The sequence below is a fragment of the Salmo salar genome, chromosome ssa06 (assembly GCF_905237065.1).
Source record: "Salmo salar chromosome ssa06, Ssal_v3.1, whole genome shotgun sequence".
Classification (NCBI taxonomy): Eukaryota; Metazoa; Chordata; class Actinopteri; order Salmoniformes; family Salmonidae; genus Salmo; species Salmo salar.
The window spans coordinates 69,788,355-70,058,155 of record NC_059447.1 but is presented as its reverse complement, the minus strand read 5'-3'; the positions used below and the strand labels follow the sequence as shown (position 1 = coordinate 70,058,155).

General features: G+C 43.5%; 13 protein-coding genes, 1 long non-coding RNA gene and 1 other non-coding gene across 21 annotated transcripts; 9 read left to right on the top strand and 6 right to left on the bottom strand.

The window, feature by feature from the left end:
- The first annotated feature begins 27,725 nt into the window (after window positions 1-27,725).
- myct1a (myc target 1a) lies at window positions 27,726-30,535 on the top strand. The gene is made up of 2 exons (XM_014205637.2): window positions 27,726-28,182; window positions 29,357-30,535. The coding sequence occupies exons 1-2, from the start codon at window positions 28,128-28,130 to the stop codon at window positions 29,905-29,907; spliced, it is 606 nt and encodes a 201-aa protein (XP_014061112.1). The 5' UTR covers window positions 27,726-28,127; the 3' UTR covers window positions 29,908-30,535.
- Window positions 30,536-31,605: 1,070 nt separating this feature from the next.
- On the top strand, window positions 31,606-43,189 carry serac1 (serine active site containing 1). 2 transcript variants are annotated; one of them, XM_014205575.2, is made up of 17 exons: window positions 31,606-31,716; window positions 32,266-32,366; window positions 32,532-32,568; window positions 32,701-32,843; window positions 33,542-33,631; window positions 34,444-34,575; window positions 34,675-34,796; window positions 34,906-35,034; window positions 35,117-35,230; window positions 35,468-35,630; window positions 36,308-36,458; window positions 38,330-38,471; window positions 38,676-38,776; window positions 38,885-38,982; window positions 39,066-39,248; window positions 41,898-42,041; window positions 42,201-43,189. In XM_014205575.2, exons 2-17 carry the CDS (start codon window positions 32,273-32,275, stop codon window positions 42,335-42,337), a joined length of 1,980 nt encoding a protein of 659 aa, XP_014061050.1. In that variant the 5' UTR covers window positions 31,606-31,716; window positions 32,266-32,272; the 3' UTR covers window positions 42,338-43,189. The 2 variants fall into 2 exon arrangements, with proteins under 2 accessions (XP_014061050.1, NP_001167186.1); NM_001173715.1 differs by having other exon boundaries at window positions 31,653-32,366.
- A 2,424-nt stretch (window positions 43,190-45,613) lies between these two features.
- On the top strand, window positions 45,614-46,901 carry gtf2h5 (general transcription factor IIH, polypeptide 5). The gene is given in 3 exon segments (NM_001141298.2): window positions 45,614-45,691; window positions 46,064-46,133; window positions 46,313-46,901. Coding segments are annotated over 2 exon segments (216 nt in total). The 5' UTR covers window positions 45,614-45,691; window positions 46,064-46,098; the 3' UTR covers window positions 46,494-46,901.
- A 76-nt stretch (window positions 46,902-46,977) lies between these two features.
- Window positions 46,978-48,659, top strand: dynlt1b (dynein light chain Tctex-type 1b). 2 transcript variants are annotated; one of them, XM_014205644.2, is made up of 5 exons: window positions 46,978-47,244; window positions 47,421-47,462; window positions 47,734-47,857; window positions 48,136-48,213; window positions 48,310-48,659. In XM_014205644.2, the coding sequence occupies exons 1-5, from the start codon at window positions 47,218-47,220 to the stop codon at window positions 48,318-48,320; spliced, it is 282 nt and encodes a 93-aa protein (XP_014061119.1). In that variant the 5' UTR covers window positions 46,978-47,217; the 3' UTR covers window positions 48,321-48,659. The 2 variants fall into 2 exon arrangements, with proteins under 2 accessions (XP_014061119.1, XP_014061118.1); XM_014205643.2 differs by having other exon boundaries at window positions 48,306-48,659.
- Window positions 48,660-49,146: 487 nt separating this feature from the next.
- tmem181 (transmembrane protein 181) lies at window positions 49,147-58,265 on the bottom strand. Of its 2 annotated transcripts, none has more exons than XM_014205641.2 (17): window positions 57,958-58,265; window positions 55,382-55,485; window positions 54,833-54,900; window positions 54,475-54,565; window positions 54,252-54,373; window positions 54,006-54,122; window positions 53,787-53,867; window positions 53,597-53,696; window positions 53,273-53,403; window positions 53,056-53,147; window positions 52,906-52,963; window positions 52,636-52,738; window positions 52,458-52,509; window positions 52,261-52,343; window positions 51,850-51,939; window positions 51,686-51,752; window positions 49,147-51,512 (listed from the first exon to the last, which is right to left on the bottom strand). In XM_014205641.2, exons 1-17 carry the CDS (start codon window positions 58,086-58,088, stop codon window positions 51,428-51,430), a joined length of 1,575 nt encoding a protein of 524 aa, XP_014061116.1. In that variant the 5' UTR covers window positions 58,089-58,265; the 3' UTR covers window positions 49,147-51,427. The 2 variants fall into 2 exon arrangements, with proteins under 2 accessions (XP_014061116.1, XP_014061117.1); XM_014205642.2 differs by lacking the exon at window positions 57,958-58,265 and adding an exon at window positions 56,001-56,244.
- Window positions 58,266-58,674: 409 nt separating this feature from the next.
- Window positions 58,675-109,518, bottom strand: tulp4a (TUB like protein 4a). Of its 2 annotated transcripts, none has more exons than XM_014205638.2 (14): window positions 109,435-109,518; window positions 107,012-108,365; window positions 83,036-83,164; window positions 82,326-82,487; window positions 79,355-79,535; window positions 72,968-73,075; window positions 68,711-68,877; window positions 68,295-68,519; window positions 67,756-67,990; window positions 66,409-66,553; window positions 65,972-66,143; window positions 65,775-65,868; window positions 62,057-65,556; window positions 58,675-61,846 (listed from the first exon to the last, which is right to left on the bottom strand). In XM_014205638.2, the coding sequence occupies exons 2-14, from the start codon at window positions 107,261-107,263 to the stop codon at window positions 61,730-61,732; spliced, it is 5,487 nt and encodes a 1,828-aa protein (XP_014061113.1). In that variant the 5' UTR covers window positions 107,264-108,365; window positions 109,435-109,518; the 3' UTR covers window positions 58,675-61,729. The 2 variants fall into 2 exon arrangements, with proteins under 2 accessions (XP_014061113.1, XP_014061114.1); XM_014205639.2 differs by having other exon boundaries at window positions 65,972-66,116.
- Window positions 109,519-110,699: 1,181 nt separating this feature from the next.
- mrps10 (mitochondrial ribosomal protein S10) lies at window positions 110,700-119,938 on the top strand. The gene is made up of 7 exons (XM_014205645.2): window positions 110,700-110,861; window positions 111,100-111,152; window positions 117,395-117,458; window positions 117,752-117,891; window positions 118,116-118,224; window positions 118,469-118,558; window positions 119,438-119,938. Exons 1-7 carry the CDS (start codon window positions 110,715-110,717, stop codon window positions 119,516-119,518), a joined length of 684 nt encoding a protein of 227 aa, XP_014061120.1. The 5' UTR covers window positions 110,700-110,714; the 3' UTR covers window positions 119,519-119,938.
- Window positions 119,939-127,193: 7,255 nt separating this feature from the next.
- On the bottom strand, window positions 127,194-133,020 carry si:ch211-51e12.7 (collagen alpha-1(III) chain). The gene is made up of 6 exons (XM_014205646.2): window positions 132,800-133,020; window positions 129,877-129,962; window positions 129,619-129,777; window positions 129,183-129,440; window positions 128,878-128,999; window positions 127,194-128,414 (listed from the first exon to the last, which is right to left on the bottom strand). Exons 2-6 carry the CDS (start codon window positions 129,960-129,962, stop codon window positions 128,296-128,298), a joined length of 744 nt encoding a protein of 247 aa, XP_014061121.2. The 5' UTR covers window positions 132,800-133,020; the 3' UTR covers window positions 127,194-128,295.
- Window positions 133,021-133,873: 853 nt separating this feature from the next.
- Window positions 133,874-135,054, bottom strand: msgn1 (mesogenin 1). Its single transcript, XM_014205700.2, has one exon. The coding sequence runs from the start codon at window positions 134,645-134,647 to the stop codon at window positions 134,168-134,170; it is 480 nt and encodes a 159-aa protein (XP_014061175.1). The 5' UTR covers window positions 134,648-135,054; the 3' UTR covers window positions 133,874-134,167.
- Window positions 135,055-136,512: 1,458 nt separating this feature from the next.
- gen1 (GEN1 Holliday junction 5' flap endonuclease) lies at window positions 136,513-143,373 on the bottom strand. The gene is made up of 13 exons (XM_014205650.2): window positions 143,066-143,373; window positions 142,604-142,805; window positions 142,205-142,381; window positions 141,892-142,002; window positions 141,700-141,773; window positions 141,286-141,371; window positions 140,651-140,801; window positions 140,468-140,504; window positions 140,275-140,355; window positions 140,010-140,140; window positions 139,824-139,885; window positions 138,945-139,085; window positions 136,513-138,347 (listed from the first exon to the last, which is right to left on the bottom strand). The coding sequence occupies exons 1-13, from the start codon at window positions 143,224-143,226 to the stop codon at window positions 136,822-136,824; spliced, it is 2,940 nt and encodes a 979-aa protein (XP_014061125.1). The 5' UTR covers window positions 143,227-143,373; the 3' UTR covers window positions 136,513-136,821.
- A 70-nt stretch (window positions 143,374-143,443) lies between these two features.
- On the top strand, window positions 143,444-166,048 carry si:dkey-119f1.1 (Structural maintenance of chromosomes protein 6-like). Of its 2 annotated transcripts, none has more exons than XM_014205647.2 (27): window positions 143,444-143,642; window positions 144,074-144,209; window positions 146,489-146,606; window positions 146,839-146,944; window positions 147,337-147,473; window positions 147,699-147,760; window positions 147,870-147,950; window positions 148,223-148,324; window positions 148,579-148,698; window positions 148,866-148,964; window positions 149,124-149,270; window positions 149,526-149,614; window positions 149,751-149,915; window positions 158,328-158,506; window positions 158,668-158,869; window positions 158,997-159,111; window positions 159,447-159,607; window positions 159,740-159,875; window positions 160,071-160,151; window positions 160,342-160,512; window positions 160,743-160,880; window positions 161,010-161,155; window positions 161,441-161,566; window positions 161,837-161,942; window positions 162,177-162,329; window positions 163,339-163,436; window positions 165,486-166,048. In XM_014205647.2, the coding sequence occupies exons 2-27, from the start codon at window positions 144,087-144,089 to the stop codon at window positions 165,595-165,597; spliced, it is 3,273 nt and encodes a 1,090-aa protein (XP_014061122.1). In that variant the 5' UTR covers window positions 143,444-143,642; window positions 144,074-144,086; the 3' UTR covers window positions 165,598-166,048. The 2 variants fall into 2 exon arrangements, with proteins under 2 accessions (XP_014061122.1, XP_014061124.1); XM_014205649.2 differs by having other exon boundaries at window positions 143,468-143,642; window positions 144,074-144,170.
- LOC106608020 (cytochrome P450 2K6) lies at window positions 165,882-179,368 on the bottom strand. 2 transcript variants are annotated; one of them, XM_014205651.2, is made up of 10 exons: window positions 179,077-179,368; window positions 178,204-178,520; window positions 169,466-169,628; window positions 168,993-169,142; window positions 168,691-168,851; window positions 167,673-167,864; window positions 167,373-167,514; window positions 166,945-167,129; window positions 166,640-166,781; window positions 165,882-166,482 (listed from the first exon to the last, which is right to left on the bottom strand). In XM_014205651.2, exons 2-10 carry the CDS (start codon window positions 178,393-178,395, stop codon window positions 166,286-166,288), a joined length of 1,524 nt encoding a protein of 507 aa, XP_014061126.1. In that variant the 5' UTR covers window positions 178,396-178,520; window positions 179,077-179,368; the 3' UTR covers window positions 165,882-166,285. The 2 variants fall into 2 exon arrangements, with proteins under 2 accessions (XP_014061126.1, XP_014061128.1); XM_014205653.2 differs by having other exon boundaries at window positions 167,691-167,864.
- A 136-nt stretch (window positions 179,369-179,504) lies between these two features.
- On the top strand, window positions 179,505-189,423 carry si:dkey-126g1.9 (uncharacterized). The gene is made up of 2 exons (XR_006770310.1): window positions 179,505-180,124; window positions 188,159-189,423. It is a non-coding gene; the product is annotated as an uncharacterized si:dkey-126g1.9 (transcript).
- Window positions 189,424-205,122: 15,699 nt separating this feature from the next.
- tmem18 (transmembrane protein 18) lies at window positions 205,123-206,929 on the top strand (the record flags this gene model as incomplete). Its single annotated transcript, NM_001279107.1, is given in 5 exon segments — window positions 205,123-205,244; window positions 205,616-205,733; window positions 205,884-205,938; window positions 206,051-206,144; window positions 206,243-206,929. Coding segments are annotated over 5 exon segments (459 nt in total). The 3' UTR covers window positions 206,342-206,929.
- An 18,750-nt stretch (window positions 206,930-225,679) lies between these two features.
- LOC123743559 (uncharacterized) lies at window positions 225,680-226,439 on the top strand. The gene is made up of 3 exons (XR_006770416.1): window positions 225,680-225,861; window positions 225,962-226,036; window positions 226,252-226,439. It is a non-coding gene; the product is annotated as an uncharacterized lncRNA (long non-coding RNA).
- Window positions 226,440-269,801: the final 43,362 nt, after the last annotated feature.

Below are 269,801 nucleotides of genomic sequence, written 5' to 3'. Positions count from 1 at the left end.
ACACATACCCCCACACACACACACACACACACACACACACACACCACACACACACACAACCACACACACACATCACATACACACACATCACACACACACATCACATACACACACATCACACACACATGCAACCACACACACACATCACATACACACACATCACACACATGCACACACACACACATTCAACACACGCGCACACACACACACACACACAACCCACCTCACCCCCATGATTTGTTATTCCACTCCTGGAGAGACCCAGTAATCCCACATCCGTATACTGTAGCAGCCTGATAATCTAAGGTTCAGAACTCACAACACAGTGCCTTTCAAACTGAAATATACCACTCTAGATCTGACAGTATTATAAACAGAAACAACCTCCTCTGTGCTTACATAAAGACTATAGACCTTTGCTGAAGAGGCACAGGGAGGTATTGAGGACATAAATAATGAATCAGCTGGTATTGACTGATGAATTCATGCAGGCTTAGTTGTTATTTATACTCATCAGTTCTATGGAGTTCAGATTACCTTTGATTCACAGTGTGATCTCGGGTTGTCTACGTCAGAGTTGGTGGCTAGTTAGGGAGAACCCAACCGATTCTCTATTCAAGATACTGAGGTGTGGGAGCTATCCATGGTACTGAACATGTCAATGTGTACGTGTACATGCACACTATAATATGATTATTGTCAATAGTCAGATTCATAATAGTTCAATTAAAACATTTACATGCTTTGCCAGAAGAACAATTTCCCTAATGATCCTGTTTACATGGACACATCTGAAATCAGGCTTCCTGAAGGGACTTTGATCAATTTCAGAAAATCTCTAATCAAAATAAACATTCGACCACAGCGACCATGTTATTTTTAGGAAGCCTATTTGATTCTGAGTTCGGACATATAAAGTTTGCATGTGAAAACTATTTTTAAGAGCAATACTTTCAGTTTTTCCAAACGCTGCTGGTGCTGGCACATGTGCAGATCAAATCCACCGCTGGAACTCCGATGGAGCTGTTTACATGTCCTAATCATTCGAGAGCTTGTTCAGAAAACCAGGTGTTTTAATCAATATATGCTTACTTAGATTTTGACCTTACGTCGATTAAGATAAGCAGAGTAAGGTGTCTACATGACTAATGCCATGCAGGTTAGCGTTTTTTGTCATGAACCTTGTTCTGGAGGCAGCTCTGCAGAGTGATCACCACCTAGCACAGACACAAGTTGTCAGGGATTTCTTCGTCTTCTGACGATATAACGAAATCATCGTCGGAAAAGGTAGACCAATACGCAGCAGGTGTGTGATTGTCCATTTTGAACATTTATTCACTTCAAAACGAATACAAAAACAACAAACAAGAAACACGAACGATTGACAAACTGACAGTCTGGTAAGGCACTAGGCTAAACACAGAACAATCACCCACAAATACCAAACACAAACACACCCTACTATATGGGACTCTCAATCAAAGGCTGATAGACAACACCTGCCTTCAACTGAGAGTCCCAACCCCAATTAATCAAACATAGACATACACCCACTAGACTCCACATAGAAATACCTAAACATAAACCAAAACCCGGAATTACTAAATCAAACACCCTCTTTACAAAACACACCACCCTGAACCACATAAAACAAATACCCTCTGCCACGTCCTGACCAAACTACAATACTAATTAACCTTTATACTGGCCAGGACGTGACACAAGTCATCAAAACTGACCCTAACCTTAACCCTAACCTTAACCTCACTGCTAATCTGAATGCCTAACCCTAACCTTAAATTAAGACCAAAAATCTAAACAAACGTTCATGAATTTTTACAATATAGACAATTTTGACTTTGCAGCTGGCCCACCTAGCAGAAATCACTAAGCTCAAGGACAAGACTCATCCCAAAAAACATCAGCTTGCTACTGTCATAATCAGTTTAATATCTAATTATTAGAGTGGATGTAAACCTACTCAATGATAGTCCAATCAGTAAAAGACATAGATAGGTCTATAAGTATGATCTGAACCAGGTCAGATGAGAATCAGTAAATAAACACATGAAGAGGACTGAAGGGTTTAGAGAAACAACCCTACAGAACAACAAACTAAACAAGATGCTGAGCATTCAAGGGGTTTATTAACTACCATCCTGGATAATGGGTAGAAACTCACACACTGCAACATTAACTGAATGGGAGCTAGCAGCATTTTTTTTTTTTATGTATGAGAATCTATACCAGTGAGAATAAACTAGAATCATCCTGGAGGCTGCAGCAAGCTCTGGAGAGTTTACATCAGTCCAGGAGAAGAGGAAGAAGAAGGGGGTAGATAGAGAGGTAGAGAACCAGTCTAACCCTCTACTGGTCTGATTCCCTGTTGGACCCCCTGGCAGACCCCGGAACACCACAGACATTCCTAGGGTTGTGAAGGTTCTGTCTGGGTCGGGGACGAGGGCTCAGTGCTCACACAGGTGTGTCCACAGGGGTGGAAGTGGGTCTGGGGAGAGGGGGAAGATGCTTTTCCAGCCATGAAAGGAAAAACAAACAGACTCCTGGAGGGAGAAATAGAAGCTGCTTTGGCTCGCCTCTTAATCTATTCACCCAGAGGATATTTGGGTTGGTTCACTGAAATGCCAGGATCTCTCATTCACTCTCAATAAGAGGAAAGTGGCACAGCGCCACCCAATGGTACTGTGGAGTAAGACCACGATATAAAATGTACTCATTCAAATACACCCTGACCTACAGAGATATCACTACTGTACACTATTTGAGTCATTGACATCAGAAACAAAAACAGAAAATATAGATTTGCAGTAGGAAGAAGACGGGAAGAAGAGGGGAAGAAGAGGGGAAGACAGGAGAAAAGAGGAGAAGAGAGGGGAGGAGAGGTTTTCACCTTGTGATTTCCCAGAGGATCCTACTCTCCATTTGAGCATCCCTGATCCCCTGCTCATCCCCTAACGATCCTTTGCATAAATCAGCCTTAATTATACGCGAACAGGGACTCAGGTGCTCACCAGGAAGAGCAGGAAGCAAACTCACCAGCCAAAGCCAGACCTCTCAATCCTATGTCTGATATATTTCATTATTGCATGTCTTGTTATACCCATTGCTATAGCTAGTGTTTATAGCTCTGATAGTGTATCCTTTCTGTTAGAACTTGGTGTCTCATGGTTGATGGAGGCTAGCGTGGTAGTCAGAGAGGTACTTAGTAATCTCAACCTACACACACACACACACACACACACACACAAACACACTCCCCCTTACTCTACTTCCTGACCCCCCCCCCCCTTCACCCCTTTAATACCCCACTTTCCCTGCTTCCGCCTCAGCACTTTAACCCTGACACCCCTTACTACCCCCACATCCCTCACACACATTACTATTTAAAATGACCCCTCCTCTTCATCCACTTGTCCCACACAGGACATTTTCCAACACATTTCACCAATCCTAATATTGGTTACAAAGAGCTTCAAAAGCCAGGTCATTAGCATTGCTAATTACATTTCAGTAATAATGACAGAGCATTAAAAGACAAGAGGGGAAGGAGGAACAAGTGGAAATGATTAGTAAAACACCCACTTCCCCCTTACATGCACTCTTATGCCTTTCAGCACCAGATGTGCCATGAGAGCACCACGGTAGTGACAAAGATGTCCAAATATCATCTTTGTGTTCACCAAAGCTAGACTGCTGATAGCAGGTCATTTAGCCAGACATCCCACACCTGTGTTTGGGTAATTTCCACATTCAAAGGTTCAGATGAAAAGGGAAATTGAGAATTTCCCAAACGATTTTGCTTCACATTCAATACACATACATGTCCCAAAGGCTGCAATTTACTTTAAACCACAATCTTTGCCATGGCTGTGGTTTGCTGTAACAAACCAATTTAGCTTTGGAAAAGACCCCAGGTAGGGTGTATGATATTCATTCAATCATTGAGGGATTTACAGTAATCCTTAATCCTTGAATAAACAATGCAGATTAAAACAGTCATGTCCAAAAATAGAGAGGTAATAAAACTGCCATGACAAAGGTCAAAACAGACACAGCAGTCAGTGCTGAAATCTGGGCAAGATTTAAAATAAAATGTATGTGTGTGTGTCTGTTCACGTGTGTGTGTGTGTGTGTGTGTGTGTGTGTGTGTGTGTGTGTGTGTGTGTGTGTGTGTGTGTGTGTGTGTGTGTGTGTGCGTGCATCTGTGTGTGTGTGCGTGCATCTGTGTGTGTGCGTGTGCACGTCCGTGTGTGTGAGTGAGTGTGTGCGTGTGGGAGTGCAGGAGTGGGTCAGACAGTCTAAGCTCTTTATCCAGTTTCAGCTGGCCGGCACACTCTGGCTTTACAGGGAAGAGAAAAGGAAAAGGATTGGCTCATCACCAAATCATAGCTCTCAATCCAGTAACTCAGCTACATATCCGTCAAATACACCAACTGCACTATATTGACTGAACATGACCCAAAATATATGTCCCCAAAATATACTACTATTGTGGACAAATTGTGGACATCTCAACTGTATAGTACTATCTATATTACTGGCTGAGAATAAACCCAAAATGCCTCAATTACACAATTGTAGCCAACCATTTTTACAATATTAACCATCTGTAGGTCAACAATGCAGACCCGGGAGAGGGTGTCTGTTTCGAGCGCTTTCTCAGAATGTTTCCACATCCCCAGCTCTCATCACAAGACTAGCTGTAGCATTCTAATAATTTTGCAGGGTTTGTTGTGTCAGGTGGCTGGCTGTGTTTGTGTCTGGAACAGGAGCCTGGGGGGGGGGGCAGAGAGAACCTGGGGGCCTTAGAATTTTTTAGAACCTTAAAGGGTTTTTCGGCTGTCCCCATAGGAGAACCCTTAGAAGACCCCTTTTTGGTTCCAGGTAGAAGTTAGAAACCTTTTGGTTCCAGCTAGAACCCTTTAGGGGTCCATGTTGAACCCTTTCCACTGAGGGTTTACATGGATCCCAAAAGGGTTCTATGTACCTGGAACCAAAAAGGGTTCTCCTATGGGGACAGCCGTAGAACACTTTTGGAACCTTTTTTACTAAGAGTATAGACATTCAACCCCATTCAACACTACACAACACAACACAACAAAGGAGACAAAACACAACACAGGAGACACAACACTACACAGGAGACACACCAGAATACTACACAACACAACACTACAACCACAACTACACAACACAACACAACACAGGAGACACAACACTACACAGGAGACACACCAGAATACTACACAACACAACACTACACTACAATACACAACACAACACTACACCGGAAACACAACACAACACAACACCAACACAACACAACACAACACAGGAGACACAACACTACACGGGAGACACACCAGAATACTACACAACACAACACTACACTACAATACACAACACAACACTACACAGGAAACACAACACAACACAACACAGGAGACATAACACAACACTGTTTACTGTACAACACGCTACTGACTCAAGCTGCTGATTTCCTCTTTTTTAATGACCTACTTGATCTTTTCAAAGTGATTGCTTAGTCGCATGCCTAGAAATGAGATGGCTCAAATTAACATATTGTGATGATTCATAAGAGAAGTATCTCTAATCTAACATTGCATGTGATTTCAGGAGGGCACACACGGACATGGTGTCTCAAAAAGACACTGCCATAGAGCTGCCTGGGGGATAGCTAGGGAGCAGGATCAACACATCTGGCAACATCATTCTGTTTACCTGACCTTTATGGGCCCGTGCATGACCCCACAACCTTTAACCTCTACCTCTGCATGTCAGACTGGGTGCCACGGGCCAATTAAATCACATGACCCTCACCATTCAATCACATTGTGTTTGGTGACAGAGAGAGGAAAGACAGAGGGATCTGTGTGTGAGAGATAACAAGAAGAGAGAGATGGAGAAAAGGGTTTGGATCTAGTAATGTGACTTTGGGGTCATGGACACTGATGTCAAGATCTATCTGTGAAGACTGTTGTTATGTGTGTCCATCAGAAACAGTATCTTGTTCTTCAATCTGTCAGGAAGCATCTCTGGTTCAATTGAAATGCATTGAAACCATACTGACGTGTGATCAGTGATATTCCAGGACTGTCACTCAATGTCACAAATCCCATAGCAACTTGCCTTATCAGAGCGTCATTACATTTTCATAAAAAAAGAATGGAATCTAATTTGAAAGAGTAAATCTAATCAAGGGAGGAATGAGGTGAAAAATCGCAGCGCTTTACTGCAAATGACAAATGGAAAATATATCAATCCTGCCCAGAAAAAAGATCTATGCATTCTGACTTTTAGTGAATTCTATCTTTTCGGCTTATTCGATTTCATTACATGGTTTCTCTGCCACAGATTATTGTTGAAACATACTTGACCTTCTTTAAGGCATTGGCATTAGGGGTGGACTCAGTTTGATTGACAGCTGTATAACAGCATCTCAGCTAAGACCTGTAGGAGGCCACGCCCCTTGTATTGTTTGGGGCAGAACTCCTGGTGGCCTAATCCTGTGGTGTGCCACTCAAACTCTATCTGATTGGCAGCTGAATAGAGATTACCATCTGATTGGTAATGTGAGGTGACAGTGAGGGGCCAGTAAAGTCATATACACATACACAATCCTCTCAACATGTGAAAGGTAAACAAACAAAGTTGATAAACTCCCACTCTCCTCCTTTCTCTCTCTCTCTCTCTCTCCCTCTCTCTTTCACACACACACACACACACACACACACACACACACACACACACACCACACACCAACTTCATCAAACATATTAGTCTGGTGCAAAAACTGAACCAGACACAGCCAGGCCTGCGGGGCAAAGAAGCCCATGCTGGCTGTCATGTGACTACTGCCATGGCAATGGGTCATAAACACAATCTGGGGTGCCGTGTGGCCGGTGTAGCTGCAGGACTGGGAAAAGAACGAGACACACCATCTCATTTCTGTGGCTATAGACGTATAGAGCTTAATGACTGTTTCCTAATGAGCAATGGGCCTCAAAGCCTCCCTCTCTGTAATACAGATTTAAGCTAAACAGGCTACGGCAACTGAAAAACTCCCAGCGGTGTGATGAAAAGAAATGCTGCTGCTATTTTTTGTTGCCTGTGTGTGTCTGAACAGCAGTGACCAGAGCCAGAGAGGATGAATGGAGGTGTCAGATTCACAGAGGACGGTGGACCGGCTCAAGGTGACCGTCTGCATTGGACTGGGATGTTACCATGGCACCGTGCCAACCTGTGGAATTATACCCTGATGAAGACAGCTTGTCTGTCGAAACGTTGGACATTAGGTTATTACATTTTTGCATCTGAGCTCCTAGAGTGTGCGGCTCTCCTTTCATTTTTCAAGTGTTCTACTCTGCTAGCCAGCACCTCGCCTAAATAGGTGTGCGTTTCTTTCGCCTCTAGATTAACCTGTGGAATGATGCCATTCCCAGCCCAGGTGATTAAACATCACTTAGGAAGGATGTTATCTATCTCTTACTCGCTCTCTTTCTAATATTTTCCAACTCTCTCTCTCCCTCTTTCTCCAGTCTCTTTCTCTGTGCCTCTCTCTCTTTCTCTGTTTTGCTTTCTCCTCTGTGGCACTTTCTCTCTTTTTCAGTATCAGGTGATTCAGGATCTTATCCAGATGTGCTCACCTCAACTACCCTCTTCCTTTTCCTTCCTCTCCTCCCTCTTCTCCACCTCTTCATCATCCATTAATGCAACTGCAGAAGGAGCTCGTAAAAAGGAAACCACATTCCAGCATTTTCTTAGATGCACGCTGGCTTAGCTCTGAACCCATTCCATATTACAACATGAGCCATGTGCATTGGGCAAAGCCTAACAAACCCAAACAACACTAGTTCAAGTGTATTTCAAGGATCCAAACAAATAAAGAAACTCATGCACTGTGAAAAATCGGGAAACCAGGCCTGTTATTCATTGCTGACTTTAAAAAGGCCTTTGATAAAGTACGACTGGAATTGATATATAAATGCCTGGATTATCACTTATACAATGGGTTAAAGTTATGTATAGTAACCCTAGGTGTAAAATAGTAAATATTAGCTACTTCTCAGAAAGTATTAAATTGTCAAGAGGAGTAAAACAATGCTGTGTACTATCGGCATATCTATTTATTATGGCAATCTGTCACGACTCCTACCGAAGGTGGCCCCCCCTCCTGCTCGGGTGGCGCTCGGCGGTCGTCGTCACCGGCCTACTAGCTGCCACTGATTCCCTTTTTGTTTTCCCCCTTTTCGTTATTAGGTGCACCTGTTCTGAGTTGTGCTGATTAGCGGGCTTTATTAGCCAGTAGGCCCGCCTGCTCTTTGTGCGGGATTGTTTCATTGTATGCTGTGCGTGGTGACACGCTGTTCGTTGTACATTTTCAGTGGTGCGTGTGTTTTGCGCAAGGTGTTTTGTCCCTTGTGTTTGGGGCACTTTGTGTTGTAGTGCGCTCTGAGCGCTGTTTGGGTTGGCTTGTCGTTTAAGCCATTGTGCCTATTAAAGCCAATACCCTGCATCGCTTCTTCCTGCACTTGATTCCTCGTCAGCAAACACCCACGCCTTACAGAATCCCGCACCCAGATGGAGTCAGCAGGAGCAGCTGACAACCCCCTTCCTTCGATGGAGGAACGTGTGCTCCATCACACCTCAGTCCTCCATCGGATTGGTTCCGCGATGGACCAAATGATGGAGAGGATGTCAGTGTCGGTGTCAGCGCGCTGCGGGAGCTGCGCGTCGGGGGGGGTCAGGCAAGGTGGGCCATGTTCTTCACCCGGTTTAGGTTCACCATTTCCTATAGACCAGGCTCCCTTAATACGAGGGCCAACGCGCTGTTATGTCTCTATGACACGGAGGATCGGCCCATCGATCCTACTCCCATCATTCCGGCTTCTAGGCTGGTGGCACCGGTGGTATGGGAGTTGGACTCGGACATCGAGCGGGCGTTAAGGGTGGAGCCCATGCCATCACAGTGTCCCGCGGGCCGCATGTACGTGCCGCTTGGTGTCCTTGATCAATTGATTCGGTGGGCCCACACACTACCCTCTTCGGGTCATCCTGGTGTAGTGAGGACAGTGCGAGGTCTTAGGGGGAAGTACTGGTGGCCCACCTTGGCTAAGGACGTGAGGTTCTACGTCTCTTCCTGTTCGGTGTGCGCTCAGAGTAAGGTTCCTAGGCATCTCCTGAGAGGGAAGTTACAGCCCCTCCCCGTTCCACAACGGCCATGGTCTCACCTGTCAGTGGACTTCCTGACCGATCTCCCTCCGTCTCAGGGGAACACTACGGATCTGGTCGTTGTGGATCGGTTTTCAAAGTCCTGCCGTCTCCTCCCAATGCCCGGTCTCCCTACGGCTCTGCAGACTGCGGAGGACCTATTTACCCACGTCTTCCGGCACTACGGGGTGCCGGAGGACATTGTCTCTGATCGAGGTCCCCAGTTCACGTCCAGGGCATGGAAGGCGTTTATGGAGTGTCTGGGGGCTCGGTTAGCTTGACCTCCGGTTATCACCCCGAGAGTAATGGGCAGGTGGAGAGGGTGAACCAGGAGGTGGGCAGGTTTCTGCGGTCGTATTGCCAGGACCGGCCAGGGGAGTGGGCGAGGTACATTCCATGGGCTGAGTTGGCCCAGAACTCACTTCGTCAATCCTCCACTAACCTGTCACCTTTTCAGTGTGTGTTGGGTTACCAGCCGGTCCTGGCACCATGGCACCAGAGCCAGACCGAGGCTCCTGCGGTGGGGGACAGGGTCTGGCTCTCGACCCGGGAACCTGCCCCTCCGCTTGCCCTGCCGGAAGCTGGGGCCGCAGTGTGTGGGGCCCTTCAAAGTCCTGAGGAGGATAAACGAGGTGTGTTATAGGTTACAACTCCCTTCCTATTACCGTATTAACCCCTCGTTTCATGTGTCTCTCCTCAGGCCGGTGGTAGCTGGTCCCCTGCAGGAAGGTGAGGTGCCGAAGGTCCCTCCGCCCCCTCTGGACATCGGGGGCTCCCCGGCGTACAGCATAAGGGCCATTCTGGACTCGAGACACCGGGTGAGGGGCCTGCAGTACCTCGTGGACTGGGAGGGGTACGGCCGGAGGAGAGATGCTGGGTACCGGTGGAGGACGTCTTGGACCCGTCCCTGTTGAGGGATTTCCATCGCCTCCACCCGGAGCGCCCTGCGCCTCGCCCTCCGGGTCATCCTCGAGGCCGGTGTCAGCGCGCTGCGGGAGCTGCGCGTCGGGGGGGGTACTGTCACGACTCCTACCGAAGGTGGCCCCCCCTCCTGCTCGGGTGGCGCTCGGCGGTCGTCGTCACCGGCCTACTAGCTGCCACTGATTCCCTTTTTGTTTTCCCCCTTTTCGTTATTAGGTGCACCTGTTCTGAGTTGTGCTGATTAGCGGGCTTTATTAGCCAGTAGGCCCGCCTGCTCTTTGTGCGGGATTGTTTCATTGTATGCTGTGCGTGGTGACACGCTGTTCGTTGTACATTTTCGGTGGTGCGTGTGTTTTGCGCAAGCTGTGTTTTGTCCCTTGTGTTTGGGGCACTTTGTTTTGTAGTGCGCTCTGAGCGCTGTTTGGGTTGGCTTGTCGTTTAAGCCATTGTGCCTATTAAAGCCAATACCCTGCATCGCTTCTTCCTGCACTTGATTCCTCGTCAGCAAACACCCACGCCTTACACCATCGAAATGTTAGCTATTAAAATCAGATCCAACAATAATATCAAGGGGCTAGAAATCCAGGGTACGCTGACGATTAATGTCGTCATTTAAATCCGCAATTTGGATCTCTGCACAGTCTCATAAAGGATCTAGATAATTTTTCTAACCTTTCTGGATTAAAACCGAATGTTGATAAATGCACCATTTTATGTATGGATCTCTAAAAAATAAAACTTTTACATTACTGTGTAGTTTACCAATAAAAAGGTCCGACAGTGAAGTGGACATACTTGGTATTCGTATCCCGAAAGAAACCAAGTATCTCACTACAATACATTTTAACAGAAAGTTTGCCAAATTAGTTAAGATTTGTGACTTGCTTCAGGAAACTAGACGTTTGTCGCGTGTCACTACTTCATAGGAGTGCCATTTGAACGCAAACTTTTTTTTAAATCAAAATGTGTAGGTAATCCTTTCTAACGAGGCTTTTTTGAAAGAAATCACGTAGTAGAACTGCCTAAGTGTTGCTCTCCACTTTCTGGAGGACTGAGTTTTGAAATCAGTGGAATTAGAGTATGATAGCTAAGGAGAGGGAGAAAATTCTGGCGTTTGATTGCAAATATGCAGATGGAGTCAAAAAGAGAACACACAGAAGGCTGTTGGATAAAACACCTGTCTCCGGATTACATCTTCAAACTAAGGGCAACCATGGCATCCATGACAGAAAGGGAGAAGCGTCCATCCATGAAAACGGGTAATATAGTCTAGCTAGCTACATTTTCAGATATTACATGTTTCTAATTTGGTCAGAAAGTCATTTTCATTTCAAGTGAACTGTTAGCTTGCTAATGTTACGTTTATGATTTGTGTACTAATATTATTCGTATCTCAATCCCATTTGCATTGCTAGTTATAGCCTAATGTTAGCTAGCTAACATTGAACCTGGTTTGTTATCTACCTCAGATTCATGCCAGGTTACTAGTAACATTATGAGTTGGGATTATGGTTCATTGTTTAGCTAGCTAGCTACATGTCTAAACAAAAGACTCCACTATGCAAGTAACTATTTCAATAGAATGTTTATGATGTCACTGCGACAACTGTCAGTAGATGTAGCTGGTAAATTCGCTCTGGCTATCTACTCCGATTTCAGAGCTCTCTCGTCTGAGTGTGCAAGAGTGCAGAATAACTGACGAATTTACGAACGCTCAACACCCGTTGAATATGGCCGGTGTCAGTAAACGTTGGCAAAAAAGCATAATTAAATTGTTGCCAGCTGCAAAGTTGCAGTCACCAACGCTCTGGATAACTAGCTCTGCTAGGGTGAGTAAAATGGTCAGAGTGAGCTGTTCTCTCATTTTGTCTGGAAGTAGCTAGCAAGCTAGCCAACGTTAGCCAGTTAGCTTGGGTGCTTGACTGGTGTTGTTAGGTCAGATCGCTCGGGTCAACCCTACTCCTCGGCCAGAGCATCCGGTGTGCGCTCTGAACACTCCAAGACCGAAACACTCTGAGTTTACGAACGCCCAGAGCACTCTCTGGCACTCCAGATTAAATTTACGATAAACACCCGTAGTATAAACCAGCCTTTAGTCTTGAAGTCTTTGGTTGTTTAGTACATAGCCTCACATGTGAATCCTTAAAGAGATGGGTGGGGCTAAAGTTTAAGAGGGTGTGTACGATGCTGAATGGGTGTAGACAAAGATGAGCTCTCCAGTAGGTACCAAATATTCAAGGGACATTTTCTCAAAAGTGAGGTTTATCAACTTTCAAAGCAGAATTACTCTCCCATTGTTCCTCAACTTTAGTGTATGATATACCATTTTCTAGCTCTGTGTCTCTACTTTTATCCAATGTAAAAAACACAATTTCAGATTTTGCTGCATAAGACCGAATCGAGCCAGTCGGTCACATTTTGCTACCATGAAAAGGACAACACCTGTTTATTTGTGAGAAAAAAATCCCCCTGATTAATTCTTTAGTCATATCCCAGTTGACCTATTTACTTATGATCCTGCCTACACCTAACAATTTAAAAAAATATATATATAAGCAAAAAATATTTCCCTTTATTTGGAACGGCAAGCCAGACAAAATTAAACAGGTCTATTTATATAATGAATATGAATTCGGAGGGCAGAAATGATGAATTATTAAAGCATTGGACCTCACAAGAAAGGCTTCAGTCATTCAAAAACTATACTTAAATCTGAAGTGGTTCTCTAGCAGATTAGTAAGAATGGCCTTTTACCCTTCATTCAGATTACAATTTCTCCCTTTCGGTTATTTGAAAATGAAATCATCTCCAAAATATCACTATTTTTAAACAAGCAATAGAAAGATGGTTGCAATTTCAGTTTAATCCACCAGAAAAGACATAACAAATATTAGAACCAATATTATGGTTAAAATCAAATATACTAATTGATTTAAAAATATATATATAATCTTGTAAATTATATCATAAATAGGACTGGTGACAGTATGTCATACATGCAGTTAACAAAAATATATGGACTGTCATGGCTGTCGAAAGGAGCAGACCAAAGTGCAGCGTGGTTGTAGTTCCACATTTTATTTAATCCGTGAAACTTTGCAATACATAAATAACTGAATTGACAAAACAACAAACCGCGATGCAGAGATAAACAAACACTACTCAAAATATAATAACCCACAAAACCCAGGAAGAAAAACCCCTACTTAAATATGATCTCCAATTAGAGACAACGAGGACCAGCTGCCTCCAATTGGAGATCAACCCCCAAAAACAACAACATAGAAATAGAAAACTAGAACTAAACATAGATATAGAAAACATTGAAAAAATACAAGACACCCCCTGTCACGCCCTGACCTACTCTACCATAGAAAATAACATGTTACTATGGTCAGGACGTGACAATACCACCCCCCCCCAAAGGTGCAGACTCCGAATGCCACTAAACAAAACAAAAACTAAAGGGAGGGTTGGGTGGGTAACTCCTATCTATGGCGGCTCTAGTGCAGTCCACATAACCTCATCCTCCAGCAGAGGAGGCGGCTCCGGTTTGGGGCATAACCCCCGCTCCACCCGCTGATCCCTCTGCTTTAGTACCACCGGACTGTGGATCGTCGGCGGAGGAACCGGACTGTAGATATCGCTGGAGGTTCTGGGCTGCAGGCCGCCGCTGAAGACTCTGGGCTGCAGGCCGCCGCTGGAGGCTCCGGACTGGGGAAGCGGCGCTGGAGGCTCCGGACTGGAGCGCGCTGGGGCTCCGGACTGGAGCGGCGCTGAGCTCCGGACTGGGGAGCCGCTGAAGGCTCCGGACTGGCAGGCTCCGGACTGGGGCTGAGGCTCCGGACTGGGGGAGCGTCGCTGAAGGCTCCGGACTGGGGGAGCGTCGCTGAAGGCTCCGGACTGGGGGAGCGCGCTAGAGGTCTGATGCGTGGGACTGGCATAGGTGGCGCCAGACTGGTAACACGCACCTCAGGTCGAGTGCGGGGAAGAGGCACAGGACGTACTGGGCTGTGGGGGCGCACTGGAGGCCTGATGCGTGGGACCGGTACAGGTGTCACCGGGCTGATGACACGCACCTCAGGGCGAGTGCGGAGAGGAGGCACAGGACGTGCTGGGCTGTGGAAGCGCACTGGAGGGAGAGTGCGAGGAGCAGGTGTAACAGTGTAGGTTCCGTCCCTCTCTTCGCCCCATCCTGGGCTCGAACCAGGACCCTTGCACACATTAACCACTGACACCCACGAAGCATCGTTACCCATCGCGCCACAAAAGCCGCGGCCCTTGCAGCGCAAGAGGAAACCCTACTTCAAGTCTCAGAGCGAGTGACGTCACTGATTGAAACGCTATTAGCGCGCACCACAGCTAACTAACTAGCCATTTCACATCGGTTACACAGGCACAGGACGTACAGGGCTGTGGAGGCGCACCGGAGGTCTGACGCGTGGGACCGGTACAGGTGGCACCGGGCTGATGATACGCACCTCAGGGCGAGTGCCGGAGAGGAGGCACAGGACGTACTGGGCTGTGGAGGCGCACTGGAGGGAGAGTGCGAGGAGCAGGTACAGGACGTACTGGGCTGTGGAGGCGCACCGGAGGTCTGGAGCGTATGGCTGGCACAACCCGTCTTTGCTGGATGCTCAACCCAGCTCGACAACTGCAGTGTGCGGGCACAGATCGCACCGGCCTGTGAGTGCGCACTGGCGACACAGTGTGCATCACCGCATAACACGTTGCCTGCCTCGTCACTCGCTCCCAACGGTGAGCACGGGAAGTTGATTCAGGTCTCCACCCTGACTCTGCCAATCTCCCCGTGTGCCCGCCTCAACACATTTTTTGGGGGGCTGCCTCTCGCACTTGCCTCGGTATAGTGCCTCATAATATCGCCGCTCCGCCTTCGCTGCCTCAATTTCCTCCTTCGGCCGGCGATACTCCCCAGCCTGACTCCAGGGTCCTTCCCCGTGCAGAATTTCCTCCCAGGTCAATTTCTGTTGCTCCTGGGCACGCTGCTTGGTCCTTTGATGGTGGGTTATTCTGTCATGGCTGTCGAAAGGAGCAGACCAAAGTGCAGCGTGGTTGTAGTTCCACATTTTATTTAATCCGTGAAACTTTGCAATACATAAATAACTGAATTGACAAAACAACAAACCGTGACAAAGAGAGAAACAAACACTACTCAAAATATAATAACCCACAAAACCCAGGAAGAAAACCCCCTACTTAAATATGATCTCCAATTAGAGACCGAGGACCAGCTGCCTCCAATTGGAGATCAACCCCAAAAAACAACAACATAGAAATAGAAAACTAGAACTAAACATAGATATAGAAAACATAGAAAAAAAACACAAGACACCCCCTGTCACGCCCTGACCTACTCTACCATAGAAAATAACATCTTACAATGGTCAGGACGTGACATGGACATATCGGCTCTATCCAAAATTACAACCAACTGATTGCTGCATTACCGCAAAAATGGAGGAGGCAAGTGGAAAGGGGAGGGTAAGGAACTTGTCTGTCGGACCTGCATTAAAGACCAAAATTGGCTAAAGAAAATTGTGATAAATAAAAAAGTACACCAGTTTCATTTAAGGACCAAAAAATGACAGCTGCGCCATACAGAATGCAAAATAGTTGGGAGGAGATTTTCAATGTACCGATTCCATGGAACATGGTTTATGAACTGACAAACAACATGACGCCCGATTCAAAACAAACAAGTTTTTCTATTTAAATTATTATACAAACTTCTTGCAACCAATAGAATGTCATATATACAGTATGAGGGATACAACCATCCCAGCTCTGCAGATTTTGCTGCAAAGAGACAGTATCATTAGATCACTTGTTTTGGTACTGCTCATACATAGCTTGTTTTTGGTCGCAGATTCAGGAATGGCAAAAAAATTACAACATTTACTTGGAGCTAACTTTGCAAATAGCAGTTTATCTTTAATTTACGATCTGTAGAAACTATGAGAATAGAAAGGTTCAGAACTTTTGTGAAACATCACAGCACAGTGGAAAAATATATGACAGCTAGAAATCAAAACTGGATGGTCTTCAGAGATAGATGGGAGGGGCTGAGGGTAGCTGAAGGCTGGGACTAAAAACAAACAAAATATAACTAATGTCAAATATACTGTTAAATTTATAGACTGTTAAATTTATAGACTGTATAAACTGAAAGTAGAAGCTTAAGTATTGTTGTCCATTAGTTTACTCCAATTAGGGGAGGGGTGGTAGGGTTAGGGGAAAATAATAAAGAAGGAAAATATATATAAAATATATAGTATATATATTTAAAATAATATATATATATATATATTTACAAAAAAATATATATGGGGTATTGGAAATGATGCAGACAATTACATTGATATAAGCCACAGTCTATCTGCAATATTAAAGCTGATCTACCCCTAAAAAATGTTAATAAATAAAAATCACACACAAAACTATATCTTGCATAAACTTATCTTACAATGTTTATTTCTCAATAACATAACATCATATATTCATTTAATTGTACAGTAAAATGTCCTCGATCTGTACACATGGTATTCTGTAATCCAATTTCTGTGAAAACATATGTATGCTGTACAGGAGTATATTCACAGCACTGCGATAGTGAAGCTCTCGCCTCTCCAAAGAATCTTAGCAAACCTGTCTCTACTATCTAAACAGACGGTAGGCACCATGCCATAGGTGTGTAACTTGTGCCTCCACCGCCCACGACGAGGAAAACAGATGACAAATGAAAATAAAAACGGAGGATTTCCCTGTTAATGAGAGACAATAAATGCCTGAGTTCCACGGCATATGGGAGAGTTCAGGCTGGGAGGCGTTCAAAGCAGCCTCGCCGTTCTCCGCCATATGGTGTCACTAATTGCTGTTTCTCACTGCCACACCGTTCGCAGGAAGAGGTACAAAAAAGAAAGGAGGAGACAAAAAACAGCACCCCAAAACTGGGGCAGAAGTTTATGTTGGTATGCACTGTTTTATCAGCTACTAAATTGAGCCTGAAGGGAAATGTGAGCATGATGTGGAATTGTAGAAAGAACATTGTTTTAATTCAAGAACAATGTCTTCTTTTGAAAGAGAGAGACAGAGAATAATCAGATCTGGTGAGAGAGACAAAAACGGAAAAGGAAATTCCCTCTATGTAACTATAGGTAAATAGTATATTAGATCACTGTACATTTTCACCTAAAACACGTGAATGCACCTGATCTGAGAACTATTACATCACATTGACAAGGCTTTACGTTGATTTAAACCCTTTGGCTCTGAAACAAATAAAACACTGATGTCAATCAAAGATGGAACATGTACTCAAACAGCTAATAAGTCAATATGGCAGTATATTTTCTATAGACCACATACACAGGTGTTCTAGGCTGCTAACAAGCTGTTTCTCCTCCAGATCTACTGACACAGCCAAACAAAACTTTTTCTATGCTCTTTGATCCGTACAGGAAGTCTATGGTTCAAACACACCTTCATCTCAACAAAAAAAGGGGATCAGAAACATAGAATCAGATGTCATGTCAAAGCGAGATACAGTACCACCTTTGTCAATTATAAATATCAAATGACAACATTTACTCATCAACTGTAGATGATCATCACAGAAGGAAGAACACTAAATGAAAGCATCTCAAATGGTACTGTATTAGAAATATATACTGAGTGTACAAAACATTAGGAACACCTTCCTAATTATTGAGTACTGAATTGCACCACCTTTTGCCATCAGAACAGTCTCAATTCATCGGGGCATGGGCTACAAGGTGTCAAAAGCGTTCCACAGGGATGCGGGCCCATGTTGACTCCAATGCTTCCCACAGTTGTATCAAGTTGGCTGGGTGTCTTTTGGGTGGTGGACCATTCTTGATATACACGGGAAACTGTTGAGAGTAAAAAACCCAGCAGAGTTGCAGTTCTTGACACACTCAAACCGATGCGTCCGGCATCTACTACCATACCCTGTTCAAGGGCACTTAAATTTTTTGTCTTGCCCATTCACCTTCTGAATGCCACACATACACAATCCATGTCTCAACCTGTTTTAGGCTTAAACATCCTTCTTTAACCTGTCTCCTCCCCTTCATCTACACTGATTGAAGTGGATTTAACAAGTGACGTTAAATTTTTTGTCTTGCCCATTCACCTTCTGAATGCCACACATACACAATCCATGTCTCAACCTGTTTTAGGCTTAAACATCCTTCTTTAACCTGTCTCCTCCCCTTCATCTACACTGATTGAAGTGGATTTAACAGGTGACATCAATAATGGATCATTAAGAACACATGCTCTTTCCATGATGTAGACTGATCAGGTGAATCCAGCTTTCACCTGGATTCATCTGATCAGTTTATGTCACGGAAAGAGCATGTGTTCTTAATGTTTTGTACACTCAGTGTAATTAATCTATCTGTGCATATTGTTAGGTGAACCATTCAATCATACACACCTGATAGTTGAAGCAAGTTACCTGTACCTGAATACTACCTAAACATACACAAATTGTTTTATTGTTTCTTTGGGTCTGTGGTTAAAAAGCAAGGAAGCTGAGATGGTATCTCTACACAACAATGACAAAATATAGCAACAAGGCCTCTCTTTTCTGTAATGACCTGCATGGCAACTAACATCATCAAGAAAGCATTATGTGCAATTTGGTGAGAGCAGATAACGCTTTCACTTACTGGTGTCACAGAGACACACAGCAAACCACTACAAATATCTAGGGCTATTTTCAAAACATGTCCATTTTTTTTGTCAAATGACATTACAGTTCATGTGTTTCCCCTCATCTAAATATGTAGCAGCATCTATCTGGCAACAATGGGCTTCTTTGTGACTTTAAACCAGTATCAGAGGGAGGTACATACCTTGTTGATTTATTACGCTAGATTAACTGGTGACACACAAGGACTTTTCAAGAAACATAAAGTAGATAAGGATTACTATTGACATTCCTACTACTGAGACAACATCAACAATTTCATAGTAATTCACGTGAATTATAACTACATTATAGGCTTTATTACAATTGTATTACTTGCAACTGTCTGAGTTTTTCATAATGATACTGTGAAACACTTTGTTCTATTTTGTTGTTGATGAGCCGTGAAAGTGAATTTCCTCATATGAAACACAATCATTCTGAATCAGAGTCTGAAATCACAGTAAAATACCATGCACTCCAGCTCAACAGTGATGATGCTGACTAGCAGTGTGGTGAGGGAGGGATGCTCTCCTCTCAGCTGCTCTGCCACCTACGAAGCCATAAAGGGCACAGCCATTTTGGATCTCTCATTCTCAGCTCCAGCGTCACATGACTCCCCCAGAGTCCTGATATGGCCATCAATCTGGTCCTGAACCTGGGAGCGTTAGACCGGCGCCACCGAACAGTCTGCAGCAGTACAGGTTTCTAAGGCGACCACAGCTCAGAGCCATGAACAGTGAGTAATGATAACGATGCTGATAACAGCAGTGGTTACACTTCAATGGCAGTAATAGGAAGATAGTGAGTGTGCAACATCATTGTGGTGATACAGAGATGGTACAGAGCAAATATTGAAAATACTGAATACAATTCTAATACTATGGGTTAGCTATAAATCTGTCAGCATGACCATAATCAGACAGAGTAAGCAGTCCTGCTGGTACAGAAGAGATGAGAGGGAAGAATAGTGTTCACCCTGTCAGCTCTTCAGAGGATCAGCTTTACCACGGTCTGCCCCTCCACACACAAGGTAAGCTATAGAACAGCTGTCCTGCAGTTAGACATGACGTATAATCTGGCACACAGACAACACTGCTACTGTACTTTACCTGCATACTATGGTGCATCACTGAACCACATGGAGCATCACACGGACTAAAAGTCCACCAAAGTTGACCTTCAATGCAAAAGCACTGAGAGGAAAATTGCGCTATACACAATATTATTGACCACAACAACCTCAAAATACTTGAGCAAGGCATGTGTGCAATTCACAACTGTATCAAACGACATTGGATTTTGCAGACAGTTATCTCAAATGTTTAACAGTACAAGTCAGTGCATTTCAAGAATTTAAAGCCAAACAAATAGAATTCTGCTCCAGCACTGGTAAATAATTTTGGTTCAGATTCACACAAGAACGTAATAGTTTAGAGGACAGCATTGTAGTAACATAGCATACCTTTAATTCAAAGGCATTTTTGCTGTGTCATGCCTCAACCTCCGCACTAGGTCACCTTTCAAACCACTGCAGACTGAGCAAGAGAATGAATGAGTAAGCAGAAAGCACTTACCTTGCAGTCTCTGCATCACATTGGCAATATCCCTGGCTGATCGTCCATAGTGCAGGGGTGATGATGCCATACCGCTGCCCTGGGGTCAGTCAAGTTGTGCTCCAACCCCTGTCTCTCAACCCCAGCAGAAGTTGAACCTCTGTTCTAGAATCAGTTCTTAGTTTTTCAGTAGCTTGAGTCTACAGTCCAAACTCACAGGAGTCTATGGAGACTGAGCTGTGTCCATAATTCTGTATCCTCCTGAACAAGTCATCCCTGTTGCAGCAGTACTCAGGCTGCAATCTCTCACTCTCTCAAGCTCCTCCCCTGTCTGTCTGTGTATGTGTGTTGTGTGTCTCTCTCTCTCTCTCTGCCCCCTCCCTCCCTCTCTGCCCCCTCCCTCCCTCTCTTCTCATACTGTTTTCTCTCTCTCTCTCTCTCCCTCTCCTCAGTCTCTCGCCTTGCTGATCTGCATGCACTGCCACCTGGTGTCCAATCAAAGTGAAGCTCTCATGGTGCTCCTCGAGGTGCTTGGGATAATTGTGAGCCATGTCTCTTGACCTGATAGAGAAAGAGAGAGAGAGAGAGAGAGAGAGAGAGAGAGAGAGAGAGAGAGAGAGAGAGAGAGAGAGAGAGAAAGAGAGACCACATCTGTTCATACAGCCAAAGCAGATATGCATCCAAATAATCAGAAAAACTTTTTATCAATAGAATTATTCCCAAAAATCATAAAGGTTGTAAATCAGTCATTAATCAACACACAGACATGCCTTCTGTAAATCTCTGCACATGACAGGTTGTGTTTTCTCTCCAGCAGAAAGATTGATCAATCAATACTGTTCTAAATGCAGGAGGGAGAGAAGTGAGATGATGTGCCTAATGTTTAATCCCATTAGGCCAGTCCTTTCATCATCTCAGGAATACTCTCAGGAGCTTGAAAGGAGGATAACAACATCATCACAGTGGCGGTGGGGACAGCATCAGAGGCAGAGGATGGTGGTCTGGTCAGAATGTGGAGAAGATGGATGCGATGTCCATCATTATCAACCAGAGGAGCAGAAAACACTGGTGGGTAGATGAGAGACAATGTGATTGAGTCATCCTCGCTTCACACCTCTTTTTTCCCCCCAGTCATATTGAATCATATGCTGAGTGCCCAATGTTCGTTCACACATATTGGGACTTCACAATTACTTATTTGTTCTTATTACAAAAGTGGACTTAAAAGCCTGTAGGTGAATATTGCCATCTAATAGCTGGAGATTGGTTTACAGCAGAGAATAGGCCACAAAGTATAACCAATGAAGGCAAAATCTGCTTTGAAGGCTATGTTCCCAGATGTAAAAGAGGCAAACAATGCAGTCCAGATGGGGGTTAGAAACTCCTCTGAGTGTAACCCGAGAATAGTGGCCTATTTTGGTCCTATCCAGTGCTTTTTTCTTTCATTCGATAAAACTTGAGAAAAAATGATCACACTAAAAATTCAGAAGGGACTTTTAGGATGAAGTCCAAATATGTGTAGGCCTACGGAATGTTATTTGAGTTGGCATGCGAAAACAGCAGGCTTATCCTGGGTTTTCTATATACTGCAGCCCCGCCGCCACTGGATGAAGTGCTGACTCCCACATTTCACGCTGCGCGGTTCTGGGTGACCTCTACCAAGCACAACCCCACAGGACTGAGCCGAGAGCGGAGGAAGGAGGGAGTCTGCCGCAGGAGATGGGAAAGAAATAGTCATAAAGATATAACAGAGATGGGTCGAGGGGAATCCTCTGTGTTGAGGAGAAGTGTAGCGGCATCACCGAATGTCCAGATCCATCCCTATACTTATTTTATCAGCGCACACCCAGATCGCTCACGCCCGTACAAAGCCTGCTTGAGTAATCTCCTTCACGCGCAGTCAGCACTACTGCAATCGTATTAGAAAGTTATCGTAGCCAACCTGCTCGTCAGAATCGACCCCTTCCCTGTGAAAACCCGCAAACTTGACGGTTGCAACCGGAACATAATGATACATTGCATTGAGAGACGTCATTGGCTGTTTCCATCTCAATTCCAAATTACCCATAGTAAACGTTTTGCGAGTCGACATCGAGGCCCTACAAACTGGCCAGTTTCTAAGTAAAATCTCGATTGAATTGCAAATGTAATTTAAAAGAGTGATGACAATATTGGGTTGCCTGTAGAAATTCTCGAAATCCCGGCAGAGCAAGTTCTTCTCACCCTCATATTTGGTTTTGTTGAAGTTGCCCACCTGCTTCAAGATGTCCACGATCATCCCCGTGCCCAAGAACGGGAAAGTAACTGAACTGAATGACTACCTACCAGTAATGCTCACTTATGTCGTCATGAAGTGCTTTGAGAGGCTAGTCAAAGACCATATCACCTCCTACCACCCTGACACACTCAACCCTCTCCAATTCGCCTACCTCCCTGAAAGATCTATGGACAACGCAATCGCCATTGCACTGCACACTGCCCTTACCCACCTAGACAAAAGGAATGCATATGTGATAATGCTGTTCATCGACTACAGCACAGCCTTCAATACCACAGTGCCTTTTAAGCTCATTACAAAGCTCATGTCCCTGGGTCTGAACTCCTTCTGCAACTGGGTCCTGGACTTCCTAATAGCCCGCCCCCAGGTGGTAAAGGTAGGCAACATTACCTACCTAGGTTAGGATAATTAATGTATCAAGTTAGGAGAATTAGGTTAAAGTTAGGAAAAGGGTTAGGGTTAGCGAAAATGCTATCCTAACCTGCATAGTGCCAATTACCGTAGGGGGTCTCAGCTGTCCTGAATGAGACGTTAGCTCCCCTAAATGCAACAAAAGTCAAACTTTGGGGGTGGTCTCTAATTAATGCTAATTTAATCATTCTCATATTTGTTTAACATGCACAGATACATACGTTTTTCAGTGGTAAATATAACTTATAATATAAACAAATAAATGCTTCTAATGAATCCGAACACCCCCACCTCCCTGTCATGGTTTAAACCATTTCGTTTTAAGTGCCGGCACTGTCCACATACAACTAAATGGCTTCAACTGAGCTCCTTTACGTATATATTTTCCTTTGTACTTACTAATTTTCGCCATTTGTTTGCCATACATCCTTGATAAATAAACAACGTTATTCCAATGCATCAGATGTATCCGTTGATTTATTATTGTTTGATTTTGTCAGTCAGCTGTTTAGAGCGCTCATTGCTGTTGTTCGGTTGCGCACACCGGTGTTCTCTGTACCGTCGGTGACCAGAAGTAGCAGACCATTTATTTAGCTTGATATTTTCTATCAGAATTTGATTTCTTTGCTGGATCAGTTATTGATGGTCGAAGATATCACTAGAGACATTGTCTAGAGCTAGACACCAATGCGCATCCAATCCATCCATCAAGTAGCCTATACAGTTAATGACAGTAGTCCTATAGTTGACTCTTTCGATTAGAAGCATTCGGTTTTGCAATGGCATAGCCCTGCATTATTTTGGATTTGTGTGCTTATGAGAACTGTTTTCACAGCGAAACAATGAAATGTTGCATAGGTATAGTTATACTTGCAGTGCATTATCCGAGATTTCCAAGGTCCATGATTCGTACACGGTTTAAGTTCAATGTTCAATTAAATTGTTAAATGCTTAATAATGACAAATAACACTGTCATATAAATGTCATTCATGTATGGAAAGAAAGGTAGTGTTTTATGTCACACGATCTGTGAAGACTCTAAGCATCAACACATGAATTATGGACAACTTAACTAGGGTGTAAAACATGTTTTGATTGAACTCATGTATTATATTGAATGTAGGCTACCTGTTCTGCATATGTTCGTGTGTAAAATTGCCTCTTCTGAAAGGATAGGCTACCAGCTGTAGTGTAGGCCTAATGGAGGGTAAATGCAAGTTTAGTTTAGTTTATTAGGATCCCTATATGGGTATTATGCATAGATATGGGTATTATGACTCACACTGTGGTATTCTATTTTATGCAAGACTACAAATCATGCAAGACTACAAATCATGCAAGACTACAATTCTATGCAAGCTTCATCCCTATATGACCCCTTTGCTAACAGGTATTATGTCAATTTAAAACTTGCACGAGACAGTTAACAGAATTGTCCATTTAAAGAAATGTAGCCAATTTATTCATTACTACATTTAGCTGGCATTAGATAGTTCATCCAGAGATTGTTACCTTTGCCTCGATTCGGCAGTCTGTCCAGATCATCATGGCATTTGAAGGACTTTATGATAGCCACATTAGCATCTAATTAGCTTTTTTTTTTAAGTGTTTCTAAAATCCCCTATGGGAGAAATGAATGGTGGAAAAATGATTGGAACCATTTAATTGTTTAACCGCTAGGTTTTACGGGTATTATGACTCACACTGTCATACGCTATTTTAAGTTCATGGTAATACACATCGTAGCCTAGTCTAGTAAGTTGACTGTGTGTGTCAGGGTGACCATTCCATTTTTCCTGGGACAGTTTCAGCCCCATTTCAGGTGTCCTGACTTTTCAGGATACAAAAAAAGGTGAATGTGTCAGCAAGACGCATCAATTAATGTAGGCCTAATTAATGGCAATCGCTGAATGCCATTGGGCACACTTTTTGGTGTTTTGTAACAGATGTCTCTTTCCATTCATTAAATGACGCAGTATACATGTAGTTCGGGATGCTGGAATTATTTTGGAGTGGACGAACATGCACAGGTAGCCTACTTTTTTAAGTGATTTGTTTGAAAATCAGATGAAACATGATAACTGAGCCTCCCGAGTGCCACGGTAGTATACGGCACTGCATCGCCGTGCTTGAGGCGTCACTACAGACCCGGGTTCAATCCCAGGCTGTGTCACAGCCGACCATGACCGGGAGACCCATGAGGCAGCGCACAATTGGCCCAGCGTCGTCCGGGTTAGGGAGGGTTTGGCCGGCTGGGACGTCCTTGTCCCATCGCGCTCTAGCGACTCCTTGTGGCGGGTCGGCATGTGCAAGCTGACTTGGTCGCCAGCTGGACGGTGTTTCCTCCGACACATTGGTGCGGCTGGCTTCCGGGTTAAGCGAGCAGTGTGTCAAGAAGTAGTGCGGCTTGGCAGGGTAGTGTTTCGGAGAAAGCGTGGCTCTCGACCTTCACCTCTCCCGTGTCCATAGGGGAGTTGCAGCGATGGGACAAGACTGTAACTACCAATTGGGAAGAAAAATTGATAAATGTACAAAAAAATAACAAATACAAAAATGATTGCTTGTGTTCATGCCACATTAAAATGTAATTCATTTTTACCGTTTAAATGACGCCTTTATTATTAAGCCCATGAAGACTATGTGTACGTGTGCACTCAATCGACATTTCAAAATATCAGCCCCCACTGCTGTGAAGGTCACACAGAGCTCTAACTTGGCTTGTTGAACTGGTTAGGAACTTGTTTTTCATCTCATATCTCATCTTGTCCATTTATGACAAATAAAAAGTGTTTTTGTTTAAAACCTATGAATTATTTTAGATTGGCTATAAATCAAAACCACTGTTTTCTGCTGCGCTACGATGTAGAGATTGTAGGCATGTGCTTTGTCAGTGGCTGTGACATAGGCTTCAGCCAGGAGTTGATGGACAGTTGGAAGAGCGAATGAAATGGTAGAAGGGACATCTCAGCTTCAAGTGGTTTCAGATTTCACATCCTATGTCACACAGGCGCAAAACATTATACTACTGTGTCCGTAGGAATCAGGGCTATCACTCAACCCAAGCCATTTCGAAGTACGGTGTCCACAGATTGATGTATAAGCAAAAATGTGACCTGAAACCGGTACCAGAACCCACGAGGTCACCTAAACAGGGGATTTTACATTTAAGATTAATGTGCCCAGATTAATGTGTCCCAGGTTCCTGGAGAGGTTGTGAATTTATTTTATCTTCCAGACATCAAAGGCTGATGGTTTCACAGACCAAGGATATAAACCTGTCATTGTATGTACAGAACAGTAGACTACTTTGATTCTAAAGAGAGGTTGCAATCCTCTATTTACTGTGTAGAATTTCCTCATAAAATCCCATATCAAGCCCACACCCTACAACTATCCATCACACGCCCAAACACTGTTAAACAATGCTAATAAGTACTGGTACTAAACTTTAGTAGAACATAAATAAACACATTCTTTTAAAGAATACCTCCTACACCTGTATGTGGACAGACAAGCCCGGTGGTTTTGCAACCCCTGTGTGATTGAACAAAACACAATGCCTCTGAATACCATCTGACAGGGTATAGTAGGCGTTTGCTGGTTCCTTTGGACGGGTTTGAGACAGGGCAACAATGAGAGGAAGTCCCTGCGAGACCCAGCCCTCCCTCTGCCAGTGGAGAGGGAGGGGGAAGGTGGGGGACCCGCAGGACCAGGATGGACCAGGAGGTTCCCTGCTATACTAAGGGCTGCATTCCAATAAAAAATGTACTCCCTTTCCTCTGACCACCTTAGCGGATCTGAATGGATTGGATAGTCAAAGCAATATGCTGATAGCTCCACCACCTAGCCTTCTAGGAGGGATAGGCAGGGTCATAGTATTTCTTTCACCTAATCAGTCCTCTTAGATTGGAGGGAGAAAATCACAAAGGGCAGAGTGAAAGGAACGAAAGGAGGGACTAAGTGTTGTGTTGAGCTGTGGCCCTGGTTCTCTATCTTATCAGAGCCTAGTGTTTTTACTGGACCTCTACAACCGACACAGGCCTGGACGGCCCATGCAGACACCACTGACCTGGCAGACACTGTGGAAAGACTGAGGTTACAGTATTGACAAAGGGGCTGGAAAACCAGAGCATGTACGCTCAGATATAAAAATAGTTGTTTTGCAGCACATAGAAATACTATTTATGTTATAACTTTTTTGTCTATTTGTTTTTATTAACACCATTCGGGGGTTTCGGCTCCAGCTTCGACATTCAGACCCAAGGTTGTAATTGGTAGTGTTGCGCTTGAAGAAACTGTCGCCTGTGGTTGCAGAGGTGGACTGGAGAAAATGAGAAAAACTGCAATGTTTATCATTTTGGGAAAAAATGTAATCCGAGATGGTAGCTGACTGTTCCATTACAAAAGCAGGGACAGGGAGATTGAGGGGGGGCTGGTTTGGGACTTGAAGGGGTGAATTTGTTTCTTCTCATTAATCAAACTTAAGGAAATGATGGGACAGGAAGTGATTACGGTGGCCCCGCTCCCGCCCCTCCAGGAGGAACTCTGTCCAGGACAGATAAGAGAGCCCCATTCCTAATTTTACGCAGAATAGCAGGAAATGTGACAGTGAAGTTTTCCGCTTCCACAAACAAGAAAGCAGCCAGCCCGGTTTTGGAGGGAATCCTGTGCGGCTGAGTTCGTCTGGGCTGATCTCTTTCACTCTGAGAGAGAGAGAGAGAGAGAGAGAGAGAGAGAGAGAGAGAGAGAGAGAGGCAAAGGGAGAAAGTGAGGGAAGAAAGAAAAGAAGCAGGGAAAGGGAAGGAGGGAGAGAGAGAAAAGAGAGGGATAGAAAGGGACATACAGAGAGTAAGTGATAGAAGAGGAAGAGTGAAAGAGGGATAGGCAGGAGGAAGAAAGAGAGAGACGTGAGGAAGCCAAGGAGAGCTACTGGATGCATAACATTCTCTCCTCTTCTCTGACAGTGCAGAGAAAGTTATGGCCGAAAACAACACCAATCTCTTTCTGGAAATACTTCAGTCATTTGATGTTGGTGAGTTTTTTCAACTCTCTCTCTCTCAATTCAATTTCAATTTAAGGGGATTTATTGGCATGGGAAACATATGTTTACATTGCCAAAGTAAGTGAAATAGATAATAAACAAAAGTGAAATAAACAATAAAAAATGTACAGTGAACATTACACTCACAAAAGTTCCAAAAGAATAAAGACATTTCAAATGTCATATTATGTCTCTCGCTCTCTCAGCTGCTACTCTGCTCCTCTGTTGTGGTTTCTCTGTTGGCACTTCTCTGTTTTCACTAGAATGAATAGGTTTAATGATGATGAGAGTACTTGAATATTTTGTCAGGAAAAGAAAACATGCATTCAAAACTGCATTTATCGGACCTGACAGACTAGTATTTAGACGCAAAGGCAAGAACAGACCCATAAAATCAGCAATATTGCAAAGCTTCCTCTTGGTTAGTGTTTTTTCCTCCTTCCTCCCAAATGTCATTTCCAGATGACTTCTTGTCTGCTTTTCCCTTTTCCAACAGAGGACAATGAAAAACTATGTAGAGGTAGCGGAGTACGTTTACACTTCATAAGACCTAGCTGTATCCAAAGGCAATTGATTTGTTTTTGCTGGCAGTGGTCCACTGGGATTTGTCCTCTGTTCCTTTCTCTCTTTTCAGAGAGACACATATGGTGACCATAGTGTCTCAGGGAGCAAGTAAAATACAACAAAATGTTGATCTTTATTTTGAGGGAAGGAGATGTAATCAGTTTTGTGTCTCTGGAGGACTTGGTCTCATAATCACCATAGAGGAAGGTCTGTGATTATTTGGTTGTAGTGTGCCATTTTAGCAGAGTTCTATTAGTTCATCATCATAACAGCGTTGTTGATGTTAGGATAGTGACTTGTTGTGGGCTTGGCAGTACATATCTGGGCTGGGTCCAGATTGAAACCGTTCCCTCCACAGACTATAAACCACATAACTTTTACTATTACTTTACTTTACAGTTTTAGTTTTTTAGTGTGGCAAAAAAAAAAAAGTTTTATGAGCATGAAGGTATCTATTGAATGTCTAATGATGATGCTAGATGATAGTGAGTTTTGAACAGGTCTTTTCATATAAATCTCTTTGGTGTCCAAAAACTCTTACTCTATGTCGCCCACTAACCAAGATATAACGAATGGCCCCTTCCCTCTCTCTCCTTCCCAGTCTCCCTGATCATAGCTTTCTGTGTGTCCATTGCGGTGGGCATCCTATTGGGGGTGCTGGTCTATGTTGTCCTGACCTGGATGTCCCGTCGCAGGGCCGGCTCGGGCAGTATCACCCGCCGGCCACCTCGCCCGTCACGCACCTCCCCGCGCGCCCGGCCTGGCTTCAATCGCAACAGCAGCTACGACCGGCGGAGCAACAACAGCCTGGTTAGCGCTGCCTTCAGCTTCCACCGCCAGGCCTCCTCCCCAGACCAGGCTGACCCTTTGGGTCGCAAACCCAGCTTCAGGGCCTCCACCTTTCACCCACTCCTCCAGTGCAGCCAGATCGCCCGAGAAGCTGAGGAGGGGAGCCAGACCACGTTGCCTCGCACTCCAACCCTGACCAATTCAGCTGGGTCAGCCCACCAAACCGCAGCCCAGGCTGCTGCCATCCCACCCAGGCCCGAGTTGTTCTGGAGCAGTAGTAGTCTGAGGGGGTTCCATGCCACACAGACCCCACCTCCTGCTTATGAGAGCATTATAAGGGCCTACCAGGAGACTTGCACCTGAGGAGGGGATGGATGTGTCCAGCCTGATAGTGGACTGACTGAGGCCAGGGCTGTCAATGGGTTTTAGAACAACTGGATATGTTTGACTTGAGGGGAAAATAAAGAGCCCTAATGCTAATATATGTTTCTGTGTGTGTGTGTGTGTGTGTGTGTGTGTGTGTGTGTGTGTGTGTGTGTGTGTGTGTGTGTGTGTGTGTGTGTGTGTGTGTGTGTGTGTGTGTGTGTCAGCTGTTTATTACTGTGTGTTTGTGAGCAAGAAAGAGATGTTTATTTTCAGATAAGACTGAGTATTTGTTGTACATGTGTGAATGTGTGTGTGTAAATGTGTGTGTGAATGTGTGTGTGTCTAATGACATTTATAAGATTGAGAACTCATGTTGATTTCCATCATGTACCAACCCAACCCACTCATGTAACTGGACTACTTTCTATTTGTGAGCTTGGACATGCAAAATGATATGGATAAACAATGTTTGCATGATCCAATGAGGGTTACTCTCCAAGGTAATCTGCAAAATGTGTGTATGTATGAATGATTGTCATGGATCTGATTTATAAAATGGTCACTGTTTTGGTTGGAATTTACTGGACACAGTTCATAACTTAACACAATAAAATGCTGAACGAAATGGTAACGGGCTGTGAATATGAAACATAATATCATCTGTACCAGAAACGTGTTATTTATGCCCTTATTTGGTGCCACTGCTTTCCAGTGTCCAGTCTATAGGCTACACTTTTCTGGTGGGCAAACTGACAGATCTCTCACTGACTCCCTCTCACTGTTTCCTGAGGAAGGAATTATTTCACTGGGCCGAAATGTAAGAGGTCAGGGCTTTAGGTGCCCAGTTATACAATGGCCAAAGAGACAGTCTACCACAGAAAAAGCATGATTACATTTCTTCAGCCCCATCCCTCATCCATTTACTAAAAATTGGCGGGGTAGTGGCTTTATTGATATTTGAATCCTAGATTTCCCATTTAAAGTGTAGACCATCATTGTAAATAAGAATTTGTTCTTAACTGACTTGCTTAGTTAAATAAAGGTTCAATTGAAAGAAAATGTAAAAAAAAAAAACATTTAAATGAGTGGATATTGATCAGCCACAGGAGGTTGGTGGCACATTCATTGGGGAGGACGGGCTCGTGGTAATGAATGGAGCAGAATCGGTGGAACGGTATCAAATACATCAAACACATGGTTTCCAGGTGTTTGATGCCATTCCATTTGCTCCATTCCGGCCATTATTATGAGCCATTCTCCCCTCAGCTGCCTCCACTGTGACAGACCAGCAGAAGAATATTTAAGTTTAGGCATAGTGGTCAAAATAAATGGGTGACTTCCAGAGTGGCGACGGGATCAATAAACCCATCAACTTCGGGACACACTCGTGACTTGAATGATGCAATTCATGTTACACTTTCAAATAATAAAACGAGCATTACATTAAAATGAACAAATCCCTCCTGTCATTTTACTAAATATAAACCTCAGAAACAGTTTAAGACTGCATTTGGGAGGTATGTAATATTTTACATGCGTCAAGTTTCGACATCAGACATAACAAATGCACGTGTCATATAATTAGGCACTCTTCATTATTTTGTTTAATTCGTGTTTAATGAGCATTACGGTAGTTGGAGATCTGGAAAGACATGTTTTATGCTTTGAGGTACTACGGTAAGTGACGTTTGTTACATGAGACTGGCGCAGTTTATTTTTTCACAACACAGCTGACAGGTTGGGGTTGTTGGAGAGGAAGCTCTCTACTAGCCCTTCAAAATACACTAATTAAATCTTCGAAATAAGGTAAATTTGTATAATGTCTAGCAAACTACACACATCAATTCAAGCCTGGTTACAAGTCTTACAATCTCATGTTTGTCTGTTACGCTACGTTAGTTAACTTCAGCTGTATAATTAACGTTACATTTTCCCACGTTTTTTAGCTAGCTGGCTAGTTACTGTAGGTACGCGTGACCCAAATTAATCCGATTGCTCAATCATATCACAGACTGGATGTTTGTCTAATCAAAGAACTACCCATCGGCAAAATAAATGGTTGCTCTTTCTAATGGGAACATTGCATTGGCTGGCTAGCTAGCTAACGTTAGCTAGTTTCATGTTAACGTTACCTACCAGAGCCAGGCACCTTGACTTGTTTATGGTAGCTAGCTAGCTAACCTGTCAAATCTCTTGCGCCGTGAGGCTATCACAACATCTAATCTGAAACTATGAATACAATAACTTCCCCTTTCACATACATTGATAAGGTTCTTCAGGGTACTGTAGTTTAGTTTCTCTCCGCTGAAGCTGTTTACTGGCTCTTTTGATGTCTCTCTGGGTGAATGTGTGTAGTTAGAGGATGTCTGTGGCTGCACTCCGTCTGATACGCAGCAGGAGGCTGAGCAGCACCTCTGGCCCTGGTGTGAAGAAGGTGCTGCCATGGAGGGACATCAGTATGTTATGGGACTGTGCTGTCCCCCTTCACAATCCACACTCAATAAGGAAATATGATCACTTATCAAATAGCTGATACACCCACAATGTATAATCATCTGGAATTCTTTAATATCATAGTTATTTAAAAAAAAATACATATTTGTCTTATGTTTTGATTTCAGGGAAAATTGCAAAGATGACCGGAGCTGTCATATTGGGGTAGGTGAAGATAACCACTTCACATATAAACACTCAGCCATACTAAGTTATTTTAGGTTGAGTTCATTGGGTATGGAGACCTATCTGCTCTAACTACTGTATATCTTGTCTATGGCTTCATTCCTCTCTCAGGGGTTGCATGTGTATCACATACGAGGTGGTTTCCTTGAACAAGGCGGTACGCATCGACACGCAGGCCATTCAGCAGGAAAAGCTCAAGTCCTACATCTACCTGTCAGCCACGCCCTCTAAAGAGCAGGAGAACCTTGGCACAGGTACAGTATGTCATTTACCTCACCTGGGCTTTGTGACAAGGCATCGTCATGTGCTCTCTGATAACAATAGTTATCAGTACATACATGATATTCCACATAGGGAATGCTGAGACTTGGTGTTATGTGCTTTTTCTCTCCTCTATCCTGTTTACAACCCAAAATTGAGGGGTTTTTGGAACACATTTGAATTCCCCAAGACTTCCTCAATAGTCTACCCAACAAAAGGCCCACATGTGGTGCATGTTGTCACAGAAAATATTTTGGCTGAGTTTTCATTTATGAGGAGTTGTTGATGGGTTTCCACCAGGTCCAGGTGTCCAGCGACGACAGTCTTCCTTCCTCCCTCTGCTCTCCCTCCTGTGTACTGTAGCACAGCCTGTCTGGTCTTTGCTCTCACTTCCACTGGTCAAGGCTGCTGTGAATGAAAACAGACCGTCCAGCCAAGACTGATAGGAAACGGTTTAGAGAAGCAGTAAACCGAAGCAAGCAACAACTGTCATTTTATAACCAGATTTACAGGCTAAAAGCCTATTGTTTGGTCAATTTTACTAGAAAATGTGCAGGTAGATCAACCAGAGGTCCAGCCTGGAGCACTATACATTTATAGCTTGCTACATAGTTCATTTGAGGTGTTAAAATAATACTGTGTTATAACATGTTAATTGCTGATCATAACCAAACCCATGTATCTGTTTCAGGGCTCACATATAAGGCCAGGAGAGAACTTCATAAAGCAGCAAGGAGGTTTCTGGAAGTTTCCTCAAGGATTCTTCTGAGGCCTCTGGATGGTGAGAAAGATCCACTGAAAGTAGTTTCCTCCTACACAGCACTAAATTCACAACTGCAGTATTGTTTTTGTAATTTATATTTTTTTTTACTAAAGCTACAGCTGCATTTAGAAACCTACACACAATACTTTAGTTGTTGTACCACATGCATTTCAACTTCCTATTCCGCTAGTACTGGAAAGCAGAAGTCAGTGTTGTGATAGAAACATTAGAGTTCATCCTCCAAGCCTCGGGTAAAGCTCAGTTGGGGTATTTCAGACACACACGGATGGACGTCAGTAGGTTTGTTATTGAGACAACGTGTTCACTTCAGGAAACACCTGCCCTTCACTTCCTGGGTTTGAATGTGTGTGTCTTCATTCATGTACTTTTGTGTGTATTCTTATGCTTGAGTCATCACCAGTCACAGGTGTGGACTGAACCCCCTCCCCTCTCCTTAATGCTTTATAATGTGACAGACATTATGGAATTCAGTTGTACAATGGGGATTGTACTACAAATTCTGCATAGATTGTACATTCAAAACTGTTCTAACATGAACCTTTTCTCACCTTACTGTTTGACACTTGATAGCTGCCCCGGCTGCCAGGCCGATGATAACAGCAGGTCTGCAGTCTCATTGCTGTAGTACAGTAGTAGAATAATGATTGATGGTATTAGGTGGTAGATTGTCTTTGTTTGTACTGTAGATGATATTGGACCCTTGGTCATTTAGGTGTAGTTCTTAAATGTATTTCAAATGAAATATATTATGTAAGAAATGCTTGTAAAAATATCCATATTTTCATCATAAAAAATTGTGACTGTGTCAGAGCACCTGAGTCATATGGATGCGGACCCCCATGAGGTGGCGCTGTGGGTCCTGTTGAAGAGGGCTTGTTCAGCCAATAGGACCACCAGACTGTCAGCTGTACAGGAGCTGGCCCAGAACCACCACTGGCATGGTGAGACATCACCACTTTCAACCTGTAAATGTGAAATGTGTGCTAGTGAACGGTGATAGTGTTTGATAGGGATTGGTCCGTTACCCCTGTCCATCACAGACTACCAGTACCAGACAGCAGCCCAGGCTATAGACCAGAGGACGGCATTGGGTCTGGCCCGCACCTCTCAAGTGGACCAACGCTTCTTCCTGTCCCCGCCTGTCCTGCCTTGGGTGGAAGATGTAGGTATCTGTCACTGATGGGGATTAAAATGATTGTGTATCAAATCAAATGTTATGAATGTTCTGTGTGTGTTTTAATGTGAGTGTGTTTGTTTGGCCCTCTGTTTAGAGGTTGTCTGTAGAGGACGGTCTGAGGCAGCTGCTGGCATCTCTCCCCCAGTCTGAGGTGGACCAGTGTGTCCAGTACTTCACCTCACTGGCCCTGAGGGAGAGTACCCAGTCCCTGGCTGCACAGAGGGTAAGACATGCTCACACACATATTTATACATATACTCACTCATACACAATTTTAGGTAGATAACTGGATCTCTCTGTTTTAGGGGGGTTTGTGGTGTTTTGGGGGGAATGGACTGCCCTATGCCCAAAGCCTCACTTCTGTCCCTTCTGAGAAGGTTGAGTCCTTCTGTCTACAGGCCCTAGTGCAGCACTCCAAGGTTATGTAACATTTTGCTTTAACCATTTGTAACTCAAGCATACATTTTGTCAAGGGACTTTTGAAAAACATTATTAGCCTTTATTTTCAAGATACATGAACATCTTTTTCATCATACCTTGTAACTCACCATAACAGACCCTCAAGGTTTTCATATCATAGGATACAGTCGTTGACACTATCAGGGGATATTAAGAGCATATAAATGCATTCTAACACCTGTATGTCTGTTCTCCAGGTCCAGAGTCACTGCAACCACATCGTGGCCAACGGGGGCCTGCAGCTCCTTCAGAGGGTCTACCAGCTCCGCAGAGACTCCCCGAAGATCCAGAGGAACATTGTACGCATCATCGGCAACCTGGCTCTCAACGACAGCGTGCACCAGGCCATAGTACAGTCAGGTGGGTGATAGCTCTCCCCTCAGTGTGTCAGGTGGGTGCTAGTTATCCTCTGTGTGTCAGGTGGGTGCTAGCTCTCCTCTCAGCGTGTCAGGTGGGTGCTAGCTCTCCTCTGTGTGTCAGGTGGGTGCTAGTTATCCTTTGTGTGTCAGGTGGGTGCTAGTTATCCTCTGTGTGTCAGGTGGGTGCTAGTTATCCTCTGTGTGTCAGGTGGGTGATAGCTCTCTGATCAGTGTGTCAGGTGGGTGCTAGCTCTCTGCTCAGTGTGTCAGGTGGGTGCTAGCTCTCCGCTCAATGTGTCAGGCAGGTGCTAGCTCTTCGCTCAGTGTGTCAGGCGGGTGCTAGCTCTCCGCTCAGTGTGTCAGGCGGGTGCTAGCTCTCCGCTCAGTGTGTCAGGCGGGTGCTAGCTCTCCGCTCAGTGTGTCAGGCGGGTGCTAGCTCTCCGCTCAGTGTGTCAGGCGGGTGCTAGCTCTCCGCTCAGTGTGTCAGGCGGGTGCTAGCTCTCCGCTCAGTGTGTCAGGCGGGTGCTAGCTCTCCGCTCAGTGTGTCAGGCGGGTGCTAGCTCTCCGCTCAGTGTGTCAGGCGGGTGCTAGCTCTCCGCTCAGTGTGTCAGGGGTACTGGCTATCGGATTATGTTCTGTTACTAGTGCCATCGTATGTGATGTTCTGTTACCTTGCAGGTTGGGTGCCAGTGCTAGCAGAGATGATGCAGTCTCCACACATCATACAGGCGTCCCATGCTGCTCGGGCTCTGGCCAACCTGGACAGGGAGACGGTCAAGGAGAAGTACCAGGATGGAGTCTACGTGTTACATCCCCAGTGCCGAACCAGGTACACATCATTCATCATGACTAAGCACGTTTCCATCCACAGTTTTTATGTGAGTAAAGTCATACCGCATTAAAAAAATATAAAGTCACGACAGCTATGATGGAAACAGAAAGTTTCGGTACAATTTTATGAATGCAGACAAATCATTTGTTTGTTCGACATGGTAGGATCTTTTTGTGTCTGTAAAATGTATTATGCAAGAAATGGAGGTGAAAACGCCTTTATGCTCAAATGTTGATATAATAACCATCATATCGAAGTAAACTTAGCATCACGCATAATACACTATATATACAAAAGTATGTGTGTGGATTCGGCTATTTGGGTGTATAAAATCGAGCACACAGCCATGCAATCTCCATAGACAAACATTGTCAGTAGAATGGCCTTACTGAAGAGCTCAGTGACTTTCAACATGGCACCGTCATAGGATGCCACCTTTCCAACAGGTCAGTTCATCACATTTCTGCCCTGCAAGAGCTGCCCCGGTCAACTGTAAGTGCTGTTATTGTGAAGTGGAAACATCTAGGTGCAACAACGGCTCAGCCGCGAAGTGGTAGGCCACACAAGGTTCACAGAGCGGGACCGTCGAATACTGAAGTACACTACGTAAAAATCGACTGTCCTCAGGTTGCAACACTCACTACCGTGTTCTACACTGCTTCTGGAAGCAACATCAGCACAATACCTTTTCGTCTGTAGCTTCATTTCCATAGCCAAACATCCGCACACAAGACTAAGATCAACATGCGCAATTCCAAGCGTAGGTTGGAGTGGTGTAATGTTCGCCGCCATTGGAATCTGGAGCATTGGAAACGCGTTCTCTGGAGCGATGAATCATGTTTCACCATCTGGCAGTCTTACGGACAAATCTGTATTTGGCGGATACCAGGAGAACGCTACCTGCCCCAATGCATAGTGCCAACTGTACAGTTTGGTGGAGGAGGAATAATGGTCTGGAGCTGTTTTTCATAGTTAAGGCTAGGCCCCTTAGTTCCAGTGAAGGGAATTCTTAATGCTACAGCATACAATGACATTCTAGACGATTCTGTGCTTCCAACAATGTGCCAACAGTTTGGGGAAGGCCCTTTCCTGTTTCAGCATGACAATGCCCCCGTGCACAAAGTGAGGTCCATACAGAAATGGTTTGTCAAGATGGATGTGGAAGACCTTTTTTTTTTGTATTATAAAAAAAATGTAAACCCCTTTTTCTCCCCAATTTCGTTGTATCCGATTGGTAGTTACAGACTTGTCTCATCGCTGCAACTCCTGTATGGACTTGGGAGAGGCGAAGGTCGAGAGCCGTGCGTCCTCCGAAACACAACCCAACCAAGCCGCACTGCTTCTTGACACAATGCCCACTTAACCCGGAAGCCAGCCGCACCAATGTGTTGGAGGAAACACTGTACACCTGGCGAACGTGTCAGCATGCACTGCGCCCGGACTGCCACAAGGAGTCGCTAGAGCACGATGAGACAAGGAAATTCCGGCCGGCCAAACCCTCCCCTAACCCAGACAACGCTGGGCCAATTGTGCGCCGCACCATGGATCTCCTGGTCGCGGCCGGCTGTGACACAGCTTGTGATCAAACCCGGGTCTGTAGTGACGCACTGATTTTTATCTACAAAAAGAGACTCCCCACTGGTGGGAAAATTTGCAAATCAAATTTTATTTGTCACATGCTCCGAATTCAACAGGTGTAGTAGCCCTTACAGTGAAATGCTTACTTACATTTTCTTTATGCAGATTCTAGATTATTCGCATAAAAAACTGTCACCAATTGGATGGAAATCTAGCTACTGTCAAAGAATACAAGGTACCATATTCACACAACCACTCCCTATTTTTTGTTTTATGCATTCTGTCTCCAGCCAGCCAATCAAAGCGGATGTTCTCTTTGTTCACGGGCTCCTGGGGGCGGCCTTTAAGACGTGGCGGCAGAAGGACTGTGACCCTACAGAGGAGGAGAAGGCAGCAGGTGCCAGCGAGGACTACACAGAGTGCTGGCCCAAGGTAACACCTGGTAGAGGGTGGTTTATTATGTGTCACTGTAATACTCATGACTTTACCACCAGATGGGAGAATATGTTGGCTTTGCTGATCTAGTCACCTTAGCCAATGTAGAATGTATGTTTGAGTCGTATGATGCCAAATCTGCTCACCAACGTCCTCTCTCCCTTTTTGACTGGTTCTTTCTCTCCCCTCCCCATTGGTCAGTCGTGGTTGGCTGCAGACTGCCCCAACCTGAGGGTTCTATCTGTGGAGTATGACACTCACCTGAGTGACTGGAGAGCCAAGTGTCCTGTTGAAAACCAGAGGTGTGTGTCTCCTCTTTCCTCTACTTCCTTAGTGTGACCATATTACTGTATCATTCAGACATTCTTGGTGACAACTCCACTGATACTGTTGTATGCCTGTGCCCTTAGGATGTCTCTGGCGTATAGGAGTCGAGAGCTGCTGAAGAAGCTAAAGTCCGCAGGAGTAGGAGACAGGCCTGTGGTCTGGGTTTCACATAGCATGGGAGGTAAGCTATCTTTCACTATTTAGCAAAAAATGGACAATGGACAAAAACCTGTTAGTTTTGAATTCTCTATCATTTCCTATCAGGTTTGCTGGTGAAGAAGATGCTGCTGGATGCGTCGAGGGACCCAGACATGAGAGAACTGATGAAGAACACCAAGGGTGTCATGTTCTACAGTGTGCCCCACCATGGCACCTTCATGGCAGAGTACTCTGTCAATGTCAGATACCTCCTCTTCCCCTCCGTAGAGGTCCGGGAGCTCTGCAGAGGTATGGACAGAAGTCATTTGTGATTATTCTGGAGGTCAGGTTAGAGAGAACGATTCTTAACAGCAGTGTTTTAGACAGTAATAACCTCCCATTGCATCCGTGTTACAGATAACAAACATACTCCTGTTTATGGTGTTATTGCATCATTGTCTATACCAGGGGTGTCAAACTCAAATACCCAGTGGGCCAAAATGTAAAACCTGAACAAAGTCGCGGGCCAACATTGAACAAATGAACCTTTTAATATGGACCCAAACAAGTTTTGCTTTAACATTGAATATGGAACAAGCATCGCTTATTACCATACAATATATCATTTAATAGTGGAGACATGCAAAATCGAATTTCAAATGAAAAAACACATCAATGGCATTCATTTATTAAATAAATAAAATTTAAATAAAAATCGTATGCCTCTTCTATTTGCAGCCTTCTGATTTAAATACCAAAATAAACTTTTCCCACTGGCTAACAATTTTACAAATAAAATGATAATAAATCAATCAACCATTCAAGCCCATGCCTTGTAGCAAGAAAAAGTGCACAAAGAAAACGGTAATTATTGCACACTGATCTAATCTGATGTGCCCAAGCCAGATACCTGGCATCTCTTCTTGGATGCTAGTTCATCAATGTCTGGGCTCAGGCTCTGAGCTGAAGAAATCCTCAGTATCGAGCGAAGGTCTTCATCAGTCAGACGTCTCCTGTGAGTTGTTTTGGTCATCTTCATCGAGGAGAAAAGTTGCTCGCATAGATAAGTGCTGCCGAACATGGAGAGCATCTGAGCAGCTTGTGTGCGGAGCTGAGGCATTGTGTCAGGGATGAACCGTGGAAACTGTGCGGCGCCCACAGCATCATACTTTGACTTCAGCGTGTCGTTGCACTGGAGTTCAATCAGCTCCATTTGGATGTTGGTTGGTGCATTTTCCACATCAACTGCGAAGGGATTACTAAGCAGTTCAAACCTACATTTCTGGACATCGAAGTCGGCAAATCGCCGGCTAAACTCAGCGGCGAGAACACTGAGTTTTTCAGCAAACTGTGCGCATGGGAACACGGCGGTAGAGATCTGCGCTTTTATGGTTTGGCAGCAGGGAAAATGGCAAGGGTTTCCTTGCAGCATCTGATTCTCCCACAGGCACAGTTTAGTTTTAAAGGCCCTCACTGCAGCGTACATGTCTGTGATGATGCGCCCCCGCCCCTGAAGCTGCAGGTTCAGCGCATCGAGATGGCTCGAGATGTCACAGAGAAAGGCCAGCTCACACAGAAACTTTTGCTCCCGGAGCTCTGCTGTATCCTTGCCCTTTGGTTTCCAGGAATTGACATATTTCCTCACGCAGCTCGAAACATCTGTTCAGTACTTTTCCTCTGCTTAGCCATCTCACCTCTGTGTGATACGGCACGTCTGCGTATTCCGAACCACACTCCTCTAGAAAAAATTTAAACTGGCGGTGATTCAGACCTTTGGCTCTTATAAAGTTAACTACCTGTGTTACTGTGGTCATAACATGTTCCATCTTTAGGGCTTTGGCACACAGTGATTCCTGATGTATGATGCAGTGGTAAACAGTTAGCTCACCTGCACAGTTCTCTTCCCGCATCTTCTCCCGAACCATGCCCACCAGTCCACTCTTTTTACCGCACATCGCTGGCGCACCATCTGTCGTTAATCCAACGAGTTTATCCCACGGCAGCTTTATTTCAGTTACACATTTGGAAACCTCCTCAAAGATTTCCTTTCCTGTGGTTGTGCCATGCATTGATTTGAATCCCAATAGCTCCTCCGTAACACACAGATTTGAGTCCACTCCACGGATGAAGACTGACAGCAGAGCAGTATCAGATGCGTCGCAGCTCTCATCCACAGCGAGGGAGAACGCAACAAAATCTTTTCCCTTTTCCATCAGCTGGTCATACAGATTGGTGGCAAGATCACATGTGCGATCAGCTACTGTGTTCCTGCTCAGGCTCACGTTTGAAAATGCTTGCTTTTTCTCTGGGCATACGAGGTCACAAACTTTCATCATGCACTTTTTCACGAACTCTCCCTCATTAAAGGGCCGGGCTGATTTTGCGATCTTTGCTGCCACTATATAACTAGCCTTTACAGCAGTCTCACTTTGATGTGGCTTTTTTTAACATATTCTGTTGTGAAACCAAACTTCTTTTCATCTCCTCTACTTTCTGGCTCCTTTGAGTCATGTCCAGGTCCTTGTATTTGTCATGGTGTTTCGTTTCATAGTGTCGTCTAATGTTGTACTCCTTACTTACAGCCACATTGACTCCACAAACAAGACAAACAGGTTTGTCTTTTACATATGTAAACAGATATTCTGCCTCCCACTTGTCCAGAAAGCTCCTGTTTTCTGCCTTTCTTTTCGCCATTTTTGGGAAGGGATAGCGCGCTGACAGTTGTAGCGTCTATGTTGCTATGACTACTGTCACAGAGGAGAGGGCGTTTCTGGGTCCTGTCCTGATTGGTGCGCGAAAACAACAGCAGAGCATTATGGGATTCGTAGTATTAGCGGTGAATGCGCTGTATAATACCGGCGGGCCAGCTCTAGTAGTAATTTGGTATTGTCTCGCGGGCCAAATATAATTGGGCCAGAGTTTGACACCCATGGTCTATACGTATTCCCTCATTCCCAGACTCTCCAGCACTGCGTGACCTGAATGTCAACTTCCTGAACATGGCCAAGGACAGGGAGTTCAATGTGCTGAGCTTTGCAGAGACGATGCCCACCACCATCGGCCCCATGATCAAGATACTGGTGGTGCCAACGCAGTCAGCAGGTAGGCCACTGTTATTTAATACATTCTGTAGAACATAGCCACAGGAGACCCATATCTAAAATCTATCTATGAATTCAGTTTTTTCTTTCAATTCAAATTCTTGAACTTTTGAACTTCTTCCATGTGAATCTCTTAACTCTGAGACTACTCCGGTTTCAGATCTGGGCATTGGGGACCTGGTCCAGGTGGATGTGGATCACCTCAATATCTGCAAGCCTGAGAAGAAAGACTCGTTCCTCTACAAGCGCAGCCTACAGTTCATCCAGGATGCACTGAAGGGCTACACCAGCCACTGACATGTCAACAGCCGTTTTGATGCTTGAATTGGAAGACTAAGGAGTACTGGCGCACAGAAACTGTCTCTCTTTGTTGCACATTTAAAGAAACCATGGATTTGATTATAGTGTTTACAAAAAATATATACTTTTTATGTACGTATGAAGGATTTATGAAAACATATTAATTGGGTTTATTATAGAAAATGGTGCTCCTCTTGTTCTCCAGCTAGATCTCACTTAGAACTTATGAAGCAGATGAGTTTTACTTAAAGGATTTAAAAAATGATCTCGACCATGTTTACAGGTAGTTTAAAGCTGTAAAAAAGACAGGATATTGACTTTTCTAGTGCATTCCCCTTTGTCCTTGATCCTGGTCAAGTAGACATTTTAACATTTCATGTGTACTGCACTTACTGTACTTTAACCAAAAGACACTACTACCCTGCAAGTCATTCATTGATTACACAGTATGAATTCGTGGCTTGAGTGGTGTGCTTAAGGTCGACTTATTTTATTTCATTTTAGTTAACTTAAGCTGTATGTGTATATATATTAAAACTTAAAGCATTGCCTTGTTACTGTATGTACCATACTGTATTATTTCCTCAAGCCTTACCTCAGATACACATGAAATATTTTAAAGACTGGTTGATATGTGTATTTTGTTGAACTGGAACCTGACCACGTGATGCTCACTAACTCCATTGTATTGCTAATTAAGACTTAACTTGTATTTATCAGTGTAACAAGAAGTCATGCGTATGACTCATTTACATTTGAACTTTTGTTTTACTTGAAATGTAGTGGCAACAAATCCTGAGCATTGACAGACATGTCCATGTCAAATAAACTAAATGTGCAAAATGAAAAGCAGTAATGGTAAGAAAATGTGTGTTATGCCATTGATGGCAGGTTTTGAACAATTGATTTGAATCATAGCTTTGAACTTTCACTCCACCTAACCCAGTGGTTCCCAAACTTTTTATAGTCCCGTACCCATTCAAACATTCAACCTCCAGCTGCGTACATAAGAATGAGTGTGAGTTTTTGTCACAACCCAGCTTGTGGGAAGCGACAAAGAGCTCTTATAGGACCAGGGCACAAATAATAATATGATAATAATCAATAATTTTGCTCTTTAATTAGCCATCTTACATAAAACTTTATCGCAAATTATGAATAACTCATTACAGGTTAATGAGAAGGGTGTGCTTGAAAGGATGCACATAACTCTGCAATGTTGGGGTTGTATTGGAGAGAGTGTCAATCTTAATAAATCATTTCCCACACAACAGTCTGTGCCTGTATTTAGTTTTCACGCTAGTGAGGGCCTAGAATCCACTCTCACGTAGGTACGTGGTCGCAAAGGGCATCAGTGTATTAACAGTGCGATTTGCCAAGGCAGGATACTCTGAGTGCAGCCCAATCCAGAAATCTGGCAGTGGCTTCTGATTAAATACATTTTCACAGAACTGCTTGTTGCAATTTCGATGAGGCTCTCTTGTTCAGATATCGGTAAGTGGACTGGAGGCAGGGCATGAAAGGGATAACGAATCCAGTTGTTTGTGTCATCCGTTTCGGGAAAGTACTTATCACGCTATATCACGTTTGACATTGTCCGTAAGCTTGAGTTCATTTGCACACACAAAAAAATCATACAATGATGGAAAGACCTGTGTGTTGTCCTTGTTAATGCAGACAGAGAAGAGCTCCAACTTCTTAATCATAACCTCAATTTTGTCCCGCACAGTGAATATAGTTGGGCAGAGTCCCTGTAATCCTAGATTCAGATCATTCAGGCGAGAAAAAACATCACCCAGATAGGCCAGTCGTGTGAGAAATCATCATGCAAGTGGTCAGACAAGTGAAAATGAAGGTCAGTAAAGAAAACTTTAAGCTCGTCTCTCAATTTAAAAAAAACGTGACAATACTTTGCCCCTTGATAACCAGCGCACTTCTGTATGTTGTAAAAGCGTTCATGGTCGCTGCCCGAATCATTGCATAGTGCAGAAAATACACGAGAGTTCAGGGGCCTTGCTTTAACAAAGTTAACCATTTTCACAGTGGTGTCCAAAACGTCTTTCAAGCTGTCAAGCAGCAAAAGCCTCTGGTGGATGCTGCAGTGTACCCAAGTGGCGTCGGGAGCAACTGCTTGCATGCGTGTTACCACTCCACTATGTCTCCCAGTCATGGCCTTTGCACCATCAGTACAGATACTAACACATCTTGACCACCAAAGTCCATTTGATGTCACAAAGCTGTCCAGTACTTTAAAAATATCCTCTCCTGTTGTCCTGGTTTCCAGTGGTTTGCAGAAGAGGATGTCTCCTTAATTGACCCCCCATAAACGTAACAGACATATACCAGGAGCTGTGCCAGGCCCGCCACGTCTGTTGACTCATCCAGCTGTAACGCATAGAATTCACTGGCTTGTAGGTGAAGCAGTAATTGTTTCAAAACATCTCCTGACCTTGTCACTGATGCTTCATGAAACAGTGTTGTTTGATGAAGCGATTGTCTGTATAGTTTGTTTGTCCTTTTCCCCCAGCATTGTCCCAACCATATCCCTTCTTATTAATGGTATCTGTTGCTTTTATACATGTCTTACTACTCGAAAGTCGTCTCAATTCTCGTTCAAAAAACTCATGTGGCTTATTTTTCAAATTGACATGTTTTGTTTCCAAATGTCTGCGCAAGAGTGAAGGTTTCATCAAAGTTGTGAGATAGTACTTTTGCACATATAACACACTGTGGCTGAGGAAAGGCACTACTCCAAATATAAGTGAACCCCAAATCAATGTAGTTCTCATCATATTTGCTCTCCGATGGTCCAACGTCCCTGTCTGTTGTTCGGTGCTTTCCCGGGTAAGGGGGCAGTAGCTCTTCGACTGCATCAGATTCACAACTGTCAGTGTCCATGCTAGCTGGGCTAACAACAAATGTAGAATTACTGATGCTAGCATTGGATATGCTCGTGGAAGCAGAACAATTTGTGTCGTCTACAGGTTCAGGTGTAGTACTGCTACGCTGGTAGTAGCAGTAGTAACGTTACCAGTAGAGCTGGTATGGGTGTCTATGGACCTCTCTATTGCCCCGTTGGAAAATCTAGATGGACTCTTTGAAAATCTGAAGAAAAAAATAATATATATTTTTAATGTAAATCACATTTTCATTTAGCGTACCCCCGACGACATTTTGCATACCCCTGGGGGTGCGCGTACCCCAGTTTGGGAATACCTGACCTAACCTTTATACCTCATCAGACACCATACATCCCACAATGCCTTTCGCGTTAAGGCATTTTGTACTTGTTAACAACGCAGCCAGCCAACAACGCAGCTAGCCATCAACACTGTTGAGCAAACAAGCTCTGTAAGTACCGAATAATACACCGATTAGCTATTTATCGCCACAAAATGACAATCAGCAAAGAGCTGATCTACTCTAGCCTGAATTTTCGCAAATCAGCAGGCTTTGAGATTGTGACGGAAACATGTCAGACTGAGCATTTCGAAGTGTAGCAAACTAGGCTAACTAGCTATTCAGCAATGATGATAATAACGCCAGCTAACGTTACCTAGTCCTTACTTCGCTCCTCTTTGTCTCACTTTAACATTAGTAAATTACCTCTGCAGTGAGAAGCTACAGTTCAGTTAATTACTTTTAGAATGTGTCATACGTCAAGGTGCATGCATGTCACATTGTGTTGTTGTTCACGCCTGCATTTTGTTTGCTTTTTTCCAGGTTTTGGAGACTGGTGTTTGGAATCTAACAGCATCATGGTCAACGTACTAAAGGGTGTTCTTGTCGAGTGGTATGCAGGCACAAAGCCTATCATATTGTATGATTATCAAACAGAAATCAATCAAGCTAATCACATGAATCATGCAGAAAATCCAGCCTGTCTGCTATACTGTACCAGCTATGATAATCAGATGAGTTTCAGGAGAAAATCACAGGTCTCATATCTTCTTTCCCCACAACTTGAAACAGTGACCCTGCCATGAAGCAGTTCCTACTGTACCTAGATGAGACATCTGCCCTGGGAAAGAAGTTTATCATCCAGGACCTTGACGACACCCATGTATTCATTCTGGCCGAGGTGGTCCACATTCTCCAGGAGAGAGTTGGGGAGCTGATGGATCAGAACTCCTTCCCCATCACTCAGAAATAAAGAAGGAAGTAGATGCTTCAGCAAACTTACAAGTGATATTCTTCACAAACATCGAACTGTCTGTTTGGGGGTTTTTGTTCAGTGAAATATTTATATTTATAGGTATGAGCCTTTATTCTGCATGCCATCTGCCCAAGTTTTTTCCCCCAGTTATGTGGAGTAATTCAAGGAATTTATTTTTAAATATGAAATGTTTATTTGTTTTTCATCCAAACTGGTGCAAATATAAGTTTTGTTAAGTGTGTTGTCTTGATTATGCTTTAAAATGAGACTGGTGGCGATTAGCCTACATTGCAAACTTGCAAATGACCAGTGTTTCAGCCCACTTTAATTCACCTGTTTCTATGGTGTATATTCATAACTTTTAGATGGCTTAAATTAGATGTAATAAACTTTTGTACCTGTCTCAATTAGCTTTAAAATGTGTTTTATTATACATTTCCTGCACTCTTTTCTTATCCATGATTAGGTTTCTTGGGTTTTTATGGTAAAGCCAGTCAATTATGTTATATTGCACAGTAAGCTTTGAAGATGTAATCAGCGAGGATGGAAATATACCCAGTCTCTTTTGTTATTGTGAACAGGGAAGAAAGATACATTATTTTGTCCATGCAACAGCCAGTACAGAAACGACCATCATAATCAACCGTGCGCATGCGCCGCACACCCACCCAAACTTGGCGACAGCTGAGCTAGCTAGCGGTAACCGTCGTTTGCTAACATCATGGATGAGTTTCAGACTGGAGAAGAGGTTAGCTAGATGTTCAAAATTGCTAATTAATATATCTAGCTAATTAATGTAACATTTGTTTAAATGTAATGCTATTTGAAGACGCATGCTAGCAATGTTAGGTAGCTAGCTAACGTTACTGTTGTTCCCCAGCTACTATAACTGTTCTGCATCCCTTTGTCTTTTTATCCTGCCAGACTGCCTTTGTCGTTGACGAAGTGAGCACTATCATCAAAGAGGTACTTTTAGCCAAGTGAAAAGTTAGCTAATGGTTGCATTGGTAGGAGACATTCATGTTCAGCAACGTCGCCTAGCTATTTTCTACCTTGCAACAACTCATCACCCTGTTGCTAAGGACATTATGTTGGTTGCTAGCCACTTATCAATATGAGCAATGCCACTAATGTGGGCTTTGACACGTCTGTGTATTCATTTGTATTTTCTCGGGATAGTCAGTAATTTCAGAAACTAAGCCTGTTCCTCTTTTTTATGTCTTTACTGTCTTTTCAGTCAGTAGAAGGAGCCATAGGAGGAAATGCCTATCAACATAGCAGAGTGAACCAATGGACCACCAATGTAGTGGAGCAGTCCCTGAGTCAACTTAGCAAACTGGGCAAGCCTTTCAAGTACATTGGTATGTAGCCCTGCATGCAAGGAAAGGAAAAGTGTTTGGCTGGGCTATATCAGGCCGTCATTGTAAATAAGAATTTGTTCTTAACTGACTTCAAGTTTAATAAAAGTTCAATAAAAAATAAAGCCGCAGTTACTTTATTTCCTGCACTAAAATATACCATCACCACTTTCTTTGATGGATCATCCTATACAATGATCATACTTACATTCCACATTGAGATAGATTTGTGTGTTATTGCTGAAAGGGGTCGTTTCACTGTTGTTTCTCTTTCTCCACAGTGACCTGTGTTATCATGCAGAAGAATGGGGCAGGTCTACAGACAGCCAGCTCGTGCTTCTGGGATAACACCACTGATGGTGAGAATCTCTCTCACAAACACACAATCTCTACAACCAGATTATATGAGATGGAGATTCTGTCATTGATCCCACCTAACCTTCTCTACCAGGAAGCTGTACAGTGAGGTGGGAGAATAAATCCATGTACTGCATCGTCAGTGTCTTCGGCCTGGCCATCTGAATCTACCGCCTGCACTCAATTACACTACATGAATGAACGTTTGTTTTTCCATTCCGTCCAAACTGATTGTTAGCATAAAGCCCAACATTATACGTTGGTTATTCAATTATTGCATCTGAGCTCCTAGAGTGTGCAGCTCTTTTTTTCAAAAAGCCCACCATACCAAAGTATTTCTACTGCTTCTAAAGACTTTTTTGCATCTTGTTTGTTTAGATTTTACAAGGACCAATTTGTCATGTGTTAGGATTTGTTAGTGACGTTTCAATAAATGTTTTCAATCATTGCTTGTTTGCCAGCTACCAATATAATTCATTCTACCACAACACCTATAGGCCAGTGAGTAAAGAGGTCACCCCAGAGACAGTCTTATCGTCAGATAGCGTGATGACTTCATCAGTACTGATCAGTTGAGGACTGTCGTGTAGGAATGACGCCCCGTCAGAAGACAATGCCCAGAGACATGCATGTTTTATATTTTACAAGTTTTAATATTTTCTGTATACACAAGTGCTTTATTTACATGTGATACAGTATTTACAGTGTTGCTCAGTCATTAAACATAGGATGTTGTTCTAATTTAGTCAAAAGAAAGTCTCTACCATAAAGAAAATCATGGTTCTTACGCAAACCTCAAAATAACCACCACAATCATCTCCCTCTAAGCCACAAGTGTGTATGTATATATATATATATAAATAAAAAGATGCTCCATCACAAACAAGAAGATTCAGACTGCAGTCAAAGTTTGGAGGAAACTCCTGACCCTGGTACAAAGTGGAAACAAGGCACCATCTTTATTAGAATACATGTTTGGAGGATCAGTGGTAACTCTTTCCTTCAACACAAACAGTTCATTCATTTGGTTCAGACAGAAAATGACCAATGGTTAGTGATGAAAACTAACTTGCCACCTCCTTGAGCCTGTATCCATAAAATCCTGCATCAGGTTATTGAGTACAGAAAAAAAAGTTACAAAACAATAAGCTAGAATGTTATTTGGTTAATTTGTACAAATGAAATTTACATATAGCCAAAGTACCTTTGAAGTAAACAGAAAATAAAAGCTTTATGAAAGGCAAGCTAAAATGAACGATGGAAGGGTCATATGACAAATATGCTAAATGCAACTTGAGTATTCCTTTAACACACAGATGCCTCCAGGGGAGGGACGAGTGGCAGTGGGTTTTCGCTCCTCCCTTGTACTTGATTGATGAATTAAGGTCACTAATTAGTAAGGACCTCCCTACACGTGGTTGTCTAGGTCTTAATTGCAAGGAAAAACCAAAAACCTGCAGACACTTGGCCCTCCACGGAATGAGTGACACCACTGCCTTAATATTTCACAATACACATTTCACAAGACATCACAATCAAATGATTAAGCATTAGAAGTCTTTGAATGAATTTAAGATATGGAAGATTCCTGAAGTCTAGACTATTGCGTCGGGAATGTGAAAACTGTAAACTTTTTTCATAGCAATTAAACAATAGTGCCATAATTTTGGGGGGCAAAAATGACAGGATTTGGACACCAGGAGTACAATCATACAGTTGCTTCACTTAGGAATGGATTGGCAAAGGAGTGGGTCAACTGCTACACCTACTCAAGTTAAGGTTCTCCCTGCTGGTTATTATAACACATGGTGGTAGTCAGGTAAATATTCAGAAAACTTCACTTCTATGGGTATTAGATTGATGGATATGCATGCTTATACTCTTAACATCCAGAGTATATGACAAGCATACAACAGTGAATTGCTGTTCTATACTGGTTTTACAACCATTTGAGATAAAGGTCTTGGATAAAAACAGTGGCAGCATGGTATGTTTTTTGCAGAATTACACCCCCCCCTCAAACTCAGAATGTCAGAGAGCTTAGTAGGAATGGCAAAAAAAACATTTCAGGCACAAAAGAGACAGTAGTGGTTTAACACTAGTTACATTGTGATTTTAGTATAAATAATAAATCCCATGATCAATATTGTCACGCTTTCCTTCAAAGTTAATTTATATATCCAAGAATTATGATATGCGGCTCATGATAACCAAAAGATACAGTGTACAGAACGTTTGTTTTTATGTGGCTAGTTGATGACTAAAATGCTATAAAACATTTGACCATACCTGCACACCTTTCCTTTCTCTGAATTTACATTCAGAATACACCATTTTTCAGTTAAAAAATATATTTATGTACAGTTACTAGGGCTGGCACAACTCCCGTATAACCGTGCAACCAACAGCTGGATGAAGACCGTCAAGACGGGACGGCCGGGCATTCGCGCATTTCAGTCCGTTTCTGCGGTAACGTACTCTTAACGTGATTAAACTTTTTCGCTCCTTGCTGAAATAAGAAACTAGCAAACTCCCCCCACAAAGCAATCAGAAAAATAAGTAATTACATTTCTATGGCAGCACATGCAGTCAGGAGCGAAGGAGGAGAAAAATGTGTGTAAAAACAAAAACGGTTATTACGGAGACCGCGGTCATTTGGCTGGCCAATTACCATCATTCAAAATTCAATGACCTTCACAACCCTAACAGTTACAGTATATTAACATTTGCATTATTTATGCAAACGTTCCTTATTTACAAATGGTGGTTCATTCATTGAATATGCTCTCCAATGAGGGGATTCGATTAGGCTAGCCCAGGCAGGCGTAGTTTGCACCGGGTGAAAAGTGATTGCAATCGTTTTGTGACCGGGCTGCTTCCCGGGCCTGAGCCGGGTGCCCCGTTCTGGCCGACAGCAAAGTCGGCTCAAAACAAAAGTGACGTACGTTAAGCACGTGGAGTGATGAGTAGGATTCTGTGTTCACAAGCAAAAGTGATTGATTAAAAAGCTTTATCTGCCTTCCCAATGAAAACTAGTTTAAAATGTTAGTTATTTTTTTGAGAAGTTATTAGTTTTGAGAAGGGTTCGCCTCCCTCAGTCTTCACCCGGTCACGTGATGGGCACTGCCTGGTGCAACCCGGGCCAGTTTAATAGAATCCCCTCAAGGATTCAATCAGGACAACAGGGGAGTGAATGACGCACCAATCAGGAATGGATCAGTCGCTGTCGCTCTCATTCTGGTACTTGGCTGTTGCTTTGATGGCACGGCCATTTTGCAAAGGCATCTCCTCGTAATCGCTCCTTCATAGAAAATAAATACATATCAGTCTGAGCAGAAACATTTAGACATTCAAAGCAGGCATATGCAGAATCCGATATCTAGAATTGATCTCAAGACAGTAACGCCTACATCTTTAAGTAGAATGATGTATAACAAAGGCAATGAGAGACAGTTAATTAACATGACTAGTTACCCATATATGACTTCATCATCTGAGTCATTGAGCATGGAGAATGCAGGATTATCCTTCAACTGGGAGTCTAATACACAAGATAATGAGATTGGTTACTTATTGTCTTGTCAGACTCATCTTTCAATTCTCATTGCATATTTTTTTTCTCCTCAAGAATCACTTACCATAAATGGCGTCTTTTGAGGGGGAATACACAAATGCTAATGTGTACAAGTAAAAGTTGAGTAATCCATAGAAAGATAAAAATTCAGCTGGTATGTCGAGTTAAGGATCAGATCTAAGTAAACATATCTAATGCATGCAAAGCTCATCAAGATGACAATATTTTGAAACCTATGCTACTGACTGCAGAATTCACAATAGAAGAGAAGACGTCAGTGGCAGGTAGCCGAGCGGTTACGATTGTTGGGCCAGTAACCGAAAGGCTGCTGGTTCGAACCCCAAAGCTGACTGTATTAAAAATCTGTCCATATGCCCTTGAGCAAGGCACTTAACACTGATTGCTCCTGTAAGTCGCTCTGGATAAGCGCGTCTGCTAAATGACAAAAAAAGAAGACATTGACAAAAAAGGATATAGTTCTGGTAATGGGTTGACAACTCAGCCACAAAGTTGTCTTGCAGAGCCTTGGCACCAAACCTAAGATAGAGTATCGCCATGCTAGAGGGAATGGAACAAATAAGATATAATTACTATTATTATTATTGTTTGATCCATCCAGTTTAGATACCATGACCAGGCTCAATAGAAGTCAACAGGTGACAATGGCCGTACCTTATTATCAGGACCACAAACGTCAGCGCAGTCAGAAACTTCAGCCGGAGATCTGATGACCAAGATGAGACCACAGTTCAATAGAAAGAATATTAGGAAAGGCTAAATGAGTGTGGATGTATCAAAGGCAACCCATAACTCTATCGGGATTAGAATATGACAAATGCATCATTGTTACCGGTATAGGGCATGTTCTTGAGCTCAGAACAAGCTCTGACGATGAGGAAGATGAGATACAGGATGTACAGGGTCACCACCACCAGGAAGAAAATCTTCATGCCCTGGAAGTACAACAACACCTTTTATCAACATGATGGGCATTGCACTACCTCCACCGTTAATGTCCAAACTTCTACCAGGTTGAAAAATATATATAATTATACACTGGACAGTGCTTCTGAATTTTCCATAAAAATGATCTTACAGAAGGTAAATGTGTTCCACTCACCTGGAAGTTAGCGATGTCCACTTTGTACTGGTAGGTGGGGTCCTGTAGCTCATTGACCCTGTGGATGTAAAGGAAATTAGAGCTCATAACATCCTTTTCCAAACAGAGTATGTTATACAGTGTTAGTTTGACAGAGTTCTTCAGACTTACGTTTGCCATATCCCCAAGGTAACTGCTGAGAGCCACAGGAGGCCGACAATGACCAGCTTAGGAAGATAGAACGTCAGACACTTCCTCTCTCCCTGAGACAGGAACCAGAATTATCCAGGATTTGAAAAAAAACCAAAAAAAAACACAGGGCACCAGACTGATTTTGGGTTCCAATACTAAAATATAGAGTTTGGTTAAAGATGAATGTGAGACCCACCTGAACCCGGATGCCGTGGTAGACACAGAGCCAGAAGAGCAGCAGGGAACACAGGAAGAGGGCCTGGAAGAATGCATCAAGAGTCCTCGGAAACCAGCTGTTAACCAGGAACGACAGTGGGAAAAACGGATCTGAAACACAAGAACCCCAACCATCAAAACAGGTAAAAACCTCAAAGACCTAAAGACTGTAGCGTATATGGGTTTTAACAGCAAGGTTAGGCCTTCAGAAGGGTACATTCAAACATATTACAGTTTAAATATCAAGGCCTGGTGTGCAGTGGAAGGCACAAAGGAAAGAGTGGTAAACAACTCAATGACTCACCGTTATACAGCAGTAGTAGAGGCAGCAGGATGGACATCCACTTCTGCTCAATGCCCCAGTCTCTCATGGAGAACTTCCTCAGAGAGTGAGCAAACATGCACTGCAATACACAACAGCAAAGACTAACATACAAAGACAAACATACACAGCAGAAACAATAAATATTGATTCAATTGCATAGATCTCTTACCGTCACCATGAAGGTCAAAACCACAAAGACAAACCGGAACCAGATCTCCACTTGAGAGAACGAGGGATTATACATCTTCCACTGTGAGAGAGGAGAGAGAAATGTGTCACTGAACTGCAGTTCAAAGCCACTGTGTGTGTCAGTAGGATGAGATGCATCTTCAGAAACAGCCAGCTTACAGTTTAAACAGGTTTTCCAGCCAGTGTGTTGTGAGCTCACCATGAAGTTGACCTTGACTTCGTAGGTGATGTTCTCCAGGCCTTTGAAGCTGACATTGATCTGGTACTGTGTGTAATTCAGATAGCCCAGGTGCACCACGATGATCTCATCACACTTCTGCAGGAGGAAACAGCAGGATAGACACCTTGTTCATTTACCAATTGGTTGGTTGATAACTGATTGATGACTGACAAACTGGTTAATTGATTAATGAATGGATAGACCGATATATTGATTGCCACTCACAGCGCCACAGTGCAGCATTCGTGATTTCTGGTGCACGTTGCTGCGGATGTGCATGACGCTGGCATCCTGCATGACTCCCTTCAGCTCCACGTTGATCTCAAAGTGCTGCAGGAAGTCCACCACTGAATAGAGACAAAGGCAACAACAAAAAAAGTTGTAAATATCCATATGACATGAAAGTCTTAAGGAAAAATACCATAATTTATAAGGGAGTAGATCTCACCAGTGCTGTGTTCCACCTGCATTATACAGGTGAGCCATAGCTGTTGGTTATAGGTGGAGAGGGGCGGGGACTGCAGGATGAAGGGACCAGTCTGAAACCATATTAGATCCATACTCAGAACATCACAATGTCAAAGAGTGGACATCAAGGTGTGTCCAGGACTTGTGGGATCTAAGTGTTGATTTTGGACTGTGCACTTTTTCTCCCCTTTACCCTCTCAGTCTCACAAATATGTGTAAGCATCAGGGTGGTGCGGGTTTGTGCACTAATAAAAGCCATTTCTAACGTAAAGCAAACAGTTACAGCACATTCCCTGCGATCCTGGCAAGACATGTATTTATATGTTTGCTTGTCTTACCTTTATGGATTGATTTTTGTCCAGCAGTTCATCTCCGCTGTATTTAGTCTCCGCAAGGATTTTAGGACCTACAGAAGAATGAACAAAGTAAGCAAAAGGATTCTGCAAAATATTTCTCCAGGTCTTCAGAACCAGGTCAGGACCAGACAAAGTTACTGCACAAACAGGCTTGTCACGCCTATAGGCAAAACTAAGTCCTTAGTCTTCCGACTAGATCACTTTCCTACAGCAAATCCATCATTGTGCAGACATAGCATTTTCAACATTCTTTTCACTTTAGGGAAATGGTGTAATATTACCAATAAGGATCTTTCTAGTAAGGCTTTAAGAGAAAGAGAGCGAGAAGAAGGTGGACTTATCAGGATTTCCTTGCAGATAAAACTTCAGCCAGTAGACGCCAGTCATCACCCTCTGATTATGTTGGCTGGCTGCTGCATCACCCTAACTTAGCCTTTCTGGCTCACTGTTTCCCAGCAGTAATATAAACTTGGGCCCACTGCGGGTATACTAAGAGTGTGCACATTGATAGAATATATGAAAACTACATACCTGCTATACCAATGAAGACAGTGAGGCCAAAACAGATCAAGAACACCACAAAGACCAAAACAAAGTGTCTTTTGGAGAGTGTGTAGAGCCGCATGGGGGCTAGCCTGAAATTGAGAGAGGATATCATGCTACAATCAGTTTCCTGCAAACAATCTCAGAGTCCTCTCTATATGATGAACATTTCTTGATTTAAACACCTATGCTCAAGACATTAAGATGTTGTCATAATAAAATGGAAGCATAATGCAACTCAGTAATTTGGGCTAGTTTAGGAAGCGCGAGAGGCTTATTATTTGGCCAGCTATAAATTACACACCATCAGCTTTTGGAAACGTAAGAAAAGAAATTAGCCACATTAGAAATGTTAATATATTGCTTAGTAACACACACCTGTACCAGAATATAAGACAGACGAAAAAACACCTTCCACCAAAAACACGGTGGCGAGCAAACTAGTTAGTTAACGTGTAAAGTAACGTAGGTGTGTCTGTCAACTTTGCATAGGTTCCCGTTGCAAGCAGACGACTGGCAGAAACTAACGTTTCGAGATTAAAAATTTACGATATGAAGTGGCAACAATAGAACTAAGTTGTAGATCGTCTTTAACATGTGAACTTACACATCCATTTCTGTAGATTCTCACTCCAGAATCGAGATCAACTCAAAACGTCCAGGTAAAATCCACATCCGTATACATCAGTCTGTATGCGACAACCAAATGAAACGTCACCACTGGATGTCGCGGGACTGAAGTCACGTGGGGTCAGGAGAGTAGGAGGAGCTTCTTATTGTAGCTCAGTTAGAGAGGGTGGATTTGGTCGTTGCAACAGCATATATCAGATTTTCATCCTTATTTCAACTCTAATGAAAAACCCTATTTCAATTTTGCCTGTATACATCAAGACCCATCATGCATCCAAACCATTAATGTATATGAACCCTGGATTGCTGATGCTATGTATTGGCCATTGATAGGCTTTGAAGCCACCGGTCTGCCATATTGGCTCTCCCCAGTAGGAGCAGTCCATAGGAATGAATGGACAAAATTACATGTATTTAAATTTATTTGATTGTAGTGGGGACAGTAGCATTTGTAATCTCTAAATATTATACTTTAAGGAAAATGTTTTAATATATTTTGTCATTTTTATTTGTATGTTTAGCTCACATAATATAATTTAAAAGTATACATTAAGGTATCTGTAATATAATACATGTGTCAAAAACGAATGTAGACATGAATAAATACATTTCTATAGTTTCCAAAATATGTTTTACAATGGTGGGGGAGTGCCAAAATGCAAACACGGCGGTTTCAACACAGCGCACCCTTTAGGTAATCTAATGTATATAAAAATAATTGATCTAAATTGACTGCTGTTAGATTAAATACGATGATTGCACACTGTATGGTTGCAGAGATACTTTTGAGAAGATGGGAAACTCCATTGAAACCGTATTACCGACGTGTACATTGCCCCTGCGTCGTCAATGGGCCGCGCGGTGCATTGTGGGCTATTTTGGGACAAGCAGAGCTCTCCATCAAGGAGTGAATGGGAGTCAATTGGGCGCCAGCTCAAAAACCCCAAATTAGCATGAATTTCGTGAATAAGAACTACAACATTACACATATTTTCCGAGATGTAAGATAACTAACATTTTCTCTGTAATATCAAATAGCTTTGGAATCGTGACATTATGTACTTTCGAGGAAAATAGTCAGGTTTCTAGACTCATTCCTTTACTTCGAGAAGGGATTGCTTGACGATTTTAGCAACCGCGCGACAAAGCATGACAACGCGACCGCGATTGGTTGACAGTCTGCTGGTGGGAGTCCCAATGGGATTCCTATCTCTGATGGTAGACTATTTTGTAAAACCTCTGATTTGTGTTGTAATTTCTCAAAACAGTTGCAAAACGTTCTGTTTTGCAAAAAAAACTCGCGTTTCTATTGGAAAGATTAAGGTAGGTCCCGCCCTGTTTGCTGAACCTGTCCAATAGAAACACAAGTTTTCGTTCCATTTTGCAACTGTTTGGAGAAATGAATACACCCCAACACTTGTTGCCTTCACCCAGTGGCCTGTGAATATATCATATAGGCCTCTGCCATAATGACCTTAAAATTAAGGTAATTTGAGAATTTTATTGTATTATCAGCAGAAGTAACAGCATTTTTTAAACTAAGAAAGTAGCCTATAGAGACACATATTTGACGTAAGATCCCATAAAACCGAAAGATGAATAATGAAACGCGTATCTAAACCTGCAAAACACGGAACTGTCCAAAGAAAACCAGTGATGCTTTATAGCGCACCTGAACCACAATGCGCCATGTTGAAGGTGGTGCATGTCTGCAGCTGTATATTCTGTAAAGAAGGCTATATCCATATTGTAAATACACATTGACAAATGTTATTAATCGTATCCTTATGTTAATAGCTACATGAAAATAAAATGCCGTTAATAGGCCTAATGTATGCTCACAAATGCTTGTTCATTGTAGAGTAATGATTGAATTAACACAAAAATACATATATTGGATTATTTGATATTGGTGTAGTGACCCTATAATTTACCTGTAAAAACGATCGTCGCGGTAAGGTGTCAGGTCTTCCTTTAATTCGTTATAGACCTCCTGTATCTTCTTACAGAAATATTTAAGTTCACTGTACAGAGGGTTTTCGAAGGCTAGGTAGTCGGTGTCCATCGTGCCGGTGTCGGAGGATCAGAAAATGGCGATGGGAAATAATCCGCAGCCTTTACAAAACAACGCCGGTGTCTCTCTTTTGTGTTCTCTCGTTTAATTGAAACTGCATGCAAAGCTTTTTTGTTCGTGCAGGTCTAAAGAAAAAGCACAAAAAAACGAGGGGGCGGAAGCGAACATACAAATACAGCGGTGAGAATCACGTGACATAATTCAGCACCACGGAGAGAGGGAAGCGACTGTGATTGAAGATCAATGCTCCTACAGCTTTTCATCTGCATTTCTGCACGGATACAAGGTTTACTACATTAAGAGAAAGCTATTTTCTATGGGACTTTTGTGCCCAACACACATTTTTTTAGAGGGCTACTGCTACTAGGAATTACAATTTTAGCTTTATAACATAGTCAAGTTGATCATTGTTAAATGGAACTCGTAAGCTTATAGAAGAAACCTGTACAAGGATATAAGGAAATCATACATTTTTCATTATGAAACACTTACAGGGTTCCCACAGGGTTCCAAGGCACTCCGAAGTGCTTGAACGATAAAATATCACATCCAAACAGACTAGACACACACAAAAAAATCTGAAACAATGACATTTTATTCAAAAGATGCGTGACATATACAATTGTAAAATAATTAACATGGCATGCCTTACTACCGTTCACTATAAACATTCAGTCACCAAATCACTCAGATTTTTTCAAGTTTTTTTTCCTATATATGTCTACAACTACATGTACAAAGCACATTTCTGATCAAACGAAAAGCCAAATTCTACAATGTCTACTACAGGTTACCACCTCAAATTAATTCATTGAGAATCCTAAACCAGTGTCCAAGGGAGATTTGTACATGTTTTCAGTGGCTTCTCCAAACGGTCATGTCATGTGGACTGATGTGTGAGCTGTATTGAAATAATACACAATCAAAATTGACCAGTCAGTCAACATCATGAATGTGTAGATTTCCATTGCATGGTGAGAATAAACAAAAAGATAATACGCTTACCGGAGTGAAAAAAGTTTAGCTTTCTCGAGGGGGAGAATTGGTGGAAATACACACACTGAAGAAGTTAACATAGATAACACTTATGGGATCGGTTGACCTCACAATTGAACACACTTGACACATACTTCCTTAATGACTACTACCAACTACACTCAAGGACAGGGCACTTATTCAGATCTTCTCCCATCCACTGCAAACTTCACAGAACACAGATTGAAAAGTTGCCTCTCCCCTACTTGCCCCCCCCCCCATGATCTGACAAATAGGCTACACCAGTAACAAACCCCTTTCAACAGAAAGAAATGTTCAGCAAAGTCAACAAGTTATGTACAGCCTTTAGCTTAAGAAAAAAATCTCATAAATAAATGTACAGACCAGCAAAAATAAATTGAATATCATAGTTTTCCCACACTACTAGTGTGAAAGTGAAGGGTTGTCAAACTGTTGGTGAGGGGAGGACCTTCCTTTAGAAAATATTGCACAACAAAATTGTTAACACAAAATGAACATTGATGGACATTTTTAAGAAATGTTATTTTCTTATTTTCTTTGAATCAGGTCCATCTTAATCCCACCCCAACCAACAACTATCACATGCAGCTCAGAGGAAGAAATAAAAATCTAATCTAATAATCTCATTGCTGTCAAGACCATGATGTGTGGATCTGGTCCGGAGTGATCTCTCTCTGTCACACAAGTGATCTAGGCCCCTTTGTATTAATCTACCAAATGTAGTAATTCCATTTTTTGGCACACACGTTTTGAAGTGATCCTAACCATCCATCAAATAGATCTTTTAGTTTGATAAATCATTTTTTCCAATGATACGTTTGAAAATTAGTAGTGTGGATGATGTTAACAGGTATCTTACCACACTTAAGTCCACAAATATTTGAAGTGTCTATCTGATTTTGCATCAGCATACATCCCCAGCCCTGCAGACGGTTCACAAGGCATAGAGACCCAAGCCTGGATGTCTAACAAAAACTAGTCAGCTTAAAAGATTGCAGTTTCAGCTTGCCAAGTTCGAACAGGTTAAGATAGCTTTCTCCTTAATTGAGGTTAACTTCAAAGACTGAAAGAATAGAAAGATGTCAGGTTTCTCAGGGATTGTAGTGTATTTCTATAGTTATACTACTGTACTACAGCTATCCGCCATAATATTGAACATACACAGTGGGCTACGATGAAAACAGCTGTCCAGCTCCACCAGATCATTTTACAATATTTATGAATGATATGTGGCAGTTATTTACATGACTTAAAAATAATAATAATAATGAAATGGCATAGGTGAAATATACAAAAATATTTCCTGTACCTTGCTTACTCATTTAGTGTGGGCTTAAGAGTAGGACACGCCTACACGCTGACGCTCACTTCACAGAAGTGACAGCAGGTGACAAATTACTTCATGTCAGGGAAACAAAGGTCGGATTGGTGAACTCTTACCTCTAGGATCTTTGTTTGTGTCCCCGTCAACATGTCACCATGATAAAAATGGGAGATACAGGATAACGGTCACAACTATTCTGTAAAACCATTTTAAAACTCACCGATTTTGTAGTGTACAGAACAGCATTTCAATTAAGTCTCTGTCTCTCCCAAATAAAGCAGACATCTTGAAATCCATGTAAACAAGGTACTAAGATTGTATAATTACAACATGAATACGAAGAACAATTACAATGTTAAAATTCATATCTGAATACTGTATGACCTATTCGTAACAAGAGGAAAAACAAATGCAGAGATACATTAAACCATATGAGCTACATCATCTTTTTTTCCTTCAAATTCCAAGGACTGCCGTTCAGCTTACATCTTTTTCCCCCCTTACCTCTCCAGAGTTCCTGACAACAGGGAAATCAGACAACTTGCGCATTTGCGTGTGCTAGTGCTCCAACAATACAATGCATATATTGAAACCTCAAATCCAGCTAAGATAGATTTGGATTGTAACAAAACGCATGGCAGATAACTAAAAAATAACATTTCAAAAGCCTAGATTTCCCCCCCCAGAAAGTTTGATCTTTAGGTGTAAAAACCCAAAAGCCAAAGCAGTGTTATAAAGTGATGATAACGGTTTCATACAGCAACGGATTTCAGTGCCCAGTAGTACCTGTACGCTCTGGAAAGAAAAAAACGACATCTTCAATCTTCCAGATAGTTTTTTCAAGTATTACTGCTGCTCCTTTTTAAAACCGCACAGAGAGAACGACTCATCTCTCGGGACCATACCGACAGGAAACCCAAACCGTTAAAAGGTTGTAAGTTAAGTCTTTCCACTAGCTAGCTTTCATTAGCTAAAGCAGCATTTATTTGCATGACGACTACAGAAAGCTGAGCTCTTGGGCCCTGTAAGCAGTACAGGGGACCGCTGACTGTGCCAAGGCAAACTATGGCCCTGCTCCAAAGCCTGCAGCCCATGCTTATTGCACCCTCTGGTGGCCACATTGGGCAGTGCAGCACCACAGTGTCTCGTTTTCTCGCTTGCGATGCGATATGCAAACAGAGTTGATTTCAGTCTTTTCTCCAATATTAAAATAACTTCAAATTAAATAATCTTGTCCTTCCAGCAGATGTTCCGATCCTTGCTAGTATTCAGTGTAAGAGGGGGTGGGACCTCATTTGAGGCGTTGAGTAACATTAGCTAGAGCCACTGCGAAGGCTTGAACAGCAGAGAACGGGTACTGGAAGTCCAGGATGTAGGCGTTGCCGTCAATCCTGCCAAACTGCATCACCTGGTCACAAACACACAGTCAGAGAAAACAGACAGGAAGCTAACAAACAACATTTCAGATAGTCATGAGTCTCTGAGCTATTTCTCTACTGAATTATATTTATTCCATGTCATATTCTTAGAAACTAATGAATTCACTCTTCTACATTCCTACACTATCTATACCCAATTTCCCATCTATGTGTAAAAACTACATCTCTAGCCACCTCACCTGTCTCCCCTCCAGTTCGATCTGGAAGTTCTTGGCCGACTCCTGTGTAACACGTCCCCCAAAGTCCAGCTGGTAGACCTGAGTGGCCTCATTCCACAGTGGCTGCTTGTTGGCCATCACATAAACAAAGCCCTGGCTTCCCAGCCCGCGGTCCTCCTTCTCATTGGCCTTGCGGCACTTGATCTCCTCTAGCTCGCTGGCCGCCCGTAGGCTCCTCTTGCTCTTCCAGCCCTTCTTGCCGCTCTGGCACTGGTTGAGCAGCTCGTCCCCGCTGATGAAGAGCTCAGGTTCACTCTCTGAGCTGTCCTGGAACTCGCTGTTTGTGGGAGCCTTGCTCAGCTTCTTAGCCTTCAGCTGCTGCTCCTTCTGGCCTTTGGGCTTCTTCTTTTCCCTGCTGCCCAGCCGCGGGCTGGAGATCAGAGAGTTGAAGTCGCCCAGGGCCCGGCCCTCCTTCTTGGATTTGCCTCCCTCGGCGATGGCCGGTGCATTGGCCTCCTCAGCCCTGCCATCTGCCCGCTTGCGGTTCTTCTTGCCGAACTTCTCAGCACTGCTGGGCACGGGGCTCTCGTTGAGGGAGAGGACCTCCTGGAAGCCCTCTCCGGCCTCCATTGCCATGGCCTCTGGTGAGCCACCGTGACCCTGCAGCTGCAGTTCTGCTGGGGGCGGTGGAGGGGGAGGTGGTGGGGGAGGAGGGGGAGAGAGGACTGTCTTGTCCACCATCATCTGAGAGAGCTTGGGGGGCATGGGGGGCAGCGTCCCCGAGGGGCTGGGCATGGGGGGGCAGGGGTTGTAGGTGCCCCAGGGGGTGTGTAGGGCAATGGGGGGGATGGGGAGCCCGGCACAGGAGCTTCCCCCCGGGTACATTGGAGGTAGGGGGCAGCAGGCCAGGTTAGACAGGTTGGCTGGATAGCCAGGTGGTAGGACCAGGGTGGCATCCTGCTGGGTGAAAGGGACCGGGGCCACCACCTTCTTAGGGGAGCTGAGACGGGGAGAGCCTGGCATGGGCTGCTGCTGGGGCCCACTGTAGGTTGTGCCAGAAGCGTACTGAAGGGAGATCTGGTAACCTGCAGCTGCAGCAGCAGCCTGGAAAGAGGCAGCACTGGGGCTGGTGGGGGACTTGGGGGAGAGGATGAAAGGCAGCCGGGAGATGTCGAGGTGCTGGGCTGGGCTGAGGATGAGCGGGGGTGGTTTGTGGGGTCCGGTGGGGCCAGCAGAGCTCAGACTACCAGTCCGTTCCTGGGGCACCCACACCTCCTCAGTGGTGGCTGGGTCCCACTGGTACGGCGGTGGCCTCTTGACTGTCAGTCCAGACACATCTGCACCCCCTAGTGCCAGATGCCTCAATGACTGACTCATTGCTTCATCCTCTGTGAAGGCTGAGTTCACATAGTCAGCCCTGTCTCTGTTCCCACCTCCTCCTCCATTCCCAGAGCCATCCAGGCTCAGCAGGTTGTAGGAGGATTGAGAGACTAGGGGAGAAGCGCTGTTGGAGTGGACGATCACCGTGCTGTGAGGAGCTCCATTCCCTGGAGGAAAATCCTGTCTAATGATTGTACCTCCTGCGATTCCATTCGCAGTCCCACTGGGAGCACTGCTGGCTGCACTGCTAAGCCCACTGCTGTTACTACTGCACTGACTGCAGGTGTACAGGGCTTTGGGCACCCTCTGTTGGTAGGAAGCCGCCAGTGTAGCGTTTTGGGATTTGGCTTTAGGGGGCAGGGTCCTCTGAGGGTCCAGCATCTGGGAAACTTTGAGAGCGGCCTCTCGGCTGTTCCGCCTGAGTGTGGCGTGGATCAGACTGCTGTCCAGCCTCTGTCCGGTGCTCCTCCCCCCTGTGGTGTTCTGATTGGCTGTGTCGGGGTAGGGGGGCGGATCTCCGCTGGGTATGGAATAGCGGGGAACGGTGAGCCTGTTGAGGGTTGCCGAGGCGTAGGGCAGCTGGATCTTCTTCCCGTCTGTTGAGGAAGAGGAGGTAACCCGGAGGGTGGCTGAGCTTCCCGGGACCTGGAGCGTGTAAATGTTCTGGTTGCAGACAAGCCGCGTTCGAGGCCGGCACACCTCTTCCACGTTACCCCTGCTGTCGAACGTAGTTATCCGCTCGTAGCCTAGCGGCGTTGGGTACTGTGCCGCCTGCTGGCCAGGAGGATACAGGGAGAACTCGCCCTTCTTCAGGCACAGGTCCACTGGCGGCGGGGTGCCGTTACTGCCCCCAGCCTGTCCAGAGGCAGCGTTGGTTGCTGCAGCAGAGGCTGCCGCTGCGGCAGCGGCCACCGTCCCGGGGTAGGGGGGCGGGGGGTTCATCTTGCTGAGCTCCAGAGGGGCGCTGAACACCACCGTGTCCCCCTCAGCCAGCTGGGGGGCAGAGCGGGTGGGTTTGATCTTCAGCAGGTGCTCATGTTCTACGCTGACTCTTCTCTCAGCCACCAGCCCCCCTGCAGGGTGGGGGACAGGGATCTGGAGCGCGCCCTGTTGGAGCTGGTGCACCGCTGCACCTGACACCTGAGAGGGGACAGGGACCTGGAGCTGTTGCTGCATCTGATGGTGCTGTTGTATCTGCTGCTGTTGCTGCATCTGATGGTGTTGCTGATGCTGTTGTTGTTGTTGCATATGCTGCTGTATCTGTTGCTGCTGTTGCTGCAGCTGCTGTGTGTGTTGCTGCTGCTGTAACTGCTGCTGGAGCTGTTGTTGGTGCTGGAGCTGTTGTTGGTGCTGTTGTTGGATGTGCTGCTGCTGTTGCTGCATGTGCTGGATCTGCTGTTGAATGTGTTGCTGCTGCTGCTGGATCTGCTGCTGCTGCATCTGTTGGTGTTGCAGCATCTGCTGCTGCTGGATCTGCTGTTGATGTTGCTGTGCCAGTTGCTGTTGGTGATGTTGCTGCGCTAGTCGTTGTTGCTGTTGTTGTAGCTGTTGATGGTGGTGCTGTAGCTGCTGTTGTTGTTGATGCTGAATTTGTTGTTGCTGATGATGTTGCTGCAGTGGTTGTTGATGGCTCTGTGGATGGCTTTGTTGTTGGTGGTGATGAGAGGGAGGAGGCCCAACCAGAAGCCGGCTCATCTCCAGCCCTCCAAAGATGACCTGTCCAGGACTGGAGTACCTGCTGGGGACCGTGTACTGGGCGGTCAGGATGGTGTCCTGGCCCTGGTCAGACGACCCCCCCGCCCCTGCAGAAGCCACGGAGGAGATGGCCGTGGGATTGGATAGGATGTCCAGCTGGACGTTCTGATTGGCTAGGAGGGACTGGACCAGGCCGATGCTCTGGGTGGGGGACATGGCCTGGGCGGGACTGTGGATGGGGGCAATAGGGATGTTGACAGTGCAGGGAGGGTTGTCGTCGGCCACGCCCGAGGCCCCGGTGACAGGCAGGTCATCCTCGTCCTCACTGAAGACGTTGGGGCTGAACACAGGCAGGTTGATGTAGTCCATGGAGATCTTACGCACCTCCGGCAGGTAGATGGTCATCTGTCTGGGCTGCAGGTGGAGCAGACTTGTCTTGTAGATCACTGAGAGAGAGAGAACGGGAAGAGAGAGAGAGAGAGAGAGAGAGAGAGAGAGAGAGAGAGAGAGAGAGAGAGATATAAGTGGAGGGATAGAGAGAAAGCGATAGAAGGGAGGGGGATAATAGGAGGCAAAAGAAAGAGTGGAGAAGGTTGTTACATACATTGGAACCATAGTTAAAAATCATTTTAATTTCCCTCAGAAGTTACTGATTGGTAGTTACCTGCACCAAGATTGGTAGGCAAGAAGGTGGCAAGTCCCACAATCTTAAACTTTGTTCCCCAAATGTTGGATGTGACCTGAGCAAGGTAGTTATGCTGCAAAAGACAAAACCCACATACAAATCAGTACTTCTTCAAATCCCTCAAACTTAAATGTATGATGATAGGACACAAAGGAAATCAGAATGAGGTCCATTACCTGTGTGATGTCATCTAAGGGGAACTCTCTGCGGGTGAGACTTGGGGACCCAATGGATGGCTTCCGGATGGGTAACCGTGGCGACCGCGAGATCTCCTGGGTAGCGCGGGACAGTTTGGGGGACTTCCTGGGGTCAATATTGATCCTGTTGGTAAAGGGACAGACTAAGTCTCTACAGAGAAGGTAGCACATGAAAGAGAAAGGTTTAGGGATGCAGAGAAACAAACGAAACAAAACAGAGCATAACATTCAAGCAGCATTAGTAGACAAAAATGCAGTGGCTTAGTCAGTACTTTATAGGTCCAAACAGAACATGTGGGTTTCCTTGTGAACTCCAAATAATAGAATCGTCCCAAAATGGTGAGTAAAACAAAGAATGTAAATGAAACACATGCTTGTAATTAATTAATGAAGGCAGTATAAAGGCTGTTTATTACCTGGGAAGTTTGGGAGACTTGCTGCCTCTGGATATCTTTGGGGATTTCTTGCCGACCCAGTCGTCACTCAGCTCTATATCACTGGAGTCTGAACAGTTACAGCTGTCTATCATCGACGAGATCAGACTGTTCCCATACACCTCATCTGGAAGGAGAGAGGGAAACAGGGGATGGAGAGAAAGAAAGATGGGTGGAGGGTAATGCAATGAAGTTGGTGTGATGGGGAAATGATGGGTGTCTGTCTACTGCTCTATGAATAATATCATCAGGGTGATCATTCGTTAAGTGTCACTGATTCAAGAGGCACTACAGTATATCTCTGCATATGGGGATATAAGTCAAACTGACATTGATAGGTATCCAACCTAACCACTGTGACTTTACCAACGTTTATTTCCTTTATCACAACACATACATATCCCCAGTGTTAACAGCAGGGGGCACACTTCCTTCACCTCTTCTTAGACATGCAAGAACAAACTGACATTAAATCATATCCAATTTCAGACGCACACTGACTAACACAAACTTTTCAACTTATTTAGTCCCCCAAACTACTGTTTCCAAGTAACTTCTCTCATTCATATGAGTAACTTCTCTCATTCATATGAGTAACTTCTCTCATTCATATGAGTAACTTCTCTCATTCATATGAGTAACTTCTCTCATTCATATGAGTAACTTCTCTCATTCATATGAGTAACTTCTCTCATTCATATGAGTAACTTCTCTCATTCATATGAGTAACTTCTCTCATTCATATGGGGCCCTGAACCGCAACTGCTCCAGTTTAGGTCAAGATCATTTATTTTATCAGCATTTAAGAGTGAATGGGCTGCATACATTTCAAGGCTGGATTCATTTATCACAGGAGAGGGCAGTGGAGAGGGAGGGAGGTGATTTATGGTAGATACCAGAGGCCATTAAGCAGTTAACATGGGCCCAGTCTGCTCTGTACTGTGGCTGGCTGGCTGACTGGCTGTGAGACTATTAACACTGAGAACACTCAATGCCAACCAACACTGTCTGAAACTTCTTCACCACAAGTTAGTCCTACATGTTATATAAATGGAAAAGTACCGGAGGAGCAGGGAAGGAGGCTCTGGCTAGGCAGCAGACTTTTACAAATTATATTTGAGTAACTAACGGTTATTAACAAGAAGATACTGACTTCACACTTTTCAAGTAAAAAGCAGTCATACGAGAAGCTGAACCAGCTCCCAAAGCAACAGAATCGTCTAGAAGTCCTCGTTAGAACAGTCATAATGGAGCAGGATTTCAATGTGATATTTTCAAAACAAACACCATCAACACTTTCCTCACACAGTATCTCCAGTATAACCTCACCTGCTTTGCCGTCCGTCTTGGGGTCCATGATCACGAACTCGGGACGGAGCTTGCTGATGCGTCGGCCCTTGAGGATGGGCACCAAGCCCCCCAGGTACTCCAGGTAGAGGGTGTAGCAGGGCCCGCCCACCTCAGGGTTGTCCTCCGTCCGCTTCATGGTGCAGTGCAGCCGCTCGTTCCCCGCAGTCGGGTAACTCACAAAGTCACGCATATTGTTGGGGTCTGGAATGGGGGGCTAGAGGTGGAGAGAGAGAGAAAGGATGAATGAATGAGGAGCATTCTGACGCAAAGCGGCGACTCCTGGTGCTGACTCAAGTCAAGTAGCAATTTTATCCCTTGCTAAACTCTTTTTCAACCCCCTATCTTATCCTGGAATTATGACCCTGAATGACCATTTGTATTGTATGTCAGTCTGTATGAATGTCAGTCAGCCAGGTGGGTAAACCAGAACCCTCAACCTCCCCATTTCATAGAGTAGCACATCCTCACCCTCCCAGACACATATCCATACTGTATGTGACATCCCCTAAAGCCTGTACCTTGATGGTGGGTGTGAAGGCTGTGGTGACGTAAGAGCAGAGACGAGAGGGCATGGTGAGCTTTGCCACGTCCTTCTCCTCCCGGAGCGCCCCGGCGATGCCCTGCTGGCACAGCAGCTGCAGGCTGGCCACCCGGTGATCCACCCGCACCACGTAGAGTACCGCGCCACAAGCCAAGAACAGACGAGAGTCCCGGTGACCCCAGCACAGCGTGGTGATGGGACGCTGGGGAGAACGGGGATGGTGATTATTCTATGGAACTCATAGCATATGATGTGACTTCTCAATAGTATGTTTACCAATGTAAGGTGCTGTGTGTGTGTGTGTGGTACTGAATATGTGTTGTGGATGCTGGAGTGTGTGTGTGTGTGTGCCATCTGTGCCACAGGAGCTGGTCTAAGTGTGTGTGTTATTACTTGTGCAGGCGTGTCCAGTGTGTAGATGTGCTCTCCGCAGACGTTGTAGAACTTGACGATGGCGTTTCTGGTAGGAGGTAGACAGGAGGAGTCGGGGGGCAAGACAGCTCTCTCCATCCCAGCCACGGCCAGGAGATCGCCCTGAGAACACCACTGGACTACCACATCTACCACACACAGAGAAGAGGAGAAAGTGAGCATACACACACAGTTTACACACACAAACCACTTATCCTTAAGAACACCACTGACCAATGTGGGTGATACAGGCCTAGACAGCAGAAGAGAGTGAGAATCTGTTCTTTTCTTCCCAGGTTGCCTAAATCCAAACAAAATTGAGCTCAGGTGCATCCTTTTTCCATTGATCATCCTTGAGATGTTTCTATAACATGATTGGAGTCCACCTGTGGTAAATTCAATTGATTGGACATGATTTGGAAAGGCACACACCTATCTACAGTTGAAGTCGGAAGTTTACATACACATTGGCCAAATACATTTAAACTCAGTTTTTCACAATTCCTGACATTTAATCCAAGTAAGAATTCCCTGTCTTAGGTCAGTTAGGATCACCACTTTATTTTAAGAATGTGAAATGTCAGAATAATAGTAGAGAGAATTATTTATTTCAGCTTTTATTTCTTTCATCACATTCCCAGTGGGTCAGAAGTTTACATACACTCAATTAGTATTTGGTAGCATTACCTTTAAATTGTTTAACTTGGGTCAAACATTTTGGGTAGCCTTCCACATGCTTCCCACAATAAGTTGGGTGAATTTTGACAGAGCTGGTGTAACTGAGTCAGGTTTGTAGGCCTCCTTGCTCGCACACACTTTTTCAGTTCTGCCCACAAATGTTCTATAGGTTTGAGGTAAGGGCTTTGTGATAGCCACTCCAATACCTTGACTTTGTTGTCCTTAAGCCATTTTGCCAACGTTGGAAGTATGCTTTGGGTCATTGTCCATTTGGAAGACCCATTTGCGACCAAGCTTCAACTTCCTGACTGATGTCTTGAGATGTTGCTTCAATATATCCACATAATTTTCCTCTCACATGATGCCATCTATTTTGTGAAGTGCACCAGTCCCTCCTGCAGCAAAGCACCCTCACAACATGATGCTGCCACCCCCGTGCTTCACGGTTGGGATGGTATTCTTCGGCTTGCAAGCCTCCCCCTTTTTCCTCCAAACATAACAAAGGTCATTATGGCCAAACAGTTCTATTTTTGTTTCATCAGACCAGAGGACATTTCTCCAAAAAGTACGATATTTGTCCTCATGTGCAGTTGCAAACCGTAGTCTGGCTTTTTTATTGCGGTTTTGGAGCAGTGGCTTCTTCCTTGCTGAGTGGCCTTTCAGGTTATGTCGATATAGGACTCATTTTACTGTGGATATAGATACTTTTGTACCCGTTTCCTCCAGCATCTTCACAGGGTCCTTTGCTGTTGTTCTGGGATTGATTTGCACTTTTCGCAGCAAAGTACGTTCATCTCTAGGAGACAGAATACGTCTCCTTCCTGAGCGGTATGACGGCTACGTGGTCCCATGGTGTTTATACTTGTGTACTGTTGTTTGTACAGATGAACGTGGTACCTTCAGGCATTTGGAAATTGCTCCCAAGGATGAACCAGACTTGTGGAGGTCTACAATTTTTTTTTGAGTTCTTGGCTGATTTCTTTTGATTTTCCCATGATGTCAAGCAAAGAAGCACTGAGTTTGAAAATAGGCCTTGAAATACATCCACAGGTACACCTCCAATTGACTCTAATGATGTAAATTAGCCTATCAGAAGCTTCTAAAGCCATGACATCATTTTCTGGAATTTTCCAAGCTGTTTAAAGGCACAGTCAACTTTGTGTATGTAAACCTCTGAACCACTGGAATTGTGATACAGTGAATTATAAGGGAAATAATCTGTCTGTAAACAATTGTTGGAAAAATGACTTCTGTCATGCACAAAGTAGATGTCCTAACCGACTTGCCAAAACTATAGTTTGTTAAGAAGAAATTTGTGGAGTGGTTGAAAAACTAGTTTTAATGACTCCAACCTAAGTGTATGTAAACTTCCGACTTCAACTGTATATAAGGTCCCACAGTTGACAGTGCATGTCAGAGCAAAAACCAAGCCATGAGGTCAAAGGAATTGTCAGTAGAGCTCCGAGATTGTGTTGAGTCACAGATTTGGGGAAAGGTACCAACAAATTTCTGGAGCATTGAAGGTCCCCAAGAACACAGTGGCCTCCATCATTCTTAAATGGAAGAAGTTTGGAACCACCAAGACTCTTCCTAGAACTGGCCGCCCGGCCAAACTGAGAAATCGGGTGAGAAGTGCCTTGGTCAGGGAGGTGACCAAGAACCCAATGGTCACTCTGACAGAGCTCCAGAGTTCCTCTGTGGAGATGGTAGTCCTTCTGGAAGGTTCTCCCATCTCTGCAGCACTCCACAAACCACTCCTCAGTAAAAGGCATGACAGCCCGCTTGGAGTTTGCAAAAAGGCACCTAAAGCACTCTCAGACCATGAGAAAAAATATTCTCTGGTCTGATGAAACCAAGATTGAACTCTTTGGCCTGAATGCCAAGAGTCACGTCTGGAAGAATCCTGGCACCATCCCAACGGTGAAGCATGGTGGTGGCAGCATTGTGGGGATGTTTTTCAGCGGCAGGGACTGGGAGACGAGTCAGGATCGAGGGAAAGATGAACGGAGCAAAGTACAGAGAGATCCGTGATGAAAACCTGCTCTAGAGCATTCAGGACCTTAGACTTGGGAAAAGGCTCACCTTCCAACAGGACAATGACCCTAAGCACATAGCTAAGACAACGCAGGAGTGGTTTTGGGACAAGTCTCTGAATGTCCTTGAGTGGCCCAGCCAGAGCCCGGACTTGAACCCGATCGAACATCTCTGGAGAGACCTGAAAATAGCTGTGCAATGACGCTCCCCATCCAATCTGACAGAGCTTGAGCGGATCTGCAGAGAAGAATGGAGAAACTCTCCAAATACAGGTGTGGCAAGCTTCTAGCATCATACCCAAGAAGACTCAAGGCTGTAATCGCTGCCAAAGGTGCTTCAACAAAGTACTGAGTAAATGGTCTGAATACTTTTGTAAATTTGATATTTCATTTATTTATTGCAAAAATGTCTAAAAATCTGTTTTTGCGTTGTCATTATGGGGTATTGTGTGTACATTGATGAGGGAAAAAAACTATTTAATACATTTTACGTAACAAAATGTGGAAAAAGTCAAGGGGTCTGAACACTTTCCGAATGCACTGTACATGTCCAAAAAAAGCATTGGATTGGTGTAAACATGGGCGAGTTTCTTTCCACCATATTTTTTGCACCAGACTCAGCACATTTTAATTGGCCCTTTAAATTATAAAATCAATCAGCAGTAGAAACAAAGTATCATCCTCGCCACTGCTTCGGTAAAAAGATGTGGGATTGTGGCTGGAGAAATGTAACCCCTTAAAATTCATAGACAGAGCGATGGATGCAAGGACTGACCATCCATGATATCAAAATGATAGTTTTAACCATGTTTTGAGGCGTGAGTGTTTACATTTACTTTATTTACAAACATCGTAGTAAAACAAGCTTCTATTTTGGGTTCTGATGAGGAACAACAGCTGAAACTACACTCGAGACATTTATAAGTTATAGTCTTCAAGAATCAATGGATGTAGCAACTGCTGACTGCCCCTTTAAACCTAACCTATGACCTGACCCATCATCACCTTATGTATTGCTGACCCCCAGATAACAACACCCACCCCCAGATAACAACCCCCCCTGAAAATACAAAATAAACTATACAACACAAATGGCTCCTAGCCTGGCCCGCGCATGCTTTCTGACCCTAACAATAAAACTTAGCCTGGCCCGCGCATGCTTTCTGACCCTAACAATAAAACTTAGCCTGGCCCGCGCATGCTTTCTGACCCTAACAATAAAACTTAGCTCTGAAGCCCGCAGCGATGCTTTCTGAGCCCGCTAACAATAAAACTTAGCCTGGCCCGCGCATGCTTTCTGACCCTAACAATAAAACTTAGCCTGGCCCGCGCATGCTTTCTGACCCTAACAATAAAACTGAAACTTAATAATATAAAAAATAAAATAGAAACACTTTTATACAACTGAAACTAAATACAAACTATCAAATCAGGTCTGAAAACTAACTGAAACTAAACGGAAAAATCTAAAAACGAATAGAAAATAAAAAAATGAAATCTATAATAACCTTGATAGAAACACACATACCTTTGAGGCCAGTGTGGATGAGAGTGGGAGAGAGGTCATCATAGTTGTTCATCAGGCTGATGTCTCCAGAGGTGAAGCTGACCGTCAGCAGAGGCTTCAAACGTTGGACTGCGGAGACAAAGACCACAACCAGACCAGGTCAGTGAGAGGGATACCACAACACAACCACAGAAACAGAGACCCAAACACAACCAGATAAAGACAGAGGGGGAGGTCAACAGAGTGATACAAAACCAGGTCAACCACGATCCTATTCTGATTCTATTTCAGAGAGACTGGCAATCCGACTAAGACAAATTGCTCTTTCTTATATTTTCTGGAATTCAGACCAAATGCAAGCGTTCCCTGTATAAAACGTTGATAGCGTCTTAGCAACCAAGTTCCCTGTATAAAACGTTGATAGCGTCTTAGCAACCAAGTTCCCTGTATAAAACGTTGATAGCGTCTTAGCAACCAAGTCAGGGGATGGTGTGATCAATATGCATTTCCAGTGGGCCATAAAATTGATTGAGAGTGAGGGACACCGTGTGTGTGTGTGTGTGTGTGTGTGTGTGTGTGTGTGTGTGTGTGTGTGTGTGTGTGTGTGTGTGTGTGTGTGTGTGTGTGTGTGTGTAATAAGGGAGGGGTAGTGGGACACAAGGACATTTCTGCATCTTTGGCAGCTGCTCCTAGTGATTAATCTTGGGGTAGTGATCTCTACTGTGTCCTATTCAAAAGCACAAAGACACCCATGCATCTCACCTTACTACCATCCATCCACTCTCTCAGGGCTATAAATAACACACCTTCATAAAACACAGCCACCGCTGCTTTGTACACCATGTAAATCTTGGGTGCCTCAAAGGGACTAAGGACAACTATCGTGACTGTTCTGTATTAGTCCATGGTTTATGTGAACATACGATCAGTGATGAAGGACCAGGAGGTTTAACTAAACATGAGAAACTGATCAGATCACATTGTCAGGAAGAAATGTCAAGGTTCCATCTTACTCTTTTCATTGTGCTACGCTATGAAACTGACCTGGGCTGGGTTTCCCAAAAACATCGTAGCACTAAGATCATCTTAATGCCATTGAAACTAAGTGCTACAATGCTTTTGGGAAACCCAGCCCTGTACTAAACAGTGTGTTGTATTGTTTAGTTAGAAATAACGCTCCAGTGTCATGGTGTAGCAAATATGTCAACGTAATCTTGGCAGTCAGACAGCAGCAGTAGAAGGCCTGGCATCTTCAACCAGCGCCTTGAGAGTCGTCCGCTAGCCTGCCCTTCCCGCCAGCCTGCTATGCCCGCAGATCATTTCTCAGCGCCAATCAATTACCAGCGACTTTTTTAATTAGTGAATTAGAGCATAATTACCGTTCCCGCTAAGGCAAGCACTTTTGAACTTTACTACACACCGACTGACCAGACTGTAAACACATCACCGGGGGAGGCTGGCCCAGGCATCGATGCAACCAACGAGACGCAATTAAGGAAAAAAAAGAGAAAAAAAAAACTGTGCACATAAAATGGAGGCCGTTATGTGAGCTGCTAATCATGCACATCACTCCCCAATGAGGCTGAGAGGTGATCCACCAAAGAAATGCTTACCAAACCAAAGACCAGGGGAGATGCAGGAAACAGACAGGTTTGTGTAACACAAGGGTCTCACTAACAAAGGCCTATTAAAACAGTTACATCACATATCGGCCCCTTGGTTAAACTGGTAACCTTGTGGCTGTACAGTACTGCTTCCAGGTCATTGGAGGGATGATGGGAGTTGGTTTCGACAAGAGCCATAGAATTAGGGTAAAATGATGATTCAAATGGAACATTTGTAGTAGTGGGGGGGGGGGTTGGAGAGTCACGGTGCCCCTGGATAATTTTTATGTAGGACTGAGAAGCTGAGTTCTGGTGACTTTTAAAAAAGGATATTCTACTCCAAATTAATGAAAAATAAATTCTGATGACACCATTTAAAATGACAATTTCCACCTCCAGAAATGAGACCAATAACATAAACCACATTTTCATCCAACCACTTCATGCGGATGAATTACCTGACGCATGAAAATAGTCACGACCTGGCTGATGGAAACATGAAACGGCGGTAAAATTGTATAAATGCCGACAGACAATTTGTTTGTTCGTTCGACGTGGTGGGATCTTTTTGTCATGCGATGATATGTTTGTGTGGTCCACCCACTACGATTGGGGAAAGCATGCAGTTTATTAGGCTACATATGAAATAAGTTATAATGAACTTCACAGGGTAGTGAATGTATAAGGTGATGAGCTTGACGCTCCTTTCCAATACATATCGAGGGTCTTATTCTGGTGACAGGATAATCGATGCTTGCCTACCGTTTGACAAATACAAATAATATCACTGTTATCCATAATCTCATAATGTAGGTAGCCTACCCACACAGTATCTGTGAGCTGTTGGCTAGAGCGCATGTGCCAAGACCAGAGTAGGAACATTTGCTATATAAAGCAACAGTTTATCTGACAAAACCATCTGAAGAGTTGAAAATGCGATTTAACTTGTATTTTTCCATTCGGTATATGGGAATTTAATGGCAAAAGCAGATTATCAAATATTCGCATCAAAATCTGTCACAAATTGGATGAAAACCTAGCTATATTGGTAAAATTATTTATAAAAATTATTAACATATTGGACCATGCATATAGTCTTTGCATGGTCCATACTTTCAGGTATGCTATTAGCAATAAACATTATCACCTGTAGCCCAACTGATGCAGCATTGTGGCTAGAAATAAATAGGCTGAAACATGGGGTTGCAAATTTTTGCATTTACCCTAGGGGTAATCATTAGCTAGATCCTAAATGTTATAAACTCTGCAAAAAAAGAAACGTCCCTTTTCCATGACCCTGTCTTTCAAAGATAATTCGTAAAAATCCAAATAACTTCACAGATTTTCATTGTAAAGGGTTTAAACACTGTTTCCCATGCTTGTTCAATGAACCATAAACAATTAATGAACATGCACCTGTGGAACGGTCGTTAAGACACGAACAGCTTACAGACGGTAGGCAATTAAGGTCACAGTTATGAAATCTTAGGACACTAAAGAGGCCTTTCTACTGACTCTGAAAAACACCAAAAGAGAGATGCCCAGGGTCCCTGCTCATCTGCATGAACGTGCCTTAGGCATGCTGCAAGGAGGCATGAGGACTGCAGATGTGGCCAGGGAAATAAATTGCAATGTCCGTACTGTGAGACGCCTAAGACAGCGCCACAGGGAGACAGGACGGACAGTTGATCGTCCTCGCAGTGGCAGACCACGTGTAACAACACCTGCACAGGATCGGTACATCCGAACATCACACCTGCGGGACAGGTACAGGATGGCAACAACAACTGCCCGAGTTACACCAGGAACGCACATCAGTGGTCAGACTGTCCGCAATAGGCTGAGAGAGGCTGGACTGAGGGCTTTTAGGCCTGTTGTACAGCAGGTCCTCACCAGACATCACTGGCAACAACGTCGCCTATGGGCACAAACCCACCGTCGCTGGACCAGACAGAACTGTCAAAAAATGCTCTTCACTGACGAGTCACGGTTTTGTCTCACCAGGGGCGATGGCTGGATTTGCGTTTATCGTCGAAGGAATGAGCGTTACACCGAGGCCTGTACTCTGGAGCGGGATTGATTTGGAGGTGGAAGGTCCGTCATGGTCTGGGGCGGTGTGTCACAGCATCATCGGATTGAGCTTGTTGTCATTGCAGGCAATCTCAACGCTGTGCGTTACCTGGAAGACATCCTCCTCCCTCATGTGGTACCCTTCCTGCAGGCTCATCCTGAGATGACCCTCTAGCATGACAATGCCACCAGCCATAGTGCTCGTTCTGTGCGTGATTTCCTGCAAGACAGGAATGTCAATGTTCTGCCATGGCCAGCGAAGAGCCCGGATCTCAATCCCATTGAGCAAGTCTGGGACCTGTTGGATCGGAGGGTGAGGGCTAGGGCCATTCCCTCCAGAAATGTCCGGGAACTTGCAGGTGCCTTGGTGGAAGAGTGGGGTAACATCTCACAGCAAGAACTAGCAAATCTGGTGCAGTCCATGAGGAGGAGATGCACTGCAGTACTTAATGCAGCTGGTGGCCACACCAGATACTGACTGTTACTTCTGATTTTGACCCCCCCCCCCCCCCCCTTTCTGTTAGTCACATGTCTGTGGAACTTGTTCAGTTTATGTCTCAGTTGAATCTTATGTTCATACAAATATTTACACATGTTAAGTTTGCTGAAAATAAACGCAGTTGACAGTGAGAGGACATTTCTTTTTTTTGCTGAGTTTATTTTAACTGGTTAGCATCCTATTGATGAATTGAATGTCCCAAAAAACACGGGGTAAAATGCCCCATGCCTGTACTTCTCACAGAAACCACTTCCAGGTCACAATTTTCCCCCACAACACTTTCCCTGGTTGCCACTACTCTTGCTCAACAAATAAATATAATTTGTCTCATCACAATTTTTTAAGTCACTTCAAAAAAAATATATTTAGGTAGGGTGGCATTTTACCCCAAGTTACCCGACAATTGACCCGGGTTGCATTTTAGCCCCACTCTCCCCTATGCACTCACAGCGAATTGCAGAGCAGTAATGTGCTTAACCATGCCTCTGCTAAAAACACCAGGTTTAAAATGGTGCAGTTCGCCCATATTTAGGAGTTAAGAAATACATAAAGTAGGAATGGAAAGCTGGAAGATCCCCCTGTTTTTAACAAAGGCCATTAAAACTGCTGTTTCCCCCGCGATAGCAAGAATTGTTGTGCACTGACTGCTTGTTAGAATGCATGTTTCCCTCCCTATGGCACTCGTAACTTGAATGAGCCTCAAGAGGAATATTTCTCTCGCATATAACATACAACAAGCCAAATAGGTAAACAGAAGCTATTCTACTCTGGTGTAGTCTGATTTTTCTATTCATTACTCGTTTTGTTTGCAGACAAAAAGTAAATGTGGACTGTTCTAGAATCTTCAAAGTGCACCTTCGCAGAAATATTTAATGTTGCATTTTTTTTTTCTTCACGTGGCGGCAATCATTTTGCCGTGGCACAGAGGCACATGTAAATGACTGCAGCGAAAAGACTGAATTGAAGGTAACATTTAATTCTATGTGACCTGAAAGCCATATGGTTGGGGTTATGGGTTTTGGAACTTCACTCAGAATTCCATTCATTTTTTGATAGGGCTGCACTGAGCCACCATATAAAACATGACATTTGGAGCCATATTATCCATAAATCAGTTTCCATGACAAAGGCCCAGACTGGCGGTCACTAGGGTGGCAGTGTGACGCACAACCAGGGGTCCGGTGATGTGTGACTTTGACAGCTGTCCGCCACCGTCCCCAAAACCAAGTCAGCTATTAGGACTTCCTGTGACAAAGATCAGCCCAATGTCACACACATCCTCCCTGCGCCCACTGTGTCCTCTACTCTCCTCACTCCTTACTCTGCTCTATCCCTCCCTCTTTCTCCGTCTATCTGTTCCTTCCCTCCGCTCGGTCACACTCGTTTGTTTTTAGTGGCCTTTTGAGTCCCTGTCCCCTACTCCCCCACAGTCTGGGAGTGGATTGCTTTAATAGACTGAGCTCGATGCAGTCCAATGATCACGTCCCCATTTCCTACCGTTAATTAGTTGGCCCACAGGGAGTTACAAAGCAGTGTGCATGTGAAGTGAGTGTCACAAATGACATGCATGTGATCAAATAATTAAAAAGTTAAATTCTATAAATAAACTATGAAGCATTAGGGATCCAATGTCAAACTTTTCATACACGTTTCCTAAAATTGGATGTTGGGGTTATGTTGCTTCAGGGTCACTTCTCTCAATCATACCCCATTTGACCTTTCTTAAAACAGGGCATAGCAGGTCACTGGAGGAGAGATAATGTAAAAATTTGAGAAAGAGGAGGAAAAATTATAGGAGAGGAGAACAGATGGCTACACATCTGCTTTCATCTGCACAGAGGGAGGTACCCAGCTGGACCCAACGCTTCCCTGGAATTCTGCTCCCAACAGGCATCGTGTCTTATCAACGAACCTAAACCTATTACAGATTAAAATTGTATTCTATGGCGGATTAATCTCTCATGCTGTGTACTAGTATTTCTGTCCTGCCAGATTAGTAAAGCATAACCCTGATGAGGAGACAGGAAGACAACAGATTGAGAGTAGAGTGCCTGCTGTGACCCTAGGCTGCCTGTTACTGTAGCTTGAAGGGGAGCATAAATAGAGGATTCTGGAGGGAGGGGATTTGTATCTTTCAGGTTTGGGAAGGGGGGTGGACTGTACCTGTAAAGGTGTGTGGGTTAGGGCCTAAGGGGTGTAACTGGGGCGTAGATTGGGTAAGGATTGTAAGAGTACCTTGTGGTGGTGTGTAGTCATCAGAGTCTGTGTCGCTCTCGCTGCTGTCCTCCACTAGGAAGCTGGGGTAGTTCCATGACATGCTGACAATGCCGTCTGACTCGTGCAGCAGGATGTGGGCCAGCATGCGCCCGTGGCAGTCCATCACGATCACCTGGCCGTCCGCAGTACCAAACAATACCTGCAGGGGGAGAGACATGACAACACAGTTACACAAAACCAGGGAGGGACACCAATGGTTAAGTCATCTTGGTCCTGGAATCTGGAATAGAATACAACTTTTATTGTCCATATGTTACAGCGAACAATGGACATGTGTATAGGTCCTAGAATCTAGTCTAGGATATTTGTCTACTAAAAATAATGAAAGTGCAGCGCTAGAGAGAGATGATCAGCTGGAAACAGAAACAAACTCTCCAACAATCTAATAAACTGAGCTGACATCGTGTCAGAGCACAGACAAAAAAAACACCTCCCTAAGACAGATCATGTAGATAAGCAGTGAGTCTGACTTGGAGCTGGGCAGCGGGGAGTCTGACTTGGAGCTGGGCAGCGGGGAGTCTGACTTGGAGCTGGGCAGCGGGGAGTCTGACTTGGAGCTGGGCAGCGGGGAGTCTGACTTGGAGCTGGGCAGCGGGGAGTCTGACTTGGAGCTGGGCAGCGGGGAGTCTGACTTGGAGCTGGGCAGCGGGGAGTCTGACTTGGAGCTGGGCAGCGGGGAGTCTGACTTGGAGCTGGGCAGCGGGGAGTCTGACTTGGAGCTGGGCAGCGGGGAGTCTGACTTGGAGCTGGGCAGCGGGGGAGTCTGACTTGGAGCTGGGCAGCGGGGAGTCTGACTTGGAGCTGGGCAGCGGGGAGTCTGACTTGGAGCTGGGCAGCGGGGAGTCTGACTTGGAGCTGGGCAGCGGGGAGTCTGACTTGGAGCTGGGCGATATCTAATTACGTTGGTAAACAGTTTATCATAGCAATAAGGCACCTCGGGGGTTTGTGGTATATGGCCAATATACCACGGCTAAGGGCTGTATCCAGGCACTCCGCGTCGCGTTGCGCATAAGAACAGCCCTTAGCCGTGGTATATTGGCCACCAAAATGCCTGCTCACCCCAAATGGTGGAACTAAAATACTGTGGCTGTGGCAAAACACTGTCTTCCTTCCATCATGATCACAGAAATTGTTAGAACCTGGAGTTTTTCCTGGTCAGGTAAGGTCACATTATAAGGAAAAACTACTGACCCTAGTCAGTGACCACTTTCATTTTAATGTTCATAAAGAAGCAGTGTATGACGCATTACTGTATAATACATAACAAATAACAGAGCATAATACATATTAATATAACTAACAAATATACATGAATATAGCATGTACAGAATCAGTCAAAAGTTGACACCTACTCATTCAAGGCCTTTTCTTTTTACTATTTTTCTACATTGTAGAATAATAGTGAAGACATCAAAACTATGAAATAACACATATGGAATCATGTAGTAACCAAAAAAGTGTTAAACAAATCAAAATATATTTTAGATTCTTCAAAGTAGACACCCTTTGCGTTGATGACAGCTTTGCACACTTTTGGCATTCTCTCAACCAGCTCCACCTGGAAAGCTTTTCCAATAGTCTTGAAGGAGTTCCCACATATGCTGAGCACTTGTTGGCTGCTTTTCCTTCACTCTGCGGTCCAACTCACTCCAAACCATCTCAAATTGGTTGAGGTTGAGTGATTGTGGAGGCCAGGTCATCTGATGCAGCACTCCATCACTCTCCTTCTTGGTCAAATAGCCCTTACACAGCCTGGAGTGTGTTGGGTCATTGTCCTGTTGAAAAACACATGATAATCCCACTAAGCACAAACCATATGGGATGGCGTATCGCTGAAGAATGCTGTGGTAGCCATGCTGGTTAAGTGTGCCTTGAATTCTAAATAAATCCTTGACAGTGTCACCAGCAAAGCACCCCCACACCATCACACCTCCTCCTCCATGCTTCACGGTGGGAACCACACGTGGAGATCATCCGTTCACCTACTCTGCATCTCACAAAAGACATGGAGGTTGACACGGCGGTTGGAACCATAAAATCTCAAATTTGGACTCATCAGACGAAAGGACAGATTTCCACCGGTCTAATGTCCATCGCTCGTGTTTCTTGGCCCAAGCAAGTCTCTTCTTCTAATTGTTGTTGTGCTTTAGTAGTGGTTTCGACCATCTCGGCCTGATTCACGCAGTCTCCTCTGAACAGTTGATGTTGAGATGTGTCTGTTACTTGAACTCCGTGAAGCATTTATTTGGGCTGCAATTTGGCTTTTGCGACTGCACCTGAAGAAACGTTCATAGTTCTTGACATTTTCTGGATTGACTGACCTTCATGTCTTAAAGTAATGATGGACTGTTGTTTCTCTTTGCTTATTTGAGCTGTTCTTGCCATAATATGGACTTGGTCTCTTACCAAATAGGGCCATCTTCTGTATACCACCCCTACCTTGTCACAACACAACTGATTGGCTCAAACGCATTAAGAAGGAAAGAAATTCCACAAATTGACAAGGCACACCTGTTAATTGAAATGCGTTCCAGGTGACTACCTCGTGAAGCTGGTTGAGAGAATGCTAAGAGTGTGCAAAGCTGTCAACAAGGCAAAGGGTAGCTACTTTGAAAAATCTCAAATATAAAATATATTTGGATTTGTTTTAACAATTTATTGGTTACTACATGATTCCATATGTTAACACAGCCCCCCCATCAAACCAAGGGGTCAGGTGGGTGTTACACAATTAGTGGTTCTGGAGCAAAACAGCTTCTGTGCACCATCAGGTGAGTAGTAGAGTATTAGAACTAGTTACCTGCTGGTCGTCAGGTGAGTAGTAGAGTATTAGAACTAGTTACCTGCTGGTCGTCAGGTGAGTAGTAGAGTATTAGAACTAGTTACCTACTGGTCGTCAGGTGAGTAGTAGAGTATTAGAACTAGTTACCTGCTGGTCATCGGGGGTCCAGATACCACAGGTGATCTGGCTCTCCAGGTTGATCTCTGATGACCAGTGTCTCTGGCCGCTGACCGAGCCCACCAGGACAAAGCCATCACGGTAAGAGATGAGAGCCTGGGTACCGTCATGAGACCAGGTGAAGTCACTCACCTACAGGAAAAGGGGAGGAGGGGTTGCAGACAGGACAGGTCAGATATTGTACTCAATGGAGAACTTCCGTTGACCATGCTTTTTAGCACATCTGAAATAGGACCCAATTCCCTATATCGGTGTTTTCCAACTCCAGTCCTCGAGTACCCCCAATAACAGGTAGCCTAGTGGTTAAGAGCGTTCGAATCCCCAAGCCGACTAGTTGAAAAATGTGTTGATGTGCCCTTGACCCCAATTGCTCCTGTAAGTTCCTCTGGATAAGAGCATCTGCTAAATGACATAAAATATAAGCACACATTTTGTTGTAGGCCCAGACAAGCACAACCAATTCAACTTGTCATCAAGCCCTCAATGAGTAGAATCAGGTGAGCTTGTCCAGGGCTTCAACATAAAAATGTGTTCTGTTGGGGGTACTGAAGTACTGGAGATGGGGAAACACTGCCCTATATAGTGCACTACCAATGGCCCCCATTTGAGATTAGGGTGCCATTTTAGACCAGGACTAGGCTTATTCTGTGTCCAGGAAACTGGCCCATAGTGTAACCCACCTGAGCCCCGCGATCGTTGACCAGCTCCACAGACCAGCGGCCCTCGTACTGGATCCACACAAAGATCCCTCCGTCTGTGTCACAGGTGGCCAGCTTCTGAAAGGGCTCGTTCCATCGCACCAGCACCACCTTGACACACACCACAAGACAGGAGAACTCAGAATTACATGAGCACCATTTCGCCAGAGAGCCACATTTAGACACGGGAATAAAATCAATCAGAAAGTGAGTTAGTCTAATATCACCAGTGACGTAAAACAAGTCCTAATATCCTGAGTGTCTTAGATAACGAGTTTCTATCAATTTCCACTTCCTTTCATCATGCTGAGCCACTCAGAAGCAGAGCGAGGCAGAACAACTTCAGTGTCTGTCTTCTTTAAAACGCTTCAACAAGCTAACTCTCAAGTTATACTCCATATTCATAACTGAACACTCTAAGCAAGGGGGACCATTTGCACCCCACATGCCCCCATCCAGAACTTCACTCAATCTGGAGAGAGGGCTGAGGGATGGGGGGGTGATGATAATGGAGTGGGGCCTGATTAGCTACTTTGGCTGAAGCGCTCACAGAAAGTGGGAAGAGTGTGAGAGAGAGAGAAAGACAGAGAGGGAGAAAGAAAGAGATGGAGCGAGTATGAGAGGGTTAGTAGACGTGAGTAGGAGCGGTGCAGCTTGATGACCACAGAGTCAAAATGGATGATCCCACTGGCAACAGTGACTCGCAGATATATGGGCTTTTGCACTGACCCAGATGTCACTGAATAGACGGTGCCGTACAGCACTGTATCTGCGTCACGGCTCTGACCTTTAGGTAGTAACACTGAGGAGGGGGGGGGGTGAAAGTGCGACCTATGGCGCGTCTGCTTTTGTCTCATTCTAATCCTTGTCTTTATCTCCCTCTAGTCTGTTTCTCTTACTCTCTTCATCTGCCTCCCCATCACCCACTTTCTGCCATCCTCCCTCGCTCTCTCTCTCTCTCTATGCATCTAAAACACTTTCTTTCCCTACCTCAAGCTCCCATTCTCACTCCCTCTGTTTGTCTGGTCTTCTGTAGCGTGACTGCCTATTCCCAGAGGTATAATCCCATGCTTGGTGCACCTCTCCACAGACCCAAAGCACGTGGAGAAAACACACACACACACACACACACACACACACACACACACACACACACACACACACACACACACACACACACACACACACACACACACACACACACACACACACACACACACACACACACACACACACACACACACGTGTACAAACAGGCTTTATCAGGGCTTACACTGACTGCACGCCCATCAGATCAGCTCCCCTATGGGCTCAGACCTAGATTACCCCGCTAGGCTCTCTCTCTCTCTGCACTCCTATATAGCACAGGAACCACTTTCACTGTGTACAGTCACAGGTCAGAGTTGAAAACATAACCTGTTCTGGGGTCATGACCTCCGCTCAGGTACAACTGAGAGACAAGATAGGCAGAATTATAAAACAGATCTACGCAATGTGCAGATTAAGTCCCTGTCCAAGCAAATGCACTATACTCAGTCAAACACACGTTCAAAAAGGCTGAAGAATAAAGGATGTATTCACCAGCTGTCATCAGGCCTCCCAAACACAGTGTTGTTAGTATCTATTTGTACATACATAAACCCATCATCTCCACCTCCAGCTGGGCACAAAAGGTGAGTATCTGAACACCCATCCCTTCTACAGCCTCTCCTCACAGTCTAAAGCCTGAGTAATAAGAGGTCCACTACGTTAGATTTACAGTGCTCTCCCACCCACTCACTCTGGCATAAATCCTCCTGCAGTACTATAGGCCTGTCCCCAGTACACACCCACAGGGGAGCCACAGCACAATGAGACCAGGCCTGCTGCTTTAGGGCTGGAGATAGAACTGTAGGTCCTTATAATGATAGGTTTCTGTAGGGTAGGCATTCACACACAGCTGAAAGGACCCCTATCCATCATCAGGCTACAAAGTCACCAGGTGATGTGGGGGCCTCAGGGCAGGCATAGAAAGCTCATTAGGTTTTCACCGTGATGATGACACTTTCTAGAGGCATGACCAGACTACACAGACAAGGGATGAAAAAATAAATAACCAGACTGTTTTTCTAAAGGCTAGTCCCACCATTTTATTTTGGCCTATAGCCTGCTGCCACTGCACCGTCTACAACCTCACTGGAGCGAAACGTATTTGTCGGCCTGCATTATACAATCTATTACTGCAGTAGTCAGGGGCACAGGCCTGCATTATACAATCTATTACTGCAGTAGTCAGGGGGCACAGGCCTGCATTATACAATCTATTACTGCAGTAGTCAGGGGCACAGGCCTGCATTATACAATCTATTACTGCAGTAGTCAGGGGCACAGGCCTGCATTATACAATCTGTTACTGCAGTAGTCAGGGGCACAGGCCTGCATTATACAATCTATTACTGCAGTAGTCAGGGGCACAGGCCTGCATTATACAATCTATTACTGCAGTAGTCAGGGGGCACAGGCCTGCATTATACAATCTGTTACTGCAGTAGTCAGGGGGCACAGGCCTGCATTATACAATCTGTTACTGCAGTAGTCAGGGGGCACAGGCCTGCATTATTCAATCTATTACTGCAGTAGTCAGGGGGCACAGGCCTGCATTATACAATCTATTACTGCAGTAGTCAGGGGGCACAGGCCTGCATTATACAATCTATTACTGCAGTAGTCAGGGGGCACAGGCCTGCATTATACAATCTATTACTGCAGTAGTCAGGGGGCACAGGCCTGCATTATACAATCTATTACTGCAGTAGTCAGGGGCACAGGCCTGCATTATACAATCTATTACTGCAGTAGTCAGGGGGCACAGGCCTGCATTATACAATCTATTACTGCAGTAGTCAGGGGCACAGGCCTGTACCCCTTGATTAGATGGAGAGGAAATACAAATACAGAGATCCTGATAACAGCTTTGGTTACACACACACACACACACACACACACACACACACACACACACACACACACACACACGTACCAGTCAAAGGTTAGGACACACCTACTCATTCAAGGGTTTTTCTTTATTTTTACTATTTTCTACATTGTAGAATAATATAGAAGACATCAAAACTATGAAATAACACATATGGAATCATGTAGTAACCAAAAAAAGTATTAAACAAATCAAAATATATTTCATGTTTTAGATTCTTCAAAGTAGCCTCCCTTTGCCTTGATGACAGCTTTGCACACTCCTTGCATTCTCTCAAAAAGCGTCATGAGGTAGTCACCTGGAATGCATTTCAATTAGCATGTGTGCCTTGTTAAAAGTCAATTTATGGAATTTCTTTCCTTCTTAATGCGTTTGAGCGAATCAGTTGTGTTGTGACAAGGTAGGGGTGGTATACAGAAGATAGCCCTATATGGTGAAAGACCAAGTCCATATTATGGCAAGAACAGCTCAAATAAGCAAAGAGAAACAACAGTCCATCATTACTTTAAGACAATCCAGAACATTTCAAGAACTTTGAAAGTTTCTTCAAGAGCAGCCGCAAAAACCATCAAGCGCTATGATGAATCTGGCTCTCATGAGGACCGCCACAGGAAAGGAAGACCCTAGAGTTACCTCTGCTGCAGAGGATAATTTCATTAGTTACCAGCCTCAGAAATTGCATCCCAATAAATGCATCCCAAATACATGCTTCACAACATCAACTGTTCAGAGGAGACTGCGTGAAATCAGGCCTTCATGGTTGAATTGCTGCAAAGAAACCACTACTAAAGGACACCAATAATAAGAAGAGACTTGCTTGGACCAAGAAACACGAGCAATGCACATTAGACAGGTGGAAATCTGTCCTTTGGTTCGATTAGTCCAAATTTGAGATTTTTGGTTCCAACCGCCGTATGTGTGGTTCCCACCGTGAAGCATGGAAGAGGTGGTGTGATGTGTGGGGGTGCTTTGCTGGTGACACTGTCTGGCACACTTAACCAGCATGGCTACCACAGCATTCTGCAGCGATACGCCATCCCATCTGGTTTGTGCTTAGTGGGACCATCATTTGTTTTTCAACAGGACGATGACCCCAAACACACCTCCAGGCTGTGTAAGGGCTATTTGACCAAGGAGAGTGATGGAGTGCTGCATCAGATGACCTGGCCTCCACAATCACCCGACCTCAACCCAACTGAGATGGTTTGGGATGAGTTGGACCGCAGAGTGAAGGAAAAGCAGCCAAATAGTGTTCAGCATGTGTGAACTCCTTCAAGACTGCTGGAAAATAATTCCTCATGAAGCTGGTTGAGAGAATGCCAAGAGTGTGCAAAGCTGTCATCAAGGCAAAGGGAGGCTACTTTGATGAAACTAAAACATAATATATTTTGATTTGTTTAACACTTTTTTGGTTACTACATGATTCCATATGTGTTATTTCATAGTTTTGATGTCTTCACTATTATTCTACAATGTAGAAAACAGTCAAAATAAATAAAAACCCTTGATTGAGTAGGTGTCCAAACTTTTGACTGGTACTGTATATATATAACACACACACACACACACACACACACACACACACACACACACACACACACACACACAAAATAGGGGAGAGCGTGCGTATTTAGCCCTGTGTGGGGCTGGGGGGGATTAGTGTGAGCTGGTCAGGCGGCCCGAGGGGGACAGCTGAAGTGCCTGGACCGCACAGTGACGCAGCGATTTAGGGGATCAGACGTCACATGGAGACAGACAGGATCAGACTTGGCAGCTACAGAACTCACAGGGCCCAGGGAAACAGCGCACTAAAACAGGACAGCCCCAGATACAGGCTAAACCAGCATAGTAGCCTAACTTTAACCTGTCCGGGGCCCTTACAAGGATTCTCATTTAAAGGGCAGGAACGGGAAAACTATACCAATGTACAGCCACATAATAAGAATATTACTACTAGGATATATACAGTCAGCGCCAAAAGCATTGTGACAGTGACAGATGTTGTTTTGGCTCTGTACACTTTGGATTTTAAATGATACAATGACTGAGGTTAAAGTCTGCTATAATTTGAGGGTATTTTTATCCATATCGAACTGTTTCGAAATTACAGCACTTTCTGTATATAGTCCCCCCATTTTAAGGGAACAAAAGTAATGTGACAAATTCACGTGTATTAAAGTTGTCAAAAGTTTAGTATAAATATCATACCCCCCAAAAAATGCTAACCTCCCTTGTTATTGTAATGGTGAGAGGTTAGCATGTCTTGGGGGTAAGATATAAAAAGCTAACCTCCCTTGTTATTGTAATGGTGAGAGGTTAGCATGTCTTGGGGGTATGATATTTGTACGTCTATAAATTTCTCACTCAATCACGATTCATTCAGGATTATCCCTAATCATGGCAGTATCCACATTAATGTAGAAGTGTCTAGAAACATTTTATTCTTAAAACGTGAGGTCTATGTACAAAAAGTGCGGTAATTTGTCAAAAGGTTCACTCGATATGGATGAAAGAAACCCTCAAATGAAAGATGACAGTCTCATAGACAGTGTATAATTTCAAGTGCTGCAGTACAGCGCCAAAACAGAAAATGGCACTGTCCCATAACATTCAATAAGTCTGTTCACAAAATATAAAAAAATAAAATAATAATAATAATATAAAAAACACTTTCTCTGCCTCTCCCACTAATAACGGCATTCAGGTAACAGAGAGGCGCCAAGTTCAAATCCCCTTAACAGTAATATCCTGACAACTGCAGGCTGTTGACCACTTTTACCTGGAAAGTTGGCAGCAGCAGCTGACAATTGGCAGGCTGGCAGTGAGTGTTATTGTGGCCCTGGCCCCTGCCTGTGACTCAGGGACCCAGCAGAGAACCAGCAGGGACCCACGGAGGACCCGGCCAGCCTCACTGAGGTGGCAAATCAAATAAAGGGACAACTGTACCATGCATTGCCCAAGCAGCCCAGTCAGCAGAAGGGGAGAGGACACTTACAATGAATAGAACGGGCATCCCCATTCAAGTTGCCAGGGTTAGAGGTTCCAAGCCGTCCTATTCATTCTATTTCTATGACTGGTACAACCACTAGAGGAGAGGAGTGAGGACAAAGGTCTGCTGGATCCTTGGTTCTCAAGGTGGAGGGAGGTGTTCTTTATACAGGGAAATGGAGATGAGGGCAGGTTCTGCTGATGTGCAAAAAGGGATCTTAGAACAAAGTGAGAACAAACTTATCCAGCTGTGCCACATGGAGTACACTGAGTGTACAAAACATTAAGAACACCTGCTCTTTCCATGACTGACTGACCAGGTGAAAGCTATGATCCCTTATTGATGTCACCTGTTAAATCCCCTTCAAATCAATGTATATTAAGTGGAGGAGACAGTTTAAAGAAGGATTTTTAAGCCTTGAGACAGTTGAGACATGGATTGTGTATGTGTGCCATTCAGAGGGTGAATGGGCAAGACGCAAAATGTAGGTGCCTTTTAACTGGGTATGGTAGTAGGTGCCAGGGGTACCGGTTTGTGTCAAGAACTGCAACACAGCTGGGTTTTTCACTTAACAGTTTCCCGTGTGTATCAAGAATGGTCCACCACACAAAGGACATCCAGCCAACTGGACACAACTGTGGGAAGCATTGGAGGCACATGGGCCAGCATCCCTGTGGAACGCTTTCGACACCTTGTAGAGTCCATGCCCTGACGAATTGAGGCTGTTCTGAGGTCAAAAAAATATTAGGAAGATGTCATTGCCCTTAGGAGCTGATCTAATATCAGTATAATGTTTTTGCCCCTGATGGTCATTATTAGGATTGGGGGAGTGTAAGCTGATCCTATATCAGATCCAACTCTCTGGGCATGTGTTAACATCCTGTTCAGGTTTTCAGCAACATTTAGATAATTACAATCAGCACCCATCTAGGCAATATTTAGGCCTACACACAGCAATAAAGACATGCACTGCACAACAAAGACAAACCATGTTAAAGAGGTGGTTGTCCAATAACTTGTAACTCAGTGACAGAAGAGCATTCTCCTCAGTGACCCTCTCTGTGATGGGAACTAAGGACAGACCGCCTGAATCAGCCAGCACACTATAAAACGTAAAGACGCAGTCAAGCGTCTTACAGAATACAGACAGAGCAGACATGTAGAGAGAGGGACACACACACACCTCCTTTCCCCCAACTCCAGCTCTCCTCTGTCTCAGTGTCTGACGTGACATTAAATCAGACCCGGAACTGAATTAGAGAAAACCGCTGCGCTAGGACCAACGCAGGGGCGCCGGGAGGAGGGGTGATTTGCGGCCGGACACCAGGACAGGACCTTCGGGGTAGGTATGGAGATATTTTATGGGAAGATGGAGCGTTGAGTAGGGGCTTTATTAAATATCGATATCTGATAATATGACACAGATGACTGGTCCTAATGGAAGGTTAGGATCAGTAGAGGAGTAGCCACTCGCAGACTAGTGGGATTTGCCTGGCTTTACCATGGAGTTGGCAGGGTTTCCGCTATCACTGCATAGGCGGCGTAAGACCCCCTTCAAAACACACATATCCCTGCACCTGAGAGGAGACGAGTGTGAATTGCATAACAACGTCCTCTCCAGGGATAGATTAGCAGCTAAAGCTGTCACTAAGAACACTGGCCTGTGACACCAAACACAGCACATGCCACTGAGGCCAGGGTCACTCACTCTCTTCCTTCCTGAAGGGGCTCTGGAGTGAAAACAGAGAGGTAGAGGCATGTAGGGTTGGGCGATGTCAACTTTTCTCCTATCGTGATTATGTACCCATAAAACATTGTGAGATATATGATTCTTTCAGCCCCATTGGCCACTGCCCAGCCCCAAAAAATAACAATAATTAACAAAAACTCAGCTAAAACGACAGTTGGGCTATAGCGCGAAATCTAATGCAACTTTATGACAACACCTTCATAGGCTAGAATATTTTGGAAATAAGCTACTGTTCATAATTTCAACTTGTCTTAAAGCTAGTATGATAGGCCAGTAGGAGGAATGAGGATGGGTTATTGGCCATTTGGCTTTCAACCTCGCATGGATCACTTCTTTCTTAAGCTTACACTTGTAATACATTTAAAAAATCTATAGGCTTTTGATATTTTTTGATTTGTCTCATTTTTATTGCTCTGGCTACTTAAGTTTTTAGGCTAAACAAATTAATTTGAGATGGAACTCTGTTACATTCCTTGTTTGATCTGGAGAAAGCTATTGATAAAACAATGAAGCGCAGCCTTCAGTCATATTCATACCAAATGAAGAGAGAAGGGAACATAGGCTACATAAAAATAAATACTTACAAGGTTTAGGCTATAGCCTAATGCCCATGCATCCGACAGAGAGAGAAACAATATCTTTCTGACTGGACATTTTGCGCTGCTTTGGCAGGCTTCTCCACTCTGTCTGGCATACATTCCTCTCTTGTGTTCTGTAGGCTATATTAAAATCTATTTTATTGAAATAGGCTACAGCAAATAGGAATAGGCAAATTACTCGGGACGTCACTTGTGCGCTACCAAGTTCAAATAGGCTAAACCATCGTCTGTCACCATCACCTGTCAATACATGTCGTCGTCACCGTCGACAACTGATGTCTATCATCGATCATGTCTAATATCGCCCAACCCTAGAGGGATGTAGAAAAGAGAGGGGTGCTCAAAAGACATGAGGAGGGGAGAGCTGCCGGAAAGAGGGCAGAGGAAGACAGGTTATGGGAGGAAAGAGAAGGAGGGGGCAGTAAGCAGGAGAGAGGGGCGTCAGAGGAACATGAATGGGGTGCTAGAGGAAAGTCACAGAAAGCAGGTAGAAACCAAGAGAAGCATGAAAGGAAAGAGGATAGGCAGAGCTAGAGACATAAACCCCCCTGAAGTCTGAAAAGCAGCCAAGCCTATGCCCGCAATATGAAATGGTATGACTGTGTGCAGATATAAACCTTGATTTAAAGCAGGGTACTGCCAGAGACCTCACAATACTTAGATGACAATATGATAAGTATTGTGATTCAATAGTGTTATTTTATTGCAATTTGATGTTCCAAACATACTGTTTTGGAACACCTTCCTAATATTGAGTTGCACAACCTTTTGCCCTTAGAACAGCCTCAATTCGTTGGGGCATGGACTCTACAAGGTGTTGAAAGTTGTAAGTCGCTCTGGATAAGAGCGTCTGCTAAATGACTTAAATGTAAATGAAAGTGTTCCACAGGGATGCTGGCCCATGTTGACTCCAATGCTTCCCACAGTTGTGTCAAGTTGGCTGGATGTCCTTTGGGTGGTGGACCATTCTTGATACACATGGGAATCTGTTGAGCGTGGGAAAACCCAGCAGCGTTGCAGTTCTTGACAGAAACCAGTGCGTCTGGCACCTACTACCATACCCCGTTCAAAAGGCACTTAAATCTTTTGACTTTCCCATTCACCCTCTGAATGGCACACATACACAATCCATGTCTCAATTGTCTGAAGGCTTAAACATCTTTCTTTAACCTGTCTCCCCTCCTTCATCTACACTGATTGAAGTGGATTTAACAAGTGACATCAATAAGGGATCATAGACTAACCAACTGAAAGCTATGTCATGGAAAAAGCAGCAGAAATAAAAAAGTGCTGAAAACATGTTGGCTAACTATTTAAAAAGAAGATGGAGAACAAGCTATAGAATGAAAAATACCGTCGTTTTGGTGCAGGTACAGTCCTCTAGCGCCAGATAGCTATAGTATAAAAAAAATATATATCCAATTTTATTTTATCAATACATCTGCCTCAAATATCTATATAATATCATATAATTTCCACTCCCCATCACTACCATGCATCCTTTAGGACCGATTAAGACTGTATGAACTAGACCCATCTAGTGTATCATACCATAGTAAAGGCTAAAGAAGAGAGGGCAAAGGCAGCGAGAGAGAGATGTTCTGAGGTTATTCTGGTTGCAAATATAAACATTATGTTACCAGCATTATTCTGTAGACAGTTTTTGCCATGACCTCAGATCTGTAAACTAAGACCAGTTTGTGCAGTGAAGAGGCTGGTAAACAGGTAGCAGTGTCCCCAGGGTCTGGTAGCATAGGTAATAGTGCCCCCAGGGTCATGTATGTCTCTCTGTAGAATGCTTGGTCTGTCTGAAACATGCAATCACACTACATAACACTAGGCTCAGGGCAGGCATGTTGAAAAACAGACTCCAGACTGAACCCATGGGTACTGGGAGGTGTGTGTGTGTGTGAGAGTGTGTGTCTGCACATTGTCTACTGCTGCAGAGGGGCTTGAGATGGTGGGTCACACTTCAAATACCACAAAGTTAACACACACCTTGCAGCCTGGTGTGCCTCCATAAACCTTCATTTCGGAGTCTGCAGTAACGGTCCACAAAGGATTTTTTTCTAATTTCTTATTTTTAGCCCCAAAAGTAAAACAGGCCCCTTGAGATTGGCACTGTTAATGTTCCTACATCAGATCAAACACAAAACACGCACGCACACACAAAATAGAACAAAAAGCCAAGGCTGTGTTGTCATCAGAAGGACTGATAGGACTCCCATTGGGATTATAGGCCTACTGCTGCATTGGAATTAGATTGACAGTCATAACATCTATTTTTATATTAAAATACAGACACTCCCACTATAAAGGCGCTGCTTCTTTTGAATTGCGTTTTAAAATTAGTCTCAAAGCAGACAGTGTCACTGCTAATAATAAGCTGTTTTACGGTCTTGTCGATTTGGACTAATCTGGGCTTTTTGTTTTGGTTCAAAATGGATTTGCAGTGAAGATGGTGGTGTTAGAACAGATTATAATGGAGTAAGATGTCTTCATCTAAACACACACACATCCCATGATGACACTCAATGAGGTGGACATGGAACATCCCAAAATCAAGCTGACGTGAGAGGACTGAGGACCTAGCATACACATGAGACAGCCCGATAGAAATAAAGCAAAATAAGGTTTATGACCAGAAATGAACAGATAATCACATTATCTACCCCTTTCCATCTCCCTGTGTCTGTTTAACATCTCCCTTCAACTATCACTATCTTGGTTTCTCCCTCTCTCACAGAAACAAGTAGGCTGCCCTGCCCTGCACAGACTTCTACTTCCATCTCCCTCACTCCCTCTCTTTGAAGTGACAGAGCCTGTGCTCAAGCCACAACTGATGCAATCTCCAGAGCAAGTGTCTCATCCCTGGATCTTGATGCTTTTTCTCTGGCCTGCAAACACTCTCTTCCCCTTTCTCGCCCTCTGCACCTCCCTCTTCTAACACCTACTCTTATAACCTTTCATAATTATCTCCCACTCAGTGACCCTCTATCCCCCTCTCCACTCCCACCTCTACTTCTCTCCGCCCCCCTAGCTTAGGGTAAATAAACAAACATTAAATCTGGGAGGTGGGAAAAATATTTGACGACTTTGCCATTACCTTGACATGACTTCTTCAGACACTCATATTATTTAACCTAACAATAGGTGTGTAGGTGCGGCCACAGAGCTCAGTCTCCTGCAGCCTCTCCTCTCCTGTCAGCTTAAAGAGATTCTCCGATACTTTTGCATACTTTTTAGCCAGTAGTTCTGAAAATAGTACTGACTCAAGAGCCAAAAGTGGTCCCTGAAAACTGTATCACGCCACATACAGTGCCAACAGAAAGTATTCACACCCCTTTACTTTTTCCAAATTTGTTGGTGTTACAAGGTGGGGAAAAATGTATCTCTCATTTTTTGTCAATGATCTACAGATAAAAAAATAAATAAAATTTAAACAAAATGTTTGAATTTATAATAGCTTGATTAGCTAAGTATTCAATCCCCTGAATCAATACATGTTAGAATCAACTTTGGCAGCGATTACAGCTGTCTTTCTGGGTAAGTCTAAGAGCTTTGCACACCTGAATTGTACAACATTTACACATTATTTAATTGTTTTATTCTTCAAGCTCTGCCAAATTGGTTCCTAGAGAGCTATTTTCAAGTCTTGCCATAGATTTTGATTTAAGTCAAAACTGTAACTAACTCAGCAACATTCAGTGCATTTGGCCTTATGTTTTAGGTTAATGTCCTGTTGAAAGGTGAATGTCTCCCAGTGTCTGTTGGAAAGCAGAATGAACAAGATTTTCCTCTAGGATTTTGCCTGTGCCTAGGCTGGACAAAGTAGAATTACTGTTTAACGTATGACCCACCTTACTTTTCTCCACATCCCGCAAAAATCTAAATCAAACGGAATGCGTTTGAAGTGATGATGCGCCCCCGAAAACAGCTAGCATGTCCAGCAAAGTATATCGCCAGTGGCACGCACGCACACACTTCATGCAGATCAGCAGCTCCACAATGACGTGACCGACTGGCTCCAAAGTGGGGGCTTTTTGTGGAAGCCAGACGAGACAATCCAAGGAGGATGTAGTGAGCAAAGTTACTGGGCTAGAATTTAGTCAAGCTTGCTCTTTATAGATTTATGCTTCTAATTGAGCATGTTATACAAAAACATTTTTGATGATAGAGTATAGCCTATGGCTGGATTTATGTATTTTTTCCAATGCTACATTAATTTGACAGACCTAACTTAATTGACCCTCTTTCTACAAGGCCTAGTCTATGAGAGGCCTAATCATATTTCTATGGATATTTTGTTAACGCCTATAGGCTATAGATATGCATTCAGGTAATGAACTCATTATTATACATCAACATTTTAATTTGATTACAATTATTTGGCAATCATTCTTGAATTAGATTATTATTTTATTTTTTAAATAGTCTACCCTATACATCACATTAAATGACAAGATTGGATTGAACTTTTTTTCTTTTATATCAGGAATAAATGAACTGTCACAAGCTATACTTCCCACTGTGTTTAATTTCTCATGGTTATAACAACATTGTAACATCTTCATTCTTTTTAAGAAAAATAGTGTAGGTTTTCACATGGAATAATATAACTCTTGAAGCTCACATTAGGCCTAGGGCCTGCACAAGTGTCTAGGACAATGTGGTAAAGTACTGTTATTCCTTATCCACTTAAATGTTTTTATTTATTGTTTAATTTAAAAAGTAAAACATTCGCTCGCCACAGTTTTCTAGGGGAAAATCCGTTAAACAGTGAATCAATTTTGTCTGGCCTTAGCTATATTACGTTTCTTTTTTTCATAAACTCCCTAGTCCTTGCCGATGACAAGCATACCCATAACATGATGCAGCCACCACTATGCTCGAAAAAATGAAGAGTGATACTTAGTGGTGTGTTTGTATGTTACCTCAGGCCAATACTTCACTATCACATATTTACAATGCAACATCCATGCATATGTGTGTGTAGAGTGTGTGTCTTACGTGTATGCGCCTGTGTGTCTCTTCACAGTCCCCGCTGTTCCATAAGGTGTATTTTTCTTCTTTTTTTTTATAAATGTTTTATCTGATTCTACTGCTTGCATCAGTTACCTGATGTGGAATAGAGTTCCATGTAGCAATGCCTCTATGTAGTACTGTGCGCCTCCCATAATCTGTTCTGGACTTGGGACTGTAAAGAGACCTTTGGTAGCATGTCTTGTGGGGTATGCATGGGTGTCCGAGCTGTGTGCTAGTAGTTTAAAAACAGACACCTCAGTACATTCAGCATGTCAACACTTACAAAAAGTAATGAAGTCGATCTCTCCTCCACCTTGAGCCTTACATGTATATTATTATGGTAGGCTCTGTGTACATTTAAGGGCCAGTCGTGCTGCCCTGTTCTGAGCCAATTGTATTTTTCCGAGGTCCCTTTTTGTGTCACAAGACTGAACAGTACTCCAGGTGTGACAAAACTAGGGTCTGTAGGACATGCCTTGTTGATAGTACTGTTAAGAAGGTAGAGCAGAGCTTTATTATGGACAGACCTTTCCCCATCTTTGCTACTGTTGTATCAATATGTTTTGACCATGACAGTTTACAATACAGGGTTACTCCAGGCATTTTAGTCATCTCAATTTGCTCAATTTCCACATTGCTTATTACAAGATTCAGTTGAGGTTTAGGGTTTAGTGAATGATTTGTCCCAAATACAATGCTCTTAGTTTTTGAAATATTTAGGACTAATTTATTCCTTGCCACCCATTCTGAACCTAACTGCAGCTCTTTGTTAAGCGTTGCAGTGATTTCACTCGCTGTAGTAGCTGACATGTATAGTGTTGAGTCATCCGCATACATACACACTGGCTTTACTCACTTTACAGAATTCAAAATTACAATGCTTCATAATTTCATCAGTTATACTTGGATGTGTAGTGTCAGCGTTTGTTGATGGCATGTCTTGCCTAAGTTTGCTAATCTTGCCAATGAAAATCATTAAAGTAGTTGGCAATATCAGTGGGTTTTGTGATGAGACATCTGATACAATGAATGATGGAGCAGAGTTTGCCTTTTTGCCCCAAATTTCATTTAAAGGTGCTCCAAAGCTTTTTACTATCATTCTTTATGTAATTTTTCTTTGTTTCATAGTGTAGTCATTTCTTTTTATTCAGTTTAGTCACATGCTTTCTCAATATGCAGTATGTTTGCCAATCGGTTGTGCAGCCAGACCTATTTGCCATTGCTTTGCCTCATCCCTCTCACCCACACAATGTTTTTCCTCATCAATCCACAGGGATTTAACAGTTTTTAACAGTAAGTTTCTTAATGGGTGGGTGCTTATTAGTAACTGGAATAAGCAATTTCATAAAATGTGTCAAGTGCAGTGTCTGGTTGCTCCTTATTACACACCACAGACCATAAATATTCTTTACATCAACAACATAGGAATCACTACAAAACATGTATGACCTCAAACACTATATTAGGCCCATCCTTTGGACCTTTTGTTTTCCTAGACATGGCTACTATACTGTGATCACTAAATCCAATGGATTTGGATAATGCTTTAAAAGCACATTTCTGCAGCATTAGTAAACATGTGATCAATACAAGATAATGATTTCATTCCTGTGCTGTTTGTAACTACCCTGGTAGGTTAACTGATAACCTGAAAACAGGTTGCAGGCACTAGCTACAGTGTTGGATTTCCCCCAAAGACAATGCTTTGTATTCAGGACATAAAGTTTTTAAAAATTGCCACATTTATTGCAGTTTTACTTTTGTGCCTTATTGCAAACAGGATGCATGTTTTAGAATAGTTGTATTCTGTACAGGCTTCCTTCTGTTCATTCTGTCAATTAGGTTAGTATTGTGGAGGATAGGGACGCACTGATATGACATTTTTGGCCGATACCGAAATCCAATATTTTCCTTGCCAAAAGAAAAACGATATCAATAACTGCTATAAAAAAATGTTGCTGCCTTTTAAGCATTCTAGTACAGTTAAATAGTTAACACACACACACACACACACACAGACACACAGAGCGGTCTAAGGCACTGAATCTCAGTGCAAGAGGCGTAACTACTGTCCCTGGTTCGAAACCAGGCTGTATCACATCCGGCCGTGATTGGGAGTCCCATAGGGTGGCACACAATTGGCCCAGCGTCGTCCGGGTTTGACCGGGGTAGGCCATCAATGTAAAAAACTATTTGTTCTTAACTGACTTGCCTAGTTAAATAAAAGGTTACACACAAAAAAGTTATTTTGTTGGCATTTACGTATGTCCCCATTACCAGTAAAACATAATCAAAACCTATTTCTTTCACTAACTTGCTGTGCTGTTTCGTTGTTCAGTCGTTTCATTCTCAACCAGGATTTCATCATACATGTCAAGCAGTGAAGTTTTAGCTCTGTCTGTCCATGGCCTCTTCTGTCGTGGGTCCTCTTCCTCGGTGCGCACTGTCACTGTGTCCATTTCTATCTTATCCAGCTGTGTCTAACATTTCACATAAACCCTGTTTCTTGTCTGCATCGAAGTAGCGGTCCTTGTACCTAACATTGAGCATGGTGGCGACACAGTAAAGAGGCTCAGAGAGAATGTCACCGAATCTCTTATTCACAGCCTCGAGTACTTTTGTAAGTTAACCCCACGGTCTGTGTCGGCAGTTGTTGACCAGGAGTTTCAATGCCATGACAGAGGGTATTACGTCCGCTGCAGAGGATGAGCTTATTTCTCCAGTCAGTTGTTCGAATGGCGCTAGGAGTGTATTCATGTTTCCAAGTTTCAAACATGTTCTCAAATGCCATTGAAATGGCAGCAGTGGTATGAGAACCAGCACATTCTTGAGCATGCAATATGGCTTTCTTCAGTATGAAATCCTTGTCGACCCACTGTGCTGTCAGACTCAGCATGCTCATGTGGCTGGTCCAAATGTCAGTCGTGAAGCTAATAGCAGGAACGCCCATAGCAAGTAGCTCATAGATGTACGTTTCAATAATACTGTGCAACTCCGGTAGGGCAACATCTGAAAAATAGTGTGTATCGGGGCTCGACCAGTCGGTGAAAGTCAACATCATCCACGACAGAGGACGGTTGATTGTCATGGGCAATGAATACCATTATCTTGGCGTCAATGGATTTCACCTTTGAGTTGTTTCGCTGAAATGATCTTACTCTTTCAGATGACTGCTCAACTTCAACTTGTTTAATTGTTGGAAGTGTGCCCTTAGTATTTTTCTGTTTTTTTTCTGTGTAGCGCTGTATTTTTCATGGCGTCATTACATCATCTACTTAAGTTATATAGGTATGCACATCAGCTTTGACATCGGTTTTTCACATCGCCGTTAAACTTGACAGACATCAGGCCGATGCCAATGTTGGCATTTTTAGCTAATATCGGCCGATTCCAATATGCTCAACGATATATCGTGCATCCCTAAGGGATCCATCCTCAGTTTTTGCCTATCACAGCCATTAAACTCTGCAACTGTTTTAAAGTCACCATTGGGCTCATTGTGTAATCCCTGAGGGGTTTCCTTCTTCTCCGGCAACTGAGTTAGGGAGGATGTCTGTATCAGGCTGTAACACAACAAAATGTGGAAAAAGTCAAGAGGTGTGAATACTTTCTGAAGGCATTGTATGTGCACCATCTCATGGCTTTCTCTCTCTGCTGTATCCACTTAGCGATTGGACCTGACCCGCAACTTCATTGGACAATGCTGAGCAATCCTCTTGCTAGCTATCACTCAAATGCGAGGGGCTGAAGCTTATTGGCTAGAACTCAAATTGCTAGGGGCTGGCCCACATGAGGGGAAATGTAGGGAATATGGCACAGCTTCAAGAAAAGTGGCTTTCAAACTAGGGATTTCGTGGCCAATTGAGGTAAGACAGTAATTCTGCTCATAGATTATGCATGTATGAACTACACATTGACACATCCAGTCCAAAGCGGGAGATTTTAAAAAACACTTTTAGTCACCAAAGTACCGGAGCATGTCTTTAAAAGCATTTCTCTTCCTTCCCTGCGACCCACTCCTGTCCAGGATCCAAACTTGCTAAACAACCCATAACTGTCTCTGCTCTGGTGATTATGACCAATCTAAATCTTGTCGGTCGCAGTTATTGACCTTGGCTGTTCTGTTTGAGCTCACATTAGATTTTGGCCTATTCTATTCTGTGAGGTGTCTTATTTAACATGAAGGTACATCATTACCCATGCTGACAAAGTACAGCGGCAGAACTGCTGATAAAGTGGATTTTCCTGTTCAGGCCAGCAGCCAGTCACATAAATATAGAGTGGAGACCCTGCTCAGCTGGTCATGGGTTCTCTCCTCTCTTCACTACTCACCAGAGCGCTGATGTGATGCGAGTAAGCACATTCGTCAGAACCTGATAGAATTCATTAGGCAAACTCATTTCCACACTGTCAGAGACACCGAATTATGCGCCCGGCTACCAAATTATGGATTTTACATTTCCCAAAGCATATGCTTATTTATTGCTTTATATGAAATATGGTCTGGGGAAGGATATTACAGACTTCATTACTAGGGAAAGTGTGAAAGGGGGAACTGTTGTTTCGGATGAACATGTACTTGAATGAACGTGTCTGGAAGTGGGTAAAATGAGAAATCAACCAAAATCCCTTAAAAACACACCTATTGGGCACAGACAGATTTTTCACCTTGTCGGCTCGGGTATTCAAACCAGCGACCTTTCGGTTACTGGGCCAATGCTCTAACCCAGTGATTCCCAAACTTTTTATAGTCCCATACCCCTTCAAACATTCAACCTCCAGCTGCGTACCCATCCTAGCACCAGGGTCAGCGCACTCTCAAATGTTGTTTTTTGCCATCATTGTCAGTCTGCCACACAAACACACTATACGATACATTTATTAAACATAATGTGTGAGTTGTCACAACCCGGCTCGTGGGAAGTGACAAAGAGCTCTTATAGGACCAGGGACACAAATAATAATAATCAATCATTTTGCTCTTTATTTAACCATCTTACATATAAAACCTTATTTCTTCATCAAAAATGGTTAATAACTCACCACAGGTTAATGAGAAGGGTGTGCTTGAAAGGATGCACATAACTCTGCAATGTTGGGTTGTATTGGAGAGAGTGTCAGTCTTAAATAATTTTCCACACACAGTCTGTGCCTGTATTTAGTGTTCATGCTAGTGAGGGCCTAGAATCCACTATCACATAGGTACGTGGTTGCAAAGGGCATCAGTGTCTTAACAGCGCGATTTGCCAAGGCAGGATACTCTGAGTGCAGCCCAATCCAGAAATCTGGCAGTGGCTTCTGATTAAATACATTTTCACAGAACTGCTTGTTGCAATTTCGATGAGGCTCTCTTGTTCAGATATCGGTAAGTGGACTGGAGGCAGGGCATGAAAGGGATAACGAATCCAGTTGTGTCATCCGTTTCGGGAAAGTACTCTCATAATTGCGCACCCAGCTCACTCAGGTACTTCTCTATATCACATTTGACATCGTCCGTAAGCGTGTCACGGAGGCTCTCCGCACTGCTAAAGCTAACTCTCTCTCCTCTGCGCTCATCCTTCTAGACCTATCTGCTGCCTTTGATACTGTGAACCATCAGATCCTCCTCTCCCCCCCTCCCCCCGAGTTGGGCATCTCCGGCGCGGCTCACTCTTGGATTGCGTCCTACCTGACAGGTCGCTCCTACCAGGTGGCGTGGCGAGAATCCGTCTCCGCACCACGTGCTCTCACCACTGGTGTCCCCCAGGGCTCAGTTCTAGGCCCTCTCCTATTCTCGCTATACACCAAGTCACTTGGCTCTGTCATATCCTCACATGGTCTCTCCTATCATTGCTACGCAGACGACACACAATTAATCTTCTCCTTTCCCCCTTCTGATAACCAGGTGGCGAATCGCATCTCTGCATGTCTGGCAGACATATCAGTGTGGATGACGGATCACCACCTCAAGCTAAACCTCGGCAAGACGGAGCTGCTCCTCCTCCCGGGGAAGGACTGCCCGTTCCATGATCTCGCCATCACGGTTGACAACTCCATTGTGTCCTCCTCCCAGAGTGCTAAGAGCCTTGGCGTGACCCTGGACAACACCCTGTTGTTCTCCGCTAACATCAAGGCGGTGACCCGATCCTGTAGGTTCATGCTCTACAACATTCGCAGAGTACGACCCTGCCTCACACAGGAAGCGGCGCAGGTCCTAATCCAGGCACTTGTCATCTCCCGTCTGGATTACTGCAACTCGCTGTTGGCGGGGCTCCCTGCCTGTGCCATTAAACCCCTACAACTCATCCAGAACGCCGCAGCCCGTCTGGTGTTCAACCTTCCCAAGTTCTCTCACGTCACCTCGCTCCTCCGCACACTCCACTAGCTTCCAGTTGAAGCTCGCATCTGCTACAAGACCATGGTGCATGCCTACGGAGCTGCGAGGGGAACGGCACCTCCGTACCTTCAGGCTCTGATCAGTCCCTACACCCAAAGAAGGGCACTGCGTTCATCCACCTCTGGCCTGCTCGCCTCCCTACCTCTGCGGAAGCACAGTTCCCGCTCAGCCAAGTCAAAACTGTTCGCTGCTCTGGCACCCCAATGGTGGAACAAGCTCCCTCACGACGCCAGGACAGCGGAGTCAATCACCACCTTCCGGAGACACCTGAAACCCCACCTCTTTAAGGAATACCTGGGATAGGATTAAGTAATCCTTCTAACCCTCCCCCCTCTACCCTCCCCCCAAAAAATATATAGATGTACTATTGTAAAGTGGTTGTTCCACTGGATATCATAAGGTGAATGCACCAATTTGTAAGTCGCTCTGGATAAGAGCGTCTGCTAAATGACGTAAATGTAAGCTTGAGTTAATTTGCACACAAAAAAAATCATAATGCAGACAGAGAAGAGCTCCAACTTCTTAAACATAGCCTCAATTTTGTCCCGCACATTGAACAGTTGAGGAGTCCCTGTAATCCTAGATTCAGATCATTCAGGCGAGACAAAACATCACCCAGATAGGCCAGTCGTGTGAGAAATCATCATGAAAGCAGTCAGACAAGTGAAAATTATGGTCAGTAAAGAAAACTTTAAGCTTGTCTCTCAATAAAAAAAAAAAGTGTCAATACTTTGCCCCTTGATATCCAGCGCACTTCTGTATGTTGTAAAAGCGTTACATGGTCGCTCCCCATATCATTGCATAGTGCAGAAAATACGAGAGTTCAGGGGCCTTTAACAAAGTTAACCATTTTCACTGTAGTGTCCAAAACGTCTTTCAAGCCATCAGGCATTCTCTTGGCAGCAAAAGCCTCTCGATGGATGCTGCAGTGTACCCAAGTGGCGTCGGGGAGTAACTGCTTGCACACGCGTTACCACTCCACTATGTCTCCCTGTCAAGGCTTTTGCACCATCAGTACAGATACCAACACATCTTGACCACCAAAGTCCATTTGATGTCACAAAGCTGTCCAGAACATTAAAAATAGAATCTCCTGTTGTCCTGGTTTCCAATGGTTTGCAGAAGAGGATGTCTTCCTTAATTGACCAGGAGCTGTGCCAGGCCCGCCACGTCTGTTGACTCATCCAGCTGTAACGCATAGAATTCACTGGCTTGTATGCGAAGCAGTAATTGTTTCAAAACATCTCCTGCATGTCACTGATGCGTCGTGAAACAGTGTTGTTTGATGGAGGCATTGTCTGTATAGTTTGTTTGTCCTTTTCCCCCAGCATTGTCCCAGGAAGAATTTAGTCCTCCACAATAGTATGGGGCTTGCCTGTCCTAGCCACTCGGTAGATCACCATATAAGATGCTTCTAGCACCTTCTTATTAATGGTATCTGTTGCTTTTATACATGTCTTACTACTCGAAAGTCGTCTTAATTCTCGCTCAAAAAACTCCTGTAGCTTATTTTTCAAATTGGCATGTTTTGTTTCTAAATGTCTGGTTTCATCAAGTTGTGAGATAGTACTTTTGCACATATAACACACTGTGGCTGAGGAAAGGCACTACTCCCAATATAAGTGAACTCCAAATCAATGTAGTTCTCATCATATTTGCGCCTCTTGGATGGTCCAACGTCCCTGTCTGTTGTTCGGTGCTTTCCCGGGTAAGGGGGCAGTAGCTCTTTGACTGCATCAGATTCACAACTGTCAGTGTCCATGCTAGCTGGGCTAACAACAAATGTAGAATTACTGATGCTAGCATTGGATATGCTCGTGGAAGCAGAACAACTTGTTTCGTCGACAGGTTCAGGTGTAGTACTGCTACGCTGGTAGTAGCAGTAGTAACGTTACCAGTAGAGCTGGTATGTGTCTCTATGGACCCGGGCCTTACTTTTTTTAACCATTTATCCATTTTCGAGCAAACAAAATGAGCAGAAGCTACGTTTGGCTACATATGGACCGTTTGTGGAATTCCCAACGAGAGAGTAACGGTTAATGTGATTGGATGTTAATTATTTGACTTGGCTACCTGTATTTGACATTGTGTTGTTATTTCGCTGAACACTAGATGGTTTAATGAAACGAGGCTGCTCAGGGGAGAAAAAACCTCACCCAAATGTATAGCCCCGTTGGAAAATATAAATGGACTGTTTGAAAATGTGAAGACATTTTTTGTAAAAAGATATAAATAAAAATACATATATATTTTTTTTGAAATGTGAAAAACATTTTTATTAGGCGTATCCCCCCAGCGGCATTAAGCGTACCCCAGTTTGGGAATATTTGCTCTAACCCCTATGCTACCTACCACCACCCTATGTCATGACTAGGCTGCAGTTCACCAGTGTGTGGAAATAAATATTTATAAATGGAAAGAGGTGGAGGGCACTCAACCAACGTGAGTAGAGGTGCAACCCAAAAATGTTAAATGTTTTGGCACCTTTTCAATAAATATTGATAAACCATTTATTTGTCTCTGCCTGCAAATCTTCCAGCGCCTAAAGGGTAGGCTATAGGCTATGCAAAACGTAAGAAAAAGTGCAAGTGTCTGCTCTCATCATTCTTGCTGCTTCAAGTTCAGTAGCCATACCTCTCCTAGTTGGGCGTGCGAGATCAGGTGAGTGTCTGATATCTATTAAATAGAGTGGGATATATGCATGGCCAGAGAAGCACGAGGCAGTTCTCTTCTAAGAAAATGAACTTCCTGAATATGATTAAGCTATAGTTTAGTAGGGCTGGGACGATTCCAATAGTCGCAATACTCGTTAGTATCGTGGCAAGGAAACAAAACACGAAGCCCGATTTAACTTCTTCAGGAAAGCAGCCCTAATGTTGGAAACAAACATCATTATGTTGTCATACAGAGTCACATGTATTTATTTTCCAAGATATAGCACACAATATTGTATCTGTCTGGGAATTGCCAGGGATCTCAAGATATTATCATGATACTTGGGTGCCGATGCGATATGTATTGCGATGAAAATACTGTGATTTTATTGAGATTCAATGTTTCAAACATACTGCTCACCAAATGTCTGCTGCAGAGGGAAGAGAGAGCCATAAGAAAAACTAGTTTTGGGCCTCCCGAGTGGTGCAGCGGTCTAAGGCAATGCATCACAGTGCTAGCTGTGCCACTAGAGATCCTGGTTCGAGTCCAGGCTCTGTCGCAGCCGGCCGCGACCGGGAGACCCATGGGGCGGCGCACAATTGGCCCAGCGTCATCCGGGTTAGGGGACGGTTTGGCTGGCAGGGATGTTCTGGTCGCATCGCGCACTAGCGACTCCTGCGGCGGGCCGGGCACAGTGCACGCTGACAGTCGCCAAATGTACGGTGTTTCCACCGACACATTGGTGTGGGTGGCTTCCGGGTTAAGCGGGCATAATATCAAGAAGCAGCGCAGCTTGGTTGGGTTGTGTTTCGGAGGATGCACGGCTCAAGACCTTCGCCTCTCCAGAGTCCGTACGGTAGTTGCAGTGATGAGACAAGACTGTAACTACCAATTTGGATACCACGAAATTGGGAAGAAAAAAGGGCAATAAAAAAACAAAAAGATACAATAAAACATATTTTTTATATAAAAATAAAATAAGAAAGTCTTCTGATATAGCCCAGTAATACAGATAGCCTATATTATGATATAAATGGGCCACATGAAAAACTCTGATAATTTAACCTATTTCTTGGGTTCATTTTGCTCATTGTGATATTGCCTATAGGGTGTAGAATTGCTGGGACCATGGCTGCCAAACGAGCTGCGTCACATATGGCTAAAATAGAATTTGTGGGACTGTGGTCAGGCTCGGGACCAGTCCTTGCGGGAGTCAGTCAGTACTTCAGTCACTGTAGGGTTCCGCTCTAGTCAGCTGCTTTGTGGAATACTGACACAGCAGCTTGGTCCATCTGAACCACAGTAACCAACAGCCACTCTCCTCTCTCTTACACAGGAAACATAGTAAGACCAGCTCACTGACTAACAATACCGTATATGAGAGTAATTAAATTGGTAATACAATGTTACTTTACCCAGACTTCAACATTTGAATGATATGAAACAGACAAACTGTCTAATGTATTATTTGATGTTAGAAACCATGAAAAGCAAGATAAAAATATTCTAAATACTTATGACATTTATGATTCTATACAAACATTACTTCAATGTGCACATTTATAATCACCAAATAAACATGTCTGTTACCTCACTATTGTGTCCTCTCAGGTTGAAGTTGATCCTCTGTGGGGTAGTCCGATCCCTTCTGCAGTGGCTGGATGTGAACGTTACCCCGACAACCCCTCTCCCATTCCCTGTGGCAAGCCAGCCCTCCTCATAGTAGCGCCGCCGGCACACCGGCTTCTCCTTCTCGCTCTTGGGTACCCGGCCCTTCCATGACAGGCAGAGTATGTTGGAGTCGCTGCACAGGACGGGGCCATGCTCCACTGCGGCGAACATGCCTGCCGACTGCAATTCGTTCCACGATGAGGTAAAAGAATCCTGTAGGTCGCGCCTTTTGGAAAGGATGGTGGTCCAGCTATGAGCGCTTCCACTCCGCTGCAGGCAAACTCGTGTCGGCGCCGTGGAACAGACGCTGCATATTATTTGACGTTTTGGTAGTCTATCTAGGTGTTTGTTCCCATACGTTTTTAAGAAAATAGTCTGATCAGTTGTTGATCACCAAATTATCTAAATAACATGGTTGGCCAGTGGTGATTTCGTAGAAGATTGCATAAAAGTTCAAAGGCACACATTCAGGTCATTTCGATTTGTTAAATCAGTAAATCCTGTCAATGTGATACTGACTCCATGAGTATTGACCACGGAGGTGAAAGATTAAAGTATTGGTCTATACATCGCGTACTACCAAATGTTATCCATGACCACATTTTTTTACTTAACATGAAGTGGACTTTTATAACTACAGTAGATCCGATCACAGGATAAGAAAACCTATTTTCCTTTGTTTGCAGTCGTAGGCTACAGTGCTGGAACACGTTGGCAACTCAAAGCCAACTAAACTAACAATTTAACAAACCTCCTCCAACAACTTTGAACCACGCAATAAGTTTAAAAAATATTCATTCTTGGAGCCTCTGTAAGAAATACATTTGTTGAGTGCATGTCAAAAGGCAAATGTCAGAGCACAAAAAAAAACTCATAGAATGCAGGCATCAAATCTCAATTCCAAACCATCCACTGCTTCAATCTGGAGCATCCGATTATTCTGAATATGGTCCAATTCGGTGTGGCATCACTGCTGAACCGAACACCTGTTCTCCATGCAATGTAAGAAATGGGACTCCTCACATCAGGGCTGTAATCACGAGTCCAAAACAAAATGTTTTGCAACTAAAACGAGAGTTTCTATTGGACAAACGCAGGTAGGGCCCTCCCCGTTACGTTTGCGTCCGTTTAATAAACGTTTTGCAAAAGACTTGGTGTAATGAATAAACCCCAGCTGTCAACCCCAACCCGTGGGAGTGCTGCTTCTCCCAGCAACATCATTATGTCACCCAGCTTGCCTTCCAATCTATGTCGGGGATCCCGTCAAGGAGTGCTGTGAAAGAAGGAGAAAAATAAACATTTTATATTGGGTGATCAAGGAGAAGATCAAGGCGAACTGATACCCCTGAGAAAATACAGCAGCAATAAATATGCCAAGACCAGCCCGAATGCGCCGTTTGTGTTCACATTGTTGAGACTCAGAGAGAAATCTGAGACAGAAATCAAGAGCGCGAGAATGCATGGCGAATGGTCATAAAGACCACGACGCAAAGGAAAGGACAATAAAATACTACAAATATTGTTCGGCTGTGATCTGTGAAGAAACTCGATGGGAGGCACAACATCGGAGCCTTCCGTTGTCAAACGTATTGGCCATCCCGTTCGGTTTACAAATCATTGATTCAGGCTATGTTCATATATTGATACAGCAGCTAGTTAACAGCTCAGTGCCATAATTATCCACAACATAACTATTCGATTTCCAATAAATTGCATACCCTTATAAACCCCTGCTAAATAACGTTAGTTTCCAGAATCGCGTTGGTTTAGCACCATAAACTGGGGATATTTCTTTATATGCAAGTATTTGATACTTTGGTCTTTTGGCAGCACAGCCCAATCAGTGACGTTAGCTAACCTTAGCGAATAGCGGGCTAAATAACAGTGACCATATAATAATATCAATCCATTCTGCTAAATATTGGCAGCATTTGCATTAGCCAGCTAGCAATTTAGCAGCTTATTCACTACATACCTAAAGCGGGCAACTAAATGATTAATTACCTAGTTAACTAGTAAGCCACAGACAGAAATACCGGCATTGTCCCATTTCATCTGGACATTTTACAAATCACAAAACTAGCTAGCTAGCTAACGTTACCAACCACTAGCATCGGCATCTTCACTGTAAATTGGTTGGCTAGCTAGTTAGCTTACGTTAGCTAGTCAGTAGCCCGATAGAAAACCAGCTAGCTAGCCGTTTTGTTTTGAAAATACTCGTTTGTGTGGCTAATTGCAATAACAGCAAGGGAGTAGGTATCGTTGTCAGAATGCTAAAATCATGTGAGACCTAACGTCAATATCGCTGGATAAATATCAATGGACAATGAGAAACCGCTTACCTCTCGTCTCCCTTCCCTTGTCTTGTCTTGTGTTGATGCTGAATGTACAGGGCAGGGCCTGTGCTGGGGCGCGTTCAGTAGGACGCAACGTTTTGGAACGTTCAGATAGAAATAGGCTATGTAGAACAAATAGGCCTCTGACACGTAGTGGCACATGGAATTAGGAATGAAAATAATGGAATGTTCAATGAACCTTCTTATGAAATAATAGAATGTTCATTAACCTTCTTATGACGGGATAAAGTTTAGCCATTTTGGTCAGGAAGTTGGTCAAACATGGTTTTCCAGTGCTGTGATAAGATAGTGTAAAATAATGAATTTGAAGAATGTCTCTACACTATATGTTGGTTAGCTAGCTAGCCAGCCAATTTTAAATTAATTGTTTTAATTTACTGCCAATATGTTAACATTCCATTCAAAAAGTGCAGTCAATCCACAACCATACACTGGCTGAAATCACTTGATGATAGGATTTAGACAAGTTCTAAGTGCAACAAGTACTGATATTGTATCATATAATAGCACTTACAGCTTTCCAAGAAAACAACAATGTTTATATTTATGGACTGTTTACATATTTTAGAGGCTATTTACACAGAACATTGATATAAAACTTGGATAAACTGTATTTATAATTATATGACAATATTTTAGGTTCACAATAAATCTATGACACAATTTCTGATATATCAGATGCCTTACTTTTTTCCCCCAGCATAAGTGAAATCAGGATTATGCCTCTACTGCCAGTCATTCCAATTAGACTGGTTTGGATTTCTCCCTGACCAATATGGCTGCCATTTTCAATCCATTCTGGAATTTTGAGAGTTTATGACAGAGGCCCTCTAGCAATGTTACATAATCTCTTTGTAGAGCGACCGCATCTGGTCTATTCATGGCATTTCTATCGGCAACGTTTGACAACGTTTGGCAACTGAACGTGGCCCGGGTTACTGTATCACGTGACATACGTGATTTGGTCCGCTACACCTCTTTTTCTGTAGATAAACAGCTAATATTGGAGACACGAAGATCTTCAATCTACATTTTCTGAATTGCTTGAATATATGGAACAACATTTGAGAAAAGTACTTTTCAATTGGTAGACCATAGCTAATTGTTATCTGTATATGTTGTTGCATGTGGCATGACTTAGTAAGATAATATTTTCTTTGCAAAATAGCACAAATGTCGGTTCTAGAAGAAATTAGATGGCTAAATGTACCTATAACATACAAAATAAAAATAAAACGATTAAACCTGTTATTACTCCGATACCGATGGAGGCAGCATTTCACCGCTTTCTTGGTCAGTCTGTCACTGAAGAAGATAACTGTCCCGCCCCCACAAAGATCATGGCGGCCCCCGTGGTAGTCTGTCGAAATATTCGCACCTTTGGAAGGATATTCGTGGGAGTCTCACAATCGGTACAGTATTTACTATACTTAAGATTAAGTATATGCGTTGTCGTTATTAATGGGTTATCCACATGTATTTCTCTAATACACGAAGCTTATCGCACAGATTCTGCCTCTGCGTGTGAACTTAGTTAGCCAGCTCTGCTCTAGGGCGTTTACTAACAACCTGGACCATAGCTAGTTACCTTGATGATGTTTTGTTATTATTCACAGTTTTAGCTAATAACAATTTGACCCGTTTTTACAGGGATCAATAGGATTGAACGCTTGCAGATATCATGGGATATCTACATTATTTCGGTATGTACCTAACTAACTAGCGGACTAAACTCAACTCCATTGTACATTTTTTTTTTAAAGTATTCACCATCATTTGTTGAAATCCATACTTTTTCAATAAACGTCAAATGCAACCACCAACTGCTCATTTCTATTTATTGAAGATGGCATCTCAGCGCGAATGTGAAATTTGTTTGATAGACACACCATCAGATATTTGATTGGTGAATGAGTATTTGGAGCCCTTGGCCTAAGTAATCGGAGACGTGCACATTTGCAATGACTTGCCATCTTTGAGAAACAAACGAGCAAACAGTCGGTTTAAATGAACGTTTATTGAAAATGTGGGATTTCAGCAAACAAAGGCACACGACTACAGAGGACAAACATAGGTAAGCATTTCATTATTTACATTTTTTTTTTTAAGTATTGACCTTGGTTACAGGCGACATTCGCACTGAGCTAAAGGGTAGAGCTGCAGCTTTCAGGTGCGGGTCTCTAACCCGGAGGCTTATAAGAGATCCTGCTATACCATCAAACAGGCTAAGTGTCAATACAGGGCTAAGACTGAATCGTACTACACCGGCTCCGACGCTCGTCTTATGTGGCAGAGCTTGCAAACTATTAGAGACTACAAAGGGAAGCACAGCCACGAGTTGCCCAGTGACATGAGCCTACCAGACGAGCTAAATCAAGTCTATGCTTGCTTCGAGGCAAGCAACACTGAAGCATGCATGACAGCAGCTGTTCCAGCCGAAGTGTGTTAGACCTTTAAACAGGTCAACATTCACAAGGCTGCGGGCCAGACTGATTACCAGGACATGTGCTCCGGGCACGTGCTGACCAACTGGCAGGTGTCTTCACTGACATTTTCGACATGTCCCTGATTGAGTCTGTAATACCAACATGTTTCAAGCAGACCACCATAGTCCCTGTGCCCAAAGAACACACAGGCAACCTGCCTAAATGACTACAGACCCGTAGCACTCACGTCCGTAGCCATGAAGTGCTTTGAAAGGCTGGTAATTGCTCACATCAACACCATTATCCCAGAAACCCTAGACCCACTCCAATTTGCATACCACCCAAACAGATCCACAGATGATGCAATCTCTATTAGAGGTCGACTGATTAATCGGAATGGCCGATTTTCAAGTTCATATAACAATCGGTATTTTTGGTCACCCATTTGCCGAATTTATTATTTTTTTTATAATATTTTTTAACTAGGCAAGTCCGTTAACACATTCTTATTTTCAATGACGGCCTAGGAACGGTGGTTAACTGCCTTGTTCAGGTGCAGAACGACAGATTTTTACCTTGTCAGCTTGGGGATTCAATCTTGCAACCTTACGGTTAACTAGTCCAACGCTCTAACCACCTGCTTTACATTGCACTCCACGAGGAGCCTGCCTGTTACGCGAATTCAGTAAGAAGCCAAGGTAAGTTGCTAGCTAGCATTAAACTTATCTTATAAAAAACAATCAATCAATCAATCATAATCACTAGTTAACTACACATGGTTGATGATATTACTAGTTTATCTAGCCTGTCCTGCGTTGCATATAATCGATGCGGTGCGCATTCGCGAAAAAGGACTGTCGTTGCTCCGTGTACCTAACCATAAACATCAATGTCTTTCTTAAAATCAATACACAAGTATATATTTTTAAACCTGCATATTTAGTTCATATTGCCTGCTAACATGAATTTATTTTAACTAGGGAAAATGTGTCACCTCTGCAACAGAGTCAGGATATATGCAGCAGTTTGGGCTGCCTGGCTCGTTGCGAACTGTGTGAATACTATTACTTCCTAACAAAGACAGCCAACTTCGCCAAATGGGGGATGACTTTACAAAAGCGCATTTGCGAAAAAAGCACAATGCATAAAACATGCATATTTAGCTAAAAGAAATCCAGGTTAGCAGGTGAAATTGTGTCAGTTCTCTTGCGTTCATTGCACGCAGAGTCAGGGTATATGCAACAGTTTGGGCCGCCTGGCTCGTTGCGAACTAATTTGCCAGAATTTTACTTAATTATGACATAACATTGAAGGTTGTGCAATGTTACAGGAATATTTAGACTTAGGGATGCCACCCGTTAGAACAGTTCCGTATTTCACTGAAAAAATAAACGTTTTGTTTTCGAGATTATAGTTTCCGGATTCGACCATATTAATGACCTAAGGCTCGTATTTCTGGGTGTTTATTATACACTGCTCAAAAAAATAAAGGGAACACTAAAATAACACATCCTAGATCTGAATGAATGAAATAATCTTATTAAATACTATCTTTACATAGTTGAATGTGCTGACAACAAAATCACAAAAATAATCAATGGAAATTCAATTTATCAACCCATGGAGGTCTGGATTTGGAGTCACACTCAAAATTAAAGTGGAAAACCACACTACAGGCTGATCCAACTTTGATGTAATGTCCTTAAAACAAGTCAAAATGAGGCTCAGTAGTGTGTGTGGCCTCCATGTGCCTGTATGACCTCCCTACAACGCCTGGGCATGCTCCTGATGAGGTGGCGGATGGTCTCCTGAGGGATCTCCTCCCAGACCTGGACTAAAGCATCCGCCAACTCCTGGACAGTCTGTGGTGCAACGTGGCGTTGGTGGATGGAGCGAGACATGATGTCCCAGATGTGCTCAATTGGATTCAGGTCTGGGGAACGGGCGGGCCAGTCCATAGCATCAATGCCTTCCTCTTGCAGGAACTACTGACACACTCCAGCCACATGAGGTCTAGCATTGTCTTGCATTAGGAGGAACCCAGGGCCAACCGCACCAGCATATGGTCTCACAAGGGGTCTGAGGATCTCATCTCGGTACCTAATGGCAGTCAGGCTACCTCTGGCGAGCACATGGAGGGCTGTGCGGCCCCCCCAAAGAAATGCCACCCCACACCATGACTGACCCACCGCCAAACCGGTCATGCTGGAGGATGTTGCAGAACGTTCTCCACGGCGTCTCCAGACTGTCACGTCTGTCACATGTGCTCAGTGTGAACCTGCTTTCATCTGTGAAGAGCACCGGGCGCCAGTGGCGAATTTGCCAATCTTGGTGTTCTCTGGCATATGCCAAACGTCCTGCACGGTGTTGGGCTGTAAGCACAACCCCCACCTGTGGACGTCGGGCCCTCATACCACCCTCATGGAGTCTGTTTCTGACCGTTTGAGCAGACACATGCACATTTGTGGCCTGCTGGAGGTCATTTTGCAGGGCTCTGGCAGTGCTCCTCCTTGCACAAAGGCGTAGGTAGCGGTCCTGCTGCTGGGTTGTTGCCCTCCTACGGCCTCCTCCACGTCTCCTGATGTACTGGCCTGTCTCCTGGTAGCGCCTCCATGCTCTGAACACTACGCTGACAGACACAGCAAACCTTCTTGCCACAGCTTGCATTGATGTGCCATCCTGGATGAGCTGCACTACCTGAGCCACTTGTGTGGGTTGTAGACTCCGTCTCATGTTACCACTACAGTGAAAGCACCGCCAGCATTCAAAAGTGACCAAAACATCAGCCAGGAAGCATAGGAACTGAGAAGTGGTCTGTGGTTACCACCTGCAGAACCACTCCTTTATTGGGGGTGTCTTGCTAATTGCCTATAATTTCCACCTGTTGTCTATTCCATTAGCACAACAGCATGTGAAATGTATTGTCAATCAGTGTTGCTTCCTAAGTGGACAGTTTGATTTCACAGAAGTGTGATTGACTTGGAGTTACATTGTGTTGTTTAAGTGTTCCCTTTATTTTTTTGAGCAGTATATTATAATTAAGTCTATGATTTGATAGAGCAGTCTGACTGAGCGGTGGTAGGCACCAGCAGGCTCGTAAGCATTCATTCAAACAGCACTTTCGTGCGTTTTGCCAGCAGCCCTTCGCAATTCTTCAAGCATTGCGCTGTTTATGACTTCAAGCCTATCAACTCCCAAGATTAGGCTGGTGTAACCAATGTGAAATGGCTAGCTAGTTAGCTGGATGTGCGCCAATAGCGTTTCAAACATCACTCGCTCTGAGACTTGAAGTAGTTGTTCCCCTTGCTCTGCATGGCTAACGCTGCTTTGAGGGTGGCTGATGTCGATGTGTTCCTGGTTCGAGCCCAGGCAGGAGCGAGGAGAGGGACGGAAGCTATACTGTTACACTGGCAATACTAAATTGCCTATAAGAACATCCAATAGTCAAAAGGTATATGAAATACAAATCGTATAGAGAGAAATAGTCCTATAATTCCTATAATACCTACAACCTAAAACTTCTTACCTGGGAATATTGGAGACTCATGTTAAAAGGAACCACCAGCTTTCATATGTTCTCATGTTCTGAGCAAGGAACTTAAACGTTAGCTTTTTTACATGGCACATATTGCACTTTTACTTCTTCTCCAACACTTTGTTTTTGCATTATTTAAACCAAATTTAACGTTTCATTATTTATTTGAGGCTAAATTGATAGTATTTATGTATTATATTAAGTTAAAATAAGTGTTCATTCAGTATTGTCATTATTACAAATTAAAAAAATCGGCCAACTAATCGGTACCGGCTTTTTGGTCCTCCAATAATCGGTATCGGTCGTTGAAAAATCATAATCGGTCGACCTCTAATCTCTATTGCACTCCCACCGGGACAAAAGGAACACCTATGTGAGAATGCTATTCATTGACTATAGCTCAGCGTTCAACACCATAGTATCCTCAAAGCTCATCACTAAGCTAAGGATCCTAGGACTAAACACCTCCCTCTGCAACTGGATCCTGGTCTTCCTGACGGGTTGCCCCCAGGTGGTGAGGGTAGGTAGCAATACATCTGTCACGCTGATCCTCAACACTGGAGCCCCCCAGGGGTGCGTGCTCAGTCCCCTCCAGTACTCCCTGTTCACCCATGACTGCATGGCCAGGCACGACTCCACCATCATTAAGTTTGCAGACGACAACAGTGGTAGGCCTGATCACCGACAACGACGAGACAGCCGACAGGGAGTAGGTCAGAGACCTGGCCGGGTGGTGCCAGAAAAACAACATATCCCTCAACGTAACCAAGACTAAGGAGACAACAGGAAAAGGAGGACCGAGCACGCCCCTATTCTCATCGACGGGGCTGTAGTGGAGCAGGTTGAGAGCTTCAAGTTCCTCGGTGTCCACATCACCAACTAACTAGAATTGTCCAAACACACCAAGACAGTCGTGAAGAGGGTGCGACAAAGCCTATTACCCCTCAGGAAACTGAAGATTTGGCATGGGTCCTCAGATCCTCAAAAGGTTCTACAGCTGCAACATCGAGAGCATCCTGACTGGTTGCATCACTGCCTGGTACAGCAAATGCTCAGCCTCCGACCGCAAGGCACTACAGAGGGTAGTGCGTACGGCCCAGTACATCACTGGGGCTAAGCTGCCTGACATCCAGGCTAAGCTGCCTGCAATCCAGAGTAAGGCCCTAAAAATTGTCAAAGACCCCAGCCACCCCAGTCATAGACTGTTCTCTCTACTAACGCATGGCAAGCTGTACCGGAGTGCCGAGTCTAGGACAAAAAGGCTTCTCAACAGTTTTTACCCCCAAGCCATAAGATTCCTGAACAGGTAATCAAATGGCTACCCAGACTATTTGCATTGTGTGCCCCCCAACCCCTCTTATGCTGCTGCTACTCTCTGTTTATCATATATGCATAGTCACTTTAACTATACATTCATGTACATGCTACGTCAATTGGCCTGACCAACACTTTGGCTAACCGGGCTATCTGCATTGTGTCCCACCACCCGCCAACCCCTCTTTTTAGGCTACTGCTACTCTCTGTTTATCATATATGCATAGTCACTAGTCACTTTAACCATATCTACATGTACATACTACCTCAATCAGCCTGACTAACCGGTGTCTGTATGTAGCCTTGCTACTGTTATTTTTTACTGTTTTATTTCTTTACTTATCTATTGTTCACCTAATACATTTTTTTGCGCTGTTAGAGCCTGTAAGTAAGCATTTCACTGTAAGGTCTACACCTGTTGTATTCGGCGCACGTGACAAATAAACCTTGATTTTGTTAGACTAATCAATGTAGTCGGAACTGAATTCCACAAAGCCTGGTCTCTACTTCATTAGATACTTTATTCACCATAGAGTTGCATTTAGTCAGCTACTAGCTAACTAGCTATAGTCTTCAAGTGTAAAATCCATATAGTGAGTGTTTACTACTTGTCAATTCTAGAGCTAACTAATCCAACTCCATTTTCTCCTTCTCCGTTCTCCTATAACAGCCCTCTCCAGTTGCCTGCAGCCTGCCTCCACACTGGGACCTTCTCTTCCTCTCTTCCCTCATCTGTGAGTCATCCTGTTTTCTTTTTGACACTCCCAGCACAGCGCCAATAGCCTTGATGCCCCCAGCACTATGGTGCCAATAGCCTTGACGGTGTCTCTCTGTGGTTTCAGCTTTACTCCTTCAACACCTTGTCTACATCGCCTTGATGCACTGTTAGTCTATAACTAGGACCCTGAGCTTTCATTGTCAGATCACATGGCCAGGAAAAAGTCAGTACCTTATATAGAGCATGGATGACAAACACTATTCTGCTGAACTTTATCTGGTAAATGACACATTTCTCTTTTCCTTCCAGGTGATTCTCACAGAGGAGCCGGACACGCTGTACCAGAAGGTGTCTGTGCTGGTGAAGGGCCATGACAAAGCAGTCCTGGACAGCTATGAGTTCTTCGCCATCCTGGCTGCCAGAGAGCTGGGAGTCACTCTGGGCAAAGTGTGAGTTGACCTAGAGGGGTGATAAGCAGTTACTGTCACATCAGTTTATTATGTTCCTATCTCTGAGTTGTCCTTTGACTAAATGAGCACAGAGCATCTCTAACCCACTTTTACATTTAGATAGCAGTGCCAATCTGCTTTGATGATAATGCTCAATGTTTTTGTTTTCTCACTGTGGGACAATACTCACTCAAAAGGCTGTCTGTCTTTTCTTTTTGCACTAGATTTGAGCCTCCAAAGAACATTGAGCGGCTGACACTTCTGAAATCTGTCCACATCTTCAAGAAACACAGGGTCCAGTACGAAATGAGGACGCACTACCGCTGCATAGAGGTGAGGCAAACGGTCTTCTTCCACCCTTAAGTTCCTACAAATGCCTCTGCCCTCATTTTTTCAGAACTAGAACATTCCATTGGGGATTGTTTCCACTCCTATTGATTCTGTTAGAACTCCTGAAGAGTCAATGGATTCATAGGGTTTATTTCAAGATGAGATGGATGGCTATAGGGAAGGTTCAATGGACTGATACAGGGGGTTAGTGGTATGTCTACATCACCTTTTCATCTCTCTCCCTTAGCTTTCTCGTGTGACTGGATCCACTGCACAGGTGTACCTGGAATACATACAGAGGAATCTGCCAGAGGGTGTGGCCATGGAGGTGACCAAGGTAAGCTTGAGAAGATGTAGGTCCCGTGTGGCTCAGTTGGTAGAGCATGGTGTTTGCAACGCCAGGGTTGTGGGTTCGTTTCCCACAGGGGACCAGTACGGTAAAAAAATGTTTGAAGTGTATGTATTCACTACAGTAAGTCGCTCTGGATAAGAGCGTCTGCTAAATGACTAAAATGTAAATGTAATGTTACAGGTCCTGGATAAGTTTCATTTTTACAAATTTATTTTACATTTGTCCCCTTTTTTTCCGACACCAAATGCAAACATACACATATGAAGGTCGTCCATTGTAAATAAGAATTTGTCCTGAACTGACTTGCCTAGTTAAATAAATTAAAAATATATGAAGAACTTTCAAACGCACACAAACAACAACTACATCTCTTCTGCCCAGACACACAAGCTCACTCTCCATCCCTAGTGCCTCCATTATTGTTTGCCACATGGCCTTCACCCATGCTATTTCAATAATAAATCTTTAGATGTTTCCATTGTGTTAATGATGGTGGATTGATAGAATAGTTTCTCCCCCCCCCCCACATTTTTAAATAAATGTTTTTGTCAAGATGAGTGAGAAGAAAATAATCGTCCAGGCCATTGGGTATTTCACTACACCCCCATATGCCATGTCTTGAAATATGCAGGGTCCGGATAGGTCCATGGTATAGCAAGGTCAACCACAATGTCAATCATCTACAATTGTCTTTTTTTTTTTCAATATGCTTTGTTATGTCATCTTATGTCAGCAGGAATAAGATCAGTCAGTCATATGCCTTAATCCGTTTTGGATATGATAAAGAATTTAGCGTTCTCATACACACACTCAAATTTGAAAGTACAGACTCCACTTCTGGTTGTAATATCTGTCTGTCTTTAGACCTCCATGGAGAAGGTTCCAGAGCATATCCTGGAACCTATGTGGAATGGCCCGCCAACTGAAGAGAAGCCCAGCCAATAAGAGCAGAGTCACATACACAAGCTGCTTATCTCAGCACCCAATCAAGAAGACAGAACCTCCAGCCCTGAGACCGGTCCAGAGAATATGCTTGTTGACAAGGGTCAGCCAGAGCAAGGCGCTGCGTAGATGATCTGATCAACTTCTGAACAAATAGGTATTGTAACTGTGCGGCCCCTAGCTCAGGCCAACCCTCATGAACAAGCAGTGACTCAGTATCTGTGCATCAGGGCATCCTCCACAAAAGCAAGAACTGAATCTGACTATTTCAGTCCAGAGAGATGGTCAGTAGTCATCTGCTCTCTGAGTTAAGCTTATGCTGCTCATTTTAGTTGGCTTTCTTTTTCTTGTAATGTCCAAATTTCTGTACTCCAAAAGACTACAAGATGTATGTTTTGTTATTAAACTATTAATTATCATGTCTATCTTTCTAGGGCTTTGTTTTACGATGTGTTCTTCGGAATGCTGGTACCATGTGCAAGTCAGTCAGATTCATAACTGTTTTCACAACATGAATTAAGATATTTTGAGAGTTATTTGCCAGATAAAGAATGATTATGTTGGACGTAACATATGCACCATAGCAGACTGGCTTTCTTGATGGGTATTGATTTGGTTTGCTTTGTGTCGATCTGTAATCAGTATAGAAGGCCAACACACAAAATTAATTGAGATGTTTATTGAAGGACAGCAATACACAAAAGGCAAAACTGGAAAGGATTGCATTGAATCAGAATATATATTTTTAACATACTCACCACAATGGCTACTGACTGAATTTCAGATCCTTTCCTTATTCTGACCAAATGAAAGGCCAGTGCTTCCTCATGTTATATAAGCAGTTGTTCTAGTAAAATTCCCTTCATTTAATCAACATGGTCCCTTCCTCTGGCTGTTCTACATAAAAACCTCTGATCCGGCCCCTCCCCCTGGATCCAGATGAGTCATACGTAAGAAGACAATGCTCAGCCATTAATCATATTAAGCCTCTGTGAGTCATCTCAACCTTGGGTTGAGATGAGTGAGGAAGCTTGGATCGCTTTAAAGTCTTTGCTGCAGTTGACTCAGGCAACATTAAGGTCATTTCTGCTTTCCTTATGTCAAGTATGTATATTTTATATTTCAGTGCCGTATTGATAATTTGTACTGACAAGTAGGCTATGGACTGGTGGTAATCTATTAAAGGCCCAGTGCACTCACTCAAAATTCAGTTTTTTCTTGTATCATATTGTACAACAGTTGATGAAACTAACACTGTAAAAATATGACCTGTCTTATTTCCTGATAATTGCTGGTCGAAAATGCAATCTACACAGGACCTTCTAATCGGCAGGTTTGCATCGGTGGACGTTTGGGCTTTCCATGGTGATATCACCATGCAGTAAATTGGTTAAAGTTGCACTATGTAGAAATCAATCTGCCATTTCCTGGTTGCTAAAACTCATACAGTGCATTCTGAAAGTATTCAGACCCCTTGACTTTTTCCACATTTTGTTACGTTACAGCCTTTACACACACTACCCCATAATGACAAAGCAAAAACAGGTTTATAGAAATTAGCAAATGTATAACTTTTTAAAAACATGTATTGTAAGTATTCAGACCCTCACCTCAGTACTTTGCTGAAGCACCTTTTGCACCTTTCGTTACAGCCTTGAGTCTTCTTGGGTACACTAAAAATTAGGGGTACAAAAAGGGTTCTTCTATGATCCTAAAAGTTCCTTGAAGAACCTTAGGGTTCTTCCAAGAACCCAAAAGGAGGTGGGGTTCATTGAGGAACCAACTTAGTTGGTGGGGGTTCTTGCAGGAACCTAACTGCCCAACTGAAACATTTGAAGATGACAGGTGCAGGCACTTAACTGAGAAATTTTAAAATCTCCTCAATGTAAGGTAAGGCTTCTCCCATGAATTATCTAAATTGATATTGTTTTATGATCATACCATCTATCTTTTCATATTTGTACAAATGGCAGTGTTTAACACTGTCCATTTTCTAAAACAGAAAATGGACACAACTCAATGGATATCAATCAGAGGTAAGAGTATAAAGGCTATAGCTGCATTGGGTGCAGATGACTGAACTGCTCACTTTTGTGTGTGTCTGAGTCTGCAGGTATACAGACCAGGAGGCACACAAAGGTATTGGTATGTTTTGCAGAACACATGTATCATCTGCAGTTAATTTTGATTTCTATAAAACCAGATAGGACTTGGTCACCCTTATCTCTTCAATGGAAATCCCAGAGGCCTCTACATTATTTACAAGGTATTTGTATAAAAACTTTTCACTTTTGATAATGGTTATCTTTCCATTCACATTTACAAAAAAAACCAAGGTATGAATACTGCCATGTGCACACTTTAAAAAAGAATCTGTATAATGGAATTTTTTTGGATTCACACACTTCATCCTCCCTACAACTCTGATGAATATAACAGGAAACCTGTTCGATCACCGTGCACTGCAAAATCTTGCTATGGATACGGAGAACATCAACACAACATCATCACGCCAGAGGATCTACCCATTGGACTTGGGGCTCGGCTGGGCGTTTACCTCGGCTTTGGATTTTTAAATTCTGCTTTGCCTCTAAAATCTTAATAAACACTGACAACTGAAATATTGTGTTATTATTGCATATTATTATTAATACTAGGGGAAGGGGCAGTTCAAAAATGTACCCAAAAAGGTCCTTCAAAAGGTTATTTGAGAATTCATTAAAAGGGGTTCTTTTGAAGAACCATTTTAAAAGGGTTCTTTGAAGAACTTAGAGGTTCCCCCACAGTTTCAATTTGAAGAACCCCTAAAGGATACTCCAGGAACCTTTTATTTTTAGAGTGTATGATGCTACAAGCTTGGCACACCTGTATTTGGGGAGTTTCCCATTCTCCGCAGATCCGCTCAAGCTCTGTCAGGTTGGATGGGGAGCGTTGCTGAAAAACTATTTTCAGGTCTCTACAGAGATGTTCAATCGGGTTCAAGTCTGGACTCTGGCTGGGCTACTCAAGGACATTCAGAGACTTGTCCTGAAGCCACTCCTGCATTGTCTTGGCTGTGTGCTTAGGGTTGTTGTCCTGTTGAGGTCCTGAGCGCTCTGGAGCAGGTTTTCATCAAGGATCTCTCTGTACTTTGCTCCGGTCATCTTTCTTTCGATCTGGACTAGTATCCCAGACCCTGCCGCTGAACAATATCCCCACAGCATGATGCTGCCACCACCATGCTTCACTGTCGGGATGGTGCCAGGTTTCCTCCAGATGTGACGATTGGCATTCAGGCCTTTCCAAATCATGTCCAATCAATTTAATTTACCATAGGTGGACTCCAATCAAGTTGTAGCAACATCTCAAAGATGATCAATGGAAACAGGATATGCCTGAGCTCAATTTTGAGTCTCATAGCAAAGGGTCTGTATACTTGTGTAAATCGGGTATTAATGTTTTTATTTGTAATAAATCTACAAACATTTCTATACACCTGTTTTCACTTTGTAATTATGGGGTATTGTGTGTAGATTGATGAGGGGAAAAAATATTTTATCCATTTTAGAATACGGCTGTAAAGTAATAAAATGTGGGAAAAGTCAAGGGGTCTGAATACTTCCGGAAGGCTCTGTACTGAACAAAAGTATAAACGCAACATTCAATAATTTCAAATATTTTACTTAGTTACAGTTCATACGAGGAAATCAATTAATTGAAATAAATTCATTAAGCCCTAATCTATGGATTTCACGACAGGGAATACATATATACATCTGTTGGTCAGAAAACTAGTCAGACCATTTGCCTCATGCAGTGCGACACATTTCCTTTGCATAGAGTTGATCAGGCTCCCACTTCAATGGCTGTGCGAAGTTGCTGGATATTGGCGGGATCTGGAACACGCTGTCATACACGTAGATCCAGAGTATCCCAAACATGCTCAATGGGTGGCATGTCTTGTGAATATGCAGGCCAGGAATTGTGTACAGATCCTTGCGACATGGGGCTGTGCATTATCATGCTGAAACATGAGGTGATGGCAGCGGATGAATGGCATGACAATAGGCCTCTGGATCTCGTCACAGTATCTCTGTGCATTCAAACTGCCATCGATAAAATGCAATTGTGTTCGTTGTCCACAGCTTATGCAGGCCCATACCATAACCCCCCTGCCACCATGGGGCACTCGGTTCACAACGTTGACATCTGCAAACCGGTCACCCACATGACTTCATACACGTGATCTGCAGTTGTGAGGCCGGTTGGATGTACTGCCAAATTCTCTACAATGATGTTGGAGGCGGCTTATGATAGAGAAATGAACATTCAATTCTCTGGCAACAGCTCTGGTGGACATTCCTGCAGTCAGCATGCCAATTGCAAGCTCCCTCAAAACTTGAGACATCTGTGGCATTGTGTTGTGTGACAAAACTGCATATTTTAGCGTGGCATTTTATTGTCCCCAGCACAAGGTGCACCTGTGTAATGATCAGGTGGATGGATTATCTTCGCTAAGGAGAAATGCTCACTAACAGAGATGTAAACACATTTGTACATAACATTTGAGAGAAATAAGCTTTTTGTGTATTGAACATTTCTGGGTTCTTTAATTTCAGCTCATGAAACATGGACCCAACACTTTACATGTTGCGTTTACATTTTTGTTGAATGTAGTATAAGATAGTATAATCTAAACCGCTGTGAATATACTTTCCATAACCAAAAATATTGTTTCAGCTTTTTTAAGCTCGTGTACAAAACCAAAAGTAAAAGACACAAAAACAAAATTTAAGAACGGGAAGGATAGAAATAGTTCACATAGAACAACAGCTCTACCCCTTCTTGGACTTGCTTTCAAGTAGAATGATAGATCTATAACTCACATTTCTATGTGAATTTGGTCATCGCCCAAAAAGTTACATATTGCCACTTGACCAATAACAAAGTGAGTTCCAAAGCTCTGCCAATAACAGCTAGTTTTTGAGAAATAATTTTTGCTAAAAAGCTATTTTTGTCAATTTGAATGGAAATCTATTAATCTGTTACCCAGAAATAATTTAATATTGACATAAAAACGGCTGCTTTGGACCTTTAAATCATCTATTGACGATTGGGCCGTTTCGATTATGCTGAGCCGCAGGGCACCGGACAATGGCCTGTCACTTCATTTTCGCGAAAGCGGGGAGGGAGGAGCGCCATTCTCAAATCGAACAGTAATCTGTGCCGCTCGGTAATTTTGTCAACAAGGCAGCATGGTGCATCGTCCAGAAACATACATATTTTCCATAAAATAAATGTTTGAATTTTCTAACTATTTTTCATTGGGATGGCAGATAAATATTTTTTTATCCAAAGCGATCACTTTTGCATAGGAAAACCCAGAATCCTACTAATTACTACACGTGATTAATTACGTCACTTAGTTTCGAGCGGATTGCGCCATGGGCACATGGCTCACGCCCGGGAGGCAGCCCGGTTACAAATCCAATGAAATCTACTTTCTGCCGTTGCAAAACATGCCTACACGGCCGCGATTAATCAACCCCCTCATTGACTGAACGTATCAATCAACACTTAACAAAACCCACTTAAACCCTGTAATTTACATATGGTAATAATTATTACCATAATTATCATATTGATTAAAAACACAATTTAGTTTATGGCTCTTTGTGTGCTTTAGTGTCCTTTATGTACATACATGTTTGGATGTAAGATATATCATAGCGTTGTACCTAAAAAGGCACTTCATTACTGTATTACAAAATAAATCTAAAGACAACAGAAACAATAGGCAATGTTCTCCCTTTTCCTTTCTGCCTCACCTGCTTCAAAAGAATGTAGATTGACCCCGGTTTCCAGACTTTCTCTCCATTTCCATCCTGTAAAAGAGAATCTCCAAGATTCAAAGGGAGGGAGGGGAGGGATTTGGACACCAGGAGTCTCAATTTAGAGGGGTGGGGGGTTCTTGGGGTCAGCTGCCTTCCGAAGCACTAAACCCCCCTTCTGGAGACAACAACAGTCAGTCTGTCATCATCACTGTTAAAAGCAGAGGGGATTCCAAAGGAAGACTGGGAGAGAGGGCAGCAGAGAAGCACTGGTTCATAGGAAGGGGACAGAGATGGACAGAGGGGGAAAGGTGCAACACCTGCCTACAGTTTTTTTCTGAAGCACAGTGTGTGTCACAGGAGGTTGGTGGCACCTTAATTGGGGAGGACGGGCTTGTGGTCATGGCTGGAGCAGAATTAGTGGAATGGTATCAAATACATCAAACACATGGTTTCAATGTGTTTGATGCCATTCCATTGGCTCCTTTCCAGACATTATTATGAGCCGTCCTCCCCTCAGCAGCCTCCACTGTTGTGTGTGTACTGGATTAGGTGCTGCGCGGTCCTGCTGTGTGTCTACATGACTCATTGAGTATGCACTTTTTCTGTTTTTCAGAATTAATGCCATATGCTTGTTTAGTCAGCATTATGTACTGTTCATTAATAATAAATGTCTATCCAAATGATTGCATATATTCATTACCTTTCTCTAACTGTCTGCATTACCTCTGCATTGTATCTAGGCATTTTATCATGTAAAAACTACAAAGTCAGCATAAATCCATAACGACTGGATTATTCAATTTATTTGTAATATCTGTGTGTTTATCATCTTTAATGACTCGAAGGGTGGCACCAAACTGTAGCCAGTGTTTATTAGATAACAATACGCTGATAATAAACTGTGCTTGATCTCATTTGAGATTCAAGTGTACTGTATGTATGAGGTCGGTGTTGCACCTTTACATGCAACTGCAACAGAGTGGGGTAGATTTGAACTAATGACAATCAAGAGAGAACAAATATTTTATGTCAAATGTTTATCAAAGATATAGAACAGTGGGATGTGCTTGTGTCACTCAATCCTTTGTCCTCCTCTGGGATCTATGGTAGAGACTAAAGCATGTTCTACATTGTGAATTTGGCCGATTACAACTCCTATGGGGGATAATGTCCTCCTTTTAAACAGACTACCATTGGAATTCTGTCTGGGAGTTGTTATTGAGACGGAGGAAACATTTCAGTACGGTACATTTCTAGAGTGGAATGTCCGTTGGTCAAATCTCACCTGGTCGGGTTTGCTGGCTCATTCAGAGTGTTCCATGTGTCAAAGGCATTTCTACTGCATATAGTGCTCTTCGGAATAACATTACTGCATAGTTGCACTGCTTTCTCAAGTCATTTATGGTGTGCATTATTGTAGCTTTCAGCCCTCAGCGTGACTATAAAATATTTTTCTTTCTGTGTGATCATTTCCAAACTCTCCTGACCCATTTTCACTTTTACAGTTAAGACTTTCCCATAAGAGTTCTTGGTCCTCCAACTTCATCTTAGCAAATATGACAATGTGACCTTACATTCATGTCAAGGTATGCATCAGTGTTGCATTATATATGTGTATGTGTGCAGCAAAAATATCAATTGCATTAAAACTGATTCAAGCAAATTCATTCATAATGTGCTGTTTGTGTTTCAGTGATAACTCAGCAATTGTCTGACTGGTACCATTACCATAACAACAGCAGTGTAGCCACTGTGTAACTTTATAGTATAATAACATTGTTGTCCATTCTCTTTATTAAATTACAGTCATGTTGTGTCAAGTTGACTCTCAGACTTGGACTTTAAAAAAACAATAAAAAGAGCAGTTCAGTTAAGTTTTACTTTTATTTTTTTCCTTCACGACTACGTCATAGTTGTTACTGTTTTCCAAAAGTACATCCACAAATCCACAAAGTTATGTCAGTTACAGTAAGTATAACGTATGATAACACTTCAAAACTTAACACACTGAATAGTAAGTATCTTAGACTAAACTGAAGCAATTACTTGTTTCGTAATTTGCTTTCAAATATACTGTAAATGCTGCTAGTATATATACTATATATTTGTTATATTATTTCAATATAGTATTAATTTATGTTCTTTAGTCATTCCACAATATAGATTGCTGAACACAAACATGAATTGTTCCAAATAGCAATATGCATTAACTTAAAATAGCTGCACATTAATCATATAAAAATGTCACGTAAAATAATCATGAATACTTGACATGAAAAATATTGTCTTTTCACTTAAGAATGTGTACGTGAGTCTAAACAGCTTTTGCTGTAGTTGTGTACTGCTTGGTGAAGTTGTAATACAAAAGTATATCCATGTAACAAAAGGGAAAGTTAGGGAGGTCCAAGGTGTAAGAAACTAGTGCTAGTAACTGGTGCTTGAGGGCTGTTGCACATTGCTTTCTTTTTTCTTTCTTTCTCTCTTTCTCGCCTTCTTTTCTTTCTCACTCACACACAATGTGTAATTTCTCTTTCTATTAGGGTCAGATATTCCTTAATTAAGGTTCACAGAGTGACCACCACAAGACCACATGACATCTAAGGGATTTGAATATCAACACTTATCATCCCTTTGGGACTCTTTTTTTTAAATCATATTTTTATTCTCTCAATACTATACAACTTTGTCCTAATACCAAGAGCACATTTTCTTCTAATAACAAAGGTTACAATGAAAGTGAGAATGCCTTTTTGTACTGTTAAGGTCTGAGGCATTTAAGTGTCCACTTGTTGATTCACATCTTCTCCTCTGGTATACGATATCAATATCCAGACATTTGGCTACAGGGTGTCCCATAAGGATGTTTAAAAAGGGGTCTTCTTTTTATGACACATATTAAGGTGCTCTTAGCTCAGTTTAGCCACCCCAGCCCAGTAGGCTCCCTGCTAAAGACTGTAAAGCTCTCTGTTACTGTATTATTTTAGGGCAGGCTGCGTTAAAACCGTTGGCCACCAGGGGGCCCTGGCCACCTCTGGCCTCTGCCAGGTGGGGGATGATGAGGAGGAGAAGCTGGTCCATTGTGGTAGCTGTGTAAAAGGATAAAATCACACATTGGATTCTCGTGCTCTGCCACCAGGGTGTACACTCTGATAGCAGTGTGTACCCCCTCTCATCTCTTCCACTGCACTGGAGGGTCTCCCCCTTTCAGCTACTCACTGTGTTGATCACAAATCTCTTTCATGCACTATTTAAAACTGTGGGTCCAAAACTTTGAGCAGGGTTTAAGATTTACGAGGATTTATTCATGTTTCCTTAACCTTTTTTCCATTGTTATTCACCATTTGATGCTATTTGATTAACCGTACCATTGCTAAGCGCGAAGAAGAGGCATTAAATGTGATTCACATCAATTGAGAAAAAGAGTTTGGGAAATTAGAGGGCATAGGGAAGAAAGAGGAGACAAGCGGTATGTGTTATAACAGAGCTGTAGAGAAGGAGGGAGGGAGGAATGGAGTGAGTGGTTGATGTACATGTTAATAAACATCTTACCCTCTGGGGCCCCTGGGGTGGAAGTGGCGTGGGGGTCCGGGGGACATGCCTCTTCCTCTGGGGTGTGGGGGGTGCCCTCTAAAACCAGGGTGGCCCAGGGGGGAGGCGGAGGGGGGCCGTGTCTATGGTGGGAAGGGTTCAGTGATTTCAAGAGCAAGTTAAAAACACCAACTAACACCAAGGACATTATATGATTTGATTTATGATCGTTTATCAATAATGAACTGATGAGCACTCTTGATAACATTGTGGATGACAACTTATCTACTGAATGACTCGTATGTGGCTATACTGGTAGGCTTTACCTGTGCATTGGTGGGTAGGGGCCTCTCAGGTGCATGGGTGGGGGTGGAGGAGGACCCATGCCCATAGGTCCGCCTCTCCCTATAGGACCGCCCCTTCCCATAGGCCCGCCCCTCCCCATCGGACCTCCCCTCCCCATCAGACCGCCCCTCCCCATCAGACCGCCCCTCCCCATAGGCCCGGCCCTCCCCATCAGAGCGACCCTCCCTCCTCTCCTGCCCCTCATGTCTGGGTACGGCCGCATCCTCCCCATCCCTCTCCTGCAGGCATATAGAGGCATCATGGGAGAATGAGTCATTTGGTGTGAGTCAGACGCATTGGGGAAAAACAATAGAAATGTGAAAATGTATTCCAGAAATAGCATGTCATTCATTCAGCTCCCTGGCTTTGACACAACACTGATACCATCCCATGCATACAGAAGCATCAGTTCCTTACCTCATGGGTCCAAACCCATTCATGTCCCCACCCCGTCCTCTATCCCCCCTGCCTCGTCTGGGTGGGCCAAATCCTTTCATCATCAGGCCCCGCCCACCATGCATGCCTCCTCGACCAATCCGGAACCCCTGGCCACGCCCTTTGAACCCACCACGACCCCTGTAGAGATGAAGAAAGGGACATACTGTATTGTTACATTCTACATGGTAATGATGACTGATCAATAGCAGTCTGAGAAGATCTAGTCACATGACCGACCTGGATTTGTTTTCTGATATGGGCTCCTCAGATGCATCTTGGGAAGTTTCTGTGTTGTCCGTCACCTGCTCTGTATCTGCGTCCATCTGATAACACAAGGAAAGAAAGACATCATATGTAGTGGATTACAAAGCAATGATACCACAGTCTTCTTTGAAGGAAATTTGGTTACACTGTCTTAAACGCTGCTTCAAAGAGCTTTAAGACTGTCATAACATTGACATGACAGTTGTTATAACAGTTACAACAGCTGATGTTAACTTACGAGCATAATCACGACATGGCTAGCAGTACAGTATATCTAGGTTTGCGTAAAGTTCAGCATTTCAACCTGAGCTGGAAGCTTAGCCTTGAGCTGAGCCTATGACCCCTCCTCACACGGGATGTAATACACAGATGCCCCATACATTCTGGGTATGTTATACATTATACAACCTATCGTAATTTTGATATTGTGTGTAAATCGATCGTACAACAACGCTTTGGGGACGTCATCGCCTTTAAGCTGTCATGTAATCTACCGTCTGTTCAGAGTGACAGCCTTTTAACATGTTCAAATTAGGTCACATGTCAATAGGCCACACAAGCTTCTACACAATAGAGACCCTACAGGAGTCTCACACATTCCTAATTCAAATATTGTAGCTGAAGCGGTGGTTACAACACTGTTGTTGGGAGGAATAGAATTTCTAAAGGTTGGAAATAGAAAATACATGCTTGCTAAATACCTACCTCTTCATCATCTTAAAAATATTATTACCACAAAAATAACTACAAAGGAAATTTTACTGTATGGTACTAAACTGTATTTTTGTTGGGGTTTTAGTTTGACAGAACATGTGTTGGAATATGAAATATTTGAAGCAACACACAGACCACAAGAACGTCCTGTTTAATTATGTAAATGAACCTTTGAATCAGCCAAATAACAATATAAAAGAGGCAAAAAACAATGCGTGACACATTATTGTATATTTCTGTCTGCTAAGTCACATTTGAGAGTTATAACTAACAGATTTCAGTGAATGAAGAAATCACGATGACACTGGAGGAAGAAAAAAGGACAAACTGATTTTTTTCAGTACTAAAACTAAATAAATAAGTGAAAAGATAAATTAAGTGTTGCCTACAGCTACAAGGTAATCAAGCATGATGTGGACAAATGTCAGCTTCTCTCTTAGATCTGAAGATGGGGAGAGGCGGACTGATTAGCAACAGTACACAGTACAGCACAAGAGCATTCTGGGAAACGTCTGACATGATGAGTTGCCATGATCCATGTTCAGTATAGCAGAGAAACCCCCAATAATAAGACTTTGATTAAAGGTTATTAGATATCTAGATATCCATACTAAGGCTTGTGTTTATGGACTTTGGGGGAGTAAAGAGCTTGAAAGTTCCCTACTTCAGTCGTGATCCCTTTCAGTCAATGGCTGAAACCTAAACTTGGACATTCGTAGAGAGAGTGCCAGTTTATGGCTGGGCAGAGTTGTACATTGACTGACTGAGCATGCACAAACGAACACAGAGTGAGTGAATCCTAAGCCAATGAGAGCTTTAGGAGTTAGGCACGGTGGCTGCATGGAGTGAAGCTGGGGCCAAAGCTGGCGGTCGTGAGAGATTATTTATAGTGCCAAGGCCTGGGCCTATTGTAAAATGTAGCACCTGCACCCTTGCAAGGCTGGAGTGGGGGAAAGGCATGAGTGGGGGATGGGGTAGGCTATGGGGCAGAAGACAGGGGTCACACACACACACACACACACACCACAACACAGCTGATGGACAATCCACATGCCTGGAGCTCCAGAACAGCCTGCACCAACATACAGTGAGGAATCTCACTACTGCATTGTGGGGTGACATTTTAGAATCTACCTCAAGGAGGCAAGATGAAAGATATGGGGTCTTTCTGTCCAGAGGCTTGTGATACACTGTGGCAATTGTGGGAGAAATAAAGCTGATAATCATGGAGTTTCTGATTTATTTGTGTGGAAATTCATCCCAATATTTTATACATTTTTCATGAATCTGTTAATCTATCTTGCAAACACAAATGATATCCAGCTATCAAAATTACAGTTGAGTTATCATCAGTTATTCAGCACCATCTCATTTGGAGAGCGCCCAGCTTAAATTACACACATACACACATAATATATATATATATTAAAATGCATTCTTAAGATACTATAAGAAGGTTGTATATCAATTTAACTTCTCGTTATGGACACCTAGGGAAACAACATTTGTCAAAGGCAACTCCTTCAATTCAATACTAGCAGTTCAATTATTATAATTCATTACCCCTCAAAATAACTGCCACGGGTCAATAAACATGGTGTTATTTCCAACAATAGCCTACATAACTGGTTGTCATTGTTTACATGCAATAGCTGACATTGCCTAGGAGGCTATGTCCTGACAAACGTCATGGAAATATACTAAACATAGCTGCAGCTGATTACAAATGCCATTACCTACACCGACAACCATCAAGACTGTGACCATGAGAATCTAATATTAAGCGAAGGTTTATGTTTTATTTTTGCTTCCTACTGAAAAATGTATATAGCCTTTATTTATTTATTTATTTTAAATAGTGCACAATGTTCCTTCTGCACGACTTCACAAAATCAAAAAGCACAGTAGCATCATCTGTGGAAAGCTCACATCACTTGGTGCTTTGGTGAGGATATAAACAGGGAAATATCCTCCATTTATCAACAAAAGCTGATTAAAAAGTCGGCTACCTTTCTCATGTCTATAATCGTTCAGTCGATAAGGTTGTCTGAATCACAGTTATAACGAAACAGATAGGTGCAGTGGTTGTTCAAATCTGGATGGAAATATTAGATAAATACTGAGGTCTGGAATTAATAAATAGAATGATGTTGCTGTAAAATATACAGAAGCAATGGCTTACCTTACTGGTTGTGAAGACTATTGAGGTCCAGAAATACAACTAAATAGAGATACTTACTCTAAATAAAAAGAAAATATAAAAAGATTTGCAAAAAAAAATGTTACAAATATTATTATCTATACCCTGTCCCTATATTTCGATTTGAAATGGCGTCATCAGTTGAACCGATTACATCTAAGGCTCAGATTTTTTGGCAAGAATACGTTGTAGCGAGAGTCACGCCCACAGGAAATAGAGTCGCTTTCTGATTGGCTAAACCCACTGTTCTTGTAATACCCGCTTTGGAATTTGCATCTTGTTATTGGTAGAGGAAACATTTATATTTCCAACCAATGTTTGGTGAAATGTACAGAAAGCTAAGACTAAAGATTAGATATACACTGAGTATAACAAACATTAGGAACACCTTCTTAACATTGAATTGCACCCCCCCCCCCTTTTGTCCTCAGAGCAGACTCAATTCGTTGGGGCATGGACTCTACAAGGTGTCGAAAGCGTTCCACAGGGATGCTAGCCCATGTTGTCTCCAATGCTTCCCAGTTGTGTCAAGTTGGCTGGATGGCGGACCATTGTTGATACACACAGGAAACTATTGAGCATGAAAAACTCAGCAGCGTTGCAGTTCTTGACACAAAACACTTGACACTTACATTTTGTGTCTTGCCCCTTCACCCTCTGAATGGCACACATACACAATCCATGTCTCAATTGTCTCAAGGCTTAAAAAGCCTTATTTAACCTGTATCCCCCCATTCATCTACACTGACTGAAGTGGATTTATCAAGTGACATCAATAAGTGATCATAACTTTCAGCTGGATTCACCTGTTCCATTTATGTCATGGAAAGAGCAGGTGTTCTTAATGTTTTGTATCGTCAGTGTATGTCATGCAGACTTATGTTTTGCCTGTGTCATTTGACGAAAACATTGCAAATATATAGGACAACATTGGCATAATACTAACCTCAAATATATGTTTGAAACCTCTCCATAGTATGTGAAGATGATGGACATCACAGAGTTAAAAGAAAATAACATTAATCTGGCCACAAACATACATTTTGTTTATAATTATTGTTTAATTCATGTCAATAATGTAAAACAAGAATAGCCTATTCACATACAAGAAAATTACATGGTCAAATCAAGTCCCCACAGAATAACAATTATTTACATCAGATGGGGGGCAGAACAATTCTAAATACAATATGAGAAATTAAGTTATCATCCACAATGCAACAATATCAAAATTAACAAACCAAAAATAGTTTTCCAAACACTAAAGGTTTGACAATGGTCTACACCTAATACCAAATAGTTTGGCCCCGTTACGCATCATTTAAAACGTGGCCATCTTTTAGCACATCATTACGCGTGGTTGAGGATGTCCGAAAGTTCATTTATATACTCAATGGTGTATTTGAGAGTTTGAATTTTGGTCAGAGGCTGTCCCCTTTTACTGTAATCTGGAGGCAAGTAGTCGCGGAGCTGGTGCAAAGCTTCTGCTAGGCTCCTCATTCGCATCTTCTCCCTCTCGCTCGCCTTCATGCGTCTCTTGGTCGACATCTTCGGTTTGGTTTGTTTCAACGTTGCGCACGGGGTTGGGCTGTGTCCTGTTAAGCCATAGGATACATTTCCGAAGCTCTGATGCCCAGTTGAGCTTGATGACATCTCGGGCGAAGAGCACATTGAATCGAATGATGATTCTGGTGATGTGGATTCAAGAGAATCATGCCCGTTTACAAAAGCCCTTTCCTGCGTCTTCCAATCCCATTCAGAGAGCATTTTTGAGGTAACAACTTCAATGTCACAATCCATGTTAGCAATATCCTCAGACACGCTCTCCATACTGTGACCTCGATGATAGGCTATTCGGGCAGCTCCGTGGAGAGCAAATTCTGAAAAGCGGTTTGGGAAACCGTTTTATATGGACGCAGCTCTCTGTGGTTTATGAGTTCACAGCTGAAGCGAAAGTTCAAAGAAAACTCAAGTGCTAAAATGTGACTTTCCCGAAGGACGTCGTTCGTTGTCACCAAGGTGCCAATAAGGTGAAATAGACTGATAATGTGTAACAGAATGAAAAATAATTAGATTTTCTTTTGTGGGAAATAGCTCTTTAGATGGCACGACAACAATTATCAGTTTGATGTGATCTCTCTAATGAAGGAATGAAAGGAGATTGTTACATCTGGGCTTTTCACACCTCATTAACAGGATGGGCAACGTGTGTCTAGGTGTACTCCAAAATCTAGAAGATAAACAGACAAATACTTTTTTTATACTGAACAAAAATATAAAGGCAACATGTCAAGTGTTGGTCCCATGTTTCATGAGCTGAAATAAAAGATCCCAGATTTTTTCCAAATGCACAAAAGGCTTATTTCCCTAAAATTCTGTGCACACATTTGTTTCAATCCCTTTTAGTGAACATTTCTCCTTTGCCAAAATAATCCATCCACTTGACAGGTGTGGCATATCAAGAAACTGATTAAACAGCATGATCATTACACAGGTGCACCTTGTGCTGGGGACAACAAAAGGCCACTCTAAAATGTGCAGTTTTGTCACATAACACAATGCCACAGATGTCTCAAGTTTTGAGGAAGCGTGCAATTGGCATGCTGACTGCAGGAATGTCCACTCGAGCTGTTGCCAGAGAATGTTAATTTCTCTACCAAAAGCCGCCTCCAGCATTGTTTTAGAGAATTTGGCAGTATGTCCAACTGCCCTCACAACCACATGTAACCACGCCAGCCCAGGACCTCCTTCACCTGCAGGAGCGTTTGAGACCAGCCACCCAGACAGCTGATGAAACTTCTGGAGTATTTCTGTCTATATAATAGAGCCCCTTTCTGGAGTACTTATTCTGATTGGCTGGGCCTGGCTCCCAAGTGGGTGGGCCTATGCCCAGTCATTTGAAATCCATAGATTAGGGCCTAATGAATTTATTTAAATTGACTGATTTCCTTATATGAACTGTAACTCAGTAAAATCGTAGAAATTGTTGCATGTTGCGTTTACATTTTTGTTAAGTATATAATGGTGCTAATGTTGTGTCTGTGTGAGGTAGACAATGACAGATAGAAAGTGAAACCTGAAAGAAATATCATTTTTACGCAACGTGAAGCTAAATCTGCAGAGAATAACTAAGTAAATGTTTAGAAATTACTTATATTTGTCCATTAGGAGGAAGTATTATCAACAAATTAGCCTAGCCAATAAAGTCATGCTGTCTGAAATCGATGCATGCCAATACGCACGAGCAAGGAGGATGCAGCTGTCATCGGGGCTGGGTAGGACACACTAACCTGGCAGCTCTTTCATGTCTGAATAGGTGTGTAACGGCTCACTAATGATCAAGGGGGAGCAAAACTGGCCAGGTCATAAAACCGCGCTCTACTGCTGGTGGGTCACTGACGGGCGAGAACCTTTGCGCCCTTCTGCCTGCTATAGGAAGCAACACGTCGGGAAGTTTATGTGGTTATTAGGACGGTGATGCTACTTTCATTCGCTTACAAAAGCTCGACTTTTGCGCAAACGAACATATAAAAGTTATTGTACCTTTATTTGGTAAATGATTGTCTCTTCCATTTGGAGAGCCTTGTTGTCCAAACTCTGTTTTACATTTTGCGCATTTGCATCAGTACCTTAGTAGTCCAATCATTACATGAGAGCTGTGGGATATTCAAAATAAATACAGAAAAACATTGAGAAACGTTGAAAAGTATAGGGTTTTATCAAAATAAAACATTATCACAGAACATATGAGCATTTCTACATACCCTCTCCCTAACTGCTTGAGTAAAATATTTCTCCATCCCCTACTGTAAGTCCATTAAAGATTTAGCAGCAGAAAACTACAATTGTGTACATAGAAGACAAAAGGAAAGGCCAATATCAAAGGTTAAAAATACACTTTCTGAACAAACTAGATAACATTTTGCTAGAATACTATTAAATAATAATATTAGGAAATTGTATTTCTTTTTTTCTGTCCTAACACCTCTGGTATATCACATCACTCATTTCAGGAACTTCAGCTTCACCCTCTCTGCCAATGGCAGTGGGCTCTTGCTGCAAATCACTGAGTCATCACCATCAGACATAGTCACTGGGGAAACGGGGCTTGGAATGAACACAATGTCATCATCAACTCTAATTGGAGGAACATCCTGGCACTTCCCTATGGTAGACACAGAGCTGCCTATTATTGGTTGTTCACCCATACTGGCAGACACAGCTCTAGGCCTGAGGGGCTGGGCGGTCACGGTGTCCCAGGCTGCCTTTGTAGAGGTGCTGGGTTTGGAGGTGGGTTTCAGTGAGTAGTCCGTGAGGTATTGGCACCTGGGCCTGCTTTTGGGTTTGACTTTGGCCCTGCTCTGCCCTCCTCCCCGACACTGGTTCTCTGTGTCACTGTCCTCACTCGATGAACACACACTGGCACACACACTCTTCTTGGTTTCTTGATGTGACTTCATGTTCCTGTCACCCTGACCAGGCTGTGTGTTGCTAGGTTCAGAGTGGCTCCTTTGTGGCAGAGCGGAAGATGATGATATGGCCTTCTTTACGAATCTGTACTTCTGTGGAGGCTTTGGTTCACCGGCACCATGTTGTTTAGCCCCTTGTGTTTGTGTTGCTGTGACTGGGCTTGTTTGTGTTGAGGTAAATGGGCCTGTTTGTGTTGAGTTCAATGAGATAGGTTTTGAGCTGCGATGAGCAGGTTGAGGCTTATGGGGCAATGCAATGCTCTGGTCCTTATCAACAAGTGTGTCTTTCTTGCCACACACCAGCGGCTGTTCTGATGGCTTGGAATCATTGCTGCTTTTAATGGCTATCAGTGCCATTGGCTTGGGGCCGCTGTTGTTATTATCAATTAAATCCAGGGGTGCTGCTGACTGGGAGTTTACGTGTATGGTGGTGACATCATCATTGTCCGCCATGTTCACAGACTTGCAGGTATTTCTCATTAGGACCCTGTCCCTCAGCGAACACTCTGCATAACATGGCCCTGGTACGGCTTCCGCTGCTCTGAGATCAGTAGAGGGGCCCAGTTTTGTGATCCTTTCTTCGACACTATCATTTGTGGTTTGGAGTGACTTGGGGTCAGTGGCAGTGCAAGCACCAGCAGCCTGCGGGGGTGGGGAGGACGTGAATGACTGAGACTCCCAGTCGATGTCACTCAGGTGAAGAGCATCCATTACCATGGAAACAGACGGAGAGGAGGCCACTGCTTCTGGAATCTTCCCAGAGGAAGTGAAAGACAGAGGTGACATCACTTCCTGTATCTGAGCTCCAAGACGTACTTCTAAGCGGGGATGGTGTTTACCAGGATCCAGATGCTTTTTTGGAGACTCTGACTCTGGACCCTCCAGGACCAACACTGAGTTGTTACTTGGTGTAATGGTTGTAATGGTCAGTGCTTCTGCCGCGGCAGAGGGTTGTTGGGTGTTGTTGTCAGCAGTGGAACTGTGCAAAGACATCTTGGCCAGGAGGTCAGAAACATCACAGTGATCCGAAGGCTTGTCTTTCTTACCCTTTGGTTTCTTCTCTGAAAATAAAATACATAAAATATAAGAGACAAAATCGCTAGATACACCATAACAGTGTCTCCTCAAGTCCAAGTACCCTTGGTTGGAGCTACCCAGTCTACTGTGGGAACCCCTGCTCAACAGCTCTGAGCTACAGGGGGAGCCAGCCCCAACCTGTCTAAAGTGACAGCAGCTCCTGTGTGACAGACCTCTGGTGCATCAAAGCCTTGATGTGAGGGAGCGGAGCTGCCATACTCTGCATGTCCAGGTGTCAGAGGCCCTATAAGAGAGACTCTGAAAAACATCGCAAACCTCCAGGCGCCTTTGATCCACACCCTGTCTGAGCTAAGTAGTGAGCAGTCGTTGGGCCTGTTAAGTTTAGGGGCGTCCCGTTTCTCCCCAAGGATAAATTGAATACGGTTTTAAAAACTAGGTATAATTTAAGTCAATAAAGTATATCAATATGTTATTGTCAGTCAATATCATATCAGAATGTCAATCATTTGAAATGAATTAACATTCATTGAATTTTCATATCAATAACATAAGGTTATTTAATCTGAATTAAATGTAAGCAGAATACATTATGTTCTCCAGCCATAATATGTTGACCTTACTCTTGGTCTTGTTCTCAGCCTTCTCCCTGAGGTACCGCTCCACCACGTGTGGGTAGGCCAGGCGGAACAGAGCCTCTTCCTCCACCGTCCTCACCTCGTCCTGGCTGTCCTCAGGGTGGTCCTCAGAAAACACATAGTGATCTGCAGGGAGGATATCATGGAGGAAACAAAATGACCATTTTTTTACTGACGAAAAATATGATGTGAAACATTTCAAACATTACAATTTGATCCACTCTTTTGTGTAATATGTATCGTCTGCTGAATCACCATACAGATGCCAACCCCACCCCCCTCAAAATAATAATAATACAGATTTGGGGATGGTATTTCAATAGTTAGCTCAGGCCCATAGAGGACTGAAATATCAGATGAGGTTGTTAGTGTGTGTGTGTGTGTGTGTGTGTGTGGGGGGGGGGGACTTTGATATGACAGTTTTCCCAGCCCGGGAGGAAGCCATTTTAGCACCTGATGGTGTTGTGCTGTTCTGTCACCTCTACCCCCCTCTGAACCCCACCTCACAACAAGTCACTAACAGACAACACGGAGACAGGCAGAGAAGGCCAGGTTTAAAGAGACTCTGCATAGGTCAACACAGACTGTCACCCCAATCCTTACTGGCGCAACTCTGATGTCATAACAGGAATACAGTTCCTCAAGCAGGTACATGGTGATAAGAGGTTTGGAAAACTGTGATTTCAGTTGGCTTGGAGAGTACAATACAAAAAACACGAGAACTATCATAGAACAATAACAATGGGGGCAATGCTGATAATATAAAGAGAAGGAACATCTGCAATGACCCCTCATTCATAAACATAACCTTTTTTGAAAATGGAAGGCTTCATAGGAAGGACTGTTTCAATTGTTCAAACTGACCTGGCTTACTCCAGATGATTTCAAAGCTGGCGATTGCATTCCTTACTCTTGGCTTCCATATACTGTTAACAGGGAGGATTTTAAAATATAATTTAATATGTAATATTGTGTAACATTTATAGCCACAGTGAGTAACTTCCATTTTTACAGTCAGATAAGTCCATTGGAGTGTGAATGGGACCGTACCGTAGAGGTTTTATCAGAGATGACGTCGCTCTTCCATGTTTTCTGTTCATCAGCTCAGTGTACGTCATCAGGACCAGAACCTTCTCACTGGTATAGTGCTTAGGCCACTCCATCTTATTGTACGCAAAGTTCTGGATCACAGAACACCAAAAAATATATTACAAGTTATTTGACTAACAGATAAATTAGGTAATACATGATTTATTAATTGCATCTGTTAAGAATGATCACTTATTTTAATCAAAGTACATTTTTGAATGACTACCTGCATTAATAGCATGTTCGGTTTCCTCCATTTGAAATTGTGGACAGGCTTGTCTTTGTCTACCAGAAATTCATTTATGATCTGAAATGCAAAATGTCCATACAGGAATTGACATCCTTATCTTGGCTTGTATACTTTACCCATGATATTACACAGATTCAGTAACTTAAGATAATAACTGTATTTACTTTACCTCTGTAAAAGGGAATTTATCACTTGCCAGTGTTTTCCTGAAAACAAATCAACACCATATTCAGATATATAAAGGAACAAGAAATGTTTGTTCCCCCTTTCAATTAAAATCAATAAGCAATATTGTAATCTATAAATGTGTATATTATAGGAATGAGTGAATTTGGTGCAAACAGGGTCTCACTTCCTGATGCTGGCATCTGTTGAAGAGGCCTGTCGTGTCTGCTCACAGCGGTGCCAGTGACAAGGACACTGGTAGTCATAGTCTTGAGGCTCACAGAAGTGCTTGCTGTCACACAACACACAGCCACTGCGCTCGTGAGCCTTGGCTGACCCTGAGAGAGAAGGAGAAAGAGATAAAAGAGTATGATGAGAAAGAGAGAGAGAGAATGAAGAGAGTGTGATAGAGAAGAACATAACATAGTGGTAGTAGCTTGTTAGTTAGGAGATGGTTAGTAACAGAAAAAGGAGTGACAGATAAAATCAGAGGTCAATTCAGGGTGACTGGACTGATAGGCTACAGCCCCAGATAATCATAGCAGATACCTTTGATCAACCATACAGAGACATTTAATACTGATCTCGACTAAGTACACTAACTTTACTTTGGCGCTAGAATCCTGAAGACGTAATAGCAAACTAAAGCGTCTCACATGTAAGTGCCTTCATCATCACAGTATTTTAGTTGGTCTTGATCAGCCACATGCGAGTCGCGTCATCCCAGGAAACCCCTCCCCTCCCCTCCCCACCCTCCTGATTTAAACTTCTTATCAGGACGAGGGGCTAAAGTGAGTTTGACGGAGGGCCAAAGTAACTCACCAGGATGGCGACACAAATGGCAGTGAGGGACCTTCTTTAGGATCCACTCTGGCGCAACCACGCCCTCCTCCCTCCACTGGCTGAATCTGTCATGGAAGAGGAGACGGTACAGGATAGGCATAGACTGTTATATCATATACATGTTTGCATAAGACCTCATCATCACCATTCTGTATTGTTGCCTCATATAAAACATTTGATCTCAAATCCAAAATGCTAAAGTTTTGAGCCAAAATAAAAGTTATAGCTTCACTGTCCAAATAAATACATATGGGAGTGTACATGTTTGCGTAAGACCTAGTTAAAACTACTGGATTACAGACTGTTTATGTTTCTCTATTTGTCTCGCCACTTTTTAATCAGTGTGCTGGAGGGTGAAAGAAAAAGGAATGTTTTATATTTTTAGTTTCTTACCTTTGTAAAAGTGTTTGTCCTTTCAATGTCTGTATGAGTTTTAGAGCTTGCTCTTTCCCAACTCCTGGTATACCCTTGTGGTAAGAAAACAAAACATGTCATAGTAACAAAAACAAAAAAGAAATTCTGTATATATGCGTGTTTTCACCCCTAGAAGCCGATCTAGACATTAGCAGTCCCCCTCCCCTATACCTTAGGAATGTAATCACAGCCCAGAAGGATGGCCAGACCCACGAGTGTCTCCCTGGCTAGCTGCAGCTCTGTCTCCACCCTAGAAGTCCTGTAACAATCCACCTGTGGATCCTATAACAGCAGGAATGATACAGCAGGGATTCTTTTCTTGAGCATTCAGAAAACAGAATCCTTCAAGTACAGCATTTAGAGATTGGATGAATCCACTAGAGGTTCATTAACTAAATCATAATTTTGAATACTTCTCTCTTCAGTGTCACACCCCTTACAAATGAGATGTAACATACCTAATTTAAATAAACAAATGCATTACCTTGGTGTTCATGTTGAAGTTTCTGTAGACGGTCCGCGCTCCGTAAAGAAAAGTGTCCCCATCGTTGGTGATGCAGCCGTCCACCAGGCCCTGGGCATCCAGAAAGGCACACATGGCCTCGGCCTCCCCTGCCGCTGTCACCCAGGGGACACCCAGACAGTCCAGCATCTCTGCACACTGGAGGGAAGAGAGAGATGGGTAGTGGGTACACACAGATTATCTCTTAAAAACACACACACATAATACTTACTTATGCCTCTCTACAAATGTTGTATGGATACGAAGCTACACACACAGCCACTCAGAAAGACACACACAGCTTTAATTCAATGAGGGTGATGCATGCCACGACTTCTCAACAACCGGATCTGACTGATGCACATAATCCCAGCCACCCACCTCTCTCAGCACAGCATTGAAGCGACCCCTGTTGGTGGTTTTTGTAGTTTGTTTTTTAGGGGCTGACTTGTCGAACCCCCCGAATCTCATGTCTTTCCTCTTGCTCATGGTCTCTGCTTTGAGTTTGGGGGCCTCTCCCTCCATGACAAAAACTAGCTTTACCCCCATCAGTGTGAGAGAGGAAACTCTGAAAAACAGATTCCTGAAAGAGAGTAATAATATCCATAATTCTCATTCCAGTGAGTTGTTGTTCCTCTGCATAAAAGGGATTTCATTTTGAAACAGCAGACCATTAGTAAGTCGCCCGATTGATGTATCGTGCACATATATAGTGCAAATTAGTAATAAGGTCGGCTGTTTCAGGTACATAATGTGAAATAGGATCCGGAGGGAAATGCCTATGACTCAGTGCCAGAGTTGAATAAAAAAACATGTGCATTTGGCAATCTCTGCACATATTACCGGAGGTGAGGTTTGGTGACTTTCCCCATCATTGCTTGGACGTGCTGGGCCTCGCAGACCCACAAGCTAAGGTCCACGGCCAGAGTCATTCCGGTGAGGCTGTACAACGGCACCGACTCCCGAACCGGCCCCAGAATGGACCACAGGTCGTGCACACCCATCGCGCAAATCGTTGTTTACCTTTTTATAAGTAAAAAAAGTATCAATGTGCAGTATTTCACAAGAAAGGCACTTTGTTGATCACTTTGTTTTTGAATTTAGCAGCGCTTCCTGCTAAAACAAACACGCTTCCGAATCCAACCTCCTTACTTCCGGTGATAGTGTCAGCGAATGAACACGGGAGACGACATCGATGGCGCAGCACGCTGCTGTCCTTCATTTTTTTGACGTTGCGCGCGGAATCCAGTAAACAGCTGAGTGGATAGCGTCACTTTACATGCAAGCTGTATGTCTTTCGATATCTAGCTACCGCCAAAATTCGCCGATAAGCATTGCATAGCTAGCTACCAAAGTCCATTTTGTGGATATGTTTATTTAAAAACCTTTCCTGCTAATTTACCGACAGAGGTCTTCACAGGTAAGAATGTATTTGTTAGCAAACGTTAGCTAGTTAACGTTACCGGGTTGCTAGTTGGCTAGCTAACGCATAGAGAATGATAGAGGCCTCAGTGGCCAAAATGCCATCTTAGCATTGGGACAGCGCCTCCACCATTTTAATGTTGGCAACCGAGTGGGACTTCCAACTTCATTGTCTGATCCCTCCTGGTAACCCATTTGGAGTCATGTCCAATCAGGTTCATCAGGAGGGTTCAGCCAATCGTGAAGAATACAATTATCTACTATAAATGTCACAGACTCAAAGATCAGTCCTCTATCTATCTCTATGAGCTAATATTAGTAACTTTCTAGCTAGCTAAGTGCCGCTAACGTTAGCTAGTTAGCAAAGAAGTTCTAGCTAGTTAACTGTTCAATTTCTAACGATGGTTTTCTATGATCTGTGTTATACAGGGTGTCTAAGAAGATGTCTAAGAGGAAGAGCAACTCAATTGGAGAGAGCCCACACAAGAGAGTCAGACCCACAGAGGTTCATGATGAAGATAATGAAGTGGGTCCCAGCCAACCTGTGCCGTTAGGATCACATACGGTATCTAAGTTAGCTACTGTACATTTCATTTTTTTGAGACCCTTATAAGAGTAGACTCTGGATTTGTCACTGTCAGTCTAGGGTTGTGCTCCTGTGCTGTATCCAGATTTTTATACCTCCATACAGTGCCGTTTCTGTACAATAACAAGGGGCGCTATTTCTTTCCTAATGTAAAAAAAAGTTTTTTTTTTTTAGGGCTGCAGGGATCTTGATCGTCTCAGCTGTAACCAAGAAACTTGATCTTGCAAGCTAGCCACTTAGCTAACAAGTTAGCAAACCAAATGCATAGCTGCAGCCCTGATCTGGATAATTTCTTTGGCACATCTTAGTTAACTTATAGTTTTTTTATTTAACCTTTATTGTAATTTATTAGTTATAAGCAGTGGCGTTGCACGGTGCCCCAAACTAAAATACCACGGTACAGTGCATTCGGAAAGTATTTAGACCCCTTGACTTTTTCCACATTTGTTACGTTACAGCCTTTTTCAAAAATTGATTAAATGTATTGTTTTCCTCATCAATCTACACAATACCCCATAATGACAAAGCAAAAACAGTTTTTTAGAAATGCATGTATAAACAAACAGGAAATATACATTTACATAAGTATTTAGACCCTTTACTCAGAACTTTGTTGAAACACCATTGGCAGCGATTGCAGCCTCGAGTCTTCTTGTGTAGGACTCTATGAGCTTGGCACACCCGTATTTAGGGAGTTTCTCCCATTCTTCTCTGCAGATCCTCTCAAGCTCTGTCAGTTTGGATGTGGAGCGTCGCCGCACAGCTATTTTCAGGTCTCCAGAGATGTTCGATCGGGTTCAAGTCCGGACTCCGGCTGGGCCATTCAAGGACATTCATAGACTTGTCCTGAAGCCACTCCTGTGTTGTCTTGGCTGTGTGCTTAGGGTCGTTTGTCCTGTTGGAAGGTGAACCTTCTCCCCAGTCTGAGGTCCTGAGCACTGTCAGGTTTTCATCAAGGATCTCTCAGTACTTTGCTCCGTTCATCTTTGCCTCGATCTTGACTAGTCTCCCAGTCCCTGCCACTGAAAAACATCCCCACAGCATGATGCTTCCACCACCATACTTCACCGTAGGGATGATGCCTGGTTTCCTTCAGATGTGACGTTTGGCACTCAGGCCAAAGAGTTCAATCTTGGTTTCATCAGACCAGAGAATCTTGTTTGTCATGGTCGGAGAGTCCTAGGTGCCTTTTGGAAAACTCTAAGCTGGCTTTCATGTGCCTTTTACTGAAGAGTGGCTTCCATCTGGCCACTCTACCATAAAGGCCTGGTTGGTGGTGTGCTGCAGAGATGCTTGCCCTTCAGGAAGGTTCTCCCATCTCCACAGAGGAACTCTGGACCTCTCTCATAGTGACCAGCGGGTTCTTGGTCACCTCCCTGACCAAGGCCCTTCTCCCCTGTTTGCTCAGTTTTGACAGGTGGCCAGCTCTATGAAGAGTCTTGGTGGTTCCAAACTTCTTCCATTTAAGAATGATGGTCACTGTGTTCTTGGGGACCTTCAATGCTGCAGAAATATTTTGGTACCCTTCCTCAGATCTGTGCCTTGACACAGTCCTGTAGTCCTGTCTCGGAGCTCTATGGACAATTCCTTTGACCTCATGATTTGATTTCTGCTCTCACATGCACTGTCAACTTTGAGACCTTTATATAGACAGTGTCCGTGCCTTTCCAAATCATGTCCAACCAATTGAATTTACCACAGTTAGACTCCAATCAACTTGTAGAAACATCTCAAGGATGATCAATGGAAACAGGATGCACCTGAGCTCAATTTCCAGTCTCATAGCAAGGGTTCTGAATACTTATGTAAATAAGGTATTTCTGGGTATTATTTTTAATAAATGTGCAAGAATTACAAAAAAACTTTTTCATTAGGGGGTATTGTGTGTAGATTGAGGAATTATTTTAATTTAATCCCTTTTAGAATAGGGCTGTAACATAAAAAATTGTGTAAAAAGGGGAAGGGGTCTGAATACTTTCCAAATGCACTGTATATACTGTGTACTGCCCAAGCCTAGTTGTCATTTATTGTTGTGATTTGAAATATGTCAGGAAAATTGAGCCTATTTCATTCTCAATTTGCCTGACGTATTTCAGTCACAACAGCAGGAGTGACAACACTGACAGTCTGCAGAATCTGATATTATATATTTTATTAAAAGGGAAATAATCAATGACCTGACGTAACTGAAACATTACTGTGCCTCCATATTAAAACATTAGGATTTACTGTAACATCTTTGCTTTGTTTTGTTGCAGACTGTTGGAGAGGTGGGCATAGTGGAGAGCATCTCCCTGAAGAACTTTATGTGCCACTCTCTGCTGGGGCCATTTGCGTTTGGGTCCAATGTCAACTTTGTCGTCGGCAACAATGGAAGTGAGTTCCACCACTTCTTCTTCCTGACTCTTTAAAAAAAGAAAAAAATGTAATTTCTTTTACTCTCAAGATGGTTTAATTGTCGACTGATTATAGATTGTTTGTATAGTGTCTCCACCTGTTACTCTATCGCATGTTTCTTTCAGTTTTTCAGTATTGATCCAATGATGATGCTCAAAGATTTCAGTGCCATGGGTCTGTGTCTGATATTGTGTTTCTAAACGACGGACAGGTGGAAAGAGTGCTGTCCTCACAGCTCTTATGGTGGGCCTGGGAGGGAAAGCTACAACCACAAACAGAGGGTCCTCCCTAAAGGGATTTGTGAAAGAAGGAGAGAGGTACTCGTGTTCCCTGATTATATTTCCTCACTCCCTTGTCTTTGGGGACTATTTCTGCCTTGAAAGACTGGTTCCAGATGTCTGTTAAAAGCATGGTCATTTACCTCAGGCAGTAAACCTCTGTAAATGGAGATTAGTGTAAACATGCATCTGGCATCCTTGCAAGAGTAACTATTATTTCCCCTAGGAATTTCCATACAATAAAACATGTCCCAAGAGATTCAAGAGTTTGTGACAAACCGTAAATGTCAGTGGCTACAGACTTCCCGCTCCTTAATGTGTTAACTATGCCATCTGCCCCATTTTGATAATGCCTACAAAAGTGCCACGTTTATCTTACTGTCATATTTGAGTCATATTGCAACCCTGTTTGTGTCCCTCTGCTCTCCCAGTTCAGCTGACGTCTCCATAACACTGCGTAACAAGGGCAGGGATGCCTACAAGCCAGAAGTGTTCGGCCAGGCTATCATAGTAGACCTCAAGATAACCCGTGAGGGCATGAGGACCTACAAGCTCAAGAGCAAAGCAGGTAATTAATGTAATAAAAATGTATGGATTAACACTCTGTAAATGGGCCCTTCATTCAAACAGGCCTATGGATCTGAGATATGTGCCTGACACTTTAGTGCAAAACTCCCTTTAAAATCAATCTACATAGTTCATTCTGGATCTAAACATTAGGCTATATTTCAAAAAGTGATTCACTGAGCAGTAGATGCAGTATGAGCACATAAGAATGTACTTTGTCTTGCAGGTCATCTTGTGTCTGCGAAGAAGGATGAACTTTTGGCCATTCTGGATCACTTTAACATCCAGGTACTACAACTTCTGTTGACCACCTGGAAGACTGAATGAAAAGATTGGAAACACTGTTGCTGTGATAAATAACTATTGATTTATTTTGTATAATCATTCTTTTCCGAAGGTGGATAACCCTGTATCTATGCTAACACAAGAGATGAGCAAGCACTTTCTGCACTCCAAAGGAGAAGGGGATAAGTACAGAGTCAGTTTGATATACTTGAATCTTTTCATTTATGAAATTCTGTATTTGTGGAGGGCATGGTGTAAATTAAGTTAATAGCATGCATCTTGCCAGCCTGTGTTGCAGGTATCAAATCTCTGCTATGTCTTATTGCTGCATTCTCAGGAAGTGGTTAAATGTCAGTCTGTGGTTTTCAGTGTCAAATAGCATGAGGGTGAAAGAGCTCAATGTAGGCCTACCTTTTAGGACGGCTCTTACCTTGTTAGTGACTAAGTGTTTTTTTTCTTCCACAGTTCTTTATGAAAGCCACACAGCTTGAGCAGATGAAAGAGGATTACACCTATATCATAACGACTAAAAATGTCACTCTAGACACTGTGGAGAAACACGAGGAGGTACGAATCCACTTGGCTTATGTGTGGTGTGTTATGAAATCACCCATCCGAAGTCCCTTGAATGCTTTCATCCAATCAGCCCTGCAGCATGTAGTCCCATAGTGGGTTTATTTTTTATTACTGAAAGATTACAGGGCTTATAAAGCTAGAATTCAAGCTCTGATATGCAAAGTCTTGTCCATGAACAACCAAGAGATCTTAATGGAGTTGTTATAAAGTAGCACTTTCTTTAAGTGTGAATCATTCTGTTTCAGTGTCTGGAGGGGTTAAAGAGGAAGTACCTGGAGAAAGAGGACCGGGTCAAAAGCCTGGCCTCGCTGGACGACATGCACAGTAAACTGGAGGAGCTGAAGAATCAGATGGCTTGGGCTCTGGTGAGGGGAAGCAGCATATCTTCAAAATATGAATCTAAAAATGTATTTATATTATTTGTTTATTTATCAGGGGTCATGCACAACCGATACAGTGTAGCAGATTTAGCTACCCAGCTAAATACCTAATCAATCTGATGTGAAATCTCTTTTGCTCTGTCCTGCACCAGGTGTCTGAGATGGAGAAAGAGGTGAAGCCCATGAGAGAGAAGCTCCAATCAGAGGAGAGGTCCACCGTCAAATACGACCAGAAAGTAGACGAGTGGAAGGTAACTAACATCACCCTCTTAGTTTTACAGCCATAAGAATTTGGTGTGTGTTTCCTTCACATTAAGGAAAAATGCAGCTATTACATAAATTCAAAGTGACTATTTCCCCTTGTTTGTCATTGCTGATGATTGTTCTTTATGACCTCACTTCCTGTCCAGGCCAAGGTGGTGGAGGCGGAGAAGAAGTACATGGGTATCCGGGAGCAACTGGAGGCAATCACTGTGAGGGTGCAGCAGCTTGAGCCACAGAGTGCTGAGCTGAAGAATGAGGCTCAGAGCAGAAGCAAGGCCTTCAACACAGCCCAGGTGAGAGAACAGTGATGAGTGTTACTATACCCCAGAATACCCCAGAGTCTTCTAAATACCAGGGGTTTAGCAAGTGACCGAGATGAGGCTTAACATCATTAACCATAACATCTCCATAATCACAACTGCAGCACAATGAAAAACTACAGCTTCCAGCTCAGAGCTCAACACTAACTATATGTGAGAGCTCGATAACAAGGAGCTCTTTTCTAGTTCACTAGCTGTTGATTCATCTTAGTGGTGTCTCTCTTACAGGCCAGTGTACACAGATTCAAGACCAATCTGAGAGACCTGGAGAAGGACAAGGATCAGCTCTCCAGGAGAATTAATGAGCTCAAGTTGAGGTAGTGCCTCGGATCCTTTCCTACCTCTTTTTCACTTTCAAAATAAAACTTTTGTTGCCATGGGAAAAGTCATTGAATGTTTTCCACAGTCACAAATGGGATTTCTTTCCTTTTTTCTCCTTTCTGCCTCCCACAGTATCAACCAGACATCTGGTGCGGAGACCCAGGTGCGTGTGGAGCGCATGGAGAAGCTGCAGACAGACCTGGACACTCTGAACTTCCAGGACTCCACCCTAGGTCAGCAGATGGAACAGTTCCAGCAGGCTGTGTCCCGGGCCAAGGACGAGCTGGAAAAGATGATGTAGGCACTGGAAACTCCATTATATACAGGCCTGTATATATGACTTGGCTGTACAACGTACACACAAACACACACACACTGTAGTGTCATCATAGGAGTCTGGAGCCATGCCACAGTGTTAACAGGGCTTATGAAATACTCTCAGGGTGTAGTCTAATGTAAACATTATGTGACAGCCATATCAGAAGTAGGAATATTATTTTGTATTTATACAGTTGAAGTCGGAGGTTTACGTGCACTTAGGTTGAAGTGATTAAAACTCGCTTTTCAACCACTCCACACATTTCTTGTTAACAAACTATAGTTTTGGCAAGTCGGTTAGGACATCTACTTTGTGCATGGCACAAGTCATTTTTCCAACAATTGTTTACAGACAGATTATTTCACTTATAATTCACTGTATCACAATTCCAGTGGGTCAGAAGTTTACATACACTAAGTGTGCCTTTAAACAGCTTGGAAAATTCCAGAAAATGTCATGGCTTTAGAAGCTTCTGACATAATTTCAGTCAATTGGAGGTGCACCTGTTGATGTATTTCAAGGCCTACCTTCAAACTCAGTGGGAAAATGGGAAAATCAAAAGAAACCAGCCAAGCCCTCAGAAAGAAAATTGTTGACCTCTACAAGTCTGGTTCATCCTTGGGAGCAATTTCCAAACGGCTGAAGGTACCACGTTCGTCTGTACGAACAATAGTATGCAAGTATAAACACCATGAGACCACACAGCCGTCATACCGCTCAGGAAGGAGACGCGTTCTGTCTCCTAGAGATCAACGTACTTTGGTGCGAAAGGTGCAAATCCCAGAACAACAGCAAAGGACCTTGTGAAGATGCTGGAGGAAACAGGTACAAAAGTATCTATATCTACAGTAAAGCGAGTCCTATATTGACATAACCTGAAAGGCCGCTCAGCAAGGAAGAAGCCACTGCTCCAAAACCACCATTAAAAAGCCAGATTACGGTTTGCAACTGCACATTGCAAAGATCGTACATTTTGGAGAAATGTCCTCTGGTCTGATGAAACAAATAAAGAACGGTTTGGCCATAATGACCATCGTTATGTTAGGAGAAAAAAAGGGGGAGGCTTGCAAGCCGAAGAACACCATCCCAACTGTGAAGCACGGGGGTGGCAGCATCATGTTGTGGGGGTGCATTGCTGCAGGAGGGACTGGTGCACTTTACAAAATAGATGGCATCATGAGGATGGAGAAGTATGTGGATATATTGAAGCAACATCTCAAGACCTCAGTCAGGAATTTAAAGCTTGGTTGCAAATGGGTCTTCCAAATGGACAATGACCCCAAGCATACTTCCAAAGTTGTGGCAAAATGGCTTAAAACCTGTTAGGGCTAGGGGGCAGTATTGACACGGCTGGATAAAAAAACATACCCGATTTAACCTGGTTACCACTCCTACCCAGTAACTAGAATATGCATATACTTATTACATATGGATAGAAAACACCCTAAATTTTCTAAAACTGTTTGAATGGTGTCTGTGAGTATAACAGAACTCATTTGGCAGGCAAAACCCTGAGACATTTTCTGACAGGAAGTGGATACCTGATGTGTTGTATTACCTTTAAACCTATCCCATTGAAAAACACAGGGGCTGAGGAATATTTTGGCACTTCCTATTGCTTCCACTAGATGTCACCAGCCTTTACAAAGTGTTTTGAGTCTTCTGGAGGGAGATCTGACCGAACAAGAGCCATGGAACGATGATGGCCCATTAGACACCTGGCGCGCGAGTTCATGTTGGGTACCCTCGTTCCAATACGTTATAAAAGAGTATGCATTCGTCCACCTTGAATATTATTCATGTTCTGGTTAAAAAAGGCCCTAATGATTTATGCTATACAACGTTTGACATGTTTGAACGAACGTAAATATATTTTTTCCCCTCGTTCATGACGAGAAGTCCGGCTGGCTTAGATCATGTGCTAACAAGACGGAGATTTTTGGACATAAATGATGAGCTTTTTTGAACAAAACTACATTCGTTATGGACCTGTGATACCTGGAAGTGACATCTGATGAAGAGAATCAAAGGTAATGGATTATTTACATAGTATTTTCGATTTTAGATCTCCCCAACATGACGTCTAGTCTGTATCGCAACGCGTATTTTTCTGGGCGCAGTGCTCAGATTATTGCAAAGTGTGATTTCCCAGTAAGGTTATTTTTAAATCTGGCAAGTTGATTGCGTTCAAGAGATGTAAATCTATAATTCTTTAAATGACAATATAATATTTTACCAATGTTTTCTAATTTTAATTATTTAATTTGTGACGCTGACTTGACTGCCGGTTATTGGAGGGAAACGATTTCCTCAACATCAATGCCATAGTAAAACGCTGTTTTTGGATATAAATATGAACTTGATAGAACTAAAAATGCATGCATTGTCTAACATAATGTCCTAGGAGTGTCATCTGATGGAGATTGTAAAAGGTTAGTGCATCATTTTAGCTGGTTTTATGGTTTTGGTGACCCTGTCTTTGAATTGACAAAACATTACACACAACTCTTGTAAATGTACTGTCCTAACATACTCTAAATGTATGCTTTCGCCGTAAAACCTTTTTGAAATCGTAAAACGTGGTTAGATTAAGGAGATGTTTATCTTTCAAAGGGTGTAAAATAGTTGTATGTTTGAAAAATTTGAATTTTGACATTTATTTGGATTCAAATTTGCCGCTCTTGAAATGCACCTGCTGTTGATGGAGTGCACCACGGGTGGCACGCTAGCGTCCCACCTAGCCCATTAAGGACAACAAAGTCAAGGTATTGGAGTGGCTATCACAAAGCCCTGACCTCAATCCTATAGAACATTTGTGGGCAGAACTGAAGAAGCATGTGCGTGCAAGGAGGCCTACAAACCTGACTCAGTTACACCAGCTCTGTCAGGAAGTTGGGCCCAACTTATTGTGGGAAGCTTGTGAAAGGCTACCCAAAACGTTTGACCCAAGTTAAACAATTTAAAGGCAATGCTACCAAATGCTAATTGAGTGTATGAACTTTTGACCCACTGGGAATGTGATGAAAGAAAGAAATAATTCTCTCTACTATTTTGACATTTCACTTTCTTAAAATAAAGTGGTGAACCTAACTGACCTAAGACAGGGAATTTTTACTGGGATTAAATGTCAGGAATTGTGAAAAACTGAGTTTAAATGTTTTTGGCTAAGGTGTGTGTAAACGTCCGACTTCAACTGTATATACAGTACCAGTCAACAGTTTGGACAAACCTACTCATTCAAGGATTTTTCTTTATTTTTACTATTTTCTACATTGTAGAATAGTAGTGAAGACATCAAGACTATGAAACAACAGATATGGAATCATGTAGTAACCACAAAAGTGTTAAACAAATCGAAATCTATTTTATATTGCTGATTCTTCGAAGTAGCCACCGTTTGCCTTAATGACAGCTTTGCACACTCTTGGCATTCTGTCAACCAGCTTCATGAGGAATGCTTTTCCAACAGTCTTGGAGTTCCCACATATGTTGAGCACTTGTTGGCTGCTTTTCCTTCACTCTGCAGTCCAACTCATCCCAAACCATCTCAATTGGTTTGAGGTCGGGTGATTGTGGAGACCAGGTCATCTGATGCAGCTCTACATCACTCTCCTTGGTCAAATAGCCCTTACACAGCCTGGGGGGGGTGTTTTGGGTCATTGTCCTGTTGAAAAACAAATGATGGTCCCACTAAGCGCAAACCAGATGGGATGGCGTATCGTTGCAGAATGCTGTGGTAGCCATGTTGGTTAAGTGTGCCATGAACTCAAAATAAATCAGTGACAGTGTCACAAGCAAAGCACCATCACACCACCACCTCCATGCTTCATGGTGGGATCCACACATGCAGAGATAATCCGTTCACCTACTCTGTGTCTCACAAAAACACGGCGGTTGGAACCAAAAATCTCACATTTGGACTCATCAGTCCAAACGACAGATTTCCACTGGTCTAATGTCCATTGCTCGTGTTTTTTGGCCCAAGCATGTCTCTTCTTATTGGTGTCCTTTAGTTTTGGTTTCTTTGCAGCAATTTGACCATGAAGGCCTGATTCACACAGTCTCCTCTGAACAGTTGAATTTGAGATGTGTCTGTTACTTGAACTCTGTAAAGTATTTATTTGGGCTGCAATTTCTGAGGCTGGTAACTAATGAACTTATCCTCTGCAGCAGAGGTAACTCTGGGTCTTCCTTTCCTGTGGCGGTCCTCATGAGAGCCAGTTTCATAATAGCGCTTGATGACTTTTGCGACTGCACTTGAAGAAACTTTCACATTTCTTGAAATGTTCCTAATTGACTGACCTTCATGTCTTAAAGTAATGATAGACTGTTTGTCTTTGCTTATTTGAGCTGTTAATATGGACTTGGTCTTTTACCAAATAGCCCTATCTTCTGTATACCACCCCTACCTTGTCACAACACAACTGATTGGCTCAAACGCATTAAAAAGTAAAGAAATTCCACAAATTAACTTTTAACAAGGCACACCTGTTAATTGAAATGCATTCCAGCTGAAATATAAGATTAGATTTAGATTTTTTTTAACACTTTTTTGGGGGTTACTACATGATTCCATATGTGGTATTTCATAGTGTTGATGTCGGTTGCTGGACCGAATCCCCGAACTGACAAGGTAAAATCTGTCATTCTGCCCCTGAGCAAAGCATTTTAACCCACTGTTCCCCGGGCGCCGAAGACGTGGATATCGATGAAGGAAGCCCTCCGCACCTCTCTGATTCAGATGGTTTGGATTAAATGTGGAAATTCTACAATGTAGAAAATCATAAAAAATTAGGAAAAAAACGTGTGTGTGTGTGTATTTGCATGCATGCATACATACATACATACATACATACATACATACATACATACATACATACATACATACAGTGGGGGGAAAAAGTATTTGATCCCCTGCTGATTTTGTACGTTTGCCCACTTACAAAGAAATGATCAGTCTATAATTTTAATAGTAGGTTTATTTGAACAGTGAGAGACAGAATAACAACACAAAAATCCAGAAAAACGCATCTCAAAAATGTTATAAAATGATTTGCATTTTAATGAGGGAAATAAGTATTTGACCCCTCTGCAAAACATGACTTAGTACTTGGTGGCAAAACCCTTGTTGGCTATCACAGAGGTCAGACGTTTCTTGTAGTTGGCCACCAGGTTTGCACACATCTCAGGAGGGATTTTGTCCCACTCCTCTTTGCAGATCTTCTCCAAGTCATTAAGGTTTCGAGGCTGACGTTTGGCAACTCGAACCTTCAGCTCCCACCACAGATTTTCTATGGGAATAAGGTCTGGAGACTGGCTAGGCCACTCCAGGACCTTAATGTGCTTCTTCTTGAGCCACTCCTTTGTTGACTTGGCCGTGTGTTTTGGGTCATTGTCATGCTGGAATACCCATCCACAACCCATTTTCAATGCCCTGGCTGAGGGAAGGAGGTTTTCACCTAAGATTTGACGGTACATGGCCCCGTCCATCGTCCCTGTGATGCGGTGAAGTTGTCCTGTCCCCTTAGCAGAAAAACACCCCCAAAGCATAATGCTTCAACTCCATGTTTGACGGTGGAGATGGTGTTCTTGGGGTCATAGGCAGCATTCCTACTCCTCCAAACACAGCGAGTTGAGTTGATGTCAAAGAGCTCCATTTTGGTCTCATCTGACCACAACACTTTCACCAGTTGTCCTCTGAGTCATTCAGATGTTCATTGGCAGACCTCAGACGGGCCTGTATATGTATCCTTGAGCAGGGGGACCTTGCGGGCGCTGCAGGATTTCAGTCCTTCACGGCGTAGTGTGTTACCAATTGTTTTCTTGGTGACTATGGTCCCAGCTGCCTTGAGATCATTGACAACAATCTCCCGTGTAGTTCTGGGCTGATTCCTCACCGTTCTCATGATCATTGCAACTCCACGAGGTGAGATCTTGCATGGAGCCCCAGGTCGAGGGATATTGACAGTTCTATTGTATTTCTTCCATTTGTGAAAAATCGCATCAAATGTTGTCACCTTGTCACCATGCTGCTTGGTGATGGTCTTGTAGCCCATTCCAGCCTTGTGTAGGTCTACAATCTTGTCCCTGACATCCTTGGAAAGCTCTTTGGTCTTGGCCATGGTGGAGAGTTTGGAATCTGATTGATTGCTTCTGTGGACAGGTATCTTTTATACAGGTAACAAGCTGCGGTTAGGAGCACTCCCTTTAAGAGTGTGCTCCTAATATCAGCTCGTTACCTGTATAAAAGACACCTGGGAGCCAGAAATCTTTCTGATTGAGAGGGGGTCAAATACTTATTTCCCTCATTAAAATGCAAATCAATTTATAACATTTTTGACATGCGTTTTTCTGGATATTTCTGTTATTCTGTCTCTCACTGTTCAAATAAACCTACCATTAAAATTATAGACTGATCCTTTCTTTGTCAGTGGGTAACCGTACAAAATCAGCAGGGGATCAAATACTTTTTCCCCCCACTGTACATACAGTCGTGGCCAAAAGTTTTGAGAATGACACAAATATTAATTTTCACAAAGTCTGCTGCCTCAGTTTGCATATACTCCAGAATGTTATGAAGAGTGATCAGATGAATTGCAATTAATTGCAAAGTCCCTCTTTGCCATGCAAATTAACTGAATCCCCCAAAAACATTTCCACTGCATTTCAGCCCTGCCACGAAAGGACCAGTTGACATCATGTCAGTGATTCTCTCGTTAACACAGGTGTGAGTGTTGACGAGGACAAGGCTGGAGATCACTCTGTCGTGCTGATAGAGTTTGAATAACAGACTGGAAGCTTCAAAAGGAGGGTGGTGCTTGGAATCATTGTTCTTCCTCTGTCTACCATGGTTACCTGCAAGGAAACATGTGCCGTCATCATTGCTTTGCACAAAAAGGGCTTCACAGGCAAGGATATTGCTGCCAGTAAGATTGCACCTAAATCAACCATTTATTGGATAATCAACAACTTCAAGGAGAGCAGTTAAATTGTTGTGAAGAAGGCTTCAGGGCGCCCAAGAAAGTCCAGCATGCACCAGGATCGTCTCCTAAAGTTGATTCAGCTGCGGGATCAGGGCACCACCAGTACAGAGCTTGCTCAGGAATGGCAGCAGGCAGGTGTGAGTGCATCTGCACGCACAGTGAGGCGAAGACTTTTGGAGGATGGCCTGGTGTCAAGAAGGGCAGCAAAGAAGCCACTTCTCTCCAGGAAAAACATCAGGGACAGACTGATATTCTGCAAAAGGTATAGGGATTGAACTGCTGAGGACTGGGGTAAAGTCATTTTCTCTGACGAATCCCCTTTCCAATTGTTTGGGGCATCCAGAAAAAAGCTTGTCCGGAGAAGCAAAGGTATGCGCTACCATCAGTCCTGTGTCATGCCAACAGTAAAGCATCCTGAGACCATTCATGTGTGGGGTTGCTTCTCAGCCAAGGGTGTGGGCTCACTCACAATTTTGCCTAAGAACACAGCCATGAATAAAGAATGGTACCAACGTATCCTCTGAGAGCAACTTCTCCCAACCATCCAGGAACAGTTTGGTGACGAACAATGCCTTTTCCAGCATGATGGAGCACCTTGCCATAAGGCAAAAGTGATAACTAAGTGGCTCGGGAACAAAACATCGATATTTTGGGTCCATGGCCAGGAAACTCCCCAGACCTTAATCCCATTGAGAATTTGTGGTCAATCCTCAAGAGGCGGGTGGACAAACAAACAACCCACAAATTCTGACAAACTCCAAGCATTGATTATGCAAGAATGGGCTGTCAGCAGTCAGGATGTGGCCCAGAAGTTAATTGACAGCATGCCAGGGCGGATTGCAGAGGTCTTGAAAAAGAAGGGTCAACACTGCAAATATTGACTCTTTGCATCAACTTCATGTAATTGTCAATTAAAAGCCTTTGACACTTATGAAATGCTTGTAATTATACTTTAGTATTCCATAGTAACATCTGACAAAAATATCTAAAGACACTGAGGTAGCAGACTTTGTGAATTTATATATATATATGTATGTGTGTGTGTGTGTGTGTGTGTGTGTGTGTGTGTGTGTATATATATATATATATATATATATATATATATATATATGTATATGTATATATATATATGTGTATATATATCTATATAATGTGTATGTATATGGTTATATTTCATTTATATACATATATAAATTAATGAATGAATGAGAAGGCTGAGGTTGTTTTGAATTATAACCATATCCACTCCTCAACTGTGTTTTGTTAAGGGTGAGTGCCATGAAGCCATAAAAAAACAAACATTGAAACGTAATTTTAAAAAACAACAGGAAAATGTGGAAAGGAAGAAAGCTGTTGAACAGGAGCAGAAAGGAGCCCTAACCCTGTGTGTTTTTGTCTGTTTCTCAGGCGAGAGGAGGAGGACCTGAAGAGGTCTATGGAGGCCATCAGGAGGAAGTTGCAGACCATGGAGGGCAGCCGCTCCGACCGCCTGCGCCGCTTCGGGGAGAAGATGCCCGCGCTGCTTGCCGCCATCGAGGACGCCGACAGGAAGGGCCAGTTCAGGAAGAAACCAGTGGGACCGCTGGGTAAGACCTTTTGTGTGTGCGTGTGTATTTCCATGCAAGCGAAAACTCTTATCTTACTCTTCATTATCCTTTCTGGATGTTATGCTTATTTGTGTAACCTTGTCATTGGTTAAAATAAAGCTCTTTCCAATGCCCTCTCTCTCCCGGTGTGCCCCATGCAGGGTACTGTATCCGTCTGAAGGACCATGAGCAGGCCCTGGCCGTGGAGAAATGTCTGGGGAGCCTGATGGTGGCCTTCACCTGTGACAACCACGAGGACGAGAAGTTGCTGCAGGGCCTCATGAGAGGGTACTACCAGGGGGGTAGGAGACCCCAGATCATCACCTGCCAGTTCTTCAACAGGGTCCATGACACCAATAGGCGGTATGGCTGTTGGCTACCTACCACACCTGGCTTCAGGCTAGCTGGGCTTATGTACAGGCTTATTTGTACCTCTCTAAGGGTTCATTTTGTTCTCTGTAACCAACATGTTTTCTGTCGTGTGTGTCAGGGCTGTGAACCACCCTGACTACCCGTCAGTCCTACAGTCTCTGGAGATCGAGGACCCAGTGGTTGCCAACTGCCTCATCGACCAGAGGGGCATAGAGACCATTCTGCTCATCAAGGTAGGGCCATGGAATCTACTGCCACCATAGTTAGAGTTCACTCAAATGTCATGATGTCACCTTGGATTGGCCAGTAGTGACTGCAATTATGATTCTTTACTTTGTTTTCAGTGTCGCCCTCTTTAAGGGAGAGTTGACTCTTTTAAAGTTTGAGCCGATAATAAGCTAAAACTTTAAATACTTGAACTATCCCCATGTAACAACTGATTTGCATGCTAAAAACAACATGAATGAACTTCAAGCCACTTTCTGTAGAAAACAGTAGCCTTTTGGACAGAAGGGAGAAAGGTTCCATTTCTGTGATTCAAACCCCTCTGTCTGTAACTACCATGTAGAGTCCTGCAGAAGCCCGCAGAGTGATGCAGGGCAGGCAGCCCCCTAGAAACTGCTACCAGGCCTTCACCAAGGAGGGAGACCAGTGCTACAACAACCGCTACTACTCCAACGACCAGAGGAGGTGTGACTACCTTAGCAGAGACGTAGAGGAAGAGATCAGGTAATGTGTGTGTGAGACGTCCATTTGTTTTGAAAAGGTTTCTGCTGCTCTGTTTTTCTGACTCAATTTAATTCTGTGGTTTACCTTTCTCCCTCTACCCCTTCTCTCAATATCTCCATGTATCTCACTCAGGCAGTTGCAGGAAGAGATGCGGAACAAGGAGGCCCACTTGGATCGGTTCAGCCAGCAGAAGCAGAGGGTGGAGGAGGACATCAGGAACAACAACGGTCTCCTAAAGAGGGCCTACGACGACAGGAAGAGGGCCAAGGTAACACACACGCACTTCTTAAGATCTTAGCATCTTGCTGAAGCTGGCCTTTGTGACAAAACAGCATCTCTCTCCAGAGCCGTACCATGGATCCAACTAGAAATTATTTTGTAGAGCACAATGGTTCACCTCTGATTAGTCTTGATGTGGAGTTACTAGGTCACAACTCTCCTCTCCCCCTCTCCTCTCCTCCAGGATAAGTTCAGGAGGCTGCAGCAGGAGATCAGTGACCTGCAGAACGTGGAGGAACCCCAGTCTGAGGACCTTAAGCCTCTGGTGGGTACACACGTCAAGGCACAGGGACAATATTTTAACATTTAGTTTTAGCTAATGTCGTTCATGAACATCTCGTTCCCTTGTTCTCTCTCTTTCGCATTCCAACTGATATGATATACACAAACTGATGCACTCACATTCCACCACACACACACACACCTTGTTTCTCCTGTCACACTCTGGCCTTCAGGAGGAGGAGCTGGAGGAGATCAACAATAAGATTTCAGCAGGTCGTGCTGAGAGTGAGGAGGCCCGTAGAAAGATGGCCCAGCTGAAGGCTTCCTGGGAGGAGGTGGAGCAGAGGTACCGCCAGCACAAAGACTCCATCAGCACCGTGGCCGAGGAGGCCGAACCCATCAAGGTTAGTCACATCAATATGGACTTCAATTTCTATTAACACCGAGGGAAGTTTGGTGTGCAAACAAGGAATGAACCAGGAGAGTGAAAAGGATGTAAAATAGTGATAACCCATGTCCTCATTTTGTTCCATACAGGGTCTCCATAGACCTAATCAATCACACACAGATTAAACAGAGAAAAGGTAAAGCCAATAGATGGCGATACATCTCTACTTTCCCCTTGTTTTCTCAGGAGGAGCTGAGTAAGAGCGACCAGGATGTGGAGAAGAGCAAGCACCATAAGAAACACTACGAGGACAAACGCAAGGTCCACATCAACACCATACAGGCCCTGAAGGCCAGCCTGGAGCTCAAGGAGCAGGAGCTCACGGTACGTTTGGGAGGAGTCAGTACGCTGACTAGTTATAATCAGGGCCATATTCTATTTATGTTGTCTTTTACTTCCTGTGTGTCCCTGCTTAATGTGTGTTTTCCTTGTCTCAACCGTCCTGTGTCCCAGGCGTCTGTAGTGAAGGCCACAGAGATCTGTCCAGAGCGGTCCGAGGTGCGCCGGACAGCCAGGAGTCTGGACAGCGAGATCAGCCGTCTGAAGCTGAAGATCAGCACCCAGCAGGACCAGCAGGGAGACCGCGAAGAAGTCATCAGGTAACCTCCACCACCCCTAACCTCTGACCCTTCACCCCACACAAACATTTAACGGATGTTCCACTCAAAATACAATCTGATTTTTTTTCCCACTTGCCTTGGTTTTAGTTGATTCCCTAAGAGTTCTTGGATATATATTTAGGTTACTTTGGTATTGTTATATAGTGTGTTATATATAGTATGTTTTGACAGTATTTCCATATAATAGGGCTGTCCATATGAAAATGGGTAATCTAAGGGCAGAAGGTAAATGTTGCTTGCCTTCCTCCCTCTTCTCCCATCCAGGCAATACCAAGAGGCCCTGGAGAACTACAGTAACATTAACCAGCAGGTGAAGTGCCTCAAGCGCTTCATCCAGGTCCTGTGTAAGATCATGGACGACAGACACCGAGTCTACACAGAGCTGAGGAGGTAGCTGGATCCACCATTTACTTCTTGTCTGTCAATAGAATATCAGCTCTGTTATTTGACACCACTCACTGCCTCATAAGAGATCACAGAACAGCTGGATGGTACTGCTAGCATCAACGTCTGTTATAGAGCTATGCGAAATAGTTATTGAAAGACTGAAGGGAGGCCATCTCGATCTATCGATGTGTTAGATTTAACGGAAAAGCAAAGCTGTTGCGCTATGGATTTGTTTTTAAGTAGTTTTCCTTCCCACTATGCATCTCTTTTTAGGTTTCTCTCAGTGCGTTGCAAGATGTACTTTGACTCCATGCTGTCACAGAGAGGCTATATAGGGAAGATGATGTTCGAGCACAAGAACGAAACCCTATCCATCTCAGTAAGAATACACTACAGTTTTAATGCACAGATATACCTTTTCTCATGTACCCTTCTTGAATGCATAAGCAGTTATAGGTTCTAAAAAACTGTGTATGCCTAATAATCAAGTTACCCTCACATTCCCCTGCTCCACCCCCTTTCCCATTTGTCAATGGCTTTCTTTTACTCTTCTCTTTCTGCATCCTTCTTTGTCTCTGCCCATCTTCTCCCTCATCTTCCCTCCCTCTCTCAGGTCCAGCCAGGTGTGGGGGATAAGGCTGCCCTGAGTGACATGCGCTCTCTGTCTGGAGGAGAGCGCTCGTTCTCCACTGTCTGTTTCGTTCTCTCTCTCTGGGCCATCGCTGAGGCCCCCTTCCGTGCCCTCGATGAGTTTGACGTCTACATGGTAATGTCGCCACATCAGATGGATGGATGGATGAATGACTTAACCATTTTAAAATGCATATTAAAGGGATACTTCGAGATGTAGGCAATTAAGCATTTTTTCCTACTGTCAGGTTCTGAACAAACAAAGTCGGAACTCAAACGGATGACTAGGAAAAGCTCAAACCAAGTTTATTCAACCCACTGAGTTCTTCATCTGCAAAACACAACATACACATCACTCAAGCATATATTTATACCTGTCGACTAGAAGTCACCTCCTTGTATATCTAAGATAAACAATTCATCCCTGTTCCTGTTCCTTCGGGGTGATCTCTGGCCCCCCCCCCCCAGAGGTTTCTTCTCCAACTGTTGACCTTATCTCGAGTTGAGTTCCACATCCCTCCTTGTCCTAGTTCTACAGCAGCTGGCCTGTATTATCAGGAACTGAGGCTAGACGGATGCTTATTATTAATATTCAGCAACAACATGTTTGAACAGATAGAAACTTTCTCTCCTTCCCTTTGTCTCACTCAGTAACTTTCCACACACACAGTACCTATTCACCTTTCATTGACCCCTTACATATACATGTTAAGTAATCAATCCGTTCTAATATAGTGACAGGAATAAGTATATTTCAAGATAGAATCCAACACTACTTACCCAAAGTCAGACAAACTGATGGATACCATTTTTATGCTACTGCGTGCAGTTTGAAGGAAGTTGAAGGTAGCATATCATTAGCATAAAAATGGTATCCATGAGTTTGTCTGACTCTGGCTAAGTAGAAAAAATGGTTTGCTGGTAATTGCTTGAATCCCGAAGTATCCCTTTGAGTTACCTCAGTCAAGTAAATACGTTTCAAATATTAACTTACTTTTAATCTAAGCTCATGTGTCTTCTGTAGCCTACACTGTGAGGACGGCTAAGATTGATACTTTGTTCTTCATATTTTTGTTCAGTTATTTCAGTCAATCGTTCTGTTCTGTTGACACACTGTCTGTCAATAAATGTAACTGTCTTTTTAGGACATGGTGAACCGAAGGATATCCATGGACATGATGTTGAAGATCGCTTCTAGCCAACGTTACCGGCAGTTCATATTCCTCACCCCACAGAGCATGAGGTATTGTAGCCTTCCGTCACCCTCCTGTGTACTAACATTCAACAACTCTGTTCTATTTTATAAACTGGGTGGTTTGAGCCCTGAATGCTGATTGGCTGACAGCTGTGGTATATCAGACCGTATACCACAAGTGTGACTAAACATTTACAGTGAGGGGGAAAAGTATTTGATCCCCTGCTGATTTTGTACGTTTGCCCACTGACAAAGAAATGATCAGTCTATAATTTTAATGGTAGGTTTATTTGAACAGTGAGAGACAGAATATCAACAAAAAAAACTGAAAACCGCATGTCAAAAATGTTATAAATTGATTTGCATTTTAATGAGGGAAATAAGTATTTGACCCCCTCTCAATCAGAAAGATTTCTGGCTCCCAGGTGTCTTTTATACAGGTAACGAGCTGAGATTAGGAGCACACTCTTAAAGGGAGTGCTCCTAACCGCAGCTTGTTACCTGTAAAAAAGACACCTGTCCACAGAAGCAATCAATCAATCAGATTCCAAACTCTCCACCATAGCCAAGACCAAAGAGCTCTCCAAGGATGTCAGGGACAAGATTGTAGACCTACACAAGGCTGGAATGGGCTACAAGACCATCGCCAAGCAGCTTGGTGAGAAGGTGACAACAGTTGGTGCGATTATTCGCAAATGGAAGAAACACAAAATAACTGTCAATCTCCCTCGGCCTGGGGCTCCATGCAAGATCTCACCTCGTGGAGTTGCAATGATCATAAGAACAGTGAGGAATCAGCCCAGAACTACACGGGAGGATCTTGTCAATGATCTCAAGGCAGCTGGGACCATAGTCACCAAGAAAACAATTGGTAACACACTATGCCGTGAAGGACTGAAATCCTGCAGTGCACGCAAGGTCCCCCTGCTCAAGAAAGCACATATACATGCCCATCTGAAATTTGCCAATGAACATCTGAATGATTCAGAGGACAACTGGGTGAAAGTGTTGTGGTCAGATGAGACCAAAATGGAGCTCTTTGGCATCAACTCAACTCGCTGTGTTTGGAGGAGGAGGAATGCTGCCTATGACCCCAAGAATACCATCCCCACCGTCAAACATGGAGGTGGAAACATTATGCTTTGGGGGTGTTTTTCTGCTAAGGGGACAGGACAACTTCACCGCATCACAGGGACGATGGACGGGGCTGTGTACCGTCAAATCTTGGGTGAGAACCTCCTTCCCTCAGCCAGGGCATTGAAAATGGGTCGTGGATGGGTATTCCAGCATGACAATGACCCAAAACATACGGCCAAGGCAACAAAGGAGTGGCTCAAGAAGCAGCACATTAAGGTCCTGGAGTGGCCTAGCCAGTCTCCAGACCTTAATCCCATAGAAAATCTGTGGAGGGAGCTGAAGGTTCGAGTTGCCAAACGTCAGCCTCGAAACCTTAATCACTTGGAGAAGATCTGCAAAGAGGAGTGGGACAAAATTCCTCCTGAGATGTGTGCAAACCTGGTGGCCAACTACAAGAAAGTCTGACCTCTGTGATTGCCAACAAGGGTTTTGCCACCAAGTACTAAGTCATGTTTTGCAGAGGGGTCAAATACTTATTTCCCTCATTAAAATGCAAATCATTTTATAACATTTTTGAGATGCGTTTTTCTGGATTTTTTTGTTGTTATTCTGTCTGTCACTGTTCAAATAAACCTACCATTAAAATTAGAGACTGATCATTTCTTTGTCAGTGGGCAAACATACAAAATCAGCAGGGGATCAAATACTTTTTTCCATCACTGTATTTTTACTGCTCTAATTATGTTGGTAACCAGTTTATATTAGCAATAACGCACCTCAGGGGTTTGTGGTATATGACCAATATACCACATCTAAGGGCTGTATCCGGGCACTCCGCGTTGAGTTGTGCATAAGAACAGCCCTTTGCATTGGTATATTGGCCATGTACCACACACCCCTGGGCCTTATTGCTTAATTTATATCATGGCTTTGCCTAATTATCTCTAATTTGCATTTTCAGTTTATCAAAAATAGTGTACTTAACCACCAACCAAGACATTTATTTTATCTTCCCTATAGCTCTCTCCCAGTCAACAACCTGATCCGGATCCTGCGGCTGAAAGACCCGGACCGTGGCCAGGCGGCTCTTCCCTTTGGACAGAGGAATGAGGAAGAGGAAGAGGAGGAGTGATGAAGGTCAACCTGAGACTGTTTTACAAAGTCCTCACTAAATGATGTGGATGTGTCTGTGTTTCACATTTGTTCTAAGTTAAGTGTTTTGTTATTGTTAAAATTCTAGACAAAATGAATGACCTAGTTTGCGTTTATTGATGCTGCTATTGCTTAAGTTAAAGTGTTGCAACGTTTTACCAAACACTACTTCTGTAAATGCTTTTTTCTTTTCTAACTTTGTACCGACTTAATTTTATTACGAGGAATAATAGCACATTTTGATACACTTTGTATGGCAAGACAGAGATTTGAGAAGTCTTTAATTAGCTTTTCCAGTGACTAACAGAAGCTCAACCTGTTATATTTGTGCATATTTAGTTGTTAAAACAATTGTCATGTTTGCTAAATTGTTTCAGTCGATCGTTCTGTTTCTGCAGACAATTTAACAAAATAAAATGATACTTCTGTTAGGTTTTGAAATGACCTTGTCATTGTCTAGATAAGTTCGATACATTTATATCCATTGCTTGACTGTACAATAATTGTCAGTACAGTTACATTTACAAAACTAGTTTTGTACAGTTGTGTTTTTAATGGTTAGTCCTGAGTGTTTTAGATTCAAGGCAGATGAGGTCTCCTACTACATCTCAGTGATAACTGCCCTTAACTCAGGAAAATCTGAAATACAAAGCCGTTGGGGTAATTCCCTAGGTGTCATGGAAACGAGGTAGGGCCCGCACTTTGATGGGTGGGGCGGCGAGGCCCAGGCCGCCGCAGGTGGAGATGTCCACGTCGTCAGCAGTCATCCCGATGGGGGGAAGGAAGGAAAAACGCTGCATGAGGGAGGTGTAGAAGAGGAAGAGCTCCATGCGGGCCAGAGTCTCACCTACACATACTCTACGACCTGGGAAGGGAGATGGGTGGAGGAATTGGAGGATGAGTGAGTAAACTCACTTTTGCTTGTGACAATTCTACTAGTAGTACACAATGCAATCCTAAGCTATTGGCATGGGCACTATTGAATTACTACAACTGGTGAACATAAGGATGATGTCTGTTACCTGCGGAGAAGGGCATGAAAGCCTCCCTCTTGACAAACTTGTCGTCGACGTTGAGAAAGTGGTGAGGGTAAAAATCATCTGGCTTCTCCCAGTGAGCCTTATCACGGTGCACTGACCTCAGAAGTGGGATAATGTAGGTCCCCTACACACATACACAAATTTGAATGTGCCATTGTCAAGGAAAGGATGTTTAGTGCCATATGGGGGACAGGTAGTATATTTCACTTTAACTTAACTGTCTGCTTATTGTTGATTCACTAAAAGGTGCAGGTTAGTGTCTGCTAGTTTGTTGTGAGTGGGCCTGCCTTAGGTATGAAGAAGCCTTTGAAGCTGATGTCGGCTGTGGTCTCGTGGGGCAGGCCCATGGGCAGGATGTCAGCGAACCTCTGGGTCTCGTGGATCACTGCGTCGGTGAAGGGCATCATCTGCCTGTGCTGGATCCTTGGCGTGGAACCACTAATCACCTTGTCTATCTCCTCATGGACCTTACCTGAGAGGACATAGGAAGTTGACCGAGTATAAGGAGGGCTTGTGAGATTTCACCTCTTTCTGTATTTTTATGCACCTTCTCTATTTGAAACATTTGTTAGTCAATCCCAGTTTGTATGTTTGTTTCATATTACACTTTTATGCTGTGGAATGAGAAGGTGGTAGCTTTATGGTAGCCTATTACTTTTAACTTATTTTCCTCATTGATCCAAAATGGCTGGTGACATGACATGGTTTCACTCACTCTGTATTTCAGGATACTTAATCATGATGACCAAGGCCCAGGCCAGGGTGCTGGAGGTGGTTTCCGTCCCAGCCACAAACATGTTGGTGACGGAACAAAGGAGGTTCCACTCATGGAAGTGGGAAGAGGGATTATCCTTTTCCTAATTGATATATTTTAGTTGAGGAAAGGCATTAGGTATGGGACAAAACATGGGACCATTAAGAAGTGAGTTATACTGTATTGTGGGAGCTCTATCCCCCCTCAAAAAGGGTTTCCAAGTACAAAAATGCATTTTGACCCATAGTTGGTGTGACTGACATTGACCCCTGGGTTCACCTCCTGCTGCTTTTTGAGGAATGCGTCGATGTAGCTACGGGAGTCATTCTCATCCAGGATCTGTCTGTGCTGGATGAAACTCTTCCTGAAGAAGGCCTTCAGGTTGTCCTGGTACGCCAGCACTTTGTGGTGAGGCCCTGGCAGCGGGTGGATCACTGGGTACATGTTGTACAGCTGGAGAATCAAGCATGGGGGTTCCATGTTTATATGTGAGAAATTCACTTCAGTTTTTTTAACTTGTCAACTCACTCCGTCAATGTTACAATGAGTACTGTGAGGGTATTTTCTTTTAAATCTTACTAATGCTTGTGTACTAAAATATCCTTCTTTAAGCCTAGGCATTGGGCTTGAGGTGGTTAAAGAAAGTAACTCAGAAAAGAGTGTGTGTTAATAGAGGCCTGTTCTGTTTTGTGTGTGTGTAGTATGACCACATGATGTCTAGGAGCTCAGCCAAGAGCTGATGTAAACTAAATGTTAGCTTAACTGGAGACTGGGCAAAGTGTTATTCTGCACACCTGTGATAGAGCTACTGTTCTCTTTGGAGCTTGTTTCTGGGTGAAAGGTTAATGTTTTGTGGGGGGGGCGAGCGGGCGCGCTTGCTTGCCCAACTTGGGGGAACCGTTGAGCTACTGTTAGAGAAAGTATGTCTGGAGTGAATTCCTGTCACTTTGACACCTACTGTATTGTCCTCACTCAGTTACGACAGACGGAGACAACCTTTTCATTATAGTCTGTACCCTGTAACCCAGTTTCGTCTCTCCGTATGTACACATAAGATCGTGTTTTGCAGATGGTTGCATAAGATAGCTTGACTGTACTCTTTGTACAGCAGGCTTTCCATTTCACCTGCGTGGGTGGTGCGACCAGCCTCATGTTTTTAATAAAAGTAATTCCTTGGTTGATTATTGACTCTGCCTCTCCTCATTATTAGTTAAAGGCAGAATTTCCACCACAGTATCCAGCATTTTAATACCTCTACGGAAAGGAGGTAGTATCATACCTGAATGAACGGTCCACTGGCCAGCCTGAAGCTTTCGTAGTTCATTTCCAAGAGCTTTATAAAGATGGGGTCATCATACTCCATCCTGTGGCCCATGAGCAGAGAGACGATGATGTTGGATGCTGCCGCATTCAGAGGAATGGTGGTCTGGAAGCCATCACCTGGCTCAGTCACAATAGTTTCATAAAAACACATGAATTAATGTCAATAAAATCAGTTTATTGTTCTATGTGTAGCATTTTGTATGGCTGTTGAATAATTATGTATTTGTAGTTTTATCTTCAGATCCAATATGGCCTCACCGTTATGAGTAGCAAAGCTTTTTACAAGGTTTTCTGACTCTTCAATGATTTTCTCCTCGATATTCCTCTTTCCCATTCCCAAATCCCTGAGCACCGTCAGAGTGAACCTCCGGATGGTCCTCCAGGAGTCCCCATGGCCGAATATGATTCCTGTTTTGACGGGGAGGATACATTGTCAGAATGTCACAGATTCTCTGTTTATTATAAGGAATAATTGTAGGTACCTAAAGTATTCCTTTGCTTTTTTATGTGGACCTGTAGGTTTGCTGTGGGATGGATTTTACCCAGCAGTTATCCACTTAAAATGCCATGCCACTGCATTAAGATAAAAGATATTGCTTGTCATTGTAAACTGCCATTGTGAACACTGAATGGTTGACATAAAATCATGCCTGGGCCTAGAATCAAGACAGATAATGTGGTTCTTGATCTATTAATTAGAGAGATTTGGGTCAGTTAGGGTTGGCCTGTACCATTTCCTCTGGTGATCTGTTTGAATAGTGGGATGTCTGGCCGCTCTGCAAATTGATCAGCCTGAGTGACCAAGGCCTCCTTCACCATCTCATAGCCACACAGAACCACGATCTTACGCAAGCCCATCTGAATACTGAACACTGGGCCAAACTTGTCCTTCATCTGGGGAGAAGAAGGGGGGGAGGGGGGGGTAAGTGAGAGGGAACACAAATATCACATCATGTCCCATGGGAATGAGATATCATTATAATGTGTTTCCTTTTTGTCCTACTATCTCTGTTAAAGTGTAACAAACTCATCTTCGAGGTATGCAAGCAACATGTTCCAATATGCACCAGTTCCGTGGAGATTTTGTACATCCTTAGAGACAAACTAACAGTTAATATTGCCTAAACAGGAATTTAGTGAGGGGAGTAGTGGAGAGTACATTTAGGGCAAAGATGGGTAGATATGAAGTGGTCAAGAACTCAGAGTTCAAGCAAAGCACCTGGGTTAAATTGTTCTGATAAAGAAACAGAAAAAGCAGGTTCCAGATATGTTTGTGTTGTATTGCCAACTCCTATGCTGTAGCTGTTGTCATGTCAAACAGAGGCTGAATAATAGGGTATTTTCTGTCAGTGGGGTTCCTCCATCCATCAAGGTCTGGTAGGGTCTGGCCATTGGACTGGGGGTGGAACCCGGAGAACAGGCTGGCCGATGATCCAATGAGGGTGCAGAACGCCTTCCAGAACTGGGATGAGAACTGAGGACCCCGGTCGGAGACCATGTCAATTGGCAGTCCATGGATCCGGAAGACGTGCTGCACCTTGAGCTGGGCTGTCTCCTTGGCAGAGCATAGCTTGGGGAGAGGAATTAAGTGAGTGGATTTACCACATCGTAGTTCCTCTCTGTGGCGTTGAGGCGGTGGGAGAAGGCGGTGCAGGGATGTAACTTGAGGTCCAGGGCAGACCGCTGGGACAGGACAGCCCCTATTCCGACATCTGAAGCGTCGGTCTCCACCACGAAGGCGGGACAGGTCAGGATGAACCAAGATGGGAACTGTCAGAATGCCCGGTCAGCAGCTAGGGACCACGTGAACGGAACCTTGGGGAGAGGTGAGTGCAGACAGGTGCTGTAGCCCCAGATAAAGTGCCGATAAAAGTTGGAGAATCCCAGGAAACGTTGCAGCTGTACTCTGGACGTAGGCTGGGGCCAATCCACCACCGCTCTCACCTTCCCGGGATCCATCTGTATGCTCCCTGCAGCGAATATGTAACTGTTACGTACGCTTCTGGGAAGAGGGAACGCAACACACGTGGAGTGAAAAGGTATGGGACTGTAGGTGCGAGTAACGATGACAAAGGCAGAGAATTTACCCTTTACTGGGAATTTATTCCTTCACATGGTAAATTTGGGGAAAAGGGGCTGGACGGAACCAAAGCAAAGAAAGTAAATGTCAAAGCGCCCTCTCCTACCTTACCTGCCTACCCACTACCTAACTTAGCACCACCTGGTGCGCTATCCAAAATACTGGGGGTGGTCCACCCAGGTGTTACCTAGTGTGCATAGACAGTGAATACTATGGGTTATGTATGCGAGCCTCTTGCCTAAGCACTCCCTAGGTGCCTTCCCCTTCCCCCCTGGGAACAAATTAAACAGAATAACACACAATATCAATAATCCCCCAAAAAACTGCATCCTATTGACAAACACAGGACATACTAATAAGCTCTCGCTCAGCAACAACCAACATAGGACATACCAATCAGCTCTCTCAGCAACAACCAACACAGAACATACTAATCATCTCCTTCTGAGAAACAACCAACATATGATATAACCCTCAGCTCTATCTGAGAAACAACCATCACAGGATATAACCCTCAGGTATATCTGAGAAACAACCAACACAGGATATAACCCTCAGCTCTATCTGAGAAACAACCAACACAGGATATAACCCTCAGGTATATCTGAGAAACAACCAACACAGGATATAACCCTCAGCTCCATCTGAGAAACAACCAACACAGGATATAACCCTCAGCTATATCTGAGAAACAACCATCACAGGATATAACCCTCAGCTCTATCTGAGAAACAACCAACACAGGATATAACCCTCAGCTCTATCTGAGAAACAACCAACACAGGATATAACCCTCAGCTATATCTGAGAAACAACCATCACAGGATATAACCCTCAGCTCTATCTGAGAAACAACCAACACATGATATCACCCTCAGCTCTCTTCTGAGCAACAGAACACTGGCTTATATTGCTTCAGAAGGAGTCTGTAATTGAAGGCAGCTGTTTCTGACGAGAGGGCGGGGTCAGCTCCAATCATCAAATGGGGCCGACCAATCAGCTGCTTGGGGGAATTTCAGGAAGCCATTTCTTGAAACCCACACATACCAACAAAACCACAACACAGAAACTGGGGAACGTAACAGTAACCCAGAAAGTGGATGGTGGAGCGATGGAATTCGCACTTCTCTGCTTTTACAAAAAGCTGGTTTTCCAGGAGGCGTTGGAGAACCTGTTGGACGTGGAGTACGTGTTCTTGGGTGAAGTGGGAGAAGACGAGGATGTCATCAAGGAAGACGAACCGGTTCAACATGTCGCGGAGAACATCATTAACCAGAGCCTGGAACACAGCAGGGGCGTTGGTAAGGCTAAATGGCATGACCAGATACTCGTATTGACCGCTGGCCGTGTTGAAGGCAGTCTTCCACTCGTCCGCTTCCCGTATCTGCACCAGGTGGTAGGCGTTCCGTAGGCCCAGCTTGGAGAACACGGTGGCCCCCTGGAGAGGCTCGAAGGCCGAGGAGATGAGAGGTAGCGGGTAGTGGTTTTTCACCGTGATGTCGTTGAGACCCCGGTAGTCGATGCGCAGGGTTTTGGTTTCTTCTCCACAAAGAAGAACCCTGCACCGGCGGGGGAGGCAGAAGGATGGATGAACCCAGCAGCTAGGGAGTCCTCAATGTAGGTCTCCATAGCCTTGGTCTCCGGACCCGACAGAGAGTACAGTCGTACCCAGGGCGGAGTGGTGCCTGGGAGAAGGTCAATCCCGCAGTCATATGGTCGGTGCGGCAGGAGCGAAGTGGCCTGGGCCTTACTGAACACCTCCCAGAGGTCCTGGTACTCCACGGGAATGACGGAGAGGTCCGGGGAAACTTCCGAGCACCCAGGAAGATATCCCGGGGCAGGCTGCGCTGACTTCAGGCAATGGGCGTGGCAGAGTAAGTTCCAGCCCATGATGGCACCGGCAGACCAGTCAATGAGGGGATTGTGTTGCCAGGAGAATCCCAATACCACGGGAACCTGAGGAGACTTAATGAGCAGGAACTGGATCGTCTCGCTGTGGTTCCCTGACACACGTAGGTTGATGGAGGTGGCATGTGGGTGACCTGGCCTATAGAGCGCCCGTCCAGTGCTCTAACGTCCATGAGAATGGAGAGGGGCTGAGTGGGGATATCCAGCTCGGAAGCCAAGGTAGCGTCCATAAAGCTCTCATCAGCCCCAGAGTCAATGAGTACCAGGAGAGATTTCGACTGGTTCCCCTACAGCAACATGGCATGAAAAGGGATGCGAGAAAGGGGAGAGCAAAAGTTCTCTGTATGGCCCACCAGAGTACTCGCTCCTACCGGTGAGCATGGTCTTTTAATGGACAGGTGGAGACGAAATAACCAGTAGTCCCGCAGTACAGGCAGCTCTTAATCTGAAGCCTGTATAGCCGATCAGCTGGAGACAGCCTAGCTCTGCCTAGTTACAGTTGAAGTCGTAAGTTTACATACACTTAGGTTGGAGTCATTAAAACAAATCTTTCAACCACTCCACAAATGTCTTGTTAACAAACTAGAATTTTGGCAAGTCGGTTAGGACATCTACTTTGTGCATGACACAAGTCATTTTTCCAACATTTGTTTACAGACAGATTATTTCACTTATAATTCACTCTATCACTATTCCAGTGGGTCAGAAGTTTACATACACTAAGTTGAATGTGCCTTTAAACAGCTTGGAAAATTCCAGAAAATTATGTCATGGCTTTAGAAGCTTCTGATAGACTAATTGACATCATTTGAGTCAATTGGAGGTGACCCTGTGGATGTGTTTCAAGGTCTACCTTCAAACTCAGTGCCTCTTTGCTTGACATCATGGGAAAATCTAAATAAATCAGCCAAGAACTCCGAAAAAAAATTGTAGACCTCCACAGGTCTGGTTCATCCTTGGGAGCAATTTCCAAATGCCTGAAGGCATCACGTTCATCTGTACAAACAATAGTACACAAGTATAAACACCATGGGACCACACAGCCGTCATATCGCTCAGGAAGGAGACGCGTTCTGTCTCCTAGAGATGAACATACTTCGGTGCGAAAAGTGCAAATCAATCCCAGAACAACAGCAAAGGACCTTGTGAAGATGTTGGAGGAAACAGGTACAAAAGTATCTATATCCACAGTAAAACAAGTCCTATATCGACATAACCTGAAAGGCCGCTCAGAAAGGAAGAAGCCGCTGCTCCAAAACCGCCATAAAAAAGGCCAGACTACAGTTTGCAACTGCACATGAGGACAAATATCGTACTTTTTGGAGAAATGTCCTCTAGTCTGATGAAACACAAATAGAATTGTTTGGCCATAATGACCATCGTTATGTTTGGAGGAAAATGGGGGAGGCTTGCAAGCTGAAAAACACCATCCCAACCGTGAAGCACGGGGGTGGCAGCATCATGTTGTGGGGGTGCTTTGCTGCAGGGAGGACTGGTGCACTTAACAAAATAGATGGCATCTTGAGGTAGGAAAATTACATGGATATATTGAAGCAACATCTCAGGACATAAGTCAGGAATTTAAAGCTTGGTCACATATGGGTCTTCCAAATGGACAATGACCCCAAGCATACTTCCAAAGTTGTGGCAAAATGGCTTAAGGACGACAAAGTCAAGGTATTGGAGTGGCCGTCACAAAGCCCTGACCTCAATCCTATATAAAATGTGTGGGCAGAACTGAAAAAGCTTGGGCAAGCAAGGAGGCCTACAAACCTGACTCAGTTACACTAGCTCGGTCGGGAGGAATGGGCCAAAATTCACCCAACTTATGGTGGGAAGCTTGTTGAAGGCTACCCGAAACGTTTGACCCAAGTTAAACAATTTAAAGGCAATGCTACCAAATACGAATTGAGTGTATGTAAACTTCTGACCCACTGGGAATGTGAAATAAATCATTCTCTCTACTATTATTCTGACATTTCACATTCTTGAAACCTCTCTTGGGGAGGTGGGACGCTAGCGTGTGTCCCACCCATGGGACACGCTATTCAACAGCCAGTGAAAAATCAGAGCGCCAAATTCAAAATAACAAAATGTCATAATTCAAAGTTCTCAAACATACGACTATTTTCCACCATTTTAAAGGTACACTTCTCCTTACTGTAACCACATTGTCCGATTTCAAAAAGGCTTTACGGCGAAAGCATAAAGTTAGATTATGTTAGGACAGGTACAACACAAGAAAAACCACACAGCCATTTTCCAAGCAGGAGAGGGGTCACAAATACCAGAAATTCAGCTAAAATGAAGCACTAACCTTTGACAATCTTCATCAGATGACACTCCTAGGACTCAATGTTAGACAATACATGTATGTTTTGTTTGATAAAGTTCATATTTATATCCAAAAACAGCATTTTACATTGGTGCGTGATGTTCAGAAAATATTTTGCCTCCAATACTGGCGGTGAATCAGCACAATAATTTACAAAAACACTCATCATAAACGTTGATAAAATATTAAACTGTTATTCAAAGAATTTTAGATAACCATCTCCTTTATGCAACCGCTGTGACAGATTTCAAAAAAGCTTCACGGGGAAAGCACACTTTGCAATAATCTGAGTACGGCGCTCAGAAACATACACTAGGCAATACAGATACCCGCCATTTTGGAGTCATCTAAAATCATAAATAGCATTATAAATATTCACTTACCTTTGATGATCTTCATCAGAAGCCACTTCCAGGAATCCCAGGTCCACAATAAATGTGGTTTTGTTCGATAAAGTCCATAATTTATGTCCAAATACCTCCTTGTTGTTTGCACGTTCAGTAAGCTACTCCAAATGTAGGAAGCGTGCCCAAAATTTCACGACAAAAATTTAAAAAAAAGTTATATTTCCGTTCGTTGAAACATGTCAAACGTTGTATAGCATCAATCTTTAGGGCCTTTTTAACATAAAACTTCAATAATATTCCAACCGGACGATTCCAATGTCTTGAAATACGTTTTGGAACACAGCTACCTCTCATGTGAATGCGTGCCAATGACCTCATGTCCTTTCCTGAGTCACCAACTTCCTGGCCTTCTTGTTTGCTCTCTGTTCACTGCAAAAGCCTGAAACTAGGTTCTAAAGACTGTTGACATCTAGTGGAAGCCTTAGGAAGTGCAAAATGAACCCTAAGTCACTGTGTGTTGGATAGGCAATGACTTGAATAGACTACAAGCACCAGATTTCCCACTTCCTGGTTAGATTTTTCTCAGGTTTTCTCCTGGATAACTCGGAGGCGAGGTGGAATCCTTGGACGGACGAGTGAAATCGAATCTCGTCTCCTTCCTTCTTTCCCGTAGTTGCCCATCGATCCGAATGGTCAAGGTGATGAGCAAGTCGAGATCTGTCTGTAGTTCCCGGGCAGCAAGCTCGTCCTTTACTTCCTCTGATACTCCGTGCAGGAACATGTCGAACAGTGCTTCCGGGTTCCAGGCACTCTCACTCTCCCGGACATCAGCGTGATGAGGTACGCTATCTTAGAGCGGTCTGAGGGGAAGGAGGAGGGCTGCAGCTCGAACTCTGAGTGAGAAATGCCCAACGGGTGCCCGACTCTCCATCGAAGTGCTCCGGGGGAGGTAATCAGGGTTCCCGGGAAACCGGGGTGACCGGGGAGGTGGCGCTGCTAAAAGCCAGGTTACTGAATGGCTAGGAGGTTACTGTTGTGGTAGGTTGCCTAACAGACAACCCACGGAATTGCTCCTGCAATGTGTTCAATGCTTGGTCGTGGCGTTCGGCCAAGGTCTGGAATCCTTCCATAAGACCACGAAGCAACTCCTTGTGCCTTCCCATGGTGATTCCTTTGGAGGAGAGGGCGTTGCGGAGCTTGTCCGAGTCTGCTGGGTCAGTCATGGCCAGATCGTACTATCACGTTTCAAGTATGACCCAGATGCAGACAGTGTTGAAGTAACAAACTTTTATTTCTAATTCAGGGGCAGGCAAACGACAGGTCAAAGGCAGGCAGGGTTCAAATATCCAGTGAGGTGGGGCAAGGTACAGAACGGCGGCAGGCTCATGGTCAGGGGAGGCAGAACGGTCAAAACCGGGAAGGACTAGAAAACAGGAGCAAGAAACACGCAGGAGCGGGGGAACAAATGCTGGTAGGTTTCACGAACAAAACGAACTGGCAACAGACAAACAGAGAACACAGGTAAAAATACACAGGGGAAGATGGGCGACACCTGGAGGGTGGAGACAAGCACAAAGACAGGTGAACCAGATCAGGGTGTGACACTGATAGGGTCTTTGTAGAGGGGTTCTTACTTCCATCAAGGTCTGATAGGGTCTATATAGAGGGGTTCTTACCTCCATCAAGGTCTGATAGGGTCTATATAGAGGGGTTCTTACCTCCATCAAGGTCTGATAGGGTCTATATAGAGGGGTTCTTACCTCCATCAAGGTCTGATGGGGTCTTTATGGAGGGGTTTGTACCTCCATCAAGGTCTGATGGGGTCTTTATGGAGGGGTTTGTACCTCCATCAAGGTCTGATGGGGTCTTTATGGAGGGGTTTGTACCTCCATCAAGGTCTGATAGGGTCTTTATAGAGGGGTTCTTACCCCCATCAAGGTTGATAGGGTTTTTATAGAGGGGTTCTTACCTCCATCAAGGTCTGATAGGGTCTTTATAGAGGGGTTCTTACCTCCATCAAGGTCTGATAGGGTCTTTATAGAGGGGTTCTTACCTTCATCAAGGTTGATAGGGTTTTTATAGAGGGGTTCTTACCTCCATCAAGGTCTGATGGGGTCTTTATAGAGGGGTTCTTACCTCCATCAAGGTTGGTAGGGTTTTTATAGAGGGGTTCTTACCTCCAAGGTCTGATAGGGTTTTTATAGAGGGGTTCTTACCTCCATCAAGGTCTGATAGGGTCTTTATAGAGGGGTTCTTACCTCCATCAAGGTCTGATAGGGTCTTTATAGAGGGGTTCTTACCTCCATCAAGGTTGATAGGGTTTTTATAGAGGGGTTCTTACCTCCAAGGTCTGATAGGGTTTTTATAGAGGGGTTCTTACCTCCATCAAGGTCTGATAGGGTCTTTATAGAGGGGTTCTTACCTCCATCAAGGTCTGATAGGGTCTTTATAGAGGGGTTCTTACCTCCATCAAGGTCTGATAGGGTCTTTATAGAGGGGTTCTTACCTCCATCAAGGTCTGATAGGGTCTTTATAGAGGGGTTCTTACCTCCATCAAGGTCTGATGGGGTCTTTATAGAGGGGTTCTTACCTCCATCAAGGTCTGATAGGGTCTTTATAGAGGGGTTCTTACCTCCATCAAGGTCTGATGGGGTCTTTATAGAGGGGTTCTTACCTCCATCAAGGTCTGATAGGGTCTTTATAGAGGGGTTCTTACCTCCATCAAGGTCTGATAGGGTTTTTATAGAGGGGTTCTTACCTCCATCAAGGTTGATAGGGTTTTTATAGAGGGGTTCTTACCTCCATCAAGGTTTGGTAGGGTTTCTTCAGGTCCAGGTTGAGGGTGTTCCCCAGCAGCGGTAGACCTCTGGGGCCTGGAGGGAAGTTCTTAGGGTTTGTGTTTCGATTAATGATGAAAATGAGGATGATTAAATTCAGGGTAATAAACATAACGGACATGCCACTTAGTGAAAATAATTCTAGAACAGACATATTTTGTTTTTAATCGGGGTTTTTTCAGACTAAATTTGGGATGTCTTTGAAATAAATATTGTTAGAGGCCGTGGTTCATAGTCATTCCAGGAATGCTACTGTATCCGTCGTTCTTTTGAAAGCTCCTGAAAAAACATAAAGAAGAGACTGCATTAAAATAATGTCCAGTGTAAAGGTTTCTCTTTATGGACAGTATTTGGAAGTAAGTTGATTGGGCCTCTCTTGAAGAATAAGGACTGCTTTTCAGGAATTTACACAGCGCATAAAATGCCAACTTTGAGAATGTTTATTTCAAGTTAGGATGTTTATGTTTATATTAATTGTGTATGTTACAGATCAAATCCAGCAAATATTTATTTTTGCCACATGAAAATGGGCATAATACCCACGTCTGATACTGCTGTAGAAAAAAAATATAATAATTTATACACTGATTTATTTTGTTTATGTCTCACTGTTAAAGTGGACTTGTTTACTTGTATAAATCTTTCACGTAGTTCTCTTGAACTGACTACGGGCACATTAATGAAAAAACATTCACTCTCCATGAAAGAACTACAGTACTTTTATTTATCTGACATGTCCTTTCCCATGTTCATTCTGCAATAGAAAACATTGATCATATCATGAAAAATTATGAGGCTTAATATTTAAAGCAATTTGCAAGAATAAATATCCTACCTGAAGGAAATGAGAGTTGGTGTGTTCTCTGCCCTCTCCTTGTTCCTGAGGCTTCAGTTCACTGTTTTCCAGAACTTTCTATATTTAGACACAGCTCGCTGTGTAGTCATGTGGGTCGTGCGTCAACCAGGCTTTAATAAATCTATGAACTTGCTTTACCACCAGGGTAGTATTTCTACTAAATCACCAAGCTCATATTTCCACTAAACCACCAGGGTCATATTTGCACTAAACCACCAGGTGCATATTACACCTTTGCTCCACTCTCTTGTCATTAAAACGCAAACTGACTGTGGATAAATTTCTAGAAATGCACCTGAACCTACTTCTACATGCGCCCGATAGAGGGCGGCATTGCGTTGTAGCTGGGGCAGGCAGGGTCCTGAGCGGCCCATTTACTTCATTATGGGCCCGTTATATGTCTCATTTCACTATGGCTATGGGTATTGCTTTTTAACACAATTTAGGCCTATATAGTATATCAATCTGCTGTTCTAATCCACAAGATTATGTTACAATGAATTAGCAGGTTAAAGACAAATCATCTGTGTGTGCAACACAACTTTCTGCACAAACCAGTCTGACTACATCTTTAAGGGCAACGTGCCAGCAGTCCAATGGAATGTACACCCATTCAAGCACATACCTTGTGTTGACAACATAGCAGCAAGTGACAGATTTCATTCTACCATGACTGCAACAAAGAACAACGGCAACTACCACCTGAGAGACAACAATGAAGCCCAAATCTCTCGTATTGAGGTTATTTGATAATACTGAGTCCTTAAGTGTGAGGCAAGTGGAGAAAGGAGCCAGGTATCACCGACAAGTAGACTGTTCAGACCAACATGAGACCCCCGCACCAAATTATACCCGCGGTCCCCAGGTAGAGGATGGGGGGAGAAAGAAAGAGAAGTGCGCCACTGAGATCCATTTCACCTTTTTACCGGAGAGGTACGAGCCCCTAGTCGAAGAGGATGAAGGAAGGCAAAGAGCGAAAGAAGAAAAGAAAAACAAAAAGAAACAAAAATACAAGAAAGTCAAGAAGGTAGTTTTTGTGAAAAACATTACTGCTGCATTTATCTTTCTGTGCTATTATGTATATCAAAAATAGGTATTGATTTTTCCCCCTTCAATTATTAACTTTAACCAATGTTTGTTTCAATGGTCATTTATCCTTAACTAACCATTTTGATGCACATAACCTTTGAAAATCAAATGCATTCTGTTTTGTTATAATTACACTGTTATAACAACCTTCAGTTGTTCATAATCATAACATGTTTCTATTGTCAATAGGAAAAAGACAGTAATATCAGTTACATTTTCAGATACATTCCACTATAGAATTCCCTGCAGTGTATAATTTCTAACACAGTATGTAATAGTTGTGCATAATATGGGTAAGTTCAAGGCAATATCATAATCAATATCATTATCATGATACAATTATCACAATATGGCATCAGGCCATCAAACCTGCATCAAATTGCCTGATATTCATCATATGACAGAATGATGTCAAATCAATAATAAGAATCACAAACCATAGAGCTCGAAAGATTATTGTGAAATAGGACTACAATATAGAGGCTTTTCATGAAAGAAATCGGAATTACGAACCAATCTTTTGTGATTGACTTTTTTATTTATTTTTTAACACGAAATGAAAGTCATGGTGCAGTTCTTTGACTTAAAAATATTTCCTGTCAAGAAACTCAAGTTTACTAATATAGCTCTTGAAACCATTTCCATATAAATAGTGTTTGTGGTTTCACTGTTGTTGTGGCTGTAGTTGTCACGCCCTGACCTGAGAGAGGCGTTTTTCTCTGTTTGGTTAGGTCAGGGTGTGACATGGGGTGGGCATTCTATGTGTTGTATGTCTATGTTGTTTTTTCTTTGATCGGCCTAGTATGGTTTCCAATCAGAGGCAGCTGTCTATCGTTGTCTCTGATTGGGAATCATACTTAGGCAGCCCTTTTTCCCTCCTTCTGTGTGGGATCTTGTTTTTGTATTGCTGTAAGTAGCCCGCAAGACTTTTCGTTCGTTGTGTTGTTTATTGTTTAGTTTTTTGCTGGTTCACCGTCAAATAAAATATGATGAACCCAACACACGCTGCGCCTTGGTCTACCTTTAACGACGAACGTTACAGAAGATCCCACCACAAGAGGACCAAGCAGCATGATCAGGAGTGGACCTGGGAGGACATCCGGAACGGCAAGGGATCCTGGACGTGGGAGGAGATCCAAGCTGGATAGGATCGCCTCCCATGGGAACAGGTGGAGGCAGTGAGAGCAGAGCGGCAACGAGAAGAGTAACTAGCACGGCAACGACGGAAGCACGAGAGGCAGCCCCCCCAAAAACATGTTTTGGGGGGGCACACAGGGAGATTGGCAGAGTCATGGTGGAGACCTGAGCCAACTCCCCGTGCTTACCGTGGGGAGAATAGGACTGGTCAGGCACCGGGTTATGCGGTAATGCGCATGGTGTCTCCAGTGCGCAGCCACAGCCCGGTGCACTCTGTGCAGGCTCCCCGCAGTGGCCGTGCTAGAGTTGGCATTCAGCCAGGAAGGATTGTGCCAGCTCAGCGTTCCTGGTCTCCGGTGCGTCTCTTCGGCCCAGGTTATCCTGCGCCTGCTCTACGCACGGTACCCCCAGTTCGCCAGCACAAACCAGTGCGACCTGTTCCAACGATCCGCGCTTTCCGGGCTACGGGGGGTATCCAGCCAGGACGGGTTGTGCCAGTCATAAGCTCCAGACCTCCAGTGCGCCTCCAAGGCCCAGTATATCCTGCGCCAGTTCTACGCACTGTGTCGCCAGTGCGCCTGCACAGCCCAGTTCGTCCTGTGCCAGCGACCCGCACTTGCCGGACTAAAGTAAGCATCCAGCCAGGACGGGTTGTGCCAGCCATAAGCTCCAGACCTCCAGTGCGCCTCCACGGCCCAGTATACCCTGTGCCTGCTCTGCGCACCGGGCCTCCAGCAACGTTCCCCAGTCCGGAGCCTCCAGCGACGTTCCCTAGTCCGGTGAGACCTGTTCCGGCTCCATGTAAGAAGCCTCCAGTGATGATCCATGGTCCGAAGCCTCCAGTGATGATCCATGGCACGAAGCCTCCAGTGATGATCCATGGCCCGGAGCCTGTAGTGATGATCCATGGCACGAAGCCTCCAGTGATAATCCATGGCCTGGAGCCTCCTGTGATAATCCATGGCAAGAAGCCTGTAGGGATGATCCATGGCCCGAAGCCTGTAGGGATGATCCATGGCACAAAGCCTCCAGTGATAATCCATGGCGCGGAGCCTGCAGTGATGATCCATGGCATGGAGCCTGCAGCGACGGTCCCCAGTCCGGAACCTCCTGAGACGGCCCACAGTCCGGAACCTCCTGAGACGGCCCACAGTCCGGAACCTCCTGAGACGGCCCACAGTCCGGAACCTCCTGAGACGGCCCACAGTCCGGAACCTCCTGAGACGGCCCACAGTCCGGAACCTTCTGAGACGGCCCACAGTCCGGAACCTCCTGAGACGGCCCACAGTCCGGAACCTTCTGAGACGGCCCACAGTCCGGAACCTCCTAAGACGGCTCACAGTCCGGAACCTCCTGAGACGGCCCACAGTCCGGAACCTCCTGAGACGTTCCCCAGTCCTGAGTCTTCAGCAGCGGTCCGCAGCCCGGAGTCTTCAGCGGCGGTCCACAGCCCGGAGTCTTCAGCGGCGGTCCGCAGTCCGGAGTCTCCAGTGGCGGTTTGCAGTCCAGAACTTCCGGCGATGATCTGGGGTCCGGTTCATCCAGCGACGATCCACGGTTCAGAGCTTCCGGCGATGATCCACGGTCTGGTTCCTCCGGCGACACAAAAGCGGAGGGATCAGCGGGCGGAGTGGGGGCTATGCCCCGAACCGGAGCCACCACCATGAGTAGATGCCCACCCAGACCCTCCCCTATAGGTTCAGGTTTGCGGCCAGGAGTCCGCACATTTGGGGGGGGGTACTGTCACGCCCTGACCTGAGAGCCGTTTTTCTCTGTTTGGTTAGGTCAGGGTGTGACATTCGGTGGGCATTCTATGTGTTGTATGTCTATGTTGTTTTTTCTTTGATTGCCTAGTATGGTTTCCAATCAGAGGCAGCTGTCTATCGTTGTCTCTGATTGGGAATCATACTTAGGCAGCCCGTTTTCCCTCCTTCTGTGTGGGATCTTGTTTTTGTATTGCTGTAAGTAGCCCGCAAGACTTTTCGTTCGTTGTGTTGTTTATTGTTTTGTTTTTTGCTGGTTCACCGTCAAATAAAATATGATGAACCCAACACTCGCTGCGCCTTGGTCTACCTTTAACGACGAACGTTACAGTAGTAGATTCTAAATCAAATCAAATCAAGCTTTATTTATACATCACATTTCAGACAGGGATTGCAACGCAATACGCTTTACAGGGAAAAAAACTAAAAACTATGACAATAAAAGCTGAAATATTTACTACACAGCAAACATAAGATAAACAAAAGAATGACACAAACTGAACAACTAAAAAGCACCCTAAGGAAAAGCAAAGATAAAGAGATATTTTTTAAAATCTCTGAAATATTTCCACAGTTTCGGCCCCCCTCAGGTTCTCTGGCAGGCTATTCCAGAGGCTGGGGGCATAATAACTAAAGGTTGTCTCTCCATGCCTCTTGGTCCTAGGCTTCGGGATAGTTAAAAGGCCAGTGCCAGAGGACCTGAGGGACCTACTTGGTACATAACTTAAAAGCGTGTCTGACATGTATTGGGGTGCACAATCGTGGATTGATAAAAAAATCAATAGAAGAATCTTAAAATTAATTCTAAAACTCAGAGACCTTAAAACCGGTGTAATGTGTGCTCTCCATCTGGTCTTGGTCAGTACCCGTGCTGCAGCATTCTGTATGTTTTGCAGCCGACTAATGGCTTTCTTGGTTAGACCAGACAGGAGAGCATTACAGTAGTCAAGCCTGCTTGTAATAAAAACATGGATGAGTCTCTCTGTATCAGCCTGAGAGAGAAATGGCCGCACCTTGGCAATGTTCCTCAGGTGGTAAAAAGCTATTTTGGTCACATTCCTAATCTGTGATTGAAAATGTAGTTAAAAATAAAACAACACCTATGTTTTTTACCTGGTGTTTTATCTTTATTGCCTGTGAATTAAAGTATGCTGCAGCATAGCCTCTCCAAGGTAAGCAGGCCAACACTCCCTCTGGGTTGTCTATTCTGCACTATCCCATGGTCTGAGGCTCAGACATTCACTGGTCAATTACAAAGCCAAGACTAAGCCTCATTGAATCACTAAAAAGCTCTGATCCAGCTAGATCCCTAAAGCTTCAAGGTAGTTTCACCTCTCAACACTCTGATGTGTTGCTACAGTATAAGCATTAGAGATTGTCAACGAATGTTGTGACAAACACTGCCAAAGAGTCATTGAACCCTCATCACGTCACCTGGCCCTGAAAGGATTCTCTGTCACGCTCTGACTTAGGAGAGCTGTGTTTTCTCTGTTTAGCTAGGCCAGGGTGTGATTGGTGGGTGCGCATTCTATGTTCGGTTTTCTATGTTTTGGCCGGGTATGGTTTCCAATCAGAGGCAGGTGTCTATCGTTGTCTCTGATTGGAAGCCATACTTAGGCAGCCTGTTTTTCCTTTGTGTTTTGTGGGTAGTTATTTTCCGTTTAGTTGTAAAGTACCTGACGGAACTGTCTGCTGTCATTTTTTGGTTTAATTTGTAAGTGTTCATTCTTCTTTCATTAAAACTACAAGATGAACATATTCCACGCTGCACCTTGGTCTACTCATTTTGACGCCTGTGACAGAACTACCCACCACAAGAAGACCAAGCAGCGTGCACTCTCCAGGAGGAGGAGCGGGACCAAGCAGTATGGCTCAGTGGAGTGGACCTGGGAGGAGATCCTAGATGGGGCAGGATCCTGGACAAGGCCTGGGGAGTATCGCCGTCCGCAATGGGAGATCGAGGCAGCGAAGGCGGAACGATGATACTGGGAGGAACTTCTAGGCAAGCAACAGGAGGCCGAGAGACAACGGCAAGAACATTTTTGGTGGGGGCACACGGGTAGATTGGCAAAGGCGGGTTTAAGACCTGAGCCAACTCCCCGTGCTTACCGTGGGGAGCGAGTGACCGAGCAAGCAACGGGTTCTGCGGTGATACGCACTGTGTCGCCAGTGCGTACTCACAGCCCGGTGCGCTCGGTGCAAGCTCCTCACCGTTGCCGTGCTAGAGTTGGCCGGCAGCCAGGAAGAAGTGCGCCGGCTCAGCGTATCTGGCCTCCAGTGCTTCTCTACGGCCCGGGTAATCCTGCACCTGCTCTGCGCACGGTCTCTCTCATTCACCAGCACAGCCCAGTTCGTCCTGTACCAGCGCTCTGCCCTTGCCGGGCTATAGTCAACATCGAGCCAGGACGGGTTGTGCCAGCCCTAAGCGCCAGACCTCCAGTGCGCCTCCAAGGCCCAGTGTACCCTGTGCCTGCTCCGCGCACTCTCCCTCCAGTGCGCCACCATAGCCCAGTACGTCCTGTGCCTGCTCCTTGCACTCTTCCTCCAGTACGCCTCTATAGCCCAGTACGGCCGGTGCCTGCTTTGAGAACACGGTCCTCAGTGTGTCTCCCCAGTCTGGTGAGACCGGTTCCAGCTCCCCGTAGGAAGCCTCCAGTGATGATCCATGGTCCAAAGCCTCCAGTGATAATCTATGGCATGAAGCCTCCAGTGATGATCCATGGCCCGGAGCCTGTAGTGATAATCCATGGCACGAAGCCTCCAGTGATGATCCATGGCCCGGAGCCTGTAGGGATGATCCATGTCACGAAGCCTCCAGTGATGATCCATGGCCCGAAGCCTGTAGGGATGATCCATGGCACGAAGCCTCCAGTGATGATCCATGGCCCAGAGCCTGTAAGGATGATCCATGGCACGAAGCCTCCAGTGATGATCCATGGCCCGGAGCCTACAGTGATGATCCATGGCACAAAGCCTTCAGTGATGATCCATGGCGCAGAACCAGTAGTGATGATCCATGGCGAGGAACCAGTAGCGATGATCCATGGCACGGAGCCTGCAGCGAAGGTCCCCGGTCCGGAACCTACAGAGACGCTCTCCAGTCCGGAGCCTCCAGCAACGCTCCCCAGTCCGGAGCCTCCAGCGACGCCCTCCAGTCCGGAGCCTCCAGCGACGCCCTCCAGTCCGGAGCCTCCAGCGACGGTCTGCAGCCCGGAGCCTCCAGCGGCGGCCTGCAGCCCGGAGTCTTCAGCGGTGGGCGGCAGTTCAGAGCCTCCGGCGCTGATCCACGGTCTGGTTCCTCCGGCAACACAGATGCGGGGGGATCAGCGGGCGGTGTGGGGGCTACGCCCCAAACCAGAGCCGCCGCCAAGTATAGATGACCACCCGGACCCTCCCCAATAGGTTCAGGTTTGCGGCCGGGAGTCCGCACCTTTGGGGGGGGGGGTACTGTCACGCTCTGACCTAGGAGAGCTGTGTTTTCTCTGTTTAGCTAGGCCAGGGTGTGATAGGTGGGTGGGCATTCTATGTTCCGTTTTCTATGTTATGGCCGGGTATGGTTTCCAATCAGAGGCAGGTGTCTATCGTTGTCTCTGGAAGCCATACTTAGGCAGCCTGTTTTTCCTTTGTGTTTTGTGGGTAGTTATTTTCCGTTTAGTTGTAAAGTACCTGACGGAACTGTCTGCTGTAATTTTTTTGGTTTCATTTGTAAGTGTTCATTCTTCTTTCATTAAAACTACAAGATGAACATATTCCATGCTGCACCTTGGTCTACTCATTTTGACGCCTGTGACATTCTCTGTCATTGTGGTGAGGGATTATCAACTTCATTTGGAAGCGTCATGGATATGGGTAGCCTGTTGGCTATTAATAACAATAACAAACCCCAAACAAAGTACAATAATAATAACCAAATGTAGGGCTGACTAAATGCCATCAATCAGTTGGAAGGACCATAACAAACCCTATTCAAAGCACAGGAATAATTAAATGGAGTGTTACTATGGTGCAGTAAGTGACCATAATCCTACATTTGGTTATTCCTGTACTTTGGATGGGGTGTGTTATGGTCCTTCCAACTGATTGATGGCAGTTAGTCACATGTCATTTCTTCCTTATCTGTCTTGGCTTTGTTTAGAAAGTTCATATTTTACCACTCACACACGTGCTGTGGTGTGTGTTGTGTATAAGGTTATAATAACTGGGAAAGGGTCTACCAATCTGCCAGTCAGTTATATTGATTGCTGTCAAGCTTCCTTATTTATAAACAGTATATGGACACTACCTGTTAAAATGTCTATGAATAACCACAAAGATAAAGTAATTTATGATTTTATTGACTGGGCTTTAAATCATGTTGGATCTAGGTAGTAAAATGTGAGGAGGCCTGAGTGTAAGACAACTTCTTGGAAACAAGTAAACCATAAAAGGGTGATTGCCTTCTATAAATAACAAGATAATCGAATCACGTTAAAAATCCCATTGCCGCTACATGCCTCCATGAATTCACTGTAAACATAACCATCTAATATCAATGCTACAGTTGCTACAGGTCTGCAGGTGACAGGGGTGTTTGGACGTTTTATTGGCGGCCTTGATAGTGATACATTTTAAGACTACAGGTTGGGAAATGTTTTGGTGTTTTTGAACATCCCCTGATGCAGCCAGTTCAGACACTCTGGGATAGTGCCAGCTGGCCAGCCCTTTCCTGAACACTAAACATTGAACCCTATTGTTCGACACAGGGATCACTGCTTATTTTAGTTAGACAAATAAAAAGGACGCAGTGATTTCCCCCCTGCTGTGCTGGGCGCCCATTGTCTGAGTATGGAGCAGATTGGTTCGGTCTGAGCATGTGTTTAATAACGTAATCCCTTATTCTTGACCTAGTTCTGTCCTCAAGGTCTGTTGATGAGTTGTAAAATCATCCTCACACTTACAGCAGCCTACTGTATGTTCCATCTGCAGATAGGATGAGTCATTTAATGATGATTAGGTTTGTATTGCTGATGATGGTTGTTAATTGATAATCAGTTTATTGACTTTGCTCTCTGTGTGTGTACTCTGTCTTTCAGAATGTCGGCAAGGCCCTTCGCTACAGCTGGAAGTGTTTGATGCTTGGTCTTCACAGTATGGCAGCAGGCTATTCCACCCCACTCACTGCCGCTGCTACCCTCGTTCCAGAGTTTCATGCGGGCAGGGACAGGGGCTGAGAGGACCAATCACATTGATCTGTAATCTTTCTTAATGTTCACTGACTCTATCGCTGTGGCCCCAGGGTCTCAAAATAAACCAGCGCTGAAAACCCTCAATTGAGAGATTTCTCTACATTATGAAATTATAGAATTTCAATATCCTGTTGTAGAATAATGATAAAAAGACATTGATTCTTATTGCAAGGATTTGCACGTTTATAAGACGTAATAAACTGTTTATATTTTTTATAGTTACTTAATAGGAACTTTGTAAGAAGCACATTGATGCATTTGTAATTACATTTATGTGACAGAATGTTGACATGATTAGGAAATATATCTGTCAGACGTTTTATACTTTTACAATGACTTCAACATTGAAATTTATGGGATATTTTGTATATTTGTAAACTCTTTAATTACAGCATTTCACAGTTACTTACTGCACAATTATTCATTATTTTCTCAAATATACATTGCGCCTTTTTCAACTCTAAAGAATTTCTGTAACATGCAACCATCACCTTGTGTAAAGCCTGTTAAAGAGACAGCGAGAGAGAAAAGGAACATTGTGCGGCACAAACAGAATGTGTGTTTGCTCTATGGCGTCAGATGAAGTGAATCGGGACCGGACAGGAGCTTGTTAACAAAGGGATTTAGATAGAGACAGGAAAGAATTAGCGGGGTTGGGGTGGAAAGGGGAACCAGAACAGGAAAGCAAACTGAATCAAGGCTTGAGGGCCTCTTCCTGCACACTGGGGACAGTCTGTCTTTTGTCCCAGCCAGTCAACAGAAGCAGGGGCATGGCACAACCCCAGTGGATTTACAGCAGAATAATATATTTTCAGAATATCTTCTGAATGTAATATGATAGAAAGAAACATGTATGTTTGTATGATAAAGAAAGCTGACAGAAAGAAACATGTATGTTTGTATGATAAAGAAAGCTGACAGAAAGAAACATGTATGTTTGTATGATAAAGAAAGCTGACAGAGAGAAGTTATATCTTCATGTGCAAATAGACAGATGGATTGTGAATAAAATGTCAGTGATATGCTACCAAAGAATACACACTACATCTCTCTATTGCCTATATCTGTCTTTGAAAGTCCGTTTCTATGTGAATAAATACAATTTAAACTTATGACTGAGGCTGCTATGTGCTGTATTATAGCTCTACTGTAGAGTATGTCTGTGTTTTTTTGCAGTATATATTGTGGCAAACCTCTTCAAAGTTAGGAGCGTTTGTCACAAATTAAGTGGGAAACTGTCACCAAAGTCAGCCCAGAATGAAAGTTATTTCGCTGTCCTGGTCCACCCAGGCCGCAGGTAAGGTCAAGGATAGCAGGGTTCGGTACACAAATCTGGTTCTCGGTAGGTCCAGGTCTAAACGCCAACAGGTAAGTCCAAAACAGTCCAGCTCGTACACGGTAAATCCAGCCAATGTAGATTGTCTCTTTCTCTATGGTTCATAGATCCTTCCCGCCCTCTCTCTCTCTTCCTGGGTCGGCTCCACCTTCTGAGGGTTCCCCTTGCTTCTGGGAATTGTAGTTTTGGCAGTCGGCCATTTTGTGATCTGTAGTTCTGATCGGGGTGGCCATTTTAGTGATCGGGCAGAGCCCGTTTATTAGTTCTGCCCTCACATATCTGCCATTTATCACTCGACCCCCTTCTTTGCCACAATATATTATAAAACTTCTGATGAATACCCATCGGTGGAATACCTGATGGTCTTTCCACAATGTTAGCTGGAGACTGAAACGCAGACGAACCAGGAGGTACGATGATGCGAAAGAATGGTGCTGTTAAGATCAGAGATTTATCTCCTGAGTACACCAAGTAATAAGACTTACAGGTCTTCATTCTCTTTTGAGAACCTTAATGATCTCGAAATGGAGTCAGACGGCAGTGGTGAGCACTCTGAGGTTGAGCCAGTCCAGGATGAAGTGGGCCTACCTGCGGGGACGACCCCCGAGAAGGAGCTGAGTGTAGAGGGAAGCGGCATGAAGTGCAAAAAGAGGGATACGTGCTCTAGTAGCTCAGAGATGGAACATGATGAGAGTTTGGATGTATTACCTGCGGAGAGGACCGCCGACTTCGGACCTCATCCCGAGGATGAAAAGGATGTTTCTGGTCCAGTGGGAGTGAGGTTTGTGGAGAGAATGGATCCTTGCATTGTGGCTGATCCATGTGGGATGTCAGGTTGGGGACTGTTGAGTTGGTGAGAGTAACTCGAAGTGGATAAGTGATGATTTATTGTGTTTCTTCAGTCCAGAGGGAGCGGGAGCTCTGCATAACGCGATTAGGGACAAGAAATGTGACTTGCTTTGCTCTCCGGAGCAGGACATCATTGAAAGAAGTGGGGGAGACATTAAGTGTTGATGATCAGTTGAAATTGAAGATTCCCAATGTCTGTGATGCACACCGTTTGGTGCGACGCAGATCCAGTGGAGAGCGTGGGGAAACGGAGAAGACATTGTCTGTCCTGCTGAGTTTTGATGTAGAGCTTTTGCACGACAAGTTCAAGTTAGGAAGTGTAAGTTATCTCATGAGAGCTTTTGTTTCTGAAAATACTACGGTGTTTTAGGTGTCAAGTTTATGGGCATGTTGCAGCAGTGTGTAGGAGGGAGATTCCTAGATGTGAGGAGTCTGCATGAGGGCATGAGTCGAAGGAATATGAAGTATCGGTGGAGAAAGTTGTGCGTGTTAGCTGTGGGGGTGCCCGTGGGGTTGGACATCGGAGGTGTCCAATAAGAAAAAGGCAGGTTGAGGTAGCCAGGGTTAAAGTAGTGCAGAAAGTGTTGTATGCCAAAGCAGTGAAGAGAATGGTACAGTCCCCTCCTGCACTCCCTGTTCACCCACGACTGCATGGCCAGGCACGACTCCAACACCATCATTAAGTTTGCAGACGACACAACAGTGGTAGGCCTGATCACCGACAACGACAAGACAGCCTATAGGGAGGAGGTCAGAGACCTGGCCGTGTGGTGCCAGAATAACAACCTATCCCTCAACGAAAGCCAAGACTAAGGAGATGATTGTGGACTACAGGAAAAGGAGGACCGAGCACGCACCCATTCTCATTGACGGGGCTGTAGTGGAGCAGTTTGAGAGCTTCAAGTTCCTCGGTGTCAACATCAACAACAAACTAGAATGGTCCAAACACACCAAGACAGTTGTGAAGAGGGCACGACAAAGCCTATTCCCCCTCAGGAAACTAAAGATTTGGCATGGGTCCTGAGATCCTCAAAAGGTTCTACAGCTGCAACATCGAGAGCATCCTGACTGGTTGCATCACTGCCTGGTACGGCAAATGCTCGGCCTCCGACCGCAAGGCACTACAGAGGGTAGTGCGTACTGCCCAGTACATCACTGGGGCTAAGCTGCCTGCCATCCAGGACCTCTATACCAGGCGGTGTCAGTGGAAGGCCCTAAAAATTGTCAAAGACCCCAGCCACCCCAGTCATAGACTGTTCTCTCTACTACCGCATGGCAAGCGGTACCGGAGTGCCAAGTCTAGGACAAAAAGGCTTCTCAACAGTTTTTACCCCCAAGCCATAAGACTCCTGAACAGGTAATCAAATGGCTACCTGGACTATTTGCATTGTGTGTCCGCCCCAAACCCCCCCAAACACTCTTTTTACGCTGCTGCTACTCTCTGTTTATCATATATGCATAGTCACTTTAACTATACATTCATGTACATACTACCTCAATTGGGCTGACCAACCAGTGCTCCCGCACATTGGCTAACTGGGCTATCTGCATTGTGTCCCGCCACCCACCACCCACCAACCCCTCTTTTATGCTACTGCTACTCTCTGTTCATCATATGTGCATAGTCACTTTAACCATATCTACATGTACATACTACCTCAATCAGCCTGACTAACCGGTGTCTGTATGTAGCCTCGCTACTTTTATAGCCTCGCTACTGTATATAGCCTGTCTTTTTACTGTTGTTTTATTTCTTTACTTACCTATTGTTCACCTAATACCTTTTTTAGAGCCTGTAAGTAAGCATTTCACTGTAAGGTCTACACCTGTATTCGGCTCACGTGACAAATAAACTTTGAATTGATTTGATTTGAAGATTGGTACAGGGTGAGGGATACTGAGAGGATTCCTGTGAGTAGGCAGAGACCAAAAGAGAGTGATGGGAAGAAATGTGCTTCAGTAAGTTGGGCTGTTTAGCATTCATAGCCATGGTTGTCAATTGTACTGCAGAAATGGATCGGAAGTCACAGAAAAAAAAGGTTGTGGTGGCTGCGGCAGAGAAGTACTGCATAACATTTCCAGGGGCTGTTGAGTGGTAGTGTTCTGTCCTCTCAGACTGTTGGTCTGGAGTACGATTAAATAGTGGATTATTTTTTTAGAGAGAGGGGTTATAGTTAGTAGGGCAATTTTCCTTTTTCCAAATTCGTATTACCATATCAAGAATTTAATTTAGGTAGGCTGTGAATGGCCACACACACCAGTAAAGTGGGTGGTGGTGTATGCACCTACAGTGGCAAGAAAAAGTATGCGAACCCTTTGGAATGACGTGAATTTCTGCATAAATTCATCATCAAATTTGATCTTATCTTCATCTAAGTCACAACAATAGACAAACACAGTCTGCTTAAACTAATAACACACAAACAATTCTACATGTTCATGTCTTTATTGAACACACTGTGTAAACATTCACAGTGCAAGGTGCAAAAAGTATGTGAACCCTTGGATTTAATAACTGGTTGACCATCCTTTGGCAGCAATAACCTCAACCAAACGTTTTCTGTAGTTGCAGATCAGACTTGCACAATTGTCAGGAGGAATTTTGGACCATTCCTCTTTACAAAACTGTTTCAGTTCAGCAATATTCTTGGGATGTCTGGTGTGGACCACTCTCTTGAGGGCATCTCAATCGTGCAGCAATGTTTTTTTTGGACAACAGTGGCTTCTTCCGTGGTGTCCTCCCATGAACACCATTCTTGTTTCGCGTTTTTTACGTGTCATAGATTCATCAACAGAGATGTTAGCATGTTCCAGAGATTTCTGTAAGTTTAGCTGACACTCTAGGACTCTTCTTTACCTCATTGAGCATTCTGCGCGGTGCTCTTGCAGTCATCTTTGCAGGACGGCCACTTCTAGGAAGAGTAGCGACAGCGCTGAACTTTCTCCATTTAGCGCTGCTGACAGCAGTGCCACTTCTAGTGTTGAGAACGTGAAGAGGGTGAAGGTAGTGAAAAACAAAAGTAATGTGTTACAGTGGAAAGTTGTAATCGTGTTTGATGCAACTACGGGGTCTCATCTGCACTATATTCGAGTAACCAATGCCGTTAAGGAAGAGATAGGTGAAGTCACATTAGCCTGCTTCATTGGTAATGGCAGACTGTTCATATTGTGTGCTGACCATTTTCAGCAAGGGAAGATTCTGAAAATGAAAACTCTTAATGGGAAGAAAATCACAAGTCATGTCCCTGGAGCTTTGGCTAAGCTGAGGGGTCATTTCTGGGGTTCTGAAATCTATGTCCATTGATAGTTTGTCCCACCTCCATTTGTCCCACCTCCATCCCACCTCCACAATGCAGCATTTGGTGGATGCCAGCTACAGAACAAGTCTAGAGTGGTCCAAAGATATAAAATGACTCATAATGTGTCTTATGCAAAGGCTGCAAGGCAGATTGGTGGAACTATTAGGCAGAATGACGGAGACAATAGGCATAGTCCAGGAATAAGTAGACTTACTGTAGGAAATGTTGTTTATGTTGGTCCAGACACGGATACCAGACCTGTTCAGAAATCTTGTTCTCACAAATGTGTCGTGTCAAAGGGCACCTTAATAGTTAATCAGATTGACTTCATAGCCTTTATTGGAAAGGTTATCAACCTGACTGCAATTGGAAAGAATAACTGCCAAGTTGAAGATCATTGTGGAAGCAGAAACAAAGTTTTTAGGAGTAACAGATGTTACTGTTGCCATTATTGTTGATATGTTGACTCCTAATAATACTAATGATGGAATGTCTCAGTATGGTGATAATTAGTGTTTAACCTTTATTTAACTAGGCAAGTCAGAGTTATGGTTTTGCTATCCTTCGGTGAAATGTTAGAAGCCTTATTGCTAATGGTCAGGAGTTTAAGAAATATGTAATTGATTTAGAGATCAAACCTGATGTGATATGTGTTCAAGAAACATGGCTTAGACCACATCTTGATTTTATTATTCCTGGTTATTGTTCAATCAGATCTGATAGATCAATTGGACATGGTGGTGGGTGTGCTATGTTCCTAAGGGAAGGTCTTGTATATCGTAATATACCAGTGTAACCGATGTGAAATGGCTAGTTAGTTAGCGGTGGAGCGCGCTAATAGCGTTTCAATCGGGTGACGTCACTCGCTCTGCGACCTTAAGTAGTTGTTCCCCTTGCTCTGCAAGGGCTATGGCTTTTGTGGTGCGATGGGTAACGATGCTTCGTGGGTGTCAGTTGTTGATGTGTGCAGAGGGTCCCTGGTTCAAGCCCAGGTTGGGGCGAGGAGAGGGACGGAAGCAGTACTGTTACACCTGTCCCATCTGAATATGAATGTGTGATGGTGGAAATCTACAGTGCAGGTAGCAATATTAAGTTACAACATTTTTTACAGCCCTTGTCATCTGTAGCGATATTTGATGAAATATCAGGAGAATTGGGGTCTAGAGAGATATGGTGCAGCGACTTTAATACACCTAACAGTTTATGGGGAAGCACACATACAGATGCTAATGGTACTATTGTGGAAGATATGATGGAGACAAGAGCATGTCTTAACAATGGGTGTGGTACAACAGTTGATGTTGTTAGAGGGGTTACATCCTGCCTGGACCTCACACTGGCTTCTAACTCTATTGCATCTATGTGTGAATGGAATGTAAGGAATGATTCTACTGTTGGAAGTGATCATTTCCTGATTTGGTGTACCATGAACTTTGATGTTACTATTCCAGATAGGGTACCGTTCAGAAGATGTTGCTTTCATAAAGCAGACTGGGAAAAGTTTGGTGATCATTGCTTAAAGTCTGTTGGACAGTTGTCTTTAGAGAGGACGGTTGATGTATGTAATGCCTCTGTGACCTCTGATTTTGCGTCTGCGAATGTATATGTACCAGTGAGTGAAGTGGGTGAGAAAAGGAAGGTGGTTCCTTGGTGGACTGAAGAGTGTACTGTGGCTATTCGAGAAAGAAATAGGGCTTACAGTGTTGCGTAGGAATATGACTCCTGAGAATCTAGTTGATTTCCAAAGGAAGAGAGCTTTAGGACGTAGGATCATTAAGTCTGTCAAGAGAAATGCATGGAGACAGTTCTGCTCTACAATTGGCAGGGGTACTGAGCTGGGCGATGTATGGGCTATGTTGATAAAGATGACTGGAAGAAGCAAGTCCACTCAAATTCAAGTTTTGGTTGTGAGTCAAAAAATGGCTGTAACTGATAAAGAAAAATCTGACTTGTTGGGGAAGACATTTGCTAGGGTACATAGTGGGGTTACTTTGGATCAAGTATATAAGCAACGCAGGTGGGAGATTTGAAATGCTCATGTTAATGTGTATAAGAAAAGGGATACTGTTGACTCTTCGTTGAATGCTGTTTTTACCATACATGAGATGCATTCAGCCTTATTAAGCTGTGGATATACAGCCCCAGGTTATGGTCAGTTGTGCCATGTAATTTAACCATCTACCTGATGAGGTCATACATGTTCTTCAGGGATTATTTAATAAGATTTGGAGTGAGGGGGTTATACCTTCTGGTTGGAAACGTGCAGTAATATTACCTTTTTATAAAGCCTGTGTCACGACTTCCGCCGAAGTCAGGTCCTCTCCTTGTTCGGGCGGCGCTCGGCGCTCGGCATCGCCGGTCTTCTAGCCATCATCGATACACTTTTCATTTTCTATGTGTTTTGTCTTGTTTTTCCTCACACCTGGTTTCAATCCCCTCAATCATTTGTTGTGTATTTAACCCTCTGTTCCCCCCATGTCTTTGTGTGGAATTGTTTATTGTAAGTGCTTGTGCACGTGTTGATTGGTGCGCGACGGGTTTTGTACCCATATCTTGTTATTTTTATGCCGTTGGTTTTGTGATTAAACTGCTCCGGCTATTACCAAGTTCTGCTCTCCTGCGTCTGACTTCCCTGCCACCGGTTATGCACCCCTTACAGCCTGGTAAGGAACCTTTATGTGCTGATAGGTACAGGCCAATAGCACTGACCTCTAACTTGTGTAAACTGATGGAAAAGATGATAGTCAACAGATTGTCATATTTCCTGGAACATAGAGGTCTATTCAGTCAATGTCAAAGTGGATTCCGTAAAGGTAGATCTACTTTGGATGCATTAGTAAAGGTGATCAATGCAGTTGAGAACTTTACATTGAAAAGGCTTATGACACTATGTGGAGAGAAGGCCTACAGACTTGGTATTGGTGGGCAATTATGCAACTAGGTTTTGGTCTTTTTATTTAAGCTCTCTTTTCGAGTTAAAATAGGATCCATTTTATCTGATGCCTATGGAGTAGACAATGGTATTCCTCAGGGCAGTGCTGTCAGTTCTACGTTGTTCAACATTATGATTAACGATGTGTTTTCATATGTAGGTAGGGGTATTGGGGCTTCCCTATATGCTGATGATGGAGCTATTTGGAAGAGGGGAAGGAATGTCTCTCATGTGATCAAATCTATTCGACAAGCTATAGTGGATGTTGAAAGATGGTCGATTGACTGGGGTTTTTAAATTGTCAGTGGCGAAGTCTTGTATGAAGAAAGTTGCTGATAATATATAGTTGTTTCTGTATGTCTGACAGTCTATGGGAGGGTTTCTAAGTACAAATATTTGGGTCTATGGTTCAATGAGCAATATACATGGAAAGATCATGTCACGTGTGCTCCCTCTCCGGCCTCTAGGTTACCAGGCTGCTCGTTATGGCGCACACCTGTCACCATCGTTATGCACACCTGCGTGTCGTCAGACTCACCTGGACTCCGTCACTTCCCTTATTACCTTCCCTGTATGTGTAACTCCCTTTGGTTCCTTCCCCAGGCGTCATTGTTTCTGTTTCATGTCTGTGTGCTGTTAGTGTTTCTGTTCCGTTTATTTTATTAAAACACTCACTCCCTGAACTTGCTTCCCGACTCTCATCACACATCGTTACAGATCATGTCATAAATGTTGAAACAAAGTGTAAGAAGGTGGTGAATCTTATGTGCTCGGTCGCTGGTTATGAATGGGGTACTGATAGATAATCGTTGATGGATATTTATAAAGCTCTGATCAGGACGCCAATTGATTTTGGGTGTATAGTTTATGGAGCAGCAACGAAGACCTGGCTTCAAAGGCTGGATAGAATCCAGTATACAGCAGCGTAAAAAATTGTCATTAGCTTATTGGGTTAGGTTGAAAGTGTCACGTCCTGACCATAGAAAGCTTTTATTTTCTATGGTAGAGTAGGTCAGGGCGTGACAGGGGGTTTTGTCTAGTTTGTATTTTCTATGTTGGGTGGTTCTAGTTTCTGTTTTTCTATGTTTTTTGGGGGGATGATCTCCAATTAGAGGCAGCTGGTCATCGTTGTCTCTAATTGGGGATCATATTTAAGTGGTTGTTTTTCCCACCTGGGTTTGTGGGAGATTGTTTTGAGTTAGTGTATGTTGCACCTCTTCGTCACGTTTTGTTTATTAGTTTATTTATATGTCTTGCATTTATATGTTTATATGTCTTTCACTGTTATAATGAAATGTGGAACGATATACACGCTGCGCCTTGGTCCACTCCTTTAAACAACCGTGACAAAGGCTGTGCGGTTGAGCATCCCACTGCTACTGTTCTAGATGACTGTTGGGAATATACTAGTAGACTAGGCAGTTGTTTTGGTTGAAAAGTTGGAAAGCTTGCTGATGAGAGTGGTTTGAGGGAGTTGGAGGTTGGCCCTTCTGTGGTGATAGGGGATGTTCCTCCATGGTTACTCTCAGATCCTGTTGTTGGTCTAACCTAGCTAGAGAAAAGGAAAGATTGGTCAGAAGTCAGTGAAATCGGGAAACTGGTTGACAATTGGTAGAAGTTTTACTGTTTTTTTTAATGGCTTTTCACAGACGGATCGAAGGACCCAGATAGTGGGTACACAGGAGCAGACGTTTACATTCCTGAATTTGATGTGCAGATATGTAGAAGACTAACAGATGAACTGTCAGTATACTTAGTTGAACTGTTGGTGATATTAGTTGCCCTCCAGTGGGTGGAGGATGTACAACCTGTTATAATTATAGTATGCTCAGATTCTCTGTCTCTATTGAGTAGTTTATTATCTGGTAAATCTAATTTGGGGGATGGGGGAGGGTCTATTAGAAGTTAGTATGGCTTTTTATATTTTCTCAGAAGTACTGAGTTAGGTAGGAGGATTTCAAAATGTTGTAAACTGTGATTGACCACACACTCCGATAGGTTTATGTGTGGACACAACAATATGGACTCTGAGTCTGACATTTTGTTGTGATTGGGAAGCAGCGGGCTTTGCTTGGAACTCAGGGAGAAGTGATGGAGAGGCTGAAAGCTGTGGCTAGCGATCAATCGTTGATAAACAAACAACCAAACTTTACTTGGTGTGGCGACGGTTCGGCACGGCTGTGCTGTGACTGGGTCAGAGATGGCAGGAGAGAGTGATGGAGAAGAAACTGAAGCAAGTATGGAGCATAGTGATACAAATAAAGGAGTGAGTAAGAAAGAGAAAAAGAAAGCAGGAGAAAAAGGGAGTAGGGATTTGAAGGGGAGCGAGAGGTCTATGGAGGCAGAGAGGCGGCAGAAAAGGACGTTTGAGGAGACCAACATAGTTTCTAATGCTAGCGGCAGTTCAGAGGTAGAAAGTACAGAGGTAGGGAACATAAGACACGAGGGGAGCATGGACATGAGGAAGAGCATAAAGTAATTCTGAAGTTTAGGGAGGAAGGGGAGTTGTGGCTATGAGTCCAATAAGGTTGACAGCTGTGGTAAAAGAGTTGATTGGGGAAGTTGTCAATGCTAAAATGTTGAGATGGGATCTTGTTGGTGTTCTGTAAGGACATGGTGCAGAGGGAAAAAGCTTTCAGAGTGAAGCAAATAGGGAAGTGTAAGGTGGTGTCGAGCACCCGGAATGATCAAGCAGGGAAGCAGTGGATTAAAGGGGTGATAACAGGAGTGCTTGTGAGTGTTGGCACTAACTAGATAAGCGACGACTTGAGAGGAGGAGTTCTAGGGAATGTTCAAAGAGTGCAAGCAACAAGGGGTAGAGTTAGTGTATATAGCCTGCCTATTCTGTTACACTTCAAGGACCGGGTACTGCCAAATAAAGTAACCATATGATATATTAGTTATTATGTGAGGGCGTATGTACCGAAGCCTTGAAGATGTTTTAACAAGCCAGAGGTTTGGGCAACAGCCTGTAAAGAGAAAGATGTGTGCCGGGTGTGGAGGGGAGCATGAGCATGGGAAGAGCGGGGATGGTGTACAACCAATGTGCTGCAGCTGTGGGGGTGCTCATAGTGTGGCATATAGTGGGTGTGAGGCTATGAAGATGGCAGCGGAGGTGCAACAAGTGAGAGTGGAGAGAGGGGTGTCATATGCAGAGGCAGTGAGGGTGGTCCAGGTCCAGGGAGATACAGGTTCAAGGAAGAAATGGGTAGGAGCATCTAGACTGGGGATTACGGGGCTGGTGGGCGGCGATATGGTATACATAGATAAGAGAAAGTTGGTGATGTTCGTAGCATGAGCTATCAATTGCACTGCTAAAGTAGAGTCAAAAACAAAGAGGATTCAGCTAATAGTGAAAGCTGCTGGGAGACATCTGAGTATGACAGGGTTGACATGGGAAGAGGTTTGATATTACCTCAGTCAGCCGAGGGTGGAGTCAATGATTACTGGATCTTAATTATGGTGGTAATACTACAATGGAATGCTCAAAACCTGTTGGCTAATGGGCAGGAGTTCAAGCAGTTCATTGTAGATATGCCAGCTAAGCCTGCTGTGATTTGTGTGCAGGAAACATGGCTCAAACCGACTGTGGAGTTTATCATACAGGGATATGTCGTGGTTCGTAGGGACAGAGATGTAGGGGGAGGGTGTGCCACCTTCATGAAGCAAGGACTTTCCTACAGGATGCTACACAAAGGTATTGACAGGAATATGTGGTGGTGGAGGTGTGGTTGAGAGGAGGGGTGGTAGTGAACTACTATAATCTGTGTCAGACATTGGACCTGGAAGTGTTGGAAAGGGTGAAGGGCCAGGATAGAAGTAAGGTGGTGTGGGGATTTTAATGGGAGGAGGTCAGATACCTGGCCGTTTATAGGGAGGAGGTCAGATACCTGGCTGTGTGGTGCTAGGACAACAATCTCTTCCTCAATGTGATCAGGACAAAGAAGATGATTGTGGACTACAGGAAAAGGAGGGGCTGTAGTGGCGCAGGTTGAGAGTTTCAAGTTCCTTGGTGTCCACATCACCAACAAACTAACATGGTCCAAGCACACCAAGACAGTCGTGAAGAGGGCACGACAAAACCTATTCCCCCTCAGGAGACCGAAAAGATTTGGCATGGGTCCTTAGATCCTCAAAAGGTTCTACAGCTGCACCATCAAGAGCATCCTGACTGGTTGCATCACTGCCTGGTATGGCAACTGCTCGGCCAAAGGGTAGTGCGTACGGCCCAGTACATCACTGGGGCCAAGCTTCCTGACATCTAGGACCTACTATATACCAGGCGGCCCTAAAAATTGTCGAAGACTCCAGCTACCTTAGTCATAGACTGTTCTCTCTGCTACCGCACGGCAAGTGGTACTGGAGCGCCAAGTCTAGGTCCAAGAGACTTCTAAACAGCTTCTACCTCCAAGCCATAAGACTTCCTGAACATCTAATCAAATGGCTACCCAGACTATTTGCATTCCCCCCCCCCTTTTACACCGCTGCTACTCTCTGTTGTCATCTATGCATAGTCACTTTAATAACTCTACCTACATGTACATATTACCTCAATTAACTGGTGCCCCCTGTATATAGCCACGCTATTGTTATTTTACTGCTGCTCTTTAATTATTTGTTACTTTTATTTCTTATTTTTGTAGGTATTTTTCTTTAAACTGCATTGTTGGTTAAGGGCTTGTAAGTAAGCATTTCACTGTAAGGGCTACACGTGTTGTATTCAGTGCATGTGACAAATTAAATTAGATTTTATTTGATCATTACCCCGTAGTATGCCCAGTAGGCTGTAGGGAGGAGGAAGTGTCCATGGATGGAGTAGGCAGGTGGGTGTTGGGAAGGGCAAAGTGGGATTAGTTTCAGGAGCTGAGTGAGCAGGTGATGGCTCGGGTGGATATGAGCGGGCATGTGGATAGTATGAATAAATGGGTGAGAACAGCGTTCGTGGGGACAGCTACTGAGGCTTCAGGGAGGAGGAGGAGGAGGAGGAGGAGGAGGAAAGCAGTGCCATGGTGGATGGAGGAGTGTGGGGAAATGTTGAGGAGTAGGAACAGGGCATTTAGAGTATTGAAAAGGATGCATAACTTCCAACATTTGATTCAGTATAATCAGGCACAGGCTCTAGTGAGGAGAACTATCCGTCAGGCAAAGAGGTCATGTTGGCATCGGTTCTGTGACACCAATGGAAGGGCGACACCTGTGGGAGAAGTGTGGAGGGGATGATTAAAAGGACGAGTGGGGTCAGAAGGGAGTGGGATTATCCAATGTTGACGATCGGTAAGGATGTGGCAGTAACAGATGAGGAGAAGGCATAGATGATGGCCAAAGCGTTTGTCCAAGTGCATAGCTCGGCAAATTTGGCAGAAGAGGGGGAGAGAAAGGAGCATCCTGGAGTGCTGGATAGGAGGGAGGATGTAAATGATGAATGCACCATTTACCATGGCAGAGGTGAAAAAGGTAAATAGGTTAGGCTGTGGTAACTTCACCTGGGAAAGATGAAGTGTGCTATGTTATGTTGGCCCATCTTAGTGATGAGGCATTGGATAAGGAATTGGTGTTATACAACAGAGTGTGGGAGGAGGGGAAACTACCAGGCAGTTGGGAGGCAGTAGTGGTACCAATCCGGAAGCCAGGAAAGGACCCAACGAGCTCTCCCCTGCACTCCTCGCAACAAGGGGGAGAGAGGCCTTCTCATCAAAGTTTGCCTTCACCCCCACCACCACTCTAGTTTCTTACCTCCCAATGAGGAACAAGAATGTGGCCCTCCTGAGCACACTGCACAAAACGGCTGAGATCAGTGATCGTGAGGACAGGAAGCCAGCCATCATCCTGGACTACAACCACAACAAAGGAAGCATGGACAACCTGGACAAGGTAATTGGAACTTACAGCTGCAGGAGGATGACTGCCCGCTGGCCCCTGGTCATCTTCCATAACATCATTGATGGGTCCTCATACAATGCCTTCATGATATGGAACAAGATCAACCCTACCTGGATGCCTGATAAGTGGAACAAGAGGAGGGTGTTCCTGGAGCAGATGGGAAAGGCACTTGTAACCCCACACATTCAGAGAAGGGAGCGCCTCCCCCGCACTGCAACCTCTGCAGCGCTTGTGAAAACTGTTCAGGGGGATGAATCTTGTCCTGATCCACCTGAGGCTGCAGCTGGGGCAGGCAAGAGGAGGAGATGCCAATTCTGCCCTCCAAAGAAAGACTGTAAAATAAATACTATGTGCTGCACATGTGAGAAATACATCTGCAAAGTCCATGCACACACACTTGTATACTGTCCTACATGTGTTAATTAGAGTTGATTGATTTATGTTCTTCACGTTTTTGTTTTGTATCTATTATCTTATTTTATTCTTATTTATTGTTGTTGTTTATACAACTTGTGGGTGGGGGCAATGGTTAAAAAAATGGGAGAAGACTAGTATTTTGTAGTTGAATTCCTCATTGTACAATATAAGAATATATCACTATGTTGCCAAAAAAGTTCAAGACTGTTATTGTTTCCTTTAATAAAATCCATTCAAACTACTTTCTGCACATCTCTGCTACTTTCTTAGGCTATACAAGTGCTATCTCTTGCTAAAAAAAGTATGTTTACACCTATGCAGTACCTTTAGCAATAATAATAATAATAATACAATAATTAACCTCTACTTTAGTAAAGAAAACAATTATGACAGGTGTGATGTAATAAAAACGAGGGGTGTCCACTCATTAAATGCAGCCTTTCTGCATTGTGAAGAGGGAAAACCCAGATATTCACAAAGTTTGTGTTGAATGACAGGTTGTTTCTTCAAGCAAAATAGATTTGGGGTTTAAAATTCAATTAAGCTGCTTTATTTTAGGGGTTTAGTGAAGGCGGGTCATTTTTGACCATTAAGACAAGGGGAGTAAACAGGATCTTAAGACTACACAAGGTTTTAGAGACGTCTGGATACTGTGTATCAGGATTTTGTGGCCATTTACACAGATAGTTCAAAAGATCCAAGGACAGGACGCACTGGGTCAGCATTTGTAGTGCAGGAATGTGGGGTTGAAGTCAGGAAACATATTACAGATCATCTGGCTGTATATGTGGCAGAGCTGATGGCCATACTGTTGGCATTTGTATTTTATTTAACCTTTATTTAACTAGGCAAGTTGGTTAAGAACATATTCTTATTTACAATGACGGCCTACCAAAAGGCAAAAGGACTACTGCGGGGACGGGGGCTGGGATTAAAAATAAAAATAAATACAATAAAAATATAGGACAAAACACACATCACCACAAGAGAGACAACACTACATAAAGAGAGACCTAAGACAACAACATAGCAAGGCAGCAACACATGACAACACAGCATGGTAGCAACACAACATGGCAGCAGCACAACATGGTAACAGCACAAAACAGGGTACAAACATTATTGGGCACAGACAACAGCACAAAGGGCAAGAAGGTAGAGACAACAATATATCACGCAAAGCAGCCACAACTGTCAGTAAGTGATTGAATCTTTGAATGAAGAGATTGAGATAAAACTGTCCATTTTGAGTGTTGGTTGCAGCTTGTTCCAGTCGCTCGTTGCAGTGGGTGGAGGAAGTCAAGCCAGACAGAGTAGTTATTTGCTCTGATTCATGTGCAGACTTATTGAGTCTCCAGTCTTTTAGCTAACATAGCAGACAAGACCTGCTTTATGAGGTGCTACAAACCCATGGCAGGATTCGACAGATGGGTGTACAGATAAGAGTTACTCGGGTCCCAGCCCATGTAGAGGTAGAGGGGAACAAGGCAGTTGATGTACTGGCTAAACAAGCACTTAGAAGGAAAGTCGGGGAGGGGAGGACGGCAGGAAGGGACAGAAGAGAGGAGGCTATTTTTACAATATTAAGGGTGGGACACAGCCAGTTGAATAAGAACTTAAATGTCACAGGAAAGCATCCAACAGGAAAGTGTGATTATTGCCGGGAAACAGAGCCCATGGAGCATGTATCGCTACAGTGTGGGCAGTATCAGAGGGAAAGAGAGGCTGAGATCAAGTATGAGGGAGAAGGGGATACAGGAAATTAGATTAAAGAGTATATTGAGTAAAACTTTATTAGATTTAGATTCATTAGAGTCTCAAATGTTATCTTTAAGAGCAACGGGCTATGATTTAGTTTCTCCCTGTCTCTGGCCCACACTCCAGTACAGTAGGTGGCGGTAATGCACCATGACGTTGGATGCCAACCACCGATAAACCCCACCGAAGAAGACCACACACTCCAGTACAGTAGGTGGCGGCATTCAACTTTAACATTTGTTTGCGGACCGCCACTATATCATAGAAGAAGAAGTAGCGGTGACGTCAAGTTTCGGCGACGGAGGGGGCGTTGCTTCCGCATTCGTTTCTTGTGTTTACACCGTAGTTGTGAACGTGTATTTTGTCAAGATGACTGATCAGAAAGCACAAAATATAAGCTCTATTCCAATCGATGCATTCAGCAATATGCGAATCACATCAATATGGACATTTCTGATGTCTGTAAGTTTGGTTTGTCTTTCGTATTCCTCGGAACGTTCTCTTTGACGCTAGCTTGCCTTAGGAAAGATGAGTTAGCCTAGCTAGCTTAGCTTGAGAGCTAGCTATCTTTGTTGGTTTCTCTGCTAGTCAAAATAGAGAAATATCTTACAAGATAAAATAGATTAAGTTAAAGAGATAGGTCTGACCAGTTATCTGGTTGTTGTGAATTTAGAGTGCTAACTAGCTAGTATTACAGCTGTTGCTTATGAGTTAGCTTGCTGCTTATCTAGTAGCTAGTATCAATGCCAACCCACTGTCCTCTAACACGATGCTGTTGATTGTTTGGAAATGTAGCTAGCTAGCTAAACCGCGGTTTAATTTCATGTCTGCAGATACAGTGGTCTGAGCCGTGGCTTATTGGACTTCTGGGCTTCCATGCTGTCTGTCTCCTCGCAACTCTCCTGACACGTAGATTCTACAGAGTGCAAATATGCCAGTTCCTGGTTATGGGTAAGTGGATGTGTGTTTCAACTACTAGCATTGTATAACATATTGTTGGTTATATGTAATGTAATCTGTATCTTTGAAAAGCACTACACATTTTATACACAAACATTTATTCATGCCATCCAGTAATTACTGTTTCCCCTCTCTCCACAGTATGCATGGTGTACAGTGCTGAATATCTGAACGAGGTGGCAGCCATGAACTGGAGGTAAAGATCTAATTGAGCTGCAGTCCATGGTATACTGGGAGAAAATATGTTGACTGTTTTTTTTGTAATTTAGTTAGTGTAGTGAGGAACAACTTATTTTGTCATTTCACAGGTCATTTTCCAAGTTCCAGTACTTTGACTCAAATGGGATGTTCATATCTTTGGTCTACTCCATTCCCCTTCTGCTCAACACAATCATCATTGTTGTAAGTTTTAAAGGTCATTCTTAATCATTAAATCCCAAGTGAAAAAGAGCTGATCCTAGGCCTGTGTTAACAGATCTGTGCATGTGTGTGTGTCTCAGGCGTTGTGGGTGTACAGGACGTTCTCCACCATGATAGAGCTGAAGACCCTGCAACTGAAGAGAAAGGCCCGTAGAGAGCAGAACAAGAAGACTGACTAATCACTCTCCTCTGGGACCTCCATTGGATCAGTGGGGTGCTGATGCTGGGAATCACCTCAACTGGATCCATGTTAGCTTGGCTAACATGGTGCCACATCAGCATCACATGGCAAACATCTGCATCACAACATGCTTGGTTCCAGTGCTTCGACTGCCTAAACCTTTTGAAAGGTAGATCTGTACTGTGTTTGTATTAACTACAGTATGAGAAGAGTGGAGGGGAGGTGATCACTATTGTCTTCCATCTTTTCAATGTGTAAATCTCGCACCTGCGTTGCTTATATACTTGCCCAAGTTGATTCCCTTTGCAAATCAGAACAGACTGGATGGTTGAAGAAGTATGGTTGTGGTAAAGTTGCCTTTTTTTCATTAAGTGAATATCGTTTGATGGAATACAGTGTACATATAAAACATTTATTAAGGGGACCAAATATGTTATCAAACATTTATAACATTTTTTTCTTCATATTATGTGATGAGATGGTAGCCTACTTGATTTGCACAACAGTGTAATGTTCATGGCAAATATTGTCGTTATTTTGCATGTAGAGATAATGGTTATGGAAAATAAAATGTTGTATTGAGGCATAAATGCAATTTTTTGGAACCCGTTATATAATGTGAATTCATGGAACCATGTGAATCCACTCCTGCACTTATTCTGTTCTCTACTAGTCCACAATAGGGCGATAGTGACCCAATGACTACATGCTCTGTGCTCCAACACCCTCTGCGGAGTCGTAAAAAAAACGGATAAATCTGGTTTTCATGGGAAATGAAAAAAGAGGACTTTAACAAGGCGACACTCCATCTTAACTCCTCCTCCATATTTACTGGATTGGTTCAACAGTGCAGAAGAGAACCTCCCCGGACAGTTTTTTTCCTCCCCGGCGGGACGAGTAACGCCACTACATTAGGTTAGTGCTCCATAAGGAGAGACATCAAGGATCAATAGCAAAGGAGCCTTTAAAGATGATTAACAGTGTAGATGATGCTACAATGAGTACATCATTTATTTCACCGGGTCAAAGCAGATAAAATACCAAGGGTATCATCATGTTGATCTTTGGCAGATACTAAGAAAACCTAAGCTACATTTACAAAAAGGCCGATCCTTCAAAAGAGGTCCAATAACTCACACCCCATTTTTCACTCTTTATCTTAGAGAGAGTGACATCTGATTCCAACTGCGAGTTATTTATTCACGTTCTTTATTTTCCCACATACATCTGACGTGTATTGGAATGCGGTTCCTTTCATGATCTGCCAGGGTTGATAGCTACGGACGTGATCATGTTCTCGGTTACAATCATGTTCTGAAAGTCATCTGAGGAGTTAGAGGAGGAGGGGCTTGGCAGGGCATTCATTGTCTCTGGTCTGTGGGGTTGTTGCATGCTGAGGCCTGATGTTTTCCCCCTTCAGGATAGCTATGCAGTGATTCCCCTGCCAAAAGAAGGGCTTTAGAAGTCCTCCTCCTATGGCGAGGATAGACAGGTGCTTGCTCATCCACACTGGTTTACATGCATGCACAAGACCTAATCTTCTGAATATGTTCTGTGATATAAATTAATGTGGGAATATGTAAAATCATAGAAGTTACCAAAGAGGATTCAGATAGAGGGAGGATTGCATGGAAATATGAAAAGAGACTATGGAAACCATATGTGGAAACTTATCCACTTCTGAATTCTAAGCACAATATAGATTTGAAAAAGCTAACAGGTGCTTAAGCTCTCGTCCAGTTGTATTCTGTGCTTGTGAGCTCGCCTATTTTCTGACAAAGTGCCTTGTCAGGGTTTGCGGTGTTGTGGCCTGCAGATGCCCAAAACCTCATGTTGTTTGGATCCGTGAATGATTCACCACCCATCTCTCTCACCTTGTAGGCCTTGTCAGGGAATTCCTGTTTGATTCCATTCCCAGATTCCGGCCTGGCCATTGCAGTGCCGAGGAAACTGTTAGAAAAGTTCCCAACCTTAGTCCATGTTGTGAATCGGATTTCAGACAAGCATCTGCAAAACATCCTCACAAACCCTTGGCACAGGTCCCTGGCAAACCCAGGTGAAAGAACAAGGAGCGAGCAGATACTGCCAGCTTATTAAAAAAGATCCCCTTCAACCCCTGAAAACTTCACCCTGTTGCAGTGCCGATTATTATTACATAGATGCCTACATGCTTTGACTGTATGGAAGTTGCCACTAAGTGAGCTGGAATCAGAGTAGATCTTGCAGATGTTTTTGATTGCACCCCCATCTGTGCTGAATGACAAACTAAATAAACACCAAACATTGTATATATACCTGGGAGATAAACAAATGCTCTAATTCTGTGTTGCTTACGACTTAAATCATCTGATCAACTGAGGTGAACAGTAAGCAATGACATCACAATATTAGTTGATCTCTCTTGGAATCTCTGTCTGTTCTCTGTCTCAATGCTTCCCTGACTGTGTGAGGTATTATGAGGTCATAAGATTAGACTTTGCTATACCAGTATATAATTAACCTGGCCAGGTTGGAGAGGAGAAAGGTGGCCAGTACTACATGCAGGTAGCCTAGCGGTTACAGTGTTGGGGCATAAACCGAAAGGTAGCTGTTCAAATACCTGAGGGGACAAGGTAAAAAAATCTGCCGATGTTCCCTTGAGCAAGGTACTTAACACTCTTTTTATTATTATTATTTTTTAAATTATAATTCAAGCTGCTTTATTGGCATGAAAATCATCGTGTCAATATTGCTAAAGCAACAATGCATACAATATACATTGTAATACAATTATAAACAATAACAAATAATAATATAAAATGACAGTAAATAATAATACAAAAATAACAACATAGTAGAAATGTAATAAATTATAAAATCAAAACATATTCATATTCATCTTATTATTATTACATAGATGCCAATATGCTTTAAATGTATGGGAGTTGCCACTAAGTAAGCTGGAAACGGAGTGGACGATCAGAGTAAACTGAGTTTACTGTAAGTGTCCTGCCCTCATTATTGTGTTGTAACTGATCTTTTTAATTTGAGTGAGTAGAGTTTTTTAATGTTTTCACATCCACCACCAAGTGACCACACGGCTCTGATGGCATACCATCCTCCCCCTTTATGGTATGTGACACGCTTTTCCCATCATCCTCTCTGACGTGGGCATCCTTCTTCCCAGTCACGTGACCCAAGTGTCCAGGATTCCCGTCACAGCTTCCTGCTCTGATGACAGAGCAGGGTAGCTTGTCCTCACTCACGAAACCGGATATGGCAGCACACAGTCCACACAGAATACACACACACATGCACGCACACACAAATAAATAGAGGTTTGCAATGAAAATGCAGAGAGCCATGCACCACACACACTAACACACACTTACATGCAGAGAGCCACACACACCACACTCTTTTCCTCTCTCTTGCTCACACCCACAATGCACATGCAAACTCAAACACACCAGAAGCTACTCTACTGAGAAATGGAAGCACCTGTGCTAAAATGCTTCATAGAAAGTATCACTACACCAAAGCCACTCGCCTGATAGGATACAGGGGCTGATCCTTCTGGTTACAGAGCATTGTTGTTTCTGATCAGCGTTGTCTGATGTACAGGGCCTTCAGAAAGTATTCATACCCCTTGCCCAATTCCACATTTTGTTGTGTTACAGCCTGAATTCAAAATGTATTAAATATATTTTTTCTCTCACCTATCTGCACACAATACCCCAAAATGATGAAGTGAAACCCTGTTTTATAAATTGTAGCTAATTTATAGAGAATTTAATACAGAAATATCTCATTTACATAAGTATTCAAACCCCTGAGTCAATACTAGAGGCACCTTTGGCAGTGATTACAGCTGTGAGTCTTTCTGGATAAGTCTCTAAGAGCTTTCCACACCTGGATTGTGCAACATTTCCCCATATTTGTTTTCCAAATTCTTCAAGCTCTGTCAAATTGGTTGTTGATCATTGCTGGAGAACCATTTCCAGGTCTTGCCATAGATGTTGAAGTAGATTTAAGTTAAAACTGTAACTCGGCCATTCAGGAGCATTCACTGTTTTCTTGGTAACCAACTCCAGCATAGATTTTTCCTTGTGTTTTAGGTTATTGTTGTGCTGAAAGGTGAATTAATCTCCCAGTCTGGTGGAAAGCAGACTAAATCAGGTTTCCCTGGTTTTGCCTGTGCTTCTCCCCATTCCGTTTATTTTTATCCTGAAAAACTCCCCAGTCCTTAACGATTATAAGCATACCCATAACATGATGTAGCCACAACTATGCTTGAATATACAATATAGAGATGGTAGTCAGTAATGTGTTGTATTGGATTTGTCCAAGCATAACACCTTGTATTCAGTACAAAAAGTTACATCTTTAGCCACATTTTATGCAGTATTATTTTAAAGTTTTGTTGCAAACAGGATACATGTTTTGGAATAGTTTTATTCTGTACAGGCTTCCTTCTTTTCACTCTGTCAATTAAGTTAGTATTGTGGAGTAACTACAATGTTGTTGATCCATCCTCAGTTTTCTCCTATCACAGCCATTAAACTCTGTAACTGTTTTAAGTCCTCATGGTGAAATCCCTGAGCAGTTTCCTTCCTCTCCTGCAACTAAGTTAGTAAGGACGCCTGTATATTTGTAGTGACTTGGTGTATTGATACACCATCCAAGTGTAATTTATAACTTCACCATTTTCAAAGGGATATTCAATGTCTGCTTTTTTTTACGCATCTACCAATAGGTGGCCTTCTTTGCGAGGCATAGGAAAACCACCCTGGTCTTTGTGGATGAATCTGTGTTTGAAATTCACTGCTCGACTGAGGGACCTTACAGTTAATTGTATGTGTAGGGTACAGAGATGAGGTAGTCATTAAAAAATCATGTTAAACACTATTATTGCACACAGTTTATCCATGCAACTTATTATGTGACTTGTTATGCATATTTTTACTCCTGAACTTATTTAGGCTTGTCATAAGAAATGTTCATTAATCTAATGTTCAAAAATCTACTTTTAATCCATTTTAAATTCAGGCCGTAATACAACAAAGTGTTGAAAAAGTCAAAGGTTGTGAATACCTTCTGAAGGTGGCAAATCTTTTCGTCTGATGACAAGAACACTGAGCGTGAGCAGGAAATGCATGGCCCTGCTTGGAATCATGTCTCTAGCAGGAACAGCCCAACTGGACAGGAAATAGAGAACTTACCTCACACACGCCTTTCATAATCAAATCTAGAGTTCATTTATCCCAATGCATGCTTTCTCTTAGTGTGGTGGTGAGTGGTTATGTAGACAGAGTTACAGAATTGTCTAGACCAGTGGTGATAAACTAATTTTGCCCCATGGGCCACATTCAGTCTTCAAAAATGTGTTATTTTTCTTTGCCGTCAAAATTTGAGAAAGTTGGTCCTCTATCCATCGCTTTTGGAATTTTTGATACTCCCTGACTGTCTATCTTTAATTTCTATGATTACTAGTGTGATTATTGTGATTTTGCCATTGTAATTGTTTGTTAGATACATTTTAGACTACAAATGCTATGATTGTATGCTATCCATTTGTTTGTCTTTTTGTATGTTCTTCGTATGCCATTTTTTTAAATATTTGAGTTAACCAATGATATTAGGCCATACTTGGCCATGATTACAAACACCTGTGTGTCTCTTGACACTATATAAATGACTCATCTCGCAGTGTTTGTGATGATACCCTGATGAAGACAGCTTCGCTTTCCTTTATTTTCCAGTGTTCTACTCCGCTAGCCAGCACCTCGCCTTTATAGGTGTGCGTTTCTTTTTTCTAGATTATGATTACTAGTGACCTGGACACAGTCAAGAAACTGTATAAATGTAGGTCCATTATCATTCCTGCACAGTTTCGATTTGGTTTGAGAGTATATTGAAAATGTTTAAGTATACTGATCCCCCCCCCAAAAAAAACATTTAAACAAAATGTTTTTTTGTTCCTCAAACAATCCACGGGCCTTATATTTGACACCCCTTGACTAGACATAGCAGGATTTCTGCATCCCGGGAGCTCACACATGTTTGCTCTTGACCAGGAGTAACCTACTTGATTCAACTAAACCACTTATCATCAAGCTCTTTATTAGTTTAGTCATTCATGTGATAAATCTATTCAGTGAGTAAGCGGGGTGATTCTCAGGGTAACTAAGGGAGGATCACACACAGAGGAGTCAGTCAGTCACACTAACTCCAGACTATCTGGTCCTACGCACGCTTTGATGTAGCTCATAAACACCTCCAACTTAGAGAAATCTATTAATCCTTCATAATACCTAGATCTCAACAGCTCCTCTTCACTTTCGACCCCCGAAGCAGAGTAGAGAGTATACACGCACATACACAAGCACAAAGGCGACTTAATTCTCAGTGGATGAAGCAATGGAAACTACACTCACAAACACTCACATTTCAACGTTTTATTTGGGTCCACACCAAAGGAAATTGTCAAAAAGGCCCAAACTTTTGGAGGTCAAGGGATGTATTTGGAATCCTCACTCCCCTTTCTCTAAAAATGTTCACGCACACACACACACACACACACACACACACACACACACACACACACACACACACACACACACACACACACACACACACACACACACACACACACACACACAAACAGTCAAAACATATATGAGTTAAACTCAGCCTGGCCTCAGCGTTTTCTGTTTACAAACTTTGTGGAAATCCATCGTATCTGCTTACCTCTTGGCTTGCGTTGCACTCTATAAAGAGGCTGTTTAAGTTTTCCTGTGTGATTTCGGGGGACAAACTCAAAACACTCTCCAAGACCTTATTCACACTCTTTCCCATCTGTACTGGAGTGCCTGGACCCCTAGCCATTTGATTACAGTTTAAACTTCCCTTTTCCCTGTATGTTTTGTGTATGGTTTAATCAGAAGGTCATAAATTCCTTTTTTTACGACCCGGACAGATGCAGATCTCTGAGACCTACCACGTGCCTTGATGATGCCCTCTGTAACTGGCCTGGAGTTAGCCTCCATTATGAGGACTCACCCCCACCCAGGGGTGGTAGGTAGCTAAGCTGTTAAGCTCTTGGGCCAACAACTGAAAGGTTGCTGGTTTGAATCCCAGACCCGGCAAGGTGAAAGAAATCTGCCATTCTGCCATTGAGCAAGGTAATTAACCCCCAACAACTACTCCCTGGGTGCTGATGATGTTGATTAACCCTTGTGTGGTGTTCAGGTCTGTGGGATCCATTTTCAATGTTTACTAAAAGAAAAATGATACAATTAATACTTTTTTCAACCTGAGACTCATTGGCCTTGGCTCATGTTCTGTGAAGAACGTGAAATAACACATTTTCATTGAGTGTGCACTCCCCTACACATTTATCTTACATGTGGTGTTCGGGTCCACTGGACCCGAGGGTAATAAAAGTGTGGAAAAGTGTGTGTGTAGGTAAAAACATGTAAAAATGAAACAAAGGGGTTTGCTGTGTGCCTTCACTCTGTCTTCCTCCCTGGGCCTGCTGTTTCAACTTAGCACCATTAACCTGTCTGTCTCCCTGCCTGTCTTATGCTTTTCTTTACCCTTCGTAGTGTGTGAAACGGAACAATGTCTTGCGGGAACCTGCACAATGTTATTACAATACATTATTTCGATACATTATTCTGTATTTTCCAACACTCTACCCCAGCTAGATGCAAATTGGGGGAGGGACACAACAAATAAATATCTTTGCATGTGTGACTCCTTACTATCAAGGCATAAGGCGAGACCCAAATGCAGACACAGGAGGCAGATGGTTGGAGTCTTACAATGTTTATTAATCCAAAGGGGTAGGCAAGAGAATGGTCATGGACAGGCAAAAGGTCAAAACCAGATCAGAGTCCAGAGGGTACAGAGTGGCAGACAGGCTCGTGGTCAAGGCATTGATGTACACACCTACTCCACATTTCCAAAGTCCAAGAAAAATTATAGAAAATTATATAATTATTAATTATAAAAACAAAGATGTCTTGATTGAGTATGTCTTCACACCCCAGAGTTAATTCTCTGCGGAAGCACCTTTGGCAGCCATTACCGTTGTAAAAACTTTACAGTGAGATTCTATCAACTTCGCACAACTCTCAGGGCAACAAATACCCATTGTTTTTGTCAAAATTGCTCAAACTCAGTTAATTTGGTTGGGTTTCACTATGTGTTGTGTTGTATTGGATTTGAACCAAGCCTGTAGTTTTTAATTTAGGCCTCAAAGTTAATTTCTTTGTGTTGTCTTGCAGCATTACTTAACAACGATTTTTGCCAATGAATGGATCATTTGAAGTGGATTTTTTAATACAGGCTTCATTGTTTTCACTTTGTCATACAGGCCAGTAATGTGGAGTGAATGCAATGTTGTTGATCCTCTGTATTGTCAAGTATTGTGGTTGCAGCATCATGTTATGGGTATCCTTGTCACCAGCAGGGACTGGGGAGTTTGTCGGGCACAAAATAAATATGAAAAGAGCAAAGCTCAGATAAAAAGTTTGAGGAAACCCAGCCTTATTACTGATACCTAACCCTGGGATAGAGTTTTCTTTTTCAACGGGACAATTACACAAATATTAATGCCAAAGACACACCAGAATGGCTTTCCAATAGGTGTTGAGTGGCCTTCTAGGCAGAGTTGCAAAGAAAAAGCCATATCTCAGACTGGCCAATAAATATAAAAGATTAAGATGGGCAAAAGAACACAGACACCGGACAGAGGAATTCTGCCTAGAAGGCCAGCATCCCGGAGTCGCCTCTTTACTGTTGACGTTGAGACTGGTGTTTTGCAGGTACTATTTAATGAAGCTGCCTGTTGAGGAATTGTGAGGCATCTGTTTCTCAAACTACACACTCTAATGTACTTGTCTTCTTGCTCAGTTGTGCACCGGGGCCTCCCACTCCTCTTTCTATTCTGGTTAGAGCCAGTTTCTATTCTGCTTAGAGCGCTGTTCTGTGAAGGGAGTAGTACACAGTGTTGTACCAGATCTTCAGTTTCTTGGTAATTTCTCGCAAGCTTTCATTTCTCAGAGCAAGAATAGACTGACAAGTTTCAGAAGAAAGTGCTTTGTTTCTGGCCATTTTGAGCCTGTAATCGAACCCACAAATGCTGACGCTCCAGATACTCAACTAGTCTAAAGAAGGCCAGTTTTATTGGTTCTTTAATTAGCACAACTGTTTTCTGCTGTGCTAACATAATTGCAAAAGGGTTTTCTAATGATCAGTTAGCCTTCTAAAATGATAAACTTGGATTCGCTAACACAACGTGCCATTGGAACACAGGAGTGATGGTTGCTGATAATGGGCCTCTGTACGCCTATGTAGATATTCCATAAAAAAATCAGCCGTTTCCAGCTACAATAGTAATTTACAACATTAACAATGTCTACACTGTATTTCTGACCAATTTTATGTAATTTTAATGGACAAAAAAAATGTTTTTCTTTCAAAAACAAGGACATTTCTAAGTGACCCCAAACTTTTGAACGGTAGTGTAGATTTTTCTTGCACAAGCAATGGACCGCTATGAGGAAGAAAGTTCTTTACTTTCCTTCAAACGTTCTCAGCTCAAAACAGCCACTTTGCCATCTATGTCACGACTTCCGCCGAAGTCGGCTCCTCTCCTTGTTCGGGCGGCGTTTGGCGGTCGACGTCACCGGCTTTCTAGCCATCGCCGCTCCATTTTTCATGTATCCATTTGTTTTGTCTTGTTCCCTGCACACCTGGTTTTCATTCCCCAATCAATCTACATGTATTTATTCCTCTGTTCCCCCTCATGTCTTTGTGTAAGATTGTTTGTGTGATACGTATTTTGTACACACTAGGCTTGCGTGCGTTTTCTCTCGTGTTATTTCACGAAGCCTGTTTGTATACATTTGATGGTTGTGACTGTTTTTTTGCGCGCTTTACACTTTGCCTTGTTGGTTTGGTTTGGTATATTCTCTCCTGCCGAAATAAAGTGTGCGCCTGTTCACAATTCTCTGCTCTCCTGCACCCGACTTCAGCACAAGTACGCACACGCCCGACAAAATCTTACACCCAGAGGACGGCTCAACACCACTCTATCACTTGAGTATCTTACCTAGTTATTTTCTGATCTAATTTGCTCCTTTGTAGCTTTGGCAAATATGCTTGTTTTCTATACCTGTTCACTCCTCTCCCTCTAGGCTTTACAGAACCTCCCCACCCATTGGCTGCAACCCTTCTAATTTAGTGTACCCTGTGTGCACAACCCATGTGGAATTCCTGATCTCTGGCAGCATTTAGAACTGCCGATCTGCGGTCAAGAACGCAGAGTTCATCTCAGCCTATGCTGCCCTTCAGTCACAGTACTTTTTGGCCCTGATGGAGACATGGATCAGCCCAGAGAACACTGCCACCCCAGCTGCTCATTCTTCATCTGACTACGTTTTCTCTCATGGTCCAAGAGTATCTGGTCATTGTGGTGGTGGAACAGGGTTACTCACTTCTCCTAACTGGAGATGTTCTCTTTTCTCCCTCTCTCACCTGAATTCCATGCGGTCACTCACTTGTCCACTTAAGCTTAACATTGTTGTAATACATATATCGCACACCAGGTGCCCTTGGAGAGTTCCTAATTGAGCTTGACACCTTGATAACTCATTTCCTGACAATGGCCAACGCTCTTTGTACTTGGTGACTTCAACCTCCCAACGTCTGCCTTCAATTTATTTATTTCCAACTGTCTTTCCCCTCCTTGCCTCTTTTGACCTCACCCTTTCCCAATCCCTTCCAACTCACAAGGCAGGCAATACACTTGACCTCATCTTTACTAGAGGCTGTCCACCTACTAATCTCACTGCAACCCCCCTCCTGGTCTCTGATCACTACTTTGTTTCCTTTTCTGTCTCCCTTTCCTCCAACCCTAGCCACCCAAATGGTCATGCGCTGTCGCAATCTTCGCGTTCTTTCTCCCTCTACTCTCTCCTCTTCTATCCTATCATCTCTCCCTTCTGCTAAATCCTTAGCCCTCCTGTCTCCTGATTCTGCCTCTTTGACCCTACTCTCCTACCTTTCTGCATCATATGACTCCACTAAAGCCACTTTCTATCACTCTAAATGTCAAGCTTCTGCCTCTAACCCTATGAAACCCTTTTCCACCCTCTCCTCCCTCCTTTATCCACCCCCATCTTCCTCCTCCCTCTCTGCGGCCGACTTTGTCAACCATTTTGTAAGAAGGTTGACAACATCCGCTCCTCATTCACTCAGCCTAATGAGTCCACTGGTCTCACTCATGCAGAACTACCCCTACGCCCTGACCTCTTTCTCTCCTCTCTCTCCAGATGAAATCCTGTGACTAGTGAGGTCTGCCGGCTCAACCCCATCCCCTTCTCCATTCCCTAGACCATCTCTGGAGACCTCTCCCATTCCTCACTTCCCTCATCGACCACTGGCCCCTCTGACTTCAAAATGTCCCGACTCGCTCCCCTCATCAAGAAACCAAAACTCGACTCATTTGACATCAAAAATTATAGACCTGTACCCCTTCTTTCTTTTCTTTCAAAAACACTTGAGCGTGCTGTATCAACTCTCTCATTATTTCTCTCAGAACGATCTTCTTGACCCTAACCACTCAGACTTGAAGATGGGTCACTCAACCGAGACTGCTCTTCTCCTTGTCACGGAGGCTCTCCGCACTACCAAAGCTGACTCTCTCTCCTCAGTTCTCATCCTCCTAGATCTATCTGCTGCTTTTTACACTGTGAACCATCAAATCCTCATCTCCACCCTCTTAGGGCTGGGCGTCTCAGGCTCTGCACACTCTTGGCTCTTGGATTGCAGCCTACCTAGCTGGCTGCTCCTACCAGGTGACAAAGAGAGGATGTGTGTCTGCATCCCGTACTCTCACTACTGGTCAACACCCTGTCGTTCTCTGCAAACATCAACGCAGTGAATTGCTCCTGTAGGTTCATGCTCTGCAACATCAGTAGAGGACAACCCTACCTCCCTCAGAAAGTGGCACAGGTCCTAATCCAGGCATTTGTCATCCCCCATCTGTACAACTGCAACTCGCTGTTGACTGGGCTCCCTGCTTGTGCAATCAAACCCCTGCAACCTATCAGGAACGCTGCAGCCTGCCTAGTTTTCAACCTTAAGTTCTCCCGTGCCACCCCACCCCTCCGCACACTCCACTGGCTTCCAGTCGAAGCTCGCATCCACTACAAGACCATGGTGCTTGCTTATGGAGCAGCAAAAGAAACTGCCCCTCCCTTCCTTCAGGCTATGCTCAAAACCTACACCCCAACCCGAGCACTCCATTCTGCCAGCTCTGGTCTCTTGACTCTCCCACAACCAGCTCCCGCTCAGCCCAGTACAAGCTCTTTTATGTCCTGGCACCCCAATGGTGGAACCTGCTTCCCGCTGAAGCTAGGCCAGCAGAGTCCCTGCCCATCTTCCAAAAGCACCTGAAACCATACTTCTTCAAAGAGTATCTTAAATAATAACCCTCCTCACCTTGACCCCCCACCTTGTTGTTGAAAGAAAAGCACATTCTTTGTCCATTAAATTAACATCAAATTGATCAAAAATACAATTGTATATACAATTAAATTGTTAATGTTATAAATGACTATTGTAGCTGGAAACGGCAGATTTTTTTAATGGAAAATCTACATAGGCGTACAGAGGCCCATTATCAACAACCATCACTCCTGTGTTCCAATGGCACGTTGTGTTAGCTAATCCAAGTTTATAATTTTAAAAGGATAATTGATCATTATAAACCCTTTTGCAATTATGTTAGCACAACTGAAAACTGTTGTTCTGATTAAAGAAGCAATAAAACTGGCCTTCTTTAGACAAGTTGAGTATCTGGAGCATCAGCATTTGTGGGTTCGATTACAGGCTCAAAATGGCCAGAAACAAATAACTTTCTTCTGAAACTCGTCAGTCTATTCTTGTTTTGAGAAATGAAGGCTATTCCATGCAAGAAATTACCAAGAAACTGAAGATCTGGTACAACGCTGTGTACTACTCCCTTCACAGATCAGCGCAAACTGGCTCTAACCAGAATAGAAACAGGAGTGGGAGGCCCCGGTGCACAACTGTGCAAGAGGACAAGTACATTAGAGTGTGTACTTTGAGAAACAGATGCCTCACAAGTCCTCAACTGGCAGCTTCATTAAATAGTACTCGCAAAACACCAGTCTCAACATCAACAGTGAAAAGGTGACTCCAGGAAGCTGGCCTTAAATAAAATCCAATTCATTTTTATTGGTCACATGCGCCGAATACAACAGGTGTAGACTTTACCATGAAATGTACTTACAAACCTATTCCCAACAATGCAGAGTTAAAAAGTAAGAAGGATATTTGCTAAAAAAAGGAAATAGTAACACAATAAACTAACAATAACAAGGCTATATACAAGGAGTACCAGTACCGAATTAATGTTCAGGGGTATGAGGTAGGTCCTGGATGGCATGGGCCGTACACAGTACCCTCTGTAGCGCCTTGTGGTCGGATGTCAGGCAGTTGCTATACCAAACGGTGATGCAGCCAGCCAAGATGCTCTCAACGGAGCCAAATCTTTTCAGCCTCCTGGGGGGAAGAGGCGCTGTCATTCCCTTTTCACGACTGTGTTGGTGTGTTTAGACCATGATAGGTCCTTAGTGATGTGGACACCGAGGAACTTTAGGCTCTCGACCCGCTCCACTACAGGCCTGTGTTAAGCCCTCCGTAGTCCACGATAAGCTCCTTTGTCTGTCCTGGCACCACACCGCCAGGTCTCTGACCTCCTCCCTGTAGGCTGCCTCATTGTCGTCTGTGATCAGTCCTACCACCGTCGTCTTGTCAGCAAACTTGATGAGGGTGTTGGAGATGTGCGTGGCCATGCAGACATGGCTGCACAAGCGGTACAGGAGGGGACTAAGCACACACCCCTGAGAGGCCCCCGTGTTGAGGGTCAGTGTGGCGGATGTGTTGTTGCCTACCCTCACCCCCTGGGGATGGCCCGTCATGAAGTCCAGGATCCAGTTGCTGAGGTAGGTGTTCAGTCCCGGGGTCCTTAGCTTAGTGATGAGCTTGGAGGGCACTATGGTGTTGAACGCTGAGCTGTAGTCAATTAACAGAATTCTCTGGAATGAGAATTCAGGTTTCTGGAATGATGGTGTAAATGTGAGCCATGACCAGCCTTTCAAAGCATTTCATGCCTACGGATGTGAGTGGTATGTGGCAGAAGTCATTTAGACAGGTTACCTTGGCAATACTCGTCACAGGGACTATGGTGGTTTAATTTTAACATGTAGGTATTGAGTAACACAATATGAGTCATAATACCCATAAAATGGAAATGCGGTCAAACACGAAAATGGTTCCAATCATTTTTCCACCATTCATTTTTCCATAGGGGATTTTAGAACTACAGTTGAAGTCGGAAGTTTACATACACTTAGGTTGGAGTCATTAAAACTCGTTTTTCAACCACTCCACAAATTTGGTTAGGACATCTACTTTGTGCATGATACAAGTCGTTTTTCCAACAATTGTTTACAGACAGATTATTTCAATTATAATTCACTGTATCACAATTCCAGTGGGTCAGAAGTTTACATACACTAAGTTGGCCGTGCCTTTAAACAGCTTTGAAAATTCCAGAAAATTATGTAATGGCTTTAGAAGCTTATGGTAGGCTAATTGACATCATTTGAGTCAATTGGAGGTGTACCTGTGGATGTGTTTCAAGGCCCACCTTCAAACTCAGTGCCTTTTTGCTTGACATCATGGGAAAATCAAAAGAAATCAGCCAAGACCTCAGAAAAACTATTGTAGACCTCCACAAGTCTGGTTCATTTCCAAACGCCTGAAGGTACCACGTTCATCTGTACAAACAATACTACGCAAGTATAAACACCATGGGACCACGCAGCTGTCATACCGCTCAGGGAGGAGACGCGTTCTGTCTCCTAGAAATGAACGTACTTTGGTGCGAAAAGTGCAAATAAATTCCAGAACAACAGCAAAGCACCTTGTTAAGATGCTGGAGGAAACAGGTACAAAATTATCTATATTCACTGTAAAATGAGACCTATATCGACATAACCTGAAAGGCCGCTCAGCAAGGAAGAAGCCACTGCTCCAAAACCGCCATAAAAAAGCCAAACTACGGTTTGCAACTGCACATGGGGACAAAGATCGTACTTTTTGGAGAAATGTCCTCTGGTCTGATGAAACAAAAATAGAACTGTTTGGCCATAATGACCATCGTTATGTTTGGAGGGCATTCATTCCAACATATAATATCAATTGTAATTCATAACATATCTTCCGAAATGGGTGATGGATATCCACAAACTAATCCATACCATATGAAACGTAACATAGCATACTAAATTAAGTGTTTCAGATTCATGTACAGAATAATATGAAATGCTCTGAGGCCAGGTTGGCCTCAACTATTCTGTTGTAGTGAAAGCACTGTCAGCAATGTTACCATCACTTTCATTCATGTGATCCACAAGCTTTTTTCATTAGCATCATGAAGACGGTTCCAAGTTGGAAGAAGAACCAAATGTGCTTGCCTGCGTCTTTTTCGGGTTCAGCAGAAACTGCAGGATGGTTATTGACTGTCCTGACATAGAAGTTGCTACTCCAAGTCAGATGGATCTGGAGAAGCAAACCTATTCTGTGTATCGTTCAATGCACTCCTTCAAGCTACTCCAGGGAGTTGCACCTAATGTGATGATAACATACTGCAGTGATGTGTATATAGGATTTGTGTTGGACAAAGCCATTATCCAGAAGTCAGGGTTTGAGAAGATCTTGGAGACATGATTTTGGCAAACAAAGGCTTCTTGATCCAGAGATTGATGCCTGCTAGAGTCACTGGGAACATTCCTCCATTCCTGAACCACAGAAGGTTCAAAGAGAGTGAAATACAGTACCAGTTAAAAGTTAAGACACACCTACTCATTCCAAGGTTTTTCTTTATTTGTACTATTTTCTACATTGTAGAATAATAGTGAAGACATCAAAACTATAAAATAACAAATATGGAATCATGTACTAACCAAAAAAGTGTTAAACAAATATAAATATATTTGATATTTGAGATTCTTCAAAGTAGCCACCCTTTGCCTTGATGACTCCTTTGCACACTCTTGGCATATGGTACAGGTCGGTACAGGTCCTCCAGCTGACTGCACTTGGATGGGCACTTGGTTGGGCACGGCTGGCCGTACGCTGCAGTTATTCTGCAATTACTGCGTCCAAAATACCACAGTCGTCTGAAGTTACTGCACTTTTACTGCAGCAACTGAATTCAAATTATTTTGGAGTGACAATGACATGAACATATATTCAGCATGACATTCATGTGAGTGTTATAATATGATTACAACCTCAAATTAATGTGAAATTCCCTAACATAGCTATGACAGCAATATACAGTGCATTCGGAAAGTATTCAGACACTGACTTTTCCACATTTTGTTATGTTCAGCCTTATTCTAAAATTGAATAAATTAATTGTTTTCCTCATCAGTCTACACACAATACCCCATAACGACAAAGTGAAAACAGTGTTTTTTGAAATCAATGCAAATGTATATATATAAAACAAAACAGAAATACCTTATTTACATAAACATTCAGACCCTTTGGTATAAGACTCGAAATTGAGCTCAGGTGCACCCTGTTTCCATTGGCCATCCTTAAGATGTTTCTACAACTTGATTGGAGTCCAGCTGTGGTAAATTAAAACGATTGGACATGATTTGGAAAGGCACACACCTGTCTTTATAAGGTCCCACAGTTGACAGCGCATGTCAGAGCAAAAACCAAGCCATAATGAATTGTCTCAGCATTTCTGCAGCATTGAATGTTCCCAAGACTCTTCCTAGAGCCATCATCCCGACCAAACTGAGCAATTTGAGGAGAAGGGCCTTGGTCAGGGAGGTGACCAAGAACCTGATGGTCACTCTGACAGAGCTCCAGAGTTCCTCTGTGGAGATGGGAGAACCTTCCAGAAGGACAACCATCTCTGCAGCACTCCACCAATCAGGCCTTTATGGTAGCCACTCCTCAGTAAAAGGCACAGGCCGCTTTGAGTTTGCCAAAAGGCACCTAAAGTACTCTCAGACCACGAGTAACAAGATTCCTTGATGAAAACCTGCTCCAGAGCACTCAGGACCTCAGGCTGGGGCAAAGGTTCACCTTCCAACAGGACAACGACTCTAAGCACACAGCCAAGACAACGCAGGAGTGGCTTTGGGACAAGTCTCTGAATGTCCTTGAGTGGCCCAGCCAGAGCTCGGACTTGAACCCGATCAAACAACACTGGAGAGACCTGAAATAGCTGTGCAGCAACGCTCCCCATCCAACCTGATAGATCTTGAGAGGATCTGAAGAGAAGAATGGGAGAAACTCCCCAAATACAGGTGTGCCAAGCTTGTAGCATCATACCCAAGGAGACTCTAAGCTGTAATCGCTGCCAAAGGTGCTTTAACAAAGTACTGCGTAAAGGGTTTGAATACTAAGGTAAATGTGATATTTCAGTTTTTTATTATTAATAAATATGTATAATGTCTAAAAACCTGTTTTTGTTTCGTCATTATGGGGTATTGTGTGTAAATTGATGAGAGAAAAAAATGATTTAATCAATTTTAGAATAAGGCTGTAACGTAACAAAATTTGGAAAAAGTCAAGAGGTCTGAATACTTTCCGAATGCACTGTATTTATCATACTTCACGTTTGTCTGGGCTGGGCTTATTAACAGTAGCCACTAGCCAGCCAACAGCCCTGGATGGGGCATTGCATCCTGGGAGTTGAAATGCACGCTGGGTATCAGAGTATGCTGTGTAAAATGCATTGTATTTATATGTTGTGTAGACTATTGCAATATAAAAGACTCAGAAATTAGGTTAAAGTGTTTTTTATGTCATTTTGAAACTAAACTATTAATTTAATACATTCAATTATTTAGCTGTAATGAATGTCATTTGACCCAATATTATGGTCATAGATGAGCAAATTGACCCTGATATGTATATTTTAAAACCGTTTTGATGTAATTGTAAAATGTAGTATGCTCTGAGTCTCAGATAGTCTTCTGTTATTTCATATGGTGTTTTATTTTTATTTTTAAATGTGAATATATATTTAAAAAAATGTTATTTCAGTTGTTCTGCCAGTTATCAACATATTGTTCAATGTTTAAAAAGATAAAGCACAGTGGTTATTCTGTAACTTTAGCTAACGCGTATTTGTATTTATTTTTTGCTGTGGTATCGTTTCGGTATCGAGTATAGTTTTGGTATTGAGTATCGTGATACTAAACCTGGTATCGGTGTCAAAATTCTGGTATTATGACAACACTAGATTAAATGCATATGGTGTGATTGGGTGTCATGAGGAGGCTGTTGATTTTCCTTAAACGGAGGCCCTAGAACATGCAGACTGTCTTCCTCTCAGAAAACCGAGTTGCCAGAGGCTCTGATATCCTTTCAAGGCTCATTTCCAAAAGAATTTGCCTGACAACCTCGGTCACTGGCCGAACTTGACCGATGGAAGGCAACTGAGTATAGGCCGTATTTGCTCTACACAGCTCCCATAGTATTGAAGTTGTTTCCAAAGAGGTCTATCACCACTTTATGTCCCTCCATGGAGCCATGTCAATTTAGCTAAATTCAGATGATGAGGAGGCATTACCTTGATTATGCCTAACAGCTGCTGATGCACTTTGTTGAGATGAGCAAGAGTGTCTACGGTGATACATTTACTGTACAGTGTGCAATGTACATGGTCTCACTCATCTGGCAGATGATGTTGCATTTCACAACTGCTCACTCAATTACCTTAATTGCTTTGCATTTGAGAACCATTTGCAGTGGCTTAAATGTGCCATCAAAAGCCCACATAATACATTGGTACAAGTGATAAGGTGACTGCCTGAATCAAGCCAAGTGAAACATACTGCCAAGAACATCCAACCATACATCATGAATAACATGCAATAAGGTTGCTTCCTCCTCCAGGACAAATATGAATTTGTCAAAGAAATAAGAGACGATGGAAACCTTGTCTGTGATGTAATTCACCAGGCTCAAACTGACAACTTCTTAATTCTTCCATGTGTCTCCAAATACTTAAACATCACAAGTATCTCAAATATCCACAAATGCTAAATATAAATGATTTATCCCAAAGACCTCATCAACAAGGCTGTGTGTCTGCCCTATCATAGGCAATACATGGTGGTCCCTCTGTTGCACAGTTTTGCCAAGTAAGATCTATTGGAATAGTTTGGTTTGTAGTTATGGCTTATTTTTTATTGTAAATGATGTATATTTCCACAGGTTCTAATCTCAGAGGCCAGAGCAGTGTGGATGGAAAATTAGAAGGAAGTAGAAAGTGTTATTCCAGAGCACTGGATCAAAGTGTGTGGTGGCCCCCAAATAAATATGACAAAGCAATGAAGGATTGGTCCACACCCTCTCTGAAATGGAAGTCCTTTCAGCTTCTGAGGATAAAACTCACATCAGGTAAATAACAGATATATTATACTTGAAAATGCAATAAGCAAAAACTGCTGGTTGTGAAAAATTACTGTTAAATTGTTCGAACCCTCACCCCACCATTCAGAATCAAAACAGCAATGTGAAGACATCAAAATCACAGAAGCCAGTGAAGTGGAGATGTCCAAGAGAAACCGAACTGGTATCTTTAAACACAATTTGACAGTTTGTGCACATTCAATATACTTGTTTTTTATTCTGTATATTGTTGTGTGTTTAGAATGAGGAATGTTTAAGTTTAAAGGTTGGTAATGTGTTTAGGATGACTTTTAAAAGTCTTCTTATATCTTAAACACATGACAAATGTGTGTATGAAAAAGTTTGGATGTTATTTTACACTTGCATGTTTATTTTCAGGCAAAAGTCTACCCAAGCCCCCACCAAATTATGCCCCAAAGCACCAGAAAACCTGTGCCACCGCTACCAAGAAGCAAAAAGCTAAAACGCAGCACAAACCACCAAGTAAGGGAAGACCCCTATGAAATGGACAGAAATGAATAGCAACTTATTGCCATTGGGTGAACCATATACACAATCGCAAATACCACTCAAATGGACGGCAGTTCATTCAAACCTTATGGCAAGTGGAACATGGCAAATGGCAAGTGTCATGCCCCAAAAATCCCAAAGATGGCGAGCGCGCTCCACCACTGATTTTCATATGGCAAATGGTCACAAAGTCAAGACCCAAAAGTTACATTTTGAAAATCTATTTATTTTTTCAAAAAGTCATCACCCTCTAAAAAAGTGCTTTCTGGACCATTTTTTTGTCAATTATACATATGTGATACCCATATGAACATACATTTGTCGTTTTTTATTGAGTTTGTCCGTAAGGCCTATGTTTTGTCCATTTGCAATATATGATCATAGGAAGTCAGCTTCCGAACCCAAAAGTCAGTGAACCATGGCCAAATGGCAAAAGAAATGTCCAAATGCCATACATAAGTATTGAAAGTACCAAATCAAGATGTTATGTCCATCTGCCATATATGATCATAGGAAGTCGGCTTCCGAACTCAAAAGTCAGTAAACCGTGTCCAAATGGCATAAGAAATGTCCAAATGGCATTTATACTGACCAAATGATATCACTTTGTTAAGCCCTGAATCAACCTAGAAGGTCTATTTGTCATGTTTGATCACAGGAAGTCATAGGAAATAAGAATTTGGTGCAATGAGAGAGAAGTGGGACTCTGTCATTTTTTAAAGATTTTTGGAAAAATGTCCAAAATGACCAGGGGCCCTCTATTGGTTGGGCACGGGTGGAGGGGTGCTCCCTACCCAACCATGGACCCCTTGCACCCCCCGAAAGGCATACTTTTTTTTTTTTTAAATGTGCTACTAGTAACCCGTTAAGGTAACCAGTCGCACGGCTGTCCATTTGCAATGTCTTACAATGGGCATTTACCATCACGAATTTGACATGCTCTAATATACTGCAGAAATGCCCAAATGACTGGCCCATTGAACTCGGGATGGCTGGGCAGTGATTGTGGTTCCTCTCCATTGCTTGTTGGTGTTGATTTCAGCATGTCAATTTGGTGATGGTTCATCACTGTTTAAACTTTTTGCAAATGGACAAAAGTCAGCCATCAAGTCAGCGTCCATCAGTCAATAAGATATCATACTGACACCAAACCCACTTTGTCCAACTTGTTTAGAAGCCAGCTATCACATATTTCAGAGCAGGCCCAAAATTCACAGCGCCTTCTGTTAAAACCATTAAAAAAATGTAAAACACGTAGTTACGTTCTAGCTGCGGGTCCAGTTCTGACATTATGTATAGGCCTAGCTGAGGTGACCCCGAGTTTCGGCTCGATAGGTCATTCAGAACCCGAGCAGGGACCTTAATTAGTGCTGACAATTCACTTTTTCCGGGCCTTGCTATGGGGTCGCTGAATGAGCTATTGGACAGGTCTCTGTGGGTTGAGGCAGTTTCAATGCACCTAGTCTTGTGATTCTGGGACTTTTCTAAATGTCGAAATTTTCGCGATGATCAAAATGAATTGAAGTCATTGCAAATGGACGAGGCTGTTTCTCGACCTGAGAACCTTCTAGAGCCACATAACTCACCGTGCACTATCGACTTAAGCTCTAGAACCTGTATGTAAAGTTTCAGAGCTCTAGATCTGACGGTTCTTTGATAGTTCGAACGCAAGTAACTATTACAGGCTCTGAGTGTCTGTAAGCCTCACACTGTGTCACTCCCCATTGACTGTGTGTGTGTGTGTGTGTGTGTGTGAGTTCAGAAAATCACAGAAATCTCGTAGAGCTCCAAAACCCGCCTTAACGGAATCATCTGAACACGCTGCAACTGGATCTATAACTTTATTGAAAAAAAAACACATTTCTTTAACCATCACTGAACGGACATAGAATTATTTATCGTGAATTACGATAGATAAATGGCTGGTTCTTTTTTTCCTTACACCGTAGGTTCATGTACTTTGATGGGAAGCGGTCAAATTAGCGCTCTATTACCGTTTTTGACCTTTAATCCCAGAAAACGGGCCTTAACTCAAAAAGCGTTGAGGCCTCGACACCATGTTGTTTCTGGGCTAAAAGGCCATTTGGCCAAACCTGTGCTCACCGAGTTTCGTTTTCGAAGTCTTTTCCATTTAGGAGAAATGGCCATGTCACTTTGGTGATGTTTTGTCCATTTGCAATAAGCAGCCAGTCGCCATCTGGTGGAATTTTCCGAAACAACGGAAAAATGAACAAATATTTAAAATGGTATAAAACGGAAACCAAATGTCCAAGATACTTTATTTGATGACTTCCAGGAAGATCCGGCCCTGGGGAATGACCTGAGTCCATCGGACGATTTTGAAAAAACACTCGCGGACGTCTAGTAATGGACCGTACATTTGCAATATGGAGATCCTCATCAACCATACGGGTAATGCCATCGGTGTCCCTTATGGTAATGACAGTGAGGATGACCCTTCACAACATAAGCCAACTTATTATTCTTGACCATTGTATTTGACAAATATATTCTAATTGTAAAGACAATTGGCATGATGTTGTACAATATTTTATTGTAGAAAATCATCTTGGTCTCTTACATAGCTTAACCCTGGAGCATGAGGGCTTGAGATCTCCTTCTACCTCCTTAACCTGTTAGGGCTAGGGGGCAGTATTGACACGGCTGGATAAAAAACGTACCCGATTTAATCTGGTTACTACTCCTGCCCAGTAACTAGAATATGCATATAATTATTGGCTTTGGATAGAAAACACTCCAAAGTTTCTAAAACTGTTTGAATGGTGTCTGTGAGTATAACAGAACTCAAATGGCAGGTCAAAACCTGAGAAGATTCTGTACAGGAAGTACCCTGTCTGACCATTTCTTGGCCTTCTTTGCCATCTCTATCCATTACAAAGGATCTCTGCTGTTACGTGACACTTCCTACGGCTCACATGGTCTCTCAGAAGGTGGCAAAAAGCTGAATCGTGGCTTTGCAGGCTCTGGCTGAAAAAAAGTAGCACGTTTGGGTAGTGGCTGGTTACAGTACTGTGAGACTCAGGCGCGTGCCCGCGTCGACCGAATGCTTTGTTTTCTTTCCTCTGTTTACCTAAACGGAGATTCCCGGTCGGAATATTATCGTTTTTTTACGAGAAAAATGGCATAAAAATGGATTTTAAACAGCGGTTGACATGCTTCGAAGTACGGTAATGGAATATTTAGAATTCTTTTGTCACGAATTGCGCCATGCTTGTCACCCTTATTTACCCTTTCGGATAGTGTCTGGAACGCACGAACAAAACACTATTTGGATATAACGATGGATATAACGATGGATTATTTTGGACCAAACCAACATTTGTTATTGAAGTAGCAGTCCTGGGAGTGCATTCTGACGAAGACAACAAAGGTAATCAAACTTTTGTAATAGTAAATCTGACTTTGGTCAGGGCTAAACTTGGTGGGTGTCTAAATGGCTAGCCGTGATGGAATATTGCAAAATGTGCTTTCACCGAAAAGCTATTTTAAAATCGGACACCTCGATTGCACAAAGGAGTTCTGTATCTATAATTCTTAAAATAATTGTTATGTTTTTTGTGAACGTTTATCGTGAGTAATTTAGTAAATTGTTAGTAAATTCCCCGGAAGTTTGCGGGGGGTATGCTAGTTCTGAACGTCACATGCTAATGTAAAAAGCTGTTTTTTGATATAAATATGAACTTGATTGAACAAAACATGCATGTATTGTATAACATAATGTCCTAGGTGTGTCATCTGATGAAGATCATCAAAGGTTAGTGCTGCATTTAGCTGTCTTCTGGGTTTTTGTGACATTATATGCTAGCTTGAAAAATGGGTGTCTGATTATTTCTGGCTGGGTACTCTGCTGACATAATGTAATGTTTTGCTTTCGTTGTAAAGCCTTTTTGAAATCGGACAGTGTGGTTAGATTAACGAGAGTCTTGTCTTTAAAATGCTGTAAAATAGTCATATGTTTGAGAAATTGAAGTAATAGCATTTCTAAGGTATTTGAAAATCGCGCCACGGGATTCAACTGGCTGTTGCGTAGGTGGGACGAATTCGTCCCGCCTAGCCCAGAGAGGTTAATTGAGGGATCCCCTCACCAAATCGCTGCAAAGGTTCAGAACCTTTTCCTGTGACAGATGCAAGTATGAAACTACCCAAGCCTACCCAGGCCTACCCAAGCCTTAACTAAAATCTGCTCCGACCCGCCAGAAAACCTTTGCCAGTACCGCTAAGAAGCAAAAGGCTAAAATGTCCTGCAAGCCACCAAGTGTGAGGATGGGGAAACGGCAAACTAAAACGCTGCACAAGTCAGACCTTCAGATGAGAGACCCCATCACCAAAGCGCTGCAAAGGCTCAGACCCTTTTCCTATGTCGAAGGTAAGTATGACATGTTTATTTTTAACCTTTTTTAATTATATTGAAACTAGGCTGTTTGATTTGGAAGTCAGCTAATGTCAAAATACTTTGTTTCAGAAAATAATTGTTAAAAATTATCCGATATCTCATCCGGTTGAGGAATTCGATTTCAACCTGAACGAGATGGAGGACGATTTACTAAAGATGGAAGAGCAGCTAATGGAGAAGGATTTTTTTAATTACATGGTGAGAAAATAAAGGTGCAATATGCAGAAATATATCCACAATTTCCTGGTTGCTAAAATTCTAATAATTCACCTAATTTCAGTTTATGTGACAAAACAAGCAAGTGTACAGAATCATTGCACCATCTAAACTGCTGTGAAATATATTTTAAATACCCACAACTATTATATTTTCAACTGTTTGAAGCTGGTGTACAAAAACAAAAGTAAAACGTAAGAATGGGAAGCATAAAAATAGTGCACATAGGACAGATATACCGCTTCTTAGACTTGCTTTCAATGCGAATGACAGATCTATAACTCACATTTCTATATGAATTCTGTCGGGGTTGCCCAAAAAGTTAATTATTGCAGCTTTAAATGTTTCATTGGTATGGGTTGAATGACATCATATTTCCATGTAGTACTGGATGGAAAAATCCTGTACATGTGTAATGCATTAGTGTCCTTTTGTAAAATTACAGATAAAGAATCTCAAAGCTGGGGGGAGAGACATCCCGGACTGGGTGAAGAGAGCAATGCCCTGTTAAACTATTACCATATTTGTTTCAGTTTTAAATTAGGTCATGGTGTGTTGCTTGTAAGGTACATATGTTGTGTTCAATACAGAACCCTGACAACCGGCCTCATGTCATCGATGAATATGAAAGGAAACAAAGGGAAGAGGGCCTTTGAGAACTCCAACCTTTGCAGACATTATAGGTACAGTGGAGTCCAAATCATGACATTTTACATGACATTTGAATATCTTCTCCCACTAATATTTGTTTTCCCCCTTTACAGCAGGTGTGAGTCTTTGCGAATCAAAAGCTACAGAGGCAAAAATAGTACAGGCAATGTCAACCTGCCTGAAATATGCACCTAACCACAAGGGAGGCAGTGGGAGGGCCAATGAGTAAGGGAATGGAAGAGCTTAAGATGTTAAAAGCATCAAAGCCTGTTCCGACAGCACTTTGATTTGTTGATTATACACTACCGTTCAAAAGTTTGGGGTCACTTAGAAATGTCCTTGTTTTTGAAAGAAAAGCAATTTTTTTGTCCATTAAAATAACATCAAATTGATCAGAAATACAGGTTAGACATTGTTAATGTTGTAAATGACTACTGTAGCTGGAGACGGCTGATTTTTTATGGAACATCTACATAGGCGTACAGCAACCATCACTCCTGTGTTCCAATGGCACATTGCATTAGCTAATCCAAGTGTATCATTTTAGAAGGGTAATTGATCATTGGAAAACACCTTTGCAATTATGTTAGCACAGTTGAAAACTGTTGTTCTGATTAAAGAACAATAAACCTGGCCTTCTTTAGACTAGTTGAGTGTCTGGAGCGTCAGCATTTGTGGATTCGATTACAGGCTCAAAATGGCCAGAAACAAAGCACTTTCTTCTGAAACTCGTTCTGAGAAATGAAGGCTATTCAATGCGAGAAATTGCCAAGAAACTGAAGATCTGGTACAACGCTGTGTACTACTCCCTTCACAGAACAGCGCAAACTGGCTCTAACTAGAATAGAAAGAGGAGTGGGAGGCCCCGGTGCACAACTGAGCAAGAGGACAAGTACATTAGAGTGTCTAGTTTGAGAAACAGATGCCTCACAAGTCCTCAACTGGCAGCTTCATTAAATAGTGCCCGTAAAACACCAGTCTCAATGTCAACAGTGAAGAGGCAACACTGGGATGCTTGGATTAGCTAACACAATGTGCCACTGGAACACAAGAGTGATGGTTGCTGATGATGGGCCTCTGGACGCCTATGTAGACAGTCCATTAAAAATCAGCCGTTTCCAGCTACAATAGTCATTTACAACATTAACAATGTCTACACTGTATTTCTAATCAATTTTATGTTATTTTAATGGACAAAAAAATTCATTTTCTTTCAAAAACAAGGACATTTCATAATGGGACCCCAAACTTTTGAACGGTAGTGTATATCTAATTTGTGTTTCCAGAAAGATGTGCCAGAAATTAATTATTTGGCTTTTTATTTTTTTGAAATGACTTGTACATCTATTTTGTGGAGTAATACATTTTCATTTCAACCGTTCTTGACTTTGATAATTATTTTCTGCATAGGTTTTTACATGGACAAACATTTACACTATTCTGTTCCAAGTTACTGCTCCAATTGTGTTCCACAGAAGGACAATAGCCAACAGTGGTATACACCCTAATTCTGGAAGATACACTTCGCACAATGAGTAGAATTGTATTATACATATCAGGGTGCTTTTCAAGAGTGTGAAACATTAGAAAGTTCCTGGGTGATAGTTTATTTTCCTATTGTTACCCCAGGCTCTTATTCTTAATGTAAAGAAGCCTACATCACAAAATGGCAACTACTTCTAAACATCTAATCAACACACTTCATGGATTGTTGACAATCCCTGTTGAAATCATGGTGTGCTTCGATCAAATCAGATCACAATGTGTTCTTAACCTTACTCCAATATTTAAATGTAGTTGATTATTGGTTGAGTACTGTTTTCAAACTTGATAGTAATGAAATAAAACATAACTGTTGGCTGTGTTTTTGAGTGGGTGAATAAATGTTGAAATCTCATTGATCAACATCTCAACCAAATATAGCCAGCATTTCCACGTTGAAATGACATGATGTGCCCATTGGAATATCTCTTTCTGGCACAAGCAGTGGACCACTATGGGGAATGTGAAGGAAAGCCCTTCACTATGGACAAAATGACTATTTTTAAATATGGATTCAAAGTGTTTATTTACATTTTTAAACTGTAGATTATTGGATGCAATGTTATGTATTTCCTCTACCAAGTCATCATTAATTTAATCCACAACCTGTGCTTTCTGTCACATCCAAACATGTCCTGTTGTATTGCATTGCTCATATTGCCTAATAGGTGGGAGGGCCTGCTTGGCACAGGTGCCTGCAATGTGAAGTCAGGGCCTGTGTGTTTCCTTGAAAAGGTGTGTTTCCTGACTCTGTGGAAGAACCATTCGTTTTAGCCAACAGCCATGTGTGTTTACTTTGTAGTCTGCAGTAAAAAAAAAAGAAGAATTTTACAACTATTTATTTCTCAGTTCCTCTTTTAAGCCTTTTAGATGACAAGGTATTGGCCACCCTGTCACTGGGAACAAATAAAATCATTCACTTTCGCTAACGTACCATCTACAGCTATTTGTTCCAAGCTTAACACAGAAAACCAACAGCATTTCTCCTTTGCCAAGATAATCCATTCACCTGACAGGTGTGGCATATCAAGAAGCTGATTAAACAGCATGATCATTACACAGCTGCACCTTGTGCTGGGGGAGAATAAAAGGCCACTCTAAATGTGCAATTTTGTCACACAACACAATGCCACAGATGTCTCAAGTTTTGAGGGAGCGTGCTGTTGGCATGCTGACTGCAGGAATGTTCACCAGAGCTGTCAGATAATTTAATGTTAATTTCTCTACCATAAACTGCCTCCAACGTAGTTTTAGAAAATTTGGCAGTACGTCCAACCGGCCTCACAACCGCAGACCACGTGTAACCACGCCTGCCCAGGACCTCCACTTCTTCACCTGTGGGATCGTCTGAGGCCAGCCGCCTGGACGACTGATGAAACTGAGGAGTGTTTCTGTTGGTAATTAAAGCCTTTTGTGTGGAAAGACTGGCTGGGCCTGGCTCCCAAGTGGGTGGGTGTATGCCTTCCCAGGCCCACCCATGGCTGCACCCCTGACCAGTCATGTGAAATCCATAGATTAGGGCCTAATGAATTTATTTAAATTCACTGATTTCCTTATATGAACTGTAACTCAGTACAATAATTGAAATTGTTGCATGTTGCGTTTATATTCGTAATCAGTATATATTTGCCCATTGCAGAAGTGCTCAGAAAGGGACTTTCTTGGACCTGAATGCCAAAACATTCAAGAGATAAAGGTGCTCAAAGTTCATCACTGGAAAAGATAAACGGTTGAGATTGATATAAATTAACAGCTTACAAACAGGGTTGTCAAGCTGTTTTATAATTTATTTAATTATAATTTTTTTTAATACAAATTGACATTTTTTTTAGTTTAAACATCAAATATCAACAAAAAAAACGTAAACTCCGATTTATTTCATGTTGTAGTTTAGACCTATTTTACATGATCTGAGGTTTTTGTGTTGTACCCACTATCGGTTGAGACACCTCATGCTCTTGAATACAGGGTGGGTGTCAGGTTTTGTCTGATAAATGTTCTAAAATAGGCATAGAATTGAAATTCTGACTTTCAAATGGTACCACAAAGACAGAGGTCCACAGATCAGATGAGGTTGACGTGAATGGGAATATCTGTTGTTTTAAATTATACTGCCAATCCTCCATAGGAAACTTGTTGAAATCATAGAAATATAGATAATAATATAGACATGACCATTTAAGTTGACATTCAATGGTGGGTGGACCGGCGGCCATCTTTGTGGTAGTAATTAGAAGTAAAAATGTAAATTCAATTTAAAAATGTCAATGGTATGGTGTACCGGCGAAATTGCAGTGGTCTAAAGGGATAGGTTGATTTTCTGAATTATATTTATATGATTGAAATGACACCCACCTTGTGTTCAAGAGCAAGTTGTGTCAGGCACAACAGATGGCGGGCACAACACAAAAACCTTGAACGATGTAAAGTAAGGTCTACGCTACAACATATGCAACTATGTAAAAAATCAGTTTTACGCATTTTTGGATAATTTTCGTTAAAGGGAAAAAATTTAATTTTTATTCAAAAGCAAATTTTACAATAAATTAGAAAATAGTTTGACAACCCGGTTTGTAAGCTTCTAAATGATATCAAGCTCAACCTTTTATATTTTCCAGTAATGAGGACATGGATGTCTCATGGTGTCTTATGTCTTGAGCCAAATGAGCCAACTTTGAGCATCTCTATCTCTTGAAAGCTTTTGCATTCAGGTCCAAAAAGTCACTTTCTGACAACTGTTAAATCAAAAGGAATGCTCTCAAAAAGTGATTGAATTCATATGGATTTACCCAAAAGTATGCCAATAACTAAACATCAATATGACTGCTGATTGTATTTTTTTTATTTAACAAGGCAAGTCAGTTGAGAACAAATTCTTATTTACAATGATGGCCAACACCAGGACAATTTCACACTCCCCTATGGGACTCCCAATCACAGCCAGTTGTGATGCAGCCTGGATTTGAACCAGTAGTAGTGACACCTCTAGTACTGAGCTGCAGTGCCTTAGACCGCTGCGCCACTCAGGAGCCCCTGAGTGTATGACTACAGGCATAGATTGATCTAATAAAATGTGAAACTAATATCTACCACCTGACAACAACAGATGGGGTCTGCTTCCAATTAATCAACTATTTGATATGAGCGTAGGAGTGATGTAGAGTAGTGTGTACGGACCAATACATCACTGGGGACAAAGCTTCCTGCCATCCAGGACCTAAATACTATTCAGAGGAAAGACCCAAAAATGGTCATATACTGTTCTTTCTGCTACTGCAGGGCAAGCGGTACCGGTGCGCCAAGTCTAGGACCAAAAACCTCCTTAACAGCTTCCACCCTCAAGCCATAAGACTGCTGACCAATTAATGGCCACTCGGAACAAATGGCCATTCGGACTATTTACATTGACCCCCCCCATTTATTTTTACGCTGCTGCTACTTGCTGTTTATTATCTATGCATAGTCACTTTACCCTTACCTACATGTACAAATTATCTCGACTAACCTGTACCCCCGCACATGGACTTAGTACCGATACCCCCTGAATATAGCCTCGTTATTGTTATTTTATTGTGTTACTTTTTATAATTTTTTTATTGTAGTTTATTTGGTAAATATTTTCTTAACTCTTTCTGGAACTGCATTGTTGGTTAAGAGCTTGTAAGTCAGCATTTCACGGTAAGGTCTACACCTGTTGTATCCGGCGCATGTGACTAATAAAGTTTGATTTGATTCTACATTACTCTGCATTGTGTACCACAACTTCCTGGAAGTGGAATTCCATTGGGATAGTGTGTAAAGTTTTCTTAGCACATACAGTGTGGTTTTGATTTTATTTATTTAACCCTTATTTTACCAGGTAAGTTGAGTGAGAACACATTCTCATTTGATGGTCATGTGCTCTTTTCCAGGTATTAAAGAATTCCGCCACATTATTCCTCCTTGTACTACAGTAAAGGAACACCAGCCAGTAATGGAATCTTAATGGATTCATATGATTTGGTCGATTGGTGATTGTTTGACTATATGCATCATTTTATGTTTTAAAATGTGCAACAAAACTAATAATTACCACCTGACATTGTCAAAGTTGGGTCAGCATGCTCCCATTCACTTTCTGATATGAGTTTATTATGTGATATATGCATTGGTTATGATGAGCTACTTGAAGCCGGGCTCCTGCATTCTGGGCCGAAGGCAGAGTCATGCTGAGCTATGGTTAGGGTTAGGGTTGAGGACATTAAGCTAGGGTTAGGGTTATTGCTAGGGTTAGGGTTGAGCCGGGGTGTGGATGTTAAGCTAAGGTTAGGGTTATTGCTAGGGTTAGGGTTGAGGTAGGTTGTGGACATTAAGCTATGGTTATGGTTAGGTCTAGAGTTATGGCTAGGGTTAGGGTTGAGGTAGGTTGTGGACATTAAGCTATGGTTATGGTTAGGTCTAGAGTTATGGCTAGGGTTAGGGTTGAGCCAGGGTGGGGACATGGGACAAGAGTGTAGAGACATGGCAGATGACAGTGAGCATGGTTCAACTCTAATCCTAACCAGGGGTGAAAGAAGATTTCATTTCTTCTGGAACAGGACCTCCTATGAGTGCGTGGGCCTAGTCGTAAAGGTTTGTCAACTTTTAAAATGTATTACCTTTTATTGTGGCATAAACAACCAGTCATTATGTTTTCATCTAATTGTCAAACTATCACTTCAAAGGGCACCTTTACTAGGCTACCCACACACGTTCATCCACTCTTAACATACAGTATTTCCAGCCTCCAAACAGTGGTGAATGGAAAGAGAAATCTGTTATACAAATAGCTAAAAGTTGAATGACACAATGTCGGCCACTCATCTCTGCCTTGACAAAATGTGAGTGTTCTCATCTAACCACATTGCAGTTTGGAGTATAGGCTATATCACCCATTTTCAAGTCCATTCGTACATGTTTCATGCCTCTGACATACGGTAATGATAAATAATGGTGTAAGGGCCTACAGTTTTCTTGACATTTTGTTTTAATTATTGTTTAGCAGCACCACATACCCCCCCTGGACACCATACTTTCACCCCTGATCCTAAGCTCCACAAATAGGGCTCCTCCACTTCAACTCTACATGACTCTGTGGGATGCAACCAACTTCCTACATTTGTACCATTTAGCAGACACTCTAATCCAGAGGGACTAGGTTCAAGTGCCTTGCTCAAGGGCACATCAACAGATTTTTCACCATGTCAGCTCAGGGACTCAAACAAGCAACCTTTTCGGATACTGGCCCAACGTTCTTAACCACTAGACTACCTGCCGCCCCATCAAGGAGCAGGGGTTCCTCTCATCAAATTGGAGATACTATGTAATGGTTTCTTAGCTCTCTTAAAAGTGTATGAATTGTCAGCCAATTCCAACAGTTGAATCGTTAAATCTTTAATGTTGTAGCAAATTTGGAGGAAGCTATTATAGACTATTGAAATGCAGCCCTTGTCTTCCTTGTCTGTCAGAGGCTTGCAGTTTTGGCAAGGGGGAGGCTATAAAAAAAAACACTGATGCTTGACACAGAATCCCCTTTGGGCACTGAATGATTTATTAATAGAAAAAAAGGACACATTTTAACGTTTCACCTCAGGAAGTGGGGTAAACGGCGAATGTTATGAGAGGATGAATAATGTATTTAAAAGTAAATGAAAAATGCATGACCTGAAAAACAAAGATATCTCAGAGAAGTATTTCTCCCACTTTACCCCACCAAAACTTGCCTACATTTATCTTAAAACATCTTAAAAGCATTCCTGGCTAAATAGAGAAATGTTCAATTGTTTGCTATCTTGATGATGATCATGGCTTTGGAATTCCGTTTGTTTAGAATCAGGCCTATTGAAAGCAGGACTACTCTCCCTCTCGCTGGCTGCTCTGACAGCTCTCTATCCATTGCTGGTGTTTGCCAGGCCAGTGTTGTCTATACCAGGTCTTTCTGTGTGCTTCTGTTTAACAATGGGATCTCTGGAGTCCTCACATCAAACTACAAGTTGTGTTCACATTTTACAGAGGTGGCCAGCCAGGTGACTCTGCAGTGGGTGGGACGTACACACAGGTAGTAAACCACACTCTCCTCTCTTACTCTATTCTCACATCTCAGTTCCCACCTCCTCTATTCTATGTTTTCCGCTGAATTCCTCTCCCCCACTTGGCACAAACTGGTTGAATCAACGTTGTTTCAACGTAATTTGTCAATGTATTGTGACGTGGAATCTACGTTGGATTTTGAAAAAAGTCGTAAACTGTTGTTTGCCATCATGGGAACCAAATTTAAACATAGACAAACCTTGCATAAAATATGTTGAAATTGTACCTTTAAAACAACGTCAGATCTTCAATGTTATAACCCCTATCAGAAATGTTTTTAAACTATATATAGACAGGGCAGCACCTCCAACTGGAGAATTGATCTATCGACAGCTGCCCTTTTTATATTTGTCACTGACTATTACAGATGTGCTATCGTGGCAACGATTGTTGAGCAATCTCCACTTAAAAATTACATTGATTTACTGTTTGTCACGCCCTGACCTGAGAGAGACGATTTATTTCTCTATTTTGCTAGGTCAGGGTGTGGGGTGGGCATTCTATGTCATTGTATTTCTATGTTTTGGCCAGGTAGCGGCGGAAGCGGAACGGCGATATTACGAGGAGCTAGCCCAACGACGGAAGCCCGAGAGGCATCCACCCCAAAAATGGGGGGGGCACACGGGAAGTTTGGCAGAGTCAGGGTGGAGACCTGAGCCAACTCCCTGTGCTTACCGTGGGGAGCGAGTGACGAGGCAAGCACCGTGTTATGCGGTGATGCGCACTGTGTCGCCAGTGCGCATTCACAGGCCGGTGCGATCTGTGCCCGCACCCTGCAGTTGTCGAGCTAGGTTGAGCATCCAGCAAAGACGGGTTGTGCCAGCCATACGCTCCAGACCTCCAGTGCGCCTCCACGGCCCAGTATATCCTGCGCCAGTTCTACGCACTGTGTCGCCAGTGCGCCTGCACAGCCCAGTTCATCCTGTGGCAGCGTTCCACCCTTGCCGGGCTAAAGTAAACATCCAGCCAGGACGGGTTGTGCCAGCCCTAAGCTCCAGACCTCCAGTGCGCCTTCACGGCCCAGTATACCCTGTGCCAGCTCTGCGCACCCGGTCTCCAATGCGTCTCCTCAGTCCGGTGAGACCGGTTCCAGCTCCACGTAGGAAGCCTCCAGTGATGATCCATGGCCCGGAGCCCGTAGGGATGATCCATGGCACGAAGCCTCCAGTGATAATTCATGGGCCGGCGCCTCCAGTGATAATCCATGGCACGAAGACTCCAGTGATAATCCATGGCCCGGAGCCTCCAGTGATGATCCACGGCAAGAAGCCTCCAGTGATGATCCACGGCGCGGAGCCTCCTGAGACGGCCCACAGTCCGGAGCCTCCAGCGACGTCCCCCAGTCCGGAGCCTCCAGCGACGTCCCCCAGTCCGGAGCCTCCAGCGACGATCCCCAGTCCGGAGCCTCCAGCGACGGTCCGCAGTCCGGAGCCTCCAGCGACGGTCCGCAGCCCGGAGTCTCCAGCGACGGTCCGCAGCCCGGAGTCTTCAGCGACGGTCCGCAGCCCGGAGTCTTCAGCGGCGGTCCGCAGCCCGGAGTCTTCAGCGGCGGTCGGCCGTTCAGAGCCTCCGGCGATGATCCACGGTCTGGTTCCTCCGGCGACACAGAGGCGGGGGGATCAGTGGGCGGAGTGGGGGCTACGCCCCGAACCAGAGCCACCGCCAAGAATAGATGCCAACCCGGACCCTCTCCTATAGGTTCAGGTTTGCGGCCAGGAATCCGCACCTTTGGGGGGGGTACTGTCACGCCCTGACTTGAGAGACGGTTTATTTCTCTATTTTGCTAGGTCAGGGTGTGGGGTGGGCATTCTATGTCATTATATTTCTATGTTTTGGCCAGGTATGGTTTCCAAGCAGAGGCAGCTGTCTATCGTTGTCTCTGATTGGGAACCATACTTAGGCAGCCTTTTCCCACCTGTGTTTGTGGGTAGTTGTTTTCTGTTTTGTTATCAGTGACCTGACAGAACTGTTGGCTTTTGTTTTGTTTCTTTGTTTAAGTGTTTCGTTATATATAATTAATTATGAACACTTACCATGCTGCGCTTTGATCCACTCCTTCTGACAACTGCCGTAACACTGTTGCTATCAAAGTCATTTAGAAGGTTAGGTTTAACAGAGCAAATGAAATGTGACCATACTTTATCATTCATATATCATCAATGATATACGGGCAGATAGAACACTTGGAGTATGAGTCAGGCGCAGGAGACTGAGGTCCGTTTGAACAAATGTAATTTAATACTGCCAAGGGGCAAAATCCACATATAAGGCAGGGTGCACAAAAGTCAAATGACGAGAGGGAAGCTCCACTCTAAAAGACAGACGGGGCGCAGCCCAGCAACCCTAATGCCTAAACGATACGTAGCAAATGCAACTACGCTAAATAATTACAACCCCTAACACACGTAACATAAAACAATCCTGCACGAATCCTAACTAAACACAGACTAACTAAATACCCCCCCACTAATGACAAACACGAAACAGGTGCAACCAAAAACAGACATAACTAACAGACACTGAAACATAGATCGGTGGCAGCTAGTAGGCCGGCAACGACGACCGCCGAGCACCGCCCGACCGAGGAGAGGCGCCACCTTCTGTGGACATTGTGACAGTACCCCTCCCCTGATGCGCGGCTCCCGCAGCGCACCGACGCCGGCCTCGGGGACGACCCGGAGGGCGAGGAGCTGGGCGATCCGGGCGGAGGCTGTGGAATCTCCGCAACATGGCTGGACCCAGAATGTCCCTCGCCGGGACCCAGCACCTCTCCTCCGGACCGTACCCCTCCCAGTCCACGAGGTACTGCAGGCCCCCCACCCGACATCAGGAGTCCAAGATGGACCATACTGTGTACGCCGGGGCCCCCCCGATGTCCAGGGGAGGCGGAGGGACCTCCCGCACCTCAACATCTTGCAGCGGACCAGCTACCACCGGCCTGAGGAGAGACACATGAAACGAGGGGTTAATACGGTAATATGAAGGAAGTTGTAACCTATAACACACCTCGTTTATTCTCCTCAGGACTTTGAACGGCCCCACAAATCGCGGACCCAGATTCCGGCAGGGCAGGCGGAGGGACAGGTTCCGGGTCGAGAGCCAGACTCTATCCCCTGGTTTAAATACGGGGGCCTCACTGCGGCGACGGTCAGCGCTCTCCTTGTGCCGTCCTATAGCTTGTTTCAGGCACTCCTGGACAGCACTCCAGGTCTCCCTCGAGCGCTGGACCCATTCCTCCACCGCAGGAGCCTCCGTCTGGCTCTGATGCCATGGCACCAGGACCGGCTGGTAACCTAACACCACCTGGAAAGGCGACAGGTTAGTAGAGGAATGACGCAGAGTTCTGCGCCATTTCGGCCCATTGCACGAACCTCGCCCACTCCCCTGGCCGGTCCTGGCAATAGGACCGCAGGAACCTGCCCACATCCTGATTGATGCGTTCCACCTGCCCATTACTCTCGGGGTGGAAACCCGAAGCCAAACTGACCGAGACCCCCAGCCTCTCCATAAACGCCTTCCACACCCTAGATGTGAACTGGGGATCCCGATCAGAGACGATGTCCTCGGGCACCCCGTAGTGCCGGAAGACATGCGTAAACAGGGCCTCCGCGGTCCGTAGGGCCGTAGGGAGACCGGGCAAAGGGATCAGACGACAGGATTTAGAGAACCGATCCACAACGACTAGGATCGTGGTGTTCCCCTGGGAAGGTGGGAGATCCGTAAGGAAATCCACCGACAGGTGGGACCACGGTCGCTGTGGAACCGGGAGGGGCTGTAGTTTCCCTCGCGGCAGGTGCCTAGGAGCCTTACACTGGGCGCACACCGAACAGGAAGAGACATAGCGCCTGACATCCTTAACCAAGGTGGGCCACCAGTACTTCCCTCTCAAGGCCTGCACTGTCCGCTCCACCCCAGGATGACCCGAGGAGGGTAAAGTGTGCAACCACCGGATCAGACGATCACGAACCTCGAGCGGAACGTACTTCCGGCTCGCAGGACACTGAGGTGGAGTGGGTTCTGACTGCCCCGCCCGCTCGATGTCCGCATCCACCTCCCAAACCACTGGTGCCACCAGACAGGACGCAGGGAGAATGGGAGTAGGATCGATGGTCCGCTCCTCGGTGTCGTGGAGACGCGACAGTGCGTCGGCCTTCAGGTTCCGGGAACCTGGAATGTACGACAAGGTGAAACGAAACCTTGTAAAGAACATGTTCCACCTGGCCTGCCGAGGATTAAGTCTCCTCGCTGCCCGAATGTACTCCAGGTTACGATGAGGAAAGGGTGTTGTGCCCCCTCAAGCCAATGTCTCCACACTTTCAGAGCCCTGACCACGGCCAACAGCTCCCGGTCCCCCACATCATAGTTGCGCTCCGCCGGACTCAGCTTCTTGGGAAAAAAAGCGATAGCACTGCTCCTACTCCAGCCTCGGACGCGTCCACCTCCACTATGAATGGCAAAGAGGGGTCCGGATGCGCCAGCACCGGCGCGTCAGTAAACAGAGCCTTCAGACGACTAAAGGCCCTGTCCGCCTCGGCCGTCCACCGCAGCTGCACCAGGCCCCCCTTCATCAGTGAGGTAATGGGAGCTGCCACCTGACCAAAGCCCCGGATAAACCTCCGGTAGTAATTAGCAAACCCCAAGAACCGCTGCACCTCCTTCACCGTTCTTGGAGTCGGCCAATTACGCACGGCTGTAACGCGATCACATTCCATCACCACCCCGTTGGTGGAAATACGATATCCCAGAAAAGAGACGGATCGGATCGTTTGGAAAACTCACATTTCTCAGCCTTGACGTACAGGTCATGCTCCAGCAGCCGCCCAAGCACTTTGCGCACCAGAGACACATGCTCGGCGCGTGTGGCGGAGTAGATCAGAATGTCATCGATGTAGACCACCACACCCTGACCGAGCAGGTCTCTGAGAACCTCGTCTACAAAGGATTGGAAAACGGCGGGAGCATTCTTTAACCCGTACGGCATGACGAGGTACTCATAATGGCCAGATGTGGTACTAAATGCGGTTTTCCACTCGTCTCCATCTCAGATAGAACACTTGGAGTATGAGTCAGGCGCAGGAGACTGAGGTCCGTTTGAACAAACGTAATTTAATACTGCCAAGGGGCAAAATCCACATATAAGGCAGGGTGCACAAAAGTCAAATGACGAGAGGGAAGCTCCACTCTAAAAGACAGACGGGGCACAGCCCGGCAACCCTAATGCCTAAACGATACGTAGCAAATGCAACTACGCTAAATAATTACAACCCCTAACACACGTAACATAAAACAATCCTGCACGAATCCTAACTAAACACAGACTAACTAAATACCCCCCCACTAATGACAAACACGAAACAGGTGCAACCAATAACAGACATAACTAACAAACACTGAAACATAGATCGGTGGCAGCTAGTAGGCCGGCAACGACGACCGCCGAGCACCGCCCGACCGAGGAGAGGCGCCACCTTCTGTGGACGTTGTGACAATGATGCTATTTCGGACTACAGTTTATACGTAGCATTTGCAAAGTCATCAACATCTATAGATTAAATTCAACCAAGGATTCCACCAAAAAATGGCAATGCATTGGTTTAGGGTTTTAAGCTCTGGTTGATTTCAAATGTAATGATATTTAGTGGTACTGAATTGTGTTTTAGTTGTCAATGCAACCAAATATCACCATTTGAAGGAGATGTATCTTCTGCTTGGATAGTTAGTCTGGCTTTAACTCCAGTTTGTTTTCAAACTAATAATTGATGTGTTGTATTCATGTCTCTATCTCAACCAAACATTTGTTGAAGAATAGGACTAAATAAAATCAAACTTATTTAAAGTGCGTTTAAAGTTTGATTTGATCCTTTTCATTAACTTAGATTTTTGGCTGAGATGGACACCTGAATCAAACATATAAATTATTAATTTGTAGACAAACTGGAATTAAAGTCAATCAGTGGCACAGATGGAACTATCCAAGCAGAAGATAAATCTCCTTCAAATGTTGATATTCGGTTGCCTTGACAACCAAACATACAATTCAAGATCACTTTTGAAATACAATAAAAAGCCTATTGTCAACAAGTTAACAAATTACAAGTTGGATTCACGTCTCCAACTCAACCAAAAATAAAAGTTAAAGAATTCAAATTTTTTAACATGTTTTTTACAAAAGGATAAACTTGGATATTTTGCCAGGGACATATGCTACCCTCCACAGCATGGCCTTCGCTCCAGATCAAACCTATAACCTAATTTTGGCCAAAATTAACTGTAATGATGTGGCGCTGAGAGTCGGGAAGCAAGTTCAGGGAGTGAGTGTTTTAATAAATAAACGCAACAAAAAACACGAACAACGCACAGACTAAACACTGTAACAGAAACAATAACACCTGGGGAAGGAACCAAAGGGAGTGACATATATAGGGAAGGTAATCAGGGAGGTGATGGAGTCCAGGTGAGTCTGATGACGCGCAGGTGCGCCATAACGAGCAGCCTGATGACCTAGAGGCCGGAGAGGGAGCACACGTGACATTAACTGGATAGATTACTGGTACTAAGGTTTCCTGTTTCCAAGCTATATGGAGGGTGCTCTAGCAAACAAACAGCAGAGACCTGAGGACACCATCCAACCTGGAACTGAGTGCGTAGTGTTTGATCTGATGCTATTTTGAAAGCCAAGAAAAAAAAGAAAAAAGTACATTACAATGATAGATTTTACTTTATGGGGACTGAATGCTCAGTTAAGGCTGCCAGGCTTGCTAGGACAGACCAGATACCACTTCAATTAGCACTGAGGTGGGAAGTGAATGGTGTGGAGGCCTTTGGGCCCAAAAAGTGGCAGGAGTCCCATTTGAAGCCCCCTCCTGCTTTCCAAAGACCATCCAGTGGCATTTTCTACAAGAAATCTGCCTCCAGAAATAAAAGCTTCTCCCAAGTGGGTGTGACACCTACTCCCGTTACCTGCTGCACTGCTGCTTGGATTCCACCTGGCGATCTGTTCACTGTCTGTCCTGGCCTGTCTTCCCCTGTCTGGTACAGGTACCCTCGCCACACTACCCCCTCTCTCCCGAGCTTTCGCTCGCCTCCAGCACGCACGCACTGTTGGGGCGAGTGACTCTGAACTTACAATGGCTAGCCCCAAGTCGTTATATATTTTATATTTTTCTTGTGCATTTTGCTATTTGCTATTTGCCTCATGACTCCTGCATGCTTTGTTGACTACAAACTTTCTTTACCCAATTGTGGGACAGACTATGTTTGTTCCCACACTCGGGACTCTGACTGTCTATTGGTTAAGTTCCTCGGCGTACACATCCCATATAAACTGACATTGTCCACCCACACAGACAGTGTGGTGAAGAAGACTGAAGAAAGACTAAAGAAATTTGGCTTGTCACCCAAAACCCTGACAGACTTTTACAGCTGCACAATCGAGAGCATCCTGTTGGGGTGTATCACAGCCTGGTACGGCAACTGCACCGCCCTCAACCGCAAGGCTCTCCAGAGGTTGGTGGGGTCTGCACAACACATCACCGGGGGCAAAATACCTGCCCTCCTTGACACCTACAGCCCCTGATGTCACAAGAAGGCCAAAAAGATCATCAAGGACATCAATCACCCGAGCCACAGCCTCTATCATCCAGAAGGCGAGGTCAGTACAGGTGCATCAAAGCTGGGACCGAGAGATTGAAAAACAGCTATCTCGAGGCCATCAGACTGCTAAACAGCATTCACTAACACAGAGAGGCTGCTGCCTAGATTGAGACCAATCACTTGACACTTGAATAAATGGATCACTAGTTACTTTAAACAATGCCACTTTAAATAATGCCACTTTAATAATGTTTACATATCTTACATTACTCATATCACATGTATATACTGTATTTTATACGATCTATTGCAACTTGCCTATGCCACTCTGCCATCGTTCATCCATATACTTATATGTACATATTCTCATTCACCCCTTTAGATTTGTGTGTATTAGGTAGTTGTTGGGGAATTGCTAGATTACCTGTTAGATATTACTGCACTGTCGGAACTAGAAGCACAAGCATTTCGCTACTCTAGAATTAACATCTGCTAACCATGTGTATGTGACCAATAACATTTGATTTGGTTACAAAGACATTTGGCCTCCCATCCTATTCTAAACACCTGTCACGTCCTGGCCAGTATAAGGGGTTATTGTTTATTGTAGTTTGGTCAGGACGTGGCAGGGGGTGTTTTTTTTATGTGGTTCGGGGTTTAATGGTATATGTATTTATGTAAGAGGGGTGTTTGATTTATGTGTTCCGGGGTTTTTGGGTAATGTTCTTGTTTTGTATTTCTATGGTTTTCTATGTTGTGTATTTCTTTGTGTTGGCCTGGTATGGCTTTCAATAAGGAACAGCTGTACATCGTTGTTACTGATTGAGAGTCATACTTAGGTAGCCCTGTTTCACCTGTCCCTTTGTGTGAAGTTGTTGTTGTACTGCTGTGTGTTAGCCTGCAACACTGTTCGTTCGATCGTTTTCTTGTTTTGTTTCGTTTGTGTTCAATAAAAGTCATTATGAGCACTCAACCCGCTGCGCCTTGGTCCACTACGTATGACGACCGTTACAACACCTCTCGCTGGTTTTGTATTCATGTTACCTGATGAAATTGCTGTACAATATGATCTTGTTGCCATTTGATGCACATTGAGATGTCATAAATCAGCATTGCAAAGCTCTCCCTGTCCTATGCCGTGCCTTGAATGTATTACTGTTGATGATATCTGGAAATGTGCATGTACACCCTGGCCCATCTACTGTTGCTGGCCCCAATTCTGACATGTGCTCTGATATCTGCTTCACTGATTTCTGCTCTCGTAAAAGCCTGGGTTTTCTGCACGTTAACACTAGAAGCTTATTACCTAAAATGGATCAATTGAAAGTGTGGGCTCACAGCTCCAATCCAGATGTGTTGGTCATTACTGATACGTGGTTAAGGAAGAGTGTTTTGAATACTGATGTTAACCTTCCTGGTTATAACCTTTCTTCAGCAAGACAGATCTTCCAAAGGTGGGGGAGTGGCAATCTTTACCAAGGATCACCTTCAGTGCTTGGTTGTCTCCACCAAGTCTGTCCCCAAACAATTCGATTTTCTGGTTTTAAGCATTAAACTTTCAAATAGCTCTTTGTTGACTGTTAATGGGTGTTATCATCCTCCATCAGCACCGGCCTGTACCCTACCTGCCCTAAGCTCTCTCTCCTGGCCCCTTAAACTAAGTTTGAATTTGTCCTGCTAGGTGACCTAAACTGGGACATGCTTAAACCACCTGACCAAGTCCTAAAGCAATGGGACTCCCTAAATCTTTCTCAGATTATTACAAATCCCACAAAGTATGACTCCAAACACCCAGAAAACGCTACTCTCCTTGATGTTATCCTCACAAATAATCCTGATAGGTATCAGTCTGGTGTTTTCAGTAATGACCTTAGTGATCACTGTTTTACAGCCTGCGTTCGTAATGGCTGCTCAGTGATTTGTCCTGATTTGTTATAGACACTTGCTAAAAAAACTTGAATGAGCAAGCCTTCCTTCATGAACTGGCCTCTGTAAAATGGTATAGAATCAGCTTGATCCCCTCTGTCAAAGACTCTTGGACCTTCTTTTTTAAAATATTTTCAGTGATATTGTTAACAAACACACACGCATAAAGAAAATGAGAATTAAAAACAGGTTCAGCCCCTGGTTCGACCGTGATCTTGCAGAGTTACTGTCACAATGCGTAAGGATGGGAGACAGGCGCAGGAATACGTAATCGTTTTTAAAATTCTCGACCCAAAACAAAAGAGCGAGGTGTAACCTCTAATAAAATTCACGGAATGAAACCCATAATAACAAGTGCACAAAAATACAAGTAGCACCAAAAACCAAATAAAGCAGAGCACAGGTACTCACAAGACCAACGGACATAGGACAATGATCGACAAGGACAAAGGAGAACAGAGGGCACATATATATACACATACTAATCAGGGGGAATGGGAACCAGGTGTGCGTAATGAGACAAGACAGTCCGTGGTTGGTGGTGATGATCCAGTTCAGTGACACCTAGAAGGCCGGTGACGTAGACCTCCGGAGCTGGTGAACGGAATGAGCAGCAGTACCGGGGGAATCCGTGACAGTTACTCCACCTCAAGAATTACATTTGGCGAAAGGCTCGGCACACGCATACTCAGGCTGACTGGCTCTCATTCAGGCAAATGAGAAATAAGTGGACTCAGGCTATCCGGAAGGCCAAAGTTAGTTACTTTAAGGAACAGTTCTCTCTCTGTAGTTCTAACCCCAAGAAGTTCTGGAAAATGATTTAAGACCTGGAGAATAAACACTCCTCCTCACAGCTGTACCTTGATGTACCTTAATGTTTATGATGTGGTTGTTACTGACAAGAAGCACATGGCTGAGCTCTTTAACCACCACTTCATTAAGTCAGGATTCCTATTTGACTCAGCCATGCCTCCTTGCCCTTCCAACATTTCCTCATCTCCCACCCCTTCTAATGCGACTATCCCCGATGCTTCTCCCTCTTTTCCCCCTGCCCCACTACAAAGTGTCTCCCTGCAGGCAGTCATTGAGTCCGAGGTGCTAAAGGAGCTCCTGAAACTTGACCCCAAAAAACCATCTGGGTCAGATGGTTTAGACCCTTTCTTTTTTAAGGTGGCTGCCCTATCATCGCCAAGCCTATCTCTGACCTTTTTAACCTGTCTCTCCTTTCTGGGGAGGTTCCCATTGCTTGGAAGGCAGCCACGGTTCACCCTTTATTTAAAGGGGGAGATCAAGCTGATCCTAACTGTTATAGGCCTATTTCGATTTTGCCCTGTTTATCAAAAGTGCTGGAAAAACTTGGCAATAATCAACTGACTGGTTTTCTTGATGTCTATAGTATTCTCTCTGGTATGCAATCTGGTGTCACTTCAACCTTAAAGGTCCATAATGATGTCACCATTTCCCTTGATTGTAAGAAATGTTGTGCTGCTATTTTTATTGACTTGGCCATAGCTTTTGATACGGTAGACCATTCCATTCTTGTGGGCCTTCTAAGGAGTATTGGTGTCTTTGAGGGATCATTGACCTGGTTTGCTAACTACCTCTCACAAAGAGTGCAGTGTTTAAAGTCAGAAAATCTGCTGTCTCAGCCACTGCCTGTCACCAAGAGAGTACCCCAAGGCTCAATCCTAGGCTCCATGCCCCTCTCAATATACATCAACAACATAGCTCAGGCAGTAGGAAGCTCTCTCATCCATTTATATGCAGATGATACAGTCTTATTCTCAGCTGGCCCCTCCCCGGATTGTGTGTTAAATGCTCTACAACAAATCCTTCTTAGTGTCCAACAAGCTTTCTCTACCCTTAACCTTGTTCTGAACACCTCCAAAACAAAGGTCATGTGGTTTGGTAAGAAGAATGCCCCTCTCCCCACAGGTGTGATTACTACCTCTTGAGGGTTTAGAGCTTGAGGTAGTCACCTCATACAAGTACTTGGGAGACGATACACTGTCCTTCTCTCAGCACATTTCAAAGCTGCAGGCTAAAGTTAAATCTAGACTTGGTTTCCTCTATCGTAATCGTTCCTCTTTCACCCCAGCTGCCAAACTAACCCTGATTCAGATGAACATCCTACCCATGCTAGATTATGGAGATATAATTTATAGATCGGCAGGTACGGGTGCGCTCGAACGGCTAGATGTTCTTTACCATTCGGCAATCAGATTTCCCACCAATACTCCTTATAGGACACATCACTGCACTCTATACTCCTCTGTAAACTGGTCATCTCTGTATACCTGTCGCAAGACCCACTGGTTGATGCTTATTTATAAAACCCTCTTAGGCCTTACTCCCCCCCATCTGAGATATCTAATGCAGCCCCCGTCCTCCACATATAACACCCGTTCTGCCAGTCACATTCTGTTAAAGGTCCCCAAAGCACCCACATCCCTGGGTCGCTCCTCTTTTCAGTTCGCTGCAGCTAGCGACTGGAACGAGCTGCAACAAACACTCAAACTGGACAGTTTATCTCAATCTCTTAATTCAAAGAATCAATCGAGGACAACCTTACTGACAGTTGTGGCTGCTTTGTGTGATGTATTGTTGTCTCTACCTTCTTGCCCTTTGTGCTGTTGTCTGTGCCCAATAATGTTTGTACCATGTTTTGTGCTGCTACCATGTTGATGCTACCATGTTGTTGTCATGTTGTGTTGATACCATGCTGTGTTATCATGGGTTGCTGCCTTGCTATGTTGTTGTCTTCTCTTTATGCTGTGTTGTGTTATCTCTCTTGATGTGTGTTTTTGTCCTATATTTATATTTGATTTATTTATTTCTAATCCCAGCCCCCGTCCCCACAGGAGGCCATTTGCCTTTTGGTAGGCCGTCATTGTAAATAATAATTAGTTCTTAACTGACTAGCCTAGTTAAATAAAGGTTAAATATTTATATATTTTTTAAATCAATTCTTATCAGACTGAAACTTTACCAGTTGAAAGTATACATAAATACAATATATTTTTGTATTAGAAGTTTTATTTATTTTAAAATGAAAATATGCAAATGAGGCAACACCTCCTTAAATATGTGCTAATTTGCATATTACGAGATTCCGTTTTTCAACATGTCACGTCCTGACCAGTGAAAAGGGTCATTTTGCCATAGTAGTATGGTCAGGGCGTGGCAGGGGGGGTTGTTTTGTGTGTTTTGGGGTTGGTTTGTTTCTAGGGGAATTTGTTCTAGTTTTTTTGTTTCTATGTTTCATTTTCCATGTGTGGCCGAGTATGGTTTCCAATCAGAGGCAGGTGTCTTTCGTTGTCTCTGATTGGAAGCCATACTTAGGCAGCCTGTTTTCCTTTGGGTTTTGTGGGTGGTTGCTTTCTGTTTAGTTTGTTAGTGGACCTGACAGAACTGTTTGCTGTCGTTTGTTTTTTCTTGTGAAGTGCTTTCATTAAAAGTAAAAGATGAGCACTCAACATGCTGCGCCTTGGTCTTTTCACTACGACGCCTGCGACACAACACATTGCTTCAAGGCAGAATGTTGATTTTTGTTTTATTGTGATAAGACACTCAGTGGTCAGACCTTTACAGAACAGTTCATCAAAATATTGTCATTTCATGGAATGATTTATAAAACACTATTCACATGTATGACGGATGCATATTTTGCGTATATTTAGAGATAAAATTACACTTAAAATCAAACTGACACAAGATATTTAAAAAAGCATCTGTATAAGTCTGACTATAAGATCTAAGAACGTGTGTGGGATAATTTGAATGTATGTTCTTAGTAGACTGAAAGAAATGAATTGGCGCATGGGAAAATGGCCGTTAAAAACAGGCTAATGCAATTAAAATGTACTTTCCATAAATATTACCATTTATGTCACATTAATTAATCTCATATTTATATATCACTTCTAAACTGACAAATAAACATAAAATATACATTTTACAAATACATTAGCACATTTAAGACATTTGTTTCAAGCAATAGAGCATATACTTTGAATACTGGTATGTTGGGAAAATCTGCAATTTTGAGCAAATTCTCATATCACTTTGCTCAGTTTGTCACATACAAGGTTTGTTACATATTTGGCTGGTGAAATGTGCAGATCATTAATCAGCTATGCCTGCCCCATATGTAAGGCCCTCTTTGAGTTGTTGCTGGTACCTCTTTACTTTCTTGACTGTGTCATGGCACACTCTGTTGAAGCAGCATCAGCTCTCACAACTCCTCTTTGATCGCTTTCAGTGTCACCAAAGCGCTGTCAAGCCACAATTTGTACATCACATTAGATATAGCAGTGGCTCCCTCATTGAACATGGAAACTTCCATACTGGCTGCTAGGCCGATGCAGCTTTTGCCCACGAAGACAGTTTTGGGGCATCACTACCATTTTACCGAGTTCAGACATTCATTTGCATTCTGTGTTCCTCCGTGCTGCATTCTTTTCAGGAGGTTATCATTTGACATCCTATGATATAGAGATACCATTTAATGTGCAACCTCTCTATTAAAAAATATATGTCCTCCATGGTTTTTGTGACTGGGTGGATCTTCACCATTTTCTAGGGCTTGCTGGTACCAGCACCAAGATGACGAGCATCTACCGTGATTAGGGATTTTGTCTATTTTGTCTATTTTGTTTAAACTCAGATTTTCACAACTCCTGACATTTATAAATCCTAGTAAAAATTCCCTGTCTTAAGTCAGTTAGGATCACCACTTATTTTAAGAATGTGAAATGTCAGAATAATAGTAGAATGATTTATTTCAGCTTTTATTTATTTCATCACATTCCCAGTGGGTCAGAAGTTTACATACACTCAATTAGTATTTGGTTGCATTGCCTTTAAATTGCTTAACTTTGGTCAAACGTTTTGGGTAGCCATCCACAAGCTTCCCACAATAAGTTGGGTGAATTTTGGCCTATTCCTCCTGACAGAGCTGGTGTAACAAATGTTCTATGGGATTGAGGTCAGGGCTTTGTGATGGCCACTCCAATACCTTGACTTTGTTGTCCTTAAACCATTTTGCCACAACTTTGGAAGTATGCTTTGGGTCATTGTCCATTTGGAAGACCCATTAGCGACCAAGCTTTAACTTTCTGACTGATGTCTTGAGATGTTGCTTCAATATATCCACATCATTTTCCTACCTCATGATGCCATCTATTTTGAGAAGTGCACCAGTCCCACCTGCAGCAAAGCCCCCCCACAACATGATGCTGTGTTCTTCAGTTTGCAAGCCTCCCCCTTTTTCCTCCAAACATAATGATGGTCATTATGGCCAAACAGTTCTATTTTTGTTTCATTATACCAGAGGACATTTCTCCAAGAAGTATGATCTTTGTCCCCATGTGCAGTTGCAAACCGTAGTCTGGCTTTTTTTATGGAGGTTTTGGAGCAGTGGCTTCTTCCTTGCTGTGCGGCCTTTCAGGTTATGTCGATATAGGACTTGTTTTACTGTGGATATAGATACTTTTGTACCTGCTTCCTCCAGCATCTTCACAAGGTCCTTTGATGTTGTTCTGGGATTGATCTGCACTTTTCGCACCAAAGTACGTTCATCTCTAGGAGACACAACGCTTCTTCTTCCTGAGTGCTATGACGGCTGGTGTTTATACTTGCATACTATTGTTTGTACAGATGAACGTGGTGGTACCTTCAGGCATTTGGAAATTGCTCCCAAGGATGAACCAGACTTGTGGAGGTCTTGGCTGATTTCTTTTGATTTTCCCATGATGGCAAGAAAATAGCTGTTTAAAGGGAAAGACAACTTAGTGTATCTAAACTTCTGACCCACTGGAATTGTGATACAGTGAATTATAAGTGAAATAATCTGTCTGTAAACAATTGTTGGAAAAATTACTTGTGTCATGCACAAAGTAGATGTCCTAACTGACTTGCCAAAACTATAGTTTGTTAACAAGAAATTTGTGGAGTGGTTGAAAAACGAGTTTTAATGACTCCAACCTAAGTGTATGTAAACTTCCGACTTCTATCACTCTGCTTATTCACTTTGAATACATTTGCTGGAGCAAGGAATTACATATTATTTATATACAGCAAGTCACCTACTCTCTCTTTTTATTTACCTGTCACTCATCTGTCATGTCTCTGATATGAGCTGAGATGCAAGGAAGGAATCCCTAGGGTTTTGCATTTTTGTTTAGAGCTGCGTAACCAAGTCCAAGTTTGTGAGCTAGAAGAACCATCCTCACATCTATATCAAATGGCACATCTTCTCTGGAGCACTCCTGCAGCCTGGAGGAAGGGTAAACACTCCTCCTAAATGCATCATGATCACCTTCACACTGTGCACATTCTATTATGACAGAATTACAGAATCCCTGGTTGGTGGGGTCTATGATGATTTTCAGTCCAGTGTTTAGACACTTAGGGCAAATCATGAACAAGTTGGTTTATTTGACACGTGGAGTAAAAGCCACTGTTGGCTGGCTGCTGTCTGGTTGATCGCTGCTAGCTGTCATCATCATCTCAACTAATTTGCCTCTCAACTCCCTGACATCTGACATTGTATTCCCCTTTTAACTTTGCTGTGCTGTTAAATGTTCAAAAGCACAGTGATAACACATAGGAAATTCAACTAACTTTTGGCTGTCTAACTTTTGAGTGGGTGAATATAGATTGTAATCTCATTGATCAACATCCCAACCAAAATATTACCCAATTATACACATTGAAATGATATGGTGTGCCCAGTGGGCCCTCTCCTCTAATTTCCACTTCTCAATCCTCTCCTATATTTCATTTTCTCTTCTCATTTCAAACCAGCTGAGTCCAGCTGACCAGGCAAGTCGAAGCGGTGGAAGCGCGCGGTGGGCTGACTGGGAGGCAGAACTTTGGTAATACAGACTTGTCTCTAAGCTGAGGAGATCCACTGGCTAATGCCCCTTGCTCTCAGTGACTCTAGTTTGATGTGTTGGGCTTACACTTAAATGCATGGGGCTTAGGATTTCTTGGTTCCTCTACACGGTGCACCTGATATCCCTTTAGTTTGATTGACGTCACAATTTGGATTTGTCTTATTATTTGTTCATGTTTATGTTGATCATTCAAGATAAACAAACATATAAGTAATAAAATCCCCCACCTCCTTAAGCAGAGTGCATTTTTTAATTCCCAGCCAGCCTGCCATAGTATCCAGAGTAACCATAGCATTGGTTGACAGTGTTGCTGAGTGTTCCATCCATGCAGGCGATGACAGGAGAGGAGGGAGTAATAGCCTACATGATCGTTGTTGCATCAGTGTTATCTGTTGTGATATAACAATAGGGCATGTGGTCTATGACCTAATGTAGGATACAGTGTTGTGTCCTCTGTGGATAAAACCAAGAAGCTACAACAGAGCAAACTGTTACTGTTATGTCCAATATCAATAATTTACACAGGTGAAAGCGTAGACTTACAACAAGACATGTATTGCGCCTCAGCATACTGTACTGTACAAAGGACAAAAAGGTCTTAACCCAGGTTAGCTGGTGAATAATTCAAAGAAATATCAAAAATAGAAGTAAGAGTGAGCTGATAAAAAGAGCACTGGTAGGTTAAACATGGTTTTGCATCTTAAAGTGTATTACAGTACATCTCCCTGTGGTATCTTTGAGGTCTCTTGTTGTTATTGAACAGATATAAATTGGTAAGAAGGTGAATGTTCCACCACATCATCCATTGACATCATTAGTGACATCATTATTGGTATTCATCTATTTGAAATGTGTGTGAGGTAATGGGTTGAGTTAGTGCCAATGTTTTGATAAATGAGAAGACCTGTTATCGTCTCACTTCTGTGAAATGCAAGCAGAACTTTAATCTATTTTGTAAAGTACACCTGATCCGATGGACGTCTGACTCATATTGTGATCATCAATGTTTAGCAAAGTGGAGCTATCAGCAGATACTATCACACACAAACAGACAGACACAGGAAACCATCTGAAACAGGATAAGATATAAAGCTCAGGCCACAGACAGGGTCACCTGGATACCCAGGCCACTCCTTCATCAACCTGATGATGAATAGGCCTCCACATCTCACTAGGGGAGAACATAATCTTTCTTTATCTTTAGCCATTATTGAAGTTTCCTCAGAGTTCTCATTCACAGAGAGGATGTTCCTCATTCCTCTTGTTTGACTTGACGGGCTGCTAGGATTGGAAGACCCTGTGAGGTCCTGACACCCTCCACCCATCTCGCCTCTCATCTCCCTCTCTGAGGAGTAAACACCCTTTTGAGTCTCGGGGAGCTATTTTAGATTATGCATGTTTGCTGTTTCCTTGTACTGGGAAATTACCTAGTGTGTGTGTGTGTGTGTGTGTGTGTGTGTGTGTGTGTGTGTGTGTGTGTGTGTGTGTGTGTGTGTGTGTGTGTGTGTGTGTGTGTGTGTGTGTGTTAAACAGGGAGGGATAGTCTCCTTGTCTGAGATGGAAACCTTAGCAAACAGGCTGGTGACACAGGAAAGGGCCAGGCAATGGCTTGTAGTGCAGTTTGCTCTTGAAGATATAAGGGTTTTACCCCTTCTTCAGGACGGAGTGTACTCAGCGTCAACAAGATAGATAAGCAGATCATTCCAGGGTTGGGTAGGTTACTTTCTAAATGGAATCCGTTACAGTTTCTAGTTACCTGTCTAAAATTGTAATCAGTAATGTAACTTTTGTAATACCCAAACTCAGTAATGTAATCTGATTACATTCAGTTACTTTTAGATTACTTTCCCCTTAAGACAAAAAGGTATGTTACCAATTGAACAACCTCTATTGCAGGATAAATCAATGTTAAAGTTTACATAGCTGGACATATATGGATGTTAAATGTTACTTTATGGGTTGGTTATGTAGGCTTCTTCTAACCCATCGCTTTCTACTACATATAATAATATGATTAAATTATATCTTTACATTAATATATATAATTTATAAGTATAAAAATGGATGTAGCAACTACAGATTGCCCTTTAAGTCAATCAAAAGTGTACGAGTTTAAGCGTTTAAGAGTTTAGACCTATGGATATTTTTTTTAATCAGCATTAATTTGATTGAGAAATAAAAGCCCCACTTCTATTCCATAGGCTGGGATCCGCACTATGCAGCTGTTGCAAGAGCGCATTTTTTACTGGCTGTCCACTGGTTTCAAAAACAGTGATTGATAGGCAGCTTAAACTTCTTGAATTCAACCATTATTGGGTTCAAATACACATTTAGATTTCTGTACAGCCATCCACAACAACCACAATCCGTAAGGTGCAAATAGCTAAATGAAATAGCAGCAGACTACACCACTGCTCTTATCCTTACCTCCAAGCGTTAAATTGGATAATCTTTGGATGCCGACAGCAGTCGCACCATTGAAGACATAGCTTGGACTGTAGCCTACAAAAGCCTATTCTTGCGATCCATCAAACATATTTGGTGTGTGATCATAGTGGTCACTGACTTGTGGTCAGACACACTCAGGTGGAACAAACTTAAACTTGTGCCTTTTTTCAATGCTGACTTGAACGTCATTGAGAAAACAGTGTCAAAGATTTTTTCTCTCAAACATCCTTTCTAGATTTAAAAGTATTCCTCAAAGTAATCATCTAGTTTTTCAAAAATATCTGTAATCTGATTACAATATTTTTGCTGGTAAAGTAACAGATTACAGTTACCCTTTTTTTTTGTAATCCCTTACATGTAACAGATTACATGTAATCCGTTACTCCCCAACCCTGCAGATCACTCATTGTTTCGGTGAGTCTATATGATGTACTAGGTCAACATTTTTCTATCAAAAACCTGCATTTTTGGGGGTGAAAACTGCAGGAAACTCACTCTCAACTGTCTCTTAACATATTCCATGGCCTTTGTAACACTTCCATCCTGAGTGAGGAACCTAGAGCCTCATAGCTTTTGAATGTCTGGTGATATGCTTGATATTTTGATAACACCAGGAGTGATAGAATGGAGTAAAATTACGATTGTCGGCAACAGATAAGTTATTCATTCATATTTACTTAAAGAACCAACTAATCTCAACTTGATTTACCAGGATTTGTGTATGTACAGTAGTCATACAATATCTCAAATATAGGTCTAGATATCACTCAAGGAAGTTTTTTTTTAAAGTATTCATGATCATTCGTAGTTTGGGAAGAGCAAGGAACGTTGCTGTCAAAAGTGAACACTTACAATTGAAATTCTCAGCATTTGTCAAGTAGATTTACCTTTGTCAATAAAATTATTTCTCTTTTGTAAATGGTACATTTTTAAGGCGATCCTCATTGAATGATATATGGGTTCTGGCCTGACTGGGTTTCACTGACCCGTGTGAGAATCTTAAGTCAAAAGTCATGACACAGGATAATCTTAACTATTCCTAGCTGTTCTCTGGGCTCCTTTTTCAATATTTACAGTCCACCTGTAACAGAGGGATGAAAACAAACACTACAACAGGGAAGTGCACATGATTCTTTAATGGCCAGGAGAGGAAGAGAGATCCGGACTGCTCTGTGAGCGGCCCAACGTTTGAAGGGGAGCCGTGCTGAGAGAGAGCGTCACGCCTAAAACGTCCGCCCGCTATCATGTGTTGGCCCCCCGAGACATAAGGGTAAGTGGAAAAACAGAGGGAAGAGAAAATGGAGGGAAAAAGAACGAAGAGGGAAGAGAGAGAAAGAGGTTGTGGAGGGTTGAATTTAGCTCTGTCTATAGTATGGCTGGTCGGTGTCTCACGCCCCTGTGTCATTGGGGTGTCATGCACTCTATGCACTGTGGGACACACATGATTTATGGATGATTTTAATGGAAGTGTATTTTAGGTCAGAGCATTCAGAAAGTATTCAGACCACTTCACTTTTTCCACATTTTGTTACTTTACAGCCTTATTCTAAAATTGATTAAATAATTTTTTCACTCATCAATCTACACACAATACCTCATAATTACAAAACAAAAACGTATTTTTATACATTTTTGCAAAGGTATAACAAAAAAAAACATTTACATAAATCTTCAGACCCTTTACTCTGTACTTTGTTGATGCACCTTTGGCAGCGATTACAGCCTCAAGTCTTTTTGGGTATGACGGTACAAGCTTGGCACACCTGTACAGTATTTGGGGAGTTTCTCCCATTCTTCTCTGCAGATCCTCTCAAGCTCTGTTGGATGGGGAGCGATGTTCAATCGGGTTCAAGTCCGGGCTGTGGCTGGGCCACTCAAGGACATTCAGAGACTTGTCCCGAAGCCAGGATCTCTCTGTACTTTACTCCGTTCATCTTTCCCTCAATCATGACTAGTCTCCCAGTCACTGCCGCTGAAAAACATCCCCACAGGATGATGTTGCCACCACCATGCTTCACCGTAGGGATGGTGCCAGGTTTCCTCCAGATGTGAAGCTTGGAATTCAGGCCAAAGCATTCATTCTTGGTTTCATCAGACCAGATAATCTTGTTTCTCATGGGCTGAGAGTACTTTCAGTGCCTTTTGGCAAACTACAAGCGGCTGTCATGTGCCTTTTACTGAGTGGCTTCCGTATGGCCACTTTACCATAAAGGCTGATTGGTGGAGTGCTGCAGAGATGGTTGTTCTTTTGAAAGGTTCTTCCATCTCCACAGAGAAATTCTGGAGCTCTGTCAGAGTGACCATCAGGTTCTTGGTCACCAGCCTGACCAAGGCCCTTCTCCCCCGATTGCTCAGTTTGGCCAGCTCTAGGAAGAGTCTTGGTGGTTTAAAACTTGTTCCATTTAAGAATGATGGAGCCCACTGTGTTCTTTGGGACCAATGCTGCAGACATTTTTTGGTATTGGTACCCTTCCCCAGATTCCCCAGATCTGTGCCTCGACACACTCCTGTCTTGGAGCTCTACGGACAATTCCTTCGACCTCATGGCTTGGTTTTTGCTCTGACATGCACTGTCAACTGTGGGACCTTATATTAGTGTGTGCCTTTCCAAATCATGTCCAATCAATTGAATTTACCGCAGGTGGACTCCAATTAAGTTGTAGAAATATGTATATGTGTTACAATAGCCTCCTAGTAGGAGGGAGGTGCAGGAATCAGGAGCAGGAGAGCAAGGAAGTTCCAGTGGCACAAACGTTTATTATTGTAGTCCCGACTCAATAACAACATAAGGGAAAACACGCACAAAACTAAGTCGCCACACACAGGGAAACTAACTACACACGGAGGAGAAACCTCGACTCCTAACAAAAGCTCGAAACGGTAACACTACCGAATAAAACGAAAACCCCATGGTGCAGACACGCACCCCTAACGTAGAAAACATACAAACAATCCCGCACAAAGACTAGCAGGCAGCGGGGTGTAAATAAACCCACCGAAATCAACTAAATGAACACAGGTGTGAAAAACAGACAGACACAAACGAAAAGGAAAAATGGATCGGTGGCAGCTAGTAGGCCGGCGACGACGACCGCCGAGCACCGCCCGAACAGGGAGAGGAGCCACCTTCGGTGGAAGTCGTGACAATATGTATATGTATATATCCAATTGTATGCTCAAAACAATGGGGAAATTATATTATTTTATACTAATAGAATTGCTCAGAGAAAGAGATTTTGTTTAACAATTAATACAAATATTTTAAAAAGATAGGGATGAAAATTATAGGCACTCCTGTTGTCAATACTCTAGCACCCTCCCCTTGCAACACATTGGGAGGGATCTTAGACTATTCCTCCATATAGAATCTTTTCAGATCCTTGATATCCTTTGTCTGCTCTTATGGACTGCCCTCTTCAATTCAAACCACAGGTTTTCAAGTTGGGTTCAAGTCTGAAGACTGAGATGGCCACTGAAAAATGTTGATTTTATGGCCAATTAATCATTTCTTTGTGGATTTTGATTAGTGCTTGAAGTTATTGTCTTGCTGGAAGATCCACATGCAGCACATGCAAACAGGTTTTTGGCTAAAATGGTGTGGGGGAAAGAGCTCTAATTTCATGACATCTGACCATAGCACAGGATCCAATCCAAGTGCCAATGACATTTATCAAACTCCAGGCGGTGCTACGGTCAGATTACATGAAAACAGAGACTTTGGCCATGCACACCAGTGGTGGGTTTGGTGTTGAAAAACAGAAGCATATGCAGAAAAGTACCTCATACCTATGGTAAAATATGGTGGTGGATCTTTGATATTATTGTGTTATTTAGCTTCTACTGGTCCTGGGGCCCTTGTTAAGTTCAACAGCATCACAAACTTTACCAAGTACAAGGACATTTTAGCCAAAAACCTGGTTGCATCTGCCAGGAGGCTGACAGTTCATCAATTTCTTTCCTACAAAATGTCTGCTGAGTCCGACCCTCTGCGGACTGCATTAAAATGTTTCCATTTTACTCCAACGACCGTTTGGCACTTCTTGTGAAATCCTCTCCTGAAATCCTCTTTTGTTTGCTGATTAGTGAGTCTTGTAAAACATCTGGCACTTGGGTGGTGTCGTTATTCCAGAAGGAAAAGGGGTATTATCTGGAGTGTTAAGTGATTTCATAATCTTACACCAGTGGATATGCATGAACATCACATATTTATTGACTTGAGTTATTACTCGTAATGTCCAGGCATTGGAAACATGTGCGGATGAGGAACCACAGCGCAGCACCCTCCACCCACCGCCCTTCGCCTACTCATCTGGTTCACATTCTCCCATGGATCTGTGACAAGGGTATACAGGAGAACATGCAGACACGTAAATACTTAACCTCTCCAGCAAATAGATGCCAAGGAGGATATATCAGCCTTAATAATACTGTCCTCCAATGGAGGCTCCTCAGAGGAGGAAGGGGAGGACCATCCTCAGTGAATTTCTGAAAAATAAAGTTATCCTATTTAGATAAAACTTTACAAAATATATTCACGTCACCAAATTATTGATTAAAACCCACAGTTTTGCAATGAAGGTCTACAGTAGCCTCAACAGCACTCTGTAGGGTAGCACCATGGTGTAGCCGGAGGACAGCTAGTTTCCATTCTCGTCTGGGTACATTGACTTACAAAACCTAGGCTTTTTGACAATACTTTTTGACAATACAAAACCTAGGAGGCTCATGGTTCTCAACCCTTCCATTGTCACGTCCTGACCATAGAAAGCTTTTATTTTCTATGGTAGAGTAGGTCAGGGCATGACAGGGGGTTTTGTCTAGTTAATTTATGTCTATATTGGTTCTAGTTTCTTTTTTCTATGTTGTTTTTTTTTGTCTAGTTTATGTATTTCTATGTGGGGTTCTAGTCTATGTATTTCTATGTTGTTGTTTTTTGGGATGATCTCCAATTAGAGGCAGCTGGTCATCGGTGTCTCTAATTGGGGATCATATTTTAGTTGTTGTTTTTCCCATTAGGTTTTGTGGGAGATTATTTTGAGGTGGTGTGTGTCACCTCTTCATCACGGTTTGTTATTTTGTTTAGTAGTTTATTTGTATGTCTTGCATAGTTTCACAGTTATAATAAAATGTGGAACGATACACACACCTTGATCTCCTTCATCATACGACAGACGTGACAGAATCTCCCACCACAAAAAGACCAAGCAGCGTGCCCAGGAGGAGCAGGGATCCTGGGCCCGGGAGAAGAGAGAGTGGAGGACGTCCTGGACCTGGGAGGAGGTAATGGCAGGGGACAAGACCCTGTCATGGAAGCAGGTGGAGACAGCGAGAGAGGAACGGCAACGATACGAGGAACTAGCGCAGCAACGACGGAAGCACGAGAGGCAGCCGCAAAAAAATCTTGGAGGGGGGCACACGGGGAGATTGGCAGAGTCAGGGGGGAGACCTGAGCCAACTCCCCGTGCTTACCGTGGGGATCAGGTGAACAGCCAGGCACCGTGTTATGCGGTGATGCGCACTATATCTCCAGTGTGCATTCATAGCCCGGTGTGCGCTGTGCCTGCGCCCCGCATTTGCCGTGCAAGAATTCAGCCAGGACGGATTGTGCCGGCTCAGCACTCCTGGTCTCCAGTGCGCCTCCTCGGTCCAGGATATCCTGCGCCAGCTCTACGCACTGTGTCGCCAGTACGCCTTCACAGCCCAGTTCGTCCTGTGCCAGCGCCCCGCACTCTCCGGGCTAAAGTAAGCATCCAGCCAGGACGCTCCAGACCTCCAGTGCGCCTCCATGGCCCAATATATCCTGTGCCTGCTCTGCGCACCCGGCCTCCAGTGCGTCTCCTCAGCCCGGTGAGACCTGTTCCGGCTCCACGTAAGAAGCCTCCAGTGATGATCCATGGTCCGAAGCCTCCAGTGATGATCCATGGCACAAAGCCTCCAGTGATGATCCATGGCCCGGAGCCTGTAGGGATGATCCATGGCACAAAGCCTCCAGTGATAATCCATGGCCCGGAGCCTCCAGTGATGATCCATGGCACAAAGCCTCCAGTGATAATCCATTGCGCGGAGCCTGCAGTGACGATCCATGGCACAGAGCCTGCAGCGACGGTCCCCAGTCCGGAGCCTCCGGCGACGTCCCCCAGTCCGGAGCCCCCTGCGACGTCCCCCAGTCCGGAGCCCCCGGCGGCGTCCCCCAGTCCGGAGCCCCCGGCGGCGTCCCCCAGTCCGGACCCCCCGGCGGCGGTCTGCAGTCCAGAGTCTCCGGCGGCGGTCTGCAGTCTGGAGTCTCCGGCGGCGGTCTGCAGTCCGGAGCCTTCGGCGATGATCCGCAGTCCAGAGCCTCCGGCGATGATCCACGGTCCGGTGACACAAAAGCGGAGGGATCAGCTGGCGGAGCGGGGGCTATGCCCCGAACCGGAGCCGCCTCCTATGCTGGCGGATAAGCAGGATTTTTTGTGACAGGGGGTTTTGTCTAGTTTATTTATGTCTATGTTGGTTCTAGTTTCTTTTTTCTATGTTGGGTTTTTTGTCTAGTTTTTGTATTTCTATGTTGTTGTTTTTTGGGATGATCTCCATTTGGAGGCAGCTGGTCATCGGTGTCTCTAATTAGGGATCATATTTAAGTTGTTGTTTTTCCCACTAGGTTTTGTGGGAGATTATTTTGAGGTAGTGTATGTTTCACCTCTTCGTCACGGTTTGTTATTTTGTTTAGTAGTTTATTTGTATGTCTTGCATAGTTTCACAGTTATAATAAAATGTGGAACGAGACACACACTGCACCTTGGTCTCCTTCATCATAGGATAGATGTGATATCCATAGACTTACACAGTAATTATGACAACTTCTGGAGGATGTCCTCCAACCTGCCAGAGCTCTTGCAGCATGAACTGACATGTTATCCACCAAGCAAAGGATCAGAGGATGAATCTAGTACTGGAAGCATAAGCTACAGCTAGCTAGCGCTGCAGTGCATAAAATGTGATGAGTAGTTGACTCAAAGAGAGAGAAAGACAATAGTTGAACAGTTTTAAACATACATTTACTTAAACATGAAAGAGAAGCAAGAGAGAGAAAGAGAGCTATATTTCATAGTATTTCTCTTCACTTTCACTAGTTTAGCCTACTTAAAAAACTGGCTCAAATAGGGAGTGATGCTATGTTAGCTAGCTGGTTATGGCTATTCAGCACTGGAACTCTTCCAAGTCAAGGTAAGCTTTGGTTTTATTCATTTATTGCCACTGCGGCCCGCAAGTGTAACTGTGTACTGCATGATTATAGCGGGTTTACTAACACGTTAATTCTAGTAGCTATGAATAGCTATGATGTTAGCTAGTATGGTGACATTAACGATGTAGGCTGTGTGTAGATGTTAGCGGTTATGGTATGAAGGTTTGGCTTGGGAATGTTTTTTCACCTGGTCACAGACAGCTGTTGATGTGCACTCAATTCCACAAGCGAAGAGAAAAGGTGAGAAGAGGAGATTGCGTAGATGCGAGAAGGAATGCTACAAAGAGCAAAATTATATTGCTGTTTGTATGTGGCTGCTATAAATGACTATCGCCCCGTAGCACTCACTTCTGTCATCATGAAGTGCTTTGAGAGACTAGTCAAGGATCATATCACCTCTAGCTTACCTGACACCTTAAACCCACTTCAATTCGCTTACTGCCCCAATAGGTCCACAGACGATGCAATCGCCATCGCACTGCACACTGACCTATCCCATCTGGACAAGAGGAATACCTATGTAAGAATTCTGTTAATTGACCATAGCTCAGCATTAAACACCATAGTACCCTCCAAGCTCATCATTAAGCTTGAGGCCCTGGGTCTGAACCCCGCCCTGTGTAACTGGGTCCTGGACTTCCTGACAGGCCACCCCCGGGTGGAGAAGGTAGGAAACAACACCTCCACTACCCTGATCCTCAAGGGTGTGTGCTTAGCCTCCTCGTGTACTCCCTGTTTACCCATGACGCCTCCAACTCAATCATAAAGTTTGTAGATGACACAACAGTAGTAGGCCTGATTACCAACAATGACAAGACAGCCCACAGGGAGGAGGTGAAGGCCCTGGGAGTGTGGTGCCAGGAAAACAACCTCTTGTCAACAAATCAAAGGAGCTGATCGTGGACTTCAGGAAACAGTAGAGGGAGCACCCCTCTATCCACATCGACAAGACCGCAGTGGAGAAGGTGGAAAGCTTCAAGTTCCTTGGCGTACACATCACTGACAAACTGAAATGGTCCACCCACACAGACAGTGTGGTGAATAAGGCACAAAAGCGCCTCTTCAACCTCAGGAGGCTGAAGAAATGTGGCTTTGCACCTAAAACCCTCACAAACTTATACAGATGCACAATCGAGAGCATCCTGTCGGGCTGTATCACCGCCTGGTACGGCAACTGCTCCACCCACAACCGCAAGGCTCTCCAGAGGGTAGTGAGGTCTGCACAACGCATCCCCAGGTGCAAACTACCTGCCCTCCAGGACACCTACACCACCCGATGTCACAGGAAGGCCAAAAAGATCATCAAGGACAACAACCACCTGAGCTACTGCCTGTTCACCCCGCTATCATCCAGAAGGCGAGGTCAGTACAGGTGCATCAAAGCTGGGACCGAGAGACTGAAAAACAGCTTCTATCTCAAGGCCATGAGACTGTTAAACAGCCATCACTAACATTTGTGGCTGCTGCCAACATACTGACTCAAATCTCTAGCCACTTTAATAATTAAAAATTGGATGTAATAAATGTATCACTAGTCACTTTAAACAATGCCACTTTATATAATGTTTACATACCCTACATTACTCATCTCAAATGTATATACTGTACTCTATACCATCTACTGCATCTTGCCTATGCCGTTCGGCCATTGCTCATCCATATATTTATATGTACATATTCTTATTCATTCCTTACACTTGTGTGTATAAGGTAGTTGTTGTGAAATTGTTAGATATTACTGCATGGTCGGAACTAGAAGCACAAGCATTTCGCCACACTCACATTAACATCTGCTAATCATGTGTATGTGACCAATAAAATTTGATTTGATTTGATTTTGCCGCTCTGACTTTGTTCGTCCAAATATTTATATACTCTTAATTCCATTCCTTTTCTTTAGATTTGTGTATTGTTGTGAAATTGTTAAGTATTACTTGTTAGATATTACTGCACTGTTGGAGCTTGAAACACAAGCATTTCGCTACACCCGCAATAACATCTGCTTAACACGTGTATGTTACCAATAACATTTGATTTGATTTGATGAAAGTGAACTGTGTTTGGCGTGTTATCAGGGGTGTATTGATTCCGCCGATTCTGTTGAAAAATGTTTTTTTAACGGAAGCAAACGGAACGAAACATGGATAAACATACCTGAATTTGTTTGGAACTGTTGGACTAATGATTACACCCTAGATCAGCTAGATGCAGGCAAGTGTGTGCAAGGCGGTATTGAATGTGTCAATGTCTGTAACCTTGATTACTCTTCATTTTTCTCTTGACCTGTTCACCTACGTTGTAAACTTTAATTCATAGGCTAGGTTGTAGCAACCTCATGATGGGTACAGGGAAAATGTTACTATCATGTAGTAGCCTAAACCTATCAATGTTGCATTGAGCTGGGTGAATGGAATATGAATGACTGTCATACAATATGTTGTAATAGAAATAAGGTCATGCTCATAAAAAAAAAAGCATCCTCTTAAACTTCACCGACCGCCACTGCTGTCCCCGCATAATTTATAAAGCAGAATCAAACTTATAAATCAAACAGTCATTTTGGAATCCCAATGTCACGCTATATGTACAGTATATGTAATGGGTAGGGCTGGAAGAAGCTGACCTATGGTATGACCTGTAATTCAAGTCTTAAATTCAAGGTGCTGAGACTTACACAGTCTCAGCAATCATTAAGTAATTGACACATATGCACATGTAATAACCCAGGCAACACAGTTCAACCCTGTCAGTCACATTGGTGCCATGACTCAGATCGGGTCAGTTGATACCTATCAGCTGTAATAGGTGATAGGTTTTGCACTAATGAGAGCCTTGATGGGTGTACAGCATTGATGGTTGTTGTTCAGAGAGAGACAGTTTTGATGAAATTGGTCCAACATGCAGCTGAAACATGTGAGATCTGTTACAGAGCTATGAGTACATTTACATTTTAGTCATTTAGCAGACGCTCTTATCCAGAGCGACTTACAGTAGTGAATGCATACATTTCATACATTTTTTTCTCCGTACTGGTCCCCCGTGGGAATCGAACCCACAACCCTGGCATTGCAAACACCATGCTCTACTAACTGAGCCACACGGGACTACGTGTGAGACAGTTCTGAGTCATAGATCAGGGAAGATGTGTGAGACAGTTCTGTGTGGGAGAGAGGGAGAGAGAATAGCCAATCATTATAGACTTCTCTGTTCTAAAGCAAGAAGGAAATGTTTAAAACTCCCTTTCATACTCTAACTCTTTCTTTCTCTCTTTTTCTATCCCATCTCTCTATTCCTCAAATTTCCTTCTGTCTTATTCTATCCAGATCACTCTATTCCTCAATATCTTTGTTTTTCTCTCAATCAGGTACAATGCTTTCAGAAAGTATTCATACCCCTTGACTTATTCCACATTTTGTTTTGTTTACAGCCTCAATTGCAAATTGATGACATGTATTTTTCTTCTCACCCATCTACACACAATACCCATAATGACAAAGTAGAAACATATGATACCCAGTGTACATAACATACATATACAGTGTCTATGGAAGGTCTACACCCCCCCTTGGATTTCTTCACACAGACACACACACACACACTGAGACAAAGTGAAAAAACACACACACACACACAGACAAAGTGAAAACACACACAATGACAAAGTGAAAACATGTTTTTAGAAATGTTTGCAAATGTATTGAAAATGAAATACACAAATATACCATTTACATAAGTAAACGCTCCTGAGTCAGAATCCCATTTGGCAACGATTACAGCTTTGAGTCTTTCTGGGTAAGTCTCAAAGAGCTTTGCACACCTGGATTGTAAAATATTTGCACATTATTCTTTTTTAAATGATTCAAGCTCTGCCAAGTTGGTTGTTGATCATTACTAGACTGACATTTTCAAGTCTTGCCATAGATTTTCAAGCCGATTTATGTCAAAACTGTAACTAGGCCACTCAGGAACATTCAATGTTATCTTGGTAAGCAATTCCAGTGTATATTTGGCCTTGTGTTTTAGGTTATTGTCCTGCTGTAAGGTGAATTTGTCTCCCAGTGTCTGTTGGAAAGCAGGCTGAACCAGGTTTTCCTCTTGGATTTTGCCTATGCTTAGCTCCATTCCATGTATTTTTATACCAAAGAACTCCCTAGTCCTTGCCAATGACAAGTATACCCATAACATGATGCAGCCACCATGCTTGAAAATATGAACAGTGATGTGTTGTGTTGAATTTTGCACCAAACATAACGCTTTGTATTCAGGACGTAAAGTAATTTTTTGCAGTTTTACTTCAGTGCAAACAGGATGCATGTTTTTGAATATTTTTATTCTGTACAGGCTTCCTTCTTTTCACTCTGTCATTTAGGATGGTACTGTGGAGTAACTACAATGT

Excerpts from the sequence above, each read along its gene's own strand:
- myct1a (XM_014205637.2), top strand. The coding sequence starts at position 28,128 with ATGGCCGAAAACAACACCAATCTCTTTCTGGAAATACTTCAGTCATTT. Across the intron at positions 28,183-29,356 it reads ACTTCAGTCATTTGATGTTG|TCTCCCTGATCATAGCTTTC; the intron begins GTGAGTTTTTTC and ends TCTCCTTCCCAG.
- serac1 (XM_014205575.2), top strand. The coding sequence starts at position 32,273 with ATGTCTGTGGCTGCACTCCGTCTGATACGCAGCAGGAGGCTGAGCAGC. Across the intron at positions 32,569-32,700 it reads ACCGGAGCTGTCATATTGGG|GGGTTGCATGTGTATCACAT; the intron begins GTAGGTGAAGAT and ends TTCCTCTCTCAG. Across the intron at positions 34,797-34,905 it reads TCCTGCCTTGGGTGGAAGAT|AGGTTGTCTGTAGAGGACGG; the intron begins GTAGGTATCTGT and ends CCCTCTGTTTAG.
- dynlt1b (XM_014205643.2), top strand. The coding sequence starts at position 47,218 with ATGGATGAGTTTCAGACTGGAGAAGAG. Across the intron at positions 47,245-47,420 it reads AGTTTCAGACTGGAGAAGAG|ACTGCCTTTGTCGTTGACGA; the intron begins GTTAGCTAGATG and ends TTATCCTGCCAG. Across the intron at positions 48,214-48,305 it reads CTGGGATAACACCACTGATG|GAAGCTGTACAGTGAGGTGG; the intron begins GTGAGAATCTCT and ends CTTCTCTACCAG.
- tmem181 (XM_014205641.2), bottom strand. The coding sequence starts at position 58,088 with ATGGACACCGACTACCTAGCCTTCGAAAACCCTCTGTACAGTGAACTT. Across the intron at positions 54,374-54,474 it reads GCAGGTGGAACACAGCACTG|TGGTGGACTTCCTGCAGCAC; the intron begins GTGAGATCTACT and ends GTCTCTATTCAG. Across the intron at positions 52,739-52,905 it reads TGGACATCGCTAACTTCCAG|GGCATGAAGATTTTCTTCCT; the intron begins GTGAGTGGAACA and ends TTGTACTTCCAG.
- tulp4a (XM_014205638.2), bottom strand. The coding sequence starts at position 107,263 with ATGTTCGCCGCAGTGGAGCATGGCCCCGTCCTGTGCAGCGACTCCAAC. Across the intron at positions 83,165-107,011 it reads TGAGAGGACACAATAGTGAG|GTGGTGCTGGTGCGATGGAA; the intron begins GTAACAGACATG and ends GTGTGTGTCAAG. Across the intron at positions 61,847-62,056 it reads TCGAACTGGAGGGGAGACAG|GTGATGCAGTTTGGCAGGAT; the intron begins GTGAGGTGGCTA and ends GTTTGTGACCAG.
- mrps10 (XM_014205645.2), top strand. The coding sequence starts at position 110,715 with ATGGAGGCAGCATTTCACCGCTTTCTTGGTCAGTCTGTCACTGAAGAA. Across the intron at positions 117,459-117,751 it reads CTTCCTCTCTTCCCTCATCT|GTGATTCTCACAGAGGAGCC; the intron begins GTGAGTCATCCT and ends TTTTCCTTCCAG. Across the intron at positions 118,559-119,437 it reads TGGCCATGGAGGTGACCAAG|ACCTCCATGGAGAAGGTTCC; the intron begins GTAAGCTTGAGA and ends GTCTGTCTTTAG.
- si:ch211-51e12.7 (XM_014205646.2), bottom strand. The coding sequence starts at position 129,962 with ATGGACGCAGATACAGAGCAGGTGACGGACAACACAGAAACTTCCCAA. Across the intron at positions 129,778-129,876 it reads ATATCAGAAAACAAATCCAG|GGGTCGTGGTGGGTTCAAAG; the intron begins GTCGGTCATGTG and ends TCATCTCTACAG. Across the intron at positions 129,441-129,618 it reads AATGGGTTTGGACCCATGAG|GAGAGGGATGGGGAGGATGC; the intron begins GTAAGGAACTGA and ends ATATGCCTGCAG.
- msgn1 (XM_014205700.2), bottom strand. The coding sequence starts at position 134,647 with ATGGAGAGCGTGTCTGAGGATATTGCTAACATGGATTGTGACATTGAA.
- gen1 (XM_014205650.2), bottom strand. The coding sequence starts at position 143,226 with ATGGGTGTGCACGACCTGTGGTCCATTCTGGGGCCGGTTCGGGAGTCG. Across the intron at positions 140,141-140,274 it reads CGAACATGCTATTAATGCAG|AACTTTGCGTACAATAAGAT; the intron begins GTAGTCATTCAA and ends TCTGTGATCCAG. Across the intron at positions 139,886-140,009 it reads TCTCTGATAAAACCTCTACG|TATATGGAAGCCAAGAGTAA; the intron begins GTACGGTCCCAT and ends CCCTGTTAACAG.
- si:dkey-119f1.1 (XM_014205647.2), top strand. The coding sequence starts at position 144,087 with ATGTCTAAGAGGAAGAGCAACTCAATTGGAGAGAGCCCACACAAGAGA. Across the intron at positions 149,271-149,525 it reads AGGCCTTCAACACAGCCCAG|GCCAGTGTACACAGATTCAA; the intron begins GTGAGAGAACAG and ends TCTCTCTTACAG. Across the intron at positions 161,156-161,440 it reads GACCGCGAAGAAGTCATCAG|GCAATACCAAGAGGCCCTGG; the intron begins GTAACCTCCACC and ends TCTCCCATCCAG.
- LOC106608020 (XM_014205651.2), bottom strand. The coding sequence starts at position 178,395 with ATGTCTGTTCTAGAATTATTTTCACTAAGTGGCATGTCCGTTATGTTT. Across the intron at positions 167,515-167,672 it reads AGGTGAACCCAGGGGTCAAT|GAAAAGGATAATCCCTCTTC; the intron begins GTCAGTCACACC and ends TATATCAATTAG. Across the intron at positions 166,782-166,944 it reads AAGGCTTCTTCATACCTAAG|GGGACCTACATTATCCCACT; the intron begins GCAGGCCCACTC and ends GTATGTGTGTAG.